Source organism: Cnephaeus nilssonii (genome assembly GCF_951640355.1).
Source record: "Cnephaeus nilssonii genome assembly, chromosome: 10".
Taxonomy (NCBI): Eukaryota; Metazoa; Chordata; class Mammalia; order Chiroptera; family Vespertilionidae; genus Cnephaeus; species Cnephaeus nilssonii.
Genome location: NC_137081.1, coordinates 31,548,131 through 31,836,488, shown reverse-complemented (window position 1 = coordinate 31,836,488; position 288,358 = coordinate 31,548,131). Strand labels below are relative to the sequence as shown.

Here is a 288,358-nt window from a genome sequence, read left to right as displayed (position 1 = left end):
CCCCATTAATGCATGAATTCGTGCACTGGGCCTCTAGTATATTTATAATACATACATGTTATATATATATATATATATATATATATATATATATATATATATATATATATATATATATATATTCAGCATTTCTTTGTGTTCAGGAAATTTCACGTGACCCTGGGCAAGCAGTTTAACCTCTCTATGTCTGGCTTCTTCATCATAAGAATGTAGTGATGATTAAACAAGTTAATTCATGTAAAGTTCTTAGAATATAGCCTGACCCAAAGGTTGTCAATAGATGTTACGGCAACTATTTTGGCTTCTGCTCAGTTATTTTTCTTGACCAGGCCTGGTCCCTTGTCTTTATGTATTTCAAATGTATTTTTAAAAGTAAAAATGCAATTTTTAAAACATTTTAAACATTTACATTTCTCTCCTCTTCCCACTCCTAACAGCAAACTTTATACTGAAAGTTAGTAGAAAAAAATTTTAAATCCTATATAATAAAGATGTAATATGCAAATGGTCATTACACTGTGAAGCGTAATGACTGACCTTGTAACGACAGGATCACGGATCAGCAGGCAAGTGGGGCAGCGAGCTACAAGCAGGTGGCGGAGAGCTACATGAGGGGGTAGGGCAGCAAGCTATGAGGGAGGGGCGGGGGGAGCTACAGGAGGGCAGGGCAGCAAGCTACTGGCAAGCTACTGGCACAAGGATTCATGCGCAGGGCTACTAGTCTCTTATAATGAATTAAGCTTATTACATTTGACCATTCAATTCCCGCCAATGTGCAATTGTAACAATCACCTTAAAATAGCTGGTTTATGATTATTAAGTCCATTAATGATCTATCAAAAATTATCACCCAAAAAACATCACAAAAGCTTCTGGTCAAGGGCATCTCAGCTCTTGAAATGATTTCTCGTGTCTTGTCCATTTAGGCTGCTGTAACAAAATACCTCAGACTAGGGGGCTTATAAACAACAGAAGTTTATTTCTCACAGTTCTGGAGGCTGGGAAGTCCAAGATCAAGGCACTGGCAGATTCAGTATCTGGTGAGAGCCTGCTTCCTTGTTCGTAGGTGGCCGTCTTCCCTCTAGTGGAAGGACAAGGGCGCTCTCTGGGGTCTCCCTTATAAGGCACTAACCTGTTCTTGAGGAGTCCGCCTTCATGCCCTAATCACCTCCCACAGGCCCCACTTCCTAATACATCACCTTGGGAGTTAGGTCTCAACATATAAATTCTGAGAGAACACTAACACTCAGTCTACGGCACTCAGTATCACCCCAGAATATTCCTATAGCAGAACAATAGACCATCATTAAAAAAAGGGAAGGACTTTAAGGTGTGCTGAATTAGAAAAGTACCAAGACAATAGATACTGAATAGTACATACATGCTGTGGTTCTGCCTAAATAAAACAAAAGGATGTAGGTGTGTGTGTGTTGGGGGAGGGGGGCATGGGGGTAAGAGAGAGAGTATGTAGAGAGAACATTTCTAGAATACTCAGCAAACTGTTAACAGAGGTTACATAAGATGTTTTCGAGAAGAAAGTGACAGGTTCAGGACTGTGTCAGCATGTTCACGTGGCACATTGAGTGGGAGAGAATGAATTGGGAGAGAATGAATCCAGGAGACCATTTAAAGGACATTGCAATGATCCAGGTAGAGTTGAGGGGGGCCTGTTCTGAAGCAGAGATGGAGTGGAGGAGAAAAAAAGAAATGAGATTCACTTTCAAGGTGCTCCCAGTGGTACCCTCAGGGCCTAGCACAGTATCTACACCTACCAGGTGCTCAACAAATGCATGAAATGAATAGTCTCCCATATAAAGACTTACAATACCAGGTCTCAAAGACATCCCTCTGCACACCTTAAGAGCCAAATTCCACAGACCTTGTCACCCTCTTCTCAGAGTTCACTCACCCAGCCCAGGACCTGTGCAAAGTCAGCAGGCGGGATCCACAGGAGGGTGAGGCTGGGGTGAGGGAAATGCAGGCACAACTCTGAGCTGGTCCTGTTTGCACATGGCAAGATGCTTGTCTCCAAAAAGCTGTGGCCCTGCTTCCCTTGGGAGCTAAGGGGAGACAGGAAAATTACTAATGAGAAAGGGAGAAAATCAACCCAAAAAATCAGATCTAACTCTACAAACATGCACACACATGCATGCACACACCAGCTACCATTAGTCCTTGCACTTAGGAGGTGCTTAAAATAGGTTTTTGCAGTGGTCGCCAACCGGTGGTCCGTGGACACTGGTGGTCCGTGAAGTCCGAAAGGTTGGCAACTGCTGTTTTTAAAAATAAGACAAAGACAGGGGAGTGAGCAGGAGGAAAAGGAATTTCAGGAGTGTGACATATGAAGACTGGTTGGAAGAAAGAGAACTTATGCCCCTGAAGAACAGAGCGTTCAGTGGACACCACCTCAAACCTTCATATGTGAAGGCTCAACTGGAAGCCTTTGGTGGCAGGGAGAGAGAATGGTATCTTCTGAGCCTAATGTGGGGTCTGGCTTGTAGTGTCCTGCTCAAATGTTTGTTACATGGATGGATGGATGGATGGATGGATGGATGGATGGATGGATGGATGCATAAAAGACTACCTCTGTCTGGCTTTCAGAGGCAAAACTGAAACCATTGTTTCATGGCAATCAGGTGGCTATGATGGACAGCTTTCAAAGATGGACCTCAGCAATCCTACCTCCTGGTGTTCACATCTGTGTGTAATCCTCTACCTCTGAGTGTTGGCTGTACCTGATGATTTCCTCCTAATGAGTAGAATACAGCAAACGTGATGGGATGTAACTTCTGTGAGAAGATTACAAAGGACAGTGGTTTCTGTCTTCCTGGACTCTCTCTCTCTGCTGCTCACCTTGGCGACAGGCTGCCCTAGTGGAGAGGACTCTGTGGCAGCCTTAGGCCAACAGCCAGTGAGGACCTAAGTCCTATGGCACACAAGGAACTGAATGTTGCCAACAACCTTGTATGGAAAGAGATCCTTCCCCAGTGGGGCTCTGAGACTCGGCCCCAGCCCTCCCGCACATTGACTTTGGCCTGTGAGGGACCCTGAGCAGAGAACCCAGCTAGTTGTGCCAGATCCTGATCACAGAAACTGTAAGAAACAAATGTGTGTTGTTTGAAGCCACGGTGTTTGTGTTAATTTGTTGCCAGCAATCAGTAGCTAATACAGTGGCTGATTTGAGTTTAACATAAAAGTGGATATTCTGGCCATTAAACTCGGCAAATGACGGTAGTGGTGAAGAGCTTAGATTTTGGTACCAATTGGCCTGAGTTTGAATTTTGAACCCCCAGCTTCCTAGCTGTGCGGCTTTGGCAAGATCATCAACTTCAGAGCCTCTGCTTCTGCATTTTTAAAACAGATATAATTCTCTTCTCATAGAGATTACAAAAGGATTACATGAAGTGATTATATAAAATACTAAGCCCAATACCTGTCACTGAATAGAAGGTAGATATTAGAAAATAATAATAATGGAGCAAGTTCCCTCCCAAAGCAGCAAGTGTCCCATTCCTGGAAGTGATCAAGCTGAGGCATCATGGGCACATGCAGGAAGTGAAAGGAACCCTAGAGGACCCCAAGCCCTTTCCCAAGCCTCGGATTCAAGAGCCGTGTGTCTGCCTGGCCAAGGCCAAGGGGCGGGGTGCTCAGGTGTGCCAAGGAACCATCGGAGTTACCTTGCACCAGGGAACAGTACCAGCTGTCGCCAGCCTCCAGCAAGGGTGATGCCTTCCCTCCTGCACAGCCTCTGGGTCAGGTATGTGGCCACCACCCTAGCTGGGCCCACGGGGCCCAGGAAGGTAAACACCCAGCCAGGAAGTGATTGTCACGGGCATGGGGCCAGCTCTGGGCCGAGGCAGGTCTGAAGGTCAGGAATGCTTCCCAGGAGCCTTCTGCGGGAGAGGACAAAGTGTTTGTCTGTGGGCTCTCCGCGACGGAGCGGAGGGCAGGTGGATCTTGCTGGGGACAGGCCAACAGACAGGACAGAGGACAGGACAGGAAGAGCCGTCAGGGAGGCCCAACCCCAGGAGCTCCTCACTGGCAGGTGAGTAAATAGTTTCGGTATTTTTAAAATGAAATGCGATGAAATAAGAGATGGCATGGAGGTTGCAGCCAGGACAGGACTGGAAAGACCTGGCCCAGGCAGGTGTGTGAAGGAGAGGAGACCATCTGCCCCTGCTCATTGAGAGGCAGCTCCAAGAGAGAACAGCCCAGACTTCCCTCCCCAGGTCCAGTCTCTTCTTGGCTTCCTGCACCACGCTTCCAGCCAGTACTCAGTTTCACCATCTTTGAACTGGGGTGGTGTCTCCCTCCGGTTCCTCTCCTGTGATGGCTATGGGGGCAAGTGCGACAATCAACAGGACCGGCTACATAATTTGCAGCGCCCCGAGCAAAGGGAATATGCGGGGCCCCTTGTTCAAAACTTATTCCGAATTTCAAGAATTAAGAATGTTAAAATTATTAAGAATGGCAACATCGGAGCCTTAAATCAAGTGATCGGCCCTGTGCAACGGCGCAGGCCACGAACCATGCCGCCAGCCCTAATTATAAACCTGCTGCCTGGAAACTGCGAAGTGACAAACAAACCGTGATTGCTACGAGCGCGTGGCTCCAGTCTCAGGGTCGGGAAGCACACCTGTGGAATTTGGCTCTTACGGCGCGCAGAGGGATGTCTTTGGGAGCCAGGAGGTGACAGCGCCCTGCAAGGCCACCCTACTACACTGGCCCCTGCCGCTCAGGGTCCCACCTCAAAGGAACAAAAGGCTCCGCCCCTCTGAACCTTCTGGACTGTGCACCTGTCTGGCATCAAGCCAAAGCCTGGTGCGACTCCCTGTCTGGGGACACGGCTTTCTTGGATGTGGTGGGGGTAGGCTCCTCTTTTCTGTCTTGATGTAAAGATTGGGGTGTTCACAGTCACAGGCTGAACAGACCCGGGCTGTGGTTCCTGTCCTTCGGACAGTTCTGTCCTGTTCTGATGATGACCAACACATGTTCAGCTTTTGGAAAAGTGCTTCTGTTAATGTAGTCAGACCACTGGTGGAACCCCCCTGTCCCCCTCTGTCCCCCTTCCCTTCTCCCTCTCCCTCTCCACTTTCTGCCCAGATTTCCCCTTTCCTCTTCTCTCCCACCACATCTCCAGCTGCCCCGGCATTGCTTGGCCTTAAGTAGTAGAAACCAGTGTCTCTACGGGTGTCTTAAACTTTCCGGTCCTTGAAAGCTGACAATAACCACTTCCCTTGACTCCTTACTGGAGTCCAAATTGTCTTGAAAACCCACCGTTGGGAGGGGGTCCCCACAGGAGAGACGAGGTGACCCCAGCGGCCAGAGGTGGAAGGAGACAAGTGTTTGCCTCTGGAACCGGCCCAGGCAGGGGCAGCCCAGGAAACCTACCCCAGTGGCCAAACAGCCCGGAGACTCAGCAGAGGAGGCCAAATCTACCCGCCCACGGCTGGCTCCGCCCACCTGCTGGCTCCACCGGGGACAGTGGAGTCACTATTGATCTCAACAGCCCTAGACCAGATACCCCATCTCCCAGGAAGGGGTCCTTTCTCCTCTCCATGAGCCAGTGCCTCCCCAGTAAAGGGTCAGCGCTGACTCTCTGAGGTTACCACCAGCACCACCCTAAAATGGCACAGATTCCTTCCTTTACTCCTTCATCAAATCATTGTCCCCTCCCTCCCCCAAAAGAAATCATTGCTGAGCACCCTTTCGGGGGGAGGCTTTGAAGAGGGGCAGGGACACAGATGGGAGAGGCAGAAGCCAGAGGCCAGGTTAGAGACCCTTTCTTCACGAAGGGGGCCCAGAACACCCCCCTCATCCAAAGAAGGTTATGGGGGTGCTGAGAGGCATTCTGACTGACTGAGTAGGAGGTACATCTCTGAGACTACGTGCTGCCTTATTCAGAACTCCCCTTGGCATCTTTGGGGGTGTTGGGGGCAGGGCAGCCTATGGCCCGGAAGAAATTTTCTTTCTGGTCACCTTGGGCTCAGCTTTCCCCGCTCCCCCAGCGGGCAGAGCTCTGCTCCTGGACCTCGAGGAAATGCCCAGAGAAGCCAATGGACTGGCATTCCTTTCCTTGGTTGACAGCAGTCCTTGAGGCCCCGCTCCGGGGAAGTCTGCACTGGGTCTGGGCAAAGATTTTGAGCACTAAAGAGGGGGCTTTTTCTGAGAACACCCTTCATTAAGGACCTAGGGATCTGGGGACCTGGGTCAGCCATCTCTCAGTCTTTCTACTTCTACTCACCTTACTTTTGGAATGGAAAAATAAAATCGCACGTTCGAATGAGTGGGGGCTCGTCAAAGAGATATCAGGGAGGCCAGCATGGAGGAGGTGACCTTTGAGCTAGACGTTATTAAATGACCTTACATCACTTATTAATTCTTTTGCAAGAGGAGAAGGCTGAGGGATATGGCTTTATGTAAAGTAAGGTTCTGTAACTTGAAAATAAGGTAGTAATTTTTCACACTTACCCTAGTTCAGTGGTTGGCAAACTGCGGCTCTTTGGCCCCTTGAGTGTGGCTCTTCCACAAAATACCACATGCGGGCGCACACGTACAGTGCGATTGAAACTTCGTGGTCCATGCGCAGAATTCAGTTTTCGGCTCTCAAAAGAAATTTCAATTGTTGTACTGTTGATATTTGGCTCTGTTGACTAATGAGTTTGCCGACCACTGCCCTAGTTGGATGTTGAAAGTTCTTAAATAGCACACTTGCACAGAGGGCACCTTCCCAGCAAAGGGGCAGCAGGGTTTTAACAAGGTGGAAGAGTGCATGGGACCCCAAAGGCTCCCAGAGATCACACTGTATGGCCAACGTGTCTCACGGGGCACACTGCCCTGCACTTCTGTACTCCAGCGCCGGCTGGCTTTGCCTCAGATTCTCCCTTCCCTTTTTACTTCTGGCTGAGGTTCCGGCTCAGGCATTGGTGTCTGCCACAGCTCTGACCATCAATTAACTAGGGGTTTGATGCGTTGTAAAATGGGGTGCTGATTCGTTATTAATTAATGACTATGTTTCCTACGAGAGACAGACTCTTCAAAACATAGCCTCTCCAGAGGATGAGCAGCTTAAAAGGCTTGGAGGAGCTTGGGAGCCACTGGGGCAGGGACAAGGAAGAAAGACAAGCTGGGCCTGAGGACCTTGACCCCCAGGCTCTGCCTGGAAGTGGCAAGAGTCAGTCCTGAGTGGCTGGTGGGAGGGTTGCTTAGTTCACATACAATATGACCTGCTGTCTCACTATTTCAATCCATCATGACCGTGGGCTCCTGCGGACTGGCTGCTTAGAGAACACATTCAGCCAGTCAATATTTGCTGCACACTTGCTCTGAGCCGGCAGGGATAAGATGTGATAAGATGGATGATCTCACTGTCCCTCTCCCAAATCCCCACCTTCATTCCAGCCCCTCAGCTGCCTCGCCCTCTTTGCTGCTGCCCAGATAAGCAGAGTAAGAAAACCTAGTTTCCACTCACAGCTGCTTCATTCAGCCTTCCCGAGCCAAAGCAGGTTCCCATTAAATCTCACTAATGGGATAAAAAAACAACAAAAAACTTCCAAGTATTCCCTGGCTGGGTGCTCAGTTGGTTGGAGCGTCATCCCTTACACCAAAATAGTTGTGGGTTCAATTCCTAGTCAAAGCACATACCTAGGTTGTGGGAGGCCACCGGTTGTTGTTTCTCTCTCTCTCCCCTCCTCTCTCTCTACAGTGAAAAAACAGCAACATAGCCCTAGCTGGTTTGCTCAAAGGGTCCCAGGTTCGATTCCCAGTCAAGGGCAAGTACCTCGGTTGCAGGCTGCTCCCTGGCCCAGGCCCTGGTGCAGGAGGCAATCAATCGATGTGTTTCTCTCACATCGATATTTCTCTCTCTTCCACTTTCTCCAAAAATGAATGGAAAAATATCCTTGGGTGAGGATTAAAAACAAACAAAAAAACACACAATATATCTCGGGTGAAGATTCAAAAAAAACAAAACAACTTCCAAGTTTTTTAAGATGATAAAACGCTGGCATAATGGGCTCTTCCATGATGCTCTATAGACATAAATCCACTCAAGAAAGGGAATACGTCTATAAACAGTTTTCTGCTCTCATCTGAGTGACAAAAACATGTCTTGGTGGGTCCTTGGATGCTGGAGGAAAGACTTGTTTCCTGCTGAGTACCTTTGTGAAGAAGTTAGCTTTGAACTTTGAAATGATGTTAAGGTTCTTTGTTTCTGGATTAAAAAGGCATATGGCACATGGACAATTTTTCCTAGTGCCTCAGATATCAGAGCCTGGGATGTTCTTTCTACTGTTTTCTGGCCTCTTTGGAATCAGTTCAGTGTCAAAATCAAAGCCACTTGCTGTCGGCTAACTTGGGTTTCAAGTCAAGGTTAAGACAAGGAGAGATTCTAACTTAGGGTCAGAAAGAAGCCATCTGATGTTCAGCCTAGGATAAACAGACCCAGCTAATGTTTGGAGAAACATTATTATCACCAATTTGTGTATTCACTGGAGAAATATCACAGAAATTGCCAAAATAAAGGAACATCTTTTAACCACAGGCACAGGCTGTGGAGGCTAAGGTGGCCTTCCTGTTACTGCTTAGACTCTGTCTACTTTTATTCCTCTCTGAATCTCCATGACCTTATAAGACTGTGTTCTCAGGAAAGGCTGTTTGCCGTGAGTCAGAACGTTCTGAATTAAAGGGGGTGAGAAATAGCTTAGCAATCATGCTCTGAACCACTTGTCCACAGCCAGGCTGCCTCCACCTCTGGCTGGCTGTGTGACCTTGGCTGAGTCAGTAAACCTCTCTGAATCTCCATGTCCTCCTCTGTAAAAAAGCGGGAAATGGGACAGGACAGTAACAATTCATATAGGATCGCCCTGAGTATTCAATGAGGTGATGATTATAAGGCGCTTACACTCAGTTTCAGGTATTTTAATCCCAGTAGGCCTTGAGAAATAAAACAGATCCTTCTTTTCAATATAAAAGTTGACTTTGAGCAGCATGGAGAGAATTTATCATTTTACATTGAGTATTTAGCACCTATAGGAGTGTATGCAGAGAACTCTCTTAAAAAAATATATATATATATATATTTTTAATATATATATATATATATATTTAAAAATATATATATATATATTTAAAAAATATATATATATATATATTGATTTCAGAGAGGAAGGGAGAGAGAGAGATAGAAACACCAATGATTAGAGAGAATCATTGATTGGCTGCCTCCTGCACGCCCCCCATGGGATTAAGCCTGAAACCTGAGCCCAAAACCCTGGGCATGTGCCCTGACCGGGAATCGAACCATGACCTCCTGGTTCATAGGTCGATGTTCAACCACTGAGCCATGCCGGCAAGGCCAGAGAACTTGCTTGAAGCATTCACCTGTCCCAAGCGCTCTGAGCAGCTGACTCTGAGAAACTCCTCTCGATGGGCCATTCAGGCCTGATGTCCGCCAGCAAGACTGTCCACCCCTGAGGGTTCCCTCTAGGTGTTGCCTCAGGGGACCTGATGACTACTTCCCTCCAATCTATAATAATAAAAGCATAATATGCTAATTAGGCCAGATAGCTGAATGACCTTCTGGATGTCCTTCCAGATGACCTTCCGGACAAAGCCGCAGCTGCGAGGGCCGAGCCCCTTGTACAAATTTCGTGCATCAGTCCTCTAGTGAATAATATTTCTAATTAAATGAAGGCATCTTTTTCTGACAAATTTAGCTGATGCTTCAAATTTTTTAAAAAACAAATTTGGCAAATGCTGGTATGGAAACAATGTGAGGAAATCAGTGGTGGACCGACCGCACAGATTTCAGGCCCCATCTGTGGAAGAGTGAGTTAGCTTTCTGTGGCTGTTGTCCCAAATGACCAGGTCCCTAGTAGCTTAAAAAAACACACATTTTCATCTTACACTTCTGGGAGACAGAAGTTCCACACAGGTCATGCTGGGCTAACATGGGTGTTGGCAGGACTGCCTTCCTTCTGGAGCCTCTGGGGGAGAGTGTTTCTTTGCCTTTTCCAGCTTCCAGGGGCCGTCAAAAGTCCTAGCCTCATGGCCTCTTCCCTCATCGTCACAGCTGGCAGCGTAGCCAGAGAGAGAAAGGGGTCGATGGATGGACAGAAGTCCATGCACCTGGGTGGGTGGGCTGTGTGTGGACGGGCTTCTAGAGCCCAGGACCAAGTGGGCCCTTGGAAGATAGACCTGGAGGAACAGAGGACCGGGCACCGGGCAGGGCCACGGGCAGGAGCTCAAGGGCTGGTGTAAGCTCAAAGCCCTGGCCAGAGCCCAGTCAGTGGGGACAGAAGGAGAAGCCTAGAGGGAAGTCTGCTCAGGTCAGAAAGGATCAGAGGCAGGGATCCGGCCCTGGGGAGAGAACACCCCGTGCTGCTGTCTTCGGGTTGGGCAGCCTCGTGAGCAAGCCCCCAGCTGCCTCCCGGAGGGTATCCTTGGTGGGGGCAGGCCTCAAACACCTGCCACTGCTGTTTCGTACCCGTTGAATATGCCCTGCCAACCACTTGGCAAGGTTTCGGTTAATTTATAATTAAAAGCACATGGATTTGTGAACATAAGAAATGGGATGGCAGGCAGCGAGCAGTGGCCTTGACCCTCTTGGGCTGTGGTGAAAGCAAGTATGCACCCTGCACACAATTTCAGAAGATCTTCAGACTCGCTGAGGTCAGTTCCAGAAAGCTGAGTGGAGCAGTGAGTCATCAAAACCCCTGCTGGCTTTGTGACAAGGTGTCACCGCCCACCCCCCTCTCCCCAGGGCACCTGGGTGAGCAGGTCGGGTGTAGGGCCCAAGGGCACTGCTGGCACAGAGCGGGAGAAAGCCTTAGTTCAGGAGAGAAGGAGACTCAGTGAGTCTGGCTCCTCCAGGTAATTTCACGGCATTGTTTCTGGACTGTCGATTACTTTCCCCATTTGCCATTTTTAAGGTATGCACGTGCCACCTGTGCTGTCAATACTTCCCACAGATTGGCTTCAAATTAAATTCTCTATTTATTTTCATCCTAAGCATTGACAGCTGTGAAGTCGCAGGTTCGATGTGCTAATTGGATTTTTCTAAAATAAATAATATTAATGTTTTGAATGTTTGATGTACCTCCTATAATAAACTCCCATTCCTGGCTCACATCCCACACTGGAGGGGAACAGGGGACTCTCTGGGTTCGTCTAAACCCTATGGGTAGTTTAAGAAATCACAGCCCCTCAACATCTCTGCAAGTATCGTATCTCCCGCTTGCATAACTTGTTCACCCAAACCACATCCAAAATCCCAGCCCCACAACTCCCCATGACTCTGTCACCTTCTACCTCCCTCCAGCGTCCCATTCTCTCTGGTTGCTCCCACTCCCCTCTCTGCCCACCGTCACGGCCCAGGCACACTCCATGAGTCTTGACCCCCACAGCCGGTGCCTCTGTATGCCTCACTTCACCGTGTGCCTCGGTAAACCCTCCCCAGGGCCAGAGTCACCTCCCTCCCACCTGCAGGGAGAGCACAGGATCACACCAGGAGGGGCACAAAGGCACTTGGAATGCTTCCAGCACCGCACAGATGGCAGAAAGTTCCAGAAGGGAAAGAAAGGCCGGAGGAGGGGCACTCACATTTAGGATGATGGGGAACATCACCAAATTCCCTCCCGCCTGCTCTCTGGGGCCTGAGCGAGGGGGCCACCTCTTGTCTCATGACCTGGGGCCTACAGAGGGCGAACACAGCGGGCTCAGCGTGTGAGTGGACAGAACCCACCAAGGACATGACTGACCAGGTCAACCTCCTGCCCTAAATCAGAGTGTTGAAAACCTAGATAGACCACTAATTGGGAAGTCCAGCTTCAGACCACTGGGAAGTAATGCATAGGAGTCCCTTCAGACTGTAAGAAAGATTTTTAAGAGATACTATTGGAGAAAACACGGAACTAAAGGGCGCTATGAACACCCCGGCCTGCTGAGGGCGAAAACCAAGGACAGGAAATGGTAACGCTACACATCTCTCTCTTCCTCTCATTCTTCTGCTCTGTTCTCTCCCCCGCCCCCACCCCTCCCCCATCCCTACCTACCCCCTCCCCTCCATACACAGAGCTGGCCCTACTACACGTATATCTGGCCCATCCTGGCCATTTCAAAATACCTCCCCGATCCCATGGCCATTCAGCCCAGAGCCCCTGTTCACTAGCTTGGTCTCTGTCTCAATCCTCATCTGAGAGAGAGAATCTGATTGGCTCAGCCCAGCCTCTGGGTTGACTCCTCCTGGGTCAAAGGTCCACTCTGTTCTGGTCAGTTATGACCAGGAGGCTGGGGTCATGGCTCTCAGAGTCCTCCTCTTCCAGGGCTAAGGGTGGAGCAAACCCTCTAGGAAGGTTCTGGAGCAGGAGGGAAGGATGCTGCCTTCCAGGTCAAGTTCTGGCTGCCCAGAGCCATTCTGAGAAATCAGGTTGGGATTCAGATTTCCCAACCAGAAATCCAAGTACCCCTCCATTCCTTTGCCAACTGTTATGAACTGAATGTTCATGTTACTCCTCACACCCCAATTCATATGTTAAAGCCCAAAGCCCCAATGTAATGGCATTTGAGATGGGGGCTTTGGGAGGCAATTAGGGTTAGTCAAGGTCATGAGGGTGGGGTCCTTATGATGGGATTAGTGGCCTTATGAGAAGAAGAGCATATCCTCTCTCCCCTCTTTTCCTTCCTCTCCCTCGTCCACCCTCCATCTTCCCCTCTCTCCCTCCCCTTGTCTGCCTCCCTCCTTCTCTCCTCACACACACACACCCAGGAAAGGCCACGTGAGGGCACAACCAGGCAGCCGTCTACAGGGCAGGAAAAGGCCCTCACCAGAACCTGACCATGCTTCACCCTGACCTCAGACTTCCAGTCTCCAGAACTGTGCGAAAACAAATGTCTTGTTCAAGCCACCCTATCTATGGCATTTTGTTAGGGCAGCCTGAGCTGACTAAGACACCAGTATTGGCCCTGTCATCGTAGCAGGCCTTTTTATACCCACTAGGCTAGGGGTTGAGTAATGAGCTCACAGCAATTCCGACATGCAAACGGTCCCACCACTGCAAACCCAACAAAGACTCAGTGTTGGTGTGCAGCTTCCTGCCCATAACGATCCCCGTTTGGCTGTGGAAATGACATTGCCTGCTTTTGTGTAGTGTCTGCTCTGCCCGGTGACTCGGAGCTCAGCAGCCCTGCCCAGCCTCCCTCAGGCTGGGACCTTGGACCACAGGAGGGTGGGAGCTTGCCAAGGGCGGTGCTGGCGGAGGCTCACCCAGAAGGAGTGGTCCTTGTCCCCAGCTCACTCCCTGCTATTGCTCACCTCCTGGACACGATGGCCAGGACATGAAAGAGGCTCAGCTTCCATTAAGTAGGTAAAAGTTCTCTTAATGGGCAGGCGGCACAGCTAGCTCTGGCTTCACTTTGAGAAAGTAGGTTGAGCCTTCTCTTCCCCGACCCAGCTGAGAGTGGCTGCTGTCACTGATATGACCAGAGGGGATGGGACTCTAGGGGGTGCCACCAGCCAGTCCCTGGCATAGATTCACTCACTGGGACCGAGCCGAGGCTCTGGTGGACCCTCAGTTTGTTTTCAAATTTTTATACCTACTTTTTATATTGAACCTTGGTTTCAATATAAAAAGTAGGTATAAAAATTGAACATCATATGGCACCTTGGTTTCTTTTTACACCAAAAAGGAAAAACAATTTAAACAAGTGGTCACTCATTGAGTTGCAAAGAGTAAAAAGAGCAGCAGTGGGCGTGTCGTTTACGGTGTGTTGATGGGATGCCAGGCACGTAAGCTCATTCCGTCCTTGCTCCATCCCTGCACACGTGAGAGCCCCTTCCAGAAGGAAAGGGAAGCCATAGGAAGGGCACTCACGTCTGGGATGATGGGGAATATTAGGAAATTGCCTCCTGTCTGCTCTCCAGGACCCTGCCCTGGGGACCACGTCTGTCTCACAACCCTGGGCCTGACACAGGGTGGACTCAGCCTTACTCAGAGTGTAGCTGCAACCCACTGTGGACACAGCGGACCGGTGCAGCTCCATGTGCGCCAAGTGGGCATCACCCTCCAGATGGGAAGCTGAGGATCAAGTTGTGTCAAGGACTGGGGGAGACCCATCCCCAGAGTCCGGTCAGGACATGCTGAGGTGGACACCATGTCTTCCCCTCTGCGCCAGGGGCCCCACAGTTTCAGCCTGACTTAGAATAAGAGGCAGGGAGCTGGTAAGAGGCCTCACCCCACCACCCCACCCACCCCCCTCACTAAGAAACCTGGCTGTGGCCATCGTTCTCACGTGGGCAACTGGGGCCCACAGCCAGTTTGGGGAGGACACTTCTGCGCCTGGCTTGAGCCCCTGCCCCCAAACTACCCAGGACTCCCCATAAAGAAGCCTCCACACAGTGTGGAGGGAGGTTCGCTGAACAGTGAGTCCCTGGGGAGCCTGGTGGCTCGGCCCCCTGAGAGGACAGGGCTGGGCTGTCCTGGCTCAGGCTTTGTCCCCCGAGTGCTCGGATCCCGATCGCTGCTCTTTGATAAGGGCTGCATTGCTTCCTAAGCCATCTCCACCACCACAGGCAGTCTCTCCCCCTCCCTCCAACACTGGCCATTCCTGTCCTCCCAGCGGCAAGGAGGCTCTGGGACCACAAGACCCAGGTTCGAATTCTGCCTCAGCCACTTCCCAGCTGCCTCTCGAGCAAGTGACTAAGTTTCTCTAAAATGTGACTAACAACAGTCCCTTCCTTCCCTCCTCCCCAAGGGCTATATGAGGATCAAATGACTTAAAGGGAACGTGCCTGACACAACCCCCCTGTTGGTTCCCCCCAGGAGCAAGAACTGCATGTCTGCAGCTCAGTGTAGTTCCTCTCTGGGCAGGGCGGCCTGTGGCCCTAGGCACTGCTGTCTCCTCAGCACTTCAAGCTGACCCGCCCCCATCCTGTCCTCTTCAGAAACCACTGGGAGGGTGGCTGTGGGTGGCCAGGAGCCTCGTCTATCCGTCTATCCGTTCAGGACACCCTGTCTCGACACAGTGGCGGACTTGTGGCCTGTGGGCAGCTGCCCAGTGGTGTCAGGCGGAGACTGGACCGTCAGCCACAGCTCGGAGGGAGAGCAAGGCCATCTGGAAAGAACAGCCAGTTCAAGCCCTGGCAACAGATGAGACCCGGGCAAAGGGGTGAAGGGGGAGGATGGAGACTGAGGGAGGAGGGGACGTGATACATTAGCAGGGACGCAGGAGGCAATGGAGAGGCTGGTGGCTCACACGCATCTGAAGCCTGGGAAACAGATATTGGAATGAGGAGGAGCGAGTGAGCCCCTCACCGGAGCCCCCTCTGAGGGCTGGGGGTGGCCTGGTGTCCAGTGGGTGACAGCATCAGGGGTGGGGGAGGGAAGGAACCAGTTGGTGCTATGTGCATGCAGCAGGACTCTGGGAACCAGTTTATGTTCCGGAAATTTCCACCAGATCCTACCCACTCGTGAAGGAGACAGAAAGCCGGGCTCAGATGTGCCCAGCTCAGAAGCCCAGAAGCCCCAAGGATTCAAAGTGCAGGAGTCCCTGTCAGGAAGAGGCGGCCCAGAAGCTAAACCCTCCCTCTGACCCGCGCTGACCAACAGAGGCCGGCGTCAGCTCAGGACAGGGTCTGGTCCTCCCCCGCCCGGGACATGGCCTCCACACTGCCCATCCCTGCACCAGGCCTGCGGGTCAGTGTTGTCCCTCGGCGGTTCTGGAAGCAACCATAATGACAAGCCTAGATGCCTTTCCCAAAGGAAAGGGAGTTTGCCAGACTAAAGAAGCGGTCGTCATGGCGTGGTCCCCAGACCAGCCGTAGCAGCAGCAGCTGAGAATCTGTTAGAAATACAAACTGTCGGGTCCAACCCAGGCCTCCTGCATCAGACACTCCGAGGGTGGGGCTCAGCAATCTGTGCTTTAAACTCTGCAGGTGGTTCTGAAACTCACTCCAGGGAGAGAACCATTATTTTCGATGAATGGGAACAAACTCTACAACAAAGTGGAACAGCCTGCAACAGCATGGACTAGCACTGAACAACACGGAACAGCATGGAACAATGTGGACTAGCATGGAACAGTGCAGAAGAGCATGGAACAGTATGGAACAGCATGGATGGATCTTACAAGCCTGATGTCTTGGGAAGAAGTCAGACACAAAAGAGAACATTCTAAAGGATTCCATTTACTTCAAGTACCAACACAGGCAAAACTAATCCCTGCTGTTGGAAGTCAGAAGCTACCCTTGGGCCGGGGAGGGGAAGGCGCACAGAGGCTTTCTGGAGTACGGGAAATGCTCTTCCTGGGGCTGGATGCTGTTACACAGTGTATCAACATTTAGCACTTAAGATATGGACACTTAAGTATTCTATAAACTTAATTAAAAATTTTTTTACTATATGAAAGTGTAAAATAGAAGTGCCAGCTCCCTCTTCATTGTATAGCCTAATAAGTGGTTAAAATCACGTGGGAAAGACCTGAGGGTCTGTGCCCCTGCTCCAGAGAGTAAAAATTTAGGCATTCTTTCATCCTTGGCCAAAAGGGTTTCATGAACTCAACCTAAAAGTGGCCTCAACAGATGGCAGCTAATGAAAGCAAGAAAGAAGAGCTGTTGGTCGTCCCATCTAAAATCATGTCGCCATTTTTGGTAAAAGCTGCTGTTCCCACTTCTTCCCTGGTTTGTAGATACATTTACAGAGAACAAAAGGCCTCATTCAGTTGCTTTGGTGGATATTACAGAGAGTTTATCTTGGAGGGGACACCAGGAAGTAATATTGCACAAGACAACACTCTGTGGGTGTTTTACTCTGCTGGTGGTGGCGGGGGGTGAGTTGAAAGCCAAAAGAAGAATCTCGCCTCACCAAGGAATTTTCCAGTTTAGACGGTTCAGGGCCTTGACATCCTAGAACTGAGCTCTGTGGCTCCATCCCCTATCTACAGTCAAAACAATGTTCTTAATGAAATAATCTTGGTCCTCCTGGATTTTTCTTAGGGCTGTTCTCCCTCCCCAACCCCCTAGTCTACTCCAAGCAGGTAGTTAGCAGACAACACAGATGAGCCATATCTATATGAGCCATCTAGGAGCTAAATCTCATGATGGTCCTAACTAAACATCTACCAAACCCTCCTCCGAGAGGAAGATGCAGAGTCCACGTCCCCTCTGAAATCCCCGCCGTCAGGCAGAAGCCTGCATGGTGTCACCTGTAGAGTGACTTCTGCTGGTTGTGTCTTGTGTGAAGCCATCAGTCTACACTGAAGGGCACAGAGGAAGGGTCTTCAGATACCTGTTTGCATGAGCGTGTACAAGCCTTGTATTCAGGAGACAGACCACCTAATAGAATGAGTAGACAGGTCTGTGCATCACCTTGGAGGGACACTCTCTAAAATGCATGCTCCTGGGACCCACTTCAGCCTTAGTCCAAATTCCGGGCATGGGGTCCAGGAATCCATATATTTATTAAGCTCTTAAAAGTTTGAAAATCACTGCACTGCACTTCCACAAAACCCCAGAAGAGAAATCCCTTAGCCAACCTTAGCACTAACTACTAACATATTTTCTCCTGAGCGACTGGTGATTTTTATCCCTGAACACAATAGAATGGGTCACTGGCACATTTCCCTTTTCACATTGGCTGCTAGGAAGCTCAGGGGCGATTTGGGCCCATTCATAGCAAGTCTTTGTAATAGAAATTTTTTAACTTTATCCCCTATTGAATTTGTTTTTGTTTTTGTTTTACTTTTTAAATGTTTATAATTATTTATTAGAAAAAAAAATATCTGAGTGCTTTCTCTAACCCATTGAGTTTTATGGCCCCACCTTTTTATTCTTCTTTCTCTTGTCCTCTTTTTAATTTATGCTGTGTTGAATAAGTGAAATATAAGAATAAACATGCATTATATTTATAGATGGAAATATTATCACTGTGTATTAATTTGCACAATAATGTACAAACAACTACCATGAATTGATACTTAGGTAATGCTTTTGCACCCTACATGACAGTTGAGGAGCATGGGGTCCCAAGAGAAAGCCACATGCCCAGCTCATGTAATCAGTGAGGAGGGTGCAGGGTTGACAGCCCATGCTTGCTTGGCTCTACCCTCCAGTTCTAAACACCTGTACTGCTTCCCCCAGGCTCCTCTGGAAAGATTTGGGAACCATTTAATTCCTTCCTAAAATGTCCTATTTTTTACCCCAACAGAGGTGGAGGAGCTGGCCCCAGAGTGCCTTGGCCTAGTCTAGACCTCCTGTCTTTTTTTCAGGCTCCTTTTCCCTGAATGATTTGTCTCTTCTTACAACCGAAAAGAACCTAACTTACATGCGCATTAAAAGAGACAATGGAAACAAATAAGATAAAATAATGGAACTCTAAATGACATATTATACAGGCAGTCCTCGGGTTACGTCGGAATCGACGTACATCATTTCATGGTTGCATCACCATCTCCCATCCTACATAATAAAGAGGTGATATGCAAATTGACCATCACGCCCTCACGTCACAAGATGGCCACCCCCACATTGTCATAAGATGGCCGTTAGGGGAGGGCAGTTGGGGGCGACCAGGCCTGCAGGGGAGGGCAGTTGCAGGGGACCAGGCCTGCAGGGGAGGGCATTTGGGGGCGACCAGGCCTGCAAGGGAGGGCAGTTGGGGGGGATTGGGCTGGCAGGGGAGCAGTTAGGTGTCAATCAGGCCGGCAGGGGAGTGGTTAGGGGGCTATCAGGCTGGCAGGCAGAGTGGTTAGGGGCAACCAGGCAGCCAGGCAGGCGAGTGGTTAGGAGCCAGCGGTCCCGGATTGTGAGAGGGATGTCTGATCCCTAAACCGGCAGTCCCCCAAGGGGTCCCAGATTGGAGAGGGTGCAGGCTGGGCTGAGGGACAACCCCCAATGCATGAATTTCATGCACCGGGTCTCTAGTTTATTTATTTTTTTAAAAAGTTCCGTCATTTCGACATATGTACATATGTGCTTTATGTTTTTTATTATTTATTTACCACAAGTAAAGGTCAGGAATTATTATCTTTCTTTGAAATTTTTTTTACTGTTTCATGTTATTACTGCTGTGTATGTGCTCCATGTGAGTGACGTAGGTGCTTATGTAGGTGGGTTCCGACTTATGGCGAAAATCGCGTTACGTTGAGCTGTAGGAACGAATCTCTGTCGTAACCTGAGGAACTACTGTAGAATATTATGCAAATACTAGAGGCCCAATGCACAAAGATTGGTGCAAGAATGGGCCTTCCTTCCCCTGGCTGCCGGCACCGCCTTTGCTCTGGCCCAGAGCCGCCTTTCTGCCTTCCCACGCTGCCCAGAGGTCTGGAGTGGCTGGGGCAGTGCGGAATGCCTGTGTTGTTGCCATGGCGATGACACAAGCATCCCACCCCTGGCCACTCGGCACATGTGTATGCAAATTAAGCCACCACCTTTGTTGGGTTAATTTGCATACTCACTCCTGATTGGCTGGTGGGCGTCATGAAGGTACGGTCGATGTGCATTTTTCTCTTTTATTAGTGTAGATTAAAAGTGAATCTATACATCCTACCTCATTGAAATAGAACATCCCACAAACCATTGTTTAATGGGAGGAAAAAGTAATAAAACCATAGGAAAAACATTCTTTAGAATGCTCTATAGTCTAGAGCATGCTCTATAGTCTAGAATAAAATACTTAATGCTTTAATTCCTTTGGAGTTTATTTAGGGAATTTACTTTGAGGATATAAACTGATATTTTTCCCAAACTGTGAACCAATATTCCAAAGTGTTATTGCTATCCCTCCTTTTTCATAACAACAACTTTATGGAGATATAATTCACATTCTAACAATTCACCCTTTTAGAGTATATATCCAATGGTTTTTAGTATGTTCACAAAGTAGTGCAACCATCACCACTACCAATTTTAGAACACTGTCAACATCTCACCAAAAGAAAACCTTGTCCCCAATAGCAGACACTCACTCCCCATAACCCTTCCAGCCCTAGGCAACCGCTAACCTACTTTCTGCCTCTATGGATTTGCCTATTCTGGGCAGTTCATACAAATGAAATCACACATCATGTGGTCCTTTGGGACTGGCTTTTTTTACTTAGCAAAGTGCTTTCAGGGCTCCCTTATGCTGTAGCACATGTCAATAATTAATTCTTTTTTAGGACTGAGTAATATTCCATTGTATGGATACACTCCAGTTTACTTACTCATTCATCAGTTATTAGACATTCGGGTTGTTTCCACTTTTTGCCTATCTATACTAATAAAAGCCTAGGTGGCCCTCATGCCCTCCTGCCACGCCTTCACATCACAAAATGGCCACCCCATGTTGTCACAAGTTGGCTACCACAAGATGGCTGCCACAAGATGGCCGGCAAGGGAGGGCAGTTGTGGGCGATCAGGCCAGCAGGGGAGGGCAGTTGGGGGCAATCAGGCCAGCAGGGGAGGGCAGTTGGGGGCGATCAGGTTGGCAGGGGAGCAGTTAGGCATCAATCTGGCCAGCAGAGGAGCAGTTGGGGGCGATCAGGCTGGCAGGCAGAAGTAGTTAGGGGCAATCAGGCAGGCAGGCAGGTGAGTGGTTAGGAGCCAGCAGTCCTGGATTGTGAGAGGGATATCTGACTGCTGGCATCCCTGGCAGTCGGACATCCCCCAAGGGGTCCCAGATTGGAGAGGCTGCAGGCTGAGCTGAGGGACACCCCCCCACCACCAGTGCATGAATTTTGTGCACCAGGCCTCTAGTTATGAATAATGTGCCTATGAACATTCATGTACAACTTTTTGTGTGGACACATATTTTCATTTCTCTTGGGAATACACTTAGGAATGGAACTGCTAAGTCATTCTATGGTTAGCCTTTTGAGGAACTGCCAAACTATTTTCCAAAGTGCCTGCAAATGAACTTAAAAATCATGTTATCAAAACATTCCAGTGAGTTTTTTCATTGGAATTCTTAAATTGAAATAGCACAAAAACTACATATTAACTTGGGGAGAATTAATATATATTTAATTTTTGCCATCCAAGAAAAACCCACCCACGCCTCTCTAAACATGCAAGTCTCCTTCCGTCTCTCAAGTTTTTCCTTTATTTAAGGTGTTTGTGTTTATTCACATGGTTACCCCGTGTTTTCTGGGTTTGTTACTACTACTTTCTACTTTCTTGTTATTGTTGACATGTAGTAAATCTATCTTATTCTGGGCCTGGGCTGAATTCTTTATATTCCGATAGTCTCAATTGGTTCTTTTGGATTTTCTAGGCATTCAAATCATATCAGCTGCAAATTGTGATTAGTTCATCTTCCTTTCTGATAATGCTTGCTTTATGTCTCATTATGTTGGCTAAAGCCTGAGAAACATGTTAATAATAATGAGAGCAGAATCTCTTTCAGATATTCCAGCATCCCTGTATTTGTGATGTGCACAGTACTCTTTATCATTATGAGTTTTCTTCTAGTCTCACTTTTAAAGGTCTTTCCTGAAGATTGGTATTTAATTTTGTCGTTAACCCACTGATGTGTTATATTGTATTAAGACTGCCTCATGATTATAAAATTGCCTCTGTTTTATTTAAATCACTCTGAGAACATTTTAATCAGAGAATTAAAACACCTCATTTAACAGCTCATTCTTATTCTCTATCTGATTTGGTTGGGGAGGGAATCTTCATTTTTGAAGATATAAACAACATAGCTTTCTCTTTCCCCTTCATGGCTATCCATTTACTGGCTAAACTTACTTCACTGATGCCTAGTAGGGCCCTTGGGGCTTCTTGGTCATTTCACATAACTTCACTCTTTCCGTTTTCAGAAGTGATTCATTTCCTTACTGAAGATTCGGTCCTACTCAATTTTTGTCAAGAGATTTACCTATTTATTTTTGAATAGCTTAATACATTGCATGATTTTTAAAAAATAAAAAATATATTAAAAAGTATGTTAATTTAAAGTCTCTTTCCCTCCCAATCTTACTCTCCATCTGCTTAGGTTTTACACAATAATTTTAAAAATATATGTGTATATATGTAACTTATTTCTCTTAACTTCTTGCACATTTTTTTAGGCACGTCCAAATAAATTTGAATTGTCCCTTGTTCCCTGATGGAAACATAATACATACTCTTCTATCCTTGTGTTTCTTTTAATCTTGAGATATCCTAGAATCCTTCCTTAATCACTATATAGAGCTTCCTCTTTCTTGCTTTTACATCTGCATTTTATTCCATTTGTGGAAACGTTCAGAATGGTCTAATTGGTGCTACCAGTTCTGGCAGGGAGGCATTCTGTTGTCTTCGATTACTTGGGTCACCTGCCCACAGACCACTCCCCACGTGTGCAAGCAGATCCGTGGACCAACGTCCTGCCGATGACATTGCTGGGCTAAAGTATAGTTGTTTTCACTTTGATAGATGTTGATGGGGGGGGGGGGTAGGGAAGGGTGGGCTGCCTATTGCCCCTCAGCTTCACCAATCACCTTTCAAGCTTCTGTTTTTTGGCCAATGTGTTAAGTGAAAAAAGGAGCTCAGTGTGTTTTGGATTTTCATTCCTCCTATGAGACATGAGGTTCCTGGGGAAAGTCCCGTTGTTAAAGTCTCTCCGCCCTCCCTATGCCCGCCATCACCTGGAGTGCCTTCAGATGACCTCTCCTTCCTCCATCCCCGGCGACGACATGCCGCCAGCGTGCTTTGCCTTCTGCGATTTATGCTCCGCTCATGGTCCCTCCTCTCCCTGTGCTTGGCACTGACCATTTTGCCAACAGGAATATCTAGTTTGTTCTTTGAGCCTCTGATTTCTTCCTTCCTTGCAGGCTTTCTTCCTATTGCAAATTATATATAAAAATAGATAAATGTAGTGTATATGCCACCACTCTCTGGCATCAGAATATCTTCCTGAAAAAAAGAAATGTGCTCAGCCCCTCTCTACCACTGTCTGGTTCCCTGGTTTAAAATTAATTTCACCAATTTCTGTTGCATCGTCAGGAAAGGGGGCTGTTCACACTTGATCGATCACAGTCTATTTTGTCTTGTGGATGAATTTGGTCACTGTGTCTGACCCAGCCTGCCAGGATGTATAACTGCTGGTGGCACCACATGGCGGGGAGAGGGTGGCTCCAGCATCTGGCCTGGACTCATCCAGCTGGATCTCAGCAGCCGCCTGGCCCTATCTCACCGTGTTAGAGCGCTCTCACCTCTAAAGAGATGTTGTTGGGATTAGAAGCTATTATTAAGTCTGTGCTCCTTGAGCTATTACTGTAATTAGTAGTCAGCCTTCCAGGTTGCATTCTGGCTAGTTCGGACCTTGTCACAATGGGCCATTTTCAAGTCCAGCTTCCTGTCAAATGCTGCCCCCCCCCCCCCTCCCCGATCTCAGGCCCAACTTCTCCCTCAGACCCCACTTCCTTTCTCAGTGTATCAACAGCCTGAAGGAAAACCGTCGGGAGCTCATGTTTCCTTTTCTCCCTCTTGAACAGAAGCCAACAGACAAATCAGTTTGGAACTTTGCCTCCTGGGCTGGCTCTCTGGCCGCCTTCAGGCCTCGGCTCAGACTTCCTCTCTCTAGGCGCCCTGCTGAACCTAGAAGCCCCACCCCCTTCACTCACTCCCCTCCCCCCCTCCCCACTCAGTTATTTCTGTACCGTCCTCTTTCCTGCTCGCTGGGAAGAGAATCTCCATCCAGCCCTTTAGGCACCAAGCAGGTCACTCTCTGCAGTCGGCCACAGTCTTGGTTCTACAAGGACCCCCACCCCTTCCCTCAGCCTGGGAACCCCCTCCTCCCCTTTCCTGAAGCCAATGCTGTCCCCACATGGCCATGATGCAGTGTTGAGAGCCAGCGGGGGTCTGGGCCTTGCCCTGAATTCCCCTTCTGCTGCCTTTTTGATCCTGTCCCTCTCCACCCTTGCTCCCCAATTTTCGAATGTCCACTTCAAATTCTTTTGGGATTCTCTCCCTCTCTTCGGGTATCCCATTTCTTTCCTCTTTTGTTCATGCTGAGAACACCAAAATGTTCCCAGGGCCTCTCCGGGGCAGGGCACCGGCTGTCATCCTTTTGCCCAGTGGTCACATGATTCTCACAACACAGGTCATCCCCACAGCAGAGCACCTTCCGGGGCAGCTCTCCAAGCTCCATTCCTCACTGGGGCTTTTCTCCCAAGCCAGAAACTTCATCTGTTTTCCCCTCTGCTACCTAAATTTCTCCTCTACAGCACCCCCCCCCCCCCCCTTTTTTTAAAGCCTTTGTTGTTCACAGCCCTCGTAAACACTGCCATTTACCTGGGAGGAGTCTAAGGTACCAATGCTAGGAGCAGGAATGAAAGCTGAAATGATGCAGGTGACTTGGGATCATCCAGGCCTGCCTCTCTCTTAGGGGGCCCACCTTGCCATGGAGACCTGCCTGCAGGTATTCAAGCCCTTCCTGTTGTCACAGTCACAGCTAAGGTGACTTTCAGGCCACATGTCTGGACCATGCTCCCATCCCCCAGCTGGATGGCTAATCTACCCCACAGTTGCATTGCCCTGGGCCTCCTACCTGAAGACACGTACCGCCTTGTGCCCACCACGCCATGGTCCCCCCACCCCAAGCAGCTGGCTTGGATTGCCGGAGCTGGGTTTGTGGCAGCTTCCCTCTCCTCCCCACCACCTTCTCTCACGTGTCCTGACCTCCCAGACTGCCACTGACTCATGCAGGGAGGTCCCTGGCCCTCAGCCCAGCCCCAGGAGGTTTAATAGTCACTCCTGGCTCGCATGCCCAAAGCCACATAGCTAGGACTGAGAGAGCAGCCTAGAGCCCTGCTTCTGCCTGATTCCCCCAGGCAGTCTTCAGCCAGTTTTTATAGCAGCGTCTTCTGACCACATCCCATGCGTCTCAGTTTCCCCCAACAAACAAGTCAGACCGATGAGGTGTGATTCCAGCTTTACCCTTTGCCAGCTGCGTGATCCCGGGCAAGTTACCAGAGCACCCGGTCCCGCAGCTCCCTCATCTGCAAGATGGGGGTGATGGACACATCTGCCTCCTGGAGTGAATCCGTTTTCAGAGTGCTGTGTGTGCCTGGCACCAGGGACGCAGGGAACAAAACAGACTAAGCCCTGCCCTTTCGGAGTGTCCTAACGAGGGAATGTGGGCAGATGTGGGGCACAGACATGGACAATAAGCCAGCCAAGCTTGTTGTGTGAGTAGCGAATGAATGAATGGTATGCCGATGCCACTTTGCCATCAGCCCTCCCCCTTCCAATCACAAGGCTGACTCTATGGACTTCCACCCTGAAGCTCCCGGGACAGAAACACATGGGCTTAAAGCTCCCAAGGAGTTTCAGAAAAACATTAGGAGATTTGGGGTAGGGCTGTCTGGCTTCCAGCAGTTAATGGATATAGAAGAAATGGAGCAATTATAAAAAAATATTTCAGATTTAGAACACAGTTGCCTGAAATAGGCAATAATTGAGGTGGAATTAGAGTTGTTTTCCAGAGAGTTTCACAAATTCTGTGTGTGTGTGTGTGTGTGTGTGTGTGTGTGTGTGTGTGTAACGGCCTTTAAAATGGTATGATTTGGAATACATTTTCTCAAGGTTTCAGAGCCCACTCATTTAAAGAAAATGATAGAGAAGGTTTGAGGGCAGTCCTCAGGGCTCTCTCTAGATAGTCCCTCTGTGGGCTCTCTGAGCCGCCTTTGATCACAGAATTTGAGAGACAGCTATGGAGCTCAGAGACATCCCTCCCTCACCCCCCTCCCCACCCCTGCCCCATGTTTCCTGGGCGGAAAATGAAGCCCTGACTTCAAGTTAAATAAGTGATTACAGGCAGCAGGATATGGGGATTCAAACCCAGTCCCTTCACTCCCAGCCCAGTGCCCTTCACAATACACTGCACAGGCCTCCATGAGTTCATAGTACCGCACGGTCAACACTGGCCATCAGCACGATACACTGGGCTGAATCTGAAAGACATCACACCAACCCAAGGGATGGGGGAAGGGTTGACTACAGCAGGACACTGGGGAACTTTGGGGAGAAGGAATGTCCTGTATTTAGGCTGTGGTGCTGGTTACGTGAACTGTATGTGTTCATCATATCTCAAAGACCTGGACACTATCAAGGGCAAGTTCTACTGGGTGTAAATTATACCTGAATTTTTTTTAAAAAAAAGCAGCCTAAAATCAAAATGGCGATTATAATGGTAATGATAACCTTAAATGCCCAAAGGCAGTCATGTTCGTGGCTACTTCAAGGAGGTTTTCGAGATGGTGTGGTCAGAGCAGGAAGTTGCCCTGTTTGTAACAGTCAGTCAGCTTCAGCCCAGGACTTCCCACTGCAGACTCTGCTGGGAGGCTTTCCACCTGCACGTCCCCACGCTCCAACCCCAAGCCAGCTTTGCTCCCACTTCCCCGACTGGCGGTGTGTGGCAGTGGCCTGCCCAGTCACCCTGGCCACCACCCGATGTGGGGACAGCCCCTCCTTGCTCCTCCACAAACCGCTGTGACTCACCGATCCTGTCATTCTTCTGGCACAAGGTCCCCAGCCCCACCTCCACCCTGGCTTAGGCACTCACCTGCCACACCTGGGTGATACTAGTGTGATACCGGCCCTCTGGCCTCGGCCCCTCAGCCCAGCCTGCCCAGAGTTCCGGGATCCTGCCACCTCCTCACTCATGGTCATCAAAGATGTGGCAGGAACTCCCTGACCTGGTTCAGAGACCTCCACAGACCAGCCCCAACCCACAATTAACTCCTACATTGCCCGCCGCCCCCCCCACCACCACAGGACCCCTGCCCACTTGTTGCCCCCAGACCAGCTCTCAGCTGAAAACAGCCTCAGTATCAGAATCAGAGTCAACCCTGGTGGGAGGCATAGAGAGCAAGGGAAAGGAGAGAGGAGGAGATGTCGTAACCATTAAATCCTAAATTCCCCATGGCCCTGCCTGGACACCTCCGGTGACGGGAAATTCACTGACCCCCAAAGCAGCCACTGCGCCTTTGGACAGCTCTGAATTCCAAGCTGAAGTCCACCCTTTCCCGTGGTCCACAGCCAATCCCCTCCTCAGGCTCCAGAGAGCAGATATGTGATGACCTTGACCTCCTCCCTCCTGGGTGCTCTCTGCCTGTTCGCTCAGCCACTATCTGAACTCGGGGCAAGGGGTCCCCCAGTCATTTGGCCAGAACAGAACCCTCTCACTCTCTCTCATTCTACTGTGTGGCCCAAGAACAATTTTGCTTTTACGGTAACCACATCCTCTTGCCGACTGGGGTGGCAGGACCTGTCCCTCACCGACAGCCCTTTCTGTTCTTCCCAGAACTCTTTCTTTTCATGTCTGCACAGCTTCCTTTCCCTGGTGTTGGCTTCCTGGAGTTCCCTCCTTGTTTTTTTTGCTACTCCTTTTCTCTTGAATTATTCAGAACATGTTTACTTGAAAATTAGTTTTACAAGCCACTCTAAGCATTTTCCCCCAAAGTGCATCCTATGAATAGAATAAACAAGCCTCAATTATAAAATGATACATGAATGCATCCAAATTGCAGTGGTTTAAACTGTAATTATCATTGACAAAGATGCAGCCCCCAGGATGTGCAAATTATCCCAAATTTCATCAAATTTGAATAGGAGTGGAAAACATACCCTGAATGGAATGGTTAACCTGATGATCCTAACTGAAAATAACTGTTCTCTTTCCATTCTAAAGGACTCAAAACTGGTGAAGTTTGGGGAGCTTATTGATCTCCCGTCGTTCTATTGAGAAACAACCAGCTCTATTTCCATGGAGACCAAGGACTTTGACCACTTGGAAAAGCCCCAGAAAAAATCAGCGGATGGTCCATGGGAAATTGCTAATGGACCAGCCAAGGTGAGACCTGAGTTACTCTCAGAAGAAGAGAAAATGCCCCAAGCCGACCCGATCCAAGACAAAGAACCCCGTTACTACAACATAATTCAGAGAAACTCCATCTTCAATCGCACCGTGAGACGCAGAAGCAAAGGCAAAGCCAGAGACACTCCCGAGCCAAACGCTGGGCACCTGGCAGGTCAGTACGAGGGACAGCTGTCACAGCTGTTCCTTGACACCCAGCTGGAATCACCAGGGCTGAGCAGCCCTAATTAAAGGAAAGGAGCATAAGAGGCAATGAAAATGATCAAGGATAGGTCCAACATTTTGAAGCCATTATCTAAAGAATTCAAATTCCCCCAATAGGATGATGTGAATACTTCAGGAGAAAGTGTTGACCCAAATGATACAATAAATTTTTAAAAGGCGTTTGGTTTTAGGACCCAACAAAATACCCCCGGAGGGAGTCTGGGAGCTATCTATGTTTAGGGACATCTGGGAGCATGAGGCTCTGTCCTGTCTTTTCACTGTCACCAGAGTTTCTGCTGTTCTGAAAATACGTGAGATTAATACCTTGAGAAGAGTTTGCAGCAGGAACCCTTAATCTTTTAATCCAGTTTTGCACAGTTTTATCTGCTCAAAGACTGTTTGTTGAGCAGAGTAAACTTCAGCAACATTTACAAATGGGGGTGTGAGAGCTACAGACTCCCTTCCTTGTGACTGGTTCACATGGCTGAGTGGGCAGCATGCTGGTGTTGTCCCTGGGGGGTGGCAGCTGCCACTAAACGGACAGTATGGCAACCCCTGTGTTAAATCCAGTGGCTTCATTAACTCAATCAATGACTCCTTACTTAAACTCTATCTGGTAGCCTTCTGCTACATGATAAACCACCCTCAAATCACAGGGACAAAACAATGTTTATTATTTCTCACTAGAGGCCCATTGCACGATATTCTTGCAAGAATAGGCCTTCCTTCTCCTGGCTTTGCTCCTGGCCACCCAGGAGCCTGCAAGTCCTCGCTCCCGGCCAGAGCACCACTCCTGTAGCTCCCTCTGCCGCCCCCCCTCCCCTTCATAGCAGGCGTCCCGCCCCTCCCGGCCGCTCTGCACTTGCATATGCAAATTAACCCACCATTGGCGGGTTAATTTGCATACTCACTCCTGATTGGCTGTGGGCGCAGCAGAGGTATGGTCAATTTACATGTTTGTCTATTATTAGGTAAGATGATTCTGGGGGTTGGTAGGGTGGCTCCTCTGTCTGGGCCACTTTGACCTTTGCAGTCAGCTAGTGGCTTTGGCTTATCTGGGTTTAGAAGATTAAGGAAAGCCTTGCTGGCCTCTTTGGTGGCTAGTGAGCTGGTTGGCCCAAGGGGGAACTCAGCTGGGACTGCTTGTCTCTGCTCCATATGGTCTCTCATCCTCCAACAGGCTAGCTTGAGCTTGTTCACATAGCAACAGGCTTCCCAGAGAGCAAGAGTGGAAGCTACCAGGCCTTGAGACCTGGCCTGAGGTCCTACACAGTCACTTCTACCACATTCTTTGGGTCCAAGCAGCTCACAGGACCAGCCCAGATAAAAGCAGATGGAGAAACTGACTCCACTGCTTGATGGGAGGAATAGCATAGAATTTGTGGTTATTTGCCATCTGCCAAAAACACTAACAAAGTCACATGTCAAGTACCGTGCCAGCAAGAGACATACAATGATTGAAACACGACAGTCGTGGAGGTACATTATATTACTCTCCCAACTTTTGTTGGAAATTTTCCATAAATTAAAAACTTACAAAGAAAGTTGGAGTCTCTGCCCAGGAGGAATTCACAAGATTGTAATGATGTCGTTTTATGGCAAGCAATGTGTCAAAGTTTACAAGAGAGGAAAAGGCAAAGAATTAGACCCTTCTGGTGGGATTAGGAAAGATGAGTCTTAAAGGATGAGTAAGGACATGGCCAGAGAGACAATGGGAGCCAACTTGGCTAAGCACTTATAGGTACTTATAGGTACAGTTACTATGTCAGGCTGGCATTTTAAGAGTATCCTTACCATACCCATTTTACAGATTTTTTAAAAAGAGCAACTGAGGCACAGAAAGATTGAAACACCCCAAAGCACACAGCTAGTGAGCTGCAGCTTGAACTGGAGTTCAGATTCTTCTAGTCCCAAAGCCTGTGCAGATGGAGAAACAGGTAAAGCAGCTTTGTCCAACAGAAATATAATGCGAGCCACATGTCATTTTAAATTTTCCAGTGACAACATTAATAAAGTAAAAGGAAATGCGTAAAATTCATTTTAACAATGCATTTTACTTAATGTGATAAATCCAAAATATTATTATTTCATCACATAGTCAATAATCAATATAAAAATTAGTAGTGAGGTGTTTTGTAATTTTTTTTGCACTATGTCTTTGAAACCCGTTGAGTAGTTTATACTTACCACCCCTCTCATTTACATTGGAAAGGCTTGATGGGGATTTAGATTTCATAAAATGTACAGTTGGAAAAGTAATTTACATACCCAGATTGTTCCAAATATCCTCCAAAGTTTTCCAATAACTGACTGGAGTGCCAGTTTTTATATTTAAATTTAAGTTAATTTAAGTTTTAAAAATGAAGAATCTACTTCCTCAGTCACACTAGCCACGTTTCAAGTGTGTAATAGCTAGCAGCTGCCCCATTGGACAGCACGGGTTACAGCATGAAATCAGAGGGAAGAGCTATACAGCTGCCTAGGGTCAGGTGTGGGGGCTTTCTGAGCAGGAGAAAAGGTGGTGGGTATGGGGCTGTGTGTGAGATGAGGCTGGAGAAGGAAATGGAGTCACTGGAGAAAGAGCCTCAAGTTTGTGGCCTCCAAGCCGAGTGGAGAATGCTGGCGCCTGGGTAGACTGCAACAGCCCTAAAGATGCCATTTACTAGTATGAACAGACCAGAAATTTTCAGCAGACTCACAGTTTTATTTTTAAAGTGACTGCCTCTTTTCACTCTCGCCTCCTGCCCCTTCCCCCCCACCCCCACCTTCACTCCATGAGTTAACTCCCCAAGACAGCCCAGCAATGCCTGACCCAGAGTCAAAGGGAAGAAATGGTGTCCTAGACTCCGCCCGCAGGGAGCAGACTAACAGCCTCCTGGCATCAGCCTGCTGTGGAAATGCTGTGCTTTGGGAGTAAAACATATGTCTTTGTCTTAAGTAATTTTAGGAATATGAGTTAGTCATGAGACTTACTCATCTTCCTGGGACATATGGATTGGTCTATTTTTCTACAAAACTGGAAAAATGAACCCAGTTCTAAATGAATGCATGACAAAAGAAAACATGTGAAGCAGTTTTGATTTTTATTTACAAAAAAAAAAAAAAAAAAGTGAGTCACTTCCTAATTCCCTAACAATAAAAGCAGACACACTTGCACTCTGGGTTCACGGTTTGTGATTTGGGTCTAAGAGGTGAGGGCATTCCCCGTTTCATCTGCTAAATGGGCACCCTTTGAAATCATACTAGAGCATTGACGAACAACCCCCTATAGGTGATTGGACACTCTGCAGAAAGTAAATTATTTAATACTAGAGGCCCAGTGCATGAAAATTCATGCACTGGAGGGGGGGGGTCCCTCAGCCCAACCTGCCCCCTCTCACAGTCCAGGAGCCCTCAGGGGCGGGAGGCAACCTGGCGATCATGGGAAGGCAATGCCCCATCACATCTCTGCTGCTGCCACTGCCAGCAGTGCAAGCCTCTGCTGGCCCTGGTTACCTGAGCCTCGGGCGGCCCTGGGCAGCTGGGCAGCTGACATCTGAAGCTTGCCTGTGCCTTGGGCCAGCCCTGGGTGGCTGGGGGGCTGAGGGAACTGGGGGACTCAGAGGCAGGCACGCAGAGGCGGGGCCTAGCCTTGCCGTGCACCTGCCACCACGGCGGGGCTGAGGGTACTGGGCGCTGCCATCTTGTGGCTGTGGGTGCCGCCATCTTTGAGGGCAGGGCAGTCAATTAGCATATTCCCTTGTTATTGGCTTTAGGTGTCATCTTTGAGGGTAGGGGAGTCAATTAGCATATTCCCTCCTTATTGGCTGTGGGTGCTGCTATATTTGTGATGGCGTGAGGGTCAATTAGCATACTCCCTCTTTATTAGATAGGATTGACTTGGACATTGTAAAGTCCATAAAGATTAAGTGGCAAATGATTTTGTCCTGTAGGAACAATAACACCATAGGTTATGGTTTTATTGCCATCTAAGACACTAATTCTAAGTTTACAATCTCATCTCCAATATTCTTTCTTCCATGTACGTATGTATGCACTTGTATATATCCATGTGTGTCTGTATATGTGCATGGACACATGAACTTTCTTGTATCGTCATTCTAATTTTCAGAGAGATGGTCACCAAATACAGCACAAGGTGTGCTGCATCCCCTCTCCCTCCAGGGGTGTGAGAGGAAGGACACCCCTCTTCACTTCCCCGCCCTCCCCTGCTGGGGGGATAGTTGTTACTGACCTAGTCAGAGACTATTGCCTGAAAAGGGGAAATGCACATTTTCTAACTTGCCAACATTTCTTAAATGTCACAGATTCACTGGAAAATGGAAAATCTGTAAAAGAGCCCCCAGCCTTGAATTTCTCCCAGAGCAGAACGCCCCTTTGGCCAATAGAAACTCAAACGGACCCAGGAGCCAAGAGAACGAGGTGAGATTCAGGGAGTCATGAGGAGCTGGTTCATGACAAGCTGGAGCAGGGACATTGTGCAAAGTCTTGGTGGGAGACAAGGGTGTCTTGTGTTTGTTTGTTTGTTTAAAAGGTATTTTTTAGTTGTTCATGTTTTAAAAATCCACAATTTTCTTTTTAAAAAATAACCCCATTGTTACTCTTCTGTCACAAAACTAGGAAATTATAGATATTACATACATTGAGAAGCAGGAAAAAAAAAAAAAGAAAGAAAAATCACTATATCACCACCACTGAGAGAGGTTTTAATCTATTGTATTGGCTTCAAGTCTTGTTTTCTATATTCCTTATACATACTTTCTCCTCATAAATCAGGATCTTACTATATATCCAGTCTTGCAAATTACTTAATGGTATGTCACAAACATATTAATACATATTTACATGTTAATACATATTTTTCTACATAATCATGTAGTGGCTATAAAATAACCTACAGTATGATTGGATTGTGATTTATTAATCATGCTCCTGTTGTTGGACATTTGGGTATTGTATTGGTTAAAAATAAATTTAGCTGCTTGTAATAACAACAACAACAGACCCAAATAACACAACTGAACAAGACACAGGCCTATTTGGCTCTTGTGTGAAGAAGTCTGGAGGGTTGTGACAGCAACTCTTTCATGCCTTCAGGGACCAAGGCTCCTTCTAGTTTCTACTCTGAAATCTGACAAGATGACTACCAGAGTTCCAGCCATCACAGCCACAGTTCAGGTGGAAGAGAAAAGGAAAGCCAGGGAAGTGGGGGAAGAAGGAGAGAGGACATTTGCCAGCCTAGTCTGACCTTTTAAGGAGCTTCCCTGAAGCCCACCCACCAATTGGTGCTTATATTTCATTGGCCCAAACTGGGTCACATGGAGGCCATCTACACCTACAAGAGAAGCTAGGAAATGCATGTGTTGTTTAGACCAGGTCTGTTTCTGTCCCCCTAATAAATTGGTTCCATAGTAAGAAAGAAAGAAGAAGAATACAGGGGAGGCAGCAGCAATCAGGGTGTTACCATGGTAGTGTTTGGGAGGGCTCTCTTTTTGGCTTGCAGATGGCCGTCTTCTCACTATGTCTTTACATGGCAGACAGAGAAAGAAAGAAGCTCTGTCTTTTTTTCTTTATGTGGGTCCCACCCTCATGACCTCATCTAACCTAATTACCATCGCATTGAAGGTTAGGGCTTCAACATATGAATTTGAGAGGGGGGGGGGCGTGAAATTTGTCTCTAGCAATGAATTTTTAAATACATATCCACCCACTGACCATCAACCAGACCAAGACATAGAACATTTCCATTGTGCCCTGAGGCTCCCTAACGCCCTTTTCCAGTCAATATCCTACCCTCTCAGACATAACCATCTCCTGACTTTTATCACCATTAAATTAATCTTGCGGGCTCTTGAACTTTATATAAATGGGACCATACAGTATGAACTCTATTGTGTCTGACTTATTTATTCAACACGATATTTTTGAGATTCATTAATGGATGTATGTTCTTTTTATTGCTGAGAAGTATTATCATAATGTGCTTATCCACCCTTTTGTTGATACATATTTGGGTGGTCTTCAATTTTTGACTATTATAAAGTTGCCATGAACGTACTTAGATGAGTTTTTCTGTGGATGTATGCACTCATTTCTCTAGGTTTGTACACAGGAGTGGAAGCTCTGGATCTTAGGACAGGTGTATATTTAACTTTACTAGAGACAGGCAAATAATTTCTCAAAATGGTTATACTATTTCACACTCCTACCAGCAAGGTATCAAGGTTCCAGTTGCTACAGATCCTGACCAGTGCTTGGGATTGTCAGTCTTTGTACCTATATCTATTCTAGGATATTGTGTCTGACTGCAGCTTTAATTTGTGTTTCCTTGATGACTAGTGATTTTGAGCGCCATTTCATATGTTTATTGGCCATTCATCTTCTTTTGTGAAGTTCCCATTTAAGTCTTTTGCCTATTATTTCTTTATTTTAATTTGCAATATTTCTTATATATCTTGAATACAAGTTCTTGGTCAGATATATATACAGAAAATGCCTCCTATAATCTGTAGATTATTTCTTAATTTTTTTGTCTTTTAATGAGCAGAATTTTTTAAATTTTGTTGAAGACTAATTTATCAATGTTTTCCTTTTATTATTTATCCTTTTCCAACCTAAGAAATATATGACCCTAGCTGGTTTGGCTCAGTGGGTAGAGTGTCGGTCTGCGGACTGAAGGGTCCCATGGCTCGATTCCAGTCAAGGCCACATGCCCCGATTGCGTGCTCGATCCCCAGTAGGGGGCGTGCAGGAGGCAGCCAATCAATGATTCGCGCTCATCATTGATGTTTCTATCTCTCTTTCCCTCTCCCTTCCTCTCTGAAATCAATAAAAATATATTTTAAAAAATTTTTTTAAAGAAATATATGATTATTTCAAGGTTATAAAAATATTCTCCTATGCTTTTCTCATAGAAGTTTTATACTTTATCTTTCCCTTTTAGTGCTGTGGTCCACATGCATAAGATTTGCTATAATGTCATTTATTAAAAAGAATTTCCAGTGCTCGCTTTCGGCAGCACATATACTAAAATTGGAACGATACAGAGAAGATTAGCATGGCCCCTGCACAAGGATGACACACAAATTCGTGAGGCGTTCCATATATTTAAAAAAAAAAAAAAAGAATTTCCATTCCTCCCAATAAATTGCATTGGTGCTATTTTTCAAAAATCCACTGATGCAGACATGTGGGTCTTTTCAGACTTTTATTTTGTTTTATTGATCTAATTGTTTTTACTTATGCCTATTTCACACTGTCTTGAATAACTATAGCTTTATGCTAACTCTTAAAATCTGCTAGTGAAACCCTCCTACTCCGTTCTTTTTTTAAGATTGTCTTGGCTATTTGAAGTCTTTTGCATTTCTATATAAATTTTAGATCAGTTCGTCAATGTCCAAAAAAAAGTCTGTTAGGATTTTAGTTAAGATTACATTGTCACTAGCGATAAATTTGGAGATCAACAACATCTGAATATTGGCACCTTAAATTGTTCAATCTATGAACATATCCTAGCTTTCCATTTAAATTAATCCAGCAATGATTTGTTGTTTTTAGTATAGAGGATTTACACATATTCTAATTACATTTGTTCACAAGTATCTAATGTTTTTTTATCCTATTTTAAAGTCGATGTTTATTCACTTCATTTTCAACTGTTTATAAGTAGGATGTTTAAAAACAATTACTTTTTGCATGGCCACCTAGTATCCTTTGATCTTGATATTCATTTATTAGTTCTAATTGTTTGTTTATTCCTTTGTATTTACTAAGCACACAACCAATCCCGCCATCTGTGAATAAAGACAGTTTTAGTCCTTTCTAATCTTCAGGCCTTGTATTTTTTTTTTCTTGTTTTATTGAACTGGTGAGGACTTCTATTACAATGTTGAACAGAAGTGACGAGAGTAGATATCCTTGTCTCAATCATTGGTCAGTTGCTTTTGATAACAGAGATCAGAAAGTTACCCAAATTTGTTCAAGTGAAGGATGCTGAAATCCCACAGAACCCAAGTATAAGAGAAGCCCAGCTTTACAGGAACCAGAGCCACTTTCTCCTTTTCTCAGGGTCATGGGGCCCTCTTTATGGATCACTCTGTTCTCCTGCTCTCCCCAGACCAGCATTTCTCTCTGTCTGTGCGCTTGCACATGACCTAGATTGGCAGCCTTAACCAGAGTGACCATTCAGCTTGGTTCACCACAGCCAATTGGGACTTCTTTCTGTATCTCTTAGAGAAAGAAAAATTCTAAGGAAAAGAATCTGGTTGGCCATCCTTGGGTCAAGTGTTTATCTCTGGTCCAATCAGCTAAAATAAAAGGAGGCAGGATTAATGGGGCCATTCCAACGTCATCAGTGAGAGCTGTGTTTGGGAGAGTCTTTGAGAAGTTTGTGAAGAAGGTACCCAAAACATATCTCATGTAGAGTGTGGGTCTCCCATACAAGAGAATGACAAAGGGGACTTGGTGTGAACATTAAAATGGCGGCAGAGTAGGTGGATGCTGCACGGTCATGCTCCCAGGAACAAGCTGGAATTACAACTGAAATACAGAAAAGCTTCCTGAATAATCCACGGAAAACTCACAGGAGAGAACCCTGATATACAGGGACCAAAGGTGGAGACCCATAGAGACTGGTAGGAGGAGCAGAGGCTCGAAAGGGCTGGCCAGGCACCCACAGACAGCAACTGAAGTCCCAGAGAGATATCTCAGTTGCGGGGAGGGATGCCACTCAGAACTCTGGGATCTAATCCCCAAGCTGGGCTCCCCAGCAGAGAGCACCAAATATGAGGAGGGTACCCACATAATATCTAGCTGTGAAAAGCAGTGGGGTGCTGTCTGCCAGGGTGTAGCAGCTGAAAGTTCAGGCACCCTCTTGAAGGGCTAATGCACAAAAATTCCCTGTGGAGCTACCCACCTTGTGCTCTGGCAGAGGGTGGGTGAAGTGGACTAGAGTTTTGAGAGCAGAACCCAGGACTGAGGATGCAGAGGGATAAAGCACAGAAGGCAGACACCACAATTTGCCTGGGCTGAGTCATTCCCTCACACAGTGGAGAACATCTTTCCCACATACACATATGCCTTGCCTGGGGGGAAGACAGTTGACACACCCTATTGGAAAACACCTTGCCTTGAGGCCACGTAAGAGATTAAAAGTAATAATTGGCCTCCAGGCAGAAGCAACCACTCTACCCCGTTGAAAAATCTCTCCATACACCTGAGGACAATTTTTGCTGGGGGCAATTCAAGTTGGAATCCTATTAGTCTGTAGACAGAGATGGTCTCTGGAGGCTTTGAGTCTTTGCCTGATCCAATTTGTCAGAAACAGTCTTTAACACTGTCCTGCAGTAGAGATTGAGAGATGTAGAGGATCTACATAAACATAGTCACAAACCCAAACAGGCAACCAAAATGAGGAGACAAAGAAATAACCCATAAATGAAAGAACTAGAAAATTCTCCAGAAGAAGAGATAAATGAAGCAGAGATAAGAAATTCATCTGAAACAGAGTTCAGAGTAATGATGTTAAAAATGCTCAACAGTATGAAAAAAGATATAGTAACTGTAAAAAAAGAACAGTCTGAGATAAAGAATGACATAACACAAATAAAAAACACATTGGAAGGAATATACGGCAGATTAGGGTAAGCTGAGCATCGAATTGGTTGAATTAGAAGACAGAGTTGAAAATATTACTCAATCAGAGAACCAAATAAATAAATAAATAAATAAATAAATAAATAAATAAATAAGAAACAACAGGAGGACAGCTTAAGGGAGCTGTGGGACAATGTGAAACATAACAATATTAGAATAGTAAGTATGTCAGAAGAGGCAGAAAGGGAGAAAGGAATAGAGAAGATGTTTGAAGAAATAATGGCAGAAAACTTCCCTAACCTGGTAAAGGAAAAAGTCACACAAGTTCAGGAGGCACAGAGAACCCCAAACAAGAAGAACCCAAACAGACCCATGCCCAGACACATAATAATTAAAATGCCAAAAATTAAAGACAATCAGAGAATCTTAAAGGCAGCAAGAGAAAAGAAAACTATAACCTACAAAGAAGTTCCCATAAGTCTGACACCTGATTTCTCATCAGAAACTATACAGGCCAGAAGGGAATGGCATGAAGTACTCAAGGTAATGGAAAGCAAGGATCTGAGACCAAGATTACTATATTCAGCAAGGCTATCATTCAAAATAGATGGTCAAATAAAGAGCTTCCCAGACCAAAAAAAAAAAAATGGCTAAAGGAGTTCATCACCACTAAGCCAGTATTACACAAAATGCTAAAGGGATAAGGGATGGCTGAGAAGAACAAACAAAGAGAGAAACCTAGCAATACAGAATTAAAATGGCTATAAATAAGTACTTCTCAATAATAACCCTAAAAGCAAATGGATTAAATGCTCCAATCAAAAGGTGTAGGGTAGCTGAATGGATACAAAAACATGACCCAACTATATGTTGTCTACAAGAGACCCACCTCAAAACAAAAGACACACACAGGATGAAAGTGAAGGGATGGAAAAAAATTTCCCCTGCAAATGGAAAAGAAAAAAAGCTGGAGTAGCAATACTCATATCTGACAAAATAGACTTTAAAATGAAGGCTATCACAAGAGACATAATTACTACATAATACTAAAGGGATTGATCCAACAAGAAGATATAACCCTGGTAAACATATATGCACCCAATATAGGTGCACCTAAATATATATTAAAAAAAAAAAAAAACAACTTCTAGAGGAAGTACCCATATGACTGTCAGCTGATTTCTCAACAGAAACTATGCAGGCCAGAAGGGAGTGGCAAGAAATATTCAAAGTGATGAACAGCAAGAACCTACAACCAAGATTACTCTATCCAGCAAAGTTATCATTTAGAATTGAAGGTCAGATAAAGAGCTTCACAGACAAGAAAAAGCTAAAGGAGTTCATCACCACCAAACCAGGATTATATGAAATGCTGAAGGGTATTCTTTAAGAAGAGGAAGAAGAAGAAAAAGGTCAAGATAAAAATTATGAACAATAAAGTGACAATAAATACATATCTATCAACAAGTGAGTCTAAAAATCAAGTCAATAGAAAATCTGATGAACAGAATAAACTGGTGAATATAATAGAATCAGGGGCATAGAAAGGGAGTGGACTGACAATTCTCAGGGGGGAGGGGGCGTGAGGGGTGCGGGAAGAGATTGGACAAAAATCTTACACCTATGGATGAGGACAGTGGCGGCGGGGGTGGGTGGGTAAGGGCTTGAGGTGGGGGGGAATCAGGTGGAGGGGAGCTATGGGGGCGGGGAAGAGGAACATCTGTAATAATCTGAACAATAAAGATTTATTTTTTTAAAAAAAAAGAGAAAAAAATAAATAACATAGAGACTAAAAATATATATATACAAAAAAATCAATGAAACCAAGAGCTGGTTCTTTGAAAGGATAAAAAAAAAAAAAAGATAAACCATTAGGCAGACTCATCAAGAAACAAAGAGAGAGGACCCAAATAAATAAAATCAGAAATGCAAATGGAGAAGTAACCCTGGATACCACAGAAACACGAAGGATTGTAAAAAAAATACTATGAACAACTATAAGCCAACAATCTGGACAATGTGGATGAAATAGACAATGCCTAGAAAAATACAATCTCCCAAAACTCTGAATCAGGAAGAATCAGAAAACCTGAATAGGCCAATAACCACTGATGAAATAGAAGCAGTAATCAAAAAACTCCCCCCAAACAAAAGCCCAGGTCTGGACGGCTTCACAGGGGAGTTTTTCCAAACATTCAAAGAAGAACTAACACCTATACTCCTCAAACTATTTCAGAAACTCTAAGAGGAAGGAACACTTCCAAACTCTTTTTATGAGGCCAGCATTATTCTAATCCCAAAACCAGATAAAGACACTACAAAGAAAGAGAATTACAGGCCAATGTTCCTAATGAACATAGATGCTAAAATCCTCAACAAAATATTAGCGAATCACATCCAGCAATATATTAAAAAGATCATACACCATGATCAAGTGGAATTTATTCCAGGGATGCAAGGCTGGTACAATATTTGAAAATCAATAAACGTGATACATCACATAAACTAATTGAAAGACAAAAATCACATGAACATATCAATAGACACAGAAAAAGCATTCAACAAAATCCTACACCCATTTTTTATAAAAACTCTCAGCAAAGTTGGAATAGAGGGAGCATATCTCAACATAATCAAGGCCATACATCATACTCAATGGGCAAAAACTAAAACCCTTTCCACAAAGAATAGTAACAAGACAGGGATGCCCACCTTCACCACTCCTGTTCGACATAGTACTGTAAGTGCTAGCCATAGCGATCAGACAAGAAGAAATAAGAGGCATCCAAATTGGAAAAGAAGAAGTAAAACTGTCATTATTTGCAGATGACATGATATTGTACATAGAAAACCCCAAAGACTCATCATCAAAAAACCACCAGACTTAATAAATGAATTTGGCAATGTAGCAGGATACAAAATTAACACCCATAAATCTATGGCTTTTTTATACACCAATAATGAACTCATAGAAAGAAACTAAACAAATAATCTCCTTTACCATTGCAACAAAAAAAATTAAGATACCTAGGAATAAACTTAACAAAAGAGGTAAAAGATCTATACTCAGAAAACTGCAGGACGTTGAAAAAAGAGATAGAGGAAGACATAAACAAATGGAAGCATATAACATGTTCATGGATTGGTAGAATCAACATCATTAAAATGTCCATACTACCCAAAGCAATCTATAGATTCAATGTAATCCCAATTAAGATACCAATGGGATATTTCACAGACCTAGAACAAACTCTCCAAAAATTCATCTGGAATAAAAAAAGATCCCAAATAGCTGCAGCAATTCTGAGAAAGAACAAAGTTTGAGGGATCACAATACCAGATATCAAGCTATATTACAAGGCCACTGTTCTCAAAACTCTCTAGTATTGGCACAAGAACAGACATATAGACCAATAGAACCAAGCAGAGAACCCAGAAATCTACCCAAGCCATTATGCTCAATTAATATTTGACAAAGGAGGCAAGAGCATACAATGGAGTCAAGATAGTCTCTTCAATAAATGGTGTTGGGGAAATTGGACAGATACATGCAAAAAGAAATGAAACTAGATCACCAACTTACACCATACACAAAAATAAACTCAAAATGGATAAAGGACTTAAATGTAAGACAGGAAACCATAAAAATCTTAGAAGAATCCAGAGGCAGCAAAATACCAGACATACATCGTAGCAGTATCTTTACTGACACAGCTCCTAGGGCAATGGAAACGAAAGAAAAAATAAACAAATGGGACTACATCAGAATAAAAAGCTTCTGCACAGCAAAAGAAACCATCAACAAGACAACGAGAAAGCCCATTGCATGGGAGAACATATTTGCCAATGATATCTCCGATAAGGGTTTAATCTCCAAAATTTACAGGGAACTCATACAACCTAACAAAAGGAAGATAAACAACCCAATAAAAAAAAATGGGCAAAGGACCTAAATAGACATTTTTCAAAAGAGGACATACAGAAGGCCAAGAGACATATGAAAACATGCTCAAAGTCACTAATCATCCAAGAGATGCAAATCAAAATGACCATGAGATACCATCTCACACCTGTCAGAATGGCTATCATCAACAAATCAACAAACGACAAGTGCTGGAGAATGTGGGGAAAAAGGGAACCCTCTTGCACTGCTGGTGGGAATGCAGACTGGTGCAACTACTGTGGAAAACAGTATGGAGTTTCCTCAAAAAATTAAAAATGGAACTCCCATTTGACCCAATAATTCTACTTCTAGGAATATATCCAAAGAAATCAGAAACACCAATCAGAAAGGTTATATGCACCCCTATGTTCATAGCAGCACAATTTACCATAGCTAAGATTTAGAAACAGCCTTAGTACCCATCAGCAGATGAGTGGATTAAAAAACAGTAGTACATCTATACAATGGAATACTACGCTGCTACAAAAAAAGAAAGAACTCTTACCATTTGCAACAGCATGGATGGACCTGGAGAGCATCATGCTAAGCAAAATAAGCCAGTCAGAGAAAAATAAATATCACATGATCTCACTCATATGTGGAATATAATGAACAACATAAACTGATGAACAAAAATATAGCCCAAGGGAAAAAATAATATTTTAGAATATAATAGAAGTAATCCTGTTATTTGCAGATTTTTAATATTTCCTACAACTTTTGTAATGTCATATTATGTCAGTACAATTTTGGTAATATTATTATACTTAAAATCCTTTTTTTCTTGAAATATTAATGTTTATTGCATGTAATATTATATGTAAGATAGTTTTTCTTGAATAATTGGTGTTTACTGCATGTAACATATTTAAAATCATTTTTCTTGAGATATTAATGTTTATTGCATGCAATATTATATGTAAGAGTTTTTCTTGAATAATTGGTGTTTACTGCATATAACATTATTATATTTAAAATCATTTTTCTTGAGATTTTAATGTTTATTGCATGTATTATTATATTTAAGACTAGGAGCCCGTTGCACGAAGTTTCGTGCAGTAGACTTTTCCTTCACCTGGCTGCAGGCACCAGTTTTCTGCCAGCAGTAGTTTTCCTCTGGCCACCCGCAGATCAGAGCGCCTCCAGCCAATATGATTGGCCACCCCGAGAGGAACTCCAATCGGGAGCTCCCATCGGCGGGTGGCCAGAGGAAAACTGCTGCTGGCGGAAAACTGGTGCTGGCGGAAAACTGGTGCCGGCAGCCACGCAATCCGCCACCCCGAGTTCCGCCACCAGCGTCTTCTGCCAGCCCCATGGGTCCTGCCTAAGCACCGGCCCATTAGGCCGGCAGGAGGAGCGGGGTCGGGGACTCATGAGTCCCCGCCCCCCCCCCCCCCCTGCTCCTACCGCCAGCCAATCGGCCACCCTGAGTAACGCCCCCCGCGCCTCCAGCCGGCCCAATCATGGGCGTAGCGGAGTGATGCAATTTGCATATTACCTTTTTATTATGTAAGATAGTTTTTCTTAAAACATTAACATTTATTGCATGTAGCATTATTATATTTAAAATAATTTTCCTTGAAATAAAAAATAAAGTTCCCACTTGAAAAAACAAACAAACAAAGGGGACCTGGTGAAGTGAGAAGCAGCAGAATGGAAGTAAAAGCAGTAGAGATTGGAGGCAGTAGGTTAGAGTGAGGTTTCCCCAGACCTGGAATGGGCCCAGGAACCAGCCCTGCATATGAAACAAGCTTGGGGGGTGCTGATATGGAGCGTGTGATGTTCTTCTTGGTGGTCAGTGTTTGTCCCCAGAGGTTCTACAATCATCTATAGCTCACCCAAGGTGTTCTGCAAGTTCTCTTCCTTATGCCAACAGCGGGGTGAGCAGGTCACAGTGCTGTTGGGCAGTGGAGCAGAGGGAAGTACAGTTACTACTGGCCGATGTGCCATAAAGAGGAGTACAGGGAGGGAACTAACGTTTGTGGAGTGCCTTTGTGTGCACTATCTCTTTAAATTCTCTTATCATTATGCCTATTTCACAGATAAGAAAACTAAGACCCAACAAAAGTTAGTAACTAGCCTGACATTGCACAACTAGGGATACTAGACCACAAACCCTGAGGCTTCAACTTCCCATCCCATGATCTCCTACACCTCAGGCAGCCCCAGATGGAGATATTGCCAGAGTAAACTTGGATGTGAGAAGAAGATTTTCCTGTTAACCTGATGACTGGGGGCAAAGCCCAGAGGCACAGGGGGCCCCCACCCCTAGTCCATTGCCACACTGGTCCCTTACAGGTCCTCTCAAGTCAAGGTTTCTAAATTGGGTCTCTACTATAGATGCAATGTCACAAATCAGGGTGCTAATCCCAGAAATTATTTCATATCACAAAAATACCAAATTGAGCCCAGCCAGCATGGCTCAGTGGTTGATCATCGACCTATGAATCAGGAGGTCATGGTTCAATTCCTGGTCAGGGCATATGCTCAGGTTAGGGGCTTGATCCCAGTGTGCGGCATGCAGAAGGCAGCTGATCAATGATTCTCTCTCATCATTGATGTTTCTGTCTCTCTCTCTCCCTCTCCCTCCCTCTCTGAAATTAATAAAATTATAAAGTAAATAAATAAACACACAAAAATACCAAATTGATTATATACGTATATAATCAATTTGGTATTTTTGTGTGTTTATTTATTTATTTTATACCTCAAAATATATATACACTAGTGGCCTGGTGCACGAAATTTGTGCACATTAAAAGGGGGACCCAGAGTCAAGTCCCCGCCCACCCACATGCACCTCAAAATCGCATGAGACCCAGACCTGGCCGCCTCCCCCGCATTGGGCTAGATCCAGACCTGGCCAGTCCCACCCTTGTCCAGCCCTGCCAGGCAGGGGGCATAGCCTCAGGTCCCCTGGCCCGGCGTCAGTACAGGGGCATGGCCAGAGATCCCCCAGATGGGGTGGGTGGCTTGCCTTGAGGTCCCCCATCAAGCCCTGCCAGGTGGGGGACATGGCCTGAGATGCCCTGTCAAGCCCCGCTGGGTGGGGGCATGGCCTGAGGTCCCTCATCAAGCCCCACTGGCAGGGAGGGCACAGCCTCAGGTCCCCCGTCAAGTCCAGCTGGGCTGGGGGTGCGGCCTGAGTTTCCCTGACCCAGCACTGGGGGTGCACCTTGAGGTCCCCCATCAAGCTCCGCTAGGTGAGGAGCACGGCCTGAGGTCCCCTGTCAATCCCCACCAGGCAGGGGAGCGCAGCCTCAGGTCCCCTGGCCCGGTGCTGGGGCGGGGGGTGCGGCCTGAGGTCCCCCGGCCTGGTGCCTGAGTGGGGGATGCAGCCTGAAGTACCCTGTCAAGCCCCACCTGGTGGGGGGCGTGGCCTGAGGTCCCCTGGCCTGGCGCTAGGGCGGGGGCAGCAGCCTGCAGTTCCCTAGCCCAGTACCAGGACAGGAAGTGCACCTTGAGGTCCCCCGTCAAGCCCCGTCGGGTGGGGGTTGTGGCCTGAGGTCCCCGTCAAGCCCTGCCGGGTTGGGGGCATGGCCTGAGGTCCCCTTTCAAGCCCTGCTGGGTGGGGGGGTGCAGGCTGAGGTCCCCTGTCAAGCCCTGCTGGGTAGGGGGTGCGGCCTGAGGTGCCCTGTCAAGCCCCAAGGGGGCGGAGGAGGGCGTAGCCTCAAGTCCCTGCTGATTGTTAGTTAAGGCTCCTTAAGGGAACTTGGCCTCGGCTGTGGGTGCAGCCATCTTTGTGATGGAGTGATGGTCAATTAGCATATTCCCTCTTTATTAGATAGGATATATTCTAGAGGCCTGGTGCATGAAATTCGTGAATGGGGGAGGGGGGTCCCTCAGCCTAGCCTGCACCCTCTTGAAATCCAGGACTGCTGGCTCCTAACTGCTTGCCTGCCTGTCTGATTGCCCCTAACCACTTGCCTGCCTGATCGCCCCTAACTGCTCACCTGCCTGCCTGATTGCCCCTAACCACTCTGCATGCCTGCCTGATCGCCCCTAACCATTCGCCTGCCTGCCTAATCACCCCTAACTGCTCATCTGCCTGCCTGATCAACCCTAACTGCTCATCTGCCTGCCCGATCGCCCCTAACCACCTCTGCCTCAGCCCCTGTCGCCGTGGCTTCGTCCGGAAGGACGTCCAGAATGATGCCCAGAAGGTCGTTTAGCTGTCCAGTCTAATTAGCATATTACGCTTTTACTAGTATTATTATAGATATACTAGAGGCCCGGTGCACAAAATTCGTGCATGGGGGGGTGGGTTGTCCCTCAGCCCAGCCTGCACCCTCTCCAATCTGGGACCCCTTGAGGGATGTCCAACCACCCGTTTAGGCCCAATCCCAGTGGGTTGGACATTCCTCTCACAATCCAGGACTGCTGGCTCCAAACCCCTCACCTGCCTCTGCCTGATTGCCCCTAACTGCTTCTGCCTGCCAGCCTGATCACCCCCTAACCACTGCTCTGCCAGCCTGATCAATGCCTAACTGCTCCCCGGCCGGCCCGATTGCCCCTAACTGCCCTCCCCTGCTGGCCTGGTCACCCTTAACTGCCCTCCCCTGCAAGCCTCCCCCCCCCCCCAACTGTCCTCCCCTGCAGGCCTGGTCCCCCCACCACAACTGCCCTCCCCTGCTTGCCTGGTCTCTCCCAACTGTCCTCCCTGCTGGCCTGATTGCTCACAACTGCCCTCCCCTGAAGGCCATCTTGTGGTAGTCATCTTGTGTCCACATGGGGGCAGCCATCTTTGACCACATAGGGGCAGCCATCTTGTGTCTTGGAGTGACGGTCAATTTGCATATTACTTTTTTATTAGATAGGATATGAACAAAAAATAGAACTTAAACATGTGCTGTTAAAAATTTGCATTTCTATATAAAATTACACTGCATTATAAAATTTCACAAGGAGCAATTTTCTGCATAAAGTAAACAGGCTGATGCTTTTTAAAATATTCTCCCACTGACCTTCAGACTGAAAATACCTTTGTGTTTTCCTGGTGATGCCCTGAAGGAGTTGCAGTTCTTCACTGTTCCAGGCAGGGTGGGCCTGCTTTCAGCATGAGAGTCACCCAGGGCTCATACTCCACAGGGCAGCCAGGTCACAGCTCTGCTCCAGCTGGTCCAGCCAGACCTTCCTGGTTATTAAATATTGTAACTATTATTCCTGGATCCATCTCCAAAATGGTCATTGCCACCAATGGGCCGATGTGCCATAAAGAGGAGTACAGGGCAAGAACTGCATGCACTGAATCTTTGAATACCGACTCAGGGCAAGAACCAGTTTCTGTATTGGAAACTAGATGTTTTCCCATGGAGATATACCAGTTCCATGTACCATAACCTCAGGGGCAGCTTATCAGTTGTTCATAAATGCTAGTTTGAATTGTTACTAGGAGAGTCTTAGTCTTTACAATCTGGAAACGCAAGATTGGTTGGGGGCTGCCTCTTCTACTCGAGAAAGCTGTTTTCGGGTCCTGCCATCCACTTAGTCATTTGAGGCAATATGGGAGCTGAAGAAATACAGTCCGGCTCTAATCAGCCTCTAGATCTACTGATTCACAGGAAACCACAGGCAAGAGAGGAACGGGTAAGCCGTGCAGATGCCATCAGCAAAATCCAAACAGGATGAATGACTCAATTTCTCATCAAAGTGCAAGGAGAAAACAAGAAAGGGAGGGGGCAATTCAAAGAGACTAAAGCAATATCAAGTGCTACCTGCAGACCTTACTTGAATCCTATTTCAAGTAAGGCCTTCAACGTTCCCTCTGGGAGGGAAGACTGAAGAAATAATCGGGGAAATTTGAACACAGATCAGTTATTTGATGATGTTATGAAATTATTAATTTTAAGAGTATTAATAGTATTATGGCTATTTTTTAAGTCCACATCTTTTAAAGATACATTCTGAAATATTTTGTATAAAATGGTATGATGTCTGGGACTTACTTAAAATAATTCTGGCCCAGGAAGGAGTATGTGGGAAAAGAGATGAAAGAAGACAGGCGGGAGTCTTTAATTGTTGAAGTCGGTAAAAAGTATTTGGTGAGTTCATTATACTTTTCTGTCTACTTTAGTGTATGTTTGAAATTTTCCATAATAAAAGTTTAATTTTTATGTTTGCCTGTTTTGTTTTGTTTTTAAATAATTCTTTTTAAAATGAAAAGGCAGGCCCTGACTGGTGTGGCTCAGTTGGTTGAGTATTGTCCCATACACCAAAAGGTCACTGGTTTGATTCCCGGACAGGGTGCATGCCCGAGTTTCTCTCTCTTTCTCTCCCTTCCTCTCTCTCTAAAATCAATTTTAAAAAAACATTTTTTTAAATGAAAAGGCAGGAGCTGAAGTAAAGAGACCCTCAGCTCCCACCCGCACCCCCCTGCTGTGTCTCCTGTTCCAGGAGGTTGGGCAGAATGACCAGTTCCCATCATGGAGGCTCCTCAAAGGCAGGATCATACCAAGTTTTGTTTTCTCTTGAGCACTTAGCACATAGCTGATACACTAGAAGCATTCAATATTTGCAAATGATTGACTGATGAATGGATGGGCAGGTGAGTGGGTGGATGAATGGATGGATGGATGGATGGATGGATGGATGGATGGATGGATGGAATGAATGAATACAAATTCCCTGGGCAGAGGTTGCAACCTGGGAACTTAAAAACCTCTTGAAGGCACACCTGTGCAGCCTGGTCCAATGGTGGCCCAGGACTGTGCAGAACAGGCTCTTGCAAAGCCAGGACACAATGTCGCAGGGGTAGGTAAACCTCTCTGCAGCCCTGGCAGAAATGCAGCATCTCTAACTAGGAGGGGTTTGCCTGCCCAGCTGCCTTTTGGTGATAACTCACTTCCCCACCTCCCCGAGTCAGACAGGAGACCCAGTGCTCTCAGCAATAAAAAAGCAAATGGACCATCATAAATCAGTTTCCTCTCTGGCATCCCTCCAACCTGGGCTCGGGCAGAGGCTCTGGCAAGGCCTGGCCAGTCTGTGGACCATAAGCAAAGGACACTAGGATGTGGTTCCCGGGCCCAACTCTAGAGGGCACCACTCACATGTCCTCTATGTAAAAGGTGCCCCTGGAGTTGGGCTGGGCACACAGCCTGAGCTGCTGTACACCATCGGCTGTTATTTATACATCGATAGGAAGAATTAATCATTCTTGTGGTTAGATGTTCTAAAACAAAAATCACTACTCTTGGCTGGTGCTTCACCCCTGCAAACTGGAGAAATACGTTCATTTATGTGTTTATTCATTTAACGAATATTAATTGAGCACTTCCACTGTTCTGAGAGCTGATTTCTATCAGAAAACGCCTTATTTGGTCACTTGGAGACATTGAGCAACCAGGCCCCCTGGAAGCTTCCCAGAAAGCCACAATGTCCTTTAGCCCACTGTTGGCCTTAGTTGTGTGGCTCAAATGCACTCCTGCTTGGTCCCCGTCACCTCAGTCATGCTCCATGGCCTTGACTGCACATATCCTAGAGCCGTGGTCGGCAAACTGCGGCTCGCGAGCCATATGCGGCTCTTTGGCCCCTTGAGTGTGGCTCTTCCACAAAATACCACGGCCTGAGTGAGTCTATTTTGAAGAAGTGGCATTAGAAGACGTTTAAGTTTAAAAAATTTGGCTCTCAAAAGAAATTTCAATCATTGCACTGTTGATATTTGGCTCTGTTGACTAATGAGTTTGCCGACCACTGTCCTAGAGTAAACCCAGAACTGCTCCTCTAGGGAAGACTCTGTCTCTGAGCAGATCACCCCCATGCAGGGGACATGGATACTGAGAATCTTATCCTACTTACTAATTTTTATAAAAGGATGTAAGTCAACCATTCTCTGGCCCTATTTATTTCTTATGTAATTTCTCACTCACTCACTCATTCATTCATTCAAGCACCTGGGTTGTGGGAGCAGCTGTCTCAGACAAACTATCAGTGTCAAGAGGCAGATACACTGACCGCTTTTCCAAGGTAGATTGATCAAGGCAATCGGTCATGTTTCTACGACCTTCCAGCAAAAAGATGGCAAAGCAAGAAAATACAAACACTTAAACTGTTGTCTGGCAATGTTAACATAAGAAACATTCAAACCTGTAAAAATTGTTGTGAGTTTATTTGAGCCAAAATGTCAACAATTGCCAGGGAGCTGAATCTCAATGAATTAAGATAATGCTCCAGAGAATGGTGGTTTTTCACCTATTTTTATAAATTACCATAAAAAGAGGAGACATAAGTGGGCTCATGAAATCCGTTTGGTTATAGATTAGGGAGGTGGGAGAAAGTAAAACGAGGAAACCTCTGGGATTGGAAAAAAAAGTAAAGTGATAGACACATGCTTCCTTTACTTAGGATAGTTAACAGTCAACAATAAACACAATAACAATAACAATGAGGGAATTTGTGGTCTTCACCCTGTGCATTGGCTGTGCCCTGAGGGGTCCAGAAAAAGGAAAGTTACAAGTTACCCTGACATTCCAAAGATATGTTATCTTAGATGCAAAAGACAACAGACTGGCTTAGTTAAAGTGAAGATCGACTTTTGTCAGGGAAGAATCTAATCTAGGACCTGACTATCTGCCATAAACTGGTTTTAGTTCAAAAGTTTTAATTTCAGGCCATGCTTTGTGGTTACTTTAGGTCTCTGAGTTTGCAAGGCGGCCACGAAGCCTTCCCTGAGCTAGTCGGGGTAACATGTGGCCCCTTTTCTTCCATAACAAATAACACTATTTCCTCATAGTAACTGACCTGTGAAGTTAACTAATCTACTATTAGAAAAGCATGGCAATCTCTGTGTGACTAATCAATAAAAAGGTACCAGATGCAATTATACGAAGGTGGGGGAAAGCAAAGCAGGGACTGTATTACCGGACAGTTACCAAGATTATGAGCTCCCTTGAGGGCAGTTATTTCAAAGGTGTGTTAACCTCGATGCATGGAAACAATGGACAGGACTTGCTTAGGGCAAAAATAAACATTTTACTAAAGAAGTTATAGACCTGGCTCATGACTGCCCACCAGGACCTGTCCAGTAAGGAATTTAAGATCCAATCACCCTGTGGTTACTTTCCAGTACTGGACTTGTCTCTCTCTTTTTTAAAAATGTATTTTTATTGATATCACAGAGGAAGGGAGAGGGAGAAAGAGATAGAAACATCAATGATGAGAGAGAATCATTGATCGGCTGCCTCCTGCACACCCCACACTGGGGATCGAGCCCACAACCGGGCATGTGACCTTGACCGGAATTGAACCCTTCAGTCCACAGGCTGATGCTCTATTCACTGAGCCATCCCGGCTAGGGCTGGACTTGTCTCTTTTTTTAAAAAACCCCTTTTTGGTCCACATGGAGAAAGCATGTTCAAGAAAATAAACTGAATGCCAAGGAGCAAAAACGCTCCTAGAATTTATAAGTATTACCCTACTCTGCAGACTTGTGAGAAATCAATGAATTTCTTACAATTATTTATTAAAAATATTTTTATTGATTTTTAGAGAGGAAGGGAGAGAGTGAAACATCCGCTTGGATGCCTCCTGCACATCCCCTACTGGGGACTGATCCTGCAACTCAGGCATGTGCCCTGACTAGGAATCAAACCAGAAACCTTTTGGTGCACAGAGCAATGCCCAATCAACTGAGCCACATCAACCAGGGCTTTCTATATTAGCAATTCTTATATTACATGATTCATATATATTGCGCTTGGAGTTTGTATTCATATTTCAGTTCCATTAGCATTCCTCTAGCCATATATATATATACTATTGATTTCAGAGGTGAAGGAAGAGATAGAAACATCAATGAGGAGAGAGAATCATTGATCAGATGCCTCCTGCATGCCCCACTCTGGGGATCGAGCGCACAACCTGGGCATGTGCCATGACCAGGATGGAACCATGACCTCCTGGTTCATAGGTCAATGCTACCACTAAGCTATGGAGCTCTGGCCTTCTTATTAAGGACCTGCCTCAATCACTGTGGGGAGCATGCACCTTCCAGATTCCTGCTTGAGGCTGAGCCCTACCTATCTCTCACAGAGCCCTCTGAAGGGCAGCTGAAGGCTTTGAAACCCATTCATCCTTCCATCTTCCCAGTAGTCTGGGAGTTTATCTCTGGACTGCTCCAGGATCCCACAGGGCTCTGTGCTTGGTCTTTATCATGTTGTGCTTTTCGTCCAGCTTGCACTCACTGAGCTTCATCTCCGTATCCCATCTCTGGCTTATGTTAAGAGCTGCCGTAAAAAACTCCCGCCCAAATTTTCCTGTTACACTGACTCTAGTAATGCTCAATACCATTGAGGGCGTAACTCATGGGAGAAATGACTTGTTTCACCCATAAACAATGTACTGGGTTTCTATTGCATATAGGAAACAAGGGAGGAGAGACGCGGGCTACAGAGAAGAAAAGGGGGTGATGTGGCTCTGTGGTGGCACCCCAAAGCAGCCAAGCACACAGTACCCTGAGAGGGCGTGTCAGACCTCCCCAGTTCCTTCTTTCTCCCTGACGTGGGTAGTCAGTGCTGTCAACCTCGAATCCCAACACTACCAATCATGCACCTATAAAACCTCCAAATTCGGATGGACTCCGCGCTGTAGAATAATAGCATGCTCTATTTTGGTCAAGTTTAATTACTGCGGCAGGAGTCAGGCCTTTGCAGGTTGCCAAGAGAAGGCTGGCATGCCTGGACTGGGGAGACAGAGCCAAGAACTTGTATTTGAGCCAAAGAAATGAGACGGCTGGATTTGGTACAGGACGGAACATCAGATCCCAGGTGCCTGTTTCACAGAAAGGGTCTGCGGTGTCTAAAGAGGGCGCCCAGAAGTGCCGGGGCGATGAGCCCTCTGCAGACAGCTGAAGGGACAGCAGAAGGACCCAGCGAGGACCCAGTGTCTTTGTCCACGTTGGAGTCTTTGCTTTGGCGGGTGTCAAATTTATCAAATGGGACAGTGGCCCTTATTGTCCTCAGCAATTTGCAAGCAAGAAAGCTGAAGGCACGTGTGCTAGTCCGCCTCCCAGGTGGCTCCCAGTGGCCCCGCCACCAGAACTCACGCCCTCCGGTGGAGTGTGGGCTGGGCTGGTTTTCATGAGCACTTCAGTAGATGTGACGGTGTGTGCACTGGAGGCAAGGTCACAGAAGGCAGTGGGCGCCTGTCTCCTGTGGATCACTCGCTCTGGGGAAGCCGCCATCCACGTATAAGGACACTTGGTAGGCAGCCCAAGGAAAGGCCCGGGTGGCGAGAAGCCGCGCTTCCTGCCCACAGGCGCATGAGTGAGCTGGGCTGCAGCCTCGAATGAGACCCCAAGCCGGAGCCACAGGACTCCTGACCCGAGGTCGCCACGTGAGAGGACAAATGCGGCTATAAGCTGTGAAGTCTCAGGGTCACTTGTTGCACAGTAATAGATAACTATTAAACATCGGGAACCTTCTATAAATGTATACACATCAGACGCTGGACAAAATACTTGACATCAGGTCCCTCTCATCCCACCTGCCTTTCCCCTATTCCCATGCCTGCGAGTCTACCTGCCCCCCCCACTCCTACCCCCACCCCACCCCCACACACACATTCCACACAGCCCTTAGGCAATGACCGACCGCTGCCAAAGTATAAAATTCCAGCTTCCTGTCACAGGGGGTCAATACCAAGAGGTTGTTTCTGCTCCAGAGCCCCCAGCAGGTGCAGCTGAGGCTAGAGCTCAGCCTGACACCACTCCCTTGTGTTACTGAAATGTCCCCTTAAAGTTATCAGTTTCTTCAAGTCTTCCATCCATTACGATAACTTTTAAACAAAGAACATACAGGTTTACAACTTTAAATATGTAATGTATCCAGTAATTTTTCAAAAATTATTCACTAGGCCTCTATTAAGGGAAAGAATAAAATAAATCCTCCAGAGACTATAATGGTGAAATAATGTACCCTCAAAGAGCACAGTCCTTTTAGGAACTTTATCAGCATTTCCTTGTTGGACATTTTGGGATTCCCACATCACCATCATTTTAAGTTAGTAGCAGCCGGCCACAAGCCGGAGGCTACGGCAGGCGCTGAGGCCTGATCATCTAAGGGGGCTTTGTCGATAGTGGATGCTCAATAGTCACTCGTGGAATAAATTAATTCCTGAACAATTGGCAGTTGCTATAAATTTGTTAGCTGTTCTTCCTTCCACATTTTCCTGCTGCACATGGTGAAGTCAGTCACATGTTAGTGAAAAGAGACTAAGCCGGCAGACAGGCAAGTCTGCTTTTCATGGCGACAGTTTCAGGTCAAACTGTCTCTCCAGGGGGAGGCGACCTCCTGAAAGTGCCCTGAGATCACAGGAACTGTCAGGACTGAGGAACCTCCCCCAGCTGCCACCCGCCCACGTGGACCTGGACCAGGTGTGTCCAAGGAGAGAGGCCTGCCCCTTGCTTGTTCTTTCTATAAAACTGCAGTCCACTGTCGTGGAGCTGGGCCAAAGGGCCCTGTGAGGCTCCTGTCTGACCCCCAGGTCCCTGTCTCTGGTGGGTCCAGGGGCCAGTGGCTGCAGAGCCAACCACGGCCCTCACTGAGCACCTGTCAGCCCTCACTGATACTTTGATTCATACACCCTTTAGAAATAAGTTAAAATAACTCATTTTAGGGTTCCTATTTTTGTAGGAAAACCTACAAAGTGAGCCATGTTCTAAAAATATACTCCTACAAACACCATTGCATACTATATTTGCAAATCAGTTAGAAGAACATATACATTCTAAAATTAAAACAAGCAAAAGACATGAAAAGATTATTCATGGACGACTACAAAACTCTCATAAAATAAACAAAAAAAATCAAAGTCACTAGTAAAGAAATGCAAAATAGAGCAAGATTTTCTTTGTGTATCAAATTGGCAAATTGCTCAAAATTCTAATCTGAGTACTGGAAAGAGTGCAGAGAAGAGATACTGGTTTGGTGTAAACCACTATAACCTTTGGTAATTTTTAAATATATTTTATTGATTTCAGAGAGGAGGGGAGAGGGAGAGAGAGATAGAAACATCAGTGATGAGAGAGAATCATTGATCAGCTGCTTCCTGTACAACCACACTGGGGATCAAGCCCGCAACCCAGGCATGTGCCCTGACCAGGAATTGAACCGTAACCTCCTGGTTCATAGGTCAATGCTCAACCACACCGGCTGGGCACCTTTTGTAATTTTGTAAAATATGTGAAAAGCAATAAAAATGCTCTTAATCTCCGAACAAGAGTCTATCCTAAATAAAATAATTTAAAAATCAGACAAAAATATTTAACACTAAGCTATTTACATGCCACTGCTTTGCTCTGGGCCTGGGGATGCAGCAGTGAACACAGGGGAACACAAGTTTTGCCTTACTAGGCTCACATTCCCGAGGGTGCTGGCACCCCAAGGCGCCCCGCTTGGCAAGGATCCCACACTCAATACTCTATACCTTACATCTGACTGCATTTCAATTTGGTCGTTTATACCTTTTTTTTTTTTTTTGCCATTGTAAAATATAATTTTATTAGGATAATTATTTAGATACATAAGTCACTGAGAAAATTCTAAATCATAATGCCCTTCCTCAATTATTTGTTTTTCATTGTTAATTTATCCATTTCTTAAACCAAATGAGGTATTTCTCTAAATATTATTTTTCCTTTCCCCAACTTTTTATTTTAAAAATTTTAAACATATAGAAAAAATGGAAAGAATAGTACAATGAACTCCCATGTACCCTGAACCTAGTTCAATAAATTATTAAAACACCTTGCAGCTTCAGGTCAAGAGGTCACGCAGGTAAATTCAGTACGCGGAACCTCCCACAACCACATCAAAATTACAGCTAAACTACAGAACAACCGTCATTCAGAACCGACTGAAATCTGGCTAAATGGAAGTCCTACCACTAATGATTTAAAGAAGAAGCCACTGCCCTAGCCGGTTTGGCTCAGTGGATAGAGTGTCGGCCTGTGGACTAAAGGGTCCCGGGTTCGATTGTGATCAAGGGCATGTATCTTGGTTGCCGGCACATCCCCAGTAGGGGGTGTGCAGGAGGCAGCTGATTGATGTTTCTCTCTCATTGATGTTTCTAACTCTCTCTCCCTTTCCCTTCCTCTCTGTAAACAATAAAATAAAATATATTTAAAAAGGAAGGAAGGAAGGAAGGAAGAAAGAAAGAAAGGAAGGAAGAAAGAAGCCACTGGCTGTTAGGAGGGGTGGAGACCCAGAATTGGCTGGCCCCGTATCCACGTGTGGCTGATAAAAATCAGGAGGGATATCTCACCTTTGGAAGTCCTAGGTGTTCCAGCCACACCAGGCCCCCCCAGCCCAGGGTTCCAGTGCCAGAAGAGAAGTTCCCACAACTTCTGGCTGTAAGACCAGCGAGGATTTAGACAGAGGAAGACACAGCTGCTAAGATTCCCAGGTGTTCCTCTTACAGGGCACACACACAGACTTACTCGGACTTGGGACCAGGGACATACTGGGAGGAAGTGAATTGTCTGGCTTCAGGGCGAGAGCTGGGGGTGGGGAGCAGCTTTCTCCCAGACAGAAGTGCTGGCAGAGACCATGGTTCCTTTTGCTGAGCCCCTCCCGACGCAGAGCTCTGGGCCTCACCGTGGTGATTCCCTGAGGCCCGCCCCACCCAGCTTGCAGGCCCACCCTCACCATTGCCAGTGGTTTCTCCATACAAATGACCTCTTTTGATTCTTGCTTTGGACTTACCTAAAATCTTTCAAACACGAAGCATCTGGCCCCTGCTACCCCGTTACTCTCACTACGTGGCTCCAGGCCTGGCACTAGCGGCAACCAGCCTCAGTTCACAGCTTAGCCTCTCCTGGGCATCTCCGATCCCAGCACAAGTAGCAGCCATCTGTAGATAGCTCCATGGGGTCAGCCCCAGCGCAGCAGCTCGTCCTCTGTAGCCACGGCCAGGTCTCACAGCTGATCAGCCTGGGGCCAATCCCTCCCAGTAATGTGCGAACAGCAATCAAGGTTGGCCTTCAACAGAACAGGGCACACCTGGAGCACCCAGCTCAGGTGACTGGGAAGGCTGTGCCACGTGGCCCTACAGGACACCTCCTGCCTAAGGCCACTCTACCAAGACTGGGAGACACAGCAGCTCTACCTAATACACAGAAACAAACACAGGGAGGGAGCCAAAATGAAGAGACAAAGAAAAAGGTCCCAAATGAAAGAACGGGAGAAATCTCCAGTAAAAGAACAAAACAAAATGGAGGCAAGCAAACTACCAGCTACAGAATTCAAAACAATGGTTATAGCACGCTCAAGAAACATAGTAAGCATAAAAAGGAAACCATTTTTAAAAACCAGTCAGAAATGAAGGATACACCAACTGAAATGAAGAATACATTACAGGGAATCAACAGTAGAGTAGATGAAGGAGAGGATCAAATCAGAGATTTAGAAGATAAGGAAGCAGAAAACTCCTAATCAGAACAGCAAAAAGAAAAAAAAAATCCAAAGAAATGAGGATAGTATAAGGAGACTCTGTAACAACTTCAAGCATACCAACATTTGCATCATGGGGGTGCCAGAAGGAGAAGAGAGAGCAAGAAATTGAAAACCTATTTGAAAAAATAATGACAGAAAACTTCTCTAAGTTGGTGAAGGAAATAGACATACAAGTCCAGGAAGTGCAGAGAATACCAGACAAGAAGAACCAAAATAGGCTTATACCAAGACACATTATAATTAAAATGCCAAAGATTAAAGACAACGAGAGAATCTTAAAAGCAGCAAGAAAAAAGCAGTTATTTACCTACAAGAGAGCTTCCTTAGGTTGTCAGCTGATTTCTCAACAGAAACTTTGCAGGCCTGAATGGATTGGCACAAAATATTGAAAGTGATAAAAAGTAAGGGCCTACAAACAAGATTACCCTACCCAACAAAGCTATCATTTAGAATTGAAGGACTGATAAAGAGCTTCCCAGACAAGAAAAGGCTAAGAGTTTATCACCACCAACCAGTATTACAAGAAATGTAAAAGGGTCTTCTTTAAGAAGAAGAAATAAGCCAGGCCAGCAGGGCTCCATGGTTGACCATTGACCTATGAACCAAGAGGTCATGGTTCGATTCCCCATCAAGGCATATGCCCGGATTGCAGGCTTGATCCCCAGTAGGGGGCATGCAGGAGACAGCCAATCAATTATTCTCTCTCACCATTGATGTTTCTATTTCTCTCCCTCTCCCTTCCTTACTTAAATCAATTAAAAAATATGTTTTTTAAAAGATTAACATTTAAAAAGGAAATTAAAAAAGGTAAAACATATGAATGATATATGGTAATAAATGCATTATCTATAAACAATTACTTTGAATGAAAATGGATTCAATATTCCAATCAAAAGACTGAATAGATAAACATTTCTAGCAAGGATGCATCCAGGTGATGTGTACTTCAAACTGCATCCCCATCGGGAGGCATTCATATCAGCCGGCCCACTGTTCCTGATGCTAAGTTTCAGCATTTGGTTAATTTAGAAACTGCCAGGTTGCTCTGAAGTAAAGGTACAATTTTCCTTTTTAGCAACTAACAAGTGACAGTTTGACATCATATAAAGGTCCTCTTTCTATTAACCTTTCCCATCGGGCTTTTAACATCCATTGATGATCCTTCCTGAAACAACCATTACATTGGGAACTGCAAAATGGGAGAGTTGTATTATCCCTCCTTCTTTTATTCATTGGTTTTCTCCTGTGAAGACGACCCCTCCTTGCTTTTTTTGTTTCATTGTGAGTATCATTATGGATTCATGGTGGTGGCTTGTGGTTGTCTAGTTCAATGTGTTTTAGTTCATTACTGTCATATTCCTTTTGATGCCCAAATTGTCACAAATTTGGCCAGTAGGTGTCCCTTTTAAGCTGGTTCCTATGTCCCTTTGATATATCCCTTCCTGCCTTTGAGCATTTTTTTTTTTTTTTTTTTTTTGCCTTCTGACACAGCAAAATACTTTTTCTTATACTTTCTATATCTGAGATCTGGAGTCAGCCATTTCTCCCAGGAGCCCTAGTTCCTCTGAGTGCAGAATAGTATTTAGAATCCAAGATCTGGGGGTTATATGTGCTCATTAATACTGGAAGGTCATTGCTTCCAAGACTTTCCAGTGGACAGAGCTAAGAAACATGTGGGTGAGTTCATACAAATACCTTTGATTCCAACCCAACACACAGCAGTCCTCCTCCCTCTCCTCAGTCCATGTTTCCATTTCCGTTTTCTAACAGTGAGGACCCTCAACATCAATATACAATATTGTAGTCTATTTCTCTAGTTTACAAATACACACAGAACAATTTCACAATTAATTCACTTGAACCATAACCAACGATGAATCTAGCGTATTAGTTTCCCAGGGCTGCTGTAACAAAGTACCACAAACTGGACAGCTTAAAAATTTGAGCAGGAATTTGTTCTCTCACAAAACTGAAGACGAGAAGTCCAAAATCCAGCATTGGCAGGTCCCCCGGAAGGCTGTAGGAGCAGATTTGTCCCACGCCTCTCTCCTAGGTTCTGGTGGTTGCTGGCAACACTTGGCATTCCTTAACTAGTAGATGCATCATTCCAACCTCTGCCAACGTCGTCACATAGCATTTTCCTGTTTGTTAGTCTCTGAGTCTCTAGGTCCTAATTCCCCCTCTTCTTATAATGATACCAGTTATTGGGTTAGTCCCCACCCCAATTTTTTTTTTTCTGTGTGGTTATCAATTTGATAATTAGGTTCACTTGTTTCAGGTTTGTTTTTGTTTTTGTTTTAACTCTAGGGTTTGATTCCCTCCCCCCCCCCCCCATTCTTTTAGATTTTTAAAAATAATTTGAATATGTAAAGCATCTACATGGTATGCAAGTCAAAACTATATAGAAAGGGCTTACCTTCTACCCCAACTCGGGAAAAAATCATCTTAACTAGTTTCTCTTTTTTCCTTCTTCTGTTTCTTGTCAGGAGGGAAAGTGTGTGTATAACTGTATATCTTCACCTCCTTTAGTTCACATACTGCACAGGCTCTTTTGTCCCAACACTGGACCACTCAGTGTCAATTCAGGCATTGCCCTCATCCTCGTCCTCCAGCTGCAAAGGACTCCATTATGTGGCTATCCCATAGTCTAGTCAACCAATCTTTGATGGGTATGGAGTTTGCTTCCAATATTTTACTATCAATGCCCACCAGGGGGTGGTCAGTGGTTGAGTGTCAACCTATGAACCAGGAGGTCATGGTTCAACTCTCAATCAGAGCACATGCCTAGGTTGTGGGTTTGATACCCAATAGGGGGCGTGCAGGAGACAGGCAATCAATGATTCTCATCATTGATGTTTCTATCTCTCTCTTCCTTTCCCTTCCTCTCTCTGAAATCAATAAAAAAAAAATTTAGCTGGTTTGGCTCAGTAGGTATAGTGTCAGCCCGAGGACTGAAGGATCTCGGATTCAATTCCGATCAAGGGCATATACCTGGGTTTGTGGGCTCAATTCCCAGCCCTTGGCTGGGTGTGTGCAGGAGGCAACCAATCGATGTGTCTCTCTCACATCGATGTTCCTTTCTCTCTGTCTCTCCTCCTCCCTTCCACTCTCTAAAAACCAATGGAAAAATATCATCAGGTGAGGATTAACAAAAGTAGATAAAATAAAAATATATTTTAAAAATAATAATGTCATAATGAAGGTCCTTGCACATATCTTGTTTCATGTTTCAGCATATCTTTGGGGTAAATTCTTAGAAATGGAATTGCTAAGTCAAAGGGTAAATGCACGTTGTCTTAGTCAGATTGGGCTGCTATAACAGTGTACCATAGACTAGGTGGCTTATGAACAACAAATGTATTTCCCACAGTTCTGGAGGCTGTGAAATCCAAGACCAACGTGAGGGCTTTCTCTGGGGTCTCCTTTATAAGGGCACTAATCCCATTCATGAGAGCTTTGCCCTCTTGACGTAATCACCTCCCAAAGGCCCAAGGATTTCAGCATAGAATATGGGGAGACACAAACATTCAGTCCATTGCATACATGCTGTTCTGTTATAGTCAAACCGCCCCCCTCCCGCCCCCGCCCCCCCCCCCCCATCTGAAGCTGGACAACTTTGCTCTCCCATCAGCAATGGATATGAGTGCCTGTTTCCCCAGAAGATTTTCAACTTGGTTAATAACAGTGTATTTCAATGCAGAAAATTCAGATCCCTCCATCCTAAAGACAGGCACACAATCGATTGAGATTCACAGCGTGTGAAGTGCTGAAACTGAAAGCCGTGGGTTAAGGAAGGTGTATTCTAAGGTGCTCTCAACAGGAAGGAAATTTTCCACTCGGTTCTGTCATTTCTCTGACTCACTCTGTCGAGAAGAGTTTCCTCCTCCTGGTAAGAATCCATCACTTAGAGAAAACAGTTGATGACAGGTTAGAGCCTCTTTTCTTTTCTCTTCCTATCTTTCTCTTCTTCTTCTTCTTTTTTTTATTTTTTTTTAGAACAAATGCTATTTTCAAATGGAAGAATGTATTTCTGTTGAACTTTGGACCCTCCTCTGAGACCCTTATGAAATCCCCTCGAGGTTAAGCAGAAAAGAGAGACCTATTAAGGACCATTGTTTTACCCTGAGCCTGAGAAAAAAAAAAACAGCCTAGAGATCCCGCTGACTGTGACAAATAAAAGCCACTCCGAAGGCTGAGCAACGTTTTAGAAATAGCAATCATTTAGCATGCAATCGTCACTGCATGGAAAAAATGAGACATAGTTTAAAATTAGGGAAAGAAACATCCACTGGTCAGCTCGGGGGAGGGCTGAACAGTCAAGAGGTACAGAAATTACACTTCTTTGCTGGTTGCCTGACTCTTTTTTCCCCCAGCTAATAATGGTACTTCAGCTAAAGGTGCACTCACCTTTTAAAGGAGTAGCAAGGAGAGGAGGTTTGTATTTAGTGAATAAAAGGAAAGCGTTTGTGAGATGTTTCTGGGCTATAATTTACGCAGAGGCACTGGGATGATACCAAAGGAATGCCTGTGATTTCAAGCCTCTTTCAACTCCGCCTCCACGTGGCAAATATGTCCTGAGCCTCAGGGATATGCAAGCTCTCTGCCCGAACAGGCAGGGGGGCAACGTCAATCAGACTCCTCCTCCTCGATGAAGTGATCAAGTCTTAAGAGAAGTCCTGGGGAAGGCTATGGGGATCCCAAGAGGGAGCGAATGCAGCCAGTTATGGGTTGGAACAGGAGGTGGGCTTCACAGAGGAGGTGGCATTTGAGCCTGCATAGGTGGGATGTCTTCATGCTACTGGAGGGGGAAGGGGCGTGAGTAGGGCTTGTGGTATGAGGGAGACCTGCCTTTGATGGGAGGCAGTGAATTCTGTGATGACTCCTTCAACAGGACCTTGACTTCAATAGAAAAGGAAGAAGCATTCTGGTTAGCAGTTGTACGTGTCGATTTATGGAAGGAAAGGGGGAATTTCTGGAAAAGGACTATTTTTATCACCGGGCAAATTAGAAAAGCAGGTAAATGCTTTAATTTTAGAGATGCCAGGAAGTCATCCTATATAATAAACGGCTAATATGCAAATTGACCAACCTGTGGAACAACTGGTCGCTATGATGCTCACTGACCACCAGGGGGCAGACACTCAATGCAGGAGCTGCCCCCTGGTGGTCAGTGTGCTCCCACAGGGGGAGCGCTGCTCAGCCAGAAGCCCTAAGCAGGGCTCAGGGCTGGCTGGCTGGCAAGCACAGCGGCAGTGGTGGGAGCCTCTCCCGCCTCTGCAACAGCGCTAAGGATGTCTGACTCCTGGCTTAGGAGCGGCCCTAAGCAGGCTGAGGAACCCCCCTTCCAAGTGCACGAATTTTGTGCATCAGGCCTCTAGTCTACTATAAAATTTGAATTCGTGATTCTTTAAGGACCTTTGAATTGACACTGAAGAGCTTTTGAAAAGATAGATTTATATAACGAATTGAGGTGTTTTTCCCCAAAGTAAATCTAGAGAATACAAAACAGCTCAGCCCAATTCGTCAAGTTCCTTAGGGCTCCCTCCTGTTACGTGAATGCTTTCAACTCAGCTCTAAATTTATGCACATGAAGGGACTGATGTTGTTTTTTGAAGTAACTTCCCCCTTATTACATAAGTGACACTTTGATTGTAGAAACTTTTTTTAACACAGATGAGTAAAAAGAAGAAAATTCCCTCAGATTCCAAATGATCAACTTCAAGTACAGAGAAATGTTTTTGCTGATCATTCTTCCAGTCTTTTTTCAGATTATGAGACTGATGTGCTGCCTATTGCGCTAAGAGGGCAACTTTCTTCCAGTCTTTTTTCAAATGTGTGTGTGCTTAAACTTCCATCTTGATAAGTCTATTTATAAATAAGATTAGATCATTTATAAATGAAATAAGATCATACTACCATTTAGTTTGGGAATCTGCTTGTCTATTCAATACATTATGGACATCTTTCCAGATTATTAAATACGTTAAAAGTCACTTTAGTGATAGTCCATTTTAGATATTTGTCATAATTTAAATAATCAATCTTCTATTATTGGACATTCAGGTTGCTCCTAATGTGTCACTATTATAAGTAACGCTGTAATAAACAATCTTATAGCTAATTTTCCCCCGTGGATTTTATATTCCTAGAAGTAGCATCTCTTCACTAAAGGTATGAACATTTATGATATGGGTGGTCCAGACTACCCTCCAGAAAGGTCCTGTCTATTCACATGCGCATCCCGGAGGCCAATGACTGTTTCCAAGCCTTGCTAACTGCCTGTTCATTTTTAAACCTCTTTGATGGCTGTGCACTTGGTATGTTTTTGAAATGATGTGCTTTCTCTTTAGGATAATATTCATTTGTTTGGTGCTAATTTCTCCGCTGCGGTCCCCAGTTTCCTGGTTAGAGTCTTTAAAACAGAATTATCAGTAGTGGTTAAAAGCTTTGAATTCCTGGGAAGACAGGTCTTGTCAACATGATGAGCAGTCAAGGACCCAGAACGGGCCCCTGGTCTGGGGGCACACCTCCCTCATGTCTCAGATGGCCCTCGTGAAGCGATCGGTCTCTACCAAAGACATACTGCTCTTTTTACGGGACCCTACGTCCTTGAATGCTTCGTTCTAGTGACTCAACAAAGAATATTCTTCCTACTGGATATTAAGGGTGAGGGATTTGTTTCGATAGAGAATGAAAAGTTGTCATATTACTTCTTGTTATGAAAAATACTTATCTAAAGTCCAGTTATTTGCAATTTTCAAGGAACAATGTGTGAATAATAGCTAGTTATTAATTTTAACTACATGCTATTTCTTCAATTCTACTTGGTTTATGAATGGACGTCTTTTTCTTTCTCATTTCATACTGTAAGCAGTTTTGCTACATTTGTATGTTTTGCTATTGGTTAATACAAGACATTCTCCATTATAATAGTGAATGTATTTTAGTGCTAAATGCAGGCTTCCTAAATAATAATATCATTTTTTACTTGTGTGCTACATTATAGGACTCACTATACGTAGGACTAAATGAGATCTAACTATATAGTTTACAAGGTGATTTAAAATGAATAAGCTAAGTGGAAGGAAGTTATGAAAAGCTATTGGTTCCTTTACAGTTTGAATTCCAACTAAGAGTATCTGAACTCCCATAGCCACAACCTAAAATGTCAAGTATGTGTGCCCAGACAACTCTTTATCTAATTTTCTCCACATTTTATCCTCAATAGTATTTTTCCTTAGGTCCCCTTGTTTCGGAATGCTTCTGTTGGTCAAAAGCCATAATCCTTGAACCCTGTGTGTCTCAGACTCCGTGGATAGGGATATTCCAAAGAAACCCATAGCCCCAGGCGCTTGTCTCATGTCCCACAGTTTCAGATAAACACACCAGCATTATAGCATCTTATCCACGAGTTATTTGGGGCAACCTGTTTTGAGAATACATTTCTATCAAGGCCATACAAATTGTCTGCATCTCATAATTGGAGATATGGCTACCCTTTCTCCCAGCATGTGCCCCGATGGGGTAACCCAAAACCTAGGTGTGTGCCCTAACAGGGAATCAAACCTGTGACCTTTCAGTGTACGAGACAATCCTCCAACCAACTGAGCCACATCAGCCAAGGCTGAAAGGCTGCAAATTTATATCAGCCAAGGGCAGAGATGCATAGAGGTCTACTCAGAGCTTCTAGTTACCTTGTCCCTGTGGTACTGTGGCCAGTGCTAACATTCTCCTGCAGCAATCTGTGACGACATTGCCAACTAGGGAAACTCGCTTGAGCCTTAGTGTCCAGAGTTTTTATTGGAGCCTGGTCAGCTAGAACTGGTTGGCCACCCAGGTGACTGACCTCAGTCTTCAGCTCCTCTGGAGATTAAGCTATTACCATATGGCCCCAAATCCCTACCTTTTCTGGTATGTCCCCAGGATCCCAGGTAAGCAAAGATACTCTTAACAGACATAACATTCTGAGGGCTTAGCGATCACCTCCCAGGAGTCCAGGGCAAAGCCCAGGCCTCTCTTTGGGCACAAATAATGCTTTACTACACGGGGCTAAACTGATTGTGCTTAACTTATTTCCACAGCATGTTACAGTCCCACATTTACAAATTAGCCTTACGATCAAAACTAAGGAAAGACATCCACCTCTCCCTCTCCAGTAAAATACTTCCAACCATACAACAGGACAAGTCTACTTGGGATCACTCTCCTTATGGACAAATCTTTGTATCCATCAAATATGGGTTTCCAGGTTTCTTGGAGCTTCGGTGAGAGAGGCTACATCTTGTCCTTTCCCTAACTTCCTCCCTAGATTTTGGGGGTTCATTTATCTCTTCTAGCTTTCCATGGATTTACTGCTGGGGCTGCCTACGTGGTTTAAATTTGTTGATTTTCAAAGCAACTGAAAAAAAGTCTTTTGAGAGTGATAAAAATAAACTGTGTTTATGGATGTGAAAGATGCAGTTAATTAAAAGTTATCACGCACCTGTTTCTAGATGTTTCCAATATATATTTGAGGATTATCTCCTCACTACAAAAAACAATTCCATGTCATTTTTCCTACTAGATTGAAGACTACAAATGTATTTTAACATTTGATTGTCTGTTGGCAGATCACGTAACCCTAAAAATATTTAGAATAATTAAATATTATTATATTTAATTATCCCACACAACACAGTCTTGACTTAGTAGTATATTCTTCCAAAATCTGCCATTAGCCAGCTGTGTGACCTTGTCATTTTAACCCTCTGGTTCTGTTCCTCTTTTCTGTCAAATAAATGTGTTGGAACAGATCATTTCTAAACTTCCTTCTGCTTCTAGCAATTCTCCCTCAGAATAAGGTACCATTTTACAAATTCGGATTCCTGAAGGCTGAGATGGCTATATAAATAAGAATCTACTTTTTCCCAACATTTACTTTTTGTAATTCAAAGGAAAAAAGAAACAATCTTTAGATAAAATATATAAACTAACTAATGTTCAAAAAACGGAGCTCAACTGAGTAAATTTGAAGATCTAATTGGTTTTACTAAGTGATTCATGAGTCAGGCAACATCCCATCTAGCAACTGGAAGCGTGTTCCATTGATTCCCTCCAAATGGAAGATTCTTTACAAGCAGAAAAAGGGTGGGACTAAGAAGTTAAAGGAGTTGAATTATTTCAGACAAGGACACCTTCCCTTAGGGAAGGCGGGGGTCTTATCAAGCAAATGACCCCCACTAGTGAGGACCAGGAAATTCAATACCGTTTGGCTTAAAATTCCACGCCTGGCAAAGTCTGAGACTTCGTTAGATTAGTTATTAAGTTTTGTTTTGGTGATGTGGTTTAGCAAAAGTGACTTCCTTTTGGCCCATTGATTCTTCTTTCTTTTTTTTTTTTTTTTTTAAAAATCTTTATTGTTGAAAGTATTACATATGCCCCTTTTCTCTCCCATCCACTGATCCTTTTTTTAACACTAAATATTTTTTAAAACATACCATTACTACCTGGCTGGCACAGCTCAGTGGCTGAGCATCGATCTATGAACCCGGGTTGCTGGCTCGATCCCCAGTAAGGGGCGTGCAGGAGCCAGCCGATCAATGATTCTCTCATCATTGATGTTTCTATCTCTCTCCCTTCCTCTCTGAAACCAATAAAAATATATTTAAAAAAACAAACAAACAAAAATACCATTACTTCCTTAACAAATACTAGTACTTATAGAGCACCGACCATGTGCTAATCAGGCATATTTGAAAAACTTATCTACATTTTGTGAATAAAGTATATTGTGAGTAAAATGTCAGTTAAATGGAGATGTTATAATTTCCTAATAAGCACTAAAATATGATAGAAAATAGAACATGGGGAATTTAGCTTAAGGTTATATGCCTTCAGAACTCAGTGACTTTCTAAACCGATTTTATAATTAGGAAGATATTTTTAGCTTATTTTTCAACTGGAAGGTTTTATTATGCTCACCTTCATGCTCACAGCTGGCTAACAGTTGTGAGTATGTGAAACACAGTTTATTCTTGTATTATTGTTTATTAATCATTGTACAAACAACTATAAACTTACTTTTGCCCACCCCGTATGTAATTTCACTTGAATATTTTCTGATTTAAAAAAAATTTTTAATCTTTTTCCCTTGGTGCAGCAAAGTGCAAAAGTAACAACATCACTGAATGGTGCACCCAGATTGAGAGGTGGTGAAACCCTGCAAAGCAGGAGGTACTAGTGATTGCCACACATGCTCTTCCTTGGACCCTGATGAAAGCTGAGTAGGACGTGGTAGTGCCCAGCCTGGAGGAGCCCGTGGCTTCGTGTAAGGATAGCCCTGTTCACAGAGAATTACAGTGTCGGCCAACGCTGCTGGTTACAGAAAGGAAAGGGCCTAGGGGAGGGGCGCCGCAGTGCGCCTCCACCCACCAGAGTAATTACTTGACCCCAGGAGCAGAGAGCCCAGAGCCTGGAAAAGTGTGTGAAACCAAAGCCTCGGAGGAGTCAGCAAGGACAGCGGCTCTAGGAAGCTGGCAAGGAACTGAAGAGCCCATTTCAGTGCCAGGAGGCTGGCCTCCCCCCGCAGGTGATGGTACTCCAAGGCAGGTTGTCAAGCAGGGGAGGGGCCAAAGTAGCGCCGTATTTTAGAACGGGGACAGAGAGAGGATGAGCTGGGTGGGGACAGGCCCAAGGATTGGGGTAGTGCTTTAAAGGACTGGGGACGCAGGGTGCTCAGTGAGGCACTGACGTGTAGGTGGCGGGAGATGCAGAAGTGGAGGCCAGCTCTCACCTTCTGCGGGCCTCCTGGTTGGCTGCTGGTGGCAGGGGGAGATGTGAGTGTCCTGGTGGAGTGTTTAGGGCACATCGGAAAGAGCTGGCCAGAGAGCAAGTAGAAATGGAGAGCTCAACAGGAGGCTGTCTGTCTGGAGACATGTGGAAAGAGCCAAGGAAGAGAGGAGCTTGTCTTGGAAAAAGAGGAGACCAGATGGCTGTCACGAAGACATTCTGAGGCCTGAAGGGCACGAGGAGATGGGAACTGTCCATTCTGGGCCCTAGAGGAAACTAACTTTTACACAACTGCCAATCTAGACGGCTGGCTAAGGAACCTAGTAAAGCTAACTAACGCCCTCCCACCAGTATTTGCATCCCCAAACAAGGAATTTGTTCGTTTAAACGCATTTAGAGCCCCCGGCGTTCGGCACGCCCCACCCCTGTCTGCAGGCACCCTCTTGCACTGGCCCTGGCCCGCAGCCTCAGAAAGGACACCGGGCAGTGTGCCAATTGGATGAAATCCCTGTAGATTTCCGCGGGCCACGGGATCACTCACACTCCGCTGGGCTCCCGTTTTTATTTGCTTTCTGTATCCAGAAGCGGATTCCACTAGCTAACACGAAGATGCAGATTCCGAGAGTCAACGCGACGGAGCAGGGACGCCGGGTGGAGGTTTGGGGCACTTTGTCTCTCCTCCTCTAGCTCCACCATCCCCACCCGGGCCGGGCCGCCAGGGCCTGCGGGTCGCTGGGGGCGGCCAGACGCGCCGGGAAGAAGCCTGTGCGCCAGCCCCCTCTCCGTAGCCAAGGTGCAGGGGCTCCCTAAGACCCCAGTCTCGGCCTCGGACTCCCGCAGACAGAGGCTTTTGCGGGCTGAGCTGGAGAGACAGAGGCAGGGTTCCCCGGCCGGTCCCTGCGGGAGACCGCAGAGGATGTGCGGCATCGCCAGGCGGAAGTTTGAGGGCGCGAAGGGCAGAGGGTCACCTCGCCCGGACCTTCCAAGTTCTCCTCCCGAGCCGGTGGGGTCCGGCCAGGCGGCGAGGAGGGGGCGGTAGGCGGAGGGCGCAGTTCGCTGACCCCCACGCATCCTGCCCTCCTCCTCACCCCCGAGCCCGGTGCGGTGGCGGCGGGAGAGCGAGGCGCGAGCCCCGCGGGAGGTCCGCGTCCGCCGCCAGGGTCGCGCCCAAGCCCCGCTCCCCGCCCCGCGCCGCCTGGACTCGCCCCCGCCGAGCGCGCCCCTCCCGCCTCCCCCGTTGCCGTGGCAACCCCGGGATCCTCCAGGCGCGCGTCCGCCCGCCCGCCCGCCCGCCCGCCTGCGGGAGCGCTCGGCTGCGGCGGCTGCAGCTCCGACTCGAGCAGCGCGCCGTGCGCCCCGGATCCTGAGCCCGCTCCTCGCCCCTGGCCGGGCTGCGGGCCCCAGCGCGCCCCTTGACCCGGCCCCCGCGCCGGCCGGCCGCCGGCCCCATGGAGCTGCTGGCCGCAGCTTTCAGCGCCGCCTGCGCTGTGGACCACGACAGCTCCACCTCGGAGAGCGACACGCGCGACTCGGCGGCGGGACACCTGCCCGGCAGGTGAGGACTAGCCGGCGCCCGGACCCGCGCGTCGCCCCCGCGTTCCTCTGGCCCCAGCTCGCGCCCCCCTACCTCCCGTGGCCTTGGCCCCATGGGCCCCGTCGTCCCTCACTCCACCCCGGCCCCTGTCGTGCCCGCACCCGACTGGGGTGAGTGACGAGTCCTAGCCCGGCCGCTGACGCCCCACGTCCCTGCCCCGGGCCGCCTCCCGCGCCCTCTCAGGGGCGCCCTGGGCGCGCGCGTCTTGTTAGGCATCCCCTTCTCCACGTCGAGGGACCCTGGGACTGGAGGACCCAAGCCCGAAAGGGACTGGGGACCGGTGACAGCGGGCGGTGCGGGGTGCGCAGCGCGGGCTGGACTCTTGGCCGCGGGACCCGTTGGGGCGTCCGGGCGGCGCCGCCGTGGAGAGAGCGGGGAGCGCCAAGTTTCCGATGCCTGCCCGCGAGCTCCGAAAACATGAAGGCTTGGGACGGGCTGGTGTGGGAATGAATCACTCGGTCGCGCCCTGGTGCTGTGACAAAAAGGGTCTGTGGGGCCCGCCTGGATGGTCCCCGGCGGGTCCAGCTGGCCACGGCCGCGTCTCTCGCCAGCTAGCCAAGGTGTGTCGTTGCTTAAAAATAACTGGTCCTGCCCCTGCTTCTTTCTGGCAGTGAGTCATCCTCCACCCCGGGAAATGGGGCCACGCCCGAGGAGTGCCCAGCTCTGGCCGACAGCCCCACCACACTCACCGAGGCCCTGCAGATGATCCACCCCATTCCCGCCGACTCCTGGAGGAACCTCATCGAACAAATAGGTGGGTACTCGAGCGGTGGCTGCCCTTCACGGGGCAAATGTGGGGTCCCCCTGCTACTGAGATACCCTTGCGTTTCTGTGAGGAGGCTAGGGAACGTTTTTGTTGTTGTTGTTTTTAATATATTTTTATTGATTTCAGAAATGAAGGGAGAGAGAGAGAGAGAGAGAGATCAATGATGAGAGAGAATCATTGATTGGCTGCCCCCTGCTCGCCCCACACTAGGGACGGAGCTCACAACCCAGGCATGTACCCTGACGAGAAATTGAACCATGACCTCCTGGTTCTTGGGTGGATGCTCAACCACTGAGCCATGCCAGCTGGGCCTAGCGAACGTTTTGACGTGTTTGATTCTAAATTGTTCTATAGGCAAAACTGCCCCATTTTAATAATGCTGCATAATTGGGCTTTAGCAAATGCATCTCTGTCCTGCTCTCTCTGGAGAGGTTTACCCGCCCAGGCCCTTGTCACTTCTCTTGCAAAGACCCAGAGTGAAGTGCTGCTAGGCCGGGCACGGGGGAGCCCAGGATGAGGTCTGGGGAAGACCTGGAAAGAGAGAATCTGGAAAAAAAAAAAAAAAAGGCCTCTGGGGAGAGCCTGGCTCACGGGTGCAATCCAGGAAGAGGAGGCAGTGGCAGACTTTGCACAGGGGACAGGTAAAGTAGAGAGAAAATGGGGACCCCCCCTCCCAACCCCTGGATTAAGAAAGCCTAGTTCCACCTGCCTGTCCAGGACCGTGGCCGAGAGGTGGGGGGTGCAGCCGTTTATGTCCAGCTCCGCACAGCTGCAGCTGAAGCCCTGTGGGTGCAGAAAGTGGATTGAGGAGTCCCACGTACGTGAGCACTTGCATTTCAAAGTCAAAAATTGCTAATAATATCAAACTAGTTCTTACCATGTGGGTTCCCTTATTCAGAAAATGGTACCGGCTGCTTACTAAATCTTGTTTTTTCAGTGTCGTCAGAGCAGCAGTCTATTTGTTCAATTGAAATTCTAGGTTTGGGAAATTTGCTCCCTAAATATCACCATTGCCTTTCATCCCAAATGCTCAGACAGACAGGAGGTGTCTCGAGTGGAAGTGGAGCATCCGTGGCCCCAGAGGACCCTGCGTTTGGGAGACTTTGGGGGTGGCCCACTCTTCCCTGGCAGGGGTTTTTCCAAACTGAGCCCTGAGAGGCGCTGAGCCCTTGCAAAGCTGAGGGGGTGGAGCACACACTGCACGCTGTGAAGCTGCTGACTCCAGAAATGTTGGTTCCAGCAGGACCCCTGAGTGTCAGGCCGGGTGGGATGGTGGTGGCGGCGGCTTTTCCCTTTGTGTGCTGGGGGAATGGAGAGGGGCTGATCTGAGAACAGACTCCTGAAAACGCCTTTCTCCCACCTCCCTGCCACACTGTCCTTCCTAATGAGGAGGACCACCTCTGCCTTGGCACATGCTGGAAGCCTAGACTTCTGCCCTCTTGAAAGGGATCCTCTTTGGCTAAGATCGATGCCATGACAACGAAGGAGCTCGGGGTGGGGCTGGGAGGCTCCTGCCTGTGCTACGGGCATGTGGAGACTCCTCTCCTGGAGACAGCTGTACCTGCTGAGCCAATGCATAAACCTGAAGCTGGGAGTCAGGGGCCGTGAGCTGTGGTGCCTGCCCATCTTTGTCCCCAGTTTCCTCGTGTGCCAAACAGCAGAGACTGGCATGGCAACTATCTTCTTCTGGCTCCTGGGCTAGATCCATAGTAGGTGCGGGACAGATGTGTTGAGTGACAGCACAGAGCTGTGGCTGCCTTCTTCTCACGTTCCCCCTTACAGAGCCTAGACCAGCCCTACCGGCTGTTAGCTCTGTGAATGAAGTGAATTCTTTGCCAGGGATCAGGAAAGGACAACAGATACCTAAACACACAGGGTAACTGAGCGGGGAGGAAGGTGGAATGACTATGTGGGCACTTTGCAGACCACTGTGTTGGATTTTGCAGTGGCTCCCACGGAGGCCAGGACAGAATTATGACAGGATTATGCATGATATGGTATGCAACCATCATTATAGAAGGTGGACCCTGTGACTCTGGGATTGTGTGTGTGTGTGTGTGTGTACATGTATGTGCATGCATTCCTGTTGTTTATGACACCTAGTAAATGCTTGGCATATAGAAGGTGCTCAGTAAAAAAATAAAAGACTCTCTGTCCCTTAGAAGTTTCCATTTGAAGGAATCAAGGAACAAAGTTATTCTGTTCAGAAAGTGAGATTTTGAATGACTGATGACTTTGAAGACGAGCTGGGAACTTGCCCTCATGTGCAGGGCAGCACAGCCAGCCAGGCATAGATCATTTTAATAAGGAGAGATGGGAATGGAGCCTTCTAATTCTGCATGGATATAATATCAGGTGCAGGGTTTTATAGGTAAAATTAATTTCCATGTAAAGTTGTGCTTGCTAAATGTACAAAATATAAAGTAGGAAAACATCATATATTAACAGTACATTGAGCACAGAAATTTAATCAATAACATAGTTCCTTGGGTAAAAGTACTCTCTATTGTAACCTGAATTTTAAAGCTAAAAAAAATAAATAAACAGGATATGAAAAATGGGGACACGGTGTGTCAGATAACTCTGTGTAATCACAGTAACTCTAGGAAAATTGATTTTTAAATACCTACTTTAAATACTACAAAAATAAATATGACATTTTAAGAGTATCCTAAAAGCACTTGTATTGGAAGTCTTTGGTTGAAAGTAGCAGAATAGCCAGCAAAATAAAATAAAATAAAATAACCTTAAACAATCTAAGTATTCTATCTCAGTTAATGAGTCCAGGGGTAGGATGTTCGGCAGTTGGTTAATTCATGTCACAAGATAGCTGCCACAGCTCCAGACATCACATCCTCAAGCAGCCGTGTATAAAAGCAAAAAGGGGCAGTCTGTCTTCAAGTGTCTGTTGGGGAGAGACATCTTTTTAAGAAGCTATCCCCCTTACTCTCCTCAACCAGATTGTGTCATTTGCTTATGTCTAAACCCACCACTGGCAAGGGGATGGGAACTATCCCAGAAAGTTTTGATCAGTCAACATTCACTCTCTTCCCTGAGCACAGAATGGGTCAGCACTCAAACAGACCCCTCCCCTGTCAGCTGGGAAGAAGGGTTGTGAGGGGAAAGGGGAGAGGCAGCCAATGGTGTCTGCCACGATGTGATTTCAGAAATATTATTTTCAATCCAACTGCTCACCCTGCTAATATTGCTGTCTTCTTTTTTTTTAGCATATGATATTGGATATAGTTTTTTTTTAATATTTTTTTATTGATTTCAGAGAGGAAAAGAGTTGGAGATAGAAACATCAATGGTGAGAGAGAATCATTGATCTGATGTCTCTCCTGCACGCCCCCCGACTGGGGGTCGAGCCCACAACCCAGGCATGTGCCCTGACCAGGAATCAGACTGTGACCTCTTTGTTCATAGGTGGACACTCAACAGCTGAGCCACGCCAGTTGGGCTGGAGATAGTTTTTAACCCATGACTTTTTACCCATTATTTTTTTTTACCCATGACGGTAGCGTACATGAGATGTATTTTTGAACCTTCAAAAAGATGCCAAATTAGGTATTTTTGCAAAGCTTGGAAACTGCACTTTTAAAAGGTGTTCAATTCAACAAATAAGTATGTACCTACTATGTGGGGGAGGCACTGTGCTAAGCATTGAAAAGTGACTCCAAGTCAACTGTGGGAACCTAGTTTCTTTAAACCTCCATAAACTCAGTATCAGAATCACAGAATAATTGGTTTACTGTTGACAACAATAGAGATCTTGTGCTCATGACTGAACCAGTTTACGTGGTGACACTAAACCTCTGTCTTTATAGATCTTCAATCCAGATTGCATTTAGTGTAGACTAGGTTTTCTTTTTCATTCCTTTGTCAGATTAACTCCATGCTGTATTCTGCTGGAATGTAACCTTGTACAATTGCAGGATCTTAATTTTTTAAACAAGTTCTACACTTTACGTAAAGGCTTTATCATTTAGTGTCATGCAACATAGAAAGCCAAGTAGTTTAATCCAAAGAATGGATTTAGCTTGGCTGGTGTGGCTCAGTGGTTGAACGTTGACCTGTGACCCTGGAGGTCAGGGTTCGATTCCCAGTCAAGGCACATGCCCAGGTTGTGGGCTGGATCCCCAGTGTGGGGCGTGCCGGAGGCAGCCAATCAGTGATTCTCTCTCATCAATGATGTTTCTATCTCTCCCTCCCTCTCTGAAATCAATAAAAGTGTGTTTTTTTAAGAAAAAGAAGGGTAATTGGCAATGTTTGTACTGCATTATAAGAGACAGTGCTATGGAAGTGGTGCATTTATCCTATCAGAACTTTCCTGGGAGAATCATCTTTGTTTTGTGAATAGACATATCAAAGGTCTGACCACTCTCCAGACCAGTATGTCCAGCTGCTCACTGGACCTCTCCACCTAGGTGCCCCTCAGCTGCCCACTGGATCCCTCCACCATCCCCTTCCCCGGCCAGACCCTCCTGTGTTCCTCATCTCCTTGAATGGGGCCAACCGGCCTTGTTGCCAGTCTGAAAACCTGGACATCGTTCGTGACCCAGCAGCACCAGAACATGCCTTTATCACTGTGCCCTGACAGGTGGGCTCCATCCCTCCACCCACTACAGCTCAGGCCTGCCTCCATCATCACTCCTGCAGAACTGTCGCAGCCTCTTCCCATCGGGGCCTCCTAAAACAGACCAGAGCTGCTTGCCCGAGGTCTCTTGGGGCCTCTCTCTTGCCCAGAGGATAGACTGCCACCTCCGTGGCATGGCAGGCAGACAAGACCCTTGGAGTCTGATGCCCCTCCTCCAGCCTCACATTCCCGCTCCCCCTCCCCACCCAGCTTCCCCTCGCCCTAGGCTAGGACCCCCTTACTGCAGAAGCTTCCTGCTGCTCCTGTGTGATGAGACAGCCCGCCCCTAAGCCAGGATGTCTGAAATGGGTTTCTCCCTATGGAGGAGGTGCTACCTCTGTGCTGATTCATAGGCACCCCCAAATCTCCTTGGAGACTTAGAATACATTTACTTCAAGTACAGTTTGTCAGGGAAGTGAGTCTGAAACTGCAAAAGCAGAAAAAGGAATGTTTCCCTTTTGAATCCTAAGGATGGTGAAATGTTTTTTCCTTCAAAATGAGAACTGACAACTACTCCCAGGTCACAAATGAACATACTCGAGTTTTAATATGGAAGCGTTTAAGGCCTTGAAAGCATCCTGTGGGGATATTGAAGCGTAATTGGGACATTTCCATCCACTCTGCACACGTTGGTTATTAACACATCCAGTTGTGGATTCTTGTTTGCCAAGCAGGGTTCCCAGCAGGGTTCCTGTGTGGGGAAAGCACATATTTGTGTGATTGGATTTTAAATCAGTTCAGGGGTTTCTTTAGCCTTCTTTGAAAAAAACTTACAAGGGCTGATCCTTCCCGGGGAGGGAAGGCCTGGCAGTAGTTGGCCAAGGGTCTGTCTTGTTGTATTCCTGGGGCCCTGGCCCTTAGGAGAAGACAAAGCCTTGCCTTAGTGATTCAGAAAGATCTTCATCTGAAATATTTTTTCTGCTCTTCATTCCAATTCTATCAATTTCAGGGCTCCTATATCAGGAATACCGAGATAAATCAACTCTCCAGGAAATTGAAACCAGGAGGCAACAGGATGCAGAAATACAAGCCGATGACCTCCGCTCCCCGTCCAGCGAGGAGACGCCTGAGGAGGAGGAAGAGGAGGAGCCAGAGGAGCTGGCAAGCCCACCTGAGCGGAGGGCTCTGCCCCAGATCTGCCTGCTCAGCAACCCGCACTCCAGGTTTAACCTCTGGCAGGACCTCCCAGAGATTCAGAGCAGCGGGGTGCTGGACATCCTCCAGCCGGAAGAGATTAAACTGCAGGAGGTGAGGGCGCCTGGGGTGGGGTGGGAGGGCAGGGGGGTATTTTAACCCATGTGCCTTGAGACTGCCCTGCAGGCTCACCCTGAGAAGTCCTCGCAGGGTTCATCCACCCAGAACGTGCAGGAAAATTCCCTTATTTCACAGGCAACAAAACACAGCTCGTTACCTTGTAGGAAAGCTCAATCCCAACACTGAGTGTTCTCAGCGTAGTGGTTTCATTGCATAGCAAGATTGCATTCTTTAAATCCGCCGTTATTGTTGGGAATTTCCTGGCACCGGTGACCACTAATGCTCCAGGTGGTGCAGAGCAAACTGCGACCGTGAAATCACTTCCGTTGGTGCTTGGCTTCTCACTCAGTCTTGGCCCACAACTTGATTGTGCTGTCGCTTGAACCTCGGGTGAGGGGAGGCTCTGAAAGAAAGCCCTAGCATGCCCACCCCCTCTTGAACTGGCACTTGCTTCTCTGCTCTCTCATTGGGTGGTCCAGGCAGACTGCCCATCATGCATTAGGCTGAGGTATCGCTGAGGTGGCTCCTGGTTTGGGGCCACCAGGCAGAAATAATCAATTACTAATGAGCAGTAACAGTAACGAGTAGCTAAGAAATGTAAGTGTTCAGTTTAGTTGCACAAAGATTGTTTGGTATAAAGGGAAAAAAAATCTGTGGAATAGGGAGACAAGAGTATGGGGTGTGGTCAATAGTAAAGAGAGAGACTGGGTGAGAGAAATGGTGAGTGTGCAAGTGTGTGTCCGTTGTGAAATTTAAAAAAGTGGGTACAGAGGGGGAAATGAAATGAAGAGATTGGGTTTTTCCACTGGTTCAATCCAAAACCCCATCATATCTATTCTCTCGCGTCCCTCTTGGGCCGCCCTGACCCCCACCCCCACACCCCCACCCTCCCCTACCCCTTGCACTCACCTACTCCTTGAAGCTGCACTTGAACTTGTTTATGTTTGTTGCTGGTTGCAGTCCTGACACCATGTCTTCTGCCTTCTCTGACCCGTTACTTACTCTTGCGCCAGATTCTGTAGACACGTTTACTCTTCTCGTTTATTTAAAAGGGAAGCTACAAACTGGGCACACCGTTAGTGACCAGGACTGAGACTCTTCCTGCCCAGGGCTGCCTCACTCAGCCCCGGGTGCTCCAGCGCCGCTCCCTGGGAGAGCTTGAGGAAGCTGATTTTAGAAGGGCCACCCCCGGTTCACCTGCGTCCTGTGCAGCACTATCAGGAAAAATTGCTTTAAACTCTGACATCCCTGGGGCCGTGAGCAGTGGTTTGGAAATGGCTGCATCGCGAGTTTTATACGCACCTTCTGATGTGAATGATGTCTGGTCATCAGAGGCGTTCCGCTGAGGCAGGGGGAGCTGGACAGAGGAGAGCCCGCCACGCTTTGCCCACAGAAGCAACCTGGTGGAAGGTGCCGGGAGACACGGAGGAACCCCCTCCGTGTGGCTGTCCCTCCTCCCCCGGCGACCCAAGGCCGCTGTCCCTGACTTTCTTGTTGAAGGAATTATACAACACAACTTTGCTTTTGGTTTCTTTCACTCAATTATTACCACCCTGGGGCCATTTTCTCCCCTTTTAATCCTCAGAGCAAGGAAAAGAGACCGGTTGTGTGTTTACCTTGATAATTTGAGAAATGAAGGTTTTCAATATTTTGGAAAGTTGAGAGATAAATCCTAGTAGAACTTAAAATAGGATATAAACCTCCCACCACAGGAGCAAAGCTAAACGTAGCAGGGCCCTTGCAATAAAGGAAAGCAAACCGGGGAGAAGCACAAAACCAAACAGCACAAGATAAGGTGGCAGAGTTCATGGCCAAGGCGTGAGGTGCAACAATAACTGCGGATTGCTTACCTCCGCCCCTGGAGGACAGAGGTTCTGCAATTGGTTGGAAAACGGAACCCGCTGTATTATCAGACAGCGTAGAATTCAGGGCAAGGAAAGTTACCACAGGGGACGATGAATCCTTTTGTATGGTCAAACCTATCACTTCATTTTTTTTAATTTAATTTTTTAATTATTATTATTATTATTTTTGTTAATCCTCACCCAAGGATATTTTTCCATTGATTTTTAGAGATTGGAAGGGAGAGGGAGAGACCGAGAGGGACTTCTCGGTTGTGCTTAGAATGTGCTCCCTCCTGTATTCTACCCTGGAAAAATGAAGCATCTGGTTCTTCCTTGGGGTCCGAGACCCTGACGTGGGTGGGTATAACACACACACGGAGTTTTGAATACCTGCTCGTGTAAGTGGTCTGTCCTGTGCATTTGTATCAGGGAGGACCCAACTCAGGTCGATGTCCTGGGAGCCAGCGAGGCTCTCACTCAAATCCGTGGGTTGAAAGTGGCATTTTGTGGTTGTAGCTCGTATCATAGGTTGTTTCCAGGTAGTTTCCAAACTGGGAGGCGAGGGCTCGGGCTGCACGGTATTCCTTAGGTCACACCTTTCCTGCTCCCAGTTGCCCGTCGGGTGCAGTTCAGACAGGCATTCTCCTTCGCGGTGCAGCCTCACCCACCCTGGACAGCTCGCCACGGTCCCTGGTCTTGGGGAGCTGGGTGTGCAGATTTTGAAAAATGAGCAGGGAGTATTTTGAGTGTCTCCAAGGAAACAGGGACACACATACACGCACGCGGGGCGTCCTGCCCAGCTGGCACTGTGGCAGCACAGCCCCAACAGGCCCAGACTTCCAGCTTCGCCCTGCTGGGAACCGGACGGGAGGAGACCTGCACCGGGCGCCCCTGGGTCTCCCCAGGGGAGCTGGCCAGTTAGGGTACAACTCACCGTCTGTCCCGCGGCCTCTGACCTCAGGGCTGCGTTTCCATTGCTTGTCAACTTAATTTCACAGCGTAGGACTTAAATGTATTTTCTTTTTTTTTTTTTTTCCCCAAAAGAAAACTATCCAGGTTAGAAGGAAGTTACTGAGGGGTTTCATCAAAAATTAAATTGTGATTGTTATTTTATTTAGCAACCCTCACTGAATCGTGTATTTGTCTCTTTGGGACAATTCAGCAAATTAATCCCACCTTGGGAGGGAACAGGGGTGTTTGCACCTTAACTTAAGGTGAACAGTAGCCATCGCCCCGAACCCCAGCGAGCTCCTGTTCTGTTTCACTAGGAAGCAAGCACCTATGACTTTCCAGGCAGAGAGAATTTAACAATTTAACAAAGTGGCAGTGTTAGCATTTATCGTTTTTAAGGTGAAGCCTTGGGTAAGTAATTGATGCACCTGATATAAGGTTCAAAAAGAGCAAACAGACTTATAGTGAAGGGGAGTCTCCCCACCCCCAGCCTGGTCAGGGCCCGAGCGCGCGCGGTGAAATACTATGTACATTGTTCTAAATCTTTCCGTATCAGCCCAAGTCGAGAACCCCACTCTTTTTTCCTCTCTGCTCCTCCTCCCCCTCCGTCTTCTCTGTCTCTCTCTTTTGGTAGCTTTATGAGGCTCCATGGTTTACGATGTTGCTGGACAATTGCAGTTAGTGTTCGTTGCAGCATTATTTCTAGTAATAAAATGCTGAGATTTATACCATGGGGATTGCTAAGTGGAATTGTTGGTTTAAAGATTACATGTTTTTAAAATTTTGAGGAGATACCGCCAAATTACCTTCACACTTTAGCCTCGTATGAGGGTGCTGGCTCCTTATACTGTCATCCAAGGAGTTTATCGTGACCAATGTGCCAGGTCGTAGATGGTATCTCATTGTGCTTTTAACTCGCACTTCTGCTACTGTGCAAACCTGTGTCTTTTAAAACTTAAACTTTTTTACTATGTACTTTTTTGTAACTTATTAACTAGATCACCTTGAGCAAACATAGCAATTGGCGCTCAGTTGTGGGAGCTTGCTAAGGCGTGGGTTTGGGCTGCTGGTGGTGTGTGGCGTGCACCGGGCACCCCAATGCTTTCATGTGTGGCTTACATTTAACGTATGACCCCTAGTCCCACAGCAATGCCAGCAGGTAGTTGTCACCACGTGACAGCCGGGCCCCATGGGCTCACTCAGCCTTGCCCTCCTTGCGTTTCCTTTGAGGATTAGAGCTCGCTGCAGCAGGCCGGGGCACAGGCTGGGCGTCATCTCTGCCTGTGGGGTGTGAATGACTGTATCGGCCACAGACGTGAGGAAAGCACCACGTGGGGGTCCCCAGAGAATCCTGAGCTATAAGAAGGAGGCAGGGAGGTGAGCGTTGTCCAGCTTTGCGTGTGTGATGCTGGCGGAAGGAGGGACCGGGCAGTACCAATGGGGACGTTGGAGCAGGTGTGGAGGACCGGTAAGGTGAGCTTGCCTGGCCCGACAGAGGACCGAGGGCACACGGAGAAATACATCACAGCCGAACTGTGTCAGCTCACAGGCAATTCTGGGTCAGTCATCTGAGTTCCTAAGGACCAGTGCTGTGCTTTGGGGCTGGTCGTCGGCCCTCCTGGGTCAGAAGCAGGTTATTTTCCTCCAGGCTGTCTCACCATCCCTGCTTCCTCTGTCATCCCCCTGGCTGGCAGGCTGAGAGCTCCTTTGCTTCTTCAAATGCTTTGCTCCAGCAGGTGGTCCAGGTGGACTAGCTTTGGGCCACTCCAGTCCTGAGGCTGCCTGAGGTCTCTGAACCCCAAGCGGACCCCAGTACTGTGCTGCCTTGTGTGGGGGCGGGTCCTGGCTCTGCATACCTGTGGGTGTCTCCGGGCAGCTGCTGTGGTGCCAGCCGGGGTCTGCAGTCCCCGAGGAGGGAGACGCTCCCTGCCTGAAGCTCACCCTGCAGCTGAGCGCCAGAGATTTCTCTGATGTGCTGTTTCCTTCCTTTGGAGGGAAATCCAAATTTACTGAGAAAAATATGTTCTAGTGCCTCCCGAGTGTAGCAGGGGAGGCCTCTGGGGGGATGGGCATGGCTTCAGAGCCCAGGGCAGCAGCGCCCGCGGCCTTGTGGGCACAGGCTGTGTCTCTGGCCCACACCACAGAGGGCACGGGCTCAACATGTTACTCAACATGCTACCGGCAGCCTGTTGTTCCCCACTTGACACCTTCCAGTGGCCTGGGGCCAGCCCCACCGCCTCACTCGCCGCCTCCTCCTGGAGTCCTCACGCCTTCCCTGCACGGGCACCCCTGGAATGGGCCTTCTTGTCGAAGTTTGGGACGTAGCCCCAATGTCACGTCCTGGGCCAGGCCCTCCCTGACTGAAGCACCATCCATGAAGCGTGGTCCTGTGAAGGCCACGCCCAGAGGTTGGACCCATAGTGACCCTACAGGTCTGCAGGTGCTTTGAGATGGGCCTGCTCCAAGCTGAGCACTTCCTGCTGGGAACTGTGGCTTAGATTCCCGCTCACAGCAGAGGTCTGGCCAACTCCAAGGCCAAGGCCTTGGACACTCTGCTGCTCTGAGGCCCCTGGGGGACACCAGGCCCGCCATGGCGCTCGCTGACCGCAAATGACCTGGACTGACCCCTCTGAAGAAATGGCTGAGTTGACCTGTGACCCACTAACACTGAGGACCCTACCCTTCTCAAAGACGCCACACGGGAGTGGGCTCTGCAGTCGCAGGGGTGGAACATACCAGGAGTGATGTGATGACTGGCAGACATCCAACGGAATAGTCGGGTGCTAAGAGCACCCCTGGGAGACCCAGCTGTGATTCATAAAATTCAGGTCAGCCTGAGTGTTCCCTGGAGACGGCCATCCTGTGTGAGCCCAGCAGAGAGGTGTGAGCCTGATGGTGGGGACAGAGGGCCCTGGGGGACAGAGGGCCCTGGGGCTGGGACGTAGGTGCTGGTTTCATCAAGGAGGGCTTCCCTGTAGCAAGCGACACACATCACACTCACTCACACACACCTCTTCCTCCTGCTCCCCACCTGCCCCGGTGCATGGTCCTCCTGTCTGCCCGGCCCCCTTCCCTGGGATGTCAGCCTCAGTGGCCGCAGGAAGTTTGCGGTGTTCACCACTGAATGTCGGCGCCTACCCCAGCGGTGCTCAGTAAATGTTTGTGCAACAAATGGATGAATTAGTGAGTGAGTGAATGAATGAATGAATGAATGACGAAAAAGCAGGGCCTGGATCCCTGTCAGCTCCTTGCTGCCATGGAAAGTCTTGAATAGCTGAGAATTAAAAATAATACGGATAAGGAAAAAACAACTTTATTGATGTGGCAAATAATTTGACATATAAAATGAAGACAAACACCCTGGAAAACAAATTCCAGATGACTAACCGCCTATAAACAGAGAAAGAGGGGGTGAGTGTTGTGGGAAATGGGCTCAGCCAATACCAGTTAGCAGTGATTCAGGCTCAGCCCCTCTGCGTGTCTGCGGCTGGAAGGCAACTTGCCTCCACCCAGCTGTCCCTGACCCCTTGTCCTCAGGACAAAATGCCCTTGGCCCCTGGGACCTGGGTGAAGTTGAGCCGGGGCGGTGACTCCATGCCCAGCCCCGCAGGGGTGCATCTGGGGCCTGGTGATTGTTCTGCTCCTGGTATTGGTAGCACTCATCCAGATCAGTTGTTGGGCTTCTTTGTTTTTAAATTATATTTGCTTAGAACTTCTGAACTGTGCTACCTTGACATTTTCTTAAGAAACTTAAATGTGGCAGCAGGAAAGTGCCTTGATTTCAGCATCAGTGACAGAGAAGCTTCAAGGAACTTCCTGCTGATCTAGTCTCAGTCTTACCAGGCAGGGCTTGAGGGAGTGAGACATGGGGTGGGCGGGGCCCTGGGTGGATGCTGGCAGAGCGAAGGGTGGGTGGGTCCTCGCTCAGTGCTGGGCCCGCAGCTCTTTGGTCAGTGCAGCCAGCGTGCTGTGCCCTCCGTGGCCAGGGCGCGCTTCAGCGCCTCTTCTCACTGTCACTGTTTCAGGTCAGCAGCAGCCATGGACCTGGGCGGGTGGGGACGGCTCCCACCGCTGCTGGTGGCCCAGGGTCTGTGATTGGTGGCCGCCCCTGACTGATGGCAGAGGCTGTCTTTCCCACCTCCCTCCACACGCCCTGGGCATCAGCACTCATTTTCCCTTTGGAGACCCTTGCCAAACCCCTTTGGGTCTCTGTCTGAAAACCAGGTGGGCACTCTCCTGAGGGCGAGTCTGCAGTGGTAACCACTGTCTCCTCTTTTTTAAAAGTTGAGTTTATTGGGGTGGCATTGGTTCACAAAACCATACAGGTTTTAAGTGTACAACTCAGTAAACTCCTCTTTACACTGCATTGTGCGCCCATTGCCCAAAGCAGTCTCTTTCCTGCCCCATTTTCCCCTCCTTTGCCCACCTCCACCTACCCCTCGCCCCCTCTCCCTCTGGCTATCTGTGTCGATGTGTTTTATATAGATACTAGAGGCCCGGTGCTCGAATTCTTGCACATTGAAAGGAAATTAATTAGAGGAAATATTTTAATATCGGTATTTGCCCTTTCTCTATAATAGAAGTATCAACCAAATTCATGATCAACAATGACAGAAACACACGCGTGCAATTGGCACCAGCGAGAGCTATACACACACACACACACACACACACACACACACACACACACACATATAGATAGATAGATAGATAGATAGATAGATAGATAGTTAGATAGATAAACTTGCTTAATTAGATCTGCTTTCTGATTTAACTAAACTTTTTCCAGCCCAGTGAAGTACCCAACTTCTCTTTCAGGTAATTGTCAGCAACACAGCAGTAAATATCAACACGAAGCAGATTATTATTGTAGATCACGAAGGGAGAACAAAGGGTAAAATATTTAACTGCAACAGTGTTTGACTATACTCTGCACAGTGAGAAAGCCTGCAGTCATTTTTAAGGTCCACCATTTCTTCTTTTCAGTGGGGTCAAGTTTCTAAGTGCTCTAAATCTCTGTTTTTCGGGCTAATGAAAAGAAAATAGGATTCCACTGAGTCTCCTATCTACCTACTCCAGGACTTCTGTGAGGCTTAAATGAGATGAGGCACAGGAAAACGCTTCACAGACATTTGGTTAAAGTGTAAAATATTTCCACCTGGCTATAAAGCAAGTTGTGTTCCTGGGCTGAAGAAACTCCAAGGAGGCTAGTCGCTAGGCAGAGGAAGCTATGCGTTGCTAGCGACATCATTGCCCAGCGCCCACAGCAACCATTTCCGGGCTGGGCTGGGCTGTGGGCTGCATTTTGCGCCATGGGGTCTCAGCAGCGTCAGCTGCGATTTAGTGGGGTGTTGCTCCGGGTGGTGGCAGGGCCTGTATCCCACTTGGGGGAAGCCAAGTGTTGCTTTGTCAGCGCCAGGTCCACGGTGCTGTTTCTCTGTAAATGGCCAGTGCGTGTCACAGTAGCTCCTGCATTGAGTATCTGCCCCCTGGTGGTCAGTGCGTGTCATAGCAACTGGTCGGATACTTATATTAGCCTTTTATATGTATAGATGTTTGTTGATTTGTTGACTCATTGGTTGGTTGGTTGGTGTTTTTTCTTTGCTGAATCCCACCACTGTCTCCTCTTGTCTGCTCCTCCCTGTGTACCTGATGAAGGCCATGTTTGAGCTGGTCACCTCTGAGGCCTCCTACTACAAAAGCCTGAACCTGCTCGTGTCCCACTTCATGGAGAATGAGCGGCTGAAGAAGATCCTGCACCCGTCCGAGGCACACATCCTCTTCTCCAACGTCCTGGATGTCATGGCCGTCAGCCAGCGGTGAGCACCCTGCCCTCTCGCCTGGGGCAGCTGGAGCAAGTGGCCAGTGTTCCTTATGTGGGCTTCTCTACTTCTGTAGGCTTGGAATTTTCTATGATAAGATAGGAATAAATATGTTAACCCAAAGATCCGCCTCCCTACTAGCAGGGCAGTCAGTCACGTCCCCCTGGACTGTGGCTGTAGGTCCTTCCATGAGCACAAGTGTCCGTGCATCCCACAGTCAGGAGGGTGTGCGGCGGTGTCCTGGCAGGTCAGGGCGTCCGTGTAAGCTGTTCTTTATCCTGACAGAGTCATAAAGCCCTGGCCTGGTGCCTGTGGGGTTAGACCCTCGGAGCCAGTGTGGAGCCCAGCCCTCGGTTAGTGTCTCCACCTCACCAACGGGAGGGTGTTTGCCCGTGTGGCAGTGTTTCCCAGACTGTGATTATATCTCAGCCCCTAGGAAGGATGGGATATGCTTAGTGGGGAGGAGCAGACATCTACCAACTGATTTCTGCAAAGAAGAACGAACTCCGATCCTATTGTTAGGGTAAAAGAGCCACTTACCATTTTCACTGTAGGCCATGGAGTTTTACAGAGAAAAGTGCAGAACTCAGCTTTGGATCATGTGGTCCAACCCGAGTGTCCAGGTGTGAAATCAGGTGTGGCAGAGCTGCTGGCTCTCGGTGGACCCCGAGCAGGTCCCTGCCCAGCACTGATGCCTCGCCTTTCCGTTTGCACTGGGCTTGGGAGGCCGAGAGCCCTAGGCCCTCGGCCTCAGCTGCTTCACCTTCGCTGGAAGGAGAAGGATCTTTTTATTTATGTATTTACTTATATTTTATTAGGAAAAATTCCAAACATGCGGAATAGAGACACCAGTGTAGCGAGCCCACACTTCAGCATCTAGATTCAGCATGTCCCCACCCCTGCCTGACACCCATGGGATCTGATACAAATCCTTAAAAATTTTTTAAAATTGATTTCAGAGAGGAAGGGAGAGGGAGAGATAGAAACATCAATGATGAGAGATGATCATTGATTGGCTGCCTCCTGCACACCCCACACAACCCGGACATGTGCCCTGACCAGGAATCGAACTATGACCTCCTGGTTCATAGGTCGATGCTCAACCACTGAGCGATGCTAGCTGGGCTGATAGAAATCCTTGTCATCATTTTATTTCATCTGTAAGTCTATCAGTATACATCTTAAAGATAAGGGGCCTCCTAATGCTATTTCCACCTAAAAAACTAGACAGTAATTCCTTGATGTGATCAGCTATGCCACCAGCATTGGGATCTCATCTCATAGTGTTTGTTGGTTTGTCCGGGCAAGACCCATTGGCGAAGGTGTGTTTTGAGTTTCCACCCAGGCGCCCTTAACCCCAGCCGCTGCCTTCTGCAGGTTCCTCCTGGAGCTGGAGCGCCGGATGGAGGAGAACATTGTCATCTCGGACGTGTGTGACATCGTGTACCATTATGCAGCCAACCACTTCTCGGTCTACATCACCTACGTCAGCAACCAGACCTACCAGGAGAGGACCTACAAGCAGCTGCTGTGAGTGCGCCGGGCTGCGGGCCATGCTTCACAGGGACACGGAGCCCTGGCCCTTGGACCTTGGCTTTCCCGGGATAGTATCCATGCCTGGTGTGTTCCGGAAAAGAGGGGCGGGGGGCGGTTTCCATGTCACTAGAGAAATATTGATCCTGAGATGGTCAGCTGTGGTGCCCATGGACCTCTGTCCAGCTGTGCAGAGCTCAGGTGTAGAAAAGGGAGTTTGAGGCCAAGAGGACAACTTGAGGCCAGAATGGCAGGAAAGTGAGATGAACTAGAGACAAAACAAGGATAGGCAGGAGGAAGTCTCTTTGGTGGCTACCCAGCAATGCCCTTGAATTTCTTGCTAATCTACCCATTAAGGAAACTTTCTTGGGATTTCAGTTGACAGATACTTTTTCAGTCAACTTGCCTTTTTAAAAAAATACATATATTTTTATTGATTTCAAAGGGAAGGGAGAGGGAGAAAGAGGTGGGAACATCAATAATGAGAATCATTGATTGGCTGCCTCCTGCACACCCCGCACTGGGGATCAAGGCCGCAAGCCGGGCGTGTGCCCTGACCAGGAATTGAACCCAGGACTCTTCAGTCGCTCTTCCCACTGAGCCAAACCAGCTAGGGCTCAACTTGCCTCTTTTAAATCCTTTGTGTTTCTATGCCGGGCGTCATGGCAGTGTAACAAGGGATGTGTTCTTAGATGGGGCATGCAAGAATTTCCCAAGTAGTGACATGTGATTGCCACACTTACTTCCCTGGGCCTGTCTGTCAAACCCTGTCATCCACTGTGGATGTTTTAAAGCTGGAGTATTCAGGGAGGGGGAGTGTTTTATGTTTGGGGTTTGAAATTGGGATTGGAGGGACTCGGAAGCCAGCTTTGAGAACCGACGTGAGAAGACAGGAATCCAGGTATCACAGCGCCCACGGGTGCACTGCTGTGGCTGCAAGTGCAGACTGTCTGGGCTGAGCCCCAGGCAGAGGACCCGTGTCCCTGCTGACGTGAGGGCCTGCGTCTAACTCCAGCGGCAGTTTCCGGGCGCCCTCGTCAGCTGCGGGCCGGCTGTGGACCTGGCCCGGGGCCGAGCCCATCTGCAGGTGGGGTGCCCCCGCCTGGCAGGAAGAGCGCAGGTTCCTGGCGGTTGCCTCCAGCTGCTGCCTGTTCCTGTCACTACGTGGGTTTACCTCGCCACGGGTTCCTGCTGGGTAAACCATCGGCTGTGCGCCTGATTCACAGACTTGCCCTCCCACACGCAGCACATTCGGCCAAGTCTCCTTGGGCCAGGCATGTGAAGCCGCTATTTTACATTAAAATAAATCAATCAATCAAGCAATGGGCGTTGGAGGCCCATGGGCTGTCTGGTACCTTTGAGGCTGTGGGTGGGGAGCCAGAGACATACTCCCGTGTCTGTGTCCCCAGCCAGGAGAAGGCGGCCTTTCGGGAGCTGATCGCACAGCTGGAGCTCGACCCTAAGTGCAGGGGACTGCCTCTCTCCTCTTTCCTCATCCTGCCTTTCCAGAGGATCACACGCCTCAAGCTTCTGGTGCAGGTACCAGAGCCATTCAAGTGATAGAACAGCTTATGCAAAGGCCCTGGGGCAGCCAGGTACACAGACAGGAAGGCCAGTGAGGAGCTGGGGGAATATGACGGGAGTGAGTGTGGAGATGTAGGCAGAGGCCAACCAGCAGGGGCTCTAAGAGGCCGGGTAAAACATTGGGTTCTGCCTCAGTGTGACAGGGATTCACCTGATCTAGTTGACATTTGTAAGAGCACACAGAGGCCACCATGCGGGGAGCAATGGGCAGGAGGGCCAGAGTGAAAGTGGGAGAGAGGGTTAGGAAGCAATTAAAAAAAGAAGGATGGCATGGCAGGTGGAGAGTGGAAGGATCCTGGAGGGAAGTGAGTGAACTGAGCTTGGGACTTGCTTCTGTGGAGTAGGAAGGAAGAGAAGAATCTTCTAGTTGGAGCAGCTTCCGAAGGTGGGGGAGACCGTCTGGGGAGCAGCCCAGGTTCAGTGTTGAAATAGCTGACCTTGAGATGACTTTGAGCAGTTGAATATTCAGGTTGAGAGTCAAAGGGAGAAGTAGGGGCTGGAGTTCTCAATATGGAGATGGCATTTAATAGTGAGACCATCAAGGAAGGACAGAAAGGGACCCGGAGACCCAGCGCTGGGACACACCGTGCCCAGGAAGGAACGGAGAGGAAGCTAGTGTGAAGGTCCCGTGCACCTGGTGAGAAGCCGCACCACCCTCGGTTTGAGGCCACACGCAGGGTGGGAGTTTTATTCCAGAGGAAAAGGTGGAGCCTGAACCATGCTGATTTGGGCACAGGGGTACCATTAATGCCAAGTTTGGTCGCCCCATGTTGGTGAGGGTGCAAGGAAGCATTTGGAATGATTGCAGGGTCTGGCTTGGCTGCGGACAGAGCTGGGCAGGTAGCCACACAGAGGAGGCCATGGCGGTGTGGCTGAGAGACGTCAGAGGCAGCAAGGATCTGGGTCTGGCCTGGTCTCAGAGAGAGGCTGAGCATCGTGTGAAGGGTGAAAAGGCATGCTACCGTCCAGGTGTCTATAAGGAACGGAGTGGTCAACAGCGCTGTTCAGACAGCCATTGCACAGGGCAGCTGGCAGAGGACTGTGCTCAGACACACCCAAACCTCCCCAGGGGACCGAGCTGGTCAAAAAGTATAGACACAGGACTGTGAGGCAGCAGCCATGAAATGTTTGGAGAGCAAAGCAAAAATTGTAATCTATAGGTAAAGGCAATATGAACATCATTTTTTGATAATTCAAGAAAATTTAACAATTAGAAAACAGACATTTTGACCAATAAGACCAAAGTTAACAAAGCTTTGGGGTTATTGCGACTTGGCTTCAAATCCCAGAGGAGGGGGAGGGAAGTCCCGGGTGCCTGCCATGAGCAGGGAGCACCCCTCGGGTCTACATCACCTCCAGTCCCTCCCTGCTGGACCTGCCTCCCCGCCAGCACCTGGTCACCTCCTTTGCATTGATGTTTGCTGTGCAGGGAGGTGTCAGGCTCTGGATTGGCCCTCAGGGTTTATCCTCATAGGAGACTGACTCGTGGTTACCAGTTTAGAGCCAGGCCAGGCTTTGAGTCAGGATGCTCGGCCCTCGGCCCCGCTGAGGGTTCTGCCCTCTGTTGTCACCTGGTAGGGTTGTTTGTTCGTGGATGTCGCAGCGAGAGGCTGTTTGGACTGGTACAGCAATGAGGCCGCCCCTGCAAAGGGAGGGCGGGAGCGGAGAGGGGAGGAATGGCCATTATGAAAATTCATACCGACTCTCCTGTGCTCAGAACATCCTGAAGAGAGTGGAGGAGAGGTCTGAGCGTGAATGCACTGCCTTGGACGCCCACAAAGAACTGGAACTGGTGAGCATGCGTTCTCTCTGTTTTTCCCAATAAGTTGCTTCCTCGTCCACACCTGCCCTCCTGCTCCTGCTCCCTCACATGCCGGTGCGTCTTTGGAAAATGCATATTAATTTTAGTATTTGGTTTTGGAATCCAGAAGAGTCCCTGGGTCAGGTGTGCCCTGCGCAGAGAGCACGCTGTCTTCCTTCTCCACCCCGACTGTTGATGATGTGCGGGGTGGCCTCAGCCCAGCGCTCTCCCCATGCTGATCTCTGCGCCACCCACAGGCCCGGTGCGCCTCGTCAGCTCCCTCAGGCAGGCATCTGGGGCCCTGGGAGGCCCCACGCTTGTCCTTGCCTGTTTCCCGGGTCTTCCCTCCTGCGACTCTCAGAGGCTGGTCTGGCTCTCCCGAGCCCCTGCCTCCACGGCTTCCCCGTCCCTCCAGCGGCAGCTGCCCTCGCTCTGTGAGAGGACTCAGGGGCCCTGCCAAGCCCGGGAGTGGAGAAACCATCTCTGCTCCTGACCCTGGAGAGAGCACTTCCTGCCGGCAGCTGCCCGCGGAGTAGAGCTTGTGCCGGAGGAGCCGATGAACGTGGCGGTCTCTCGGGCTGGGTTCACGTGGCTCCTTCTTGTCTGAAGTGCTGTCTCCGGCGGGCGTGTCAGCTAGAGCCGCGGGCCAGTTCTTGGCAGCTGTGTGGGGCCGGGGTGGCCACTCTGTCATGCGGTGACCCCAAGAGGGTAAGCATGGGTGTGGGGAAGTCCTTTCCACTCCTTGTACCAGAGACAGCAGCTCCGTCAAAGGAAGAGCCTCAGTGAGCGGCTGATGGTGGTTCCAAGCCACCCTGAGCCACCAGGACTTTGGAACTTAATGCAGTGGTTTTGTTGTATCGTAAATCAGCGGATGAGATACAAGACGCCTAAATGAGCCAGTTAATTAGGAGTCGTTTATTGTGCGAGGCCCAGAGGGAGGTGTCTCTTCCAAATCTCTGAGCAAACCATACAGGAAGTTTTTCCGTATTTATACTTTTCGAGCCTCTTTGTAGATATTACAAAGGGCTCTGTGTGAGTTATTGCTACAGACAGTTGTAACCTTGAATACATAATGAGTTAGTACTTGGCATAATTATTATCAGTATTAGTCTATTACATTGGACGGCTAGCTTGCAAGGTCAGACAGTTAAGTTTATCTTTTTATATTATTTGAACTAAAAAACAAAGTCATTTTACAGAATAACAGACTGTCTTAAAGTGACAGAGTTTATAATGACAGAGTTTACAGGGCTAGGGGCTATCTAACAATAACAGAATTCCAACAGCCGTTTTTTTATGCAAGATGGAGGTTACTATGCTTCATTTCCTCCCGACTCTCTCCTCGTGTCCCTTCTCAGACCAATTGGCCCCCAAAATCCTTCTGGCAATTGCACTCTTTGCATATCAGAAAACAGCACTTCCTCCCAGGCTAGTGGGGGAAGGTGGGAGTCTTGAGCAGGCTGGTTGGGGAGGGCAATGACCTCTCGGTCAGGCAGCATCTTTCAGGCCCTCTGCTCACCTCTGAACGTACATACCTGATCAGTCGGGAGGTGATTACAGCCCCCACGGGGCAGCTGACCACCCTGGGTCACAGGAGAGGAGTCCAGTGACCACTGAGGCCTGTGAGAGGCCCACGTGCCCCCGGGGGTCTCCCTACGGTCAGAGACCACGTTCTACTGCTTAAGTTCTTTTCTGCTGTCCTCTCCCTTGTCCTTGTAAGGAAAGTTATACTCCTATTTCTCATAAACTACTTTTTTTTTTACCAAGGTTTTTGTCTAATGTATAAAAGCAGTTGATGCTCGATACAAAACATTTCAGACAGTGCTCGTAAGCAAGAAGATGGTAAAGACCACACCAGCTGTCCCACACCCACTGCTGACACGCTGGTTCCTGCCCTTCCAGGCCTCTTTCCAAACAGCACGTGCACACCCGATTGTGTTCTTTGCAAAAAAGGGATTGTGTCTTACAAGCCAGCATTGCTCTCCATTTTAGTGCATTTGTAAAGTTACTGCAGTTTTTAATGATTTTAGAGAACTTGGTACTACGGATATATCAGTGCTAATCAATTCCAGTTGGTGGATATTTAGGTCGATGATGGTTTTTCTCGTTCACCTGCAGGTCCACACATCTTTGGGCACCGTCCTCATTCACAAATCCTGAGCGCCTGCTGGGCGCCGGGCTCTGTTCTAGACACCTGTGACCCAGTGCAGAATATTGTTTCTCCTTAATGAGTCCCCAGAAGTCCCGGAAAATGCAGTTTTTAGACCTCTTGGTGCCTAGAATGCCTCCCGGGAAGGAGGGGGGACCCTCACTCCCCCACAGTGTGTGACAGGGCTCGGTCCCCACACCTCGCCGGCCTGGAGCCTTGTCTTTTCCAGTCTGACAAATGTCTGAGGACATCTTATTGTTTAAATTTGCTTTCTAACAGCCTGACAAGTTTTCCCACTTTGCCTTTGTCCCAGAAGATGCTAGAGAAGGGGGCTCCAGCCTGAGACGGGCCGCTCAGTCTCAGCTGAGGCGCACTGTCTGACCCCAGCGATGGTTCAGCCCTCTGGGGCCTGAGTGGGCAGCAGGAAGTGACCAGGGACAGCAGGCTGCAGGGGGCCTGATGTGTCCTGCTTTTCATCCCAGGTGGTAAAAGCATGCAACGAGGGCGTCAGGAAAATGAGCCGCACGGAGCAGATGATCAGCATTCAGAAGAAGATGGAGTTTAAGATCAAGGTGAGCCCTCACCCATCTGCGTGTCCCCATCCAGCCCAGTTGGTCTGGAGCCTGGGTCGCTGGCCAGGACCCTCAAATGGCCACCTCCTGGTCTCAGTGCAGTGTCACCTCCCAGAAGCCGTCTCTGAGCCCCTAACTGGAGGGCACCCCTCAGCCCCCTTGTCGCCAGGCCATCACATGGGCCTAGACTGTCTTCTGAGAGACGGTGGGCAAGGAGCTTGCAGCCACCTGCTCTCATATACTGGCTGTGTGTTTACACCAAGTACCTGAAAGGGAGCTGCCCAGGGATTCTTAGAGCTGGAAGATCTGAAATTCCGAGGGAAGTCACCAACCTTCTCCCCAACTTTGCGTAAAGATTCAGGCATCAGTGAACCTCGGGGCCTGCATTTTTGGTGCTGGGGACACATGAACATGTAGTGCCCACCAAGGGTTCCTGAGGTCATGCTGGGTTTGGGGGCTGAGCCCCATTCGAGGATGCAGACATGGCTTTGCGAACCCCTACATATCTCCACCTGCCAGGCTGAGCCAGGTGCCAGGAGCCTGCCCCTGAGCCACGAAGCGGGGACCTCACACAACCCAGCTCTCTCCTCTCCCTCTGAACTTGGCCCCTGCTCTGATTCTGCATCACACTGGCTGAGCTGGTGAGGGGATCGCACACGCATACACACACACACACACACACACACACACACACACACAGAGGTGTTCATGTAGGCAACTCTGTGTGTGTGATCCCCTCACCAGCTTCAGCCAGTAGTTACACGTAGATACACTTAGACACTAACACATACATATAGAAGCACGCACAGATATGTATGCAACAGATAATTCACAATTGCACGCACAGGCACAAACACATACACAGCTGTACGTAAGTACACGGACACACACACACACACCCTGCCCTCTGTGTTTGCCTACGACTCGCCCCTTCCTCCCACTGGCACTGCGTGTGCTCTGGGCCAGCACAGCCCTTGCACACTGTTCCTCGTGCTCATTGCTCCAGTGAGGGCCCTGGGGGAGCCTCGGGCAGGCGTGGGCACAGCCGTCTGACACCCCCCCCCCTCGCCCAGTCGGTGCCCATCATCTCCCACTCCCGCTGGCTGCTGAAGCAGGGCGAGCTGCAGCAGATGTCAGGCCCCAAGACCTCCCGAACCCTGCGGACCAAGAAACTCTTCCAGGAAATTTACCTCTTCCTCTTCAACGACCTGCTGGTGATCTGCCGGCAGATCCCTGGGTGAGCGCCGGGCACTGCTGGCGCTCGGGGGTGGGGAGGGGTGAGCCTGCTGTGGGGGAGCCCAGGGAGGGCACATGGGGAGACGGTTCCCTGTGGCCCGGGGAGGCCGGCAGGATGGGCATGGAGCTCAGGCTTTCGGTCAGGTTTAAGGTCAGCTCCGTTCTTGTCGAGCCTTGGGCCTTTGGGCAAATTAATTTAAAACTCCCGGCTCTGATCCCCCTCCTGTTGCATGAGGCTTTTATAGGGATATGAGGAGGCCAGCTCAGCGCCTGACACACAGTGAGTGCTCAGCAGAGCAGCTGCTGTGGCGTTGTTAGTCCCCCAGCCACACCATGGGAGGGGCGGTTTGGGGCGGCGGGGGGGCGGGGGGGTGGGAGGCAGGCGGAGGGTAGCGGACAGGAGTTCAGGCGGGGCCTCCTGGAGATGGGGGTGAGGAGTGGCCGTGGTGGGGCTGGTCCTCCTGGGGGCCAGGGTGAGGTGTCCCCTGGGACCCCTAGGCTTCCTCGGGACCTACATGCCCGCCTGCCACCCTTGGTCCCCAGAGACAAGTACCAGGTGTTTGACTCGGCCCCTCGAGGCCTGCTCCGCGTGGAGGAGCTGGAGGACCAGGGCCAGACGCTGGCCAACGTGTTCATTCTGCGGCTGCTCGAGAACGCAGACGACCGGGAGGCCACCTACATGCTGAAGGCGTCCTCTCAGTGAGTGCCCTGGGCCACCGCCCCCTCGTGTCACCATCCCAGGTGGAGCACGGCTCTGGGGCTCAGCACACGGCCCGCCCAGTTCCTGTTCCTCCCATTCCCAGGCCTGTGGTGAGCGTTTCTGTCCGGGGCTAGTCAGGTGTAGCACATTGCTGCGTGTGTGTGTGTGTGTGTGTGTGTGTACACATGTGTGTTCCTTCAGGGACTCAGATGGGGGGCGGGCCCTCTTTTCCAATGAGATGTTATAGAACCCTTGGGCTAGGCTGACCATGGCTTTGTGGCCTGAGGCTCATCTCCTCACCTCTCTGAACAGCCAGGCTACCTGCCCTTAGCCCAGGGCTCTGAGAGGCACAGCCAAGATCAATGTGGGGAGACACCCTCTCACCCCCAGAGTCACAGGTACCATCCAGTCCATCTAGGTCCAGTCCCCACCGCATGACATTGGCCTTCCCCAGCTGACACTTTTTATAAAATTTATCGGGATGACATTGGTTTGCAAAACCATTCAGGTCTCAAGTGTACAATTCAACAAAACATCATCTGCACACTGCATCATGCTCCCACCACCCCAAGCAGTCTCTTTCTGTCCCCACCCCACCCCCTTGCCCACCTCCCCCTCCCCCACCCCCCTTTGGGAGAATCCCTTCATCTTCTTTGTTCCAGTTCCCCCCCCCCCCCCCCCCCCCGCAGCTGACACTGCTGACAGGTCCTGGCTTCTGGGCAGCTGACCCCTGCCGAGCGCACTTTCATGAGTTAACTTTGGGGTTTGCACAGGGCTCACCTTCACCAGCTGACTTTGTAAAGTGCACGGGGAGATTCTGTCGGGCTCCCCAGCCTCTGGCTGATTGCTGGGCACCCGTCCTGCTGGAGCCCTGGGCCAAGCTCAGGACTGAGGAGCGGGCTTGCTGCACACTTGACGCCACACCTCTGTGGCGGCCATTGCTCTGCGGTTGGGGCATTTGTCCTCTTCCCTGTCCCAGGAGTGAGATGAAGCGCTGGATGACCTCTCTGGCCCCCAACCGGAGAACGAAGTTTGTTTCCTTCACGTCCCGGCTGCTGGGTAAGTGGCCCCCCGGGACCAGGACACCTCTGGGCAGGACTGGTGAGGCCTCCGTGGCATCAGCCCCATCTTCCCAGAGGCCTGCGCGGCCTCCAGGATGCCCACTTTGACTGGCAATGGTCCCAAGTGCCAGCTGCCAGCTTAGCGCCCAGTGGGGGATATCAGTGTGCTGATCCCTGCAAACAGTGGGGTGGTTGCTGAAGGAGTGTCACTGGGAAACCATGAGGAATCTGGGCCCAGAAGGCAGACGCCAGTGTTCTTTGGGGTTGCCAGTTGTCTGAAAACCATACGAAATATTAAAGGGCACCAGTCCAGCTGCCTGCTAGCCGCTGCCCTGACAGTGTCCGCTGTGTCCTGAGCATCCCACACTTGCTCCCAGGGCCTCGTCCAGGTTCAAGAAGTCCTTCTGAAGCCTCGGATAGGAGCCCTCACTGCCTGTTCCTCCCTTTATGGGTGTAATGTTTTATCCGAGTCCCAGCTATTTTCCTCTCATTTTCTTTGGAGCCAAGCCCCCTCCCTCAAATGACCTCTCTTCAGTTGTTGCAAGACATGTAGCACGTCCCTACTAACTGCAGGGCAGTGTCCAGGGTTTGCTGGGTGGGGGCGGGGCGGTGATGGGTGGGGAGGATGTGCCACCTCCCGCCCTCCCTTCAGACTGCCCCCAGGTCCAGTGCGTGCACCCGTACGTGGCCCAGCAGCCAGACGAGCTGACACTGGAGCTGGCGGACATCCTTAATATCCTGGACAAGACGGAGGACGGTAAGGCAGGGGCTGGGCGTGTCGCTCACTCATGCACCCGGGACTCTGCACCCACGGGCACCAGCCTGAGGATGAGGCTCAGCCCCAGGTGGGGAAGCTGGCGGATGGGTAGGCGAGCCCAGGACCTGGCACATCTCTGCTCCCCTAGACCGCTCCGCCCATCCTGGCTTCCCCAGCTTCTCCTCAGCCCAGAGGAGGTGCTTCTCCCGGGGTCTCTGCTCTCCTCCCCGCAACCCGCGAGGTCCGCCTCCCCCCACACCAGGCCCAGCCTGAGCACCCGTTCTGCGCCTTCCCTCGATGGCCCTGGGCTTGGCCCCCACCCTCACCCTACCTGTGACCCTGACTCTAAACTCCGTATTAGCCACAAGCTTCCAGCTGAGCCACGACCACCAGGCTCAGAGCCGTGTGGGCCAAGAAGCCGCCCACCCAGCCCTGTTGACGGCCTCAGCACCAAATGAGCTCCCTCCCCTCCCCTGAAAAACTGATGCCTATTGCTACAGCCATTGTTCTTCATCAGAACCCCCAAAACGGCACAGAGCATCTCCCCTCCCCCAACTCCTCCCCTTGGAGGTCCTGGCTAGAAGGCCTCGGGCTGGTGACCCCCAGGGGAGGCCGTTTCTGCTGGCCCCAAACTCCAGGGCCTCCCCTGGCATTGAAAGAGCAGTGTTTCCCTCCACTCCTCCCCCAGAGTAAAACAGCCCAACATCCTTCCCCCATGGCCTGCAGAGGGAGAGCGCCAGGCCCTCAGAGCCCAGGTCCTGGCCCTGCACTGGGACCTGCCAGGAGCCCCGTACTGCAGGTGATTTCTGGGGGAGGGAGAGAGCCAGGGCCCTGTGCTGGGGTTGGCCAGTTCATGACAGCCACCCTCCGCTGACCAGCCGACCCTCGGGAGGCTCAGAGAGGGATGCCCAGCAAGAGGGCGATGTGACATTCCAGGCCCGGTAACCAACAGTCAATCATCACCCCCACCAGCCCCTGGGATGCCTCTTGCTTTGGGGAAAACCCTTGGGGACCCCCGACCTCATGTGGGACAGCTTAGGATTACTGAGTGCTTGGGAATGGGTTCCAAAGGCGATACGTTTGGGACACACTGGGGCACAGAGCTAGCTGGTTCCATCACTGTGATACCCACATACTGTGCTCCCTAGGAGGGTGTCCGGGCAGTGCCACCCCAGGATATGGGGGACAAACCCAATCTGAGGGTCTCCGCAGGGGCTCTTGGAGCAGGCTCCTCTGGGGAGGCCCACTGGACTCCTGTGCCAGCAGGAGGGCTCAGCCAGGCCCCTGCAGGAGCTCCTGACCCTCCCGTCCCCTCCCTGTGCAGGGTGGATCTTTGGTGAGCGTCTGCATGACCAGGAGAGAGGCTGGTTCCCCAGCAACATGACTGAGGAGATCTTGAATCCCAAGATTCGGTCCCAAAACCTCAAGGAATGTTTCCGAGTGCACAAGATGGATGACCCTCAGCGCAGTCAGAATAAGGACCGCAGGAAGCTGGGCAGCCGAAATCGGCAGTGACACCCCTCCTCCAGCCCCCAGTCCAGCAGGGGGATGTGGGTAGGCAGGTGGGAGCTGGGCCTGGCGGGCAAACGCACTGACCGTGGAGGGGCTCTGGGGGAAGGTGACCTTGTGCAGGAGTCACCCTGACCCCTCATCCCTGCCACGCGGTGAACGTTCACATGTCTTGGCCCCCTGCTTGCAAACTGGAAAAATGGTGCCCACATCTTTCCTCTGATGCATTTGTAAATGAGAAATGTATTTTAAACAGTATTACACCACCTCTCCCTCTTGTCTCTTAGAGGGGGTGGAAGGGGACTGGCATGCTCCAGGGGCCTGCCCCCAGCACTGGAAGAAGCCCCAGACCCCGGGTGTCCCTGGCCCAGGGCAGGTGCAAAGGTGATTGTCACGAACCCCTGCACGTGTCCTTCTCTACCCTGGAAGCCGTTAGAATCCACCAGGCATGCAGATGGACTGCCCTTGCCTGATGAGCTTGATGAGCGGCCCTTGGTCTCCAATTTACAAGACTGAGAGACCAACTGCCTCTGTCTGCCTCTTCCAGCCTCTGGCTGCACGTGCAGGCCAGACCCTGCCTCGTGGCAGGCCTACCGGAGCTTGGCAGAGGGCCCATGCCGCCTCTGGCTCCCTGATGGGCTGGATGTAACGTGTCTTCTGGCCCCTGAAGGAGCCCAGGTATTGTAAGGAATGAACTAGTCACTGCATCCTGATCAGTTGTGGTTCTAAGAAAAGCAAATACCATGTTTTGGCTGCATTAAAAGAAGCATCATGTATAAAATAAAGGAGGTGAAGTTCTCTTTTATTTCCCTGCTGCACACAGGAGTGAGGTGTTCGGTTTTGGGCAGGGGGAGAGGAGCCCCCTTCAAGGTCAGTGGAGGAGGTATGTTCTGAAGGAGGGGGCCGAGGAGGCCTCTAGTGGAGAAGGGAGCAGCCAGGGGAAGGGCCTCCACTTGCTCAAGAACTCCGGAAACAGAAGAGGGCGTTTGAGGGAGCTGGAGACGCCCTCCTGCTGCAGTGGAAGTGAGAACATGGGTTTGCAAGACTGCAGTGGGCCTGAGGTGTCCGTGTGTGGCAGTCCCACAGGGAACCTGACCCCCAGGCACAGGGCGGGGGCTTCCTACCCGGCCAGTCCGTGGCCTTGGGCACTTCTTCCCCCCTGTGGAGGTAGTAGCCAGTTAGCCAGAGGCTGCAGCTCCTCCACCAGCCCCGCTGGCCCTCACAGTCACCCCACCATCACCCCTGGTTCTGTCCTGGAGTGTGGACTGGCCTGAACCTGACTCCGCCCAGCCCCTCGCCTAGGACCATGCTCTTTCTGCCAGGACACACTTTCCTCTGCACCAGAACAGGCCCTTGATTAGAAGCCCGAGGCTTTGATCCAATGGGGCTTTGGGGCTTCTTCCCACGGGCCACAGCATGACTCGGCGTTCTTGAGACCTCAGATCCTTTGAGAATCGCATGAATCCTGAAAGATGCACACCCTTGCAACACACTTGTTCAACTGGGGAGGGACTGATGCTCTGTGCTGCACCCCTGGTCCAGGAGCCACACCTGAGGCCCCAAGACTGAGGGAAGGGTAAGAGGGGCCGGTTCCTGAGCCCCATGCTGCTGGGGAGAGGGGAGGGGATAAAGAGTGGCAGAGTCTTCCAGTGGTCCTGGCCCTTGTCCGGCTCTCTTTTTGAAGCTGGGAAGCCGCATGCTGACTTGGATCCCCTGCCCTAAGGAGGGCTTTGGCCACTGGAGGTTATGTGATTTAAACAGTTTCATGAAAACTGGTCAGTTTCATAACAGTCCTTATAAGCAGAAACTTGAAACCCATGAAGTGTTTTGGGGAGAGTGTGTGTGGGGACCACGTGTGCTCATCTGGAGTATCCAGGAACAGGTGTGGCCAGATCAGGGAAACCAAAGAGGCCAAATACTTGAAGAGAAAACGGTGGGAAGAGGAGGAGGAACAGCTCCCTGCCACCAGCACCCACGCGAGGGACCGCCCAGGGCCCAGGGTGTTTGCAATCTCTCCTCCAGGTCTTCTCCTCACTCCCAAAGGCCCCTGGGGGGCGGGAACAGGGGCAGGTCACAGTTCTGGCTTCCCTGCTGCGCCCAGGGTGGGTCTGCCACTATTTACAACCTCTCTCCAAATGATAAACGCTAGGCTTCCTGGGGAGCGTGAAGACAGAAGCTTGAGCAAGGTCGGAGAGCCAGGGCCACGCTGGGGAGGAGGGGGAAGGAGGCGGGTGGGGGTGGGGCGCCTGGAGGCCCTAGGCTGCCTGGGACTGTGGGTGGGGGACCAGGCCAGGCTGACAGCGCCTGGGCTTCACTTCTCGGCTCTTCCAGCTCCTGGAGCTCCCTGGGGTAGACAGGAGTCCCCGCGATGGCCGCCCTCCCCGGGCCGGCCTCCCACTTGTTGGGGCGGGCAGGGAGGGTGTTCTGCTCCGAGCGCCGGCCGCACCCCGCTCCGCACCCCGCGCTTGCACGCGCGGCTCCTGCGGGCGCCCGGCCGCGTGCACACAGGCGCCCGCGTCACAAGTTGCCGCCCGCCCCCGCCCGCCACACACTCACGCTCGGACACACGGAAGACACGGGCGCGCCCGGCAGGATCGCGGCCCCTTTATTCGCTTCAGGAGGCGGAAAACTTTCTCAGCGCGACGACCACGAGCGCCAGCACCACGCAGGTGGCCAGCAGGGCGGCGATGACGATGGCCGCGATGGCGCCGGGCCCCAGCGAGCCTGCAGGACAGAAGGAGGTTCAGCCCGCCCGCCGGCCTCTCGCTCCCCGCCTTCCCCTCCTTCCCTCCCTCCCTGTCCCCCCTCCGCAGCCTGGGGCTGCCTCGTACCGCTGCCGGGGTCCAGGTGCTCCCGCGCAGTGCTGTCCTCGGGGCTGGGCGGGGCGGTGGGGGCCGGGGCGCCGGTGGCTGCGGGCTCCAGGGCCGGGCTGGTGCTCTCCACGGGGCCCTCTCCCGAGGGCAGGTCGGCCGGCTCGTTCCACAGGGTGGGCACGGGCTCCTGCGGGCCCTCGGCTGCAAGGCCAAGGACAGGCGCTGGGGCCCCGGCTGCCTCCAGGAATGTCTCCCCACGGGGAGGTGGCGCTGTACTGGGGGTCCTGGGGCTCAGCGCTACTCTAGCCTTCCCATGTCACAGGTGAGGCAACTGAGAGCCTGCTTCTCCTTGGCCCTCACCTGGGTAAAGCCATGCAGCCCACAGGACATGGGGTCCAGCACCCACATACGCCCATGTGTGTCTGAGACTCAAAGCCCAAGGGGCCTCTCTACCCCAAGGAACTAAGCCCAGCACATTACTGTCTGCAGACAGAACAGGCGGTGGTCTGTCTAAACTGGCAGTCGGACATCCCTCTTGCAATCCGGGACTGTTGGCTCCTAACCTCTTGCCTGCCTACTGGCTTGATCGCCGCCTAACTGCTCCCCTGCTGGCCTGATGGCCCCCAACTGCCCTCCCCTGCCGGCCTCATGGCCCCCAACTGCCTCTGCCTCGGCCCCCACCACCGTGGCTTTGTCTGGAAGGGAGTCAGACGGAAGGAAGATGTCCTGTCTCCCAGACTAATTAGCATATTACCCTTTTATTAGTATAGATGGGTGGGGGTTAGCAAGGGTTTCAGGTACCCAGGGGCCCCAAAGAACTGAAGAGACAAGGCTGAGAGGTCTGTGTGATAACCCCAGCCTTATACCCTAGCTCGGCCCCAGGCAGTTCATGCCAATACCCCCCCCCCCCCCCCCCCAAGGATCTTGGCCCCGAGGAGCCCCACAGCACCACCCCATTCCTGGGCCCATCCATCCTTCCTGAACAGGCGGCCCCAGCCACCCAGGAAAGTTCAAGGCCAGGTTGGCAGGCAGGCTCCAGGCTCCCGCCATACCTGATCCTGACTGACCCGGGGATGCTCTGGGAAGATGCAAGGATAGTTCCGGGCCTTCCCTGCCAGCAGTGCCCGCCTGGGGCAAATCGTAAGGAAACATCAACCGAGCCCAAATTCGGAGTCAGTGATAACACAACTGGGTTTTCAAACATGTCAAGGTCATGAAAGGCAAAGGAAGATGGAGGAATTGTTCCAGATTAGAGACCAAGGACAGGTGACAGCTAAATGCTGTGTATGTTCTGGATGGGGCAGAGGGACTGCTATAAAAGGCGGTTCGGGTCCATTGGTGAAATCCGAGTAAGGCTGTGGTTTAGATAGGAGTACTGCATGTGTGTTCATTTCCCAATATGGACAGGTGAGAGAATCCCCTTGTTCTTGGGCATATTTAGGCGCAAAGGGGCATGTCTGCAACTTAGCTCTCAAATGGTTCGGCATCCAGACAGAAAGGCAGGTGGGTAGAGAGAGACAGGAAGAGCAAATATGGCAAAATGTTGGAAACTGGTGAATCTAAGTGCATAATATACTGGTCATTGGACTATTCTTGCAACTTTTCTGTAAACTTAAAATATTTTCCCAGTAAAATTATATAAGGCCCCCCAGCCCTGCCCCTGCAGCCTCTCCCAGGCCCGGGCTAGCTCAGTTCAGGGGCTTGGATTGCAGGCAGGAACCAACTGTCCCACTCCCCAAGGCTTGCCCAAGCTGGTGCCCCTTTTCAGAAAATGCTCCTGGCAGGGAGGCCTCCTGGACAAAAGGCCCAGCACCCATGGGTGTGGCGACAAGCGGGGCCCGAGGCTCACCTACAGCACTGGGTCTGGGGCCACCCTGGCCCCACCCACTGTGACGTTATCCCTGTGAGGGGGACACAGTGACCCTCTCAGGCCTCCTTTGTCCCTGTCTGGAAGGTCAGGGGCCTATAGCCTTGAAGCTGCCAGGGAAGGCCCCAGGCCCCAGGTGGCTCCAGGCTCCAGGCATGCTTGACCCCAGGCTCCGGGGGGCACGGGAGAAAAGGCCTGGGAGTGCCCACTGCTTGGCAGACCCTGAGGTCTAGGGCTTGAAAAATGTCTGTCTCCCCAGATAAATGGAGAAACCACTGGCTCCCACTAGCTCCCCACATACCCAAGACAGGGCGGCAGGCAGGCACCGCCCTGTCCCACCACTGCTGGCCGAAGCTCACCTCTGACTGCTGGGCACCTGGCCAGGGATGCCACCACAGGGCTCCTGGGTACCTGGCCCAGCCAACCTGGGTGGCATCAGGGGAATCAACTCTGAGCTCAGGAGGAGGAGTGACAGGCCCTAAGGCCCTTGGGAGAGCAGGGGCTTACTCCCTGGAGCTAGCCACCCCTGCCCTTTGCCAGAGCCTAGGAGCCATCTCTGGGGAGAGTGGGCCCCTGAGCAGGGCGGCTGGGCTGTGCACCCAGAACCTCTCCCTCTCTCTCCCCAGTGACCAGCCTCACTCTGCTGCTCCCCACAGAGGCCTGGCTCCTCCCTGTTGGACACACGGGCCCAGGCTGCCTCGTCCCTGCTGAATGTACCCTCCTCCAGCCTCTTCTCCAAGACCAGCCAGTCCCTGAGGCTCCAGGAGCTAAGCCTAGGGGCTTCCAAATGCTGCTCCTTCATGCTCTCACCCAGGGACCGGGCAGACTGACTTCACCATCCGCTTCGCTTTCCCGACCTGAGAATCGGGGCTGGATCACGCCTCTCACAGCCACACAGTTAGTAACTATGCTGCCTCCTCATCATCGGGATGCCTCCCTCTGGCATGAGCTACATGGCCGGACACAGGCCAGGCTGCCCCGTGTGCTCTGCCTGCTGCAGCGGACTCTCAGGAGACCCCCAACGCTGCTCCAGGGCTCATCTGTGCCAAAGCAGCGGAGCCCCAGGGGCTAGCCAGCTCCCTGCCCACCCAGGCGGATGCCCCAGGGGCAGCCTGCACTCAGCCCCCAGCCCCCAGCAAAGGAGGTGCAGCTGCCAGGGAAGGGCCAGCTCCCTTTCTTATCCTCATCTACATGCCTCTGTATTTTCTCAGTTTGCTGTCATATTAGGGGAAAACAAGGTTTAAAGGCAATAACCCACACTCCCACCCAGCACCCCCCAGCCGTCATCAGGAGTGTGCCAGCAACGGCCCCGTCTGAGCAGGGTGAAGGAGTGCCAGGCAGGGACCAGCATGGCAAAGGCACAGAGAGGGAAGCCATGGGCCTGTAAGGAGAGCTGTGAGTCAGCCACAGCGATGTGAAGGCCCAAACTGCTAGGACCAGAGTAAACAAGGTTCTGCCACTTCGTGCTCTGACCAAGGAAACCAGGAGGCGTGGGGCCTCGTGACACAGGCCTGGGCACTGTGGGCTCTCCCCCGGCCCCACCGCCCCAGTCGCCCTGCCTTTCAGTAAATAAGTTTGTTTAGTGCTCACTCTGACCACAGGGCCCCGAGGCCAGGCGCCCGTGCTCACAGACGGCCTTTGTACGGCCATGAAGGGCCTTTTCATCCCTGCCCTGGCCTCCCGCCCGCTCAACCTGGCCTGCTCCCCTTGCCCCTGTAGCTGTGGCCACAGGCGACCAGTGGGGAGGGCAGCGGGCCGCTCCTTCCAGGACCCCCCACCCACCGAGCAGCGGGCAGTGGGCTGCTAGGCCTGGTACACACACACCTCCCAGAATGGCAGGAAGGAGGCCAGCCAGCCAGAACCCCGAGAGGAGTTGGCCTGTCCCTCCTGGTGGGACGTGTGGAAGGAGGTGAGGCCACGTGAGATCCCGGTGACGCTCCACATGAGGCTGTCCCCTCAAGCATTCCTGTGGTGGAGGACGAAGCCCACCCACCCAGGCCGTGGACGCACAGTGTGACCCAGTGCTTCTGGCCGGCAGCCTGGGCCGGGAGAACTGGCCACATGGAGTGCAGGAAACTGGGCAAGAGCGGCCCAGGCGGCCCCGGACCCACCAGTGGGAGAAGCATTTCACTGGGGTGGGGTAGAGAGTCTGCAAGAAGATCCAGACCATGGGAGACGCCACTTGGCACTTCAGGTCACTTCCCCAGTTCCTGGGCACCTCTCCCACCAAAAGGGAGTGAGGTGCGAAGGGGTGCTTCCGCCCCGAGACCACCCTGCACCCGGTGGAGGGGCTGGGGACGTCTGTATGCGGTCAGTGACAGGAACTAAGCATCCCCCGGTGCTGGCCCATCCTGAAAGCTGGTGTCTGACCGTGGCAGGCCTGCTATCCCGTGAGGGAGGCAGAGGCACCGTGGCTGTCACCCTGTACAGATGAGGAGGGACCGAGGCCGAGGAAGAGCCAGGAGGGGCTGGAAGCAAAGCCAGGCTGCTAGCTTCTTCCCAGGGCGTCTGAGGCTCCTCGCCATCCCCCGGGACTCCCCCGTGTGTGCCTGAGAATGGGGCCGTCCCACAGGCGGCTCTCCCCAGGGCCCTGCTTACTCACCTGCTCTCCAGTTGCCTCCCCCACAGACCCATGGACTTTCCCCCAGAGGGTCTCCGGCCCCAGGATCCTCACCCGGGGCTCGGAAACACTGTTCTCCGGCTACGTCGTGGCCAGCAGAGATCACTTTCTTCCAGGAGAAAGACCCCCGGAACCCAGGTGTGCCTTTCCTTTCAGGCTTTGAAGCCAGCCTGGGCCAGCCCAGCTCGGGGCCCCACAGCCATGCCCAGCTGGGGCTGAGGTCTGAGAGCCTGCCGCCCAAGCCTGTCGTGACTCTCCTTCTCTCTGGACACCAGACCCAGACATTTTGGCCTCCGTGCAGAGCCTAAGTCCCACATCCTCAGGGTTTTCTGAGGAGTCTCCGGCCATGCACTCCCCCTGAACTATTTCCTGATACAGGCAGGACTAGCACCTGGGGCTTCGCTCTTGAAAGACGTCTCAGAAAACCAGCAGGGAGAGGCACGCAGGGTTTGAAAAGTAAACGGCAGGGTCCGGGTCTTCTGTCCAGAGGCCCGGGGGGTCTGGCTTCTCAGCCACTTGCCCTGGGCCTGGTGCCCCCTCCTCGCTCCTAGACCTGGGAGCCTTCAGATTTTAGGTACAGGAGTAATCCCCTTGTCCCCCAAGCAGCTCAGCGTTCCTGGCCCTGCTTCAGGGCCATCGTCCTGTGGCTGCCAGTTCCCAACTGCGGCCATCTGTCTCATAGGAGCCTCCGCTGAATCGCCCCCGAGGCTGCCCCATCTGCTGTGCAGGACGTCTGCCCCCTGGGCACTGGGGAACCTGGCCCAAGGTGATTCTTGGCCCTGGAGGCTTCTGGCAGCAGAGCCAGGGAGCACCCTTACCTGTGAGCACCGCAGGGGCTAGGACCCCGAAGAGGAGCAGTAGCGCCATGCGCAGGGTCAGACAGAATGCCATCCTGGGCCGAGTGAGTGTGGCCAGCGAGCGGGATGCACCGAGGACTGAGCTGGTTAACTCCAGGGCGGCGGGAAAGAGGTATCAAAGGGCTGGGAAGGGTTTTCATCAATGCAAACTCTGTCCTCCTGGGACACCGTGCCCGCCCCCCATGCATGCCAACACACACACACACACACACACACACACACACACACACACACACACACACAGAGAGAGAGAGCAGAGCTAACAGAACAGACTGCTTTCCTGAATTCTGGAGCAGCCCCACCCTCAGAGGGGAAAGAGGAAATTGCACCCTTTCTCTCTCTCTCTCTCTCTCTCTCTCTCTCTCTCTCTCTCTCTCTCTCTCTCTCTCACCTCCATGTGCAAAGACTCGCCCAGGGAACTGGAAAATGCAGACGTCTTGGGCACTCTGTTTCAGTGGGTTGTATTTGGGCCCAGGAATCTATGCCCAGTGGCCGGGGCCGGGCGAGGAGACTCACCCTGGGCTGTCGGCACTGAGCAGCAGGCTCTGCTCACTTTCGGGCTCTGGATGCCCGGCTGGGAGCAGGCTTGTTAAGGAAGCACAGCACTTTTAGGCAGTTTCAATCCAAACCCTCTGTCTGCGCTCATCTCCTTCCAGAAAAGCCCATGTCATTAAATGTCCTTGTCTTGCTCTCTGCTCTCCCAGGTGCCTGGACTTGAAATGCCACCTAAATGCTCATAATGCGTTGGGGCCAAGTCTGGCCCCATGGCCCTCTGCCTTGCCGATAGCATCACGGGTGTCTAATAAGCATCTCTAACTTAACATGTCTGACACACGCCTTCGCTGCCCTGCCTTCCCAGCCCTGCTCACCAGGGAGCAGCCCTCAGACCTTTCAGATATCCTAGCCACACAATTAAAAGTCACCAAAAGCATTCTTTTTTATCTTACTACCCTTGCCCCCTCTAATAGCTCAGAAAATACTGCCATCACCCTCCTACCTCACACCCTTCCTGGTTTCCCACGGCTCTTAGAACAAAAAGTCAACCTAAGGGCTTGCTTTGGCCCTGCTCCCCTCCCCCACCTGCTCAAGCTTGATCCTGCCTCCCCTCTCCCAGAAAGCAGCCCCTCAGTTGGCTCCCTTCTCATCATCACTCCGGTCTCAGTTCTGATCAGTTAGCTCCTGATCCACTCACATTACTTTAATTTCTTAAAACTTATATTTACATTAAAATCTTTTGCTTTTGGTTTTATTGTTTTCAGTTTTTGTGAGGACTAACGTACTGTGAAGTATACAAATCCTATGTTTACAACTTGATAAACTTTTATACAGATACTAGAGGCCCGATGCACGAAATTCATGCAAAGGGCTCAGCCCTCGCAGCTGCGGTGGCGTGCCTGGGCCCTCCCAGCCCTGGCTTTGTCTGGAAGGTCGTCTGTCTGGAAGGCCATCAGCAGTTGCCCTACATCCAGAAATCTGAAGCATATTATGCTTTTATTATAATAGATACATACACCTATGTAAACACTACCCCTCCCCATCACCAGTCAGTACCCCCAAAGTGCCATTCTATCTTCTATCACCATAGATTCGTTTTTTTGTGTGTTTTTTAAATTTAATAAATCTTTATTGTTCAGATTATTACAATTGTTCCTCTTTTTCCCCCCATAGCTCCCCTCCACCCAGTTCCCATCCCACCCTCTGCCCTTACCTCCCCCGCACTGTCCTCATCCATGTGTACAATTTTTGTCCAGTCTCTTCCTGCACCCCCACGCCCCTTTCCCCCAGAGAATTGTCAGTCCACTCCCTTTCTATGCCCCTGATTCTATTATATTCACCAGTTTATTCTGTTCATCAGATTTTTTATTCACTTGATTTTAGATTCACTTGTTGATAGACATGTATTTGTTGTTCATAATTTTTATCTTTACCTTTTTCTTCTTCTTCCTCTTCTTAAAGAATACCTTTCAGCATTTCATATAATACTGGTTTGGTGGTGATGAACTCCTTTAGCTTTTTCTTATCTGTGAAGCTCTTTATCTGACCTTCAATTCTGAATGATAGCTTTGCTGGGTAGAGTATTCTTGGTTGTAGGTTCTTGCTGTTCATCACTTTGAGTATTTCTTGCCACTCCCGTCTGGCCTGCATAGTTTCTGTTGAGAAATCAGCTGACAATCGTATGGGTGCTCCCTTGTAGGTAATTAACTTTTTCTCTTGCTGCTTTTAATATTCTCTGTCTTTTGCTCTTGGCATTTTAATTATGATGTGTCTTGGTGTGGTCCTCTTTGGATTCCTTTTGTTTGGGGTTCTCTGAGATTCCTGGACTTGTAAGTCTATTTCTTTCTCCAGGTGGGGGAAGTTTTCGGTCATTATTTCTTCAAATAGGTTTTCAGTATCTTGCTCTCTCTCTTCTTCTGGCACCCCCATAATTTGGATGTTGGTATGCTTGAGGTTGTCCCAGAGGCTCCTTACACTATATTCAAATTTTTGGATTCTTTTTTCTTTTTGCTTTTCCGGTTGAGTGTTTTTTGCTTCTTTGTATTTCAAATCTTTGACTTGATTCTTGTGGTCCTCTAGTCTGCTGTTAGGTCTCTGTATAATATTTTTTATTTGTCAGTGTATGTTTAATTTCTAGTTGGTCCTTTATCATATCCTCGAGGGTCTTGCTAAATTTATCGGCCTTTTCTAGGAAATTCTTGAAAAACCTTATAACCATGGTTTTGAACTCTATATCCAGTCATTTGCTTTCCTCCATTTCTTTCATTTGTGATCTGTTTGTCTCCGCATTTCGCTGCTTCCCTGAGTTGGTAGAGTAGCTTTGTGTGCTAGGTGTCCTATATGGCCCAGTGGCTCAGCCTCCCAGTTGCCTGAGGTGGACACTTTTGGTGCACCCCTTTGTGGACTGTGTGCACAGCCTTGTTGTAGTTAAGTCTTGATTGTTGTTGGTATCACTGGGAGGAATTGACCTCCAGATCAATTGGCTGTGAGGATCAGCTGTGTCTACACTGGGAGAACTTCTGTGCTGGAGACACCCTTATGGGAGAAGACTTGCAAAAGCCTCTGTGCTCAGCTTGGATGGGGCGGAGTCTCAGGGTGGAGCAGACAGCCTTGGCTTCCCATCAGCCCTGCCCTATGAGGCCCCTGGGTCTCAGTGTCCCTCGGTAATCACTGCAAGCACCTCTGAGAGAAAGCTGCCCTCAAGTTTCACCCACTGCCAGACAGTCCAGTTTCTCCCCGAATGACTCTGGTTTCCCAGAAACTCGCCCAGAACTGGAGTTCAGCGCAGTCGGGAGCTTCCCTCTCCCTCCAGCTTTAGAAAGCCAGCTGCACACTCAGCTGCCCGTGCAGTCAGCCACCCGCCCTCTCCGTGCGTGTGCGTCTCTGTACCTCAGCCTTTTGCAGCTCCTCTGAGTCTCAGTGTGCTTTTCTCTTTCCTTCTAGTTGTATAATTTCCACTCAGCCAGCTTTCCTGTGGTTCTGGATGGTGTCCGTTTTGTCTTTTAGTTGTAGTTTTGATATTGTTGTGTGTGGCAGCAGTTTAGGTGTTTACCTATGCCGCCATCTTGGTTCCATAGATTCGTTTTGTCTACACTTGAACTTCAAATAAATGGAACCATATGATATGAACTTTTTTGTTCAACATTCTGTGAAATTCATCCACATTGTTGCATGTGGCAATAGCTCATTCATTCTTGTTGCTGAATATGCCACAACTTATCCATTCCTTTATCCATTTCATCCAGTTATCTATGTCCATTTGGGTTATTTCTGGGTGTGAACGTTTATGAATATAGCACCTATGACTATTCTTGCACATGTCTTCTGGTGAACATGTACACTAACTCTAAGGGTCAGAGGATAGTGTTTAGGTTCTGTAGATGCTGCCCAGCAGTTTTCTAGTGTTTGTTCCCATTTACAATCTCATCAGCAGTTGCCCTACATCCACACCACATCCTGGTGTTGCCCGTCTTTTCATTACTAGTCACCTGCTGGGTATGTAGTGGTGTCTCATTGCGGTTGTATTTCCATGACTAATAAAGTTGAGCAGTTTTCCATATTTATTGAGCACAGGACTATCCTCTTTTGTGAAGGGTCTGCTCAATTATTTTTGCCTCCATACTTATGGGCTGGTCTATCTTTTTAGGGTTTTTTGTGTGTGTCCCAGATAAAAAACATCTGTCAGATATATGTAATAGCGTCTCCAGATGAAGTGTTCATAGGTTGTCTGTGCCCACCCCGTAAGTCCCAATACAGCAGGGGCTGTCGTGTTCACCAGTGCATTTCCCAGACCTAGCCCCGTCCCAGCACATAGCAGGGACTTAATATTTGAATTTAGTCAGCTGGGATTTGGGGGACAGATTTAACCGTGAGCATCTTCTAACTGTTCACTCACTTGTGCTGCTTGATTGCTGTGTCCCATCTTCATCTTTCTGTACCCTGCAATGTAATGTAGCAACGTAAGTACCGCCGGACCCCCAAATCACACTTCTGAGGCCTTCCTGCCAGCATTTGTCCATGGGCAGCACTGCAGGGAGATAGAGGTGGGAGGGGAGAAGTGGCTTCCTGCTGCTTCAGATTTCTGACAGCATCCCTGGCAGCAGCAGGAGCACTGGCTACAGGAACAGTAACGGGTCAGATGGAAGTGGCTGCAAGGAGAGAAGCCTGGAAGTGCAGGCTCCTGGATCCCCAACCTTAGCAGCCTTACTGGACAGTGCTCCAGCCTTTGAGCAATTTTTCTGCTCCTCCAGCCCAGACTGATGTCAACCTCCAAGTCGCAGTTACCATTAGATAAGGAACCTTTCCTTCTGTCTCTTGCTCCATTACCCCTTCAGGCATCCTTATAAGAAATCTCCGTGTTGCCCTAACCTGTTTGGCTCAGTGGATGGAGCGTCGGCCTGCAGACTGAAGGGTCCCAGGTTCGATTCTGGTCAAGGCCATGTACCTTGGTTGGGAGCACATACCCAGTGGGGAGTGTGCAGGAGGCAGCTGATCGATGTTTCTCTCTCATCAATGTTTCTAACTCTCTATCCCTCTTCCTTCCTCTCTGTAAAAAATCAATAAAATATATATATTTTTAAAAATCCCATGTTAAATCTCTTCTGCTTGAAATACCTGCAGGGGACTGTTTCCTGGTGAGAGCTGTAACACATGGCCCACTGTGTGTTAGGACTCGATTGTTTAGCATGAAGTGCCTATTGAACACAAGGCTTACAGGACCAGGTAGATGCTGCACTTGATAGTTACGGAAGGGATGATGACAGTAAGTAAACTGGCTACTTTTTACTGTGCTGGGTGTTCACAGAAAGGATAATTTTAAGGATTTGAATTCTAAGGTTAGGGCATGATCAGAGAACTAGAGTATTTATGTGTTAGTCTTTTAAAAGAATCTCTCATTTCTTACAGATACGGGGTATAAGGTCAGGACCAAAATATGCATGGGTTGCAGAATTATAATAATCTTAAATTGAATTCATAGCCATGCCAATTCTCTTAGCTGACATTCACCGCAATTGACTGGGAAGGAGTGAGACCTTGAGGTCTGACTGAGGATCCCGGGGTAGACTCAGACAAATCCCCAGGGAGAGGGCTCTTCTCCAGTGTGAAGACAGTGCCTTTTCTTGTCTGAATAATAAATAACCTCACCTGTTAAGTACCCTTCCAAGAGGATGCCTATTTTCAACACCCACCTTGACAACCCCTCATTGTCCCCATACCCATAACTAGAATTAAGGAAAACAGGTACAGAGTCTGAGACAGGAGGAAATCAGTACACACTAAAACAATTGCTAATTATTCCAGCAATAAATTAATAACTAAATACTAAGTAAGATTTTGCTAATTTATAATAATAAAACCTGGAGAATATGTGTGGGAATAAATTCTAAGGTATTGGACTAAATGGATAGGATGTGAGGGATCTTAGATCAGGTCACATGTATTGGTGTGTTTAGCAGAGATTCTGAACTAAATGTTTAGCTCAAACATCTAGAAGTAGCTCTAACATCTTGACTAAAACCAAACTCAATAGTAGCCTGGATTCAATGAGATTGAGAAGCCTGATGACTGAAGAGGAGGGAAGCCAAAGACTTAGAAGGGATGTTGGAGTGGATTTATGGTGACACACATTCTCCACCCGTGACTCCCTCACTGAGGCGCCGAGAGATGTGTAGGGAAGGCGACCAGCATCTTTAAAAAGTTGTGCGGTGTGTGTTCCCCACAGGCCAAGGCCGACGATGACAGGATGACTGACTTCAATGGGAATCAGATGGATATAAACACTGCAACGAGTGTCAAACACAGTGTGTCCACAGCAATGTTTTGACCTCCAGGAATAAAACAGATGGGTGACCTGCTGATGTGTTACTTGCTATACAAACATGGAGAGGGGAGAAGCCTGCACTTACTGCAGTGAGCGGAGCACCAACCTCTAGCCTAGTTCCCAGACCCAGACTCTCTGGACAGGAAGGCAGCTTCTCAGTAAGACAGGACTCTGCATGGTGGCCACAAGTATAAATAGTCTTCCCCAAAAGTGCTGGCAGCCACAGACCAGGGCCACTGTGCCCCGGAGAAGGGAAATCTTCAAGGATTGCTGGACATGGGCTATGTGGACACTAATCTCTGGGACCCAAATGCCACACTGTTCACCAGAGTGGGAGTTTATGAGAGTCACGTGGTAGGTAGAGTTTTGGCCTGAGTCAATCTCAGTGGATGAGAAGGGAGGGAGAGGGAGGCTACCCAAGGGCAAGAGTGGGCAGCTGAGACAGCATCCTGGGGAGGTGGAGCCATGTGTGAGACAAGGTGCCAGGCCCAGTGCATGTTTCATCCTTCCATCAGATTTTGTTTATAAAGACAAATTTGAGACAAAATTAAGAATTTTAAGATAGTAAAATGTATTTCAAATAATTAATAAACCACACTAAAGAGCAAATAATAGCAATGTATTCTCAGAATTAGACAAAAAGTCTAAATTAAAGAAATTACTACATGATTAACCTTGTACATACAGGGTGGGCAAAAGTAGGTCTACAGTTGTTCATATGGAAGATAATACAATAATCACTAAATAATAACACAAGAATAAACTTTCACATACTGACAACTGTAAACCTACTTTTGCCCACCCTGTATTTTTGTAATGTTGGAGGTGAATCTTTAGAGTAAACAAATATTGAATTCTAGCTAGAAAGACTTTTTCACAGTAGTATGGGTTAATAATTATGAGACCACATTGGAATATTCTAGAATTGAGCAAATAAGGAAATACACTGAAGATAATATGAGTCAGTGTCTCATTGTTGGAGGAATTACAAATATGGAAAGGAGGAAGATTAGAATGGATCCTGTGTATTGGAATTGAAGATATTAGGAAGAACTCATTGAATGTAGAGATAAAGTTATGACATGTAGATACACAGGTGTATGCATGTACACACACGCGCACACACACACACACACACACACACACACACACACACACTGCCTATCTGTGGAGACACCCCAGTAGCAATAAGCATGACCAGTGCCCAGATTTTGGTCTGGATACCATTCCCCAAGAAAGGGAACCACAGCTCCTCAGAGAAATGGTTTCCAAATCTGGAAAAGTAGACGAGGAACCTAACATATCTCTTGTCAATGTAAGGAAGTGCTCAGAGAATGATGGGGATATAGCAAAAGAACATAGAAGCCAATCAGAGGGGCTCATAAATGGATAGTGTGCATGAAAAAGAGAATCAGACTGTAACCTATACACAGTGTGTTCATGATTGTGCATGGGTGTGTATGTATGGGAAGTTCATCCTTACAGAATGCTAATAAATGTGAAAGAAAAGCTTGGCAAACATCTTAGTAATTGTTATGGCTGCTAAACCAGTGGGTGAAAGACTGATGAGGATCTTAGTCTGCAGGTATCCCATAAAGAGGAAAACCAGTACAGCACAGAAACCTGGCAGACAGCACCTTAACCAAGGGCCTAAAGTGACCATCGTCAGTAATGGTCCAACCCACCCACACGTGCTCCTGATACGCACTGAGGACATCACATCAGTGTTGTAGTATTCCTGCCCAACTACGTAACCTCAATCAGATCATGAGAAAACACCAGGGAAACTGCAGGCATTCTACAAAGTAATTGTCCTGCCCCCTTAAAATATGTCAAGATATGAAAGGCAAAGCCAGACAGAAGAACTGTTTCAGATCAGAGGAGACCCAAGAAACATGACAACTAAATGCAGCGAGTGATTGTGGACAGCATTCTGCTCCTGGTGGTTTTCCTTATAAAAGACATTAGCAGGACAATTGGTGAAATACGAAAGCCTGAATATTAATAGTATGGATCACTGATTTCCTAATTTTAATCACTGTCCTGTGGTTATGTAAAAATGTCCTTGTTTCAAGGTTCACACTCTGAAATAGTTAGGGATAAGGGATATAACATCTGCAGCTATTAAGAGGCATCGATGTTAGCAATTGGAGGATCTGGGAGAACATTATGTGGGAGTTCTTGCTATAGTTCTGGCAATTTTTCTTTTAAAAAAAGGCTGAAATTACTCAAAATAAGAGCACCCCCCCGTGCTGAAACCGGTTTGGCTCAGTGGATAGAGCGTCGGCCTGCGGACTGAAAGGTCCCAGGTTCAATTCCGGTCAAGAGCATGTACCTTGGTAGCGGGCACATCCCCAGTAGGGGTTGTGCAAGAGGCAGCTGATCGATGTTTCTCTATCATCGATGTTTCTAACTCTCTATCCCTCTCTCTTCCTCTCTGTAAAAAAAATCAATAAAATATATATATTTTTAAAAAAGAGCACCCCCCCCCCCAATGATAGTCACAACTTTTCAATGACGAAAGAAGTAATAGACCTAGGTGACAATCAATGAATGTTACAAAAAGCTACATACAAGATCGACAGGACTTTTCTAATGGGGTGAATCAACTAACAGCAACATAACTGATGATGAATTTAATGTAAGTAAAAATGGGACAACCAGTCAATACTGCCAGCCAGTGTGACCATTGTGTGCAGCAGGGTGTACACCACACCACCGATTAGTATTCTTGGAGGGGAGGGGAAAACCTCAATTTAGTCAAGCCTTTAGATCTGACCAAGTACAGAAAATGTGGAAAGGTGAATAAAGCAATACCATAAAGATGCTCCCTGCTGAATCCAGAACATGGGATATTCTGTGGACAAATGATTGTTTTATCAACTTTTTCTCTTTCTAAGGGGGAACTGGTGGTGTCTGTTTCATGATGGACTGACCTACCTAAAGCTTAATTTCATGCTTCCAGAGAAAGTCAGAAAATCCATGTGAGTGTCTCTGTTCCCTACATGAGCTCACCATGCTTGCATTTTGACTGGGGTCTGCTTAAGTAGAACTTCAAAGGGTACTTGTCAAGCATCAGCAAGGACTGAGTGTCACTGAAAAACCGAGTGTCAGCAGGATCTCACAAGGGTGGGCAGGTGCCCACATAGAGCACACCAGCACTCAGGTGGCAGAAGCTAAAGGAAACCTCGGAGGTCAGCTAGGCCGCTAGTTCCCCATTCTGGCTCTCCATTTAGAACTACTTGAGCCACTTAAAAATAATCTCATGCTGGAATTGCCCCAAATTAGACTCTGGGACATGGAGCTCAGGGATTGATTTTTGTTTCAAGTTCCTCAGATGATCTGGGCCAACCCCCTCACCTGACAGGCAAGCAAACTGAGGCCAAGACAGGACAGGAAGGACTGGTTAATATCGAGGTTGGCAGTACTGTCCCATCTCCTGGAACCTTGAGGGATACGTCTTTGCACTAATTTTAAGACACCTAAGAGGAAGAGCACCCCTATTTAATATGCTCTACTGTACCTATACTTGCTCCCACAAGCTCTCTTCTCCCTTGCGAAACAGTCTACAAATGGAATTTATCAAGCTTTTATGTGCTGGACATGGCACAATGCAATTACATTTTAAGTTACTGATCACAACTACCTGGTAGTTCCCATTTCACAGATGGGAAAACAAGTACTTGCCTAAAGTAGGTGGAACCAATATTCAAATCTGACAGCTGCACTCCAGGGCCTCCACTCATAACACCACTCACAGGGTTACTCCACAGGGAACCTTAAAAACATATACCAAAAGCCTAGATTCTGTGTAGAATTGGGAGATGCTAGACATGGCAAGGCTAGGCCCTTGGAAACGGCTCTGGGTTCCTGGCTCTGTGCAAGAATGGAAACCAGAGCCTGTTCTGAGCCCCTCATGGAAAAGCCAGGGGTCCTTAGTCCACAGGCCAAATCGGGGTGTCTGCTAAGATTCCTTTCCCCTGGTCACTGTGCACAAACTTACCTCTTCCAAACTTCTCCCATCTCAAAACAAGACTAGAGAGTGTGACTGTAGAATCAGGACCACAGTGAAATGGGGTAGCAAAGCACTCAAGCAAAACCCCCCCAGACTTCCAGACTTTCCTACAACTAATTGTAGCTGTATCTCTACATCTGGCTAACAAGAATTAAGAGTTGGGTAGGGTTCCCAAAAAAGCTCCTTAAAGGGGGCTGACTGAGCAGAGGTGTGCTCCCTTTGCCTTGTCCCACTCCTTCCTCCTGTCTGGAATATGAGCATGAGCATTGGTGCTCTAGCAGTCACCTGGGACGATGAGTGACCTTGAGGATGGAAGCCACAAGAGGACAGTGAACAGAAAGAAGTTGGATCCCTAACTGACTTCCCAATTTCACTTGAGAAACGATTTTGGTTAAGTCATTGCTACTGTCTTTTATTATATGCAACCAAACCTACTACTGACCCACAGACCATTTTAAGGACTGTTTCTCATGCTAAAAGAAGTCACAGGAAAAAGGAATGTACTGTCAGGGGAAACTAATCCATCACACCTGCATTTGGGGGGAAAAGTAAACAATCTTTAGGATATGATGTCGCTGCGTCGGAAGACTGCCTGGACTGAACTGAGTGTTGAGGTGATCCTGAGTTCCACCCCTAATGTCATCATCTTGCTAGCAATGAAGGGAGGCAATGCCAGCTCTTAGGCCACAGGGCAGCCATCAGGGAACAAGCCCACTTCTCTCATTCCCCTGCATCCATGTGCCGCTTCTCCCATGCAGTGAACCATGGCTACCATTCTCACTGATAATCCCTGGAGGCAAATTCTCCTCTTGAAGGCTAGGGTTCCCAGTTTGGAAGTGATGCTACCAAAAGCTGCAGAGGTTCCTCACACTCAGGGAATCCAGCAACATCAATAAGCTGAACATCACACATCTAGCTAGCTGCTTCCAGGTGTCTGGCTTCCCACATCCCAACAGCCACAGCAGGACCAAAGCCATCATCCAGAGATGAGCCCCTTACTTTTTGTTCCAAGAAACTCATCAATGAAGCCAACTTCCATTTGTGCTAGTGGTGGTTGTGCCTTTTTGTTTAGAATGTGTGTGGCTCAATTGGTTAACCCTTTGCACTCGCTTGCTTTTTTCTCGATTCCTTTATTCTACTCGGGATTTAATTTTTTAAATACCCCAGATTTTACAAAGCGCGGCAGTAGAATAAAAAACTGGAGTTTCTTTTCATACAAACTTATTTATTTAATGTAAGAAAAGCCCAAATAAAGGAGGAGGGATAGAGGGAGGGAAGGGATGGGCTACCGATGCTAACCGTGTCAAGTCACACTCGACATCCGAGTGCAAAAGGTTAAAGCACCATCCTGATTCACCAAGGTTGTGGGTTTGGTTCCTAGTCAGGGCATATACAAGAAGCAACCAATGAATGATGCATAAATAAGTGGAACAAATCAATGTTTCTCTCTCTCAAAAATCAAAAATTATAGAATGTGCATGCCTGCTGTTCTTTTGGGGAAGTTCTATTTCCCATAGTGGGCACACAGGAGAAAGAGGTTCATTTCACAGTAGCACATCTGTGTAATCAGTCATACACAGTCTTCCTATTTTTATTAATAGTGGAGAAAGGAGCATTTTGTAAAAAATAAATTTTAATTCCTCTACCTGATCAACTGTAATGTATTTAAAATACCCACTATCCTATCTAATAAAAGAGTAATATGCAAATTGACCATCACTCCAACACACAAGATGGCTGCCCCCATGTGGTGAAAGATGGCTATCCCCATGTGGACACAAGATGGCCAGCAGGGGAGGAGAGTTGGGAGGGACCAGGCCTGCAAAGGAGGGCAGTTGGGGGCGATGAAGCCTGCAGGGGAGGGCAGTTAGGGGTGACCAGGCCGGCAGAGGAGGGAAGATGGGGGCGACCGGGCCTGCAGGGAAGGGCAGTTGCAGGGGACCCAGGCCTGCAGGGGAGAGCAGTTGGGAGGAACCAGGCCTGCAGGGGAGGGCAGTTAGGAGTGACCAGGCCTGCAGGGGAGGGCAGTTAGGGGCAATCAGGCTGGCAGGGGAGCAGTTAGGCATCAATCAGGCTGGCAGGGGAGTGGTTAGGGGGTGATCAGGCTGGCAGGCAGAAGCGGTTAGGGGCAATCAGGAAGGCAAGCAGTTGGGAGCCAGCAGTCCTGGATTGTGAGAGGGATGTCCGACTGCCTGTTTAGACCCGATCCTACCAGTATTAGGCCTAAACGGGCAGTTGGACATCCCTCGAGGGGTCCCAGATTGGAGAGGGTGCAGGCTGGGCTGAGGGACACACACCCCCATGCATGAATTTCGTGCACTGGGCCTCTAGTATTATTTATTTATAAAATGGTTCCCCTTAGAGAAATTCATTATCTATAATAATAAAAGCATAATATGCTAATTAGACTGGACGTCCTTCCAGACGACCATCTGGATGAAGCTGGGGCTACAAGGGAAGCCCGGGTCTCGGGTGCCTGCCAGTGGCTGGAGGGAAGCCCGGGTCCCAGGTGCCAGAGGGAAGCCGGTGCCAGCAGCCGGGGGAAGGAAGGCCTATCCTTGCACGAATTTCGTGCATCAGGCCTCTAGTATAAAATAAAGCCAGAGGTACTAATATCTACCCCATTAAAAAAGTAAATAAGCCCTCAACTTAGAGCCACTGGAGAAAGTTCAAGTTCCTTGATGTATATGCATAAACTCATTTTATACAGTTCTTTCCCCTAAATGGCCACAGCGGTCTCTCCATTCCACACACACATCTATAGTATGACCTTAGCACTTCTTCCATCGCGGCGGGTGGGATGTTCCCAGTCCCTGATATCTGAGTGGGCTTGTGTCACAGAAGTGAACTATGTGACTTCTACCTGGTTCTCTGGGGGAAGTCAACTGCCATACAAGAAGCCTGTCTACCCTGAAGCTGCTGTGATAGAGGACATGGAGTTCCTTCAGCCACAGCTCAGTCAAGTTCCCACACAACAGCCAGCATCAACTGCCACTCACACAGTGAGCCATGTTGGCCAGCCACCTAACCGGGCCTTCCTACGCCTGCAGCCCAGCAGATATCTGAGCATGCCAGAGGAGACGACACAGAACTGCCCGCTGAGCTCTCCCCAAGTCCCGACTCACAAAACTACCAACAAAACGAAGCGGCTGCTGTAAGCCAGCTTGGGTAATTGGTTATGCAGCGACAGTAAGCAGAGCCCCAACTATCTTGGAAAAAGTCTCCATAATTAAAACTATTTTATCTGGGTATGTTTTAAAAATCGCTTAAGTTAAAATAACTAAAAGCAAACAGTGTACAAAACAAATACTTTAACTCTCAGAAAGAGTTCAGAAATTTACAGAAACAGTTCAGAAAATTTGCAAATACGTTTATAGAAAGGATTAAGAACATGGCAGCTGGAAGTGAGAGTGAACAAATCAGAATGTGAAAAAGAGAGAACTGAAAGAAATTCCTAGGGAAGAGCAGTTTCTTTCCACCAAGTGGGAAATTCCACAGGTAGGAGCTAGGCAAATGGAATGTTCCATGACTAAAATGACTTTGTCCCTTCTAATCTGCCTCCCCCACCCCTTATTTATTTCCTGAACAAGCATACAGCAGTCTGGTTTGGAAGGTGTGGGCAGGGCCAAGGAGCAGACATCCAGGACCAGCAGAAGGGACATACAAAGGAAGAAAAGCCCTTTGGTCAAACTTACCCATGTTTATCCTGACCCCTACATTTTCAAGTCAAGAACCAGCCAGTGTTTCACAGCCTGGCAGAGAAAGCTCCGGCTGCCTCCACATCTTCGGTGCTCACGGGAGCACCGAAGTTTTTCCATGGCACCAAGAGAACGATTTTGTGCAAAGCGCAGCCTCGACAAGGCGAGAGAATACTACCAGCTTTTATTTAAGTTCTTTTTTATTTTCCTCCACACTGGCAAAAGTTCCGAGGGAGCTTAAAGTTTTGTAAACATTTTAACTATTCTTCCCCCCACCCCCTACTTTTGAATTTACAAAGCAAAGGAGAGCAGGAGTCTCAATTTTAAATGGTTCCCCATCTCCTCATGCTATTTGATCCAAAAACTATATACAAGTTTATAGCAGTCTCTGTATAGTTATTGTACATGTTTAGGAGGGAGGGAGGCAAGAAGGGATAGGGAGAATGGTGATCCAAAATAAAAATAGAAACCAAATATAATCATTCAAAACCAAACTGCTCTCAGAGCAACTCCAGCCTCTTCAGGCAATGACAGGAAGAAAAGGTGCTCTATCAGGAGCCACCCAAACAGCACTTCTTGCACAGGGATGGATGGTCCAATGGCTCCGGACCAAAGTGTGACTGGCAATTCCAGATGGTGTTGTGGGGTGGGGAGTGGGAGGGTGGGGGAGGAGGGGCTGGTGGAGGCAGGAAGAGTATTTGTTTATAAATAGGGCTTGAATACATTTATATCTGAAGGGAAGGGTATGCGGAGACCATGACCAGAAGCCAGCACCAGGCTTCTCTACCATCCTATCCCGTCCCTCCATCCCACTGCATTCTCTTGTATAGTGGTTTCCATGGATGAAGGGCTTACAGATAGTCAGGTTCTGTATGTTCTTTTTTCTTTCTTTCAGAAAAGGCAACCAACTTGCCATTCCAGAATCTTTAAACAAAACCTTTTCAGGGCCACAGCAAGACACACACGCAATGCTCTGAGGAACCAGATGAATTTCCGAGCTTTTATCTGATGCAAAAGTTTATCCCTATTCAAAATGAAATTATACAAATTCATACATATGGTAAAGATCCTAGCCGCCTCTTAAACGAGACAAATTTTCAGCAGAAAGGCCCAAAAACAAACTGGTCCTAGTCCTCTGAAGTAAAAATATTTATGGGAAAAATCAGTTTTTGTAAGAAAGAAAAATTAAGAATAAGTCCCTCTCCCAGGCCACAGGGTCTCCTTTGTCCAATCAGGTTGGAGTATGCCAGGGGAGAAGTCAGCTTGCGTGGAAGTCACTATCTAATGAAGAAAACATGAATCCTTCCTCTGAAAGGATGCTCAGAAAGAACAGGCGAGGGGTGTGTAACATCAAACTAATCCAATCTAAACTCCACCCGACTCAGGGCCTCTTTGATGCAATCCCAAAGTTAGCAATGCGACCTTCAGACTTCAGAGCGCTGACTGTCTCTGTTGGACACTAGGTCACGGTCCATGGGCGTTTTGTAGCTGGCCAATGTCTGTTACCATTAACTCTCTTCATGATTGCACCAGCTAGACCCCTTGCCCTTATTGGGGGAATAAAATGAAGAAAAACAAAAGGAAAAAAATGACAAGAGAAAGTAAATTGCTATTGGCAGATCCCAACACACTTTCTGGGAGACAGTAGATGAAATCACGGCACAGTAAACACGTGCTGCCCAAAATCAGCCTTGTTGGAGAGTAATCCCAACTGCCACCCCCGAGACACAGGGTCTGGTCCACTTATCTACAGTCTGAGATGCTCACCAACAGAAATGGTTTAAAGGATCTTGGACACAAAAGGCTAGAAGAGAAAGCCTGAGATGATGGATTCTGTGATTTGTTGCAGAGTGATAAGAGTAAATGGTAAGTGTTGTGTCCAAAGGTGAAGAATCCATGGTCAGCAGAGAGGAGAGGGAAGGCCAGTCCACTGGCAGGTGCTCAGTAGTCATCCAAAGTTTCGATTTCACCCATATTGAGTCGCTCCGATGAAGCATTGACTGAAAACCCTGCAGGAAAAAATTGACAATGAGTGACCAATACCCAGACAACTATGTGTCTCAAATGCAATGGGCTGCAATTCTGGGCAGTAGGCTGGAATATGAGTCCTTTTGTTTTTGAGCACACCATAAGGGTGGAATAATCAAGGGAAGGAGAAGAAGGATAAAGGTCAGAGCAGTGGTTTTGTTTTCTGCCCTTCGAATAAGAGATTCTTTTTGTTTTATTTCTTAGGGTTCTAATATAATTTAATTAGGGAGAAAAAAAACACAAACAAAACCAGCATTACTGCTTAAACAGAATTACAAACCATTGCCTTAGAGAGTCCAGAAAGGAACCTGGGGTATAAGTGTGTGTTCAGGCCAGGCCAGGCTGGTCCCTGAAGGAGAGGGGAAATTCATTCAGGATAGGTACCTTAAAAGAAATGGGGCCTTAGCTGCATTTGGGGCCCTAGCCTGTTTGGCTCAGTGGACAGACAGAGTGTTGACCTGTGGACTGAAGGGTCCCAGGTTCGATTCTGGTCAAGGGCACATACCTTGGTTGCAGGCTCAATCCCTGGCCTGAGTTGGGGCGAGTGCAGGAGGCAACCAATCAATGTGTTTCTCTCATATCAATGTTTCTATCTCTCACCCTCCTTTCCACTCTCTCTAAAAAATGGAAAAAATATCCTTGGGTGAGGATTAGCAACAACAATAACAACAAAAATAGAATAACAGTACTAGCACTGAAGGCAGCAAGCAGTACTCATAAACACTACTGACATTTGAAAACCTAATGCCACCAGCCACATGTATGTAATTTTCCCATAAACTCCATAATCAGAGGTTGATAAATAGAGTTATTTACAGGGCCTCTTTGGAAGGAGTGACTCCCAAAAAGCTTTCAGTTCAACCACCCTAAATGAAATCCCAAACTGTTTAACTGCTATTTGAGTATCAAAAAGTAAACAAGCCATGCTCTCCAGTCTAAAAGCAGTTCTGTTAATATTATTTGAGTTTTCTGCCTCCTTCTTTTTATTCCTAATGTTCAAGTTTTCAAACAAATACATTTTTTAAAGGTACCAATAATAAACCAAAAATTCTCTACATAATAAAAACAGCTTAATTATATTACATTCTTGACTCAAAAATATCATGAATTGAAAACATAAGCACGTCTGTTTATTAACCAGGGAAGCTGCGGTACAAGCGGCTTATAGGTCTGAGTCTGGGAGAGCTAAGGACTCCAAACCCCAACCTGAGCTCTACCCATCACCTGTGTTCCCACAGCCCACAAGACTTTCTCCCTTAAAAATAATGAAAGGCTTAGTGTTTGTATTTTTAAATAACAGTTTAATTAGGTAAGTATAAACACCTAAACACCAAACAAGTCTATGAAATGAGCTATTAATCTACTCTGAAGCAGGTTTTTCTTTGATGTCACATATATCTCAAGAACAGATGAAATGTGATAAAAATAATAATGAACTACAGGCAATAAAAGTGAAAAGGTAATAACACAAACTAAATTATTTTTTAACCATAAAAAGACAGGAAGGAAAAGAAGCCTGGGGCAAAAAAAGTTATTTATTTATTGCCATAATATTCTGATAACGAGGCTTTTTGCAGACATGGTCTCATTTACTTGCCATAGAAAACCAGTAAGGTGGACACTTTCCCCTTTTGATAAAAAGGAAAGCTCTGGAACACCAGGACACCCAAGGAAATGCAAACGAGGATTTAAGCCCAGGATGCCTAGCTCTAAAGACACATTCCTTTAGGTTCAGAACAACAGGCTGCCTCTCACTCACAATTTCTTTAAGGTTTGAGAGCCTGTTTTTATTTTATTTTTAAAACATATTTTTATTGATTCCAGAGAGGAAGAGAGAGGGAGAGAGATAGAAACATCAATGATGAGAGAGAATCACTGACTGGCTGTCTCCTGCACACCCCCACACAGGGGATCGCACCCGCAACCCAGGCATATGACCTGACCACAAATCAAACCATGACCTCCTGGTTCATAAGTTGAACATTCAACCACTGAGCCACATCAGCTGAGTTGAGAGCCTGTTTTTATAAGGAGAGTGTAACTGTGTGTGTTTGAATTGCACGGGTTCACTTACATATATAGGTGGATTTTTTTTCAATAAGTATGCAGTTGGCCCTTCGTATCCCAGGATTTTGCATCTATGAATTCAGCCAACCTCGATGGAAAACAGTATTTTTGACTAGAAACTGGGAATCAGTGGATGCAGAGGGCAGACTATATACATTGTTCTACGGCATTTTATATAAGGAACTTGAGAATCCTCAGCTTTTGGTATCCGCACCAGTCCTGGAACCAATCCCCCACAGATGCAAGGGACGAATGAAGTTAAGTTTTGGGGAAGTCAAAAATTATACTCAGACATGTGATTGTGTAGAAGGTCTACGACCCTAACCCATGTTATTCAAGGGTCAACTGTATTTGTCATATCTACGTACAGGATGCTGGCTCACAGTGCCAGCCGGTAGACAATGGAAGACATTAAAATGAGCCTGAGCCCCTTCTGATGGTTTGTTTTAGAAGCATGGCTCTCTTCTCATCTACTTTTTCAATGGATACTTTTGAAGCAAATTAAAGCCTGTTTCCTACTCTGTGGTGGGAAACTTGTAACTGGTGGATATTTATTAATTTTCTTAATCTGTAAGTCAATAAGGCATATATAAATTAAAACAATAATATGTGAAAGTGAGTAGGTAAAGGGCAGAAATTAGTAATTATCAAAAGAATTTCCAGAAGGAGGTCCAGTTGAACAGAAATTTTCATAAAATGGCCTAAGAGACTACCCAAGTGAGTTTCCTTAATACTTTGATTTTTTTTCTTCCCCTTTAAGATATACAGATTCCTTAAACTCTATTTCTAAAATGACCGCTCATTCCCCTAAAGCAGTGGTTCTCAACCTTTCTAATGCCGCGACCCTTTTAATACAGTTCCTCATGTTGTGGTGACCCCCAACCATAAAATTATTTTCGTTGATACTTCATAACTGTAATTTTGCTACTGTTATGAATTGTAATGTAAATATCTGTGTTTTCCGACGGTCTTAGGCGACCCTGCTAGCGGTTCTCAACCTGTGGTTCTCAAAGACCCCGCTAGCAGGGTCACCTAAGACCATCGGAAAACACAGATATTTACATTACGATTCATTAACAGTAGCAAAATTATAGTTATGAAGTAGCAACGAAAATAATTTTATGATTGGGGGTCACCACAACATGAGGAACTGTATTAAAGGGTTGCGGCATTAGAAAGGTTGGGAACCACTGCCCTAAAGGGAGATTTTAAGTCCCGTTTTTTTCTTACATCTGTAATAGGAGATGGGGTCAGATCAAACAACGCAATATTTAAGCCTCATTTTCAAAGGAATCTTTTTCCTGACAGCCTAGCCTTTAAGTGCCACAGCTAAGTAGCATGGGATTCTGAGCTAGAACCCACAACCAGACTTTTAGAAACACTTTTAAATTTATATTCATCTATTTCTGTCAACTAGATAAAATTTTGGACTATTCTATTTATCCTTAACATAAACTTACAAGACAGGCAGAAAGAACAGAATTTCACCAGATCTCCATGCTCCCAAAGCCAGCGTTCAGGTATTAGCTCCAAATGGCAATGCTCAAAGTTTAGTTTTTGTTACTAACATTTGCTTTCTCGAGGGCGGGAAACTTCTGGAGGAAAGTGGATTCTGTTCAAGGCAGAGTGGGGTTGTAACTTCCCTCTTGCTGTGCTATTCGCTCTCTCATGCGGGTCTCTCCACTGGAGTCTCACAGCCATTTCCCACTCAACTCATCCAACACTTAAATGCCCTATCATTTCCCCTATAGCTCTCTCCACTTCACAGTGCTTGCTTATCATTTTAGCAAAAGCCAACACTATCCTTCCTGCTGCCAAACCTTTCCAGTCTTTTTATCCAGCCAATTCTATCCCCTAGGATTCCTAGCTCTAAAGCCCACATTCTCTTAGGTTCAGAATAAGAGGCTGCCTCTCACACAATTTCTTTAAAGTTTGAGATCCTTAAAATTCCTCAAATCCATCTCCCATTCCAAAACCCTACTCACCTGGTCTATATTGCAGCCTCTTAACCAAGCCAACATCCCACACAATTCTATTCCAGACAGCGTGATTTATAATAGCCAATTTTACATTCATAAATGAATAATAATTTTATCCTTGTATGTAGGTTGTTAGGCCAATTTAAGGAACACTAGCAGCCCATCAGCTTTGCCTATGCTGTTTATTACTCCAGAAACAACAGTCCCCATCCTTCCTGCTAGTCTTTCAAAGCCCCAATTCAGGTGTCACCTTTTCCATGAAGCTGCCTCGTGTGAAGACACTGATCCTCATTACAGGACAAGAACAGCTGTTGGTAACACAGAAGAGTGGAAAGAAAACAGGCCTGCTCTGCAATCCCAGGCCATGCTGACAGCTGGGTGACTGGAAAATGTTCTGAATCCTCTAGGCTGGGGTTTTCTCAATGGGAAAATGAACATCACCTCATAAAGCAATCATTCTGAGAATCACATGATACACATGATCAACAAACACTGGCTCTTTTCTCTGAACACCTGATTGGATTTATGGTCAGTTTCCACACACATCAGCATTTAAGTTTGTAAATAACTTTTACTATTCTCCATTATCATTATTTCCAAATAAATGAAAAGGCCTTCTAGGGAAATTAATATTAAATATGAAACAGGCTTTAAAGTATAAAGCACCATACAATCTAGTCCCTATAGCACATGAGGCACGGCTCTTGCGTTGAGACACCCAGTAAATACTTACTACTTATTTTGAACTGGTTAAAAGAATTAATTTGGTAGAAGAATTATTTCCCTTCCTGAAAAAAATCCTACCATGGGACTGCTCTAGCCTGCTATTCCCCCAATGCCCAGCCGAGACTTAAGACCTGTGCTCACCTAATAAACTGGGATCTGCTCGAACCATCTTCTGTTTTTTCTTCTTCTTGCCACTCTGTACGGCCTCAAAATTGGATTGTTGGTTGTTGCTTTGATTGGTCTGAAATACTGAATGGAGTGCACTGTGGTTCATCCCCCACACGGAGTCCTGTGAAACAAGATGGTACAAGTGAAATTACACAGTGCATGTAGGCTTGGCCCACCCTCTGAGAATGGTTGATTGCCCTCCCTCACCTTATCAACTATGAGTTTCAAACAAAAAGTCTACCACAGATTCTGGTAATTATAAACCCCCGAGTAGTCCACTGAGCCACCCTTCTCCTTCATTTAGATTTGGACATCCCATTTAAGTGCTATGCCTCCACAAAGCCTATCTTGGTAACTCCAGGTATCACCCTGCTATGACCGCACAGCGGTCAAAACCTCTCAGGTCTGCATGGAGTCTGTACAATCCACTAGGAAATTCAATATACAGCAGATACAATCACCAGCAGACCTCTGACTATGGCAATTTACATGCCTCACATACCCAAAGTGGAAGGTTCCTTTGTTCTCTGGGCCCCTAGACAGAGAGAACAGGCTGCAAACGAACTGGTACCATCATATCAAATAAAGTAAATGCCCTGTACTTTATTCCTATTGACAATCCCAGAATGGGTCTAGTCTTAAAACATTATTCATACTTCTACCAACTGGTTCAACTATGAAATGATCTACCAGATAATTCACACTTACTTGTTGCACTTATTAGAGCAATTTATTCAAAACTGGGATCAAGCCCTGGCTCATGTGGCTTAGTGCTTAGAGCAGGCGTCCTCAAACTATGGCCTGCAGGCCACATGCAGGTGTTTTTGCCATTTTGTTTTTTTACTTCAAAATAAGATATGTGCAGTGTGCATAGGAATTTGTTCATGGTTTTTTTTAAACTATAGTCCGGCCCTCCAATGGTCTGAGGGACAGTGAACTGGCCCCCTGTTTAAAAAGTTTGAGGACCCCTGGCTTAGAGCATTGGCCTGCACACCGAAGAGTCTCCCAGTTAAGGGCATACACCTGGATTGCAGGTTCAGTCCAGGCTCTATGGGGGCGTGTGCAGGAGGCAGCCAATTGATGTGTCTCTCTCACGTCAACCAATCTCTCTCTCTTTCTCTCTCCCTAAAACTCAATGGAAAAAATGTCCTCAGGTGAGAATTAACAAAACAAACAAACAAAAAACACTTAAAGATTTAGTGAGCTAGCTGAAGGCAGGAAGGGTGGAGAAAGCCCTGTGGAAGGATGAGCCTGGATGCACTTGCCCTAGACGTTTGCCTTCCTACTTCAGCAGAGTCAGCCACTTCACAAATGCAAAGGACCTTCTGCATTGCTATAGAATGTCTTCTCTTGTAATTCCTCAAAATACTTTTCCTAGTGCTGTTCATATTTACATCTTTTCACTTTTCCTTCAGTTGATCCCTTTTAGCCCTCAAATGGATTTCACTGTATCTTACATGTTCCCAGAAGTGACCTATAAAACAAACATTATCTCTAGTAAAAGAATTATGTGATTAAAGAATATGAATATTCTAAAGCCTCTCCCTTAATTATGCCAGTTAGTCTTTCAAAAAACTTATACAACCAATCCTCATTATTCATGGATTCCACATTTATAAATTCACTACAATAGTCCGCCCTTATCCACGGTTTTGTCTTCCTTGGTTTCAGCAGTCAATCATAGTCCAAAAATATGAAATGGAAAATTCCAAAAATAAACAATTCATGAGTTTTAAATTGTGCACTGTTCTGAGTAGCATGATGAAATTTTGCACCACCCACTCAGTGCCACCCTGGACATGAATCATCCCTTTGTCCAGCATCTCCATGCTGTCTGTGTACTTGCTACCTGCCCATTAGACATTTAGTAGCTACCTTGGTATCGGGCCTGTTATCAGAGAGCTAATGACACCACATTCACCTAACTTCTATTACAGTATATTGTTATAATTGTTTAGTATTGTTGTTAATCATTTATTGTGCCTAATTTATAAATTAAACTTCATCATAAGTATGTATGTACAGGAAAAAACATAGTATATATAGGGTTCAGTACTACCCACAATTTCAGGCATCCACTGAGGGTCTTACAACATGTCCCCCATGGATAAGGGGGGACTACTGTACTCATTGTAATTTATTTGTAACCCTCAGATCAATACCAGCAGTGCTTTTTTGGTCATTCTGGACATGTACATGTCCAGAGCAGTGAAAAGTCTGAGTTGCTCGAGGCACACATTTGCAGTTGAGGTAGATCAGAGCAATACTCTGCCTTCTTATCTCAGCTCTCATACTGTAAACAAGCATCTTTTTTAGCCTATTTAGTGTCATGTTTTCCACATTTTTGTCCTTTTTTTGTTGGTGATTTTATTGTTTAAAATAGCCCCCAAGTGTTAAGTGCTGTCTAGTGTTCCTAAGCACAAGGAGTCTGTTATGTGCCTTATAGGAAATATATGTGTTAGGTAAGCTTCATTCAGGCATGAGTTAGAGTGTGCTGGCTGTGAGTTCAATATTAAGGAATCAACAATAAAGGGGTAGGCAAAAGTTTTACAAATAATACAAAAATTAATAAGAATACAAGAATAACCTATTTCACAATCACAACTGTAAACCTACTTTTGCCCACCCCTTTATCCTATCTAATAAAAGAGAAACATGCAAATTGACCGTACCTCCACTACACCCACAAGCCACGCCCACCAGCCAATCAGGAGCGAGTATGCAAATTAAACCAACCTAGATGTGGTTAATTTGCATATCCAGGCACAGAGCGAAGACTGTACAGTGTAGAAGGAAGACAAGCGCTGCAAAAGGGAGTGAAGCTGCAGAGAAGCAAGCAAGCGGGACGGCGGAGAAGGGAGGGAAGCAGGCGGGGCGGGGGAGAAGGGAGGGAAGCAGACCGCTGCAGGAAGCCCTATTACAGGAATCTTCCTGCAATGGGCCTCTGGTATTAAATAAAGCATCTTGAAACAGAAACTCACATAAAATAAGGTTACATACTGATCAGCCGACAAAAATGTTGTGACCAGAGGTTCGCAAAAAGCTAACCTTTTATTTCCCCTAGGAACAATGATTCAGTATTCACTAATTCAGTCTTGGCAGCAACTTCACAGAACACACTACTATGAATAGCAAGAACTGACTGTACCTTTAACATCCCCACCAAAAACATAGGAAATTGTCAGTACTGGGTTAAATGGTTTCTGAGCACTGGAGATTTAACATTTGTAGGTTTTAACTGTTCTAAACCAAATTTATGGGTCTGTGACAAGTTGAAATTTGCAATTTGACTGAGGCACGTATATGAACTAATAATAATGGGGCTGGTAGTGTGCCTAACAGCAAATGAACAGTTATATTTGCTATTTGAGAAATTCATCAAGATCTCTGGATATGTAATTTAAAAATATCACATCTACTACAGCTTTGATCATTTGACATACAAAAATGGTATCCTTGTTTTACTTTTCATCTTTCTGGCTGCTCAGAATTTCAAGGTAGGAATAAATGCTCAGGCACAGGGCTGCAATCCCTGCCGCCTCCTACCTGCTGCGGCTGCGGCTGTGGCTGCGGCTGCGGCTGCTGCTGCTGCTGCTGCTGCTGCTGCCGCTGGCTGGCTTTCTGTTTGGCACGACGCTCGAGGAACTGCTTGGCAAACTCCTTGGCCTCAGATGTGTCTCCTAAATAGGCCTTAATATAATCATGGACCTCATAAGGAGATTCTACTTCTTTCAGGAAAGAAACAAATGTGGGAACTGCAACATGAAAGGGGAAAAGAGGTAAAGAATAATAATGAAATATCACATAACAAAAAATCAGCTTCAGTTTTTAATATACTGTCAATTCAATACAGACATTGATGATGGAAACTTAAAAGGTACATAGCTATTGTATTAAATAGTCCTTAATCTACTTTAGAAATTAAAAAAAAAAAACACTATCGTTGCATTATCTCAAATTATCTGAAATGGACTAGAGTCAAATAAAGACATATCACACATGCTTAGTTTTACTAAACATTATGTCAATTGAAACAACTGCTTGCCTAAGACTGAAGTCATCTGGGTATTCACTTTAAAAAAAATCAAATAATACTTATAAGTGCCATGATGTATACCAGACACCTTGATAGATACTAAAGATATAGCCATCCCCTTCTTTCACATCACTGAGATGTCATATGTTTAGAGAGAAATCAAGCAGTGTAGTGTAGGAGAAAATCACAAGTGCCAGAGTTACACAGACATGGGTTTAAAACTGACTAGGGAACTTGCTGGCTGTGTGACCTTGCTGAGTGCCTTAACCATTCTGAGCCTCCGTTTCCTAATTTATAAAATGTAGGTAACATCATTTACATTGTAAAGGTAGCTTATAAAATTGCTGCAAAAATTAAATAATTGGGATAACGTACGTTAACCCTGAGAGAGTGCCTAGCACATCGTAGGTGCTTAATAGATGGTAGCCATTACTATTATTTACTATTGTTTTTTCTGGCTCTTTTAGAACATTAGATATTATTACAATGTTGCAAAGACCCATTCAATCCCTTTATTGCTATGTTTTTAAAGATCCTTGGTTTTAGATAAAACACATTAGAGGTGGACTGGTTCAACATGGTCTATTAGCTATGGGAATTCCCAACACCAAGCTGACCAGTCTCTGTTCAAACATTTGTGGGTGAGGGAGTGACTCACTTCTACCTAAGGCAGAAAGTTCTCTTTGTGACAGCTAACAATTAGCAAGTTTTTCTTCAAATTGTCCTGAAACCTTTTCACGTCCACATACTGGTCCTAGTTTTATGCTATACAAAATTAAGTCTACTTACTCTGTCACACAATTCCCATCCCACCCCCAAGGCAGGAAGGGAAGATCTCATATATCACCTCAACCTCTTCTTGCCCAGGTTGACCTTTGTCCCCACTACGGCAGTTACCTTCCTTCATACTTGGCACTGTCCTTCATAAAAGGATCAGTAAGGAACTATGACCACCTCTGTCTTATACATTATAAGACAGCCAGAGATAGCATTTACTTTTTGGCAACCTCTGATAATTTGAGCACAGTATTACAGGGCTTCTGTCACAAGTTATATATGATTAAAGAGCCAAGTTTTTATGGGAGGTGCAGGACTTGACCTCCATTAGATCATTCCAGTTTGCCAACTTCTTTGTGGGTCCTGCTCTGCCACCCCACATGCTAGGTTTCCCTCCACAATTCTTACCATCCAAGTTATTTGCCGTATTAAGGGCATGAAGCATCTGTTCACACCATTGCGTAAATCCATCTTGGGCTTTATTTACTCCCTGAAAGAGCTTCAGCAACTTTTCTTCTTCTTCTACTTTCTTATTCTGCCGGTTAGACACACCTACAGATTTACTAAAGCAAAACAATAGGGCAATATTATATTCCCAGAAACTATTACTATACGATTATACTACAACACCATAAATAATGTTTTGGCAACACTGGATGGCTATCCAATAATCTAATGCTTGGCTCCAAAAACTCAAATATTTGGATTTGGGGTTTGCTCAATAGCCCTTTAAAATCTAGTCTCAGCAAATACATTCTAGTTTGTGAATACAGGGCTTCTTTTCAGAGAAATGATTCAATTCTTCCTATGTGTGCTTTGTTAATTTTTTAAAATTTTGCTAAGCCTCAGTTTTCTCATCTGTAAAATGATACTAGTATCTCTTTGGTTATCGAAGGGAATAAAGATATTGCACACAAAGGCCTAAAAACACTGTCCTCTATGAACTGGCAGATATTTAGCATCCTATTCATAATTTATTATGCCCTCAATTGAGAAGAAACAATCTGACAACACTACCATTTATTAAGTAGCTGCTATGTGCCAGGCACCTTACTAACTACTTCACATGTATTCATTTAATCTTTACAACTATACCCATGAAGTTATTCTTATCTTCATTTTACAGATGAGGGAACTGAGGCTCAAGGTCACACAGCTAATAAGTGATAGTGCTGGGATTTCAGTTCATGTTTCACTTAACACTAAAACCCATGCTCTTTCAACAACACTGTATATTGAGGAAAGAAAGATGAAGGTGAAAGGTAACTAACATCATAAAAAATAAACAGGTTTAAGGTCATTACAGAAGAGTTTATTATACTTATTTTAGTATAAGTAACTTAAAAATATATATTTAGGAAAAAATGTTAAGATCTAGAGAATATCTTGGAAAAATGTTCAACAACAACAAAAATATACTATACCTAATATTTATTAAGTGGTTAGCATGTGACAGGCAATGGACTAAGGGTCCAGCAGTAGGAGCCCCTAGGTCACCAAACTATGACCTCATGTGCTTACACACAGATGAAAATAAGCAGAAACTAAATAACTACCTTTCTCTGCCCACCCAATATCCCAATTCCCAAGCGTCCCTTCCCCCAACCCATAAAGGAGCATAGGTTTGATCATTTTGAGCCCTACCTGAGACTGGCGTTGTTTTTATTTTTATTTGTTGAGTTCCTAGGTCCCACCTCTTTCACTGCATCATCCCAGAATCCCATGTTGGAGTTTTTAGTGTCAGCATTACTCCAGATACTACTAACTAGGTCAGATGCCCACTGGTTGGGGGGACCGGTATTTATAGAGCCCCAAACAGAGTTCCCAATGCTGGTGTGCAGGTTGGAATGCTGTTAAAGAAAAAGAGACAAGTGATTACAGTTAACAATATTAAAAAGATAAAAAGAGAGTACAAAAAAGCCAGAAAAGAGAACAACCATCCTCAGAATGATTGCTCAGGAAAATGAACCCACCGTACTATTCCGGGCTCTGTTTGGTTGCTGGTGCTGCTGCTGCTGCTGTTGCTTCTGCATTTGCCTGGCTTCCTCCTGTTGTATCTCTAGGAGCGACTTGGCGGTGCCTGCGGGTTTGCTGACATTCCCCCAGCCTGAGAGTTTCTGCTGCTGCTGCTGCTGCTGCTGTTGTTGTTGCTGCAGAGCCTTCATCAGCTCCCTCTGCTGGCGCCTCTGCTGCTGCACAGAAATGGAAGCCAGCTCAAGATTCCAGTTTCAAAAATAATAGTTACATATGCCCAGTATACTAACTGGAGTACAAATATATAGTAGTCATACCAAATTAAACACCTGACTGGGTTAACTCCTTTGCTGCAAATAAATACATAGACTGCTAAAGCTACTAAGAGGAAATAAGATCAAATGCAGAATTACTTCTTAAAAATTAAGTAGGGCTTCTGGTTAAGCATAGAAATGAAATACATGCTTACTTCCTAAGCCCTACCAAAATGACAGAAAAAAAATTTTTTAAAGTACAAGCCATAAGGACAAAGAGAACAGAATCAATTAAAAAGCTGGAAAGCAGATAAACAATGATAGCCAATGTAAAAGACTCAAAAGGTTGAAAATTAAGTAAAGGAAGCTCAGAAATGAGGCATTGATATCTCAAACAGAGGAAGACTGGCTGAAGGTCTATAAAAAGCAGTAGTGAGACTCAATTGGGCAGCTCTCTCTCCTTCTCCCTTCATCTCTAAAATCAATTTTAAAAAGAAAGAAAAGAAAAACAGAATAGCTGCGCATCAAGCCCTGAGCATCCAGATTTGAATAAGTTGGAGGGTCCTGAAAAGGCTACCTCCCAGGAAAAAGTACAATAAAATTATCTTAGGCCACCCTACATGAGAAATATCTATTGAGGAGCATGTCATATCTTTTAGAGTAAATGAAAATTTATGGTTCAAAAAATATATAAATGAGGCAATGCCTAACTTGTGACAAAAAGATGACTAAGACCTGTGATTCTCTAACTACTATTATTTTTCATTCAGCAGAGACCAAATTATGGAACGATTTCTAGCCTTGAAAGATGATGATATACTCTGCTATGTATCCGTTTGTTGATAAGTTCTTTAAAATTTTATTTATTTTTTATTGATTTCAGAGAGGAGAGGAGAGGAAGAGATAGATAGAAACATTAATGATGAGGGAGAATCACTGATTGGCTGCCTCCTGCACACCCCACACTAGGGATCAAGCCTGCAACCCAGGCATGTGCCCTTGGCCAGAATCAAACCTGGCATCCTTCAATCCGCAGGCCAACTCTCTATCCACTGAGCCAAACCTGCTAAGGCTGTTAATAAAAGCTTTTTAAAAAAGAAATGATTTCAGGGTAAGTTCAGTCTTTCTCTATTTGAAGAGGGTGGGAAATAAGGTAATAAGGTAATTTTAAAGATGAAACATTTTAACCCATTTGATGAGGTCAAGCACACTACATGGTGAATATGTAGACAACTCTCACTTTTCTTTGTGCAACCATGACCTTCAGTGAACGACACAATCCAGCTCTAAAATGACAGCTTGCATTGTAACAAATTGACTACTTTGCCTCCAATCATATCCACATACACACTTTAAGATTCTGTACTTTATGCTACCTTTTCAGAGGCCTTCCCAGATTGCACTAGCTAAAATTAGACAACCAAGCACTACCACTAACAACTTTAATTGTCATCTCCTCTCAATTAGAGGGTAAGCTTTATAAAAGCAGAGAATTTTGGCCCTACCCTGTTTGGCTCAGTGGATAGAGCATCGGCCTGCAGCCTGAAGGGTCCCGGGTTCGATTCTGGTCAAGAGCACATGCCTGGGTTGTGGCTCAATCCCCAGTAGAGGGCATGCAGGAGGCAGCTGATCAATGATTCTCTCTCATCATTGATGTTTCTCTCTCTCTCTCTCTCTCTCTCTCTCTCTCTCTCTCTCTCTCTCCTTCTTTGAAATCAATAAAAATATATTAGAATTTTGCCTGTTTTGGATTCAGCTATATTCCCACTCTAACTATAACCGAGTAGGGTACTAGCAAATATGGGAGGGATGGATGAATATATGGCATATTGAACCAAACCATTTTACTTATTCATTTTCTCTTATATAAAGAACTGTATCCCTCCCCTCCATTTCTTCTTTCATTCTTTTGTATCCTTACTATCCTAAAGATATCAACTTACAACTACTACGGGATACAGACTTACAAGCAGAGACTTAATTTCTCATATTGGCATATTTTATGGTTTTCTAGGAAAGTCAAAAACCCAACACCCTATAGAAGAATGTATTCTGCATTCTAAAATTCAAATTTACAAATGGAAATCTGCATAGAACTCACAATTCTGCAACACCATGAGTTATTCTCTCAAGAACTACATTAAAATAATTAAGATAACTGGATATTTATGTTATCCAATCTTAGTTATTCTTATTAGATCCTTATTTGCTAGAATGACCAAATTGTAAGCTAAGGAGTTTAATAATCAACATGCAATTCACACACAGCAATCCTATATAATAAAGAGGTAATATGCAAATTAACCCTCACGCCTTTACAAAATGGCTGCCTACAACCAGGCCAGCAGGAGGGTTAGTGAGGGACAACCAAACGAATGAACAAGCAGGCTGCGTGGGACGACCAGGCCGGTGGGCAGGGCCGTGAGTGGCGACTAGGCTGGCGGGGGGCGGGGGGGGGGGAGGCGCAGTTGGGGGTAACCAGGCCAGCAGGAGGGGCAGTAAGAGGCAACCAGGCCAGTGGGGGGGAGGGGGGGGGGAGAGAGGGGGTGGTTAGGGGTGACCAGGTCGGCAGGGGGGGTGGGTGGGGTGGTGGTGCAGTTGGGGGCGACCAGGGAGGCAGGCAGGTGAGCGATTAGGAACCAGCGATCCAGGATTGTGAGAGGAATGTCCGACTGCCGGTTTAGGCCCAATCCCCAGGATCGGGCCTAAACCAGCAGTTGGACATCCCCTGAGGGGTCCCGGATTGGAGAGGTGCAGGCTGGGCTGAGGGGACCCCCCCCCATGCATGAATTTCGTGCACCAGGCCTCTAGTATGACAATAATAATTATCTGCACTAACCACTAACTCAGAATGCACACTAGCTATTCTGTAACACTGTTGGACTGGACCACATTTACTTTTGAAATTTACCTCTTCCCGAAGTTGCCGTTCTCGTTCCTCTTCCAGTTTTTGGATTTCAGCCAATGACAGTGTTGCCTGGGACTGACATGCTGTTGTATTAGACTGCTGGCCCCATGTTGAAGAAGAGGGAAGCTAACAGAAAAGGAAAGCAGAATAGTGCATGAGGAAATGTGGACAGGAAACAGGCAGTAATGTATCGTGTACAAGCAGAACATTCAGACACCCTGTGCAATACTTTTACACACTATTCTCCAAGTTGGTTTCTTTTACTTAAATTTTCTGTCACTACTCCAAACCTAAGGTTATTTCAAAACAACTTAAAATATATGCAATACAGTTTGTTTGCTCTATTTGGGGGTTGCCAATTTGTTATATCTAGCATTGACATATACAGCAATATACAGACATAAGACATAGAGGGAAACAAAGTTAACACTAAATTTTTAATCCCAGGAGGCAATTAGTGCATGATGTGAGACTTTCCAGTGAAAGGGTTAAGGACAGATTTCTGCAGGGAGAGCTGAAGTGGGCAGCTAATGGAAGACACCAGGCATAGTTTTCAGTCTTTTATGAAAGTCACCATTAACCAAACTGTAGCTTCTAGTCCTGAGCACTAAGCAGCTTTTAATCAGTAACTCTATGTTCCTATCCCTTAAAATTATGGACTAAAATAGAGTGTAAATATCTGGGTTCTAAATACCTTAGCATTCTCAAAAGCCTGATTATTGCCGAGCCAGAGTGGTTCAATTGGTTGAGTGTCGTCCCATGCACCGAAAGGTTGACAGTTTGATTCCCGTCAGGGCACATACCTGGATAGCAGGTTTGATCCCCACTCCGGGAGTGTACAGAAGGCAACCGATCAATGTTTCTCTCTCACATCGAAGTCTGTCTCTGTCTCTCTGTCTCCTCCTTCCTCTCTCTAAGCATGTTCTCAAGTGAAGATTAAAAAAGAAAAAAAGCCTGATTATTCTAAGAGAATCCCTTGGTCTCCTAGGCCAGTGGTCGGCAAACTCATTAGTTAACAGAGCCAAATATCAACAGTACAACGACTGAAATTTCTTTTGAGAGCCAAATTTTTTAAACTTCTTCTAACGCCACTTCTTCAAAACAGACTCGCCCAGGCCGTGGTATTTTGTGGAAGAGCCACACTCAAGGGGCCAAAGAGCCACATGTGGCTCGCGAGCTGCAGTTTGCCGACCACGGTCCTAGGCGATAAAATTATGCATTCAAATTGTGAGACATCTTATGGATCTTAAAAATAAAATACAAATATAATCAGACTTAAAACATTTAATAAAAATAATACGTGAACATGGATAAAAACGAACAAAATGCCCCAAAGCCCCCCAAACAATGGCTCCATAGCAGAAATCTCTAAAATCGGAGCTTATAGGATAAGGGTATAAACAGTTACAATTGTCATTGATATTACCAAAGAGCTCTCCAAATGAATAGCCTTAACCCTTTGCACTCGCTTGCTTTTTTCTCGATTCCTTTATTCCACTCGGGATTTAATTTTTTAAATACCCCAGATTTTACAAAGCGCGGTAGTAGAATAAAAAACTGGAGTTTCTTTTCATACAAACTTATTTATTTGGATTTTTTTATATTTCAAATTATTGATACATTCAAAGAGTATAAAAAGAGCTGCTACCGATGCTGTGTCGAGTCACACTCGACATCCGAGTGCAAAAGGTTAATACTACTGAACAACATGAGTCAATTCGTAACAACTTTTGGCCAATGTGATAGGTAGTAGGGGCATTTCTCTAAAAAATGCACCAGTCCTGGGGTGTGGGAGGAGTGCAGAGGGAAACTAAGAGAGAAAGATGGTGGACTAGGTAAGCAAAGTTGAACACAAACAAATGCTTTTTCTCCATAGGAAATAACCCACTTGGAAGGTGATATCAAGATCAAATAAGGCATTAGATCTCAAACCTGGTAGCATCACATGGGAGGCCTGTAAAAATGTAGATGCCCTGGCCCCACACTTGATTAATCAGAAGAGCCAAAGGTCAGGCCAGAGAATTTGCATTCTTTTGCAATTAGATAATAGCCAGTAACCACTAATGTCTAAAATCCTACCCTTCAATGAAAGGTCACAGATTAGATTCCCGATCAGGGCACATGCCTGGGTTGTGGGTTCAATCCCTGGTTGGGATGCATATGGGAGGCAACCGATTGATGTTTCTCTCCCTCTCCCTCTCCCTTCCTCTCTCCCTAAAATCAGTAACAACATATTAAAAATAAATAAATAAAATTCCAGTGGATGTGTCACCCCATAGTACCCTGGAACCAGCCCCTCACCCCTTTCCCCTCCTCTTCCGCAGAACCTAGGCCCACACCAGGAAGAGATGCACAACCTCCTGACATGGCCTATTTTCCTTTCAGGCACCTCTGAGATCCTTCCGACTGCTGTGCCAAAATATACTTCAGTGTACTTTTAGCTCGTGATTCACAGGTCTGCTCTCTGGAGCAAAGCAGAACAAATCTAAATTTTCACATGACAGACAAATGTCTGCAGATAACTATCATTTTCCTTAAATCTTATCTGTACATAGGAAATAATATCCCATCACTCCATCAACATTGCCTCAGGACATTTTCCAGTTCAACCAACATCCTGTACAGTCCACTCAGAACAATTCTCTTCCAAATCAGCAGCAAATAGTAAGGAATTGGGCACATTTTGTAACCCCTGAATGCCTACTATCCTTTGTCGATTTGTTTTATTTACTTTTTTCTGCCCTGACATTGCTATCTTATTTTCAACACTATTTTTTATTTTAAAAAAGATTGTGTTCCACATCTAGTATGATAGCACAAGGAGCTCTGTAGAACCAATTCTTCAGCAAAAATGGTGGAAAGTATTTTTTCAAAATTACTTAAAGATTCTGGGAATGCTCCCAAGGAAATACAGCAAATGAAACATTTCAAGAAAAGCTGCTAAAACTTGGTTAAGAACAGAGTCTGTGGTACTTATACCAATACCCCTATCTCCCAACTCCCAGCTCAGTCAGAGAAACTCCACTCCAAATGAGTGGAGCCAGGGACACAGGCCTCCCTCTCCCCCTCAGCTGCCAGTCTGTTGGCTGGATTCCCGGAAAGCACATCAGCACTTCTCATTCTAACTCCAGCTACCTGATGCAAAGGCTGTTATAGGCCAATACAGCTGAGAGGTGGGGGCTCCCTCTTCATGTTTATCCCTCCTCTCGTAAAATGAAAACTACTGAGACTACTAGGGCTCTGACTGCCACTGCCCTCACTGGATAGGCCACCATGCCACCAGAAAAGGCAAGCTAAAAAGACCTGAGGCTCAAGAGCTCAACTCCTAAAGCAGTGGTGTCACTCAGAGAAAAGCACACCATTGTTCCCAGCCCCAGAGCTGTGACTCAGAGATTTTGCTCGGGAGTGAAGGTGGGAGGAACAGACTGGAATATGGAGAGCTCCAGGCCTCTTCCCAAAGGAACTGACTTCATTTGCAACAGCGTGGAGAATGAGGAGTTTGGGCCAGGAACACTTTCAAAAAAAACAGTGAAGGACAAGGAGAAAGGTAACTGGGAGGAAATGGGCAGATTTACTGGAGATATAGGCTGAACTGTCTACCACTACTTGGTCTCAGAGAACCAATGAAAGAGTTGAAGAAGTTATCCTGGGGTCAGAACAAACTTCAAATATTGACCTCAGGAAGTAGCTCTTCAAAGAAGCCAGAATTTGATTGTATCAGTAAGAAGCAACTTGTGCCCCAGGGCACTTTTAAGAACAATAGAGCAATCAAGCTGGCAACTAGTGGAGCTGAACAGCTGGATGTGGAAAAAGAAAACCAAAAGAAAGGCCTGTTCAAATCAGTATTATCCCAGAGTGATTGTGAGCACACCCAGGGCTGTGCCCCAGAAGAGCAGCAGCAGAGGCTTCACATAGTTGGGGGAGTGGGACTTCACTAACTATTCTAGCCAGTCACAAAACAGTAATGCCTAAGGCCACTTGTCTCTCACCATACGTATTTTAATTTCCTTTGTGTATGTCTATCCTGTAAGCCCCTTGAAGACAGGGGACATTGAGCCTTATTACTAACTACAGACCCCATGTGAAGTTGTGCAGACCCTGCCATAAATCTGCTTGTCTGCTCCCAATCACTACAGCTTTATCAATAGTTCCACTGCTTTCCCAGTCGCTGAAGCTTACGAACTAGCAGCCACCCCAGCTTTGACCCTCAGATCCAGACAGTCACTAAGTCTTGCTGATTGCTATTAATACAAGTCTGTCCTGCTGGCCCTTCCTATTCATTCTCACTACCACCATCATGTTCCCTTTACTGGTCTCTCAGTCTTCTCTTTCTACAACTTCAAATAAGGCTTTGAATACTCATAAAACAACACTTTGCATACATAACTTCAAGTCAGCTGCCTTTCAAGTCCGTATGATGGTTCCTATTTACACATCCAAATGTTTGTATCTCCTGTTCACATAAGGCTGGGAGCTCAGTGAGGGCAGGTACCTTCTCTTATTAACCTTTACCTCAGCAGTGCTTTACTGCTACAGTAGACACTCCAATGAGCTGCATTAAATTTATGAAACACATGCCCTGGCCAGGTGGCTCAGTTGATTGGAGCATCGCCTGGAGCACCAAAAGGGGGCGGGTTCAATTCCCTGCTGGGCATGTATGGGAGGCAACTGATAGATGTCTCTCTCTCCCCTCTCTAAAATCAATTTTTAAAAATTTAAAAAAAAATTATGAACCAAAGATTTAACTTTAATTTGCCTGTATCACTGCTAATATCCTATCCTCTTTTATTTATTCCTCTCTTGTTTAAAGGCCTACACAAAGTACATGCATCATATTATGTTTTATTGATCAAAAAATCATTGCAGTAAATTTAACATTGAAGAAAGCACACTATTTTACTGCCAGCATCTACCTAAGACTTTAGCAAGTAACTCCTCGGGGCCGGTGCTCAGGCTTTACCTTCATCTGCGCCAGCTGCTGCTGTTGTTGCTGCTGCTGCAGCCTCCGCAGAGCCTCCTGCTGCTGCTGCCGCTGGCGCATCAACTCCTTGTGCCGCTGGAGCTCCATCTCTTTCCTCTTCCGCTCTTCCTCCTCCTGCCGCAGTCTGGCTGCCTCCTCTTCCATTCGCAGCCGGTTCTCCTCTAATCGACGCTGGGCTTCTTCTTCTTCCCGGGCCCATTTTGCAGCCTCCTCTTCCTTCCAAGGAAAAATAAAAGAGAATAAAATTTAATTGTGTGGTGTGTTTTTTTAAAAAATCTGAATCACTTCTGAAGTAACAGAGAAAGGCAGAAACTTTATTTATGATATAAGGTAGAGTTAAATACTCTTTTTTTAAAAATTTATTTCATTGGTTTTTTACAGAGAGGAAGGGAGAGAGAGTTAGAGACATCGATGAGAGAGAAACATTGATCAGCTGCCTCCTGCACACCCCCTACTGGGGATGTGCCCACAACCTGAGGCATCGAACCTGGGACCCTTCAGTCCACAGGCCGACTCTCTATCCACCGAGCCAAACCGACTAGGGCTAAATACTCTTTTAAAATATATTTACAGTAGCCACAAAGGCCTAGCAATGCTTACAGGATAAATTTTCATTGGCTTGCTAGTTCTACATAAAAGGAATGCCACTTTCAATATTTGTGATAAGTACTGATCTCTAAGAGATCACCGCCAACTGCAGGAAAGTCTCCTGGAAACTGTTCCAACACTGAGGGGAACTGCTGCCAGGACCTTGCAGGGATGTTAATGACCAAGGAAGTCTCAGCAAGGGCTGGAACCAGAGCAACTTCACAAGAGCACTTCATTCAGTCCCTGGCTCTCACCCATTGTGGCCCACAGGCCCACAGGTTCCTTGGACAAACTCCTTGACCCACCCTCCACCCCTCTGGCTGCTGGTAATGGCAGAATGACATGGTTGGGCTAGAATTAGTGATAACTGTTGCAGAATCTTGGGACTATATTAAGAAGCAATGAATTGTACACTTTCAAAGAATGAATTGAGGAACACCCTCAGGCAAAAGCTGTCAACTTGCAGATCTCACTTTTGGTTTTTAAAGAGTATGTCTTTGGATTTCTTCACTGGTGGTCTATTTTTTTGTTTGTTTGTTTGTTTGTTTTGCTTCTCTGATATGTAGCTCAGCTTTTATAATTACATGTGGGACGATTATTACAAAAATAGGAAGAGCCAGTTAGGTCTCTTTTGGTAATTGTCAGCAACCTGAAAAAGACAGGCTATCTAAACACTTTCTTCATCACTAATTCCCAGCTTCAAGTAGCAATGAGAAGAGTAAACCATCAGTCACCTGCTTGCGTAACAATTCTTCCTGCTTCCGCCTTTCTTCCTCTTCTCTTCTCCTCTCCTCCAGTCTCCTAAGAGCTTCTTCCTGCTGCTGCCTTTCTTCCTCTTCTCGCTGTCGCCTTAATGCAATCTCTTGCTCCCTCTGGCGTCGCAGGGCCTCTTCCTATAGTAACAAGAAAGATATGTGTGTGTGTGTGCGAGAGAGAGAGAGAGAGAGAGAGAGAGAGAGAGAGAGAGAGAGAGAGGAACTATGGGTCTCAATAAATATATTACACATCATAATTTGAAAAGGAATAGGCTATATGCTGCAAAGACTCTGTTAATAGAAAACATAAAAAGTATACAGAATAGTCCAGCCACAGTGGCTCAGTGGTTGAGTGTTGACCTATGGACCAGGAGGTCACGGTTCGATTCCTGGTCAGGGCACATATCTGGGGCACGCAGGAGGCAGCTAATTGATAATTCTCTGTCATCATTGATGCTTCTCTCTCTCCCTCTCCCTTCCTCTCTGAAAAAAAAAAATATATATATATATATATATATTTTTAAAAGTATGCAGAATAAACAGTATATATATATAAGTTGAGAAGAAGATACATTAAGAATTAAAATAATTTGTGCCCTGACCTGGTAGTTCAGTTGATTGGAGCACTGTCCCATGCACCAAAAAGGTTGTGGGTTCAATTCCCAGTTAAAGGGACATACCTAAGTTGCAGGTTCCATCACCACTGGGGGTGCGTATGGGAGGCAACTGATCATTGTTTGTCTCTCTCTCTCTCTCCCTCTCTCTCTCTCTCTTCCCCCTTTCTCTATATCTCTCTCAAATCAATAAAAACATTCCTGGGAGAGGATTTTTAAAAAAAAGAGTTAAAATAATTTGTATTTAGAATATAAATAGTTGCCGAAACCGGTTTGGCTCAGTGAGTAGAGCGTCGGCCTGCGGACTCAAGGGTCCCAGGTTCAATTCCGGTCAAGGGCATGTGCCTTGGTTTCGGGCACATCCCCAGCAGGGGGTGTGCAGGAGGCAGCTGATTGATGTTTCTCTGTCATCGATGTTTCTGACTCTCTATCCCTCTCTCTTCCTCTCTATAAAAAATCAATAAAATATATTTTTTTTAAAAAAAGAAAGAATATAAATAGCATTACACTGTGAAGTCTACCTTGGTTTCCACATTAGCTATATTTACTTATTACCCCTAAAAAGAAAGGAGTCTATTAGGACTTGGCCTTAGTTTGCTCCATTGGGACCATCAGCTCCCAATTTTTTAATCAGCTCAGAACCTAAGGAGTAATCAGATCAAATCAACATAGCTACCAAAAATGCTTGGTGAGGTAGGAATAAGTTCTCCAGTCAGCAGTACTGAGTAAAGTTATGTCTCCCAGAACAAAAGTCCCACAGATATTAAGTATACAGAAAAGGGTCCCGTTGTTAAGTAATTTAGGAAATACTGAGCATCACAGAATTAAACAGATTTCCTTACTGCAATATTTCTTAGAGCCCTTAAATGCTAATATAGTGTGGCTCTAAGAAATATTAGTAGTTCTAATCTAATCTCAGCATAGACGCTTTTTTCAGAGTACCTCCATGTGGCCAACAAAAAGTAGAAAATGTGAGGTAAAATCTAGACTTTGGGGCTATTACAAAGAGGATTCTTTCCATTGGGATCTTTAAAAATCCCAGTAAAAAATAGGCCAAGCACATGAATAGAAAATTCCACAAACCCCCTCCCAAATACAAATGACCAAAAATTCATGAAAAATATTCAATGACACTGGTTATAAATACTTAGGCAAAGACTTGGTTACTTCTGATATCTAACTGGTTTATAAAACCCCAGGAAATATGCAAAAGAAATAAATTATAATGTTTTACTTGGACTGAGGACTATCCCTCCAGTGGGTGCTAGTGAACAAGACACTCTAAAGGGAAGTGAGTCTTCTAAGGTTCCAATCCTGTTGTTGACCTTGGATAAACCATCTCTGTGAACTACAGCTTGTGAAATGATAGGAGTGAGCGAGCTACCCTGAAGGCCCTCCTTCAGCACTAATCCTGTGGTCAGAGTGCTCAGAGATAAGGTTACCTGTTTCCTTCGGGCAAGTTCTTCTTCTTCCCGCCTTTTTCTTTCTTCCTCCTGCTGCCTTCGGAGAATTTCCTCCTGCTGTCTCCGGAGTTCTTCTTGCCTCTTTCGCTCTTCCTCTTCCCGTTTTGCCCTCATTTCTGCCTCTCTTCTCTCCTGCTCTAGCTGTGATTACATGAGAGTACTCTTAGACACTTGACGCATGCACAGGAACACCCCAACATCACTGACCAGTACAATGGGGAGAAGCTGAAATGCGCAGGCACCACCAGTCACTCAGTTACTTCCACTGCAACAGGGTGATGAAAGCAGTTCTGTAAGAGCTCTAAGTTCTGATTTGTCTCAGTAATCAGAACAGTTTTATGCTCTTCTAAATTGAGTGCACTCTCGGCCCACTTTTCCCTACCTCCTTGCTTCATACCACCTCTGCACCATACTTTCTGCATGTGGAAGAGAAGTAGCCAAGAGGAGAGGAACACAATTTTCTTGGGGAGTGGCCATTTTTTTGCTCATTCCATAAAAAGATTTTCTGATTGAAGATCTAACAAGGTAGCTCCAAAATTTCAAAAGCAATTTTGTAAAGCTACTGGTGTAAAAAATTATATGATTCTTTAAAATCTGAAGATGAACCATTTGACAAGTTCTATCCTTCAGAGTCCCTAAATACTAGTCAAATCCAGCACCCAGTTTCCAGTTCCATTGCCACAAGTATAGTTCCGGCTTTCCTTTTCTCACCCACATTCCTAAGAGTCTCCTTATCTGGTTTTCCAGAATCTAGTTGTGCCCACGTTCCCCAGCTCAACACCTAACCTCCACATACACACACACACACACACACACACACACACACACACACACACACAAAAAAAAAAATCACTCCCATTTAAACCAGTGGTTCTCAACATGAGGCACAGGTCCACAGGGGGGCAATTTGATTCTGTCTGGGGGCACTAAGAAATACACACTCAATTCGACAATGAGTTATTCACAGTGAATTTTTTGCATTTCTTATGGTTCTGGGATCTCATATACAGTATATAAATACATATTGTGACATATTTATGCATTTCAGTTCTCTATTATGTTTTGAAACTTTATTTGCTATTTTTTCATATCACTTCATATTATTTTTTTTAACAGTTTCTTAGTGATTTCTTCCTCAGTACTTCAACTGTCCTTTTGTTCTTTTTCCTCTTTGATGGATGTCATGTTCTTTGGAAGCTTGTTTAGACCAAGCTAATGGTCTTTTAGGCTTCCTCCATGTGAATAGAAGTTCACTTTTTGAATAAGAATTATATGTCACGGGGTGGCGGGGGCTGGGGGGGGGGGCGGCGCGCGCATCAGGATTTTAGAGATGCTTATGTAGGGCATGGCCAAAAAAAGGTTGGGAACAACTGATTTAAACTATCCTTCACCCAGAAAATAAAACCTAACTAACATAGCATGTACAAGGATGCTCACGACTGGCCTGCCTCTTCTTTAGTTTCCTTTCTCATCATTCATTCCTCAGACGCATCAAGGGTCCAGACCAGATCAAAGTACTTAGCTGTTTCCTTAGCCAGTATGTTTTCCTGCATTTGTGAGCCTTTACAAGGTTGTTTCCTTCAATTGCAATTGAAATGTTTTCTCCTCCTACTCTGTCGACCCAAAACCCTTCAACAGGGTTAAATCCTACCATCCTTCAAGTGAAAATTAACTCAGGTATTACTGTCCATTGAAAATGTTGCCCAATTTCTGATTCCCCACCTCTCCAACTAGGCAGCCGACCCATAATGCTTTCTTGACCTGCTTGTCTGTGCATCATCACACTCCCCCATCGCCCGCCACACACACACACACACACACAGGACTGCAAGCTCCTGTATTTCATTACCTCAGGGGATAAGACTGCATTAACTATAAAATAGGAACAAATCTCTCAGAGGCCTGAGAACCCGGAAATCATGACAGTGATACTAAGTGTTGATAGACATCCTCTTCTGGCAAGTACTAAAACCAAAATTCAAGATTCCTAGCTCCTCCAGAAAACGTGAATGGATCACAGGATCTAATGTTAATGTGGAGTCTTTCAGCTATGTCTGGGGGCACTAAGATATATAAATAAAAATCACTATAAAAATTCTAGGTGGGAACTCAAGCTACAGGTCAAGGGTCTAATAAGCCATGTAGTGAATATTTTCTTAAGGTCTTAGTATTTATAACAAATGTATCTAACATGAATCATGAAATTAAAATATACAGATGACCATGATCATTAATGTGTCAACCAACCAATAATTTTTAATTGAATTGATTTTCACTTATAATTTTAATTCTGTTCAAGGTCTTTTTGGGTATATATATTCATAGAATATGAATGTGCTTATACCAGCTAAGTAGCAGTAAACTAGAAGGGAAAAAATATATAGCTAGCTAAAGATACAGACATCAGTAAACTTTTGCCAGTGTCCCATAACTGGAAAGGATGCACAGTTGTGGTAGAATGAGTTCAGACCTTTGCAGCTTTGGCCTTCTCCATCTGCTGAAGCTGTTCAAGGGCAGGTCCTGGAGTCGTCGTATCAAGGGGAAGATCCCATACACTACTACCTTCCCAAACTATAAGACAACAAGGAAAAAAAAGTGAGGGATGTCAGGGCTTACATGCACAGTCACATATCCAGGAGCATAACAGAAAAAGCTATCCCCTGTCCCTGAATGAGCTCCATCATATACTATATCTGTTTTGCTTCGAAGTCAACTGAACTGCCAGTGGGCTCTAATTTATATCACTAACCTTCAACACATCGAGAGGGAAAGATAGGTACCAGGCATTCATCCTCAAAAAACCCTGTTCACGCCCCCATTTTTACTGATGAACAAGCTAAGGGCCAGAGGTAGTTCTATAACATCCCCAAGAATACAGGACAAGCATGTGGCCATGCTAGGACTGAAATTCCACTCTATGAATCAGATCCCAAAGTCCACCATATTTCTAATAACCACACCACCTCTTACTGCATGCACTAAGTGGAGAATGGGGTTAAGAAGGGCATAGCTATGGAACTAGAGAAAACTAAGTGGTGGTACAATATTGTGAATGCATTAACTATTCATTTAAAAACAGTTAATTTTATGTTATATGATTTCAGTTCAATAAGAGAGAGAAAAAAAGAGAAAGGTATAGCTGAAGCTGGGCAGGCCTCTGGAAAAGCTAGGCAAGTCTCACAAACAACACTCGGTCCTACTGACCTGAGAGAGTCAGATGTGGAAGTAAATAAACAGGAGAAGGTTTCTGAGTCTGTTTTCCTATTGTCAGCAATGTTTGCTGATACCACTTTTCAGCATTCTCTATTTCCTACATTCCTATTATAGTCTATTTATGGACTATAAATTATTGTCTATATAAAATGGAGTATTTGTAAAGGACCTTGAGTGCATCATACTCAAAGAAAGATGTTGTTTAATAAGGTACTTACAGTTTCCCCAAAACTGGAGAGTATTTTAACATCCTAACTATAAATGGCTAACAAAAATAAAGATACATATAGCATGGGAAGTTGATGAAGAAGAGGGAAGATAATCAGTCCTTTTGCTATAATCCTCAGGGTCACTGTTAGTGAGAGAACTATGGCCTGAATAGCTTAATTGCCCTAAGAAAAATCCATCGATGCCCATGTTCCTGAGAATTTTCAGCATATACTATAACCTCTTGTAAGGACTACCCACTTTTGCAGAAATCAGATCTTAAGAAACAGAAGTACTCCACCAATGGCAACTTTTAAAAAATCCCAGCCCCCAAAATGTTCTAATTTACGGCAAAGGGAAAAAAAAAGAGAATGAGGTTAAGACGTTCACTTCAAAGCAGGCTTTTCTCTTCTCCAAATTTCTGGGTACCTGTAGGCTGTGAAGCTGTTGGCTGAAGCTCCCAGATAGACCCAGTATCTGGCACTGACACAGATCTAGTCACTGAGGAAATGACACTCTGATCAGATATTCTGCAAAAGGGAAATAAAGAGAACTTGTTCTTGTTATTTTGCCCAAATAAGGAGGAACTTCTATATTACTTGTAGATTTTCCAGGTTATTTGGCCAGAAAACTCCATTGTTTTAACTAAATGGTAACACTACCACAGCATATGGGAGACAGGGAAGAATAATCACTCTCTGGACTACTAAGGTCTTAGCAAACACTGATTTCAAAATAACGGATATACCTACTATCTTCAAAATCCACAACATCTCAATAAACAGAGGCATGTTAAATGGAAAAAAACACACCGAAAAACCCCACAGACTCTAAGTCAAAAGGTCTGTATTTTAGTTCTCTCTCTGAAGTTTTCTGTGTATTATGTCAACCAAGACCTCGAGCCTCTCAGAGTCCCAGTTTGCCCATCTGTAAAATGGACACTTTATCACTTAACAGGATGGGTTACAACTCAAAAGAGAAGTGTAAAAGGTTCTAATTAAACTGGACAGTAAGATTTTAAAGAGCAGTGACTTGCTCTTTGCAGAAGATAAAATAAATATTACCCTGAATGATAATCAGAAACAGCAGAAATTTAACATCATTTCTAGCATAATTTCCTTTTCTTTTGAACGACCTTAATAGCATTTGGGTTCTGGAAAATGATAACCCTGTGTGACATTGCTAATATCTTGAGATAGCTAGCACAGGTAAAAATGAGATTAAGCTTTTAGACTACAACTTTTTTGGTTGCTGGTTCCATAAGACTACATTGCTTCTCAAGTGTTATCCTTTGCAATTTATTCTCTGCATAAAAAGACCAAGTAAATGCTTTACCTCCAGCCTAGTTATTTTTAAAAACTATATTCTATTTTAACACATAACACCACAGTTTTCTGTGGTGTGTGGGTTTTTGATACCTGAGTTCACACATACCCATATTTCCTTTCTTTATCACACACACACACACACACACACACACACACACACACACAGGGACATATCATGGAATGACCACCAACCTCATCTTCAGAGCCTGGAACTGTTGGAGAAGAAGTGCCAACTGTTGCTGCTGCTGGGAAGACAGGGCTGCTTTCTGCTGTTGAGCCAAAACCTGTGCATACTGTTGTCTTTAAAAAGTAGAAAAAGTGTAACTTGTCTACCCATATTTAGTTCACTTTACTGAGACAATGAAAGACATGGTTCAATCTACCCCTCCCCCAAAGCCACCATCAGAAACAGCTAACAAATATCTATAATAATAAAAGCATAATACACTAATTAGACCGGACGACCTTCCGGACGAAGCTGAGGCTGCGAGGGTAGCCCGGGTCCCGGTTGCCTGCCGGCAGCCAGAGGGAAGCCCAGGTCCTGGGTGCCTGCTGGCGGCCAGAGGGAAGCCCGGGTCTTAGGTGCCAGAGGGAAGCTGGTGCTGGCAGTCGGGGGAAGGAAGGCCTACTCTTGCATAAATTTCGTGCATCGGGCCTCTAGTATTTTATAATTCTTCATGAGAACAATAGTCACACAGAAAATTCTATACTTCATTCTAGAAAGAAGTGAACTTATAGATGACATGCTTCTGGAGGGGTGTAACAAATATAAAAAACTGGCAAATTCCTTCAAAATGATGAAGAAATTTGCTAGCTTATTAATACTTTAATAGTTTTATATCAGAAAACAAGTTAAACATAAAACAAAATCAAATAGTTATTTCTACATGAAGCATCCTTTGTAAAAATAAAACCACCTGTATAAAAATTCTCCAATTTGTTTCAGCTGGGAAAATTTTAGGTAAAATTATTTTCTACTAGATCAGAGGTAGACAAATTTTTCAGTAAAGCGCCAGACAGTAAATATTTCTGGCTTTGCAGACCATACGCATTACTCAATGCTGCCATCTTTGTTCAAAAGCAGCCACAGACAATACACACACAAATTGGTGTGGCCGTGTGTCCATAAAACTCTGCTTATAAAACAGGTAGCAGGCTGCCAACCTCTGCACAGATGACAGGCAATCTTAGCTCTTCTACAAAAGGAACACACAAGCTAAGTGATTCTGCCATAATTCCACACCACTTCTAACAGTATAAACTTTTACTTCTTTTCTGACCTCTGGTCTATGTTTTTTCTCTGTAGAATTCAAAGTTGAGCTTTTTAGGAGGCATGTAGTTCTTAAAATGCTTGTTGATTATTGCTTTTGGAGCTAATGAGCTTGCAAAATTACAATACTGTGTCATCTTCTACAAACTTCTGATATTTAAGAAAATAAAACTTAGTGGTAACATGCCACTAGGAGGGTGACTGAAATATCCTAAAACTTTTAGTTTTCTGCTGTAAAAGGTGAAACTTGTGAGCAGATGATATCAAAGGCCCTTTTGGTGCTACAGTACACCCTCAATAGTACTGCTCTTACTGTATTAAAAACTGCTGGTACTGAAGGTGCTGCATCTGATATAAGGCTGTGAGTTCCTGCTGCCTGGTCAGTCGCTCCTGGTCCAACTCTCCCTGAAGAGTGAAGAAATGGGGGAAGAAATGCCACTGAATAAATTGCAAAGAACCTAAAAGCCATTTAGCACATATATCTAAAAGCAAAATGAATCCCAGGTCTTCACTTCCCACTCCACCTTTACACCCAAAATGCATAACTATAAAAACCTCAGGCATTTGTAAAAACTAAACAGTTCCATCTAGTGGAAGAAAGTGGTGTCTGCATTATAAGAGACTAGAAGCCGGGTGCACAAATTCGTGCACATTGAAAGGAAATTAATTAGAGGAGGGCTCCAGGGTGTGTCCGGCCCGTCTTGCCCAGTCCAATCAGCTGGACCCCAACAGGAAGGTAACCTACTGGTGGGAGTGTCTGCCCCCGGTGTCCCAACCTAACGGTCGGACACTTAGCATATTGGGCTTTTATTATATAGGATTCCCTAAGGTGTGGGAAACGGTTCTTATTTCAGATGCTATTTGCCCTCCCCTCCTGCCCTTGAAGCTGAATGTTGTACTGTACTCCAGTTATTACTATAACTAAAAAATGTATAATTCTCCTAATATTAAAAGTGATTTATAAATTTGTTAGATCATCAGAAATTATAGAAATGGGACAAACAGAAAAGTGAAGTTATCTAAAGGTTAAAGGAAATGGCACATAATACAGGGTGCCAATATGTAAGTATGTCTTCTTAAGATAATGAGGAAAAAATGTTTTACTATTTTTTATTGACTTCAGAGAGGAAGGGAGAGGGAGGGAGAGAGAGATAGAAAAAGCCATGCTAAGAGAGAATCACTGATCGGCTGCCTCCTGCATGACCCCTACTAGGGATCAAGCCAGCAACCCGGGCATGTGCCCTGACTGGGAATTGAACCATGACCTCCTGGTTCATAGGTTGATGCTCAACCATCTGAGCCACACCAGCCAGAAGATAATGAGAAACTTTAAGTTAAACACAGTATAAAAGAGCTCGGAAAAGTAAAATTTCCTACCCCAAAATTAGGTTTTTCTACTGCTATTAATACATCATTAAGTTTTACAAAAACAAGCTGTAGTAAAACCCTGGATTTTTAGCTTATATTTCAAATAACATGGTCTGAAATTTAAATTTGAAAAGCTTAAAATGAGAAAAATAAGGGAAGTATAAGATAAGAGAAATACAGTAGTCCCCCTTATCCACAGTTTCACTTCCTGCAGTTTCAGTTACCTGCGATCAATCATGGACCAAAAATAGTAAATAAAAAATTCCAGAAATAAATAACTTACAAGTTTTAAACTGTGTGCTACTTAAAGTAGCTACTTAAGTAGTATGATAAAATCTCGAACCATCCTCCCTCTATCCCCCCCAGGATATGAATCATCCCTCTGTTCAGCGTGCCCACAAGGCAGATGCTACCCTCCAAGTTAAGTCACTTAGTAGCTGTCCTGCTTATCAGATCAGTTGGGAGGTGGGGGAGAGGGGTACCACATTCACATCACTTTTATTACAGTATTCCTATATAATAAAAGGCTAATATGCAAATAGGCAGTGGAACAACCAGAACAACCGGTTGCTATGATGTGCACTGACCACCAGGGGACATGTGCAGAAAATGGTGGGTGTTGGCCACGGCAGGTTGGTGGAGTAGGTGAGCAGGGGTGCCAGACCAAGGCAGGAAGCCGGTTGCTGTCATCAGGGTGAACCTCTGGTGATTACTGAAAATTCTTTGCTTCCACGCGCCGCGGTCCCGCCTGGCGCTCACACCTGCTGCTGGTGCCAACCCCGCTTGCACCAACTGCCCGTGCCCGGTGCTGGTCCCGATCACTTGGTGCCATCAGTGGGTGCGAGCGGCAGGTACTGGCCCTGATAGCCCTTGAGGGCTTCTCCACCTCCCCCTGCTCCTGAGGGGCGACTGGGGCAGCAGCTGCCGCTCGCACCCACTGATGGCGCCAGCCCCACTTGGCACCGCTGCTGGAGCCAGCCCCAATCGCTCTGTGCCATCAGCAGGTGCGAGTGGGGCCAGTGCTGCCATCAGTGCATGGGAGCGGTGGCAGTGGGAGCAGGGCTGCCGGCAGACAAGGGACAAGGGGCTGCGGCTGAGGGGCCGGGAAGGGGCGCGGAGGATGAGCTGAGACCCACCCCTTGCCTACCACAGCCTTGTGGCCCACAGTTCCTTTCAAGGTGCACGAATTCATGCACTAGGCCCCTAGTATTATTATAACTGATCTATTTGATTAGTTACTGTTGTTAATCTCACTGTGCCCAATTTATAAATTAAGCTTTATCATTGGTATGTATGTATAGGAAAAATAAACATAGCATATACAGGGTTTGGCATTTTCTGCGGTTTCAGGTATCCATTGGGGGTCTTGGAATGTACCCCCTATGGATAAGGGGGGGAATGCTGTAAAAGTATAAGGGTGACATAGACTAAACTTCGACACATCATTAGTGAATAGTTTATATCTTTATAGTTTGCAATAAAACATCTGATAATTTCTTGGGCTAGGGATCATCTAAAATTAAAGCTAGATAAAAACTATGCTAAGTTCATCTAAAAATTTTTTTATGAAATGTAGGTTTCAAGGTATCCTATCGAATAAAGAAGGAATATGCAAATTGATCATCACACCATAACAAGATGGCTGCGCCCACAGCAGAGGCTGAGTGCCCATAAGGAGCCTTAACGAGCAATCAGCAGGGACCTCAGGCCGTGCCCCGCCCAGCGGAGCTTGATGGGGGACCTCAGGCCGTGCCCCGGCACCGAGCCAGGGGACCTGAGGCCTCGACCCCCGCCCAGTGGGGCTTGACAGGGGTGAGGCCAGCTGGGTATGGATCTAGCCCAATGGGGGTGGGGCCGGCCAGGTCTGGGACTCGCGCGATTTCGAGACGCATGTAGGTGGGTGGGGACTTGACTCTGGTTCCCATGGTGTGCCCCAGACTCTGACAAGAGGAAGATTTTCATATACATTTTACTAATTTTCTTTCATCTCTGACACATCTATTATAGAGAAAGGGCAAATAGCAATATTAAAATATTTCCTCTAATTCCCTTTTAAAGTGCACGAATTTTGTGCACCGGGTCACTAGTATTCATCATAAAGATGAACTCACTTATCAGCGCAAAGGCAACAGCTGACAGGAAGCAGAGCTTCCCATGGTTTTTCCCCTTAAGTAAATCTGACTGAGGCTCAGCCCTATCACTGGAAGTCAGGAAATGGACTACAGAAAGTTTGCTAAGCTCCAAGTAATGATCTTTCAGCTCTGAAACATGCAAGATAAAAACTTATCCCAATTCAGAGAAGGAAAATAAAGCTCAAACTTGGTACATAAGTTAAATTTATACACAATAATACACTATAATTTTCCTTTGAATTTATAACAGAAATAATGTCCCTCACCCAGGAATATTTACTGCTCTCCAAACTATAGGTCTCAACCCATCAGTGGATTGTAAAATCAATGACTGGGTCAAGATCAACATTTGTATAATAAGAAGAAAAGAAATAGAACAGAAGATATGTGCATGACAAAATGTTTTGTGAAATGCACAAAGTAACTTTTTTTTTTTTTACTACAGGCCATGGTCAAAAATGTTTGATAGCCACTATTCTCACCTATGAACGCCCTTGATAAGAGGTTATATCTTATTCATCCTCATCTCTTCAGAACCTACCACAAGGCCTGGCACAGGCCCTCAATCTAGAGTTAATGAATAAGTCAATGGTGTTTTCATTATAGAAATCTGGTGTTCACAATGAGGTTTCTAACTATGGCTACTTTTGACTATGGCCAGGAACCAGACACTCTTATACTTGGAGAAGGAAAAGTAAGGCACAGATACAAAGCTCTCCAAGAGGAACTCTTTGGGGAGAGGGTCGGGAGCAGATGAAAAGGAGTATTATTTCCCATTCAAAGGTACTCCAGGGCCACTATACAAGAGGCCTACATTATGATCCAGTTTTTAGTTACAATACCAGTAGTTAATTTTTTTTTTTTTAATCCTCACCCAAAGATATTTTTTCCATAGAGAAGCAAGTGCATCAGTATCTAATACATGTTCTGGGTGAGCTGTAAGGTACTTACCATATGAGAAGGGGGTGCAGGACCGGAAGAGAAGGGAACCCTTCCCCACATTTTCATGATATCACCAAGAGGTTGGAAGCTTTCATCACATGCTCTCTTCACCAACAAAGACATAGTAAAATAGCCCGCCTGAAACCATTCTGCCATCTCCTGATTATTGAAGGGACCTACAACACCAATGAAAACAGAAAGGCAATAAGAATCCTTTCAGGCTAAAGAGGAAAAAAATATTTTCTGTGTTTGATCCTCATCCAGAGGTAACAACTTGTTTCAGGTGGCACCTGTCAAATAAGATAAACTTAATTTCTCTCCAAAGGTGGTGGAGAGGCTTCTAATAAAATACAACAAAAAAGATTTCAAAATAAGCCTTATGTCTACACATCCCAAATTCTCAGCAATGCTGAGATTTTAAAGAGCATAATAGTTTTAAAGAGCATAATAGTCTCCATCTCACTCAATCTCTATAATTCATTTGTCAAAGAAGTATATAAATAAAACTGGAAAGAGTATTTGTTAGACTCTGTGTCACTTTGTAATAGAGAATACAGATATGCAGGACAGAATACATGATTTTCTAAATTTTCATTTTCTGCCTGAGATCTAGCCATTAGGGAAATGCAAATTAAAAACTATGAGATATGACACACTTGTCAGAATGGCCATAATTAAAAATAGCCACATCATGCACTGGCTGGTATGGCCCAGGTGGTTGGACGTCATACTGTGCACCAAAAAGTTGCTGATTCGATTCCCAGTCAGGGCACATGCCCAGGTTTCAGGCTCGATCCTCGGTAGAGGGCATGCAACCCATTGATGTTTTGCCCTCACATAGATGTCTCTCTCTTCCTCCCTAGAAATCAATAAAAATATTTTAAAGTAATAAAAATATTTTCTGTAAAGAAAATATGGGTCACTCATAGATTACTGGTGTGAATATAAAATGGTACAGCCCTTCTGGAAACTAGTTTGGCAATTTCTTTAAAAAAAAACAAAAAACCTAAACATGTAATCACCATATAACCCAGCAATTGCACTAGTGAACATATTTTATCTCATAGGACTAAAACTTATGTTCACATAAAAACCTATCCTGAATGTTTTAATACCTTTATTATAATAGCCAAAATCAGAACAACCCAGATGCCATTCATGTTAAACTATGATACATCGAGGTCATAGAATATTAAATTAAAAGAAGCAAACTACTGATACATGCAACAAACTGAATGAACCTCCAGAGAATTATATTGAGTGAGAAATGACAATGCCAAAAGGTTAAATACTGTATGATTCCATTTATATAACATTCTTGAAATGACAAAATATAGAAATGGGGAACTGATCAGTGGTTGCCAGGGGTTAAGGAGGAGGAGAAGAGGGTGGGGATGGGAGGGGATTGGGTATGGCTATAAAAGGGCAACAGAAGGGATCCTATTGTTGAGACAGAAACACTGAATCTTGACTATCTGTGTCATTGCCTTGGTTGTGTACTACAGTTTTGCAAGAGGTTACCCTGGGGAAACCAAGTAAAAGGTATGTGGAATCTCCATTTTATTTCTTACAAGTACATGTGAAGCAACAATTATCTCTAAGTAAATTTAATTAAAACACACATCCATATGTATTTTAATTAAAACCCTGCTCTTACATACTTTACATTCTATAGATCATGAACAAATATATAGAGGTAGCGATAGATGCTATGAAGAAGAATGAAGCAGGTTAAGGGTACTGAGAGTGTGAAAGGAGTTATTACATTGGAGAGAGGTCACTTGGTTAAACACTATCATGAAAATGACACTAATACAGTCAATAACCAATTTCAAGTTATTAGCAAAGATTTCAAAAGCAGAAATGATCAACAAATGTCCTTTACAGCATTCTCTCTGCATTCTAATTTTTATTTTTTAAAATATATTTTTATGAATTTCAGAGAGGAAGGGAGAGGGAGAGAGAGACAGAAACCTACAACAGAGGTTCACTGATCAGCTGCTCCTGCATCATCCCTACTGGGGATCCAGCCCACAACCCAGCGTGTGCCCTGACCAGGATTCGAACAGTGATCTCCTGATTCATAGGTCAATACTCAAACACTGAACCACACTGGCCAGGCTCTCCCTATTCTAATTTAACTTATGCATCATACAAATCTTTTAAGGAATTAGTTTATAACATGGCACTACTTCTCAGACATTTTTAATAGTTTTTTATCACTTAATATCAACTCCACTTGAGTGAAATATTAAAGCAGTCTTCCAAAATCGCTCCCATTACCTTTTTATGGAAAGAAGACTGGAATATAGAGAAGGTAAGTAACTCACCTGCCTAATAAATCAGGTGGGATGCCAGAAATGAGGGGGGTCTTAAGCAGTTTGCTTACATCCTTATCAAATTAGCATGACATTCTGCCCTGTATTCAAATTATTTTCATTGGACTTCCCTTCCCCTCACTGAAATAGTAAAGTACTATGGGAGGAGCCTATAAAAACACCTTCTATATATATAAAGAAAGCCTACAGCATGAAAATTAACATTAATCACCACCATCTTACAAAATCTGGAGGTAATGTCAGACACTTCTATATTAAAGTAGAACAAAACCACCTACCCTGAATTTCTCCCTGAGGATCTTTGTAATACCACTTCTGCATTGCTTCGTGCATTGATGGACCCGAGACACCCTTAGCTCTGTGCTCTTGCAGTTTTGATGCCAGTCTCTCATCATCTAGTGCACTGTCTTGGAGATAAGCCACCATCTTCTCAGCTTGCTAACAGAAAAACAAAAAATGGAAAGAAAAGATCCTAAATTAATACTTGTACACATAAAAAAATGCCTACCATTTTTGGATTACTTGATCTGTGAAAGACATTATGCAAGGAACACAGCAGGCAATGATTTAATTTTTACAACAATGCCATGAAAACAGGTACTATCCCCCATTTAACAAAGGGGAAGTCTTATTCAGGGTCTCAAAATTATTATGCAAGCTGAAGATTAGGAGCAGTTGATCAATGATTCTCTCTCATCCACAAAATGATATGGATCAAAGCCCAAGCTTCTGATCAACACACTAATAATAATACTTTTTAAAATTTATAAGCCACTGTTCAATCCTATATTGTATGAACTAAACCTGTAAATACGTGCATGTTAACAGAACAAAAGGCTCCATTAGTACAATTACCAATAAAATCTTTTGCACGTTTTACTAAGACACTGCCCCCTTTCTTCCACATTGCTTGTCACTAACCCCCCCACCCTGAAGGAAAGAGAAGTTCTTCTGCAGAAAGTAAGCTATTATTTACTTTGCATGTAAACAACGGTATATACAATCTTGGGAAAATCTAGAAACACGATTAAGATATTAATATCCTGGGAGTTTTACTATTTTCCCTGTTATACTTTAGGCAAAATATACAGAAGACACAGTACCTATCCACAGCTGCTTGTATACACCATTTTTGGCATTCCATTAATTTCCAAAGAAAAAAGAAAAGCAAACAGCTAAAGGCAACCTCAGAAGAGCAAAAAATAACCTGACATGACTACTACATAGCAGAAACTTATAAGCATGAAATGATTTGAAAGAAATTTTTCATACAAATAAATACTACAAATACAAACAACTTTTCCAGTACATAAAATCTGGTGCACAAAAGTCCCATTTTTGAATATTCATTAATGCTTTCTAATATTTTTAGCAGTTGGAGAAAAAAAGAATTACATGATTTTTACCTGCTCCAAATGCTTGAGACCCTCTTCATCATCCGGCTCCGTGGAAACACTGCCCATACCAGGAGCACCTACGACCTGCGTTTCACCTGGCCGGAGGGCAGCACTAGGATTAGGAAGAGGAGGTGGAAGTATGAGGAGAGGAGAGGCTGTGTCTGAAGGAATCTGAGGCAGGGGCTGCTGGACGTCAGGAATCATTTCTAGAGGGAAAAAGATGTAGACATATGAAAACCCTTTAAAATATAGAGAATCTTATGAAGAATAAGTCTATATCAAGTTGAGCAGCTTGCTAAATGGGCTCAGCTACTTCTGAAGAAGTACAGTATTTCTCCCCAGAAAGACAGAAGTACCTCCCCAGAATGACAAAATATAAGGATTAAAAGGCATCCAGAAGCACCTTCTACAGTGCCTACCTGTGTCACGAGAGCATCTACCCACCCAATGGTTATGAGTTTACCTCTTGAAAGCAGTCAGTCAGTCTAATCGCTTCTTAATATCATGTCTCAGAATAGTAGAGACAGTTAACAAAGCACTGCCAAATCTTCTCAAAGATGGCATATCTCATCACTAAAACCTTTATTAAAAATCTCTGCAATTATCTTGAATAAGTTCCTTTTCAAGTCATAATTAATGTAACTCAATACATTACATTTTGTAGGATACTGAAAAACAGTTGGGAGTCTACCTGTACAATGCAGGAAGTTCTTCTCAGTAAGAATAGCAAAAGAGGTTCTATGTTGGTTCCTGTTTCTAACCTATTAGTATGCAGGCTCTTAAGAAGGAAAAGGGGGATGGAACTAATTAGAAACAATTGCAGTTTCCCCTTTGAAACCTTGTTTGTTCAATTACAGATAGCTTCTCTAAATTCCTGTTCCTCTCCCTCTTTCCTTCCTTTGCCAATTTTTTTCCAAAGGACAGTCTATACAAGTTGTGTCCATTTCACCAACATCTACACCTGCTACACTGCGACGTCCACTCCCACCCCTCCAGTCAAGCTTCTCTTCCAAAGATAGGCAGTGACATCAAGTCCCCAAATCCAGTATTTTCCTCATCCTCATCACCCAATCTTTTAGTAGTGTCTGACATTATCGACCCTGTTCCAAGCTGAAAACATTCTCCTTACTTCATTTTCCTACACTCTACACTTGCCTCTGAAGACTTTTCTCTGGCTCCTCTAAAAATCGGAATTACAGCTGGGAAAAAAACTGAAATTACCCAAAGCTTTGTTCTCTGTCCACTTTTCTTTTCACCCCTAACAAGTATATGTAATGTTTCTATTTTAATTCTCTCTGGCCCTAAACTCTTCCTATCTTTGCAGTCCCTTACTCAACTGCTCTCTGGCCATCTCTACCTTTTTCTCATCAAAACCTCAGAATCAATATTCAAAATTAATTTATCCTCTCCCCTTCAAGTGCTCCTCAACTTCTACTCTTTTTCTATTAATGGTAGCATAATCCTCTCAGACAACTCACTCATCTTTGACTCTTCCCTTTCCCTTGCCCTGATATACAAGCAATGATTATATCCTGCCAAATTCTACTTTGAAATCTCATCTGCCACTACCTCCCTTTACAGGTGCACTGCCTCCATCATAATGACTACTTGGGAGCCCAACAGGTCACACTGAACCCACCTGTCATCAAAACAATCTACCCTACACACATCTGTTAAATCCATGTTCCAACCATGTTTCCCATCATTCTCCTTTCACACCTCATGCTTCATCTAAATAAAAACAGGAGCTGGTTCCTGCCCATGCCTGGACCAGCCCCACTTCCTCACTTTAGCTTTCACTGATTCTGAGGTGTTAATGGGAAATTAGGTACAGCTTTCATTTTACTAGAATGCCCTTTCCTAATTGATCCAGCTACATCTACCTCCAAATTCTACTTATTATTCCAAGACAAACTCAAGACACTTGCTTCCTGAAGCACTGCAGTTTACCAGTCATGAACTCATACAATTTCTTTTTGCCCTAGATTATTAATAATACACATAGTTTATCTCCCCTAAATCCAGAGTTTCAATCTTTAATGCCTATCTATGAAGCTTTCTCAAAATACACATTTTGACCCCATCCTAAAATTTCAAAATGTACAAGTCCCACAGTGCCTGATATATATAGCAGAGATTCAAATATGTACTGAATTCATTCATTCACATTTGTTCTAGACATAAAACACTATAAGGAAATCCTTGGTTCAAGCCCTCAAAATACTAGTTTATTGAGCAAAAAAAGACAAAAAGATCTTTATAATACTGTATTGCTATTTTAGAAATGTTGTTTAAGAAGCAAGGCACCTAACCTAGCTTGGGAAGATGAGGTGGGAGAGTGTGTCAGGTTCAGAGAACAGCATGTGCTAAGGCACAAGGCAAGAGAACACGGCACATTTCAGAACCTAACAGGCTGTGAGGCTGGTGAATAGAATACAAAGGAGACATAGACTGGTGCTAAAACTGCATGAAGGGAGGCAGAAGCCCAATCATGCAAGATATCAAAGGCCATATTGAAAGGTGTGAATTTTTCGCCCGCTGGTGTTGCCCAGTGGTTAAGTGTTGACCCATGAACCAAGAGTTCTCCAGTTTGATTCCCAGTCAGGGCACATGCCCGGGTTGCAGGCTCAATCCCCAGCAGGGGGCAAGCAATAGACAGCCAATCGATGATGTTTCTCTCATCAATGTTTCTATCTTTCTACCCCTCTCCTTTCCTCTCCCTAAAAATCAATAAAAACGTATTTAAAATAAAAAAAGGTGTGCATCTTTATGGTGAGTGAATCAATTAACCCTTCAACACTAGGCCTTACAATGTCATTTTTAATATGTACAAGAAATATGGAAATATTAATATTGCTTACTAAGGTATATGAGCAATTTAAAATCAATATAGTAACATTGGAGGAGATATACTTTAAGCTTATTCTACAGCAAAATTTATGGGAATCCCACAGATTCATCCTTGTTCTTTCTGGCCTCTTTTGGAACAATGGCAATTTGGTCTGTCATCTAGAAACACAACATAGCCTTTACATAAAAGGGAAGGTACCTGTCTGATATCAGAATCAAATTACTGCAGAGGATCACAAACCCAGTTTGCTCAACTGGTACCAGGGTGGCTATGTCATAACATCCTAGGAAGTGAGACTCCCGAGTTCCACCTTTGCTTCCTCTAACTCTGTTTTGGTAAATTCTGGGATGGACACATGTGGGAAACGAAGTTCGACTAGGTTTACCAGTAAAATAATGTGTTCTAATAATCTATCATTAGAAGCAGTTCTAGGAGGCATAAGCAGAAACCTATCTTACCAGTCAGTGATCGAGTCCCTACTTTAAAGCAAAATCCTGCCAAAACCGGTGTGGCTCAGTGGATAGAGCGTCGGCCTGCGGACTCAAGGGTCCCAGGTTCGATTTCGGTCAAGGGCATGTACCTGGGTTGTGGGCACATCCCCAGTAGGAGGTGTGCAGGAGGCAGCTGATCGATGTTTCTCTCTCATCGATGTTCCTAACTCTCTATCCCTCTCCCTTCCTCTCTGTAAAAAATCAATAAAATATATTTTGGGGGAAAAAAATAAAGCAAAATCCTACTTTAGCTTAACGACTCTCACAAATACATACCGTCCCCTCTGCTGGGCATTTTGGTTGGCAGACTATTTTCCGTCCGACTCTCTTCTTCATTTTTTTCCGTCTGCTCAGTTTTGGGTTCCTCTTTCCTCTCAAACTGCGGTGCTTCCTGAGGCGGATGATCTGAAGGAGTACCTGGTCTAGCAGATGATGTTAAGATTTGAGGTGTTTCCTCACTAGCTTCTGTAACATGAAGTAATCTTAAATTAACAATTTAGGAAACTTCTGGTTTGACAGATAAAAAGTAAAGACAAAACTGCACCTTACCAACTCCTATTCTCTCTGTCTTCTCTCCCTCTTTCCTATTTGTCTTATCAGGTTCTTTGGCTTCTTCATTATGGCTACCCTCAGAGTCAGAGCACTCCTCCCCTTCTTCTACGGGCCGGAAGTCCATCTCCTGCTCTTCTGGAATAGGCTCTTTCTGTACTTTCTGTAGCGAAAAATAAAGCCAAAGGTTAACAGCATATTTGGATTTGGTAGAAGGTCAGTGCCTGTTAGGACATTTAAATCAACTTCTTACCTTTAGAGAGAGGAATGCTCCAGAGGAGTCAAATGTGCCCATTTCTTCCTCAGCATCCTCTAAGCACCATTCAGGCAAGCTGTCCCTGTCATCGTCAATGCTGCCACTGCCAGTGCGCACCCTTCGGTAACCCCGTTCTTCATCCCGATCTCGAAAATCAAACTCAAACCTTCGCCGTCGTTCCATGTGTTCCCGCCAGCCTGCAGAACGAGGGCCATCTGGGATCAGGAGGAGGACACAAACCTTAGAAAAGTTTTGTGACAATATTGGAAAAATAAAATAATAGATAGGAAATAAAGGAAAAAACTACAACTAAAAGCAAATTCAAATACATCAACCTACTAAGAAAACTAGGCAAATTACATGAAGTTCAGAGCTCAGCACATGTAGTTATCTTCATTAAGTACCAAGACACAACAGACTCTAAAGCTTTTAAAGATACATTTAAAACAAATAACTTTTAAAGGACGCTTTATTCAAAGTATAGACTTTTAATGAGCTTTAGGTATCTGACTGAAATGTTGATTAACCTACTCCTTGGTCAGACTTAGCACTGCATATCTTTCCATACTGAAGTCCATGCCTTCCTTCTGGCAAGTCTGTGAAGCATTTTCTTTATTCCCCGGAAAGTATTGTTCTTTCTGAATAAGACCAGCTCCCTATGACAGTTCACATCAAAATCATCATGCCTACCTGCTAGTGCCAACATCCCATCTGTAATTCTGATTCCCAAGAAAAAGTCATGGAATTACAGCACTGTCAGCTTTCAGAGAGATTTTATATAGCCCACTATCATAATTTTATAATTTAAAAAACAAAACTTCTGACAGCAGAAGTGACTTGCAAATGGCAAAGCAGAATTAGAATACAATTCTGCAACCTCTACTGCTTTTTCCACAATAACAGGCTTACTTTCCTTTCCCTTCTCTCATCTCTTCACTCTCCCTAAGGAGTTATTTCCGTATAATATCCCCAGGGACATTCCTAAATCCACCCTAGCATACTGTTTATTACATCCACTATCCAGCAGAATAAGAATGCCTAAAAATAAAAGACCCTAGTTGAAACATATTTTTCTAAAAAAGAATGGGAAACCTTGGTAATGTCTGACAAACCTGAGTCTAAGAGAGTTAAAGAAAAAAAAAGGGGGGGGGAGCAGTTTTTAACATATTAGAATTTTCTATCCTTGACTGCTTTCTCTGTGGGAGATACACACAAAAAATGAGGCCAAAGCAAAATGTTCTTACCATTGAGGCTTAATTTGCTAAACCTAGCAATCTAAAACTCAAACTGAAAACCAAAGGGCAAAATGTTAAAATGCCAAATATGGGTAGCATTCTGTAAGCCACTCACAAAATGGTAAGACAACATTATTCCACATTCCCCACCCTTTACTTAAAACAAAACACTATTTACGACCTTCTATGAAAATGAAGGAATTTTATACCCAGATCGCTTAAATGTAAACCTATAGTCATTGCTCAGAAGATGTGTTCATAATCAAATGCTGATTTCCAGAGCACTCTGTCTACTGCTGTCATTTCTAAACTGTCTGTAAATATGCACCATGACAGGAATATGCTTCCAGGTCTCTGGCTCACATTTCCCTCTTACTGTGTTTCCTAAGTTCAGCTCTCAGAGTGAATGCTTAGCTGGCCTAATGCACCATCTCCACACGTATCCAGTTGTGCACCCTACGTTAATAAAACTAGATTCCATAATGTTGTTGTCTTATCAATAGTAAAAAAACATTTTATTCATGAAAGTTAATATAGCAGATAAGGTACATCTATAGCTTAAGACTAACCAATGCTTTAAAGACCTTCCGTTAGAACTAATTTGATAGTATTTTCACAAGATAAAATAAGTCAAAATCATTATATTTAAAATTTTAATCAAATCTTAATGAAAGATTAACTAAAATACAAGAAATGTTAAGAGTAACTTACAATTGATATAATCAGATTTAATATGCTGGTTTGAAAAAGTGACACTATTCATTTTTTAAAATGCATAGAGTGGTTTTGTTTTGTTTTTGACCCAAAATCTTTATATCCCCCAAACTATATTTTAAAAATATATAAATACAAATTTTTGGAAAACTGTCAAGTTACAAATAAAACTAACGTGAAAGTCAAATATTAGGAGAAAGATTTAGAAAAAGACAATATATATTCAAAATCTAAGTTATTGGTTGAGGAGGTTTGATGGTAGAATATAACACTAAAATTTTACTTTGTTCAACTCCCTTTAATAGAATCAACATCATTCTTTCGAGCTCAGAAACACTGTTCATCTTCCAAAACATTCACCTTGTTTGTTTTTGATCAGCTGGAATTTTTCTTCTCGCTCAGCCCAGATCCTGTTCATTCTCACTGAATGCTTGTTGGGAACATAGTCTACAAACCCTCTGCTAACAGGCAAGCTCAGCACAAAATGCAGTTATGCCCTGAAGAGAACAGTAACATTTGGTTGCCCAGGACACAGACTGATGAGAAGTGCCTAGAAAACTATGATGTAAACAATGCCCACTGATAACAGAAAATGCACCCAAGAGGTCATGAAGAGCTGGGGTGTAGCATCCCAACTTTATCCAAAGATTGACTTCGTCAAGTTTCTACCTACCCACACAACTCCATAAAGCACTCTAAATGCCTGTTAGAATATTTACTTAGATCAAGACTAGTGGTTTTGCTACTTGATTTTAAAAAGTAAATGGAAACAATTTACATTATTATAATGTCCTCTATTACAGGTAAGCTCTCTTGGCATATGGTTAATAAAATATTAGGTTATGCATGTGAAATTCAAAAGACATGTACACGGTCTTTGTATGCTTCAGTTCTGCATGACCCCACGATTCAAACTACAGTGGCATCTGATTATCATGAGGTGTGGAATCAGCACTTTGGCAGCGGATGAACTCTGACACAAAGCACCAGTGTCTTCAGTTACCAGCATATCTAATGTCAGGGAAGAACAGTTGGAAGCATTCTTAGGAGTCAAACAGAAGAACTTATAAAGCCACTAATCACTACTATTCTCTCTCCTTTTTTTAAAATTAGAGGGACAAAAGAATGAACTTTTGATGTTTTTCACCTGGGTTTAAAGTTTATTCTTCAAATAAGCATAAACACATTTGCAGGACAAAAAAAATTTCAAAGAATAAATCCTTTCTTGCACAGGGAGAAAAAAAAATTTAGGGGGAGCACATGTCCCTAAATGTCCCTAATAATACATTTATTAAGTTTTAAAGCGTGATGAAAAAGGACTGAGAGATTTAAACAGAAACAAATGAAACCCTCTCACAGTTGTGCAGTTAAGGGAAAATGCTTCCTGTGAAACCACATTATTTGCCCCAGAAAAATAAGAGTGATTTAATCAAATAAATAGATCTGGAGTATTTTTATGTTGAAATTTTTGTAATACTAAGACTGAGTGTGATGACATAAATAACGACTCCATTTTTTTTTTAAACCAGTTTATCTTTTCCACTAACTCCCTAACAATTTCCACCAAATCCTCAACAGAATTCTTACCAGGACTATGAGGCCGCCACCTCTCTCCATCCCTTCTTGATCCAGCTAATCGCCAACCTCCATCTTCATCTTCTCCGTTTTGTTCTTCTCTAAAAATACGCCAATTGTCACTTTCTGATCGTATAAATTCATGCTTCCTCCCCACTGATGTTGGTCCACCTTCCTCAAAGTTTGGTCTCCCTGTAAAGAAAATAAGAAACATGAGCCTCAGCCAGTGGGAATTCTGAAAACAGACTTGACTGCTCAAAAAAAGCTTTTCTGCAAATGTGTCCATTTCAATGTTTAGGCAGTGTAAATAAAATAACTGTGGATATATGCATAGATTATTAGGCACATTTCTTAAAGCTGAATGTTCATAGACTGGGCAAATATTTCTTAAACAAAAATAAATACATGCATTAAAAAGAGGGGCATGCAATGAAAAGTAAATTAACCTTCCCCTACATGAGACCCCTCCCTCAAGTTTCTTATAAAGTGTTCCCCAAACTGTCCGCAGCTATACTTTTGCACATATATACAGATCCCTCATTCACACTACATACCAACCCCCTCAGAATGTTATGCATGTTGTGTTATACCCTTGCTGTTTGCACTGAACTGTGCATCTTGGCAATCCTTCCTTAACCAGCACATAGGTGTTCTTTTTAAGTCATATAATATTTTTAATTATATGCTATAACTTAATTTAATCAACTTCTACTGGTGATTCTGCCCAAACAAGATAACTGTAAATGTCCAAAACAGATTGTAAACACAAAAGTAGAGACTATGAGCTATATATAATATTTCATTTATTCTAGCACCTAGTACATTACAGACATACAATAAATTGCTTTTGAACAGAATTCAAAGCCAAGCTATGACTAACCTGATGCAATTCAAGACCTACATTAGGGATAAAAGACAATACTAAATAAACTAAATTGGTACTTTCAAAAGACAAGACAATTCTAAATTGTGCAAACAAATTCTTAGCACCATCCCACGAGCGCTAACATATATAATTCACAACAGATTACATAAAATCTGAAATTTAGTTGAAAATCCAGAACATAGCCCTAACTGGTTTGGCTCAGTGGATAGAGCGTCGGCCTGTGGACTGAAGGGTCCCAGGTTCAATTCCGGTCAAGGGCATGTACCTTGGTTGCAGACACATCCCCTGTAGTGGGTGTGCAGGAGGCAGCTCATGGATGTTTCTCTCTCATGGATGTTGCTAACTCTCTATCCCTCTCCCTTCCTCTCTATAAAAAAATCAATAAAATATATTTTAAAAAAAGAAAATCCAGAACATACACAGATGTCCTCAGTTTATAACAATAAGAGTTATATATTCTCTCAATTCTTTTCATTGAACCATATTAAAAGCGGGGCGGGGGGGGGGGGGGGGACGGGACTGTACAGTGGCCTCTGAAAATGAAGAAATTTCATTTTTGGTCATCCTCTTATAGTGCATTCAGATTAAGATTCAACATCCTATTTGCCCAAATGGTTGTTAGGTTTCTATCAGATATTATTCTTAAAGAATTAAGATTATTTTAAAGGATAAAATAACTTGGAATGGGGGTACAATTATTTGCTAGGCAAAACATTACCAACTGAGCCACCCAGCCAGGGCTTGTGTATATATGTGTTCTACTTTTTTTTTACTATTTCTTCTCCAAAATAGCTGTAAAATGATATGCTAATGTGGCTCAAATAGGAATTTTTCATATTTACTGACTTTATTTCCTTTTATGTGAATTGTTTGTTTGCACTTTTTTCTAAACTAACAGCTTCTTTACTTCTGTAACTGTCAAGTCCTACATATACTTTTCATATTAGTATCTAGGAATAAGAAAAATATAAAGACAGAATAGGTAAAAAAAAAAAAAAAAAAAAGTAGGGAAACGACAGGACGAAAAAAATCTAGCTTTTCTACTTACTATAAACTATCTTGTAATTCTCAACCTGTAGGGAAACCTGTATCACATAAAGTTTAATGGTTATTTATGCCATTTCTTGTACCAAAATGGATTTGAGGGGGAAATTTTAAAGCACACTACAAAAAAAAGGAGATCTGGGAGTCACTAGACCTGATTTTATTTTATTTTTACTTTTTTTTAATCAGAGAGGGAGAGAGAGAGATAGAAACATCAATGATGAGAGAATCATTGATCGGCTGCCTCCTGCACGCCCCCCACTGGGGATCGAGCCCGCAACCTGGGCATGTGCCCTTGACCAGAATCGAACCCGGGACCTTTCAGTCCGCAGGCCGATGCTCTACCCACTGAGCCAAACCGGCTAGGGCTAGACCTGTTTTTAAATTCTGACTCTAATTCTGATCTCTACACCTTGAGTAAAGAAGACCCAACTCCTAATTTGAAAGAGGGTCTGTATGTACAAATGTCTCAGTGAAACCACCTGATTTTACTAGTACATAAACACTAGCCCAATCTAGTTAGAAAAATTCATAACAAAGGAATTCAGATTTTGTTACAGAGTGCCTGTTTCCACAAAATAACTCCTAAAAAGTGTATTACACTTTTTTTGGTATATCAAATATTACATAAGGACTAACAGCAATAGAAAGATCTACGTGACAACTTTTCTGGTAAACAAAAGAAAACCAGAATAATATAATTCTGACATGCCAAACCAATCCCATATGTAAGTGCAAGGTAGGTGGATTTCCACTTTCAGAGATCACTGTCATTTTCAAAAGAGAAGGGTGAAAAAGATTCAAGAACTTTTAAATGGACTCCACTTATCTCTTCCCCCTATCTTTTTAAAAAAACTTATTATTGAAGAATAACATTCTTATCAAAAAGTACACACATCATAAATGTACAACTGAAAGGGTTTTCATAAAGCAAATATATCCACATAACTGCCAACTAAGATTTTTAAAAAGCAAAAGAATATCAGGAACTCTCAAAAGTCTTCATCTCCTCCCAATCATCCCAGTTAGCTCTTCCCAAATTAAGCACTAGCTTGATTTCTATACCCCAAAATTAATTTTGCCTGTTTTTAAACATTTTATAAAAATAGAATATTCGTTAATGTCTAGCTTCTTTCATTGGACATTAAGAGAGATTCATCCACAATGCTACAGACAACAGAAGCTTGTTCTTTGGTGCTGCTGTAAAGGATCTCACTGTATAAACAGACCATAATATATTACTCTTCTGTACTGCTGATTTGGGTTGTTTCTAGTTTTTTTGCTATTATGAATTGTGCTGTTATGAACATTCATGGATATAAAATTTGATGAGCATATGTTTGCATTCTGTTGGTATTTACCTAGTAGTGAAATTGCCGTGTCATAGGTATATTCAACTTCAGTAAGTAGTACCAAATATTTTCCCAGAGAAATAGTACTACTTTACCATTTTTTGTGTGTTTTACTTAAACCTCCATAAACATTAATATGAGTACCTTCTCTGTGGACAAACACAACTGAAGATACAGGACTGAAAATAAAGAAGAGACTTAGACATAGCACCTAGCCTCCAGGTCTACAGTCCAAGAACACACAGTAAATAAATGACTTGATACATTACAGTTTACAAAATACACTGATGTGTCTTATATGATCCTTATAAGTAAACACAAGAGTTTAAGTCAAACATTGTCATCTCTATTATTCCTAAAAGAAAAGGATACCTGTAGGGAGTTTCCCAAAGTCACACAGCTGAGTAGTGACCAAATCAGAAATAGAACATAGGTGTCAAACTCCTAATCCAGGGTTTACTCACAAGTTAAACCCATCAGAAGCAGCCAGAAATTCTAGAAAAACTAAAGTAGGAAGAGAAATATCTTGGATCTAAATCTAATAAACTCTAAAAGGGCAATAAACATACCATTCATGGAACATCGTGGGGACAGACAACATCTCTAAAAGGGGGAAGATGGAACTAAACTTATTAAATGTTCTAGCAGAAATAATATATACCTCTGAAAAAATATTAAGACCAACTTATTCAATGTAAAAACTTCACTCTAGAAATTATTTTGAAAGGAAAAATAATTTCAACCACCATCTAATAAAATATACTTTCCAGTCCGGCCGGTGTGGCTCAGCAGTTGAGCGTCAACCCAGAAACCAAGAGGACACCGGTTCGATTACCAGTCAGGACACATGCCCGGGTTTGCGGGCTCGGTACCCAGTAGGGGACATGCAAGAGGCAGTTGATCGACGTTATTTTCTCTCTCATTGGTATTTCTCTCTCTCTAACTTCTTTCATTGGACATTAAGAGAGATTCCTTCTCCCTTCCTATCTCTCTAAAAATCAATAAAAACATATTTTAAGAAATTAAAATATACTTTCCAATTACTGCTAATACAACTAAAAATTACACTGTATACAAAAATTGACCTAAAACATTAAAATAAATCCTTTATACCCTAAATGATTACAACAGACTTGTACTTGTATAAATCTGGGTGGAGAGTGGAGGTGTCAAAGAGAACTTCATCTGTATAATTTGAGTTAAAAAATAAATATATTTGTACAAGGGTGGGCAAAAGTAGGGATGGAAAAAGACATGCAGGTTATGATTATTACAACAGCTTTATTAACTCTGTTTTGTGTACTCACAATGATAAACCTACTTTTGCACATCCCTGTATATTACTGATATAACTTTAAATTAAGGATAAATATTAAAGTCATTAATGGGCAACTTACAAGATAATATCTAAAGTTCCTTTCATGTCTAAAGTATTCTAGGATTCCATAGTGACCAGGGCTAAAATGAGTGAGGGGCACCAACATGGCCTTTCTTAGCATTTAAAATCAAAGTCTTCCTCCTTTTATAACATCAGCATTATGACAAAATTGAGTAACCAAATATTTTAGTTGGCTTCTTTTTAAAATCTTAACAGATTAATTTTTAAACAAGGTGATTTTAAAGTAAATGCAATTGAATAATTTGAAAATTAATGCCTGAACCAAGTATTTCTAAGTTAGAGTCAGTAAATGAGCTCGGGGCTATGAATCCTTGAACTGAAAGCACATATGCGCTAGCACGTTTTTTCTTTTTTCAGGGAAAAGGGTCTAAGGTTTTTGTCAGAGTCACAAGGGTATCTATGACTTCCAAAAGGTAAACACAAATTTAAAATGTATATTTTTTGTTACATAACAAACACAACCATTTTTGTGAGCAAACTATACTGTGTAATACATGTTTGTTCTTACATCACAGTAATTCAAGATGTATAAAAGGTGCTAAAATACAAAGGTACTTCATTTCTAAATAGTTTTCCCAATGGCAATGAATACTTGTTTCTGTCTTAAAGTATTCTCAACAGGATTCTTCTAAAAATAAAATAAAATTAAAACACACTATTGGTTTTAGTCTGGTCTAATTGAGTGGACTTTCTAAGGAGAAAGAGCAGTAAAAGGGCACCTGTGTGCATGTTTGACACACAGCCAAACATGGTGTTTATGGAAAACTTCAGATGGAGCAAGGAGGCTCTCAGCCAACAAAATCTACAGCTGTGAGACTTGGAACTTACAAGTGCCCAAACTCCAAAAGCAAAAGTGGAATTATGGGACAGACTTTGAAGCTTGTTTATGTGCAAATTTTTCTAGCAAGTAACTTTGTATTCCTCTATTCAGATATATATTCTCTATTCAACACTAAAAATATTTTCTAATGCTAGATAAACAGTGAAAGGGAATCCCATTCAGGTGTTAGTATCTACTTTTTTCCCCTCACAATTACTTGTAAACAAAACTCATAGTGGCTAGAATGGAGTAGGTTAAATTCTATATCCAGAGGTTTGCAACTTTTTTCCCATCCTAACCCCCGAAAGGAAACAATCTGCTTCACTGGTTAACATGGGTCCTGGAAACACAGCAGCTCCTGGCTGGAAGGAAGAAACAGGAGGGGCGGCAGCATTATCAGAATCTCTTTGAAAAGGCATCTCATGTGGTTTGAATATGTTCCATATCCCTAAAATCTTCTTGCTTAGTCCCCTGCTGGTGTACACGCAGACACTGCCTAAAATATCTGGGAAAGACAATCAGAAGGTGAGCTCGAATGCAGAACTGGAAAGACAAGAGGCACCTTTTAAAGAAAGCTAAGTGCACTATGTAAGAAAGAACATTGGAGCCAGGGCTAAAGTTTTGAAGTTGGGAAATTATTTGCACACAGGCAGGACACTGCACTCCACTAAAGGTTTTGTTGTTTTTAAGTACAAGGTGGAACAGTTTGTGATTATATACTGAATTACTTCTGCCAAAATGAAAAAAAAAAATCCAACACCTTCAGGGACAGAGAACTGAATTTAATAAAGAATAACCGCCGAAACCGGTTTGGCTCGGTGGATGGAGTGTCGGCCTGCGGACTGAGGGGTCCCGGGTTCGGTTCCGGTCAAGGGCATGTGCCTTGGTTGTGGGCACATCCCCGGTGGGGGTGTGCGGGAGGCAGCTGGTCGATGTTTCTAGCTCTCTATCCCTCTCTCTTCCTCTCTGTGAAAAATCAATAAAATATATTTTAAAAAAAGAATAACCTACCTGGTCTTGGCACCTTGCTTAATCATTAAAATTTTGAATAAAAAAAATAAATGAACAGATATCTAGCATTTATGTTCATTCACAGATGTTTCAGAGTTATCTCCAATCAAAATCACTAATTCTGTTTAGATGGGAAGGCCCTGTGTATTAGAATGAAACTGGCATATCATCTGTTCCAAAATCAGTTTCATCTCAGCTAATCTGGCAACTCAACCAGAAATGAATTTAACTGCTCAGGCTATTATAATAGGAGTGCTGTGCTCCTGAGTAGAACTCCAAAGCTGATCTACATTATCCACACAGTTAACAATTAGGAATCACCGTGTATAGACCATAGCAAACTTTCAAATTATAAAAATCCAAAAACTAGTACACTTTTTCACTTGAGACAGTTCTTGATGATCATTTTGCCAAATCATTTTTGCCTCAATACAGGGGTGGGAAAAGTAGGTGTGTATTTGTGAGTATACACAAGTTCGTTCTTGTGTTATTAATTATTAATTGTTGTATCATTCTCCATATAAACAACTGTAAACCTACTTTTGCTCACCCCTTTATTATGGAAAGAGGCTTCTAAGTTTGGTAAAATCCTTAACTATCATGCTTGCTATAATGTCTATTCAAGACACATGGCAGATACACTCCAATACTTCTGCTTTTTGAAAGGCAATGTTACACTGTATTTACTGTGGCTTACCTCACACCCCACCCCACCCCCCCAAAAAAAAACAACAACAAAAAAAAAACCACCATTAACTGGCAATTGATATACAGTATAATTCCTACCAGCACAGGCAGGAAACCAACATCACATCACAAGTCATTCCTTTATGCTTTTACCTTCTCTAGTTCTGAAGGTCATAAGTTTCCAATGCTGTGTCTGAACTTGTATTGAAATGTTTGGCATTAATAAAACAAAGAAGGAATTAATATATTTTTTTAGTTGTGAGGAGCGAGAAAGGAATCTACAAAGGCGGATTTCACTTTCTAAGTAGCATTATATTGGTCTACATTATTAATTTTCCCAGCAGGCCTTCCATGATTTTACTTTGAATAATCGCAGCCTTTGTTTCTAAGATCCTCTTACATGTGACATTTGATCAAAGTTTTAAAATCAGCAGCTAATGGAGGTGGAGAAAAGTATTGCTCAGTAAGGTATTATATTATACAAAGCCATCCCACAGCTTATTTTAAGGTTTAAATCTCACAGATGTTTCCAGTTAAACATTATATAGATGTTAAATTAAATTTTCTGAACTCTGAATACTATGATTTACTGCATGTCATCATATTTCTCAGGGAAACATCTCCTAAACATCACTAGACAACTTTTCAGTTTTTTCACACAGATGTGTTTTTTAAAGATAAGTACAATGTACCAAAAAAGTTTATTCTTATTCAAGGTCTCTGTACATAGCCTTAAAAAAAAAAAGTCTGCCTCCTTGCCACACCCAAAAAAGTTTTCAGGTAACTAAATTACCTTTATTACTAGTTCTAGAGTTAGTGACAGCCATTCTGATGAGATGGTACATGAAAACTGGTAAAAATAAATTCATTAGTTCATACCTAAAAGTCCCTATTCAAGGATATCTTCCCCAAAGAAATGGAGGGGAAAAACGATTAGTAAAGGAAATACCTCACACTTCAACATGCTATATAAGGAAAGACGTCTGCAAGGAAATCTTGCAGGGAATTTTATCCCTTTGAACTTTTAAATAAATTCTTAAGTAAGATTATGCAAACTTACTAAAAACTGGTCCAGATTAGAGGGAAAAAATGCACCCCTTCTCCAAGTCAGTTCTGGAGGCTTTAACCAGAGTTGTTAAGGTTTGTGTTGAGTAAAGAAAGACCTCCTAATAAACCAGCATTCTTTTCCACATGATCAGAACTAATTGGCCCCCCTGCAGACTAAGTGACCAATCACATCAGCTTCAGCTGAAACCAACCCCCACGACATTATAAACAGAGGAATGTGAACTGTAAACCCAGTCCAAGAAGAGAATCTACAAACTAACTTGTAAATTACCTCATCAAAAAGGCTGACTTTAAGTTTCCTCAAGACCTACCTGTGCATATAGTCTGACCCAGCAAAAAACTGGTGAGTACATGAAATAATATTCATTCTTATTTCTTTCTTTAAAGGGGAACAGAGAAAGAAAATCTGGCAAATAGGGACAGAACTAGATATTGCCAATAGAGTTTTAAAACATACATTAAGGTTATTTATTCTTTTTCCTTAAATTTTTGAAATGGAATAATGGATCCTACTGAAAGCATTACTGTAAATTTTCTTAATTGTTTTATTAAATGTGTAATAATTCTCCATTATAATATAGAAATGAGTAGAAGAGGAAAAACCCTAAAAATTTTTTTAGCAACTTTTAACAAAATGTATCTTTTTCTTTTGAAAGGGATTAAAGAACCCCAAATGAGCATATAAAAACAAATGACAAAAAGAAAAACTTTGTTTTTAAATTTTTAATCCATGTTTTAAGCATGGATTACTGGAAGTAGATGTTTCTGCAAATAAGAATTTAAAAGACTCTCAGAGCTTATATAATAGAGTTAGAACTCACACTGTTTGCCCTAATTATGGAGGGACAGGAAAGACAATTTTAAGACTCCCTATAAGGTCTTAAAGTGTTTATACCAGATGTGAACAAAAACATAGTAATACTGTAATCATTTAACATTTGTTGTTATAGCCTGCATCTACACTGTTTAACAGGAACTATACTTCTATATTACAACATGTTAATAAAAGACAGTTATTAAAGCTACAATCTAATGAGTAGAATAAATCCATTATTTTGATGACCAATGAAGCAGCCAAACTATCATTTGTATAAAGCACTGTTTTTTCCACCAAAGAGTTTATAAGTGGGCAAAAATTTTATAGCCCACAGACAGCAATACAAGCAAACCTTCCCAAATCTTCAATTCTACTGTCTATTGGGATCAAGAATACAAACCAAGATAAATATAATTAAAACAAACAAACAAATTCATAGATATAGAGAACAAACTGATGGTTTCCAGGAGGGAAGCATGTGGGGGAAATGGGCAAAAAAGGTGAAGAGATTAAGAAGTACAAACTGCCAATTACAAAATTAGTCATGGGGATATAATACGCAGCATAGGGAATATACTGTAGTCAATAATACTGTAATAATGATGTATGGTGGGCGACAGATGGTTACTAACCTTATTGTGATCATCACTTCGTAAGGTATATAAATGTCTAATCACTATGTTGTATACCTAAAACTAATATAATATTGTATCTCAACTATAATTTAAAAATAAAAATTTAAAAACACATTTGTGTGCCTATAAGGATATGAAAATTACTTGGAATAGCATAAACATAACATCTATCCATCAGACACTAAGAGAGAAAACCTATCAGCTGAGGGAAATGGTAATAAGTTTACAAACATGTAGGTTTTTAAGTATCATGTTATTTAATACCCTCTTCTCTTTCCCTTTTTAATATAAAGAAGCCTGGCCAAGGGAATTGGGTGGCTTTCCCACACTGACACAGCTATGTAATCAACACAGCCAGAAACTGGCCAGCTAGATTCCCCACCTTGTCTTCCTTGTACTACATTTAGTGAATACATGAGTCCAAAGAATGGAGTCATACAGGGTAATCTGTTAGGCAGGAATGAAAATCTTACTTCTCTCAACTATTCCACTCCGCAACACGATCTGAACAAGATCTAGCAAGATTGCTTTGCTGCTTTGATATTAGCTTTTTGACTTTCCTGTCCAAAGGTTTTTCAATGTATGTATAGTTATTTAGCTGCAAGAGAGAAAAAATAAAATTATAAAAGCCTAGAGCAGGGGTAGGAAACTTTTCTGCCAAGGGCCATTTGGATATTTATAACATCATTCATGGGCCATACAAAATTATCAACTTAAAAATTAGCCTTTTTTATTTGGTCAAACATTTAATTAACTCACCCTAATGCCTTGGCAGGACCAGACCAAATGACTTCGCAGGGCTTACATGGCCCACAGACTGGGTGTTCCCCACCACTGGCCTAGAGCATGAGTGCTATAAGTAACAATCCTGAAAAGGCCCAAATGAGAATAATTGTTAGCTATAGTATGTATAGAAAGGCTATCTCCCAGGTAATGCATTTTAGAACTTAACAAAGCAGGTTGAAAATCAAAAAGAACTGCTTGGCCTGCATAGCTTAGTGGTTGAGCATCGATCTATGAACTAGAAAGTCATGGTTCAATTCCCAGTCAGGGCACATGCCCATGTTGTGGGCTTGATCCTCAGTGTAGGGTGTGCAGGAGGCAACTGATCAATGATTCTCTCTCATCATTGATGTTTCTATTCCTCTCTCCCTCTCCCTTCCTCTCTGAATTAAAAAAAAAGTAAAAAATTTTTTAAGAAAATCAAAAAGAATCATGTAGATTTCTCCCTACCCAGAAATTAACTGTGAAACAAAAAGCAATCAGTGGTTCCCAAAGTGGAATAAGCACTAGTGTAAAGTCCCATGATGGGCATTTTCACACAGGCAGGAAGTAAGAAACAGTAAAGGACAATGCCATGGATGATACAGAACCATGCAGTGGTTCTGACATTCTTCAAGTGTCAAAATGTCTTTCATAAAATTATAATATATTTTTAAAATTATTTTCTCATCTGGCAAAATACAAATTTGGCAATGCCAAATAAAAACTCTCCTCTCCATGTTTTGCTTTAATTCTACTAGTCTGCAGAACCCTAGACTGACTATGTAGTAATTCTGATTGTACTAATATACAAATCTTGTAATGTGTCTTCCTTAAATGAAAATATATTTTTTGCCTGCAAATCATAGGTCTGAACCTAAGCAAACATTACTGAAAAACAAATATTCTGTAGTGGCTCAAAATTTGTCAAATAAAACATTGTGTTTCTTTATGAAGGCTAACCAGGGCCAAAGAGGCAATATAGCACTAACTCTGAACTATGGACTTGGTATGGGATTCACCATTAGTTACTACCATGGTGATCTTAGGAAACTCACTGTGCCTTAGTTTCATTATCTGTAAAATGAGCATACTAATGGTACTTTTACTGTGAAAGTCAAAAACATTATTAATTACGATAAAGCAAATAATACTTATTTGGTCAAACATTTAATTAACTCACCCCTAATGCCTTGGCAGGGCCAGACCAAATGACTTCGCAGGGCTTACATGGCCCACAGACTGGGCGTTCCCCACCCAGAGAAGTTACTCTGGCCAGGGATTGGCTATTGGATTCATATAAGTTAATACATGTGAAGTGTTTGGTATGATTCCGGGCACACAACAAACCATATATATTAGCTAATATTATTAATCATTACTGTCATAAGATCATGTAAAAAGTTAACAATGGTTTAAAATAGATAGCTGAGACAGTTAAGGGGACAAAAAGAGCATCTACTAAAGATACTAAAACATCTGCTGTCAGACTTTTTGTCAATGTAACACCAATTAACTTAGGAAAGACTTTTATTTCACCAAACTTTCTAAATAGAGATCTTCTTGTAGTTAAAAAAAAAAAAAAAAAATTAACCAGCTGTGAAATTAGACAGATTTGGTTAATAATTCAAATAATCCAAGGCCCCCATCTGCCTGTGTACATTTCTTTTATCTGCCTGCTCCTTGGTGACTTCACCTGAAAAATGGGATAATAATGTCTATTTTGCTGAGATACCAAAGAATTAGAGATAATGCAATACAAAAGCCTGTAGCAGAGTGCCTATTTACGGTTGTTGTATTATTTCCAAAAAGGCAGAGAGCGGGTCTCCTAAAACATTTAAAGAATCTAGCAAAATGAGTCATTAAATAGCTGTGGCAAGGAAAAAATATATACTAAGTAAAATGATATAACAACTTGTTAAGAATAAAAAAATTGTAAAACATTAATGCCCTAAGTTTTTTAAAAGTTTATAATATGAAACTGAAATGGCTATCTAATCTAAATAAGTTTATCAATCATTTTAGTGTTTCATCAGTAACTAAAATCTGGAAAAAATACAAGAGACTGTCTCTAATATCACCAATAAACGATAAATTAGCCTCAAGACAAAAGAGAAAGTATATACCCAGCTGGGCAATGTTCAATTCCAACAACACAGGCTAGGAAGGATCCAGTAAACCTAAGCAACAAGCTAAGTCTAGTAGTATATATGCCTCTAGTCCACTTAAGCAGCACTGTCCTTCAAAAGATAGGAATGACAGTGCCTTGCAATTCTTCCAAGGGCATCTACTTCTAAAGGAAAAAGCAAAGAAAGAAGTCAAATATAATACCTACTACTGAACTATAGCAAAGAAGAGAGGAGTATTCAAGGAACAAAGCAGCATTTCCCATTCAGTTCCTGGTAGCCTCTAACACAAGTTTCAAGATGCAAAGATGGTCACATAGAAAACACACAGTGTATTCCTACTCACCACACAGAGAAAAGAGTAACCACTGATAAATACTATTTACAGCTAAAAACTAACTATATTATCTTTTTAAAATTGCCATTTGATGTACTGATTATTTTAGTTCATTAAACTTGAAGCTTTATTTACTTTCAAAATTAATATTATCTAGGAATCTCTACCTAGAATTCCCTATTTTGCCAAGAAAATAATTCTCTACCCTATGATCTAATCAGCATTGAGAATATTTTAAGAGGGCATCAATTAATCAGCCAGGAAAGAAGAGTCCATGAAGATGGCCGCAAAGTGGCAAAAACAAATAAAACTTTAAATAACTAACTAAAAAGCATATATTAGAACTATGACTTTAAAAGTTAAAAGTTTAGTCTTGTCCTAGCACTAAGTTTGGTGTCAACACATTTGTAGACAGTTTAACTTCTAAATGATTTCTATTATTTACACTTCTAAATGATTTCTATTTATTTACACAGAGAAACATATATATTTAACATTTCTTATAATTATGAGTTTTCCATAATTATAAATCATTAAATAATTATGTAAAGTTTTTATTTACACATAATGTTTAGTCAAGTTAATAAATACTCAATGTCTGGACTTGTGCAAGAAAGGTAGATACAGGGGTGTCAATAAGCCATGAACCATAATCCCAACCTTCAGAAATTTTAAAATATACTTGAAAATGTTAAAACGCCAAACAATATTTTAACAGTCATTCTAGGTAGGAAACAATAAGAGATATCCTAAGGCAGTGGTCAGCAAACTCATTAGTCAACAGAGCCAAATATCAACAGTACAATGACTGAAATTTCTTTTGAGAGCCAAATTTTTTAAACTTAAACTTCTTCTAACGCCACTTCTACAAAATAGACTCACCCAGGCCGTGGTATTTTGTGGAAGAGCCACATTCAAGGGGCCAAAGAGCTGCATGTGGCTCGCGAGCCGCAGTTTGCCGACCACGGTCCTAAGGCAAACCATTATTAGCCACTTTATGAAAAGAGACAGTGTCAGATTGGAAAAGCCTGTCCAACAGTCAAAAAAGCATTCCAAAGAAATTACATAGTGAATGAGGTCTCAGAATGTATTAACATTAACTGTAAATCCTTTGATTTCAAAGATTTACAGCCTGAGATGGATGGCAGCAATTGCAAGGTTAATGCTCCTCTCCTAAATCAGAGATACCGAAGGATGGTCACCAAGGATGGCCACAGCACACTTCAAATGGATGGCGCTCAAAGAGGTCTTGTCTATCTTCGAGATGCTTGGGGAATCCTAATGGACATGCGCTGGCGCTGGATGATGTTGGTCTTTTCTGCTTCTTTTGTTGTCCACTGGCTTGTCTTTGCAGTGCTCTGGTATGTGCTAGCTGAGATGAATGGTGATCTGGAACTAGATCATGATGCCCCACCTGAAAACCACACTATCTGTGTCAAGTACATCACCAGTTTCACAGCTGCGTTCTCCTTCTCCCTGGAGACACAACTCACAATTGGTTATGGTACCATGTTCCCCAGTGGTGACTGTCCAAGTGCAATCGCCCTCCTTGCCATACAAATGCTCCTAGGCCTCATGCTAGAGGCTTTTATCACAGGTAATTGTTTTTGTTCTTAAAAAATGTATGGAAGTTCTAGAAAGGGTATAGTCAGTAATTAGCAACTGTGCTATAGAATCATTTCTTTGCATTGTTAGCAGGTAATGTCTGAGATTGAAAAGAGAATCTAGGGAAAAATGATAGGGGGGACTATAAGAAGCATGTCTCTATACTTAAATTTTACCTATTGGAACTTAAGAAAAAAGGAACCATTATGACACTAACTTGCAGCAACATCTTATGTAAAAAAAAAACACAACTCTAAGAAAAACTTTTCAGAGAAGCTAAATATTTCATTAAATAAATGAATAAGTATCAGCACATATTTTGACATTTTACCTAATGGAAGAATTCGCTATTTTAAACTTGGCTAGAATTTTCTCCTCTAAGTTCACCTTTTCAACATTTATTAAACACTAGTGAGTCCAGAGCACCAAAGTCAGCATTGTATGTATAGACATACAAGTATACACATTCTTAGCAAAATGCTCTAGAAATATAGCCACAGAGATTATGAAATTTTGCTTAGAACGCAGCAACAAGTAGGGCTAATGTACTTTTTATAAGTGATATATACAAGTAAAAAAAAATTAAAAAAGAAAGAAAACTTGGTCTTAACACACTACCCAGTAATAATCTGAGAAGGTAAGCAATGGCCATATGCAGGGTGATGTAGAATGAAGTCCCAGTGTGCCAACAAGTGGCTCCACAACCTGTAACAAATCAGTTAACCTTTACAATAAGAGTTCATACACTGGATTAGTCATTAGATAAAATTTAGAGGATCTGTGAACTTAGGTAAGAAAAACTTGCATCTTTTTTCACTAACTCCTAACTGAAATTTTGTATTTCCTTTGATTATAAATATAGGCAACAAAAATCAATAACAACTTTGATGCAAACAGAAATCACAGATTTTTTCATATTCACTCTATAATACTTCAACATTACAGTATTAAATCTACCACTATATTTTGTTATTTAATGTACTAATAAATCACACATAGCACTATAATACATTTTTTAAACATATTCAACCAGATTTCAATATATTTGGGTTTTTTGGTACATATCTTATTTGTATGAATTTAAAGCATAATTCCATAAACCTCCCTGCCAAGAAGACCTGTGGCACAAAAGCAGTTAAGAAGCTTTAATCTATAGCTCGTGGGACCAAGAAGGATGCACCTGAAAGATGCTCTAAAATAACCTTAGAGCCAGAGTCTTCTTAAAAAAAAAAAAATGTGTATGGGGATAAATTTCAAAGTTAAAAAATTCTTTAGTGTATCTATGGTCCCTTCCCCACCCCAAATCATTCTACTTTGAATCTAATCTCTATGTAGGCTTGAAGTAATTTGTTTGCACTTAAACTGAATTTGTCACTTTTTTTTAAAAAAAGGGCAGGAATATAGGAAATAACTATTCTTTGACTTTAAAACATACTAGAGGATAAAGTTTTACATTTCTATGTAACAAAATGAATTTTGCTTATCCATTTTGAAATCATAATTTTTTTTTAAAAAAGTGTATGTACACTTTCAAAATTTCTTCAGGCAAATAAGACTATCCAAATTAATGAGTTCAATTCCTGACTTATTTGGAATGCATGGCACCAAGAAATGTATTACCCATTTGATATACCCTTCTCATGCAGAAAACATATTGGCATGTAAAATAATCATTCTAAAAAAAAAAACTTAATGGTTTCTAATTTAGGTGCCTTTGTGGCGAAGATCGCCCGCCCAAAAAATCGAGCATTCTCAATTCGCTTCACTGACATGGCAGTAGTGACTCATTTAGATGGCAAACCTAATCTTATTTTCCAAGTGGCCAATACTCGACCTAGCCCTCTAACCAGTGTTCGGGTCTCAGCTATACTCTATCAGGAAAGAGAAAATGGAGAACTCTACCAAACCAGTGTGGACTTCCACCTTGACGGCATCAGTTCTGAGGAATGTCCATTCTTTATCTTCCCACTAACTTACTATCACTCCATTATACCTTCGAGTCCTCTGGCTACTCTGCTCCAGCATGAAAATCCTCCCCACTTTGAATTAGTTGTGTTCCTCTCAGCAATGCAAGAAGGCACTGGAGAAATATGCCAAAGGAGGACATCCTACCTACCCTCTGAGATCATGTTACACCACTGTTTTGCATCTCTGTTGACCCGAGGTTCCAAAGGTGAGTATCAAATCAAGATGGAGAATTTTGACAAGACTGTTCCTGAATTTCCAACTCCTCTGGTCTCTAAGAGCCCAAACAGGACTGACCTGGATATCCGTATCAATGGACAAAGCATTGACAATTTTCAGATCTCTGAAACAGGGCTAACAGAATAAGATGTATTCATAGCACCCTATTTTTTAATGTATTAAATATATCCAGCCAGTTATGCAGCTACTTTTCCTTCATCATATCTCATGTTCTTTTTTTTCCAATGCTGATTATATCTCTCTGATTACATCAAGCCTAAGCCCATAAAAAATGGCTGAGCTAACAATACACATTCTGGAAATATAACATTCTACTTTATGAAGTTTGTATCTGTGGTTATCTCCTGAAATCAGTGTTATCTCAACATGACAGATACTTATACAGAAATGTTGGTGAATTTATAAATATGTAGTATGATACCAGTGGTGAAGGTAAAATGGACAGTGAAGTTTAACATAGCTAAACTCTAAGAAAATCAACCATAAATCTCTCATTTTCATCTGCAAGTTGAAGCAACAGTCTAGTTTCAAACCTAGCTTCCTAGGTAGATGATTTCACAGTATTTAGTGAACATCCTTTTAAAACTTATTTTTTCAAGACAACAAAGATCATTCCTTTGGTTCTTTATACTACAAAACTGGGTAAGTAATACACCCTTAGTTTTTAAGAGCTAAGAACAAAACTCCACAAGAAAAACAGCAAAATATAGATTTATGCATAACTTCATAGATATTTGAGCATGACACCCAATCACATGTTCATACATTTGCAGCAGAATGTGATTAGAAAAAAATAAGATAAGCTCCAGCCCAAATGGAACCTGTGGGGGTACTTTTGATAAGGAGATTCAAAATTATATCTATGTTAAAGCTAACTGCATAACAATAAAATAGTAATTTAAAAAGTATAATAAACTGCTCATTAAGTGGCTTGCAACCTAAGTAAAAATATTCCCTTCCTACCTATGATTCATTCAATGGTATATATATAAAAAATGACAGCTCTAAGTAACTCATAAATGTACATTTATATATTTTAAGGTTTTATAAACATAAAGGTTTAGTTAGATGTAATTCAACTAGGAAAAAGTCTCCAATAGATAAAGCAAAAAATAATTAGGCAATGAAGTATTTTCAACCCCAAATTCCTGTTTCCAACTTGAAATAGTTTTTTCTATAAACAAAAAATGAGTGTTTATTCACCAGTAGGAGGCTGGACTAGACAAATCTATTATTTATTTCCAAATCTAATATCCCCTGAAAATTATGCTTTCTCTGCTTCAATTTTTACTTTATATATACTAAGAAGAGCCCTTTCCCTTACACATCCAGTTTAAGACTATCCTTTGTATACTTTTCATTTCAATAAAATATCAAACTGTCCTCTAAACAAGAACCAAGTAAGTCACCCTATCAAATTTCAAATAGATTTGTGGTTGCTCTTCTTTTCTGAAATTTCCCTTATTCAGGTTTATGTGGGAAAAGTGAAAGATTAACCCTCCCTCCTGGTGATGACCCACGCAGGAATAAGCTCTTGAAATAAATACTAGCTGAGGAAAAGCAAGCAGTTGTGAAGAGCAGGGCACAGCAGCAAGTCACATTTTTCTCTTTGACCAAAAGGAAAAGAAATTAAGAAGAATTTTGGAGTGTCTAAGACTGGTAATAGCAGAAGAATATCAAGGACACAGAAACTTATTATTGTGAACTTTGGCTCTTTGAAAATCTTAAGCATTCTTAATTTAAGTACTACCCAGACCAACAGATTTTTTTCGACCCAAAATTATTGTAACAATTAGACAGCAGTAATTCCTATTTCTATAATAAAGTAATAAGATTCACCTAACCTGTGAAAATAAAAGTTATATCAAGATTTACATGGTATGTTTTTTCCTAAGAGTTCTATGTCATTTTCATAGATCACAATTCCAACAGTTAAGTAAAATTTCCCAAAATGACAAAACAAAGGGAATGAGAAAGATCTGGGATCTAAGCCTCCCTTATAGATGCGGTAAATTCTCCATTGAAGTACACTATTTACACATTAACTTTGTATCTGAAAACTAGAATGACTTACCCCTGCACCCACCCCGACCAAAAAAAAAAACCCCTCTAGTTGGTACACTAACGCTATTTTTAAAATGTTTAAAAAATAGGCAAGAAATGCAATAAAAAACTTTTATCTAGGGCAGCGATTTTCAACCTTTTTAATTTCACGGCATACATAAACTAATTACTAAAATTCTACGGCACACCAAAAAAAAGTATTATATTTTTTGCCAATCTGACAAAAAAAACAACAACGGTGTAGTTTTGATTCATTCACACTGATGGCTATTGTTGTGTTGGCTGTTGTCATTTCTGTGTGTCTTGTTGTGTCTCTTCTTTCTGTTTTTTTTTTTTTTTTAATCTTCACCTAAGGATATGTTTATACTGTTTTGTTTTTTTGTGTTTTTTTTTTTGAGAGAGAGAGAAGGGAGAGAAAGAAAGAGAAAGAGAAAGGGAGAGAGAAACATCGATGTGGGAGAGAAACATCAAGCGGTTGCCTCCCATATGAGCCCCAACTAGGGATCAAACCCCCAACCTAGGTATGTGCCCTGTTTGGGAATCAAACCCACAACCTTGTGGTGTACGGGATAACGATCCAACTAGCCAAGCCACCTGGCCAGGCAGTTGTCTTTTTTATTTTTGACAATCTAAGTAAGCAAAAAGAGGTCAGTGCCCCTGACTAAGTAGTCAAGTATTGCATGTTTCAAAAATTCTTGCAGCACACCAGTATGGCATAGCACATCAGTTGAAAATCACTGGTCTAGGGGGTTGAAAGCTTCCAAAAGCACTGTTCATAATTCTTTCACTTAAAAGAATCACAGTTTTTACATTAAGGATTAAGTTTTCTAAGAGCGCCGGCCTGGGGACCAAAGGGTACTGGGTTCGATTCTGGTCAAGGGCACGTACCTCAGTTGCAGGCTTCTCCCTGGCCCAGGCCCTGGTCAGGGCTCATGCAGGAGGCAACCAATCAATGTGCTTCTCTCACATCGATGTTTCTCTCTATCTTTCCCTCTCTCTTCCACTCTCCCTAAAAAATCAATGAAAAAATATCCTTGGGTGAGGATTAACCAAAAAAACAAACAAAAAAAAAGGATTAAGTTTTCTGCAAAGATGCCGTTATCATTTCAGGAGAATGGAGTGCAAAGAGAAAAGAGGGCAGAAATTACTGGGAGATGGAAATAGTAGCTCATACTTCCCGGCTGCACAGCTCACTAACCTGGATCACCTGGGAGCTCAGTGATGTATCTCGGATACATTATCAGGAAGACCACGTTAGATCAACTTAAATAGTGCTTCTGGAAACCAATGCATGTACCATGATAGTGCCAACAAATTGAAGACAAGAAGATACTAAAAATCATAAGGCCTAGTTTTATTTATATACAAATCCATATTACTGCCAACAGAGACCTAATAACCAAAAACTGCTTTTGGTCTTCTTCAAAGTATTTCACACCAAATGCACTAACTAGTGTTACACTGGGCTATGAACCTATTGGTATCATTTGGACCATTTCATATTTTTTAATCATCTTTTCATTTCATCCTCACAGAATCATACAAGATGATCACTAGAACTGATCTCCCCCTATGGAGCAATCAATTCCCATTGAATAGGAATCCATTATCACAGGCCTCTTTCCACATTCTCCCATGGGTGTTCACAAGGGTTATGCCTGATTCTTACCCAGGTATCTCTAATTACACCCATTTCTTTCCACATAAGAAGCAAATACATGATAAGGACCAACTTCAATTTAAAAAAAAAATCATTCTGGAATCTTCAGTACTCAAATTATCTTAATTTAATGTCATAGGACACCTCACAATTTATCAATAGTATATCAGTGTCCCAACAAACTAGTTTAGTACTGTGTTCCTGAACAGTATAAAATACAATTATGAGCAAATATTTTCAACAAAAGTGAATTACTTACAAAAAGAGTTCAGAATAATTAACACAGTTAATAACTTGAAAGTGAGCATCTTATCAAAAAGCCACTATTATATATTTGAATATGTATTTGTAGAAGATGCCCTGATATTTTAGTAGGAAACACTTTCTTAATATTCTTAACCATTTCACATCAATTTAGTTTTATGGAACCTGCCTTTTAAAAAATATACCTTTTCTTAGCCTTTGCAAAGAAAAGAGGCTATATTCTTAACAGTGGATGATTGGGAAAATTACCCTACTGAATTAAAGAGTTAAAATGTGAGAAAGGCAAATAATGATAAAAGGATCTTTATACTCATCTAGTCCAAACCACCGAAGTGTGACTCTCAAGCAGTTAAAATCAAGCTATTCCCATGACAGGGAACTCACTACTAGGCAATCCAAGTCATTTTCAGACAACTCTATTAGATCTTTTTAAGACTGTCAAATATCTGCCTCCTTTAATCTGCCCGTTAGATTAATACAAATCAAGTCAAATTCCTCTCTTACACAAATATTTGCAGACAGTGATCCTATAAATTCTCCTCTACTCTTTCCTGTCCACAATCTTGTCTCGCATGTAAATAGACGCATTTCCTTCATGCATTCCCCACCACGGGGCTTCAAATGCCCAATCATCCTATTCCAATGTATGGATCCTTTCAAGGTGTAGCTCCAGTACTGAACACAATACTGAAGTTCTCCTCGACAACACAAAATACAGTGGGTCTCTCTATCACCTGATTCATTGAGGACACTTTAGTTCTAGTAAATGCTGTACTTGGACACACTGGCACTACTGATTAACATCAAGCAGTTAGCTAAAAGGGCTGTGCCTTTCCCCAGAAGGCTGCTGTCACACAACTGTTCCCTATATTAAGTTGTGGAGTTTATGCAAAACTGCATTTTCTGTTGTTAAACTTCCATCTGATTAAATCTGGTCTTTTGTTCCACCTTAATTCTGACCCCAAGTCCCAACTATTCCTCTCTATAGCTATCCCTCTAGACATAAATGACTTGAAAATCTGATCACACACCAACATTGTCATCCAGTGAAAAGAAATAATTATTTACCATCTAGCACAAGGACTATATGAATAGGAACTCAATAATCATTAAATTAATAAATTAGTTCACACACTCTTATTTAATCCCAATAATTATGTAAAACATTTCCAGCTCCATTTATTATGATACTACTGAATATCTGTGAGCTTAGGTTACTCGTGATCTTCTGACTCCAAACCCTGTACTCTTTAAACTGTTCTTCATTACCTCTCTGCATTCACTGGGAAAGGTATTGAATCAAACAAGGATGGGAGCAGAGGTCCTGACAAATCCCCCAAGATAGTACCTATCCAATAGTCTACAAGAGAATGGGGAACCTTTTTTCTGCAAAGGGCCATTTGGATATTTCTAACATCATTCACGGGCCATACAAAATTATCAACTTAAAAATTAGTCTGCTATATTTGGTCAAACATTTAATTAACTCACCCCTAATGCCTTGGCAGGGCCTGACCAAATGATTTCGTGGGCACCAGACGTTGCCCACCCCTGGTCTACAATATGAGTAAAGCCATTCAGCTACCAATAAGTTATCTACCCAGTCTGTTCCAAACTTCTTCATGCTACATCCATTTAATGGCTTCTTATTTATATTCCTAATGCCATCATAATAAATGAGAAACTTAAATATCTGATGTTAAAATGAGTTTTGATATGGAAACAGTGATGCAAAGTGGTACTGTAACTACTTAGTTTTTTAAAAAAATCTGTAAATCAGTCTATGAATGATATTTGCATATCTAACATGTATTTTTGAGAAATGTTTACCACTATCAGAATCATGCCCTGAAGAACTTGCCTGGTACTTCTAGGAATTTGGAATTTGTATAGTAATTTTCGTAACTGTAATGTTACTATGAATTGGAACTTTTCTCTGATATTAATAATACCTACTGGCAGTTTGTAAGGCAGTACCTTTAATCAGTCAGAAAGCCCTTCTTAACATTATAGATCTTTAATATAAACTGATTAATTCACCATAAACAATGAAATTCTGTTCTCTTACTATGTTTGTCTTAATTCAGTGGGTACCTTAAATATACAATTTATTTTGACTGCTCTCATTTCAAAACAAGAAAAAAAGATTATATATCAAAAAGACCAAATAAGTGACTAAAGTAAGAACATTCATAATTTTAGCCTTTGCTCTTATACAAAAGCCAACATTTTAGCATTTTCTCTCTTTCTTTCCACCTCTGAGATGCTAGAAGTTAATAATGATTCCTAACTTGAAATTTCAGTTCACAACATAGCCTTAATAAAAAAATGTATGCCTTGCAGAGAACACACAGACCTAAAAAGTAAAATCAAGTAAATCCTAATGATTGTATGCCACAGCGCTGGTTCCATACAATAGAGCTCTTAAGTGACCGTGAAATTCCAATGCAACAATGCTACAACCCCATCTACTGGAGAGGTGCAGGTAACTGAGTCAATTTTTAATAAATGTATCCTATGTGGGAGCCATGTTAAAAACCCGTATCATGGCCCAGCCAGTGTGGCTCAGTGGTTGAGCGTCAATCTATGAACCAGGAGGTCACAGTTCGATTCCCGGTCAAGGCACATGCCTGGTTGTAGGCTTGATCCCCAGTGGGGGTCGTGCAGTGCAGGAGGCAACCGATAAATGATTCTCTCTTATCATTGATGTTTCTCTCTCTCTCTCCCTTTCCCCTCCTCTCTGAAATCAATAAATAAAAATAATAATCTATAATAATAAAAGCGTAATATGCTAATTAGACCGGACGACCTTCCGGACGAAGCCAGGATTGCGAGGGAAGCCCGGATCCCGGGTGCCAGAGGGAAGCCCGTGCCGGCAGCTTGGGGAAGGAAGGCCTACTCTTGCACGAATTTCATGCATCGGGCCTTTAGTAGTAAAATAAAATAATAAATAAAAACTAGTAAAAAAATAATAATAATAAATAAAAACTAGTATCATGGAAATCCAAATAAAAATACTTCAAAACAGTAAGAAAGCCTTACCTACATCTTTTCGTCCTGGTTTTTCAAAACGTCTGTCACCCCTAGAAAAGATAAGTTTCAAACAAGATTTGAGAGTAATGTACAGATTTCGCATCCACAACACACACTTTCCTATGTTTCTTTAGTAGCATTTCTTTATCTTTCAAATTATAAAACAAATAAATGGTTATTGCCTAACATTTGGAAACTACAGAAAAGCAAGTATGAAAACAAAAATATCCATCATCTCACATACAATAGTTAGCTTCTACTGACACAGAAATGTTATTTTTTAATTAGACATATTTTTAAATTAGATATATGCTTATTTTAAATACATGCTGCACAATTTTTAGATGTTTAACAATGTGTTTTCCCACATCATTAAATATTTTCAAAATCAACCTAACTTTAATGGTTATAAAGAATTAATTGTGTGGATACATCATTATATTAAAAACCATGCTGATATTGCTGTTTGACTTGCTTCCAGTTATTTCATATAAATATCATCACAGTGGACTTCTATGCACATACATCTTTTTCACAAACAATATAGAGAAGATGTTTTAACTGCAACAAACGAGAAAATATCAATGCATCCCACTGAGCGCTCGTCAAATAGCAAATCTAATTAACTATTAAATATCTAAGCAGATAAATAACCTATTTACCTAAAATGCTCCTTTTAAATAAAGATCATTTAAATTTTCTTACATATAGCTTGACATTCAATAATTAACAGCACTTTTAAAAAATGAAAACTTGTGCCCTGGCAGGGTGGCTCAGTTGGAGCACTGTCCCATACACTAAAAGGTTTCAGGTTCAATACCCAGTCAGGGCACATACCTAGATTGTGTTTACAGGAGGCAACAGATCAATGTCTCTCTCTCTCTCTCAAATCAATGGACATATCCTCAAGTGAGGATTAAAAAAAGAAGAAAACTTGTAACTGTACAAAGTGGCTTCTCCTCTACAAAAAGCAGAACAGAAGTTTTTTACACCAAGTAACCTTTATACGAAGATGTGGAATATTTAGTTACCTTTCCTCCCAGCTCTGCGACCTATGCATTTCCCTGCTACCTCCTCGACCAAACACACCCTCTACTTCATCAAAGCTTCTTTGGTAAAAACCACATTCACCTCTGCCTCTGCCTGAAAATAAGAAAATAGAAAAAATGATAATCAAATGTCAACATTTGGCACATGTTTAACACCAAAGATTAATCTTTGAAGTTCTGTCTCTATACAAAGCAGAATATATACATTTAACTATTTAGCGAGGCCCAATGGATCTTTACCTGTGAGACCAACAATGGCACTGAAGTAGCTAGACCACAGGAGGTTGAAAAAAACAAGTTAGTAAACTGGTATAAGAGTCCCAGTCCCAGTCCTGAACAAGAAACAGTGTCAATATTAAGCTCTTTAATAAAAAGTCCAATAGTGAAATTCTAAGGTGATTACTAAACAATTACTACAAGTTAAAACTTTTATTATTTTCAACAAAAATGGAAGATTTGGAGTTTACAAAGAGAGCAGAAAAGTATAAAAGCCAAGTACAAATATAAAAATAATTTAACTCCAGAGAAAGAATAATTTAATAGGGTCAACTTTAAACCATACATTTTATAAACTAACTCCTTAAAGGATATTCCACAGAAACCAAAGGCACTTTCCTTTTTGCTCAAACCTTAAAGAAAAGTATCACAAAGAAATTCAAACCACAGAGCTAATAAGAATGTGTGGATGTAGGAATTTAGGAGCTCTAGTGGTTTAAGAGTAAACTGGCCTTTACTAAAGGCAACTGGTTAGATCTATAAAAATTTGACTCAACAATTCTAACTTAGAATTTATCCTAATAGAAATAATCTCATAAACATGCAAATGCATACATATAAAAAATGTTCACTGTAATTAAAAAACACAATATATAATCAATAAGGACTGGTTAAATAAATTCTGACAAAATTCAGTAGAACACTATGAAGCCACAAAAGATAAAGTACTGCCACTTTTAAAAAAATCTACATTATTGCCCTAGCTGGTTTGGCTCAGTGGATAGAGCGCTGGCCTGTGGACTGAAGAGTCCCAGGTTCGATTCCAGTCAAGGGCACATGGCACATGCCCGGGTTTCAGGCTCAATCTCCAGTAGGGGTGTGTAGGAGGCAGCCAATCAATGATTCATCATTGAATGTTTCTATCTCTCTCTCTCTCTTCCTTTCTCTTTGAAATCAATAAAAATATATATTTTTTTAAAAAACTACATTATTCTGTTGAAAGACAAAAGCATGCCAAAGAACAATGCACATAAAAGTGATTCCACTTATATAAATGACATAGCTGCATAGTTTGGGTCAGGAAGGTTATATACACAATTGCTGGGTTTAGAGGCAAAAGACAGTATGAATTGTGAGCTTTATACTCTCTATACAGTGTGAGGATTCCCCAACTAATGTGCACCGTATGTTTCCAACAAACAGGCTTGAAAATTGAAGGAGAGTGGGGGTCTAGGGATGTATTTATACCTAGACAAAAACTAAGCCATCATCCCTAGCTCAACTTCTCCAACAGGGTAAAACCACCCAAAGAAAAGTGATGTTGAATCTTGAATAAAAGCATGGATGCATTCCAGAGCTAAATACAATTGAGTTAAATAATTATTTCAAATATCCAGGCAGTATTTCTACATTTTGGTTATAATTTCTCAAGAATTGACTCAGAATACAGTTGTACTTTAACATCTTACTAGGAAATACAAAAATAACGGACAGGATTGTACGTGGGTAATCTTAGGAACAATGTGTACCTTCTTAATAGTCCAAGTATCCATGTCTTCATTTGTAAAACATAGGTGAGGACTAGGGCTGAACTGTAATTATCTTAAACTTACCTTCTAGTTGTGTCAACCTTAAGTCAACTGAAAGTCAACTCCCAATTTCAGTAACTCTCCTTAGGAATGTATACATTTTATTTAAGGTCGTCCTAAAACAGTGTAATACAAACTGTTATACAATACTGGGATGATCCCTACAATAATGTTGAGGTTGAAAGGAAAACAGTACCCTGTCCTTTTAGAGAACAATTTTCTCTGGAAAGCCATTAAGTATGTATCACCTTGAAAAAAGTGTTTTATTCTAAAAAACATACCAGTACGAATAGGAAAAACAGCCTCCAGATTGCCCGAAAAACAAGCAAAACACAGATAAAAGATTTCCTGCCAGTTATGACTAGGGTGAGCACTGGAACTCCTTATGAGACTAAAGCTTTATAAGTGGGCACATAAAAACAATTGGTTCTAGCCGAAACCGGTTTGGCTCAATGGATAGAGCGTCGGCCTGCGGACTCAAGGGTCCCAGGTTCGATTCCGGTCAAGGGCATGTACCTTGGTTGCGGGCACATCCCCAGTAGGGGGTGTGCAAGAGGCAGCTGATTGATCTTTCTAACTCTCTATCCCTCTCTCTTCCTCTCTGTAAAAAATCAATAAAATATATTTAAAAAAAAAAAAACACAAAAAAAAACAATTGGTTCTAGAGCGTCCCAGCTTGTAGAAAGTAGAAATAACCTTCCAAGTGCACAAGGTCCATAATCCTTTATAAGTGTACTTCCCAGATAAGAAGGAGCAAGTAAATATAACATTAATCTTTCATAAAGCTCAATTTGAAGGACTGACCTATTACCTGAGATTTCACACTATTCTTTTGAGGGATTAAAATATTATTTCCTTTTAATGAAGACAGTGGCTGACAGCTGTGTGAATCTGCTTTATTATTAAACATCTTAACCAGATAAAATAGAAAGATGACAACTATACTGTCTCCCCCCCCCCTTTTGTTTGTTTAAATTTTACTAGTTTGTAATCTTTAGAAGTTGGGAAATCAGTCCATTTTCAAGTCAAAGTTCCCTCAAGTTGGAAAGAGGCAGGATTATCATCTAATATTCGCTCTGCCCATGCAAAAAAAAAAGGAAGAAAGAAAGCCATAATAATCATTATTTAACCAACAAGTTAAAATTAAATAATGAGTGATGATAAAACCATATCCATTAAAAAGAATCACAATTGGGACAGTGGTGTTAGAAGTATTTTTCACAGTCAGTTCATTCATTTGACTAAGTTTCAAGCCATTCTTTCACACTAATGTTAATTCACAGCTTTCATCACGGTATCTATCTTTTGTGCATGCCCTGTTTAAATTGTGAATGTAAGACTTCTATCCTGTGTGATAACCCTACACTTCAAAGAAACCAGAAAGCAGGGAGAAATGAGAAATTTATCAATCCCTCATTTGTTCCTCAATATGGAATTTTGTTTAAGCCTGTTTAGAGAGACTGGCTAGTATTTGCAGCACACACAGTTGATAGTCACTTTTGAGGCACATAAAACAGCTGGCTTGTGGGCCACACTTTTTGATTAATAAGATCTCTCTATGTCTCGCCCTGAAAAGCACTGGAGACAAAGCTGAGAACATGCAGCCTCTCCTTGCTGCCAGCCCACTACAGAGAAATACAGGAAACACCAAATAGCAGATTGGAGCCATCTCCAAAACACTATCACACCACCAAGATAGATGCACACATCTCAAGACGAATTCTAGATCAATGGAACCTAAATGCACTTGGAAATATCAATGGTGTGTGGAGCTTTTGAAGCACACACATACCTTAATTTTATCATCCAAGTAGTCTCTCACAGAAGGGTTTCTTTAAGTTTTACAGATGATTCTAACAACTCCCCAGGTTAAAAACCACCGTTCTAGAGACTGACAAATAATTCAGAAGAAAAAACCATATACAACAAATATAACTCAGTAATAGTAACAAGCCTACAAGTTGAGTGTTCATTAACCTTTACATTATTTATAATACTCGCATTCCACATTCTGAATGGACTACTAAAAGAAACCTCTTCACAGGAATGCACAATTAAATACGGTCTCTATAAAGACTGAGTATAAATTACTCTATTCATAAGACACAACTTTAAGAAAAAAGAATTTAGCCCTAGCTGGTCTGGCTCAGTGGATAGAGCACTGGCCTTCGGACTGAAGGGTCTCAGGCTCGATTCCAGTCAAGGGCATATACCTGGGTTGCAGGCTCGATCCCCATTAGGGGGCCTGCAGGAGGCAGCCTATCAATGATTCTCTCTCATGATTGATGTTTCTATCTCTCTCTCCCTCTCCCATCCTCTCTGAAATCAATAAAAAAAATATTATTAAAAAGAATTTAGATGCTCCACACGCATAATCATGCCAATCTGGGTAGTGCGATATGCAGACACAATGTCCTTTGCCATTGCAGATACCCAATTCTTGCATTTCTAAAGCACCTCTTAAATAAAATGACAAGGGACGTTTAGACTACTACTATGATTTAGCCAACTTAGAGGTAAGTGCTCAAGTAAATATTTATATTATAAACATCAAGAATGCCCTTAAGTAGCAGAAAATCAACAAACCCAAAATAGAGAGCAGATATCAAAAAAACAAGTAATATTGAAATAGGAATTGTTCTTCTAAGACAAGACACAAATCTGTAAAATGTAGGTTAAATGACTGCTACATAACTATTTTTTATTCTACCCCCTAAAACAGCCCTAGTTTTGATGAGACAACTTTTACTGAAGTCTCTCTGGGGCTGGGACACCCTTGATACGTGGCTTATATAGAAGCCCTGCATCACAGAGGCCTGCAGGGACTTTGGTGCTGCTCCAGCAGCCAAGGCACTTCATGAAACTCTGGCTCTCCAAGTGCAAAACTCCCTGGGGACAAAGATTTGCAAAAGTTAACTAGGACCATCTAGAATGCTTCACACTCAAATCTCTAAGCTAGAATTACCCTCCTCTGTTCCACATCAGGGGTTGTGAAGCAGACACATCAAGAAATATCTCAGGCCCGGCTGGTATGGCTCAGTGGTTGAGTGTCAACCTTTGAACCAGGAGGTCACGGTTCGATTCCCAGTCAGGGCACATGCATGGATTGCAGGTTCAATCCCCAGTAGGGGGTGTACAGGAGGCAGCCAATCAATGATTCTCTCTCATCATTGATGTTTCTATCTCTCACACTCTCCCTTCCTCTCTGAAATCAATAAAAATACATTTTAAAAAATGGTTCAGAAAGCAAATGTTCAGGACATTTAGTATGCAGTTAATGTCAAAGAGCAGTTTTTTTAAAAATCAAGTATTAAAATATTTTTAAAGTGATTTCCTATCCTCCACCTCCTCCTCCATTATTACTTTTTCAGATAAAAGCTCACCTCGCCCTCTTGAAGAACTTCGACCTCTAGGAGCCCCCACCACTGTTCCTCCTCCTCGTCCTGTCAATCGCAGGACAGCGGCACTATTTACAGACATGGAAAAGTTTCTCTGCCAAAAAAAAAAATTAAAAAGAAAGGAAAAAATGGATAAAACAGATAAAACTACATGGTGCTTCTCCCCGTCTCCCGTTGCATCTATAAAATGCATATAATTACTAATAACAATGGGAAACCCTAACTACACAACATACTAAGATGATCCAAATCCTGATTTTAGCTAAAAATTTCAAATAAACATTTCAGATCAACAAACATTGGCAACCAAAGCCTTACACTATGCTAGATTCTGTGAAGAAATATTAAACTCTAAATCTGTATATATCCAAAGCAGACATGGTAAATATGCATCATAATAGAGAAAACTTGGTAAGAGATCTGATTTGAAAGGGTCCTTCAATTAGTGAAAGGTAGAAATGAGGGGGAGTCACAAAAAGGTCTGAATCAAGAGTAGCATGATAAAGAGCAAAATGAATGATCATTTTTGCCTCATTCTGCTCACCAAAGTGAATCAGCAACTCCAAGTAGTAGTTAATAGAATGACATGAATTGGACGTAGATGGGGAAGGGCCAAAAAAAGAATCTACTTAAGACCAACTACCTTAATGGAGAGAGGGAGGAAATGCTTGAAAAAAATAAACAAAACCCCAATCAGTCTTCACCTACACTTGAACCCCACAACCAATCTGGAATAGGGTCCAGTACAGTAAGACAGTAATGGGTGGGCATCCTTCACAAACAAGAGGAAGACAGGAGGTCTGGGAATCAAAAATATGTTTATAGGACTTAGGAAAAAGTGAAGCAAGAGTATAATAACCTTGAAAATGATCTATAAAATATAGCAGTTATAAGCAGATTTTCAAGTGCATGGGTAGTCGACACCCCTAACACCTACATCGTTCAAGGATCAATTTTAATTTAATTTGAAGGAGATTTCACAACAGTTTTTTTTAATATATTTTATTGATTTTTTACAGAGAGGAAGGGAGAGGGATAGAGAGCTAGAAACATCGATGAGAGAGAAACATCGATCAGTTGCCTCCTGCACACCCCCCACTGGGGATGTGCCCACAACCAAGGTACATGCCCTTGACCGGAATCGAACCTGGGACCTATTAGTCTGCAGGCCGAGCTCTATCCACTGAGCCAAACCGGTTTTGGCTCACAACAGTTTTAAGCACAGAAAATGTTGGAATATATCCGTACATGAATACTTCCTATATCCTTAGAACCTAACAGACATTAGTGCACAAGTTCAGATGTGTGGTGCACTGAGGAAAATGCAACTTGGGCATGGCTATTGCCAAGGACACTCCTGGATAAGGGCAAGAAGTGAGACTTAAGGGTTGAAATGTTTTTTTCCCCAACTAATATTTTTCACCCAAATTGTTTTCCACTGTGAAATCCTAATTTGCTATTTTAATTCAAACTCAATTATGTGATAGCTATACCTTTTAAAGAAATTGACATGTAGTTGGTGGAAAACTTCTACTTTCATTATTGAATTTATTTTAATATATGGGTCACTTTCTCACTACCTGTCTTCATTATTTGTCTCTTTCAGGTAAATTTTACAAACTTATTAATGTAATTACTTTTTTTTTCTTTGCATTTGAGAGATATACAATCTATAATCATATAATTTCAAAACTGAAAATTTAAGATTTAACCAATAACTAAAAATTATAGTAAGACACCCAACTCGAAAATACTTATTTCTAACTGTATTTTTAAAAAGCTGGTTGAAACAATGCATTAACTTATCTTTCACCACCGAGTAACCCATTAAAATTGTTGAATAATGCCTCTGAGATCACAATTAAGCTATATTATGAAGTCTCAAAATCTAAATTAATATATTCTAATACTGGAAAAACAGAAATCAGGGCTAACTGCATTATGTATGCCAGGATTCCATGCAGCTGAACACCTTACTACCAAACTATCACAGGTATAAAACTCAAATGCACCCATCCATAGGGTGTGGGGGAAACTCTCATATGTTTATACACATCCTCACACATTGCCCCTGAAAGTGCAAAATGGTATAATCTCTGCAAGGCAATTTCTCAAAGTATATTTAAATGTCCATAACCTTTGACACAACAATTGCTCTTTTGACATTTGTGAAAAATTATATAAGCAGAAAAATCTTTAATGGCAGCACTGTATTTTTGTAAAAGCAAAATATAGAAACCAGCTTAGTATCAACCAATAAAACTAATTGAAAAATCATGGTCATCTATATATGGAATTCTATGCAGTTGTTTGAAAGAATGAGGCAACTCTATTTATTAGGTTGGATCATATGAAATTGCTAAAATTCAGCCATTTCTGATCACAAAACTGCAATTTCATATGGTCAACCTAGTTTATGAAGATATAAAGCACAGTTGTACTTGGGAGCTTGGAGAGGCCAGATTGCCTGAAACTGAATTTTGATTCCTTTACTCAGCTTCTCTGTATCTCACTTTCCTCATCTATATGATGTGAATAGGAATGATATTTCTATCTACTTCCTGGGTTGTTGCAAACACTTAACACATTAAACTGCAAGTGCTAAAAAATAAAAATTAAAAAAAACCTGAAAGTGTTTAAAACAGTGTCTGACACTTATTAAATGCTAAATAAATATTTGCCATTATCTCCTAAACAGATGCTTAGGTGAAATAGGTCAAGTGTAGAACTGTGTGCAGAACACGCTACCATTTATGTGTATGTGTTTAAAGGAATTGATATACAGTTGATCCTTGAACAACATGGTGTGAATTGCACAGGTTCATTTATAGGTGGATTATTTCCAATAAATGCATTTTCTCTTTCTTGTGATTTAACAGTTTTCTTTTCTCTAGCTCACTTTATTGTATGGTAAGGTATATAATACATACATATACAAAATATGTGTTGATCAACTACTTATGATCAACACATATTTTGTATATGTATGTGTTGATCATAAGTAGTTGATCAACACATACATATCAACTACTTATGTACTTGTAACAACTACTTATGTTATCAATAAGGATTCTATTCATAGTTAACTTTTGGGAGAGTCAAAATTTATATGTGGATTTTCAACTTGCAGAGGAGGTAAGTACTCTTAATTCCCACATTGTTCAAGGGTCAACTGTATGAACAGTTAGCTGCAGATGTAACTGCTGTTCCTGGAAGGGAACAAGAAAATAGAAACAGTGGTTACGCCTGAGGAAAAATAATTGGCAGAGTTTGGGTGACTCATAGACTTGCTTTTCATTACACATGCTTTTAAAAAAAATTTTATGTATGTATTATCTATTCAAAAACACATACATGAAATAATTAACTATTCAAAAACACATACATAAGGCCCTGGCCTGGTAGCTCAGTTGGTTAGAGCATCATCCCAATACACCAGGTTGAGGGTTCAAGCCCAAGTCAGGGCACATACAAGAATCAACCCACAAATCCTATCTAATAAAACGGTAATATGCAAATTGACCATCACTCCAACACACAAGATGGCCACCCCCATCTGGTCAAAGATGGCCACCCCAATGTGGACACAAGATGGCTGCTACAAGATGGCCAGCAGGGAGGGCAATTACGGGCGATCAGGCCAGCAGAAGAGGGCAGTTGGGGGCAACCAGGCCAGCAGGGGAGGGCAGTTGGAGGCAATCAGGCCAGTAGGGGAGCAGTTAGGTGTCGATCAGGCTGGCAGTGGAATGGTTAGGGGGTGATCAGGCTGGGGGCAACCAGGCCAGCAGGGGAGGGCAGTTAGAGGCAATCAGGCTAGTAGGGGAGCAGTTAGGTGTCGATCAGGCTGGCAGTGGAATGGTTAGGGGGTGATCAGGATGGCAGGCAGAAGTGGTTAGGGGGAGGCAGGCAGGCAGGCAAGTGATGGGGAGCCATCAGTCCTGGATTGTGAGAGGGATGTCCGGCTGCCTGTTTAGGCCCGATCCCGGTGGGTCCCAGATTGGAGAGGGTGCATGCTGGGCTGAGGGACACATACCCCAACCCCGTGCATGAATTTCATGCACAAGGCCTCTAGTGCATAAATAAGTGGAACAACAAATCAACCTCTCTCTCTTTCTCTCTCTCCCCCGCTTCCTCCCTCTCTCTAAAATCACTAAATAAAAAAAAATAATAAAAAAAAAAACTAAACACACACACACACACACACACACACACACACACGGCCCTAGCCCCGTGGTCGGCAAACTGCAGCTCGCGAGCCACATGCGGCCCTTTGGCCCCTTGAGTGTGGCTCTTCCACAAAATACCACGGCCTGGGCGAGTCTATTTTGAAGAAGTGGTGTTAGAAGAAGTTTAAGTTTAAAAAATTTGGCTCTCAAAAGAAATTTCAATCGTTGTACTGTTGATATTTGGCTCTGTTGACTAATGAGTTTGCTGACCACTGCCCTAGCCGGTTTGGCTCAGTGGATAGTGTTGGCCTGCAGACTGAAAGGTCCCGGTTTCGATGCTGGTCAAGGGCACATGCCTGGGTTTCGGGCTCGATTCCCAATAGGGAGCGTGCAGGAGGCAGCCGATCAATGATTCTCTCTCATCATTGATGTTTCTATCTCTCTCTCCCTCTCCTTTCCTCTCTGAAATCAATAAAAACATATATATATATATATATATATTTTTTTTTTTTTTTTAAACACACACACACACACACACAAAGTAATTTTCTTTGCTGGCAAATAAATAAAAGACACCAATTTGGTAACAGGTACCTAAATTTTAGGTATAAAGTGCAGTCATGCTTCTCAAAATGAAATATATATTTAAGGGAAATGCCAAAAAAACAACTAGATCTGCTTTGAGCATCAACTTTGTTTTAAAAACAAGTTTTTCCCTAGTTATATTTTATAGGTACATGCATGCACACACACGCGGGGAGAGAGAGGGAGAGAAGGAAGGAGAGAGGGAAGGAAGCAGGGAGGGAGGGAACAAAATTAACTTTCATTTTAAAGATAAAAGATCTATTTCAGATAACTTCAGGAAACTTTAAGAGAGGCACCATAGGGATAATGAGTAAAAAAGTATGCAAAACTCTAGTCTGCAAAGATCTAAATAATTCCTGATCTGAAATCATTAAAAAAATAAAATAAATAAAAATGAAGGCTTGCTCCTTTAGTCATTCTAGAACTAGTTTTGATGTGTAAGCGTACTGCATACCTAACTTTGTTTTTCAAATTGTTAACCGTTCCTAATAGCATCTGTTGAATAATCTTTAATTTTCCAAATGATTTGTGTAGCCATTTACTAAATACTATTTTCTTACAAATGTTAGGGATGTTTCTAAATGATTCAATTACTAATTCTGTTAAGTCTATCATGTTTTGGTTACTAATAGCAAGTGCTCCTCCCTTGGGAGGTGTCAATTTTAAACAGTTTTATTTAAGACCACATTTTCCAGTTTACAATACAGTACTTATCAAGTGCAGTTATTTCCTTTCCCTGTGCACATATTCCATGTTCAAGTATCAAGAATGCCCAGTTATTTACTCTATAGCAGCTCAACTTTTAGAACTCCCATAGAATTTGCTACAAATTTGGGTCCTTCAATATTTTGTGTGGAATAATGCTAAATCTATGCTCAAGGTTGGCTTAATCAACCTCTCCAATGGTGGGCCCAGGAGGCACCACCACAGGGATGCCACCAGGCATTCCTCCTGCACGATGGTACAGCTTGCTCATGATGGGGTTGCAATCGTTCGTTTTCCAGCTTTCTGCTGATGTTCACATTCTTCCTTCTGTGCAGTCTGGTTACTGAGCCAGTCAATTTCCTTATACTTGTGAAGAATCTTCTGTTTGTCCTCATCATTGATCTTGCCTTGAAGTTTTTCATCTTCAACGGTTGAACCATGTTGAATGCATAAGATTCAAGTGAATTCTTGGAAGACACCTAGTCCCGCTGCTTCTAATCTTCAGCTTTATCCTTCTCAGCTTCCTGGACCTGCGCTCAATGTCTTCCTTGTTCAAATGACCCTTGTTGTTAGTGAAGGTAATCTTGTTCTCTTTTCCTGTATTCTAAGCCACATCAGAGACATTGTGCATGCCACTGACATCAATATCAAAAGTAACCTCAATCTAAGAAACACCACGAGGTGCAGGGGGTATTCCTGTGAGTTCAAACTTGCCAAGCACATTGTTATCCTTGGTCAAGGCATACCCACTTTCATAAACCTGAATGAGCACACCAGGCTGGTTGTCAAGAGTTGATCATGAAGGTCTGTGTCTATTTGAGAGAAATGGTAGTATTGTACTTGATGAGGACAGCTATGACTCCATCAGCCGTTTTAATGCCAAGGGAAAGAGAAATGACATCAACAGCAAATATTGAACATTTTCGAATTTGTCTACAGACAGGACAGCTGCTGGACAGCTGCACCATAAGCAACAGCCTCATCAGGAATTAACTCTTATTCAATTCTTTTCCATTGAAGAAATCCAGTAGGAGTTTCTGAATCTTAGAGATGTGGGTAGAACCACCCATCAGGACACTACCATGGATCTGGGACTTGTCAAGCTTGGCATCCCAAAGGGCTTTCTCTACAGGGCCAGGGTACCACGAAAAAGGTCAGTATTCAATTCTTCAAATGGGGCACTGATGACAGAGGTATAAAAGTCGATTCCTTCATTGAGCAAATCAATCAATCTCAATATTGGCCTGGGTGCTGGAAGAGAGAGTACACTAAGCACGTTTACAAGCAGTACGAAAGCAACAAGATAGCCCTCTTCTTACTGATGTCCTTCTTATGCTTGCTTGAACTCTGTAATAAAATGGTTGACCATCAGATTGTCTTCTCCACCTCAGTAGGTATCCCCAAGTGCTGACTTGACCTCAAAAATTCCATCATGAATTGTAAGAAGTGACACATCAAAAGTGCCACCTTCCCTGGCTAGTTTGGCTCAGTGGATAGAGTGTCAGCCTGCGGAGTGAAAGGTCCTGGGTTCAATTCCAGCCAAGGGCACATGCCCGGGTTGCAGGCTTGATCCCCAGTATGGGGCATGCAGGAGGCAACCGATCAATGACTGTCTCCCATCATTGATGTTTCTATCTCTCTCCCTCCCCTTTCCTCTCCGAAATCAATAAAAAAATATATATATTTTTAAAAAGTGCCACCTCCCAAGTCAAATATTAGCCCATTTCTTTCAGCTCTAGCCTTTTGTCTAAGATGTAAGCAATAGCAGCAGCAGTTGGCTCATTAATAACTCAAAAATACACTGAGACCAGCAACAGTTCCAGCATCCTTGGTAGCCTAACACTGAATCACTGACGTAAGCAGGTACCATAACAATAACATTTTAGTAGCAGGCTTCCCAAGGTAGGCAGGCTTCTGCCATTTCCTTCATTTTTGTCAAAACCATAGATGATGCCTCTTCTGAATAGGATAGAAACTTTTTATCTCTCCATTGTATTCTACTCGGACGTTGGGCATTCACCACCATGAAGGGCCAATGCTTCATATCAGATTAGATAACAGCATCATCAAAACTATGTCCAATCAAGTGTTTGGCATCAAACCATGTTGGTAGAGTCACTGAAATTTGATTCTGCAGCATCACCAATAAATCATTCAGTATCAATAAAGGCGACATAACTTGGTGTGGTTCAGTTTCCCTGATCATTGCCAATTATTTCCACTTTTTCACGCTTGAGACACCCAAACAAGAGTCGGGGGTACCAAGATCAATGCCACCTGCAGGTGCCTTAGACAATGCTGCTTGAGTGTATGTGTGGCTTGGGAAGACCAGGATGCATAAAGCTGCCCACTTTCAATAAGCCTCCCTATTTACTAAAAGGTTTTCTGACCCATTTAGTCTCCAAGAAATCTAGGAAATGATTCAAGGAAAAATACAAAGAAAGATTAAAACTGGACTGCACTGTGTTAAAGTTAGCTTCTGTATTTAAAAAAAAATTTTTAAGTTTAGAAAACAGGTTAGGATTAGCTCATATAAATAATATAAATCAACAAGAAAAAGACTAATATACAAAAGAAAAACTGGCAAAGAACAAAAAACTAAAGAAATATAAATAGAAACATTTGAATAATTCTGCACTGCAATGGGGGGAAAAATATAAACTAAAGTAATTGAAGAACATTTTTCCCAAATATACAGAAAATTTTTACTCAAAGTTGGTAGTACAGAAGAACACTCAAAGTTGGTAGTGCAGAAGAATGCTTCGTGTACAGCATCACTTGTACAAAAGCGGGGAGAGGGTATGTAATATTTACTTGGAAAAATACACAAGAAACTGCTAACACTGGCTGCCTTTGGGAAAGGGAAACTGGTGACTGAGGAACAAAATGGGAGAGATTTTCTATTATTTACTATACTTTAAATTTTTATTTTAAACCATGTGATTTATTATTTATTTTAAAAGATAATTAAAAACAAACAAACAGCTGAACATGGGCCCTGGCCACATGGCTCAGTTAGTTGGAGCATCATCCTGGGCACTGAAAGGTTGAAGGTTAGATTCCAGGTCAGGATACATACCTAGGTTTTGGGTTCCATCCCTGGTCAGAGCGCATACATGAGGCAACCAATCTCTCTCCGACTCCACCATTTATCTCTCTCTAAAAATCAATAAAAACATATCTTTGGGTAAGGATTAAAAAAAAAAATACTCGCCATGGCAAAAAGGTAATGGTAAAATGTTACAGTTTTGGCAGCAGTAAAACAAAAACACTACTATCGTTATACAAAGCTTCTTAAGAGCAATTTAGCCGTATCGAGCAATTGGGCTTTCTTTCTGGACTTTTAATTCTATTCCACCGACCTGTATGTCTATCCTTATGTTACAGTTTGTATTACTGTGGCTTTATAGTAAGTTCTGAAATCGGGAAGTATGGAGTCCTCCCACTATGTTATTTTTCAAAACTATTTTTTACTATTTCAGGTCCCTTGCAATCCCATATGAAGTTTAGAATCAGCTTTTCAATTTCTACCCAAAAAGCCAATGGGATTTTGATGGGGATTGCAATAGATAGATTAACCATTAAATCTTCCAAGTTTTAATGAATACTGGTGTCTTCCCATTTACTTAGGTCTTCTTTAATTTCTTTCAAATGTTTTATAGTTTTTAGTATAAAAGTCTTACACCTCCTTAGTTAAATCTATTCCTAAGTATTTTATTGGTTTTGATGCTATTATAACTGGGATTGTTTTAATTGCCTTTGCAAATTGTCCATTGCTTATGTATAAGAATACAACTGATTCTTGTGTGTTGATTCTGTACTCTACAACTGTACTGAATTCATTTATTAGTGCTAATAGTTTTCTTGTGGTTTCTTTAGGATTTCCTGTATCTAGGATTATGTCATCTATAAATAGATATAGTTTTACTTCTTAGCTTCCAATTTGAATGTCTTTTATTTCTTTTTCCCACCTAACTGCTCTGTCTAGAACTTCCAAGATAATGTTGGATAGTAGTGAAAGTGGGCATCCATGTCTTGTTCCCAATCTTTCGGTCTTTCACTGAATAAGTGCAGTCATATGCCACATTAACAACATTTCAGTCAAAAACAGAATGCACATATGGTGGTCCCATAAGATGATAGTAAAGCTGAAAAAACCCTATCGCCTAGGTCAGTGTTCGGCAAACTCATTAGTCAACAGAGCCAAATATCAACAGTACAACGATTGAAATTTCTTTTGAGAGCCAAATTTTTTAAACTTAAACTTCTTCTAACACCATTTCTTCAAAATAGACTCGCCCAGGCCGTGGTATTTTGTGGAAGAGCCACACTCAAGGGGCCAAAGAGCTGCATATGGCTCGCGAGCCGCAGTTTGCCGACCACGGGCCTAGGTGATGTCCTAGCTGTTGTAATGCTGTAGTGTAAAGCATTACTCATGTGTTTATGATGATGCTGGTGTCAACAAACCTACTGTGCTGCCAGTCATATTAAAAGTATACCACATACATAAAAAAAAAAAAGTATACCACATACAGCCCTAACCAGTTTGGCTCAGTGGATAGAGCGTCGGCCTACGGACTCAAGGGTCCCAGGTTCGATTCCGGTCAAGGGCATGTACCTTGGTTGCGGGCACATACCCAGTAGGGAGTGTGCAGGAGGCAGATGATTGATATTTCTCTCTCACTGATGTTTCTAACTCTCTATCCCTCTCCCTTCCTCTCTCTAAAAAATCAACAAAATATATTAAAAATAAATAAAAGTATACCACATACAATAATATACAGTACAGAATACTTGATAATAATAAATGACTACTGTACTGGTTTATGTATTTTTTACTGTAACATTTCTGTTTAGATATAAAAACACCATTGTGTTACAATTGCCTGCAGTATTTAGTACAGTAAAATGCTGTACAGGTTTGTGTAACCTCTGAGCAATAGGCTAGACCATACAGCCTACATATGTAGTAGGCTTCACCACCTAGGTTGTGTAAGTGCACTCTATGATGTTCCCATAAATGACAAAATCACCTAACAATGCATTTCTCAGAACATGTTCCCACCATTAAGTGATATATGACTGCATAATATCAGCTGTGGGTTTTCATAAAAGACCTTAATCATATTGATGAAGTTCTCTTCTATTCTTAGATCACTGAGTGCTTTATCATAAAAGGTTGTTGAATTTTGTCAAATGTTTTTCTGCATCAATTACGATGATCAAATGGGTTTTTCTCCTTCATTCTATTAATGTGATGCTTTATGTTGATATTCTTATGTTGCACCACCCTTGCACTCGGGGGATAAATCCTACTTGGTCATAGTGTATAACCCTTCAAATATGCTGTTGGATCCTATTAGTATATTTTGACAACTAAAGATATACAAAGAACACAGACGGCAATAAAACAAATTAAATGTTAACAAATATCTCTACATTGCAAGTTTATAGATGAGATTTTCTTCTTTATACCTTTCTGCATTTTCTGCAATGAATTTGAGTACCTTTTATAATAAAAATAAGTATTTTATTGGTTTTAATGAATATATAAAGAAATCATAAAATCAATAAGAAAAATAATCTAATGTTCTTTGGGCAAAGGACACAGACAAATAAAAAATGATAATGGCCCATAAGCATATGAAAAGATGCTCAACCTCACTAGTAATCAGTGAAATACAAATTAAAGATAACTATCACAGCCATCATTTAGGCCAAATTTAAAAACCAACAACTGAGGGGTTGCATAAAAATGACCTCTTGCCCTGCCTGGTGTTTCTAAATAGTTAGAGCATTGGCCTGAGCACCCAAGAGTCTCAGGTTCGATTTCCAGTCAAGGGCATGTACCTGGATGATAGGTTCAATCCCCAGCCCCAGTCAGAGCGTGTGCAGGAGGCAATCAATAGATATGTCTCTCTCACATAGATCTCTCTCTCTCTCTCTTTCTCTTCCTCCATCTCTCCTCCCTGCCTCCTTCCTCCTACTCTCTCTTAAAAAAAAAAAAAAAAATCACTGGAAAAAATATCCTCAGATGAAGATTAACAAAAAAATAAAATACAATAAATAAGACCTCACCTTCACTACTGGTGAGAGTGCAAATTGACCTAAATCCCTACAGAAAGTAATGTGATAATATCCAGTAACATTTTTTTTAAATGTAAAGAACCAAAGCCCAAAGATTTCATTTTTCTAACACATTATAAAAATGTTTACAGCAACATAATTTATAATAGCAAATACGCAAAACAACCTAAATATTCAACCAGAGGACATTTTAAAAACTGGATTTTCTTGCAGACAGAATACTATACAGCAGAGATGAGTGAACTAAAGCTATGTGTATTAACATAAATCTAAAAATCATTATGGAATGAAAATCAAGTTGAAGACCCTGGCTGGTTTTGCTCAGTGGTTACAGCATCAGCCTGATGACCAAAAGGTGCAGGATTCGAGTCCTGGTCAAGGGCACATACCTTGGTTACAAGTTCCCCAGCCCCAGTGAGGCGAATGCGGGACACAACTAATCAATATGTGTCTCTCAAGTCACTGTTTCTCTGTCTCTCTCTCTCTGCCCCCCTCTCCTCCCTCTCTTCCACTCTATCTAGAAATCAATAGAAAAAAATATCCTTCAGTGAGGATTAAAAAAAAAAAGCTGAAAAATAAAAACTACAGTATACTATCTTCAAAATAAAATTTATAACCCTATAAAATAAAACGTTTAAAGACTATGGACATACAAATATGTAATGAGAAGATTAAAACATCAATGAGAAAAGTAACTCAATTCATAGTAATCTCTGTGAAGGAAGAAAGGGGTATATCCCAGGCATCTCAACTACATGAGAAATCTTATTTCTTAAAACAAAGACACAAATATGTCATAATTTTTAAGATTTGGTATATTTGAATTATAATACACTGGTGTTTGTAATATTATGCTCTGTACTTACCTATTTTAAATACTTCATAAAAAAATATCTTTAAGAAAAATAAAAACCAAAATACAGGATAGGGCAAAGTATGTTTACAGTTGTTCTTATGGAAAATAATACAATAATTAATAAATAATACAAGAATAAACTCTGTGTGTTATGTACTCACAACTGCAAACCTACTTTTGCCCCACCCTGTAAAGCCAAATGTCAATTTTCTTTTTTTTTTTTTTTTACAAGGAACTTTTCAGCAATTGCTCAAGACAGGACCCTTGCTTTCCTGTGTAATTTTTACAGTAATAAATACCATTTGGTCAATGAAAATATCTGCCAATGACCCTAGATGATAAATACTGGGTTTCAAAAATAAACACAAAACTAGCCTGATTTAGAAGAACCATGAACAAAACAAAAATTGCTTATGAATCCTAGACAGTTTGGTTCAGTGGACAGAGCATCAGCCCAAGAACTGAAGGGCTTGGGTTCGATTCCTGTCAGGGGCACGTGCCTAGGTTGCAAGCTCGATCCCCAGCCCCAATTGGAGCACCTGCGGCAGGCAACAGATGTATCAATGTTTCTCTCTCTCTTGTACCTCCCCTTCCCTTCCACTCTCTCTAAAAGAAAAAAAAAATCAATGGAAAAAATATCCTTGGATGTAACCCAACACACACATACACCACACACACACACACACACACACACACACACACACACACACAAATTTTTAATTGCTTATGAAGTATGGTGCTGAAAATAACTAAAGATCAACATCACACCTTTCTTAGAATTTAACACAATTGGAATAAGAGTTCTTTTAATAAGCTTTTCTTTCTTAATAGAGTGACTTCCTCATACAAAATGGCAAGCGTGTAGGCAAAAGCATGTCAAATTCGTGGCCAGCGGTCTCCATGCCACAAAGGGGCCCGCTGGCCGTGAGTTTGACATGCTTGGTGTAGAGGAAACATTCAGGGTTGTCACAAAATTATAAAAATGTTCTGGAATTAGAGAGTGGTGATGGTTACACAACTCTGTGAAAATGCCAAAACCACTGAATTGTATACTTTAAAGGGTAAATTTTATGGCATGTGAATTATGCCTCAATAAAGTAATGATTCTTCATTAATGTGGGATTCCAACATTCCAACAAAGCTCTTACTTCTCTGTTTTACTACAATCACCATAGTCCTTGAAATCAGACACTCTTTTACTTATCTTTGAACTATATCTTTGGACTATAATAGGGCAACACAAAATCTGTTACTCTACAACCTGAAAATCAAATTTTCTCACAGTATCATTTAAAACGTTGCTGCAAGGCCTGTGTGGCTCAGTAGTTGAGCATCGACCTATGAACCAGGAGGTCAGGTTTGAATTCCCAGTCAGGGCACATGCCCAGGTTGCAGGCTCAATCCCCGGTGGGGGGCATGCAGGAGGCAGCCAACCCATGTTTCTCTCTAATGGATGTTTCTATCGCTCTCTCCCTCTCCCTTCATCTCTCTCTAAAATGAACAAAAACTTTTTTTTTTAATGATGTTGACAGTAGAGTATTTTTAAGCACATTTTAAGCTAAAGATCTACATTTTCCTTTAATGGTAGAATGTACTTGTGAAAATTCAGGTTGCCAATTACTTCTGAAAACCTGTCCCCCCCAAAAAATAACTTTTTCTCTACTCGAATAAAATCTAAAGGATGGTTCCCAAGGTCCTTAAGGATTTAGAAACATTTCCTTATCGCTACATAATACTCACCAGCTTCAGATCTAAGCAGAATCTAGTCAAGTAAGACAAGCATCCACATGCCAAGAAAACAGTAAGAAGGAAGCAGGCCTGTGGAGACGAAGTATACTCCACAGAGTCTAAGTAGTAACCACCTATGTTCATGCCTCACTGGAAAGAAACAAGGGTTTGACTTGAGGCTCAAAGCTAGGCACAAACCTGTTCTTCTTCTGTAAAGGGTACAAGAGCCAACGGTGGCAGGGGCTCCTCCTGTAGGATAGGCAGAAATTCTTTATCCAGAAGGTCTGAAGGTATCTGTTTGACCAAACACATGACCATGAGATTAATACTACCCCTCCAAGTCAAGAAAATAAAACAAGAAAGAACTCTACTGTTTTTATCTGTTGGTAATTATTATAAACTAGAGGCCTGGTGCATGAATTCGTGCACCAGTGGGGTCCCTCGGCCTGGCCTGCGGGATTGGACTGAAACCAGCTCTCTGAAATCCCCCGAGGGATCCTGGATTGCAAGAGGGTGCAGGCCGGGCCGAGGGACCCCACCAGTGCACGAATGGGGCTGGGGAGAGACACAGGAGGTTGGCCAGCTGGGGAGGGACCGTGGGAGGGCTCCAGGGCATGTCCGGCCAGTCTTGCTCAGTCCCGATCGGCTGGAACCCAGCAGCAAGCTAACCTACCAGTAGGAGTGTCTGTTCCATGGTGGTCAGTGCACGTCATAGCGAGCGGTTGAGCGGCCTTAGCATATCATTAGCATATTACGCTTTAATTGGTTGAATGGCCGACTGGTCAACTGGACACTTAGCATATTAGGCTTTTATTATATAGGATATGAATAAAAAGCTTACTCAGCCACAATTAACTTTTAGTGGTACTTACACATTCTCAGGGATCAAATATGAAAACCCCAGTTACCCTCCCAACCCTCCCATAGAGCCACCACTTTTAGATTTGATACAGCAATAACTCTGTTAACCCAGAATACACAGTGGGAGAGTAAAAATCCCCACATTGAATTCAAGGCACAAGGCAGTAAGAAGAGTTTTACAAGCAACTGTGTCTGTCCGTAGCAACCATTAATATCTGAGATTCAATCCATTAATAAATTAAAAACAAAGTATGCTTTGAAATAGAAAATATGATTTCTCACTAGTCAAATAATAAAAGCACAGTTAATACTGTTTGATTTTTGATCATTTGTGACACAAGTGTGGCATTACATTTTAAGATTTTCTCTCCACTAAAAATTTTACATTTAGTTCAAAAGGGAAAGAAAAAGAGAAAAAACTGCTCTTCTCTCTAATTGGAAAGAAGAGTAAGAGGTGCAATAAAAAGAAGGGAGAAATTCTTCCTTTCTCGGCCATCAAACTGGAGTAGAAATAGACATGAAAGAAAGGTTGAAAGGAAACTAGTCAGACAAAACATTAAGTGTTGACTGTTCTTCCTGTTTGCATGAAGCTGTCAACCATATACTGAAATCTTAGGCCTTCTCTTTAAAAAAATAGAGTACATTACACTTAGAAGAGCCTCTGTTGCCCTGGCCAGTGTTTCTCAGTGGTTAGAGGGTCAGCTTGCGCACTGAAGGGTCGTGGGTTTGATTCTGATCAAGGGCATGTACCTGGGTTACATGTTCAATCCCAGGCCCCAGTCGGGGGGCATGTGCAGGAGGCAACCAACTGAGATCTCAATATCTCTCTCTCTCTCTCTCTCTCTCTCTCTCTCTCTCTCTCTCTCTCTCTCTCTCTCTCCACCCCTCCCCAACCCTCCTTTTTCCACTTTCTCTGAAAATCAATGGAAAAAATATCCTCAGGTGAGGATTAAAAAACAACAACCTGTTAACTATTTTAGTTTCAAAAGCAGAAAAAAAGAGGTAAGGTAGAGAGGAAAACCATGGGTCTTTCATATATCAATACATCACTGTACATACCCCAACAACTCATTCAGAATAATTTTTAATTCTTTCCTTTCTTACCTTGTTGTCTTTAAGGAAAAGTGCTAACATTTCTTCTCTGCCATAACGATAGTCTGCTAATTTATACTTTGGCAAAGCTGGAGAAAGAGGAGGGGATGTAATACTCCCACCACTGGACAGAGCTCGGAGCCTAGAAACGGAAACACACAGAATACAATAATGAAGTGTCAAACATTCTGCCAATATAAACTTTTTACTTTTATAGACTACTAGAAGCCCGGTGCACGGATTCATGCACTGGTGGGGTCCCTTAGCCTGGCCTGGGCTCTCTCGCAATCTGGGACCCCTTGGGGGATGTCGGACTGCCGGTTTCAGCCCCATCCCAGGCAGTCTGACATTACCCAAGGGATGTAGCAGTGCACGAAGCTGCAGGCGGCCAGGGATGAGCCCAAGCCCAGGCCAGGCCAGGCACCGTGCAGTTCCCGCTCATCCGGGCCACGCTGTGCCTGCCGCTGCCACACTTGGTAGCGCTGCCGCAGAGGCTAGAGAAGCTCGCTCCGCTGTAGCTGCACTAGCTAGCCGTGAGCCCGGTGTCTGGCTCACGTTGATCAGCTAAGCGGAGCTCCCTCTGTGGGAGCACACCGACCACCAGGGGGCAGCTCCTGCATTGAGCATCTGACCCCTGGTGGTCAGTGCTCATCATAGCGACCAGTTGACGGGTTGTAACGGTCGCTTAGGCTTTTATATACATAGAGAGATCTATATACATAAATCCCTAATATGCAAATAGACTGAACAGTGGAACAACTGAATAACTATTCACTATGATGTGCACTGACCACCAGGGGGTGCGCGCGGAACATGGTGGGCGTTGGTCATAACCTTGCAGGCATTGGTCGCGGCGGGATGGTGGAGCAGGTGAGGGGGGGGCGCCAGACCAAGGCGGGGCGCCAGTCGCTGTCATTGAGGCAAGCCTCTGATGGTTACTGAAAATTCTTTGCTCCTACATGCCGCGGTCCTACCTGGTGCTCGCACCTGCTGCCGGTGCCAGAGCTGCTGCTTGCACCCACTGACAGTGCCCGGCGCCAGCCCCGATCACTCAGTGCTGTCAGTGGATGCAAGCAGCAGCTGCTGGCCCCGATCGCCCCTCAGGGCTTCTCCACCTCCCCCTGCTCCTGAGGGGTGATTGGGGCCAGCGGTCGCCGCCACTCACACCCACTGCTGGCACCGGCCCCAATCACTCCACGCCATCAGCGAGTGCAAGCAGGGCCCAGCACCATCAGCACATGGGAGCGGCGGTAGGAGTGGGGCTGCCAGCAGACAGGGAACCAGGGCCGTGGAGTGAGGGGCCGGGTGGGGGCGGGGGCACGGAGGATGGGCCAAGACCCACCCCTATGCCCATTGCAGCCTCGCGGCCCACAGTTCCTTTCAAGGTGCATGAATTCGTGCACTGGGCCCCTAGTAGATACTATAAAAATTTTCATTTTAGTTCTTTAAAAGAACAGAAAGAAATCCCATTATCTCAAGGTATCCAAGATTTTAGCTTCAATAAAACCTGCTGTCATAGCACACTAAGAGAGTAGTTCATTGAGAAATAATTAGACAATCACATGGGCAATTAGTTAATCTAAAAGGTATCATGGCACGTCCTTGAGAAGCTTTTCTCCAAATTATAAAAGAAACACATGATTAAAACAAAAGTGGTATCTCATTAGATTGCACCCATCAGATTAATAAAAATGAATAAATCTGATAATACCAGTTGTTGGTAAGAATGTAAAACAATTCTCATGCAGTATTTGTGGGATTATAAATTAGAACAACCATTTCAAAGAATGATGTGCTAATATTTAATAAAATACGTAATAAAGTATGCTACATACAAAAAAAAAATACGAAGCTTATAAAGATCCTACATAATAAAAAGGCAATATGCAAACTGCATCACTCCGCTACGCCCACGATTGGGCCGGCTGGAGGCGCGGGGGGCGGGACTCAGGGTGGCCGATTGGCTGGCGGTAGGAGCGGGGGGGGGGGGGGGAGGCGGCTGATTGATGTTTCTCTCTCATCGATGTTTCTAACACTCTCTCTCTCTCCCTTCTCTCTCCCCACGCCCCACTCCTCCCGCCAGACTAAACGGCCGTCGCTGTGGAAGACGCTGATTGCGTGGCTGCTGGCAGCAGTTTTCCGCCAGCAGCAGTTTTCCTCTGGCCACCCGCCGATCGGAGCGCCTCCCGATCGGAGTTCCTCTCGGGGTGGCCGATCGCGCTGGCGGGAGGCGCTCTGATCGGCGGGTGGTCAGAGGAAAACTGCTGCTGGCGGAAAACTGCTGCCGGCAGCCAGGTGAAAGTCTATTGCACGAAACTTCGTGCAGCGGGTTTCTAGTAGTTATGTAATTCATATAAACTTGCTGTTTAAGAACACATACAAAACATAGCAAAAGTACAGACGCAAAATGAGTTGACAAATATAAAATTCGGGATTAGGTTCTACCTGCAAAAGAATGTAGGGTATAATAGGTGCTTTAGCACTGGCCGGGTGGGTCAGTTGGTTGGAGCATCGTCCCGTACACCAAAAGGTCGAGGGTTTGAGTCCCAGTCAGGGCACATACCCAGGCTGCGGGTTTGATACCCAGTCAGGGCATGTACTGGAGGCAACCAATGTTTCTCTCTCACATCAATGTTTCTCTCTCTCTTCTCTCTTTCTTCCCTCTTTCTAAAAGCAACAAACATATCCTGAGGTAAGGGAAATAAATAAATAAAAAATAAATAAATAGTGCTTTAATTATACCTGCAATGTTTTATTTTTTCAACTTGGCACTGAGTACGTGTGAGTTTGTTACAATTTACACTTGCATATACCTGCAATACTTCATAATTCATTTTATTTCTTTTCCTTCCATTTTTAATTTTTTAAAATAAATTTTTATTGATTTCAGAGAGGAAGGGGGAGATAGAAACATCAATGATGAGAGAGAATCACCTCCTGCACGCCCCCTACTGGGGATCAAGCCCACATCACGGGCATGTGCCCTTGACCAGAATCAAACCCGGGACCCTTTCAGTACGCAGGCTGAGCCAAACCAGCTAGGGCTATTTTCCATCCAATTTTAGAGAGTGGAAGAGAGTGGGTGGATAGAGGGAGGGAGGGTGGGAAGGAGGAAAAGAGGAGAAAGAAACATCAATGTGAGAGAGACATCTATTGGTTGCCTTCCTCTAGCACCTGATGGTGGCCAAGTACATGCCCTTGAGCAGGCCAATGCTCTAACCATCGAGCAAATCGGCCAGGGCTCATGTCATTTTTAATAAAAGCAATTAATGTAGAGAATTTGAAAATGCAGTGACTAGTACAAGGAGAAAAATATAAAAGCCATATTCACCACTAAGAAGAAAAAAAATTGTACTCTGAGGTGATAATATCTGTTGCCTCTGAGAAATGCAACTGGGAAATAAGAATATTTTGTTTTAATTTTGAGTTGTTTTTATTTAAAAAAATAAAAAGGGAGGGAACATTAGCAAAGAATGATAGCACTGTGTCAAACAGCAAGTGGGAAAACAACTATCAGGAGTAGCTGGTGATCAGGGGGCTGCCCAAAGTTCTACAGAGTAATAGATAGCAAGGGTAAATGGGCCCTTAATTCAACAATTTAATTCAATAACTTAGCCTAAAGAAAAATTCAACAGAAGCATTAAAAATATCCCCCAAATGCTAAGCTTTATTCACAAAAGTAAAAAAGAGGGGAATAATCTACTAATTATACATTAAAAATATGAGTACCAAGCATAGTAAAATATATGCATATTTTTCAAAAATGGCAGGGGGAAAAAAGTATATGCATAGTAAAATTGTGTTTACGTGTAGAAAATATCCAAAAAAAAGGAATATGCATTAGTAAAGTTAAACTTTTTTCCCCCAATGTTTCTAACTCTTCTTTTTACTTTTTTGTTTTAAACATTTGATTATGGACAATTTTGAACATAATATAAAAGCAGCAAGAACATAAGTAACTCCCATAAAAAAATCCCATGTAGCAACCACCCAAAGTTGCAACTACTTTAAAATAGGTATAAACAAAGTGCTTTGGAAGAAAACCAAAGTGCCTCACTCTTTCTGCAAGACCTGGGATAACTTTCTTAATGCCATGGACAGGAGACATTGACCCCAAAGACGTCAATGGCTCCTTCCCCATAAAGCCAAGGAACTATCAGTAATTATTTCCCCTATAATACATTTCTTTATTAGGTAAACTTATCTGAGTAGATTTTTGATCCTCAAAAAAAAAAAAAAAATTCCCAAATAAAACAAGTATAATGAATTTGTTGGGGTTTTATTGTTTTTGCTTTTTAAATGTCTTGAAGTACACATACAAATATTTGCAAGAAAAAAAGAATAGAAGGAAACAAACCAAAATGTTAGCAATGGTTCTTTGGGTAGTAGGAATAAGGTAACTTAGATTTTTTTTTTCCCTTTTGTACTATTGTTTCCTCCAAGGTTTTCTGGAATAAGCATGTATTATTTTGTTACTAGGACTAAAAACAAAAAAATTCTGTAAAACCTGTACCTACCAGATTTAGAACTAAAAAAAAGTTTTCTTAAAATAGTACTGAGCATTTTTTCAAGGATGAAGTAAACAGGCAAAGAATGAGAATTAAATTCAGTCCTAGCTAGTTTGGCTCAATGAATAGAGAGCCAAATGGACTGAAGGGTTCCGGGTTTGAACCCAGTTAAGGGCCCGTACCAGTTGCAGCTTGATCCCTATCCCTGATCAGGGCGCATGCGGCAGGCAACCAATAAATGTGTCTCTACACATGGATGTTTCTGTCTCTCCCCCTCCTTTTCACTCTCTCTAAAAAAAAATCAATGGAAAAATATCTTCAGGTAAGGATTTAAAAAAAAAAAAAGGAATTAAATTCATACAATCCTACTGATGGTCAATCTGTTCAGATATCATCCAAAGCTTTAAAAATGAAAACTTTTGCCCTGACTGTTTTGGCTCAGTGGATAGAGTGCCAGCCTTCGGACTCAAGGGTCCCAGGTGCGATTCTGGTCAAGGGCATGTACCTTGGTTGCGGGCACATCCCTGGTGGGGTGTGTGCAGGAGGCGGCTGATTGATGTTTCTCTCTCATCGATGTTTCTAACACTCTCTCTCTCTCTCCCTTCCTCTCTGTAAAAAAATCAATAAAATATATTTTTTTTAAATGAAAACTTTTGATTTAATAATTTTATTTTCAAGAAATTAATCCAAAGTAAACAACAATACAAATAAAACTGTTCAAGGATATATATATATACATATTTACAATAGCAAAACTTAAAAACGACCTTACTTTCTAGCAATTCACTCATTTAACAGGTATTTATTGAGTACCAACTATTTGCTAGGTACTGGAGATACAGCACTGCACAAATTATACAATAATCAAGACCAAAGTGCCTGCCAATGGAGCACATAGTCTAGTGGAGGCTGAAGGATGGGATATAAATAATAAAGAAAGTAAGTGATTTCAATATTTGGTACATTATTTGATATAGACCATTCAAAAAAAATTAAGCAGGGAAGGGCGATAGAGAGTAAGGGGGAGGTGTTATATAGATGGTCAGGAAAGATGAAAGGTAGTAACTAACATTTGTATAAAGACTTATAGTGACTATTGTTTTAAACCTAGAAATTATTTACTTCTCCATTAAATCTACCACACCCTTTAATTTGCTTTGAAAATTATGTAATACATTTCTTTATTCTAAATAAAAAGATAAGCTAAAACCTAATGAATCCACAGATCTACCTTAAAAAATAATCAACTCCAAGCTTATGGTCATTCACAATCTAAACCTACCACAATTTTCAATATTCTCCCATCTTCACTTCTGTCCCAGGTACAAATAAATTTCTTCATTTAAAAAAAAAAATTTCTTCATTTTATCCACCTTATTGAACACTGTTTTACATCATTATAAAAATTATGATCTAAGTAAATAGAATATAGTATCACTAAATATTTCTGTATGATCCAGAGTTATATACTGATTCAGCGTGAAAACTTTGATTCTCAAGTATTTTGGACACAGCTTCTTACCTCAAGCTTCACAATGAATGTAATGTAACATGCAGAAAAACACAGCAACTTTCTAGCTCGGGGTTACTTGAGTTACTCAAGGGTCTTATATATTCTTATATATTCTCTTTGCCAGAAGAAAATTTTTTTTAAATATGTTTTTATTGATTGCAGAGAGGAAGGAAGAAGGGAAGAGAGATAGAAACATCAATGACGAGAGAGAGTCATTGATTGGCTGCCTCCTGCACGACTGGGGATCGAGCCCACAACCCGGGCATGTGCCCTTGACCAGAATCGAACCTGGGAACCTTCAGTCCGCAGGCCGATACTCTATCCACTGAGCCAAACCGGGTAGGGCGCCAGAAGAAATTTTGATAGATGGTACAAAGAAGGCAGCTGCCTATTTAAACCTCCACTCCTCAGTTTATCAGCATTACAGAGGACTAAGGGAAGGTTCCTAAACTCTAATGCCTGAAGGATAACAGAAGTAGCAATTAGGTAAAGCTACTGCTTAAGCATGGGACTATTACCTGTCCTCTGCTAAAGTTACCTCAATTCAAATTTTATATAAAAACACTGGGCTCGCCGAAACTGGTTTGGCTCAGTGGATAGAGCGTCGGCCTGTGGACTGAAAGGTCCCAGGTTCGATTCCGGTCAAGGGCATGTACCTTGGTTGCAGGCACATCCCCAGTAGGGAGTGTGCAGGGGGCAGCTGATCGATGTTTCTCTCTCATCGATGTTTCTAACTCTCTCTCCCTCTCTCTTCCTCTCTGTAAAAAAATCAATAAAATATATTTTAAAAAAAACATTGGGCTCATCAAACAAAACTTGAGTGTACCAATGAAAAGAATGTGAAAGACTATCCATCCTGGATCAATGACACACTGAAATGCCTTTAGGAATCCATCCATGATTTATGCCAAGAGCCACCAAACATTTTTCTGTAAAGAGCCAGAGAGTAAATATTTAAGCTTTCTGAACCAGATGATCTCTGTTTTAACTACTCAAGCCTGTCACTGCAGTGTGAAAACAGGCAGGTAACATAAGACACAAATAGGTGTGGCTGTGTTCCAATAAAACTTTACTTACAAAAACTTTATTAACAGTCTCACAGGCCAACCTGTGGTGTAGGGCATCAAACTAAATGTGTAATGACTCCAGAATATCACTAGGAGTTTTTTTCTTTTGTTTTGGCTAAATTCCCGGTGTTCTCTCTCTTTGTTATCCCTTAACCCTTTGCACTCGCTTGCTTGTGTCAAGTCACACTCGACATCTGAGTGCAAAAGGTTAATAGAGGGACTCAGGGGGAAAAAAAATGTTTCCTTAAATTTACTGATGATTTTAATGATGTTTTTACACAGAGATATGAGAATGTAAATACAAAAGAGCATTTACAAAGAGATTAAAAATGGCAGCAGAGTAGGAGTATGCTGCACGAGCATGATCCCAGGAACAAGCTGGAATTACAACTGAAATACGAAAAGCTTCCTGAATAATCAATGGAAAACTCACAGGAGAGAACCTGGATACCCAAGGACCAAAGGTGGAGACTGCACAGAAACTGATAGGAGGGGCAGAGGCGCAAAAGGGCTGGCTGGGCACCCACAGACGACAACTGAAGTCCGGGAGAGATATCTCAGCTATAGGGATATCTCTCTGAGAACTCTGGGATCTAATACCCAAGCTGGGCTCCCCAGCAGAAAGCACCAAACCTGAGGAGGGTACCCACATAACATCTAGCTGTGAAAAGCAGTGGGGTGCTGTCTGCCAAGGAGTGGCAGCTGAAAGTTCAAGCACCCTCTTAAAGGGCCAACACACAAAAATTCCCTGTGGAGCCACCCACCTTGTGCTCTGGCAGAGGGAGGGTGAAGTGGACTGGAGCTGTGAGAGCAGAACCCAGGACTGGGGACTTGGAGGATAAAGCTCAGAAGGCAGACACCCCAAGTTTCCTGGGCTGGGTTCCCTCACACAGCAGAGGACATCTTTCCCACATAGACATCTACCTTGCCTGGGGAGAAGACAGTCCACACACCCTATTGGAAAACACCTTGCCCTGAGGCCACTTAAGAGATTAAAGTAACAATTAGCCTCCAGGCAGAAGCAACTGCCCCACCTTGTTGAAAAAACTCTTGCTACACCTGCTACACCTGATGATTGCTTGGGAGCAATTCAAGTTGGGATCTTATTAGTCTGTAGACAGAGGAGGTCTCTGGAGGCTTTGAGTCTTAGCCTGATCCAATTAGTCAGAAACAGCCTTTAACACTGTCTTGCACTAGAGATTGAGAGGAATAGAGTAGTAGTCACCAACCTTTCGGACCTCACGGACCACTGGTATAGAGGACCTACCTAAAACATAGCCAGAAACCCAGACAGACAACCAAAATGTGGAAACAAAGAAACAATCCCCAAATAAAAGAATTAGCAAATTCTCCTGAAGAAGAGATAAATGAAGCAGAGATAAGAAATTTATCTGAAACAGAGTTCAGAGCAATGATGTTTAAAACGCTCAACAGTATGAAAAAAGAGATAGTAACTATGAAAAAAGAACAGTTTGAGATAAAGAATGACATAACACAAATAAAAAACACACTGGAAGGAATACACAGCAGATTATGGGAAGCTGAGGATCGAATCAGTGAATTAGAAGAAAGAGTTGAAAATATCACTCAATTACAGAAACAAAAAGAAAAAAAACAATTAAAAAACAGGACAGCTTAAGGGAGCTGTGGAACAATGTGAAACGTGACAATATTAGAATAGTAGGTATGCCAGAAGAGGCAGAAAAGGAGAAAAGAATAGAGAAGGTGTTTGAAGAAATAATGGTAGGAAACTTCCCTAACCTGGTAAAGGAAAAAGTCACACAAGTTCAGGAGGCACAGAGAACCCCAAACAAGAAGAACCCAAACAGACCCACGCCAAGACACATCATAATTACAATGCCAAAAACTAAAGACAATCAGGGAATCTTAAAGGCAGCAAGAGAAAAGAAAACTGTTACCTACAAAGAAGTTCCCATAAGGCTGACACCTGATTTCTCATCAGAAACTATATAGGCCAAAAGGGAATGGCATGAAGTACTTAAGGTAATGGAAAGCAAGGATCTGAGACCAAGATTACTATATCCAGCAAGGCTATCATTCAAAATAGATGGTCAAATAAAGAGCTTCCCAGACAAAAAAAGGCTAAAGGAGTTCATCACCACCAAGCCAGCATTACAACAAATGCTAAAGGGATTGCTGTAAGGGATTGCTCAGAAGAAGAAACACAGAGAGAAACCTAGCCATACAGAATTTAAATGGCTATAAATAAGTACCTCTTAATAATAACCCTAAATGTAAAGAGATTAAATGCTCCAATCAAAAGGTATAGGATAGCTGAATGGATACAAAAACATGACCCAACTATATGTTGTCTACAAGAGACCCACCTCAAAACAAAAGACACACATAGGATGAAAGAGAAGGGATGGAAAAAAATTTTCCATGCAAATGGAAAAGAAAAAAAAAGCTGGAGTAGCAATACTCACACCTGACAAAATAGATTTTAAAAGCATCGTGCTAAGCGAAATAACGCAGAGAAAGATAAATATATGATCTCACTCATTTGTGGAATATAATGAACAACATAAACTGATGAACAAAAATAGAGCCAGAGGGAAAAAAATATACTAGAATATAAGAGAAGTAATCCTGTTATTTGCAAATTTTTAATATTTCCTACAACTTCTGTGATATCATACTATATTAGTATAGTTTTGGTATTATTATACTTAAAATCCTTTTAATCCTAAAATATTCACGTTTATTGCATGTAATATTATATGTAAGATCATTTTTCTTGAATAATTGGTGTTTATTGCATGTAAGATCATATTTAAAATCATTTTCTTGAGATATTAATGTTTATTGCATGTAATCTTTAAAAATATATATTATCTTTAAAAAATAAAAGAGCATTTATAAACTCTAGATAAAAGCAGAAGAGGGCACAAAGAGTGAAACAATAAAAATTAAATTAAATTTTTTTAAAAAATAAGACGGCACACAAAATATCTTACAAAGTAAGCTATATAAATTAAAATCCACCTGGTAGAGACAGTTTCTAAAATGTGAATAAAGAGTTAACTATTAAGAATATTGTTCGTCAACAATATTTTTATAATAATGAAAAACTGAGAACAGCCCATATATGCTACATCTAAAAGATTAAATAAATGATACATCCATACAATGCAACCATTTAAGGTAACAGAAAATATTTATTGATAAAAATGTATTTTTGGCATAGTTATTTTTTTAAAGCAGGTTACAAAATTGAATGTACAGTATGATCCCACCTTTTGTGAAAATAAACATATATATACACAAATAAGCATACATAAAACCAGCTGGAAAGATATACCAATCTATTAACAGTGGTTATCACGGCTGGTGAAATTATGGTGATTATATCTTCTTCTGGCTTACTAGTAATTTCTTATTTTTCTAAAAACATACAGCTATCCCCCGCTTTTCAAAGTTCACTTTACACCACTTCGCTTTTGCAAAAGACCTATACCAGTACCTGTTTTCGATAACCAAAAGAAATCCAAAGAGGATTTTCACTTTTACGAAAAAAGGCAAAAAGTGAAATAGCATTCAGCATGTGTCTTGCAATAAGCAATTATTATTAAGCAGTTAATATTGAGCAGCGAGAGTGGCCCCAAGCTCCCTCCCCAGGAACTGTACTCAGCATCTCAGCATTAGCCACCATGGCTTTGAACTGTGTCTATGAACATCTGTGCTTCATCTCCATTTATTTTGTGCATCTGCTAGCAAGATGTGTCCCTAAAGTAACTGCTTCTTCACTTTATACCATTTCAGCTTATGAAAGGTTTCACAGGAACACTCCAATTTCAGATAGTCGGGGAAACTCATATTAATTTGATAATAAGAAAATTATTTTTTTAATATAAACAAGAACTAAAACAGGTGCAGCACTACTTGTATCAACATTTCCAAAATAAATTCTCAAAGTACAGAAGATGCATCAGTTCTTAGAACTTCAAATTTGGAGACTTTCTCCTTAGTCTCCAAATGCTAAGCTATAAGAGCCAAGAAAATTTAGAAATTACATATATAAAGAAATGCGTATACAAAGGGAAGTTAATAAGAATCCTCAGACAGGGAGTTACTACAAGAAGTCTGCATCATTTATCAAACCACCACCACCCAAACCAACAATGTTTAAGACACTATTCCAATGTATTCCAAATGCCTCTGGTTCAAGGTTTGAAAAGCAACTACATTATTCACGCACTGAGGAGAGGATCTTCAATCACCAACTTTGGGGAGAAAGGAAGAAAGGGGTAAAAGTCACACTACAATGTGATGGATCTCAAAATTCCATGAGAATTCCATATTCGGGGTCCAAACACATCTGTAAGAGACTCAAAGGTCAGTTATAATTATGGCAAATGCTAACCCAATCCTAGATGGGCTTCTGTTAACAACCAATATAATTCTGGACCACATGCCTAGCCCATCAATAATATAAAATTCAAATAACAATTCAACAAAAACTACTTTTAAATGAGTCTATGAAAAAAAAAAAAATGAGTCTATGAACAGCACTCACAAACAACAGTATAGCAAAAAACATACACATATAAATGTTTCAACTATATAAAATTGTACATACACCTAGACAAGGGCTGAAACAGAAAATAAATAATTTGATAGGATCTTGGGACTGTGAGATGTTTTAATTCCACTATTGTTAACATAACCAGACCAAGAAATGTTTTAAAATAAAGTATATAATATAGTCATTGACCAAATATAATTTATTCCTAGGCTAAATACATTGTTTTCAACTAGGCACATAAAGCAGTCTCAAAACCATACACATTTATAAACCATCTAACACCTGTAAAAATACCTTACTACTGTACTAGTCATCCAATATCAAAAAGATGCGATTTTGAAAACTCACCATTCTGGCCCAAAGTTCAGTGTCTGTGTTTCTGCTGCCATTCTTTTCAGTATGTTTACAAGACTTTTATATGTGGAGAAACCTGTTAAAGAGAAAAATATCTCCATACAGTGAATCAAGATTAAATGCAGAATTCCAGCCCAGAAAGTATAGCTAGGGAGTGTGTTTTGTTTATGCTCCTCTCAACCACAGTCACCAGAATGTGATTTTTAAATCCCTGTTTATAACAATATAGCAGGTAAAGTGAAATTAATATAATCACCCTTACATTCCAATTCACCATCTTTTTATGTTTACCTAAAGAAAGGAGGCATGGTATAAGATGATAGATGGGAACAGACCATGCAGAGCACTGGAAACCAAATTAAGGATTTTCTACTTTCACCTTAGACTGCAGTGATGGGCAACCTTTTGAGCTTGGTGTGTCAAACTTCGCCAAAAAACTGAGCATAACTCAGGTAGTGTGTCACTTTGAGGAAAAAACATTATTTCGCAAAATGTTTCATCCTCAGGAACAGCAAATGTTTCATCCTCGGCATGCGGCTGCCTCAGCGACCGCATGTCATCAGAAATGGCTACGCGTGTCAGTGCTGACACGCGTGTCATAGGTTCGCCATCACTGCCTTACAGCAATGGGGAGTAAATGAAGGATAACAGACTTCCATTTTAATTTATATTACTCCCTTGTTAAGGGCTCTCCCATCACCATGAGATATATCAAAGATTCTTAAAATAAGGACCGCCTCCCTTACCTATCTCACAGCTTCCACAACTCTCCCCAATTTCTGCTTAGCACTTTACACTCTAGTGACTCTTTAAAAAATTATCTTGGACCATAAGTTAAAACAATAAGCTAATGAATTTCTTAAATAGTCTTTCAAAAGCAATTTTAAGATATCAGAGCTTAAAATGAAATAAATCAGATAGGCAAAGACAAATACTGTATGATATTACGTGTATGTGGAATCTAAAAAGCCAAACTCAGTGAGGAGAGTAGTGGTTATTAGTGGCTGGAGGAGTGAAGGAAATGGGGAGATATTGGTCAAAGGATATAAACTTTCAGTTATAAGATTAACAAACTCTGGGGATCTAATGTACAGCATGGTGACTATAGCTAATAATACTGTAAACTGCTGAGAGTAGATCTTAAAGGTTCTCACCACAAAAGAGAAAAAAAGGAAATCCTGTTTCAGTCCTCTATCATTCCACCTAAAAACCTTTAGGTAATGCCAAACTACCATACTGTACCAATATTAAAAGCTCAGAAGTTTTTTTAATACCTTGATCTGGGACCCTAACTACCATTTACAACATTGTTTTCATAAGAAGATGTAAAATTTCCCTAGAACTCTTAAGAACCAAAGAATAATAATCCAAACAATTTAAATATCAACTAAAGAGACCAACATTACTCAGAATGGAGTTCTGCTCATTCTCCTTTCTGAACTAAAGCAAAAATATTAGAGTTATGAGTCCTGAAGAAATCTCATTTAAATTCTTGAAGTACTATAATCACTAATTCCAAATTCTACACCTCAGATTGCTCCTTCTAAATCAATTTAAATGAGCCCAGTTGTAATGTATTTATATGTACTGGAGGGATTGTCTTACATGATGCCTCTGAATTAAAAATTAGTCAGAATGGAAACTGGGCTTTTTTCCTCAACTGTCCTTTCTAAAGATGCAGTGAGGTATTAAAATGAGTATAGGCTTTAGCACCATTTAAACCCCACCATACTAAATGTTAACTCAAACCCCTAAGAGACTTGTGACCATTAGAAAACAGCTCTGAATTTTGATAACAGTATTTGAACCAGACTCTTTCTAGATGCTGTGTTCCGATCATGCCCTTCTGCCTCTTTAGACTGCCTTTTCTTAAAACCATTTCATCCTTTATCCACCGAGATCAGAACAATATTCTTACTTTTTCCTATCTTCGTTTCCTTCCAATTTAGTCAGCATTCCCCAAAAGTTTCCCTTCTTTTCTAACTTCCATCAGTGTACCCATGTTTTACTTAACTATAAATTCTGTTTAGATATTGTCTTGAACCTTTTGTTATTTCTCCACTAACACTTTGGGTAGAACTCTGCCTACTAAATCACAGGGAATACCATGCAGGGAGTGGGGGTATAGTTACAACAGGAGCAATGAAAAATTTTCCCACAAATTTCTAAATTGCCCAGCTTCCTGGGGCGATGCCTCACCCCTATTGTAAATTACAGATTTATTTTCTGCCATGACCTGTGTGGCATTTCCAGATGCTTGTTCCTCCTGGATACCTATCTCATCAACAACTGATCAAGGTACCACTGCTTTTACAAGTCACCGGTAAGCCAGGCTTCAAAAGCCCAGTTATCTGAAACTCCTTTTGTTTCTCTCGTATCCAATGATTTTGTCTCCAATTTGGTCAATTTCTCCTTCAAAATTCCTCTTGCATTTTTTTCATTATAATGAAACCTTAACTCATGTCTAGATTATTAGAATAAAACTCCTAATTGGCTTTCTTGACTCAGCCTCTAAATATTCACATCCAAAAAGATCAACCTTCCTAAAGCACTGCTCTGGTATGCCTACCCCTCTTTAAAACAATTAAACCTACTGTGCATCATCAAAACTCCTAGTAAAGACATCTAAAAGACCATAATATAGACCTTGAACTTCAGTGTAGAGTAGGGATGGGGAGACATAGATTTTGAAGTAAATCTACAGTACAACAACCAAAAATTGAAAGAAGAGAAAAAGCATATAGCTAGATATCTCTGGCCCTAACCTTTCTCCTAAACTCAAATTCACTGATTTCAGCTTTTTCTACATTCACTGTATCAAAAAAAAACAGAAAGGGGGAAGAGCTAGATTCTTTTGGGAGATTTCCATTTCATCAATAAAGCTAAAAACTACTACTAAGTATACCAGTTAATAATGCGGATTTTTTTCAATAGATGGAATTACACATATGTTGATACATATGCGATTTGATATGTATGCTATTTTGTTGTATTGACAGCAAGCTTCAAAACTTCATATGTCAAATTTGCTGAAGGTGTTAAGAACATAGATATTTTTACACTTAAAATTTTCAAATTTCGTGCCCAAAAAAAGCATTTGCGGGAAGTTTTAATTCATTACTTTATTTTGAAGAAAAAGTTATCATAACTTCGGGAAGCTTATGGTGAACATGCTCCATCTCAAGACACTTGTGAACACTGGTTTAAATGCTTTAAAAGTGATGATTTCGATGTGAAAGACAAAGAACGTCCAGGTCAACCGAAAAAGTTTGAAGACCAACAATTACAAGCATTATTGGATGAAGATGCGTGTCAAACTCAAAAACAACTTGCAGAAAGATTAAACGTTGCTCAGCAAGCAATTTCCAATTGTTTACAAGCAATGGGAAATATTTTAAAGGAAGAAAAATGGGTGCCACATCAACTGAACAAAAGACAAATGGAAAACCGAAAAGTCATCAGTAAAATGTTGCTTCAACAGCACAAAAGAAAGTCTTTTTTGCATCGAATTGTGACTGGCGATGAAAAGTGGATTTATTTTGAGAATCCCAAATGCACAAAATCATGGGTTGATCCAGGTCAACCATCAACATCGACTGCAAGGCCAAACTGCTTCGGAAAGAAGACAATGCTCTGCGTTTGGTGGGATCAGGAAGGTGTGGTGTATTATGAACTTCTAAAACCAGGTGAAACCATTAATAATGATCGCTACCGACAACAAATAATCAATTTGAACCACGATTTGATGGTAAAACGACCAGACTGGGCCAGAAGACACGGCAAAGTAATTTTGCTTCATGATAACGCACCATCACACACTTCAAAACCAGTTAAAGATACATTAAAAGATCTTGCCTGGGAAGTATTAACCCACACGCTGTATTTACCAGACCTTGCTCCTTCAGATTACCACTTGTTCCGATCAATGGCACATGCACTTTCTGAGCAGCACTTCAAAACGTACTAAGTGGAAAATTGGGTCTCTGAATGGTTTGCCTCAAGACAAGAAAAGTTCTATTGGGACGGTATCCACAAATTAACTGAAAGATGGGGGAAATGTGTAGCTAGCGATGAACACTACTTTGAATAAAGCACTTTCGATGTTTCTCTTGAAATTATCGTGTGTTTTTTTTATTACAAAATCCGTCATTATTAACCGGTACACCTAGTAAAGTGAAGCTTGAGATAGCAGTGGCCATATCATAGAAGTCTTTGTATTTTATACCCCAAGGGCAATGAAAAACTACTACTATATAAAAAGATTCAGGCAAGGAAGTGTCCAGGATGAAATCTGCCCTTCAGAAAGATCATTCAGGATGCCAGGAGGAGAATGAATTAACAAGAGCTAAAGGGAAAAGAGGGTATTAGAAATCCAGCAGATACTGTAGAAGCCAGATCTCCAGAGCACTAGAAGAGAGAGCTGATAACTGTATTTACTGACATAAAAAGATGTCAACAATATATTGTGTCCAAGGCAGATTATGGAATACAGAGAATATAATCATGTTCAACACATTTTAAAATACATACAGGTTGGGGCAAAAGTAGGTTTATAGTTGTTCATATGGAAAGTAATACAATAATAAATACTAATATAAGAATAAATTGTGTTTTACATATAACTGTAAACCTACTTTTGTTCCACCCTGTATATATACTGAATCCTATATAATTTTATTAATCAACTAGTGGCCCAGTGCACAGATTCATGCACACTGAAAGGAAATTAATTACAAGAAATATTTTAATATCGCTATTCGCCCTTTCTCTATAACAGAAGTGTCAGAGGTAAAAGAAAATTAGTAAAATGTATATGAAAATAATATACGAATTGATTAATAAACAACATGATATAACAGCAAAGACAAGATATAAAAACAAAAACATGATATAAAAGCAGCAAAAACATGATATAAAACAACAAAAACATTATATAAAAACATTGATAAAAACAATGACTGATAAATTGATTAAACTTATTCTAATATCTCCCTGTATACCACATTAAGAGTAAAAACACTTTCAGAGTGCTTGACTAATTTCCCTTGTGATGAAGTATTTACAATTTTAACATCACATTCTCTTCAAACTCGAGAGAAAGCAACATATAACTGACCATGTCCGAAAACAGACTCAGGTAGGAATATTCCTACTTGGTCTAGAGTTCATCCTTGTGATTTATTAATAGTCATTGCAAGTGCTGGCATCACAGGAAACTGTCTTTGAATTAATTTAAATGGGAGGCCAGTGTCAGATGGGGACAAATCAATTCTTGGAATCAGAACAATCTCTCCTTCCACAGATCCTGTTAATACTTCAGTTTTTATTATGTTAGGTTGCAATCTTTTATCGAAACACATGCGTGCACTGGTGCCAGCGAGAGCATTATATGTATCGCACATGCGCGAGTCAACGCTTTTTTTTTTAATATATTTTATTGATTTTTTACAGAGAGGAAGAGGGATAGGGAGTTAGAAACATCGATGAGAGAGAGACATCGATCAGCTGCCTCTTGCACACCCCCTACTGGGGACGTGCCCGCAACCAAGGTACATGCCCTTGACCGGAATCGAACCTGGGACCCTTGAGTCCGCAGGCCGACGCTCTATCCACTGAGCCAAACCGGTTTCGGCTCAACGCTTATTTTTAAATTGCCAGTGTGGGTCATATGTCCCGGCCGATCAGTTGGTCGGATGGACATATGGTCGGTCACTTAGCCATACACACACACACACACACACACTAGAGGCCAGGCCCAGTACACAAAATTGGGGGAGGGGGGTGGGAGGGTTCCCTCAGCCCGCAGGGAGCGGGCCTAAGCCGGCGGTCAGACATCCCTAGCACTGCTCCATTCCCCAGAGCAACAATCCTCAAAGTAAAGTCTTCCAATAGAACTCCTTTAAGGTATCCATGATGCCAAAACAATTTTTATAATAATATTAAAGTATTATTTGCATTTTTTCACTGTGTTAGCACTGCACTGATCATGCAAAGCAGTGATGAGGGAAGCTGCTGGCTCCTTAGCATCATTCAAATTAACGGCACCAAAATGTACTGGTAATCATTGTATTCTGGGCTACCACTGTTATATACTCACAGGAGAGAAAAAAGCCCGTTTTACTTGAGAATGCCCTAGACCAGTGGTCGGCAAACTCATTAGTCAACAGAGCCAAATATCAACAGTACAGCAATTGAAATTTCTTTTGAGAGCCAAATTTTTTAAACTTCTTCTAACGCCACTTCTTCAAAATAGACTTGCCCAGGCCATGGTATTTTGTGGAAGAGCCACACTCAAGGGGCCAAAAAGCCGCATGTGGCTCACGAGCCACAGTTTGCCAACCACGGCCCTAGACAAAGCAGTAAAAACGACTGATTTTATTCATCGTGACCCCTTTGTATACATCCTTTTAATGTTCTATGTAATGAAATGGGAAATATACATAAAGCACTTCTGCTGCACACCATGGTCTCAAAGACACTTAGGAGATTGTTTTGAGTTGTGAACTCAACTCGTTTTTTTCATGGAACATTATTTTAACTTGAAAGAAGAGCTGACACACAAACATGATTATCCAGACCTACATATTTAGCAAACATTTTTTTTCAAAAATGAATGAACTGATGCCCAGACAGTATGGCACAGTGGTTGAGCATCAATCCATGAACAAGGAGGTCATGCACGGTTCAATTCCCCATCAGGGCACATGCCAAGGTTTGGGGCTTGATCGCCAGTAGGGGGCGTGCAGGAAGCAGCTGATCAATGATTCTCTCATCTTTGCTGTTTCTATCCCTCTCTCCCTTCCTCTCGCTGAAATCAATGAAAAAAAAATTTTAAACTAACAAAGTGAAACTGTCACTTCACGGAAAACAATTGACAGTACAGTTGTTACCAATTATAAAATTCGAGCTTTCAAGCAAAAACTAAAATTTTGGCAAACTCCTATTCACCACCATGAGCTTGACAGGTTTTCCAGTACTTTCTCAATACTTGAAGGTGTTTTTTTTTTTTTTTTTGATGAGTGTTCACATTAATTAATGTGATTTTTTTATATAATGTATAATATATCCATTAAATGTGCGAGACCAATGAATCTTAATGTAACAGTACATTGCGAGACCAATGAATTTTAATGTAACAGTACATTGCTGATATTTGGTGGGGTGCCTGCATTGATATAATTCAGATTTCACATTGCAACTAATCTTTAAAAATGAATACTTGCTAAATTTTAGTGTATCAAAAAATATCTGCAATTATCTGAAAAAGTTCTTAAAATGCTCCTCCCTTTTCCACCTACATACATATACTTCAACCAAAGTAATAAACAATGAATTGAATGCAGAAGCAGATAAGAGAATCCAGCTGCCTTCTATAAAGCAAGGCAAAAGTAATTTGCAAAAAGGTAAAACAATGCCACTCTTCTCACCAAACTTCTTATAAATGTTTTAGAAAATAGGTATTTTTCTCAAAAATATATTTATGTCCATATGTAATGAGATTATTTTAAAATAAATTAATAAACTATTTTAAATTTCTCAATATGGTAAGTATATATAGATGTAACTAAAAAGCCAAAAGCTCTTTGGGGTTCTCTAACTTTTAAGAGGGTAAAGGAGTCCTAAGATCAAAAAGGTGAGAATGTCTATCTCAGAGAAAGAAGAAAAATGACAAAAGAAATACACCTATTAACTCAGAACAAACGAACATACTCTAGAAAGTATATCAAGTAGCATAAAATACCAATGACATGAACACCATGATCCAAAATGTGACACTTATTAAAAAAGTATCTAGGGTTTTAAAAATGTATCTTTTCTAAGGACAGAGAGACTTTTCACATTTTGAAATTTAATTCTATGATTTTTTAACTGCCTCGGCCACAAGACAGACCCTTTCATGTTTAGTTCACCATTATGGCTAGCCCAGCACCTGGCTGGCACAAAGAAGGTATTCAAATATTTGTTAGATTGAAAACAAAACAAAGACAAAAGACTTACAAACAGAACCCACTGAAATCTCTATTCAAATTATAAATATGAAATTTTATAATCAAAATTACCAACTTACATAGTAGCAACAATCAGACAAGCTACCACTCACTGAGAGCCTATTTACTGTGTCAGGCATTGTACTGGGCATTTTAGATTTTTAATTCCCACAACCACCGTGGGATATACTTTATACAGGTAAGCAAAATACAACTGCAAGTGGTTACCTTATTTACCTAAAGTGGCAGGTAATAAGTGACAGAAGCCCAATTTGTGTGGCTCAGTGGCCGAGCACCAACCAGGAGGTCACTGTTCAATTCCCGGTCAGGGCACATGCCTGGGTTGCGGATTGGGTCCCAGTAGGGGGCGTGCAGGAGGCAGCCTATCAATAATTCTCATCATTGTTTCTATCTCTCCCTCTCCTTTCCTCTCTGAAATCAATAAAAATATTAAAAGTGACAGAAAATTAAGCCCACATTTCTCTGCTTAAAAGGCGACAGGCGCCCTAGCCGATTTGGCTCAGTGGATAGAGCATCAGCCCACGGACTGAAGGGTCCTGGGTTCGATTCCATTTAAAGGCATGTACCTCGGTTATAGGTACACAATTCCGGGGGCATGGGGGAGGCAATCAATCGATGTGTCACTCTCACATCAATGTTTCTCTCTGTCTCTCCCCTTCCCTTCCACTCTTTCTAAAATTCAATGGAAAAACATTTTTGGGTAAAGATTAACAAAAAAAATTTTTAAAGGCCACAAGCTTTACACTACATACTGATATACTGCTCAGTTTTGCTTGGTTACCTTTTCTCCCCCACTTCCTTGTAATTTTCAGAGGAATTCATTTTGTGGAATGAATTTTCGCCTTTCCCAATCTACCACTCTATTTCACTCTCCTCCAACTTCTACCCTGCCTTTGCATCACTTGATTAAGCAAGCAATACAGGGAATGTATGTATTCTCATAACACACTATTACAAAGGTCATTAACTATGGTGGTGCAGTATAAAAGATTAAAGGAGAGGATCAGATTCCAGATCATGAATTAAGGCTCTGTCCCACTGATCTTTCATGATGGCTTTACTCAACTGGTCATGGTATGGGCAGCACCACTTCAACTCCCAGGGGCTAATCATGAGAGCCCCTGGATATGGACATGTCTTCACGGCCTCAGCCATGATTTATCGTTTAGAAAGTACCAAGACAGTACCTCTGCCAATTCCTTGCCAGTCTCTATACCCATGGGACCAATACTGAAGAGACCAGAGCTCTTGAGACTTCCTCCAGACCCAGGACAACTTGAATAAAAGGAGCTTTGTTCCCAGAGAACATACTGACCACAATATCACTATAAGAAGAAAAGCTATTACTATCATTCTCCCCACTGTTTCTGAACAATGTGTAAATGTTTCTCTTTTCTCTCCCCCTTTTGATCAAAGAACAAAATTAGCAACTGTGAACTATTCTAGGAAAAATTTCAATGTCATAAATATTACCATCTCATTTGATAATCTCACTAAAAGCCAATGTTTTCCAAAGAGGGTTCCCCAAACCCTTGACACCTTTACAGAGGTTATGTGGAAATCTTTTTAAACTTCACAAAATCTTGAATAACCCTTACCTCAACATCCAGATTAAAGAAAACGTACAATATGAGAATGGACTCTTCTACCTTAAAAATGAATTCAGCTGTAACCAATTTACTAAAGAAACCTTGGCTGAAGAAGTATCATAGGAAATCACATCTGTGACCTGTCATTCGATACATCCCTCTGTAATAGATCACTTTTATAAATAATCCCTAGGTTTTGCATCAAAAATCTCGATATATTTCCCTGGCCGGTGTGGCTCAGTTGATTGGAGTGTCATCCCGTACACCAAAAGGTGGTGGGTTTGATTCCCAGTCAAAATACATACCCAGGTTTTGGGGTCCATCCTGGTTGGGGCGCTTTCAGGAGGCAACCAATAGATGTGTCTCTCTCTCTCTTCCTCTCTCTAAAAATCAATTTTTAAAAATCTCGATACACTAATATACTAACGTAAGATTTAAGTAATAAAAAAATATTTAAGCAATTTTGCTTCTGAATTAACTAATAATTAAAGACTACAAAAACATGTTAATATAAAAGTTTATATTGTCTCACTGATCCTTTACCAACAGTAACAAGTCCCTTCTACCACCCAAATAATGTGACTATAGATTCACTTATAGAAGTCCCACCCTTCAAATTCTCTATTGCTTCCTAATACTTAAGTGCTGCTCAATAATGTAAAAGGTACCCAGAGATTAAAATTTATAAAAGCAATCAATGAAAAATAAATAAGTAACCACTGAATTTCCACTAAGCCTCTCATTTGCTTATGTCCTTTTATTAAACCTTTATCCCACTCTGGCCAATGTGGCTCAGCTGGTTAGGTGCCATCTGTGCACAGAAAGGTTTCCGGTTCAATTCTAGGTCAGGGTACATGCCTGGAATTTCGGGCTCTATCCTCAACAGGGGGTGTGCAGGAGGCAGCTGATCAATGTTTTACTCTCACATTAATGCTTCTCTCTCTCCCTTCCTCTAAAAATTAAAAAAAAAACAAAAAAACCTTTATCCCATGTATTCATTTGAACCCCACCCGCATTCCTTCCCCACTCCAATCACCTTAGTTAAGCCCTAGCCAGTTTGGCTCAGTGGATAGAGCATCATCAGAAGGATGCCAGGTTTGATTCCCATCAAGGGCACATGCCCGGGCTACAGCTCGATCCCAGTGGGGTGTGTGCGGGAGGCAGCCAATCAATGATTCTCTCTCATCATTGATATTTCCATCTTTCTCTCCCTCCCCTTTCCTCTCTGAAATCAATAAAAATATTTTTTTAAAAAAGACTTTAGTTAAAACTCTGCACTAGGGTCCTGGCCAGTGTGGCTCAGTTGGTTGGGCATCATCCAATGCACCAAAAGGTTGCCATTTTGATTCCTGGTTCGATTCCAGGTCAGGAAACATGCCCAGGCTTCTGGGCTCGATCTCCAGTAGGGGACATGCAGGAAGCAGCTGATCGCTTACATAGATGTTTCTCTCTCTAAAAACCAATTTAAAAATTTTTTTTAAAAAACTCTGCACTAGGAAGTTCCAACAACGATGCTTGGTGAGACCTACTGGCCCTCATTCCCCAAAAGATATGCATATATAGGGGGTCCCCCAAAAAATGTATATACACTTTAACAGCTGATAGCTCAATTGGTGTTTCTTTTCAGATTTAACCCATTGGAATTAATAATGGTATTCAGAGTGTACGCCCTATATTTTAACTCCTCAGGGCACATAAACTGAAACTGCTGAGCTATAGATAAAGAAAATTTTTCTAGAAAGGAAAAATGTCTAGAAACTTCTGTGGGTCTCTCATTAGAATAGCCAACATACCACCTTCTCCAAGGCCTGCCCCCACTCAGGAATCTTTCAGCTAACTAGGTTGCACTACCGACCCCAACCCTATGGCTATACTAAATGAATCAATGATGGAGAACTGGACCAAGCTAAACTAATCAAATTTTCCCTCAAAGGAACCTGAAATGTGGACACAATTTTAACCAGTGGCACAAGAGCCTGAGTTCATTTGTGGCTCTAGAAAATAAGTGACAATTTTCTTTCATGTGTTTGTAAAGCATAAAAGACCAGACTGTGGAAAGACAACGGAAACAGGATAACAAGAAACAAGAGAGGACACTGACTAGCCAAAGGGGAGAAAAGTGCTAGCTGGACAACCTTGTTCCTGAATGCTTCCCAGTTTCTAAATCGTGTCCTTCATGAAGCCAACTGCTCTTGGGTTCTTTAAGATACCTCCTCCCTGCCCCCAAAGCATTCCTCTTCCTGTTTCATGCCATCATTATGACAGTTTAAGACTTAAATTTATACCAGGATCAATGCAGAAAGGGTATTATTATTCTTATGGTTCATGGATCTGAGCAGCACTTATTATTACTCTTATGGTTCATAAAGGATCTGAGCAGTATTAGAGAAGTTTACTCATTGTCTATAACCTCAGGAGAAATAATAGGACAAAAATAACCAAAACCTTTAAAAGCAAAAACCATCTGTTTGCATAAACCCACCTCAGCTTTGTATTCCCTTCAACACTCACCTGTTCAAAAGTTCTACTGGTTCACAGCAGGTGGTTTGAGCAGACTTTGTTCAGGCCCTTTTAACACTGTAAATAATAAAATTATTAAAGAAAATCACCTAGAAATCTCATAAGAAACTTCAAAAACATAATTTATTATGAATATGTTTTATAGGAAATGAATTCCAAACCTAGTTAAAATATTAAAATCATATGGTGTGCTCATAAACGAGATTCTCTTTCCTGACAGCTAGAGAGTCTCTCTCACTACTTCTGGAGTAGGACTGAAAAATACATTTTTTTTTAGTCCTCACCTGAGGATATGATTTTTTCATTGATTCTAGAGAGGAAGGGATAGGGGAAGAGATGTGAAAGAGAAACATCAATTGGTTGCCCACCCCCAGGTACCCAGATCAGGAATCCAACCCGCAACCTGGGTATGTGCCCTGACCAAGAATCGAACCCAAGACCCTTCAGGGCACTTGGTTGACACTCTAACCCAGTGATGGCGAACCTATGACACGCGTGTCAGCAGTGACACGCGTAGCCATTTCTGATGACACGTGGCCGCTGAGGCGGCCGCATGCCGAGGATGAAACATTTGCTGCTCCTGAGGATGAAACATTTGCGAAATAATGTTTTTTCCTCAAAGTGACACACTACCCGAGTTATGCTCAGTTTTTTGGCGAAGTTTGACACACCAAGCTCAAAAGGTTGCCCATCACTGCTCTAACCGCTAGGCTATGCTGGCTAAAGAGAAAAATACATATAGAACTTTTTAACAAAAGTTCTGATTCTGATGAAGATAACAAATGAGCACTACTATAAGGTTTCAGGAGAGTGATTATTTGGAATTTTTATTCAAAACCACACTGTGCCCTGGCTAGGTGGCTCCATTGGTCAGAGCGATATCCTGTACACCAAAAGTTTATGGGTTTGATTCCAGGTCAGGGCACATACCTACGTTTTGGGTTCAATCCCCGATCTGGGAGTGTACAGGAAGCAATGATGCTTTGCTCTCTTTCTCTAGCTCTCTCTCTCTCTCTAAAATCAATAAACATATCCTTGAATGAGGATTAAAAACAAAAAAACAAATAATACTGCTGATATTTGGTATTAACTTTTTAAACATATCTGATAGAAAAACGACAGCCAGCAACAAAGCAACATAATGCAAATAATACGTGAGTCCTAAGAAGTATAACCACTGCCAAAATGTCCAAGGAACAAAGCTCCAGATATGCTTTCAGTTATAAAATCACAACCTTCTTTTAATGCTCTGTTGAGACAGTATCTTAAAAATCCACCAGATGGTGATATTTCAAGTGACAAGGAGTAGACTGAACCATAATAGTTTCTCAGCTAACATCAAATGATGTTTTGAATGCTGCTCCTAAAGAGTCAAAAAACAATAAAGTTGACAATTTTACTAACAAAAAGAAAGCAATTTGAGAAAGCCACTTCCGCCTTTGATTTTGCAAGAAAAAATAGCTGTTATAATGTCCAAAAGGTCATCCAACTTTGCCCAATGCACTCTACTTTTTATAAAAGTAGGCAGAAAAAAAGAGGGCAGAACTAGATAATAAAACAAACTTTCCTCTGGGCTCAAGAGAACAAGTTCTAGAATATCTTCTTTTATAAATTAAGTTCAAGTTCAGTGAAACTCTATAATTAATATAAAATTGTGGTCCTTACTTAATTTCTTCAAGTAGGAAAGCATGTAATACTTTGAAAATATTTTTATAAAATTAATTTTGGCCATTTAAGTGAATTCCCTTTTGTTTTTCAAACCTCTCCCCTCTTCTCCAACCTCCCAGAAAATTATGGGCAATTCAGCAAAGGTATCATTTTGTATTCCTGCATAATTAATCTAGTATATTTTTCAGTCATCTAGAGAGCATAAAAAATAAAAACCAAATGCTAATCTGGACAAGAAATATTAGCATTCTAAATATAAGTAAACTTGCCTATGGATTAAAAAATCTACTGATATTTTTGAAGCTATGTATTTCTTGCCCTGGCTGGGTGGCTCAGATAGTTGGAGCGACATCCCATACATGAAAAGGTTTTGGGTTCAATTCCCAGTTAAAACACATATCTAGGTTTCGAGTTTGATCCCTGGTGGGGTGCCTGCAGAAACAACCAATCAAAGTTTCTTTCTAACATCGACGTTTCTCTCTCTCTCTCCCTCTCCCTTCCTCTCTGGCTAAAAAAAAAATCAATAAAAACATATCCTTTGGTGAGGATTAAAAAAACAACAACTTTAAAGATATGTACTTCTTCAGGGCATTAAACATGAATGTAAATCCTAGGATTTTATCATCATAAAATCCAAGTGGGAGTCAAGGGGGAGAACAAAAGCTGGGATTCAAAATTTTACAACAATGACCAAATAATGTGAGGCAATTTAAATTGCTGAAGAAAAATGGACACTTAACCTGCTTCTAAAATACCTGGATTAACACCAACATAGGCTGTAGTAGATTCAACCTCATGAGACTGGTCCCACTCTAATCTGTAAGAAACAGAACAAAACAAAAAGTACTGAAAATTTACTCAGCTGGGACTAATGGAAAACTGCAAATGAAGTCAGTCTTTGAAAATGGCACAAATCAAAGATCCTTTAGGAGGGAAGGGACAGTAATAATCTTTTCACCCAAAAAGATTCTCCTACGTAGTAATCACAATCAATATTGTCATCTTCCAGTGTGAAGGTCAACAAAAAGAGAACAGACATATGGAGTATTAAAATGCAGAGTCAAGAGAACAAATGAACTGGTATGACATCAAAGACATTATAATTTGGAAATGTCACTTCAAAATTCAACGAAGAAAAAGGAGAAAGGTGATTCACTTAAAACACGACCCTAACAAAAAAAGAAAACAAAACACTACCACTGTCACTATCATCACTATGTCTCCTTTTGAGCCAAGGAGCTGCACTCACATCCTGAAGTTGTAATTCTTATCTTCGCATGATTTTCAGGCAAGCCTATGACATATTATTTTTCATATATGCAACTCACAAGCAAAAGTATTTCAAAACCAAAATATTAAATTCCTAAGGTGAATTAAAATAAAAGAGGACAACCTGGCTGGTGTGGCTCAGGGTTGAGCGTCGACTTATGAACCAGTCAGGTCACATGCCCGGGTTGGGTTGCATTGCGGGCTTGATCCCCAGTGGAGGGCATGAAGGAGGCAGCCAATCAATGATGTTTCTATCTCTCTCTCCCTCTCCCTTCTCTCTGAAATCAATAAAAATACATTTTTTTTAAACAAAAGAGGACATTTATGAAAGCTCAGTAATAAGAATATGGAGATAAGCTGGAAGGAAATCAGAAAAGTTTTCCAATGAAAAAGTCTATTGATTATCAAATTAATTGAAGACCTATTCTAAAAGGTAAAAGTGGAAGAATAAAAAACACAGCACATAAAGTTCTACACATGTAAAATGCTATAAAATATATATAAACAAATTAGTGGAAGAGTCCCTGAGTAATTTAAAACTAGGCTGGACAACACAGAAATAATTAAGAATTATTTGCTAACCACATTAAGGACAACATGAATTAATACATTGATTTCACCTTTCTTTTAGGTTATATCCCTTATTGACCTATCTGTATCTAAACTTCAAAGGACATTATTTCCCTACATTTTCAAATATTCTGAATTATCACAAAGATCCCCTTCTTAAAAAGCAATTCCTTTCGAAAAATCACTTTAGGTAGTTTATCATCAACCTTCTTTAAAAACTTTTGAGAAAGGTATTTCATGACAACTTCCTCAAATATGTTCTATGAGCATCCTGAATTTTTCTAAATGGGGTAGGGTAGGGAGGGAGGGGGTCATGTGCAGAGAGGGGTTTGAACACAGGGGCCCAAATTTCCAGAATCTGATTTCCCTTTCCAAGAGTCAGAGATGTGGAAAGAGTCCAGGACACTGAATAACTCCTCTCATCTCAGGACCAATGACCTGTGTACACACTTCCTACTAGCCCATCTCTCACTTGCACCTCTCTGGCTAGACTATCCTCCATTTTCCCCAGCCACCAGCATCTATCTGCTCCCTTCAGTTTCTGCCTCGGGGTATTTGGCCTGGCTTCCCTAGCCTGGAGCATTCCTCTTCCACATAGCCACAGGAGTAGCTCCTTCCCCTGTGTCAGGTTTTTCCTCAAATATTAGCTTTTCCATGAAGCCTTGCCAGGGCACTCAAAATTAATCCCTCCCCCTATTCTTTATTATCCTATTTCACTGTCTCATTTTTTTTCCACATCATTTACCACTGCACAATATATTTTACCTAAGTATTTATTTATCTGTCTAGAAATGGGCTCCTAGGAGACAGGAATTTTTGGTCTGTTTTGCTCCTAGCACCCAACAGTGTAACAAGGTCTCAATATTTGTCAAATAAATGAATGCATGAATGAATGAATAAATAAATAAATGAATAAAGACACATGGTCCTCACTCCCTCCTCATTCTCAAAATTGTAAAATGCTCTGTCAAGTATAGAAAAGCTGTGAAGCCCTTGCTTTGCTAGTGAATCACTACCAGCATCAGTGTATTCCTCGGTGTTAAATGTCAAAGGAAGAAGGGTAGTGTGACATTTTCCCAGATACATGCCACTTGAAAATTTTTATCCAGTGTCCTCTACTGATGGCAACATCTGATGTAACAGAAAAGCACACATTCCAGTTTGAGTACTCGAAAAGGTGCTACTTTAACTGGTAAAATACATAAAAACATCAATGAATGACAAAACACATTTACATTCTAACCAAAATGGACAAACTCTGTAAGGCCAGAGCTGCAAATATCAGAAGAATGAGTTAATGTACAGAAACAATGACAAGAAAATTCTTTTTCAGTCTAAAAGTCTAAAAAGGAAATACTACATAAGAATATATTCCCTGCACGCAACACTGGCGATCAAAACTGCCTATAACCCAAGGTATGTAATACCGGATAAGAAACTGTTTACAGGTGCTGGCCCCTTCCTCAATTTCTTGCAGATTACATTGGGATACTTACCTTTCTAACAGAGAGACTAGGTGTGCTTAAGTGCTTTGACTTTCAGAGATGGAAGAATGTAAAATAAAAAAAAATAAATAAACAGTAGTAGGTAAATGCAAAGCAACGTTATTGCTTCCCAAACACCAGTCATACAACCTGCTTCTTTCATACTCACCTCTCCCCCCACCCCCCACCCCGTTCCCTGGTCGCTTGACTTATGTTTCAGCCACAAAACTGAAGTATTCAAATGCTTGGTGGGAAATTGCTGACACTTAAAGGCTAATGCCCATTTTAGCCTGAAGTGAACGTTCGGGTCCCGAAGCTACCAAGGGCTCGACTTTCCCAACCTCTGTCCCAGGTTCCGACCATGGCTCCACTTCGCCTCAGGCCTGGTCCAGACCCAGTCCTCTCTCCACGGAAGGAGTCTCCCAACGCAGATACTCAGGAAGCAAGACAAGGGCGCACCTCCCAGAGGCCAGGTGTGGGGCGGGGGGGCGGCCGGCAGGAGCAGCTGTCTCGCTGCAGCAGCTGTTACCCTGGGCACCCCGAGGCTGGGCGGGGGGCTGGCCCCGAGGAGCAGGTAGCGGACGGCGAGCCCTCAGGCCCGGAGCGAGCCGACCTGACACTGCCCATCCCATCACCCTTCCTTGGCTCCCACCGCGATGCCAACGGGCCCCGGCGGAGGGGGCTCCCCGGCTCCGAGGACAAGACGCGCCCGGGGCCGGCGTGCCCCCCGCCGGGGAGGAAGCTCCCTCCGGCCCCGCACCTGACCTGTCCCCTAGCCTGACGCCCGAGCCAGCCGCGGCCGCGGCCGCTGCCAGGGCGGCCTGTGGGTATCCATGCGGCTGGACCAGGGGTGCCGGAGCGGCGGGGACGCGAGCGCGGGCGGAAGGCCCGGACCACCCGGAGGATCAGCGGAGACGGAGCGCGGAGCGGTGCCGGGCAGGGGAGCGAGACGGAGTCGCTGGTTACCTGCGGTCCGGGACAGGGGAGTCTCTCAGAACCCAAGTCAGTCCTCAGCCTCAACAACACAAGATGGCCGACACGTCGCCACGCACGTCACGTGACAGCGCGCTCGCTCCGCCCCGCCCCCTGCTCCGCCCCGCCCCGCCTCACCGCCCTCCGGGCTCCTCCAGCCTCCCACGACATCTTCCTTTCCGCTGCCTCCCGCCCCTCTTCCCGGACACGCTGCCGCCCGAGCCCCGGATGTCGGGCCGGAGGGGGCGGGGCGGAGCGGCGGCAGGGCGCAGGCGCCGGCGGTCCCCGGCGGGGCTTCCGCCTGCCCTTGAGTTGAGTCGAGTTGGTGTCCAGAGGTGGACGCGGGCCAGGTGCCCTGTGACTCACCGTCCTGTGCGCCCAATCCTGAGCCCGTTCACAGTTCAAAAAGCTCTGCATCATTTACGAGCTGATGTTCCAACTAGAACTTTTCCACAGGTTCTCGTCCAGCCTTTTTCTGACCGCTTACCATCCTAGAGAAAATGGGGAAGCGGCAAAAGCTGAAATTCAAAGCAGTTTCTCCACTTACTAACGGTTCTGGTAGAACTGGGAATTCATTCTAGAGTCTTGGAGTGTGACAGCTGGGAAGGACTTCAGAGCCCCCACCCCTCCTCCTGTGTCGGGGCTAAAACCCTTTGCCCAAAAATCTTCCGTTTGGGGTTTGTCAGGTGAAATACAGGACGCCCAGCAATATGGGGGACATGCACTCAAAAGGTATTTGTTGTTTTCTGAAATTCAAATTTTTGTTTGCTAAATCTGACTACTCTACCCTTCTCAGGTCATCCCATTCTTTCCTTACGGCTCCAACCTCTCCCTCTTATAGGGATTCTTCCCATCGGCGATTTTTTTTTTTTTAATTCTCACCCGAGGATATGTTTATTGATGTTTGTTTGTTTGTTTGTTTGTTTTTAAGAAAGGAAGGGAGAGAGAGAAACATCGGTTGGTTGCACCTTCTTAAGCTCCCCAACCGGGACCGAACCCACAACCCAGGTATGTGCCAGGAACCCATGACTTTTCGCTGCATGGAACAACCCTTCAACCAACTGAGCCACACCAGCCCGGGCTGTCTACTTTTAAAAATACTCAAATGTTCTTCCATCTTAAAATGTAATCTTCTCACTCCAGTTCCTCTTCCAACCACCTCCTACCTCTGTGTTCCCTTTCAAAGCCAACTACACACAACAAAGTTATTAGCACTTTCTCAATTCCCATAGCTGGTAAGCAATCATGAACAACTTCAACGTGGCCTCTATCCTGACCCATCCACCTATTGCTTCTAAGGACTTCCTAGCTCAGGCTGACTGCTTGCAGAGCTCATGTTTCTAATCTGTGCCTGTAATTATGTTGCATATAGTAAAATTTAACATTTGTATGTGTAGTTCTGCAACTTTTGACTAATGTATACAGGTGTGTGTAACTACCACTAAAATCAAGGTATAGAATAGTCCCATCACCCACCAAAGTTCCCCCAATGACCTTTTGTAGGTAGCCCTAAACCCCCCTCCCAAACTCCCAGCCCCTGAAGCCACTGTTCTGTTTCCATCTTTATAGTTTTGCCTTACTAGTATGTCATATAAATAAATTCATAGACTATATGGCCTTTTGAGACTGGCTTCTTTTACTCAGCTAATGCATCTGAGAGTCAGCCATACTGTTTCATGTTTCAGTGCTTCGGTTCTTTCTTTCTTTCTTTCTTTCTTTCTTTCTTTCTTTCTTTCTTTCTTTCTTTCTTTCTTCTTTCTTTCTTTCTTCTTTCTTTCTTTCTTCTTTCTTTCTTTCTTTCTTTCTTTCTTTCTTTCTTTCTTTCTTCTCCTTCTCCTCCCCCTCTTCCTCCTCTCCTCCTCCTCTTCCTCCTCCTCCTTCCTCTTCTTCTTCTTCTTTCACCCAAGGATATGTTTCCATTGATTTTAGAGAGGCAGAGGAAGGGAGAGGAGGGAGAGAGAGAGAAACATCCACCAATTTGTTGTACTCCGTGCACACCCTGACCAGGGATCGAACCCACAAGCTGGGTATGTGCTGTGACTGGGAATTGAACCCAAGGCCCTTCAGTACATGGGACAATGCTCCAACCAACTGAGCCCACCAGCCAGGGCACTTTATTCTTTTTTATTGCTGAGTAGTATTTCACTGGATACATGCACTACATTTGTTTATCCATGCCCAGTTGAGGGACATTTGGGCTGTTTATAGTTTGGGGGATTATTAATAAAAATTGCTATAAATATCCATATACAGGTATTTGTATGAGCGTAAGTTTATTTTGTTGTTTTTTTAAAATATATTTTTATTAATTTCAGAGAGGAAGGGAGAGGGAGAGAGAGATAGAAACATCAATGATGAGAGAGAATCATTGATAGCCAATCTACTGGGGACTGAGCCTGCAACCCAGGCACGTGCCCTTGACCAGAATCAAACCCGGGAACCTTCAGTCTGCAGGCTGACGCTCTGTCCACTGAGCCAAACCAGCCAAGGCTGGACATAGGTTTTTATTTCACTTGGGTAAATGCCTAGAAACAGGATTGGTGGTTATGTGATGTTTGCTTAACTTTATCAGAAACTGCCAAGTTGTTTTTCAGAGTACCTTAGCCATATTTTTAGCCCCAAACTACAAACCAGAGAGCAGGAACTGAATCTAAGAGATGATGATGATCTGGTGGTGGTGGTGGTGGTGGTGAAAGCTAACAACATCCCTTGCTTTTAACCATTACACATACTGCATTCTTTGACTTGGTTTCCTCAGCAGCTGGCATTGTCCCAGCACACAGTAGACACTCAATAAATACCTATAGAATCAATAAAGTTTTTCTTATACTCCTCAGGAAGGGTGCTTTTCTCTTCTCATTTAATTTGCTGTCTCTCCAATGTTTTGTTAAATAGTGGTTTTTAAAGTTAACCGCAGATAATTCCTGCCCTAGTCAGTGATAATAACAGTTTCAGATTAGTTGTATCAGTGATAGAAACAGAAATTGAGACTAGCAGATCATTAGGAGGAGAGGAGAGTAAGGAGTTTAGTCCGAAACAAGTTTAATTTGTAGCAAACACAGGTTGATCAACTGTGGCAGATTGTGTTTTTCGTTTTTTAATATATTTTTATTGATTTCAGAGAGGAAGGGAGAGGGGAGAGAGAGATAGAAACATCAATGATGAAAGAGAATCATTGATCGGCTGCCTCCTGCATGACCCCTACTGGGGATTGAGCTGGCAACCCGGGCATGCGCCCTTGACCGGAATCGAACCTGGGACCCTTCAGTCCACAGGCTGACGCTCTATCCACTGAGCCAAACCAGCTAGGGCAGATTGTGTTTTTCTAAAGATGGCAGCAACAATATCTTCCATGCCTTGTACTCCTCTAAAACCTTGTAATTACCCTTTCTAGACATAGAGTATAATTCCCCTTCCCTTGGGCCCTTGTAACCTATAGAATGTGCTAGAAGAAAAACAAGATGACTTCCAATGCTAGATCATAAAGCGGGTAGAGCTTCCACCTTGTTTTCTCAGTCTATTTTATTTTTTTTGTTAATCCTCACCTGAGGATATTTTTTTCACTGATTTTTTTTTTTTTTTTAAGACAGAGTAGAAGGGAAGGAGAGGGAGGCAGGGAGGCAGGGAGGGAGGAGAGAGAGAAACATGGATGGGAGAGAGACATATCAATTGGTTGCCTCCCACACACATCCCAACTGGAGCTGAGGATCAAACCTGCAACCCAGGTACATGCCCAAGACATCATGAAGCAAGGACAAACATCCTCATTGTGCCGTGTCTGAATTCCTGATTCACCAAATCTATGAGCATAATGAAATGGTTGCTTTAAGCCACTACATTTTGGGGTAATTTGTTACACAGCAATTTGAACATCCTCTTTATTGATTGGATTGCATCCCTCCACAAGACATGTTGGCATCCTAACCTCAGAATGTACTTCAGAATGTCATGTTATTTTGAGATAGGGTCTTTAAGAGGTAATTGAGCTAAAATGAGGCCATTCAGGTGGGCTGTAATTCAGTGACTAGAGTCCTTATGAAAAAGGGAAATATAGCCCTTGTGGGTATGACTTAGTTGGTTGGAGCATCATTCCGTGCACCGAAAAGTCAAGGGTTTGATTCCTAATCAGGGCACATATGGGAGGCAACTAATTGATGTTTCTCTCGCTCTCGCTCTCCCTTCCTCCCTCTCTAAGAAAAAAAAAAAAATCAATAAAAATTTAAAAAGGGAAATTTGGACACAGACACGCATAGAGGGAGTACTCCATGTGAAGAGGAAGGTAGAATCAGGAGGTGTTAGAAACAGTTTGCAGCTTATAAGAATTATTCTAAGCTGTAGGGTGGACAATCAGGACAACATGAGGGCAGGGCAACCACTGCAGCGACCCAGGAAAGAACCAATGAAGGCCATGGCCATGGAGATGGAGGATGGGAACTGTAGGTGACAGGCATGGAACATCTGCAGGACTTCATGACCAAGACGGGGCCAAGAAGTCCTATCTCTGGTCTTTGTTACTAGTACATGGCCCAATATTGGTCATTTTTTGTCTTAAATCCTCCTGTGTTACATTTTCTATTATTGCAATCAAGAGTTTTTAACTCTCACATGGGGCTAGTTATAAGAGAAACAAATGAATGTTTGAAAGTAATTACAATGTTGCCTCCATTCCTGCCTTCTCCATTTTTTTTTTAATTGTTAGACTTTATTTTTTTACAGCAGTTTTAGGTTTACAGAAAAACTTAGCAGGAAGTACTAAACCCATAAACCTCTCTTCCTTCTCCCCCTCCAGTTTTCCATATTATTTTTTTAAGTGATTTAAATATGTTAAGTGAATCAACATATTTTATTGATTTTTTTTTTTTTTTACAGAGAGGAAGGGAGAGGGAGAGAGAGTTAGAAACATCCATGAGAGAGAAACATCAATCAGTTGCCTCCTGCACACCCCCTACTGGGGATGTGCCCGCAACCAAGGTACATGCCCTTGACCGGAATCGAACCTGGGACCCTTGAGTCCACAGGCCAACACTATAGCCACTGAGCCAAACCGGTTAGGGCCAGTTTTCCATATTATTAACGTCTTGCATTAGTGTTGTACACTTGTTACAGTTGATGTGCCCATATTTGGTGCATTATTATTAACTAAAGTCCATAGTTTACATAAGGATTCACTCTTGTTGTTGTACATTCTATGGGTTTTGACAGCTGTACAATGAATGTACCTACTATTAGAGTATCATACATAGTTTGACTACCTAAAAATCCTCTGTGTGCCACGTATTCCATCCTGCCCCTCACCCTGCAACCACTGATCTTTTTACTGTCTCCATAGTTTTACTTTTTCCAGAATGTCATACAGTTGGAATCACGTAGATGCAACCTTTCCGGGTTGGCTTCTTTCAGTTAGCAATATGCACTTAAGTTTTCTTCATATCTTTTTGTGGCTTGATAGCTCATTTCTTTTTCTTATTAAACATTTCTTTTCATCACTGAATTAATATTCCATTGTGATGACACTGTTATCCATTCACCGGCTGAAGAATATCTCGGTTGCTTCCAACTTTTGGCAATTATGGAGAAAGCTTCTTATAAACATTTTTTGTGCAGGTTTTTGTGCGGACAAAGGTTCTTGGCTCATCTGGATAAATACCAATAAGCATGTCATACAACAAGTCTCTTCATTCCTTTTTCATGTTCACCGCAACCCAGGTGGGGAGGTTGGAGGGTAACTTGACCTAGAGAAATGCCTGAGGATTGTATAGGTCTTGGGCATGGGCAGAAACAGAAATGACTCTCACTGGGGAGCTAAGGGTATTCTCTCAGGGCAGAAGTCCTTACCAGGTCCCCAAAATACCCTGGCATTATACATGGGAAGGTTGAACTCTCATCAGAGTTTCAAGAGTCTAGGAAGCAAGAGAGAGATTAAGCTCCAGGTTTGACCTGCAGCTGAAAAACATCCTCAGTGAGGGGATGGGAAAGGGCAGCCAACAGACAACCTCCGTGCTCAGATTCCCTGGAGTGAAGACTAACCCTCCAGTTACCACTTCTCACTGGATTTCAGAGAATCGGTGGCCAACAGAAGCCTGGGCTGGAAGTGGCCCCTACAGAAAACACTTCCTCTCTCCCCCCAACTCAGAGAAGTCTAGAAGCACAATGATGTGATGGCAAAGTCTATTTGCACAGTTTATTTAAAAAGAAACAGCTGTAAGGTAGAAATGCAGATGTTCTCTTTATTGTAAAGACGGCAGTTACAAAAGGGAATAAATATGACATTAGGAATTATTTTTTAAAAATACAGCAAACCCCTGGCATTGGTACACAATCCCAAGAACTCTCAGGATAGAAAAATGTGTGCGGGAGGTTTAGAACAGCTTCACCGCCTTGGAGCAGCTGTTGGAAACTTTCTACATGATGAGGGTGGACATGACCTTTGGGATTTTAAAAGACTCTAGATTTGTCACTTGTGAATGTCAGGGGTCTACTGTAATATAATTTGCACAGAGTCAGAGTTAGCAGGAATTCTCCTACTCATTCATAGTACTTCTAATTATTCTTTTATTAGTATAAGTATGTAGAACAGTATTTAAGGGTAGGAAAAAAGGCTGAAATGGGGATATATGAATGAAGGTGGGTCTGCGGGAAATGCTAGGGGACAGGAGAAAAGTGATGGGAAGGAACAGAACTTATCTTTTCGCTATTTTGTGTCATCTTGTCAGCATGCCACGCCCCCTGTTGGAGAGGGGACAGACCATGGTCCAGCTTGACCTGCCTCAAACTTCACCACCATCAAAAGACGAGGATGCAAAGGTAACTGGCAGGCTCAGGCTAAGAATGAGAACAGGGTAGCTGATGGGAAACAAAGGCGGGGGGGAAGGGCGGGGCAGAGAATTACCCAAGAAAATGGGCAACATTAACATCACAGCCCCCAAGGATCCTCTCCTCTGAGGACCACCAAGGGAAGAAGTGTCTGTACAATTTGTTTCCACTCTTTGATATGGAAGAGGAAAAGGAACAAGGAAAAGCCACAGGTGGCCAAACAGAGGCACGTGCTGGCAACAGAAAAGGGCAGAGCAACGTGGGAGGAAAAGAAAGGCAAGGAACAGCTGGTCTCTCTCACCTGAGGGTGAGAGCGCTCCCTGCTGCCCTGAGGCGAAGGAGTTTGCTTGACTGGGTGAGGAGGCTGGTTGGGGCGAGGGATCAGTTGGGGGCGAGGATGCCTGGCCAGCTCTCCCAGGGGCATCTGTGAGGCACAGCTGTAGACAGAGGTCAAGGTCACCCAACTATGTGCTAAAAGTGGCCTTGAGCTCCCGGAAGGCTGCCTGGCGGATCCTCCTCTTCTCCTCCTCCCGCTTCCGCTCATCTTGCTCAGCTTTCAGCTCAGCTTCAAACTTACTGGCAGAGGCCAAGGCTTGGACCTGCAGAGAAACAGCAGAAATAGACCAACAGAGTGAGAGAGGGGAAGAGAAACTAGGAGATGGAGCACCCACTGAACAGAGCTCGGTTGTCTAGAGCCACGTGACATGAGACTCCTTCCCTGTGGTCTTCCCAGGTTTGCCTGGTACTAGCGAGGACAGTCACTCTGCTGTTGTGGATGGGTCTTCCCACTTCTCTTCTTTTTTCAGGATACTGTTTAATGTCCCACCTATTACCCACTTCTACTTCTTCTTTATTAAATATGTTTTTATTGATTTCAGAGAGCAAGGGAGAGGAAGAGATAGAAACATCAATGATGACAGAGAATCATTGATCAGTTGCCTCCTGCTGCCCCACACTGGCGATTGAGCCCACAACCCAGGCATGTGCCCTAACCAGAAACTGGACCGTGACCTCCTGGTTCATAGGTCTACGCTCAACCACTGAGCAACAACATCTGGGCTGCTTCCCACTTTTTATTCCACAACAACAAAATAACTTCCCTGCTGGGATTTTGATTGGGACTGAATCACTCTCCTGTGGCAAAGGGATTTCTTTACAATATAGGTTCCCCCTGAAAACCTCTGTTTTTATTCAGTATGGTTTTTTATGTTACCCACTAAAATTTTTTGTTTTCTCTAAATAAATCATTCTAAACTTATTTCCATATATTACATGGGGTTTTTGTTTGTTTGTTTGTTTGTATTTGTGAATGGGATTCAGTGCCATTGTAAAAAAATCAAATTTATCTCCAATGATACAATATCAGGTAAACTCATCTTAAAATCCTGTATTCTAGAACTGATTTTTTTCTCTCTGTGTGTCTCATCAATTAGGTAAACTTTGCAAACACAGTGGGCATGTACATTATTTAATAAAGATGGCGAACTTGCTCTCCAAAGCAACCATTCCCATTTATACCCCACCATCAGAGAACACAGGTTCTCACTTCACCCACAGCCTTGCCATGGCTTATAATTAACCTTCTCCCTACTTGCCAATCTGATAGGCAAACTGGCACCTTTTATTTCCTCTTTGGTGAAGTACCCATTTGTATCCTTTGCTCATTTTTCTATTCAGCTTTTTTTTTTTTTTACTTTCCATAATGTAAGTATTAATTCCTTGTTAATATTTTTCAGTTACTTTCTTCAAGTTCTTTGTCTTTTTTTTAAAATATGTTGTTATTGATTTTAGAGAGAGCGGAAAGGAGAGGGAGAGAGAGATAGAAACATCGATGAGAGAGGACCATCGATTGGCTGCCTCCTGCATACACCCCACCAGGGATCAAGCCTGCAACTTGGGCATGTGCCCCGACCGGATCGAACTGGTGACCTCTCTTGGTTCATGGATTGACACTCAAATCACTGAGCAACATTGGCTGGGCTTATTTGTCTTTTAACTTCAAGGTAGCTTAAGCCATACAAATATTCTTAATTTTTGATGCAATCAATGCTTTCCAGCCATTTCCTTTCTGATTTTAGAATTTTATGTCATGTTTAAGAAGTTTCTAAACCCACTTTCCTGTATTTCCTTCCAATACTTTTATGGTTTTATCTTCACATTCAGCTTGTTGTTGTTGTTAATCTTCACACGGGATTTTTTTTTTCCATTGATTTTTAGAGAGAGTGGAAGGGAGGGAGGGAGGGAGAAAGAGAGAGACAAATGTGAGAGAGACAAATCGGTTAGTTGCCTCCTGCAGGCACTCCAATTGGGGCTGGGGAGCAAGCCTGCAACTGAGGTATGTGCCCTGGACCAGAATCGAATATTGGACCCTTCAGTCCATGGGCTGATGCTCCAACCTCTGATCCAAACCAGGTAGGGCAAAAATGATCTTTTTCATATACGAAATTCCCACATGAAGGAGATCTGTCTTTATTATTGTCTATCCTGTTCTACTAACTTGTTTTGTTTATTCCTATACCCAAACTACATTATTTAATATTACCGTTTTATTGAATGTTTTTATACTTATAAAAAAAGTAAATATTCTTTTATCACGTTGAAGAAGAATATTGTTTTATTGCTGGGCTGGCATGGCTCAGTGCTTGAGCATTGACCTGTGAACCAGGAGTTCATGATTCAATTCCCCGTCAGGGCACATGCCCGGGTTGCTGGCTTGATCCCCAGTGTGGGGCATGCAGTAAGCAGCTGATCAATGTTTCTCTCTCATCATTGATGTTTCTATCCCTCTCCCTTCCTCTGAAACCTATAAAATATTTTTTAAAAAGAAGATGGTTTTATTTTAAAATGTGTTATTATGAATGTTAAACTTCACCAATGTCTCTGAGATGTCTAACTGACCACATTTTTCTAATTTGATCTACCTATGATATCAATATTTTAAACATTATCCCAGTCCTTTTTTTATTATTATTAATCCTCACCCAAGGCTATTTTTCCCACTGATTTTTAGAGAGGGGAGGGAGGCAAGAAAGGGGAGAGAGAGAGAGAGAGAGAGAGAGAGAGAGAGAGAGAGAGAGAGAAACATCGATGTGAGAGAGACACATTGACTGGTTGCCTCCCAACATGCCCCAACTGGGGACAGGGAGCGAACCTGCAACCCAGGTACATGCCCTTGACAGGGAATCAAACCCACAACCCTTTGGCACATGGGCCAACACTCCACCCCTGAGCCACACTGGCCAGGTCCCTTTCTAATATTCATTCTGTTACCTCCTTTGGAGCCTAATGAAGATTCTCACAACTCAGTGAAAAGTTATTATATCCTTTTTCTGAATTCTGTCCACACTTCACAGGGGTCTGTTTCTGGAGACAGATACCTCTGAAAATATTACCTGGAAGTGTTATGTTTTTGTTCTTTCTGAATCAGAAGCCCTATCATGCTAATGTGTGGGTGTAACAGGGACTAGGAAATTATATTTTCCAAATTTCCTAGATATTTCTTAAGACATGACCAGAAACTATTTGCAACCAACATTGTGCCCTTCAAATGAAAGGGCATGCCTTCCTTGTGCCTTAAGTCAACTTAGATTAAACTCTAAAACCCAGCTTATAACTTTCCTCCTTAAATTATTCCCATGGCTGGGGGGAGGCCCTGCCTTGACGGAAAAAAAAAATATCACCGACAAGCCTTGTAGCATTTTACATCCCACCTCCCATCAAGTGGTCGTAAGTACTGAGAGTCCCCCGTTGTCGCTGCCTTCATCGGACCTATGATTCTCCAGAATCTATGGAAGCTTCCCAAGTCCAGCCTCGCCCCAGGCAAGCCGATCCCCATAGTGCCCACCATTGATCATGTCAGGCTCCTGCTCAAGCTCCTCTGAGGATGCCCCCCCACACACACACACACCCAAGTGTGCAGCTGTGCTTTCCAAGCCTGGCTCTGCCCTGAACCACCTGCAGAGCTCATTCAAGTCCATGTTTCCTGAGCCCCACTCTGGAGAACCAGGTAGATCTGGGTGGGACTGGGAAGCTGGCCTGCAGCTGGTTCTGGTGCTCAGGAGGCTGAGGAAGGCCTGACCTCTAGGGGAGCCCAGACTCCCTGTCCAAGTGTGTCCAGTGTGGACCAGGGCCAGCCTCCAGATACTCCTCACCCTCCGTGCCTTGGAGTCTTTGCTCCTGCCATTCCCATGGCAGGAACGCCTTCCCTTCCTTGATTACAAGGTGAGTCTCCATTCATCTTTGAACATCTGTCACAAACGTCAGCTCCTTTATGGCCCTCTCCTAAATTCAAGGGGTGATTCCCTGCGTTTGTCACTCAAGCAAATGTTTATTGAGGGCCATTATATGCCCAGCACTGTAATTACAAAGATAATATACCTACCCTGCCTTTGAGTCTGGGTGGGGAGGCAGATGCATACACATAACACATTCAAAAATTTTTATTTTATTGTTATTCTTTTCATCTTTTCTCCTGGTTATAAAAATAATGCACCCATAATTATAAAACATTACAAAAATATTTAAAAAGTCCCTCTGACACAAGTATTACTAATGCTTTGGTATGTGATTATCCAGGGTGTATTTAATATTTACAAAATGGGGTTTCAAACAAACTGTTTTTGCTTAATTCATTTTTGGCATCTGTCCATACATACCCGTGGCTGTAGGGTGTGCAAATGTGTGGGTGTAATTCCCCGATAATGGAAGTTTCAGTCATTTCCAATTTTTCTCTATTACTTAACAGTGCTGTAGAAAAACAACAACGCTGTCTGTATTTATATTTATATACAGACAAGGTTGGACACACAATGCTGGTGTTGAAGGCACATTTACATGAGTGTCTCTGAGGCCAAACTCCTAAAGGCAGAATTCTAGAGGTGAAGGATGATATCAAAAGTTAACAGCTTGCCCCAATCCACTCTCAAAAAGTTGGGTCGATTTATGTATTTGCCCAAAGTGTCCAAAATAAATTATAATATCTTGAACAAATAAATTATGATAGCACTTCCGCTCATAACACAGGCACGCAGAAGAGGACAGACTTTCTCAACTGGGATAGTCGGGGAAAACAGCCAAGAGGAGGCAACTCTTTAACATGGGTCTTAAAGAATGAGTAGAGTTTTCTGGGAAGAGGCATTTGGATGGGGCCTTCCAGGCATAGGACACAGCAGTAGTGAGGCCCAGTCGTGAAAAGCATGGCAGCGTTTGAAACATGCATGGGGTGGACAAGGCTAGAGTGGGGACCAGATCTAGGTTATAAAAGGTCTGAATGCCCAGATAAGACGTTCCCAGAGACTTCATACAGTCTTGGACAAAAGCACTCGGCACACTGCGCTGCCGCCATGGAGTGGAAAGAGCATCCTGCTAAGGTGGGTCTCAGTCCTCGGCCCCAGCCCAAGGCATCACGAGAGATCTGCACACGTTGACTCAGTCAATGAATGGGGAGGACCCATCCCACCAGAATTATTCCTTGCCTCCTCTCTATCTAGGCTGAGAGTTTGCTTTCCTCACTAGACCGAGTGTATGTCCTGGGAAGGGCAAAAGTGTTGTCTACTACACCCTGGTATCTCCTGAGCTGAATGTGGGGCCAGGCATTGCCAGGGGGACTGGGTTGAATCAATGCTACGTCATGAAGGAAGGACCAAACCACTTTCAGGGTTGGACACACAACGCTGGTGTTGAAGGCCCAATGAGTGGTCAGCCTGCCCCTGACTATCAGATGACGGCAGTAGAAATTCAGGCACCGAGTCTACCATGATTCAGTTTACATGTTGGCACAAAAATGATGGACTGTTTCTCCAAGCAGCATCACAGAGAAGTGAGAAGATAATCGAGTTTAGGGGCCCGAGCAGGCTGAAATGTGTTGCCAAGGACAATTTGTCTCTGGGCAGACTAGTAAAATAAGCCAAAACCACACAAGAGGCAGACTCCTGCCTGGGGTGGTGGGGAGTCCCAACAGCTCATATCACATATGAAATATTCCCAGTGAGCCAGGTACTTGCATAATACTTTATGTATATGTGAACTCTTGTAATCCTCACAGTAATCCCATTATCCCCCCATTGCACAGATGAGGAAACTGAGGCACAGACAGGTAACAGGAGGAGGCAGAATCTGAAACCAGACAGCCTTACCAACTGCACTCCACTGCTGTGGTAGACAGGGGACTTGGAGGGCTCTCCTGATCTCTCTTTCTGCAGGTGTGCTCTGCAGAGGTGAAAATGACAGCGCCCAGCAAGGGGTGGGCTCTCCATAAATGTTCAATGGCTGGATGAACATGTGAATGAATGGAAGCACCCAGAGGAGATTCAAGACCGTGCACTGCAGATTCCTTCCCCACTCCCAGACATTGTCAATGGAGCAAATTTGGGGCAAGTCACCAAGGCTCCCTCCTCTGGCCCCATTATTCACTTGTTTACACACAAGTGTGTAAGATGCAAATATGGAGGTAGCTGTCCAAGTAACCCAATCTGAAACCAGAGTCTGATGCATGTGCCATTCGGTTGTTTTCCTGTTTTGTTTTTAATTTGTAGATTGCACGAAGACACATTCATTCTCCTGCCATCACACACGATCTATTTAAGCTTGTCCTGAGGGAGTTGAGAGAGTCACTAACTGGCATCTCCTGTTGGGCAAGGTAGAGGGAGGGGGCAATTGTCCTGCACAGGAAGAAGCCACCTACCTTGGCTTCAAAGAAGTTCTTGGCACCTTTGACGCCCTCCAGGGCAACATCGATCTCAGACAGCTTTGCCAGGGCCATCAGCCCACTTTCCTCTTGCAGCTCCCCTGCGGCGGCCTTGTGGAAGATGAGCAAGAACTGTGGGGAAAGGTCAACATCGCTGAGAGATGGACAACCATCCCCTTCGGCCCCACTAGATTGCTTACCTTTCTTAGTATTTTCTAAGAAATCCTTATAGCTATGTTTCAAATGCTTTAGCTCTGTCTCTCCACTTTTGTTCATGGTCATTTTTGACTTTCAAAAATTTTACGTAAAATCTATCAAACTTTTTCTTTTTTCTCACCAGTGTTATGCTTAGAAAAACCTTCCTCGCCACCAAGGTTATAGACACAATCACCCATGTTTTTGTCTACTGCTTTTATGACTCCCTTTTTTTTTTTAACATGTAAATATTTAATCTCTGAAATTTATTCTGATCTATCATGCAACGTTGATCATTAACCTTATTTTCCTTCAAATGGTTAGTTAGTAATCCCCACATCATTTATTGGATAATCCATCTTCTTCTTCCAGATTCAAAATGTGACCTGAATGAGTTAATCTTTAAAGCCAGCCTGTGCCAAGGCCCCCGTAGAATGCATTTAAAAATAAATAAATAGGCTAAGCTGAAAAGGTCGGTCCCCCAGCGTTCCGTCTTTCTCCCCCACGTCAATTTTATGGCTTTTAACTTCCCTTCTTTAAAGAATTTTTCTGAATTCATTTGTCAATAACTGCTATCCAACTCATACCATTTATTTTTCCATTTGGAAAGAATATGAGTTATGCATTCCTCATCAAAGAGGCTTCTCCAGGTTTTCATGTGCTACCTAAAATATAGGGAAATTTCAGGTTCTTTTTCATGACCTTCTTCTCTAGAGAATGGCTTCCCAAGAGAAAAGGACATTACCTAAAGTATAGTGAGAGGTAAAACACCTACAACAGGCTCTCCAAATCCCACCGGGGTGTCTTTTACTGCCAAGACTCTTAATTCCTAGAGGGAAGTGTCTTTCATTAAGTCAAAGTTTCAACCTCCTCACCCTGGCCGGTGTGGCTCAGTTGGTTGAGCATCCCCTCATGCAGGGATGGGTCACAGGTTTGATTCCCAGTCAGGGCACATGCCTGGGTTGTAGGCTTGATCCCCAGTAGGGGTTGTCAGGAAGCAGCCAATCAACCTCAATGTTGCTGTCGTGTTTTTTTTTCTCTCTCCCTCTCTTTCTAAAATCAATAAAAACATATTAAAAAGAAAAAGTCTTAACCTCTACCACCACCACCCCAAAAACATTGCTAATAAAGCTTTCTTTGTAATTCTTGCTTTGGGGGTCTTGACTCCACTATGGGCATTGCTGAATGCAAAGCTATGGATGAAGCAAGATGCTCAGGGATGAAGCAAGATGTGCAGGGACACGCAGCTTTTCAGAGGCCACTGGTTGGCTCAGTAGCAACACGATGTTCACCCACCCGCAACTTCAAACTCTCTCACTAGAGGCCGGCAAAGACTCAGTTTGCTGCAGACTATCAGAGCCCAAACACTGGCTCCAGAGGCTTGGAAAATATTAAGTATACTTATATGAAAGCTATATATGATATCAGCTTTATCACTGACTATAAAGACACTTCGGTGTTTCATTTTATATGTCTGAGAGTCAAGTTCAGGTACTATAAAAGAAATGTATTTAACTATTTTTTTAAATTAACACATACATATTGGCTATAAAACGAAAAAGAAAACAAGCCTGTTGAAGAAGGTGAGGTCCGCAAGAGGAGAAGGGAGGGCAAGGGGGATTTGGGGACGGTTGAGGTCGGGTTCTCACAGAAGAGACTGAAGCAGCAAAGACTTCAATGCTGCAAATGTGAGCCACTCCAGGAGAGAAGGAGGGAAGTATCTGCCCCTTGTCCCTCCGTACCCTGCCTGTCCTTAAAACATTTAGTCACAGAAGCCCCTCCCCCACCACACACACAAAAGCAGGTAGCTTCTTCACAGCAGCCATTCCCTTGGGCCCAGGGAGGCAACCCAGGAAAGATAGAGCCTAGCAACAACCCAGGTGACCCTGGGGAGGCCTCTCACATCCGAAGTGGAGATGACAATGTTCCTCTGTGTTTACAGAATAGCTTAAAGTATTCCTCGTGGGTCTTTTCCCAGAGCAGATCCCAGCCTGGCCTCGTATGCTCACTCTGCCAGCTCAGCAGATGACCAAGAGGAGCCCTGTCATTACTTAGGGGCCCCCATCCCAGCCAGTTAAAGAAGATAAAAAGTCCAGCTCAACCTGAAAATGTGCAGCCTTCCAAAAGCATGTCAGACATTCTCATTTAATTTTATTACAATCACCCACCCCTGAATGATAATTTCTCTAACTGCCCAGCCTTGTTTGTCTTCCTATTTATAGTCCACAAAGACTGGTATGTTGTGGAGAATTGGAAAATGTCCTAGCTATGAGCAAAGAGCGGGGGAGGGAAGGAGAAACAGAAAACAAAGAAACAGAGAGATCTGTCAAAGCTAAAAGCAATTTCAGATACAAGCTATAAAATGCTTCTGATAAGTTTAGGAAATTTTAAATGTCATGGCTCTAATTGGAGATGCGAACACGTCTCCATATTAGTTAGTTAGAGCTCGTAGTTTGCAAGTAACAGAAACAAACTTGGCTTAATCAAAAAGGGTGTAATCATTATATAAAAACTCAAGGGTAGCTCCATCCAGGTGGCTCAGTTGCTTGGAGCATCGTCCCACTCACTGAAAGGTTGAGGCTCAATCCCCCGTGAGGGCACATACCTAGGTTTGATCCCCAGTGGGGCTTCTATAGGAGGCAACTGGTCAATGTTTCTCCCGCATATCAATGTTCCTCTCGCTCTCTTTCTCCACCTTCCTTCCTCTCTCTCTAAAATCAATAAAAATATATCCTCAGGTGAGGATGGAGATAGAACTGCTAACTTTGGTCCATCCTTATGCTTCTTCTGTGTGTCTGAACACTCACACAAACCACAAATGCAAATAATATTTTACAAACAGTTTAGTAATCTGCTTTTGTCCTTACTTTTTTTTTTAATTGGTTTGTTTGTTAATCCTCACCTGCGGATATTTCCAGTGGAAGGGAGGATGAGAGACAGAGAGAGAGAAACATCGATGTCCCATTGATTGGTCAGGCCCGGGTGGGGATCAAGCCTATACCTAGGTATGTGCCCTTGATCAGAATCGAACCGGGACCCTTCAGTCTGCATGCCAATGCTTTATCCACTGAGCCACACCGGGTAGAGCTTGTCCCTACTTTTAACATTGTTAACAATTGTTCTCTGGTCATGAAACACTGTGTTGCATCATCATTTTTAATGGTTCCATGTATGTCATTTTCTAAAATGCCCTAATGTACATGCATTATTTTCATAACTGGAAATGAAAAGGTTTAAGAAGAAGACCAATTTCCTTGTATGTTTGGGAAAAGCAGCAAAATAATACTTAACAGAGACCTACCTTTTATATCAAAGAGCTTTATTTGGGTGTGACTTGCTTGGGAGAGTTAAAGAAAGGTAAGCACCTACTAAGTGCCAGGTTTTGAGAAAGGAACTGAAGACGTGAGCAATTTTGTTTCCTGGCAACCCCTGTCCCATGTGATGATGGTAAGTCTGTTGACCATGGTGCCCTGTAGCATCTGACCTGGCCTTAGCCAATAACAGTCCTCTGAATGCAATGATTGGCCCAGGACCTGGGCGTGCATTCATAGTAGGGCCAATCGGAGGCCTTCCTCTAGGACTGGTATGGACTGAGACAAAGAAGCGCTCTATTCACTGGGGTTGCTAAACTGGGACACTGCACCTTGGAGCTGCTGTCAGCCATCTTGCAGGTGCTGGGACAATGCCTATGTGGAAGTAGAAGATGAGGTAGACACAGAAGAAAGCACAGTCAAGATGTTGAGATATGTCAAGAGAATGACCCTGGATTACTTGTGCCTAATGCATTTCTACTTCTTCATCTCCCAGGTATGTGAACCAATAGTGATTTGATTTTTCTCATTTACATTAGTTGGCATTCTCTTTCTGTCACTTACAACTAAGAGTTCTGATACAGGCAAAGGAAGAGAACTTGGTTCTCCCAAGAGTCCTGAGGAAAAGCTATTAACACTCCCATATAAAGACAGAAAAACTGAGGCACAGAAGGAAAATAACATGCTGAAGTTCTTCAGCTTGTGTGAGACTGAGGTCTACAGCAAACCTCTCTCCATAAGCACAGCGTGGTAACAGCAAGCGAGCCTATACCTCTGGAGGTATAACTGCTAGAGGTGGGACCACATGGGGCTCTGAACTGACAAAGGAGTGAATGCAAAGGTCACTGAGCTCTGTAGGCAGGTTGAAAACCCACCATGGAACCCTTAGAGATGTCCAATTCTCTACTGTCCACCATCTGTGGGAAATGGCCAAACAAGCATCTCCAGCAGCTAACCAAGCATCTTGGACTCCGGGAAGAGCAAATTTGGGAGGCTCTTTGGTAAAACTCAGGGCAGGGATTGTGTTAGCTCAGTTGGTGACTTGCACAGACCTCTCAAAACCCTCTCGATTTCTGTTCCCCAGAGATCACAACTTTGCCACAGAAGCTCTTTCCTCAGTGCTGCCTCCAAAGCTTCACCAAGCAAAAGCTTTTACCTTCTACACCCCAGGGGCACTGGGGTAGGAAAGAGTCAGTGCCCAGTACCACACATGCATGGTATAAATCAGTGATGGCGAACCTATGACACGCGTGTCAGCACTGACACGCGTAGCCATTTCTGATGACACGCGACCACTGAGGCGGCCACATGCCAAGGATGAAACATTTGCTGCTCCTGAGGATGAAACATTTGCGAAATAATGTTTTTTCCTCAAAGTGACACACTACCCGAGTTATGCTCAGTTTTTTGGCGAAGTTTGACACACCAAGCTCAAAAGGTTGCCCATCACTGGTATAAATGAACCAAACGGCAGGTGAGGGAGCAGGAGGGACAGGTGGGAAGGCGACCATGGCAAGTGACACATGTGACATACAGGCTGCAGCTCAGGTCCACCCATAAGCTGGGGCCTGATTTCAGGCAAATGCTGACCTTTTCGGCCCTCTAGCTCCCAGCTCTGCAATGAAGGCTGAACCGGATTATCCTAGTTGTGGGGGCTATGCCCAACACATGTTTTCCATGATCTTCCATCTCCATCCACATCTACCAGTTCAGGAAAGGAAGCGATGGAAGAATCTGGAGTTGATTTGTGGGCAGTGAGAGGCAAGGTCAGTTTTATCACAGCTGGGTAGGGACTCGTGGATGCTAGTCAGCTGCAAAGACCCCAGGAAGAGCCTCCAAGGCCCTATCTAGCCTGGACAGAAGATCAGTACTCGGTCAAAGTCACCATTGGAAAGCAGGACGGTGGCGCTCCACTGTTTCTGGAATACTAGTAACCAAGTGTAAACACCAGGAAGGACAATCTTCTCTATTCCCGGCCCCTGAGGGATCAGCTGAGACACGCCTGAGAATAGACTTCAGCAGCTGGCTAAAGCCCCGAGACTTCAGCCTGGATGTTGTCCCCAGGTTATTCTAATTCCAGACCACTCTGACACATCTAGAGGCCTTTCAATAAAACTCAAACATATAAAGTGTACTTAGTGGTCAGAGTGAGACCATCCAGATTACAACTCTCCACATCCATAAGAGACACACTCAGGGGGCAAACTCAGTGAGCGCCAAAGCCCCACTGAAGCAAGTTCTGCCCCATAAGGGTGTCTCCAGCACAGAAGTTCTCCCACTGTAGACACAACTGGTCCTCACAGCCAATTGGCCTGGAGGTCAATTCCTCCCAGTAATACCAACAGCAATCAAGGCTTAACTACAATAAGACTGTGCACACAGCCCACAAAGGGGTGCGCCAAGAGTGTCCACCTCAGGTAATTAGAGAGGCTGAGCCACTGGGCCCTATAGGACACCTAGCACACAAAGCCACTCTATCAACTCAGGGAAGCAGCCAAAATGCAGAGACAAAGAAACAGGTCACAAATGAAAGAAATGGAGGAAAGCAAACTACTGGATATAGAGTTCAAAACCACAGTTATAAGGTTACCAAAGAATCTTCTAGAAACCTCCAAGAAATTTAGTGAGACCCTCAAGGATAAGAAAAAGGACCAATTAGAAATTAAGCATACACTGACTGAAATAAAGAATAATATACAGAGATCCAACAGAAGACTAGAGGATCCCAAAAATCAAGTCAAAGATTTGAAATACGAAGAAGCAAAAAACACCCAATCGGAAAAGCAAAAAGCAAAAAGAATCCAAAAATATGAAGATAGTGTAAGAAGCCTCTGGGACAACTTCAAGCGTACCAACATCTGAATTATGGGGTGCCAGGAAAAGAGAGAGAGCAAAATATTGAAAACCTATTTGAAGAAATAATGACAGAAAACGTCCCCTACCTGGTGAAAGAAATAGACTTACAAATCCAGGAAGCGCAGAGAACCCCAAACAAAAGGAATCCAAAGAGGACCACACCAAGACACATCATAATTAAAATGCCAAGGGCAAAAGACAAAGAGAGAATATTAAAAGCAGCAAGAGAAAAACAGTTAGTTACCTACAAGGGAGTACCTGTACGACTGTCAGCTGATTTCTCAACAGAAACTATGCAGGCCAGAAGGGAGTGGCAAGAAATATTCAAAGTGATGAATAGCAAGAACCTACAACCAAGATTACTCTACCCAGCAAAGCTATCATTTAGAATTGAAGGTCAGATAAAGAGCTTCACAGATAAGAAAAAGCTAAAGGAGTTCATCACCACCAAACCAGTATTATATGAAATGCTGAAGGGTATTCTTTAAGAAGAGAAGAAGAAAAAGGCAAAGATAAAAATTATGAACAACAAAGTGACAACAAATACATATCAAAAAGTGAATCTAAAAATCAAGTGAATAAAAAAATCTGATGAGCAGAATAAACTGGTGAATATAATAGAATTAGGGGCATAGAAAGGGAGTGGACTGACAATTCTTGGGGGGAAGGGGGTGTGGGGGGTACTGGAAGAGACTGGACAAAAATCGTACACTTATGGATGAGGACAGTCGTGGGGGGGGGCGGGTAAAGGCAGAGGGTGGGGTGGGAACCGGGTGGAGGGGAGCTATGGGGGGAAAAAGAGGAACAACTGTAAAAATCTGAACAATAAAGATTTATTAAAAATAAAAATAAAAAAATGAATGCCTCAGTCCCCAAGGGGCCTCTGGCTGTTACACTATAACATTCTTCACCTTAATTCTGAATTTACTGTGTACATGTTTAAGATAAAACTCTAGACTTACAATAAAAAAAACAAAAAAAAAACCTGAAACATATAAGACATGGAATTCCTTTTCTTCTAGGGTTGCATCCTTACCCTGGGAGAAACCCAATGGCCTTGAGCCTCCTCCCTACCCCCCAAACAGAAAAGGCCATTTCACCCACAGGGGATCAGCCTGTGAATCTGTGTGCGCACTCTTAGGAAGATGTCTGCACATACAAAATTTTGCCTGCAATTTCAGGGTTTAAAGGCCAAAAGAACTATTCCTTTTAGAGAGAGAATGGAAGGGAGAACGAGAAAGAGAGAGAGAGATTGATTTGTTGTTCCACTTATTTATGCATTCATTGGTTGCTTCTTATATGTGCCCTGACTGGGGATAGAACCCACAATCTTAGGGATGTGTTCTATCCAACTGAGCTACCTGGACAGATCACTTTTTTTTTTTTTTTTTTTTTTACTATTTTTAAATGCTTACTATAAAAATGAAAAGTTTTAATATATAAAACAGAATGAACTTATATAACCACCAAAACTTTGTACCCAGAAATACCTACTATGAATATTTTGGTGAATATACTTCCAGATTTCTCAATACTTATACCATTTTACCCAAATGAAGTTAACCTACCCGCACTGACTTTCTTCTTCTTTTTTTTTTTAATCCCAATTGATTTTAAAGAGAGGAAGGGAGAGAGAGAAAGAGAGAGCATTGATGTGAGAGAGAAACATGGATAGGCTGCCTCCCACATATGCCCCGATAGGGGATCGAACCCGCAAACTCAGTATGTGCCCTGATGGGGAATCGAGCCTGCCATCTTTTTAAAATATATATATAATTGATTTCAGAGAGGAAAAGAGAGGGAGAGCGAGATAGAAACATCAATGCTGAGAGAGAATCCTTGATTGGCTGACTCCTGCACACCCCCTACTGGGGATTGAGCCCACAACCTGAACATGTGCCCTGACTCTGAATCAAACTGCAACCTCCTGGTTCATAGGTTGATGCTCAACCACTGAGCCACACTGGCTGGGCCGAACCCATCACCTTTTGGTGTACAGGACAATGTTCCACACAACCGAGCTACCTGGCCAGGGCCACACTGACTTTCAATCTCCTTACTGAGCATTTCCCCATGGCAGAACCGAGGTTCACTGGCGCCTTAAATTGTTTTTACAAGCAGAACTGTAGATAAAATATCCAAACACTGCTCTGGAGAGGCCCAAGCCATTTGTACTCCAGGAGACTGTACATTTGAGGGTGCCCTCAGGGACACTCCCCCTCCAGGGGCTCAGGACTGCAGGACACAGGTACCTCACGGAAGCTGAGCTTGCCGTCAAAGTCCTCGTCCACCTCCTTGATCATGCTTTTCAGGCCCAGGTGGGTCTGGGGGGCCCCCAGTTTCTCCATCATCAGCTTCAGCTCCATCAGGTCGATGAAGCCGTCCCGTCCGGCATCATACCTGCAGAGTCAAAGGAAGTACACTGATGAGGCATGGCACAGCCAGGACGAAAGAACACTTGTTACTCTCCCAAACTTGTGACTCTTTGGCCTCACTCATTGAAAAGCGACTCAGGTACCTCCTGCTTTGCAGCACCTGGACCACCGCATCAGAAGGGACGACCTTCCTCAAAACACCTTTGGGTACTGCATGCTATGATTCACAGTGGATCTTGTACTACATGTTTGTTTTAATGATTTATCTCCATAAGTGGGCCATAGTTTCTTGACGATGAAAATATTCCTGTTTAACTTTATTCCCCCCATTTCTGTCAATAAGCATCAACTGAATCTCCTGGTACTGGACAGCAGACGAGCTGCAGGAATGCACCCCATGCACCCACTATATTCACAGAAAGCAACCAGAGGTTCCAGTAGCCTCCCCTCGGGCTTCTCTACCCCCATTTCCACCAACCCCTCCTCTCATCCTTCTGTCTCCTGCTTATGCTTCCTGCCTTTGCACGAGGCTGCGAATCAGGCTTGGCCACTGCACTCTGGTTTTATGCTTTGCCCTCTAGCTCACTCATCTAGTCTCCAGTTCTGAATGGTCACTTTTGTGTGAGTGACAGCTGAGAGGGGTCCCGGCTCTGCCCTCTTGTCTGAGTTTTAACCACAGAGCCAGCACCTCCGCTGGTTGCCCCTTGAGCCCCCCATCCTTCTCCCTGGAAACAAACCCAGCCACCCCACGTGGAGACCCAGCCCTGCCCTCTATTGCAGAATGCCTAGGTCAGCCCAGTAGGGCCTTCTTTAGCCTTCTGTCCTCTGCTTTCTCCTGACCACTCCACCTGCCTTCTCTACACACTCGGACTATTACAGCATTTTCTCACAGACTCCCTGGCCTCCTTCCTTCAAGTGCATCTTATTTTCTGCTGCCCAGAGTTCTCTCTTTGCTCTCTTGCTTTAAAAAACATATCCATGCATAATCACCAAAAGGCGGAAACAACCCACATATCCATTGACACATGAGTGGATAAATAAAATGTGGTATATCCATACAATGGGATATGGCATATTTATACAGTAGAATATTATTTGCAATAAAAAGAAATGAAATTCTGATACATGCTGTGACATGAATGAACCTTGACAACAGTATGCTAGGGTTGAAATAAGACAGATACAAAAGACACATACTGCACAATTACATTTATATGAGGTATCTAGAATTTATAGAGATAGAAAGTAGAACAGTGGTTAGCAGGGAGTGGGGGAATGAGGAGTTACTGTTAAATGGGCTAGAGCCACTATTTTCAACCGGTGTGCAGTGGCACACTGATGTGTCATAAGAATTTTTTAAACGCAATACCTGATATATCATCAGGGGCACTGACCTCTTTTCCCTTAAACTGTCAAAGAAAAAAATGACAACAACCAACACAACAATAACTGTCTGGTGTAAATGACAGTTATACCTATTTTTTTTGTCAGATTGGCCAAAAAAAGTATTTGTTGGTGTGCCACAGAATTTTAGTAATGAGTTTATGTGTGTCATGAGATGAAAAGGGTTGAAAATCTCTGGGCTAGAGTTTCAGTTTGGGATGTGAAAAAAAGTTTCTGGAGATGGATGGTGGTGATGGTTACACGAGAATGTGAATGTACACTTAATGGTTAAGATGGTAAATTTTATGTGTATTTTAGCACTTTAAAAAATTAAACAAATAAAAAAAAATCTGGTTTCTTCACTCTCTATCTCGCCCTTCCCCCAACCTAACAACAAAAACCCACCATTGTTGGGAACCACACCACCACCCACCAGGAATTACAGCCTGTAGGCAACCAGAAATCCATCTCTGTGGGCTGGAGGTATTCTGAGGCCCACGGGGTCAGGCTGGACATGAGGCCTGTACTCCTCAACATGATCTGTTCCAGCCACAGTGGCTGACTCATGCCAATCCTCCCACCCGGAACACACCACCCACCCACTCTTGACTCTCTACGGTGGCCTTTCTATACCCCAGAGCTCTGGGAGCTGCCCCCTTCTCTCCTCTGATCTCCAACAGCACCCATTGTCTGACCCCCTCTGGAACTCGCTGACGTGACCTCCTTCTGCTTGGCATCTTCCAACTCAAGCAGCTCTGTGCTCTCACTAAGCACTGCCTCCTTGCCTGGGAAAATCACAGTACAAGTGCTACTGGGTGCAGGCAAGACCCCTGGATGTGCTGGTGACTCCAAGGACACTTAAAGACAAAACAGGTGTTCCAGGTCTGGAATGAGCAAGGTTCTTCTGGGTTTCCAGGAAGGGGGCAGCATATATGAATCACAGATGGACCAGTCCAGGATCTAGTATTGCCAAAGGATGGTGTGTGAGCCCTCTAAAAAGGAAGCAATGATTGCCATCAGTTCAATAAATATAATTCAGGGGTGGGCCTTATTTACTTGGTTTTAACTTATTTTTAAAATAACAACTTTATTGAGATATAATATACACTGAGTGGCCAGATTATTATGATCTCTGAACGCAAAATAATCTGGCCACTCAGTGTGTGTGTGTGTGTGTGTGTGTGTGTGTGTGTGTGTGTGTGTTTGAGGCCCAGTGCATGAATTCGTGCATGGGTGGGGTCCGGCCAGCCTGGCCAGGGAGAGGAGACATGGGCGGTTGGCCGACCTGCCTGCTGGTCGAACTCCTGGTCGAGGGGACAATTTGTATATTAGCCTTTTATTATATAAGATATACACTGAGTGGCCAGATTATTATGCGTTCAGAGATCATAATAATCTGGCCACTCAGTGTATATCATAAAATTCATTTTTTAAATTTGAATTCACAAGATTGTGCAGCCACCGTCACTATTTAATTCCAGAACATTTTTGTCACCCAAAAATAAATCTGTATGGTTATTCCCATTCCCCTCTCCCCCACACCACCCCCTAGCAACTACTAGTTTGTCTTCTGTCTTTATGTATTTGCCTATCTGGACAGTTCAGATAAATGGAATCATACCATATGTGACCTTTTGTATCTGTTTCTTTCATTTAGCATAATGTTTTCAAGGTTCATCCATGATGTGGCATATGTTAATCAGTACTTTATTCCTTTTTATTCATTGCTAAATAATGTCCTATTGTATAAATATACCCTATTTTATTTATCCATTCATTAGTTGATAGACATTTGAGTTGTTTCCACTTTTGGTTGTTATGAACAATGCTGCTACCACACTCACGTACAAATTTTTGTGCAGACATACGTTTCCGTTTCCCTTAGGTATATATCCAAGAGTGGAATTGCTGAGACACATGTTCATTTGCTTTTGAAACAAGATTGTCAAGCTAGTCCCACAGAAAACCACGGCTAACCCGTTATCTCTGCCAGGGTGAGCAAGGCCCCTCTGATAGGCTGCTGGGGGAAAGATAAATAGGTCATAGGTGCCTATACAATTAGGTGGGTTTGCTATTGGTTGTAGAGCAACCTAGAAAGGGTGCCAACTACCAAATTTGCTGGTGACACAAAGTTGGGGCAGAAGCGAGGCCCAAAAGATCTCAGCAAGCTGGTGATGTCCAGGGATAAAACAGAGCAAAAAAGAGCACACATTACCTAGCAATTCCACTTCTGCGTATACACCCAACAGTGCTGAAAGCAGGGACTCGGCCCGGCCGGCATGGCTCAGTGGTTGAGCATCGACCTATGAACCAGGAGGTCACGGTTCAATTCCCGGTCAGGGCACATCCCCGGGTTGCAGGTTTAGTTCCCAGTGTAGAGCATGCAGGAGGCAGCTGATCAATGATTCTTTCTCATCATTGATGTTTCTCTCTCTTTCTCCCTCTCCCTTCCTCTCTGAAATTAATAAAAATATATTTTAAAAGAAAGAAAACAGGGACTCGAACATGTTCTAGCAGCATTATTCACAATACTCAAAGGTGAAAACAATTCAAATGCCCATCGATGGATGACTAAATAAACAAATGTGGTGTGTATTTACAGTGGAATATTATTCAGTTTTAAAAAGGAAAGAGCCCGGCCGGTGTAGCTCAGTAGGTTGAGCGTCAACCCATGAACCAGGAGGTCATTGGTTCAATTCCTGGTCAGGGCACATGCCTGGGTTGCGGGCTCAATCCTCAGTAGGGGGCATGCAGGAGGCAGTCAATCGATGTATCTCTCTCATCGATGTTTCTTTCTCTCTATCCCTCTCCTTTCCTCTCTAAAAATCTATAAAAACATATTTTAAAAAAAGAAAAAGGAAGGAAATTCTGGCACATGCTACAACATGGACAAATACTGTATGATTCCACTTATATGAGGTACCTAGAATAGTCAGACTCACAGAAAGTAGAATGGTGGTGGGAATGAAATGGGGTGCTCTTATTTCATTGTTTTTGTTAACAGAGTTTCAGTTTTACAAGATTAAAAGAATTGTGAAGATGGATGGTGGTGATGGTTGCACAACAATGTGAATACACATAATGCCACTGAAACTGTGCACTTAATAATGGGTAAAATAGTAAAATGTATACCTTATCACAATTTCTTTTAAAGGCAAGATCGCAAAACTAAGTCCTCCACACCCACTTCTCAAGTGCAGGTCTTGGAGGAAAGGGCTCAGTGGCATGTGTGATGACATTTGGAGATTTGCCAGACGCCAGTGAGTTTGGGGGCTGCCCAAAACCCACGGGTAAAATCCTGATGGCGGCGAGAAGGAAAAGTTCCCAATCCTGGACAAGGGGGCCGCAGTACTCCCCAGCCCACAACCGTCTGCTCCACTCCAGGCTGATCCCAACATCGGGGGCCGTGGGCCTGGTCAGTGGGGAGCACCCGGGAAGGGGGATGGTGTTTAAGACCCCACCAGGATTAGAGTGGAAGGAACCTGGAGCATTTGGCGCCGGGAAGCAGAGAGCTGTCCTCAGATTGTGCATTTACTTCCCAGGAACCTTCGGACGGCGAGGACTGGGCTCTGTGCGTGGCCAGGACAGAAGCGGCCTTAGCCAACACAAGGAAGAGCTCTCTGGCAAAAACAGGCGACTAGGAGGAGACCTGAGAACGGAGAGCTCTTACAAACAGGCCACCGGGACAGTCTCTGTTACAGGGAGTCCTAGTCAAAGTAAACAGGCTTCTTTAGTGTGGAACTTTCCAGAGCCTTCCATACAGTCATGTGTCTGAGATTTAGCAGAGGAAAACAGCACACAGACTCGTCTGACCACAGGTCTCTGCATCTGGGAAATTTCCACCGGAGGAGGCACAACTGACAACCTGGGGTACCAAAGAGTTAACTTTGAGAAACACTTCCCTGGGCAATTCCAGAAGGACGACCAGTTAAACGCCCAGGACAGCCGCTTCCATGCTGAGATTTTGAATGAAATGGCCTCCACCCACTGCTCAGCGCACTGTGTGCATTCCACCAAAGTTTGCGGAGGAAACTAAAGCCATGAAGCGGGGAGGGGTGCATTCAAGATGGGAACCACTGGGGGCTGATGCCGAGAGGGTTAGGGTCTGAACGCTAAGGAAGGAGAAGAGAAGGCAGGAAAGGAGCAGCCCCAAAACTTAGGTGAAAAGACTGAGGAGGGCCCAGGAAGAAGAGGTAAACAGGGGGCGAGGATGGAGATAAGAAAAGATCAGGGAACAAAGCGGGAATTTGTCCTGGGGTGGGGGAGGGCACCAGGAGGACCAGGGTTTCCCTGCTCCCCTAACCTGGAGTGACATGGCCCCCCCAGCACAGAGGGGCTGTGGATAGCAGGCCATGCGTGGGGAGGGGCTTGGAGACTTTCTTCTTGTTTTTCTTTCATCTGCATTCTGATTGAGAGGAGTGCAGAAGGTTTAGAAAACCTTTATTTGCTGAAACCGGTTTGGCTTAGTGGATGGAGCTTCGGCCTGCGGACTGAAGGGTCCCAGGTTCGATTCCGGTCAAGGGCATGTACCTTGGTTGCGGGCACATCCCAGTAGGGGGTGTGCAGGAGGCAGCTGATCGATGTTTCTCTCTCATTGATGTTTCTCTCTATCCCTCTCCCTTCCTCTCTGTAAAAAATCAATAAAATATATTAAAAAAAAAATAGAAAACCTTTATTTTAGGCCCTGAAGCTTCAAACATTCTCCAGGCCTAAGAAAAAAGGACAAATATGTCAGAAAGGGACTCAACACAACCTGGAACAGGTTAAGGAATTCCACTTTCTGTGACTGGGCTGGAAAGTTTGGTTTGACCACTTTTTCCTGCCTGGAAGCTGAGCCCACCACCCAGGGGGCAGATCCCAGACAGAAGAAAGAGCCGAAGCTGCAGCCACAGCCCCGCTGGTGTCCCGCCGTGAGCCACCAGGTTGGCACAGGAATAGACAGTGTGTAGACAAAGAGGGGACATCTCCAAGGCCAAGAAAGACAGGGAAGGAGGGGGTCATGAGCCAGCCACCGCCCTCACTCCCAGGGACGCAGTAAAGGCTGCTTTCGTTGTTCCTGCTGGGAGCACCGGCCCAGTGCCATCTCTGTAATCCTGGCAGGACTATAAAGTGGTCCCAGTAGTGGCATCTTCACCCCTCCCCATGGAGCTGGGATTGATCATTCAGATCGTCTAGGAGGGTTTGTCCACAGTCCCTTCCTTCAGGGCCTGCATTTGCAAGAGAGGCAAAAAAACTTCCCAAGTCCCCTGTCATCTTACTGTTTTATCTGCTCCTCTCCTAGCATCTAAGACTATATATGTGTGCAGACACACAATGGGATTCAAAGTGCCTAATAACTGAAACCGGTCTGCTTTGCAGTTCACGACGCATTGTCTCATATTCGAATCCTTTTCATCTTTACCCGTCCTGTGAAGAATTAATAATAGCCACCTGTTTCTTGTTTTATTGAGAGCTTGCTAAGTGCCAGGCACTGTGCTAAATCACCTCGTTGAATTCAACAGTTCTGTAAAGTGGTGATGAGTCACCCACTTGATGGATGGTGACAGCTGAGGTAGGCAGCAAAGCCAAGTCCCGTGTGGATCACAATGAACCTCGGACTTCCAAACAGGAGCTTGGCTTTACATGGGCGTGGGGAACGCAAAAATGATCATTAACTGAGTTATACTAGGTGCCCCTCAACTTGAAGGGGGGCCAGGGGGCACCGTGCCTACTCAATGTCCCAATGAACAGACCACTACTGCAACTGTGAGATTTACACCTCTTACAACTTATATGGGAAGCCTTTGGCAGAAGTGACAGGGACCACGTTGCTGAGTCCTGAATGTGGGTGGATTCTGATTTTGGTCTTAAAGCATGATGCTTTGGACTGCCCAAATATGCAAAGTCATTCATTTTTGGCCAAGAGAATACTGCTGTTGCCATCTTACAAACATTTGGAGAAAGTCTCACCAGCCAAGCCCTTCAAATAAATTTAAACTGATTTAAACCCCCAACACATCCTGAGAGATGTAGTACTGAGGGATGTGTGGCTGATGAATAAACCAGGCCCATCAAGATCAACCAGCCCGAGGTCACTAAGGCCTAGTGAGGTTAACAAGGAGGACATCCATCCTGATGCCCAAGCCTGCTGCCCACCCCTGGGGCTGGGAGGCATGGCCACCAGAGGTAGGTTCTGGAGAAGGAAGATCTGATATCAGGCCAGTCCTTACACAATGCCAAGGTTGCCCCTCCAAGGACAGTTCACAGAGACAGGTTAGCCAAAGCTAAGGTAGAGAGGAGTTTGTGGGGAAGTCAGGTGTTAAAAAGATTAGGGCCTTTCTGAAGGCTGTAAGATTCTCTACATTATTCCCACATCCCATGGTGGGTGTGGCTGCAGGTGCTGGAGGTGCAGACCCTGAGCGGAGGTGCCCAGGCTGGCCCCAAGGGTACCACAACCTGCTTTAATGTGCTCAGAGGCCCTCTTCTCAGGCAACGGCAGTGTGGAAGCCCCTTTGGACAAGGCCGCTGAAAATCGCTCATCTTCCGTCAAACTTTGGGGCCTGTGGGAAAGGCGAATGAAGTTGGATGCATCCTCCTTATTCTAGAAAACTCTTTTGCTGCCTGCCCCCAGGACAATGCTATCACGTTCCTTGCAGTTTGGAACCCAGCCCTGAGAAAAGGAAACGGCACCTAGAACAGCCTGCCCAAGTCGGGCCCACCCGCACTGCCCCGTTGGCAGGGCCACCTGCCAGGCATCGCCCCGGAGACAGATGCCACTTCCCAGCACTGGGATGTGGGACCAGGTCACAGGGGAGCCGGAAGGGGAAGGCCAGGAGAGGGAGGGAGACCACGGCCCCGGGAGGCCCCGCAGGCAGGGTCCCAGCCCTAGGCCTCGCTGGTCTCTCTCTCTCTCTCTCTACAAGCCTGGCCGAAACCTGCAGTCACACCCCCACCATTTCAAACCATCAAAATATTTTCTTTTCCTCCCCACGGTTTACATCTTTCAAATGCTTGCAGGCTTATTAGAATTCCCTTAAGCCTTTGGCTCCCCACTACTAACATCTTAGCTCCTTTTTTTCTATAATTTAAATTTTAACCCAGCGTTTTCTTATTAAAGACAAGCCGGGATATTAAAGAAAAACCACATGCAATCCCCAAAACCTAGCACCCTTTTGTGTTTCCTGGAGCTTCCCTCTAGCCCGTGGTCAGAAAACTGCGGCTCGCGAGCCACCTGCGGCTCTTTGGCCCCTTGAGTGTGGCTCTTCCACAAAATACCATGGCCTGGGTGAGTCTATTTTGAAGCAGTGGCATTAGAAGAAGTTTAAGTTTAAAAAATTTGGCTCTCAAAAGAAATTTCAATCGTTGTACTGTTGATATTTGGCTCTGTTGACTAATGAGTTTGCCAACCACTGCTCTAGCCCTCCTCGGGATTGGTGACCTTTCCCCATGTTTTTGCTTTAAAATGTCTTCAGTCCTGCCCTGGCCAGCGTGGCTCAGCTGGTTGGGCGTGGGCCCGTGCACCAAACGGTTGGCAGTGGACTCCCAGTCAGGGCACTCACCGGGTTTCAGGTTCAATCGGGTAGGGGGCCTGCGGAAGGCAGTGGATGGATGATTCTCTCTCATCGTTGATGTTTCTATCTCTCTCCCTCTCCCATCCTCTCTCTGAAATCAATTAAAAACACACACATATCAATAAATATTTTTTCAAATCTTTAAAATGTCCTCAGTCCCCGTCACCTGTATACTCTCCAGGTTTTGTTAGGGAGAGACTCTGGTCCGAGCAGCACTGGGGATGGCCCTGCTGACTCAGGCCGGGTTCAAGCCCAGCCCTGCCACTCACTTGGGAGGGGCCTGGGCTGGGGCTTCTCTGCAGACTGAGTGTGAGAGCCCTCTGTGCCCTGCAGGGGGGAGAGGGGCCAAATGGAGATAAGACGCCTGCACTGGCCCCTGCACCTGGGAAGCAGCCAGCGCGAGGGAGCTATTTCTAAAAGCAGTGCCTGTCTGCAGCCACGAAGAGGAAGCTGACAGCTTCCAGGGCTTCTGCTCTGCGTTGCTGCCCACACCCAACCAGGCCTCACACAGGTCCCACCATCTTAGCGTTCTGCAGGGAACCCAAATCCACAGCCTGCGGTGGCTCCCTGCACGGAATCTCCACCAGCCCTTCCTGAGGGACCCGCCTAGCCATCCTATGTCAGAGGATTAGGTCTGCGCCCAAGGGCCCACTCTTTACTGACTGGGGTAGGTGAGCAAGGCCAGGCTGAGATCTCTGAACACACGGCTGTGTGTGCCTATGACCTAGAAAAGCCCCCAGCCTGGCCAGAGGGGCCAGTGATGCCTAGTCCTCACCCCACCAAAGGCCCGCTAGCAAGGGGGCGAGGGCCAGTTTCCCATGTGGGCCCAGAGCTGGCAGCTCCTTTTTCCACGAATCACTGGGCTCCCACTGTGCGGAGCCCCTGGGCTTTCTTGGTTTTCAACGCACAAATAATCATGCCTTCATGGAAGAAAGAAGCCGCCAGCTTTTGTCTGTCCAAGGCTCAGCCATCAGAAACTCCCCAGGGACCCCTCAGAAGGGGGCTCTCAGGGGGGTGGCAGTGCCCCAGAAAATGCCTTAGTGTTGGGGGGATCATGCCTCAGACCTCACCAGGACATCGGAACACCCCCACTTTTCTTTCAAAAGGCCTTGTACGGAAATCGTGTATTTCAAACAGGCAGGGGCTGGCTACTCAAAATGTGGTCCTGGGGCCAGGTCACCCAGGATTGTTAGAAATGCAATATCAGGCCCCGCCCCAGACCTGCTGGATCAGAACCTGCGTTTTTATGACTCCTGCCGGTGTCCCGGCTCTTTCAAGTAGGAGAAAGGCACTGTGCCAGACTGTCCCCAAAGTGAGTGGCCTTTCCTGGGCCCCCCACCTTCTCACTGTGCGGATCCCTAACTGGGCCTATCCACATGAGCCTCGGGACTCCCCAAGGTCACAGGACTGTCCCTCCTCCTCCAGACCCGCCCGGTTGCCCATTCTCTTAGTCTCTGGTTTCCTAGTCTTTGTGTGGGTCCCCCTCCACCTCCCAGCTGTCAAGTCATCTGCTGCTCCTTCCTTCCTTCTTTCCTTCCTGTTTGCTGCAGGGAAACCAGATATCCACGTGTGTTACCACTGCTTGCAAAGTAAGAGTAAGCAGGCTCTGAGCAAGGGCCCGGGGGACTCGCAGGAGTTAAGTACGAAAGCTTGAGCCCAAAGTCTTTGATTTCCAATCAGGCTGCTCCCCGCCAGCTTGGTCGAATGAGCTTTGTCAAGTTCTATTCACCCTCTCACTCACCACCAGGCTCCCAGCTACCTGGGGCCACTCCCGAGCAGGAGGAAAGCACAAAGACCAGTCCCAGCGGGAAGCAGAGGGACAAAGAGACAGTTGAGCTGTGATAAGGCCGGAACTTGGGCAGAGCTGGAGTGGAAGGAGGTGCTGGGACAGAGGAGCAAATGTGCTGAGCGGGAGCCACCATCACCAGTCTTGTCCAGAGGTGCCAGGATGTCCCAGAAGGGGGCACAGGGCCCACTCTCACAAAGCATTCTGGGAGAGTTGTGTCTGCCAAAGGGCAACAGGGGGCGACCCTCAAAGAGTCTGAGGCAGAGACGCAACATCAGAGAGCTGTTTCAGAAAGACCTCTCAGCTCTGTGAGCAGAATGGATTTTTTGAGGGGTGGGAGATGAGCAGACTAAGGCAGGGGGCCCAGTTGGTGAATGCCACGTAGTCCTAGCCATGGAGGGATGCGGGGGGAGGGGGGGGGGGACAATGGTGAGGTGGGAGCGGTACAGGGTACAGGTGAACACCAGCTTCACCTGTTCTGTGCACAGCCAGTGCTCATTCTGGCCAATTCCTTCCTTTTCTGGCATAAGACCAACCTCTTGGCAGGCTGCAGGAGATCAGTGGAGGCTGGGTCTTGTCCCCACCGTCAGCCACAGCACCCCATCATACACGATGTCTGAAAGCTCATAAAGAAAAGTGGGGGCAGCCCTGGCCAGATAGCTTAGTTTATTAGAGCATTGTCCCGATACGCCAAGGTTGTGGGTTCGATCCCTGGTCAGGGCACACACAAGAATCAACCAATGAATGCATAAATAAGTAGAAAACAAATCTCTCTCTCTCTCTCTTCTCTCTCTCTCTCTCTTTCCCTTCCTCTAAAATCAATAAAAATATTTTTAAAGTGGGGGCAGAGCTGAGCTCCCCCACTATAGAACACCACCTGTGTGCTCAGCACCTCACAAGACAGCAGAGGGGAGGCAGAGCCAGGCGGCTGCTACTCAGGCTTCAGTGCGATCAGGCAAGTCTACTTAGTCCCAAATGCATGCCGGGGAGTGGCCCTACTGGGGACTGCCACATGGAGTCAGGAAGAGAGATGGCAAGGGGTGATGGCACAGGACAGCAGCTCGCTGCACCAAGCCGCCCAGGCCCCAGCCTCATGCTCTTAAACTGGATGCCATAACGCAATAGTGGGAAGACTTCAATACAAACCCTCCTGCTGATGCCAGCAACCCAGAGTGGAAACAAAGCCAACCGGTCCCCATGGCCATCCCCAAAGGAACATGCCAGAGACAATGCCATAACAGGTCAGTGGTGCCGTATTTCAGCCACACTGAAGGCACAAATGCCCTCTGACCACGAACGAACAGTGGGGTACAGAAGGAAGAGCCCCGGAAAGCTTCTGACTCAGCAACGCAAGTGTAACAGTAACAATTCCTCCTACTGGAGCCTGGATGGGCTCCTCCTGAGTGAGGAAGGTGGAGACAGCAGTGGCTGGGAGTGTGCTCCTGGGGTCAGACTCCCCTGGCTCAAACCCCTGGTGACCTCATGTACTGTGTGTCCCTGGGCAAGTTACTCGAACTCTCTGGGCTTCCAATTCCTCTTTTGTCTAGTTGTTGCCAAAATGAAAGGAAGGCAGAGAAACGCTCAGCTTATCAACGAGGGCTCCCTTTCCTGGTTTTGGTTGCTATTATCTCGTTAAGAGAAAGACCCTCATCCTGGGGCCTCCCCTTAGTCCTTTGGAAATTGGGGCACTCTTGCTGGGTTTGGGCAAATATGGGCTGGGGACTGTTTGGGGACAGAGGATGGGGTGAGTGGGTCTGGGAATCTTGAGTTCCAGGCAATCCATCCTGAAAGGAGGTGAAACGAAAGGACCCAGGTTGTGAGGACACAACAGTCGGGTCCCAAGGGAAGCCTCTCTGGACAAAGACTGATTGGGGGGAGGGGCGGGTAAAAGGCTCTTCTGATCAGGGATGTAGAGACGGGTGATGGTGGGTTCTTTGCTGTGAATGTGCAGTAAGGGGGTGCCTCCCCTTAGCTCCCAACTTTCCCCGTAAAAGTCCTGAGGGGCCAGACAACCAGACAGACAACCAGCTCTGGGAATTCCCAGGAGCCCTGTGAGTCTCGAGGGACGGGTGCCCCCCAAACAACCGGGTGTTTTCATACACAGACTTGGTCAGCCCTGGGTCAACCCCTGCAGTGCCCTGCCCCTCTTGACCCCCAAGACCAGGAGGAGTCTGGGAGGAAATGGCCAGGGGGAGGCACAGGTCTCGGGGGAGGCTGGGGCCGCAGGCCCAGCTGAAGTGGGCAGTGGAGGATGAGGCTACCGCTCCAAACCGGGAGGAAGAGCACCTGGCTGCCGCCCTCAGAGTCTGGCTCTCCACCCACTGCTTCCCTGCCGGCCTGTCCTTCTCCTGTGTCCCTGCTCTGGGCTGGCACCACCTTAAATCCAGTGGCCCTGCCGGGCCGGAGGGACCTGCAGCTCCCTTAGTGGAAAGAACATGGGGCTGGAACTGGAGTGACCTAATTAAGGCTGTGACCGCACACCAAGTAGTCACGCGATCTTGGGGACAACCTGAGAAGGTGGTCACTTACCTTTTTCCACATCTCACTTACAGGCGTGTGCCCGTGTGGCATGTGGTCCGTGTCACGGCTAGAAGGAACTGTACCACCCCACTGAGAGCTCCCATTCCTCGGACAGCCCTGTGAGCTGCCCAGCTCCCCGGGGCACGCATGAGGGCCTCACTGCAGCTCCAGAGGAAGACCCTCTGCTGGGATCAAGGCACCCCTGCCCTCCTTGGCCCTGGGCTGGCCCTGGGGGGACCGGGGGCCTGGAGGAAGAAGTTAGCCACACAACCACAAAGACCCATCCCTGCCTTCCCAGGGCAGACCCTATGGAGGGGGAGGGGATCCTCACAAAATCAACAATAACCGACAGTTCTATAATAATAACTAAGTGCAACCAATTAGACAATGCGGGGTGTAGGAGAGAGGCTGTGTGTGTGTGTGTGTGGGGGGGGGTGTATCAGGCCAGCAAGAGGAGGGCCAGGCTGGGGGAACCGGCACGAGAGAAATGCAATAGCCAGCTGGGCCTGGCCTTGAGGTCCTCATGAGGAGTCTGGACTTTGTTCCATGGGTCATAGGGAGCTACCAAATGTTGTATATTGTCCCCAAAGGTTCTGAAAAGGAAAACAAGGTACTGTAATGAGATCTGGGCTCTGGCAAGAGGATGGATGGGAGGAGGACAGTTAGGAGGAAGCTGCCCAGGCCTAGGGCAGGTGGTCCAGTGAGACCTGGAGGTCAGGAAGCCTGCAGAGGCTGTGCCACACGTGGCCTCACCTGGCTGTGGAGGGGGCGTTGCCAAGGACAGCTGAGATTTGGAGCCTAAGAAGCTGGGGGTGGAATGATATTAGTTAACGAGAGAAGCTCACTGGCACAGGGGACAAGCGCGCAGGCGGCCTGGGTTCCAATCTCACCACTTCCACCATGTGACATTGGGCAAGTTACTTAGCTTCTCTGTGTCTCAGTTTCCTCGTCTGTAAATGGGGGGGGGGGGGTGATAATAGTACCCACCTCACTGATTCTGATGTGTAAATGCTAGAAACAGTGCCTGCACACAGTAGGTACTCTGTAAGCAATGGTTGTTCGGTGCAGTTGGGGGAGCCCAGTGCTCAGTAAAGTTGGCCTTTGTAGGTAGGGCAGAGTGGGGTGGGGCAAGCTTGAGGCATTTAGGGAGGGACAGAGACCCTGTCACCGGGGCCAAGCTCGGCAGAGTGGGCAGGATCGGGGACAGCACCTCTCCAAGGCCAGGACAGAGCTCACCAGGTCCCTTGGGCACAGAGCTAGGGTGGCCAGCAGCCAGATCTTCTTGTTGGAGAGGTAATGGCTGGGGACCACTGTCCCAGGCACAATGGGTGTTCAATAGGCAGTGCTGGGTGGGACTGCGGGTCCAAAGAGCTGTCTAACCCCAGAGCTGGGACCAGCTGCAGCCCTCAGGTCCCCCTGCCATTCCCACCAGGATGGGGCAATATGTAAGCCCCAAAGTACGTCCTCCTATTTCCCACAAACCAGGTCCACGCTGGAAAAGGGCTAAAGGCCTGTCGGCGACCCAGGGGCAGCCTTGCATGGTGAGAGACCATGCAGCTACACCACCCACCAGAGGTGGGGTCATCCCTTTGGAATCAGACCCCAGCGAGGCTGGAGGGAATCCACTGCTCTGTCCTGTCTCTACTTCCCCAAGGCCCCTGCTGGCCTGAAACCAGGAACCGGCCAAGGAGACGGCTGCTGGCACTGGCAACCCAGTCCTTACCTCCAAAAGCAAAGAATGCACCTTCATTCAGCCAACACGGGGGGTGCCGGGGCTGAGATGAAAAGAAGATAAAACCAGGCCCAGACACCCCACACCCTTCCACCCACGCCTTGTACAAAGGCCTCCATGCCGAGAAAGGGGCCCTAGCAACAGAACCCCAGGCAGCGCTGAAAGGAATGAGGGCCCTCAATGCACTCGACTCCCAGCCAAAGATGGTGGCTGGCTCCACGCACTCACCAACTCTCCCTCTGCAGCCCCGTCCAAAAGGAGGAACTCAGGGACTGATGATGACGGAGAGTAGAGGAGGTTTGGGGAGAGAGGAGGGAGAAGCGGGGGAGGCATCAGCAAAGAGTTTTCAAAGACAAAGCAGGTGAGGAGTGTACCCAATCAATTTGCCCCAGGAAGCCAGTTGGCCCTCCAGATGCAGAGCGGGTCCAGCAACGCCAGGCTCTCTGTAAAGTAGAAGAACTACTTCGGGCAAAAGCCGTTTTGCTGAGAGTGGGCCTAGGGAATGTTGACACAGACACACATCCTCTACCCCCAAACACACACACACAGCGCTCCCAGCTGCCAGGGATCCACAACCACAGGCAGAGAGAGACCATAGGGGTCTCCACTAAAACAGCACCAGTGAGTGTCCCAGAGAAATGACCTCTACACTCAGGCATTCAGGAGCCCCTGGGAATGGGCTGCTTGCTACCTGGTCTCTGGATCCAAGCCTGTGACTAAGCCCGTCTCATGTACACTGAATCACAGAGGGGCAGAAGAGAGCCACAGCACACCGCTCAGGAAAAGACCCAAAGGACACAGGGGCCCCTTCCCTCCTCAATGACAGAACTCCCCCCACCCCCGCCCCTGCAGGGAAGGGAGCCCTATTGTGGTCTGGTCGTGGTCATCACTTTCCTCTGGGTAGTCACTGGGCTGGGTGGGCCCATGACCCAGTGCTGGCCATGGGATGCCAGAGGCCGGCATAGGGGAAGACTTGGGAAAGATTTCCTCCTTGTTGAGAAGAACCCCAGGTCTTTCCTGCCTGGATGTGACTTGGAGAGCCTTGTCATCTTGCTATCAGCACACAGATAAAGCCAACAGAGAGAGTGGTAGATGGCAGAGAAGCACCGGACCCTAGTCCTTGATGGAAGCAGCCAACAGGCCCAAGGGCCTCCTTGTTCTCTGGATCCCTGTCATGCGAGCTGGTGCATTTCTTTACTGATCAGTGAGTTGGGGGCAGGGTTTTCTGCCACTTTAGCCAAAGGCCTCCCACCTAACACATAGCCCGTCCCAGCATTCCTGTTTAGGAACAGACACCTAACCTGTTGGCAGCGATCCCTCGGGGACAGAACAGCATGAGGCTTCCGTTCTTGAAGTCGTACATAAATATCTCTACTATTTTACAAGAAAATTTAAACAGGAAACATACTTTTGTAATGGAAAAAAATGTGTTTTCTTTAAGCTGTGAGATTCTAATCTCCTCTTTCTCTTCAAACCAATGGGTCTCAACTATGTCTGGGGAAACGGGTCATAAACCCCTTGGAGGATCTGAAGACTTGGCGGGGGGCGGGGGGGGGGGGAACCTCTGCTCTAATCAAGAGGCTCAAGGAGGCAGACACCCAAGGCCAAGGTCTCTGTGCCACCAAGTTTTCCTTTCCGTCTGGGGTTTTTAAGCCCCTCCAGAGCGTGACCGTAGCCTGGCTCAAACACATCTTGGACCACCTCTCAGGGGAAGCAACACCGAGGCAACCCTTCTGAGGGTGCAGAACGTCACACTGGGGATCCCGGCTTCTGCCTCTTTCCCCTCAGGAACTGAGGTCAGCCCCAGCGAGGGAAGCCCCGGGCCAACGACCAGAAGTGAGGAAGGAGGAGTGAGACCACCACGGAACCATGTGGCCCACCTTCTGCCCTCTGAGGTCACACAGGTCCCCCCAACGCTTCAAGCTCTCAGCCCCCATCCTCTGGCTCCAGAAGCCTCCGTCGGGATTCCTTCCCAATACTGGCTGGCTGCTCTTCTCTGACTGTGTCCAGAAATACCAGGACCTCCTGCCGTGAAGGCAGCAGAATGCAACATCCTCACAGGGGCTGCTAGGCTACCTGGGGTGTCTTGTACACGGGGGGTGGGTGGCTTTCCCAGGACGTCCTTCCATCCCTGTCAAGCAGCATCCTGTTAAATCTGAGTCGCTGTTAAGTTTGTTGAGCCCTGGCTGGTGTGGCTCAGTTGGTTGGGCATCATCCTGTCCTACTGGGCACCGAAGGTTGCTGGTTAGATTCCGGGTCAGGCTCTAACCACTCAGATGTCCCTGCACATAGGCCCCCCAAGGAGCATCTAGGCTTTAGGACCAGGGGTGCCCTTGATCATCAACACTCAAGGGAAACAGAAGCAGGAGGCTACAGAGGCTTTTTCCAGGAGGACCGCAAAATGCGGTGGAGGCCAAGCACTGTGAGTGCGTGAGAGGGTACGCGAGAGAGAGCATGGGTGTCACATGCATATAGGCATGTGTCAGTGTGCAAGGCTACCCGAGATGCACATTCATGAAACAACAAGCTAAAAGCAAACATTCCCAAAACCTGAGGGTGTGCTGGGCTCCTGACCTCAGCACGTGTTCCCTGAGGCAGACCAGCCTGGCAGTCCCCAGCTCCCGAGACCCACTGGCTCAGCCATGCTGCAAAACCAAGCAGGATGTAGCCCCGTGTAAACCAGACACCCCCCAACTCAATGGAGAAGGTATTTCTATTTCCTAGTTAGACTGAGGTGGGGGGAACCTCAGGGCTGAGAGTTTGAGTCCCCTGGACGGTACAACCTTGAATCAGGCACTTGTTAACTATTTTTTTTATTTTTTTTACGTAATGTAAGTCTTTAATAACTCATTCAATTTCAAATTCTCATAAAATGAGATGGCTCTGTAATAAGGAGGGTGGAGGGCACTTCTGAGAGAGAGGAGGGAGGAAACTCCAGCAAAGGAAGAACTACCAGGCGCTGTGCACCTCAGGAGCCCCCACGTCGCGCTCATCACGCGTGCTGGCGAATAAAAACAAGCAGTGCTCACCGGGCGAAGGAGCAGTTCCAAGTCACGCTTTCTTTCTGCCAGAGACCAAGGCCCCGAAACAGAAGCCAGCCTGGGTTCTGGCTGAACACCCCCCAGGAATTCCAACAAGCCTGGGTTCCCTCACCCCACCGTCACCCAGAACAGTCCAACGTGCAAATCCAGTGCAGGTGAGACCATTTCAAATCCAAGGGCATCCCTGTGACCGCAGCGACAGGAAGGTCATAAGTTCTCCTTCCCTAAAGGGGGAAAGCACTCAGCTTCCATTTACTTGCATCTCCTTTCCAATCTTTAAAGTCAGTTCACTCAAAAGATGTGGATGAGTTTGGGTGACGCACCTCACCTCTACCCCCCAGTACAAACCTCCTTAAGAAGGCTCCTTCCACCTCTTTGGCAAAATCCCTCCGGTCCCACACCCCCTTTTTCCCACCCTCAGAGAGGGAGGAGAAAAGGAAACTAGGGGGATGGGGGGAAGACAAGGAATGAAGAGTTCCAAGACAACTTCTTTTCGGGGTTCAATGGTGACCCGGGAATTGGGTGTTGGCAGGGTGTCCATGACATCATCATTTCGGATTCCTAATAAAAAGACAACTTTCCCATAGCCAAATGCTCCTCTTCCCACCCTCTCTTTGGGGAATTGAAACACAAGCTTTTAAAATGCTGCAAACACATCACAGCTGCATTTTCAGATGTTGCATTTGGGTCCTGCCCTTAAGTGGCTGCCCTCGTTACCTCCCCCTTTGAAAGAGGCCCCTGGCTAAGGTCCAGGGTAATTGAAATTTCCTGTCTAACCTTGACCACTCCGCCAGCTCCTATTACAGTCCTGGACACACACTGTAGAGTCAGTTTCTTCTGGGCCTTCTCACTCTTCGTTTAAAATCAGGCCACTATTCTGTAGGCTCAGGCTATCTAGTAACACACTTGGAAACGGAGAGGGAACTTTCTCTGGCCCGGCCGATGACGCCTCTGGCTTCCCACACTCATTAGAAAATTCTCTTTATTCTACAACTCACCATTGAGGAGCCAGGATACAAAGACAAATGACCCCTTGCCAAGAACCCAACATGCTCACAGGCTGTGAAGGAAGGATCCAGTTGTTTGGGGGGTGTGTGTGTGTGTGTGTGTGTGTGTGTGTGTGTGTGTGTTTTAATCTTGAAAAATGTAAGAAATCCCCAGGCAAAATACTTTTAAATACAAGAAATCACCTTTAAAAGTTCAAAGCATGTTTTGCAGTATCTACATGAATCTCTCTAGCCCCAAACGAAAGAATGAGCGTGCTCTGTACCGGTCAAGTCAGGTTCTGAGCAAACTCCAAAGTGACATCGGAATCTGGATCTAGAAACTCTGATTAAAAGTAAAATTCCTACTGAAAGTAATTGCACACCTGGCACCACTGGGGGGGGGGGGGGGGGGCGGTTCCATTGGTTTGGCTTTGTTCTTATAGTTAGATGGCAACTCCGTTTGGATTAGGATTGGGCTATGGGAAGACTGATCCTCTTCTGTTGGGGGTGGGATCATGCTGGCTTTGGTTAGGTCTCTGACCTTCCTAACTCCCTCAGATAGCCTAAATTGGTTAGGAGTCTGACGTTCCTAAGTCTGAGGGCATCCTTGAACGGACTATCCCCATACCTCCCAGAAGGTGGGGAGGAGACACTCATGGTGCCCATGGTCTGGGTATCTCTGCTCACTCACAATAATGGGTTGAATATGCCCCCCCCCCAAAAAAAAAATTCATGGTCATCCAGAACCTCAGCATGTGACTTTATTTGGAAATAGAGTTTGCAGATGTAATAAATTAAGTGGAAATCACACTGGATTAGGGTGGGCCATAAATCCAACGACTAGTGTCCTTATTAGAAGGCCACGTGAAGACACATGCAGGGAGAGCACCGTGTGACTATCAAGGCAGAGCGACCAGCACCCACTGCATTTGGGGATTTGTTGCCTGCCTGGGCTGGTGTAGTCAAGGCCCTTTCATGAGATGAGGGGTGTGTCTATCAACTAGAGTCTCTGCCATGTTCTAGGCACCGAGGGTGGATGAACACTTAAGTGACAAAAATCTCCCAGCCAGAGGAGCCCCTGACCTTGGTGAGGCATGGAGAGCAAAGTTTCAGCTGCTCCCAGATGGGACACTGGGAGAAGCACCTGCAGGGTGCTCATCAGCTCAGGTGGAAGATGCTTACGTTTGTGGAAGCTCAGGGGGTGGGCCAAGGAATCCTCGTTTTCGTAGGGTCTGGGTAGCCTGAAGGTGGGGCAGGGGAGCGAGGCTCTGGGCATGGACAAAAGAGAGGTAGTTGGCTGAAGAAAAAGAGAAACTAAGCACGGTCGGCATCATCTGAGCACCTGGATCCAGCCATACCTGACCCCACTGCCTTGTTACTATGGGGACTGCCTCTGCTACTCGTAGGCAGCCAACTAACAAACTTATTTTCTCAAAGACTTTTCTGCAGGAAAAGAAATTATAGTAATAAAAGTAAGTAAATGAAACCCAAATCACTGCAAAGCAACTTGAAGGAGGTCCCCAAGATGCCCTCCCTGAATCCAGCTGGACTGGGGGGACTACGGGTCTTCCCATGAAAGGCATAATCCCCGACAAACCCAAGGGACTCTGACAAAGCACTCGCTGACTGTCCTTCCACCTCTGCCCCAGTTGCAGGCATTTCTTTTGCCCCAACTCGGCTTTCCTTCTTTGCCCCATCAGGTGTCAACACCAGAGAACAGTGCCTGGAAGCCCGGGATTCGGAAATTGGGGTGTCAGGCAAGCAGAGAAGGCTCGGTGGCCTCCGGGTGCCTGCCTCTGCTGACCTCCCCACGGGGGCTGGCGCTGGACTACAGCCCAGCCTCAGGCTGGAGCCACACAGCGCTGGCCACACAGAGCCCTTAAATAGAACCTCCACGGGGAGGACAAACATTCCAAGCGCTTTAAAAACGCCCCAAGCATGACCTGGCCGGAGGCCTCCGCTCCCCCAGACATTTTTCTGGTCCTGGCCCTATTCTGGAAATAATATTAATAGCTCGGTTAGGAGCTTACGGTGTGCAAAGTAATTTATGGCCTTGAAGGGCAGGAACGATTACTGCTCCCATTCTTCAGATGAGAACACTGAGGCCCCAGGAGCTCCCAAGCTACCAGTCCGTCTAGTGGGGGGCTCTCTGCTCTGCCTTCCCCGCCGGGTGGGGCTTACACAGCAGGACAAGAATGAGCCCCCACGGGGCGGCTGCCAGCTGCCGCGTCGGTTCCGACCGGCGCCTCCAGACAAGGCGACGCCCCCAGGAGGCTCCCGGGATCCGCTCGCTCCAGCAACGCCCTGATCTTTTGCGAAGAGTTTAACCAACTCCCAGTTCTCAGCCTCTATTGGTACCTGAGACCCCGTGCGGCAGCCAAGGATAACTTTCCTCTTTTATTTTAAAAGATAAAGGACAACAGGGCTAATTTCTCCCTTGGGAGATAAAAGCTGGCAGGTGAGGTGCGGCGCGGCGCGTCTCTGTTTCCTAGAAGTTGTGCTTCGGTGCAAATCGCCGAACCAGGCGGCGGAGGGGGCGGGACCCGCGGTAGCCGCCCGGGGCCCCAGGACCCGGGAGTGGGGCTCCGCTGCCCGAAGGGGGGGGGGGGGCTTCTGAGCTGGGTCTGCGGTCCTGCCTTCCGTGCCCACAGCCCGGCCGGGTTGCCCACCGCGCCGGCGTAGGCTCGGGAAGCGCAGGGTCCGGGGCGTGGAGTGAAAGGCGAAGGGCACCCCAGGGATTCCTGCACTATCCCGCCCTCCCCGTCCGAGCGGAGCCTGGGACTCCCGGCCCTGACCGACCCGCAGCCGCCTCCCCTCTCTCCCTCCCAGGCGCCCAGGCACAGGGCCCTCTGGGGCGCACGGCGGGGGCAGCGCTCACTGTTTGAACTTGCTCTCCAGGTCCTTGATGAGGCGGCGGCTGAACTCCGGGAACTCGGTGTAGGGGTTGAAGACCTTGCAGCGGCGGGGCCGCGCCGCGCCCTCGTTGATGTTCAGCCGTCGGCTCAGCTGCGCGCTCAGCTCGGCGTCGGCGCTGGCAGCGGGCGTCCCGGCGGGCGTCCCGGGCTCCGGCTCCGGGGCTGCGGCGGCGAGGGATGCGGGCTCCGGGCAGCCCTCCTGAGCTCCCTCCCGCCGCAGTCTCCGCTGCAGCTTGCGCGCCAACTCCTCGCTGGACATAGCGGCGTATCCGGGACGCGGGGACTCGGGACCCGGCGCGGGGACTGGGCGGGCGTCGCGCTTCTCGCAGGCTCGCGGCTCGGCAGCACTCTGCCCAGGCGGCGGGGACCGGCGTTTGGGTGGAACTGCTGGCGAGGGACGGGGCGGGCAGGGCGGAGCCGAGGCTTTAAGGAGGCGCCAGGGCTTGGGGACCGCCCGCCGCGCCGGAGGCCGCAGGTGTCTGCGCGTCCCGGGACCTCGGCCCGCTGCCGGCTCCCTGAGGCTTCGGACCTCTGGCCAGCTCTGACCTTGCTGCCCACGCCCGCTCCGGGGGAGCCCGGGGACCCTGAGGTCCGGGGAGGAACGGCAGCGGGAAAGTTTCACGACCGTTCGGGCGGTTCCCTTCTCTTCCCCACGAAGTGCCCCAACTGGAGGCGCTCGCGGCCCAGGACAGGCTGGGGGTCGGGGGAGCCAAGCGCCCCCGGGTATCACCCACAGGCCCCCCACGACTCAGGGTGACACCCATCCCATCGGTTCTGAGGTTTGAGGGTGGGAGGCGCCCGCAGGGAGCGCGGGGCGGGGGAGCTGCTTTTCAAACACGCATTGAAAAGAACTGTTTGCAAAACATAACTAAACGTACTGCAAACAGATAAACAAACAGAAAAGAGAACAAGGAGCAAGAGGGAACTCGTGGCTGCCCTGCAGGTAAGAGACCAGCGCAGCTCCAGGGGCTCCGGCTTCTCCTGTGATCCGCTCAGAAGGAAAAGAAAGACACTCGAAAATAAATAATTCCGCATTTTTAACAAGAGGGCAAAACAAGTACAGTCGTCATTCTCCCCAAGGAAGGCTGATGCGGGTGGCAG

The 288,358-nt window shown here is 44.4% G+C and overlaps 5 protein-coding genes and 1 pseudogene across 10 annotated transcripts; 2 read left to right on the top strand and 4 right to left on the bottom strand.

Annotated features, from left to right (window-relative positions):
• Positions 1 to 69,241: 69,241 nt before the first annotated feature.
• Positions 69,242 to 98,189, top strand: NGEF (neuronal guanine nucleotide exchange factor; the record flags this gene model as incomplete). Its single annotated transcript, XM_079782082.1, has 13 exons — positions 69,242 to 69,348; positions 69,999 to 70,141; positions 75,739 to 76,037; positions 84,497 to 84,657; positions 86,038 to 86,190; positions 87,603 to 87,732; positions 89,495 to 89,569; positions 92,210 to 92,299; positions 93,373 to 93,536; positions 94,079 to 94,234; positions 95,215 to 95,294; positions 95,949 to 96,053; positions 97,378 to 98,189. The coding sequence occupies 13 exons, from the start codon at positions 69,242 to 69,244 to the stop codon at positions 97,566 to 97,568; spliced, it is 1,854 nt and encodes a 617-aa protein (XP_079638208.1). The 3' UTR covers positions 97,569 to 98,189.
• A 1,987-nt stretch (positions 98,190 to 100,176) lies between these two features.
• SNORC (secondary ossification center associated regulator of chondrocyte maturation) lies at positions 100,177 to 105,768 on the bottom strand (the record flags this gene model as incomplete). Its single annotated transcript, XM_079782095.1, has 3 exons — positions 105,681 to 105,768; positions 100,394 to 100,576; positions 100,177 to 100,286 (listed from the first exon to the last, which is right to left on the bottom strand). The coding sequence occupies exons 1-3, from the start codon at positions 105,751 to 105,753 to the stop codon at positions 100,177 to 100,179; spliced, it is 366 nt and encodes a 121-aa protein (XP_079638221.1). The 5' UTR covers positions 105,754 to 105,768.
• Positions 105,769 to 112,842: 7,074 nt separating this feature from the next.
• On the bottom strand, positions 112,843 to 243,182 carry GIGYF2 (GRB10 interacting GYF protein 2). 5 transcript variants are annotated; one of them, XM_079782026.1, is made up of 30 exons: positions 243,104 to 243,182; positions 239,555 to 239,631; positions 237,138 to 237,203; positions 225,023 to 225,104; positions 213,053 to 213,182; positions 211,286 to 211,381; positions 196,946 to 197,054; positions 191,740 to 191,851; positions 190,718 to 190,758; positions 166,946 to 167,125; positions 163,407 to 163,624; positions 163,154 to 163,316; positions 162,881 to 163,069; positions 159,272 to 159,468; positions 158,144 to 158,303; positions 155,536 to 155,702; positions 151,398 to 151,489; positions 150,007 to 150,114; positions 148,916 to 149,016; positions 147,537 to 147,637; positions 145,046 to 145,207; positions 142,969 to 143,127; positions 141,626 to 141,862; positions 136,669 to 136,791; positions 133,503 to 133,721; positions 133,174 to 133,379; positions 131,938 to 132,092; positions 130,263 to 130,471; positions 126,690 to 126,837; positions 112,843 to 121,757 (listed from the first exon to the last, which is right to left on the bottom strand). In XM_079782026.1, the coding sequence occupies exons 4-30, from the start codon at positions 225,061 to 225,063 to the stop codon at positions 121,690 to 121,692; spliced, it is 3,891 nt and encodes a 1,296-aa protein (XP_079638152.1). In that variant the 5' UTR covers positions 225,064 to 225,104; positions 237,138 to 237,203; positions 239,555 to 239,631; positions 243,104 to 243,182; the 3' UTR covers positions 112,843 to 121,689. The 5 variants fall into 5 exon arrangements, with proteins under 5 accessions (XP_079638152.1, XP_079638151.1, XP_079638153.1 ...); XM_079782025.1 differs by having other exon boundaries at positions 239,570 to 239,631; XM_079782027.1 differs by having other exon boundaries at positions 133,503 to 133,718; positions 239,570 to 239,631.
• On the top strand, positions 176,045 to 185,762 carry KCNJ13 (potassium inwardly rectifying channel subfamily J member 13). The gene is made up of 2 exons (XM_079782051.1): positions 176,045 to 181,474; positions 183,191 to 185,762. The coding sequence occupies exons 1-2, from the start codon at positions 181,015 to 181,017 to the stop codon at positions 183,811 to 183,813; spliced, it is 1,083 nt and encodes a 360-aa protein (XP_079638177.1). The 5' UTR covers positions 176,045 to 181,014; the 3' UTR covers positions 183,814 to 185,762.
• Positions 200,049 to 207,740, bottom strand: LOC307106498 (heat shock cognate 71 kDa protein-like; annotated as a pseudogene). The gene is made up of 3 exons: positions 207,733 to 207,740; positions 204,137 to 204,734; positions 200,049 to 203,892 (listed from the first exon to the last, which is right to left on the bottom strand). The product of its transcript is annotated as a heat shock cognate 71 kDa protein-like (transcript).
• A 6,139-nt stretch (positions 243,183 to 249,321) lies between the features above and the next one.
• On the bottom strand, positions 249,322 to 287,626 carry EFHD1 (EF-hand domain family member D1). Its single transcript, XM_079782483.1, has 4 exons — positions 287,221 to 287,626; positions 265,222 to 265,369; positions 256,605 to 256,739; positions 249,322 to 250,521 (listed from the first exon to the last, which is right to left on the bottom strand). The coding sequence occupies exons 1-4, from the start codon at positions 287,514 to 287,516 to the stop codon at positions 250,387 to 250,389; spliced, it is 714 nt and encodes a 237-aa protein (XP_079638609.1). The 5' UTR covers positions 287,517 to 287,626; the 3' UTR covers positions 249,322 to 250,386.
• Positions 287,627 to 288,358: the final 732 nt, after the last annotated feature.

Bases quoted from the DNA above. Each gene is read 5' to 3' on its own strand.
- KCNJ13 (XM_079782051.1), top strand. From the start codon at position 181,015: ATGGATGGCAGCAATTGCAAGGTTAATGCTCCTCTCCTAAATCAGAGA. The intron at 181,475-183,190 runs GTAATTGTTTTT...TTTCTAATTTAG, and splicing joins GCTAGAGGCTTTTATCACAG to GTGCCTTTGTGGCGAAGATC.
- GIGYF2 (XM_079782026.1), bottom strand. From the start codon at position 225,063: ATGGCAGCAGAAACACAGACACTGAACTTTGGGCCAGAATG. The intron at 159,469-162,880 runs GTATGTATTTGT...TTTTCCCTCTAG, and splicing joins AATGCCCAGCAGAGGGGACG to AAATGATTCCTGACGTCCAG. The intron at 121,758-126,689 runs GTGAGCACAGGT...TTTTTCCTGCAG, and splicing joins AGCAGATCCCAGTTTATTAG to GGTTTTCAGTCAATGCTTCA.
- EFHD1 (XM_079782483.1), bottom strand. From the start codon at position 287,516: ATGTCCAGCGAGGAGTTGGCGCGCAAGCTGCAGCGGAGACTGCGGCGG. The intron at 256,740-265,221 runs GTACCTGTGTCC...CTTTCCCCACAG, and splicing joins GCAAGCTCAGCTTCCGTGAG to TTCTTGCTCATCTTCCACAA. The intron at 250,522-256,604 runs GTAGGTGGCTTC...GTTTCTCTGCAG, and splicing joins AGAACTTCTTTGAAGCCAAG to GTCCAAGCCTTGGCCTCTGC.